At 33.2% G+C, this 280256-nt stretch overlaps 5 protein-coding genes across 11 annotated transcripts; 2 read left to right on the top strand and 3 right to left on the bottom strand.

The window, feature by feature from the left end:
- Positions 1 to 8082: 8082 nt before the first annotated feature.
- LOC124362173 (actin, muscle) lies at positions 8083 to 13854 on the bottom strand. Its single transcript, XM_046816425.1, has 5 exons — positions 13712 to 13854; positions 13460 to 13611; positions 9805 to 10183; positions 9443 to 9550; positions 8083 to 8822 (listed from the first exon to the last, which is right to left on the bottom strand). The coding sequence occupies exons 2-5, from the start codon at positions 13583 to 13585 to the stop codon at positions 8305 to 8307; spliced, it is 1131 nt and encodes a 376-aa protein (XP_046672381.1). The 5' UTR covers positions 13586 to 13611; positions 13712 to 13854; the 3' UTR covers positions 8083 to 8304.
- A 23604-nt stretch (positions 13855 to 37458) lies between these two features.
- LOC124362171 (NPC intracellular cholesterol transporter 1) lies at positions 37459 to 164582 on the bottom strand. 4 transcript variants are annotated; one of them, XM_046816422.1, is made up of 27 exons: positions 164110 to 164582; positions 143435 to 143597; positions 138638 to 138826; positions 136400 to 136556; positions 134269 to 134413; positions 129161 to 129362; positions 113497 to 113625; positions 101111 to 101248; positions 100139 to 100356; positions 98017 to 98115; positions 91127 to 91329; positions 88715 to 88915; positions 85064 to 85265; positions 83733 to 83849; positions 83212 to 83392; positions 75819 to 75946; positions 73587 to 73841; positions 72852 to 73015; positions 70326 to 70450; positions 67321 to 67460; positions 65502 to 65707; positions 65024 to 65255; positions 57453 to 57566; positions 55834 to 55996; positions 54143 to 54222; positions 43528 to 43587; positions 37459 to 37861 (listed from the first exon to the last, which is right to left on the bottom strand). In XM_046816422.1, the coding sequence occupies exons 1-26, from the start codon at positions 164215 to 164217 to the stop codon at positions 43564 to 43566; spliced, it is 4083 nt and encodes a 1360-aa protein (XP_046672378.1). In that variant the 5' UTR covers positions 164218 to 164582; the 3' UTR covers positions 37459 to 37861; positions 43528 to 43563. The 4 variants fall into 4 exon arrangements, with proteins under 4 accessions (XP_046672378.1, XP_046672379.1, XP_046672377.1 ...); XM_046816423.1 differs by lacking the exon at positions 43528 to 43587; XM_046816421.1 differs by lacking the exons at positions 37459 to 37861; positions 43528 to 43587 and having other exon boundaries at positions 45397 to 54222.
- An 8156-nt stretch (positions 164583 to 172738) lies between these two features.
- LOC124362169 (2-phosphoxylose phosphatase 1) lies at positions 172739 to 188272 on the bottom strand. Of its 3 annotated transcripts, XM_046816419.1 has the most exons (5): positions 187964 to 188272; positions 183602 to 183712; positions 178398 to 178565; positions 175167 to 176155; positions 172739 to 173130 (listed from the first exon to the last, which is right to left on the bottom strand). In XM_046816419.1, exons 2-5 carry the CDS (start codon positions 183696 to 183698, stop codon positions 172861 to 172863), a joined length of 1524 nt encoding a protein of 507 aa, XP_046672375.1. In that variant the 5' UTR covers positions 183699 to 183712; positions 187964 to 188272; the 3' UTR covers positions 172739 to 172860. The 3 variants fall into 3 exon arrangements, with proteins under 3 accessions (XP_046672375.1, XP_046672374.1, XP_046672376.1); XM_046816418.1 differs by lacking the exons at positions 183602 to 183712; positions 187964 to 188272 and adding an exon at positions 182119 to 182400; XM_046816420.1 differs by lacking the exons at positions 183602 to 183712; positions 187964 to 188272 and adding an exon at positions 181960 to 182102.
- A 5081-nt stretch (positions 188273 to 193353) lies between these two features.
- On the top strand, positions 193354 to 220172 carry LOC124362168 (mitochondrial 2-oxoglutarate/malate carrier protein-like). Its single transcript, XM_046816417.1, has 4 exons — positions 193354 to 193687; positions 206038 to 206274; positions 217085 to 217489; positions 219747 to 220172. The coding sequence occupies exons 1-4, from the start codon at positions 193626 to 193628 to the stop codon at positions 219976 to 219978; spliced, it is 936 nt and encodes a 311-aa protein (XP_046672373.1). The 5' UTR covers positions 193354 to 193625; the 3' UTR covers positions 219979 to 220172.
- Positions 220173 to 250176: 30004 nt separating this feature from the next.
- LOC124362167 (alpha,alpha-trehalose-phosphate synthase [UDP-forming]-like) lies at positions 250177 to 276582 on the top strand. Of its 2 annotated transcripts, XM_046816414.1 has the most exons (9): positions 250178 to 250300; positions 253765 to 253898; positions 261253 to 261357; positions 262243 to 262399; positions 267217 to 267342; positions 268094 to 268249; positions 271389 to 271506; positions 272810 to 273067; positions 274877 to 276582. In XM_046816414.1, the coding sequence occupies exons 2-9, from the start codon at positions 253852 to 253854 to the stop codon at positions 276415 to 276417; spliced, it is 2508 nt and encodes an 835-aa protein (XP_046672370.1). In that variant the 5' UTR covers positions 250178 to 250300; positions 253765 to 253851; the 3' UTR covers positions 276418 to 276582. The 2 variants fall into 2 exon arrangements, with proteins under 2 accessions (XP_046672371.1, XP_046672370.1); XM_046816415.1 differs by lacking the exon at positions 253765 to 253898 and having other exon boundaries at positions 250177 to 250300.
- The last annotated feature ends 3674 nt before the right edge of the window (positions 276583 to 280256 follow it).

Raw genomic sequence — 280256 nt, 5'->3', positions numbered from 1 at the left:
TGAGCTTTTAGTACAATATTGGTGTGTATATTGTAAAAATGTCATACACTGCGGACTAAAATACAAAAATGTAAAATTGTTTTACATTTGTGATACCGTTTACATGAATTTCCAAGTTTAATTATAATTAATTAAAAATATTCTGAGTTAAAATATTGCTTTTAAATCTTGAGGTGCTTTAAACACATAAATGTAGTAGTGGTTACTGAGGCACCAGTAAAAGATCCTAATTTTTGTTACAAAGGACTTTATTCACTGAAAGTCACTGATTTCATTGAAATCATTATCCAGACACTCTGAAAATATTCTAACCATGCTGTGAATTTACGTAATGATCTGACCTCACTGGTTAGAAATTTCATGGTGGTCCAAGTGAAGGTTCCTGAAGACAAAAGGCTTACTATTGGAGACATGGAGCTTTAAGATTTGATAAAGCGACATGGGGTATAGGGGGAGGGGGAGGTTTGCTTTTAATGGTCATTGTTAACTTTAGAATTGCTAGTGTATATCTAATTTTTAACATTTGATTACTAATTACAGCCCATCTGAAGGCCAACTTTCTTGCAGCAGGATCAGGAATTATATAAATCTGAAGTAAAATATGAAGTCTTTAACACTGTTTGATAACCACAGAGATATTATCAGATACAGCATGATTTGGGAATGAAAGCACCATGAAAGGTAATTCTTTTAGCACGACTCTTATTGAGTCTATGATCTTCTAGCAGAACCTCTTTAGCATGTGGGTCCAGGGGCACAAGAGGTTTTAGAGCATTTTAGCATTCAAGCAAGAGTTTTTAAGGAATGGTACAAATGATAAAAAAGTGCACTCGGCCAACTGAACCCGAACATAATTGTACATAGAGTGTGTGTAAATGGTTATATTTTATAAGAGACAACAAAAATCACTGATTATTCATAATGTAGTTGTGTGAGCGTTTTTTTTCTATACCTAGTGTAAAACGATCGAGGCAACCTTTCCTCTTATTGGCCATGAGATGTGAAATCAAGTTATAAGATAAATGTTCACAAATCACGGCAGTCTCGGCTTTTGCTGGTTTCATCTGTAAGCCTCCTTGATAATAAAAGTGTAATGTATCTGAATCCACAGGCATATCTAGGATGACTAAATGGGGGATTACACATTTTTAGTACGTCCCAGTCAAGCTGGGGTATGGGAGCACTCCCCCGGAATATGTTGAATGCTAATAATATTAAAAATTGCATGTTTGACAGCAGTCTGAGAGCAAATTATTCTTATTTTATGAATAATGGATGATCTATTCTACAAAAATAGATATAAGTGACAGTATAACTTTTTGGAGAATGTCCGATACAGTAGAACCCATCATATCCGGCCACCACGGGACCGAGCCCCTGGCCGGATAACGATTCGGCCGGATAAACCAACCTACAGTACACAGCACTTGACGAAACAAAACAATTGTACTGTACTGTACTAACCGCACTGGAAATAATCAACGAACTGTTTACAGGTTAAACCTATTAGCTCAACTGAGGACAACACAGGAAAATGTAAACAAATAGATACACAAAAATAACGCAAGAGTCGTGGGAGACTAGTGCGTGCAACTGCGCGTCTGCAAGCCGTGGTAAATAAATTTCGATATTGGCTTCCGGGAAGTGGCCGGATAAACCGAGGTGCGGTTAAAACCGAGGCCGGATATGATGGGTTCTACTGTAACACAAAAGAATTTTAAGAAAACATAACAAAGGCTCAAAAAATTGGTTATATCTCTCAAAAGAACTACAAGACACATCCTCTACCTTTTACCTAGAATTTATACATTCTAAAATGGGTTTCCAGGATACACATTTGTTTTTACTTGAAAATATGGGTGTGTATTACTTAAATAATATATATTTTAAATTTAAATATTATTTGTTTAATTTCAAACCGTGCCAACCCTGACAAATAACATTGGGATATAAATCGACATGTATTTTTGCAAAGGATATATTTGCTATGTGTACAATTACGCAAATTTTGAGACTTAACATTTTTAATTCTGAGTTATTTTACTGCTGCTGATGACTTCCATTTTGACCATTTCGCATAGATGGGGTAGATGCTCTGTGATGAAGTATAGACGTAGAAAATATGAACTTCAAGTTAAATAATATTTACAATTCTATTTGTAGTTATCTATATCAATATAGATAATAATACAATAATCTTTTTGGTTATCTAATTCTTTATTTTCATACACAAAGTGTGTCAGAAACACTCTATGGTGCTATTGTAATATGACTACACGAGTATACATAGACAAAAATTAAATCTATTTCGTTTGTTGGCAATTTTAATGTCATCCTACTATTCATAACACAGAGTCTAATGCCACATTGTAGATATTCTTTTAGACACACTATTACAGGCATCAATGTGAGATCTGACGGGGTATAGATAACATTTCTGGTAATCTTTCACATACTATGTTAGTCTCTTGTTAAGTAGTTTCTTAGAAGCAAGTACGCTGAACCTAAAAAATAAAACTGATAATTTTATGTAAGAAGCAATAAAAAATGTTGCAATATGAAAACTGGAATAGTGTTTTCAATGAAAGAGATGTTGAAAGACAGGTCATTAATATTTTATATACATTTTTAGAGACTATTCAAATAGAGCCCTTTAATTCATTAAAGAATATCACTTTATAAGATGCCAAAGTGGTTAATCATAAAGTTAGAAATAACAGACAAGAACTTCAAGATGATTATATTTTACGGATCAGTGACCCATCAGAATTAAATAGTTATTATGCATTAAAAAAGTTTGGAAAAAAAATCTTATTGCTAGAGTATTATAGTTCCATCATGGCAGGGGCTTGATTGTTGCAGCCGGTAACCCTTTGAGGGCAAACTGTAAAAGTATCACTAATTTAAATTTATAATCTTCGTCATCTAACCGTGAAATAGGTGAATTGAAACTCAATGGGATTATCACACAGGATCTCCAAGAAATGTCATTAGTTTTAAATTCTAACTTTATCGACAGCTCTGCAACATTAAAGTATAATTCCTTTTAGTCCAGTAAACATGGCAGTCTCACCACTGTTAAATCTAAATCTTTAAACTTTCCCCATTATTAATAGATTTGTTTCAATTTTACTTCCACAAAATTCAATTGTTTAAATCACTGGACGTATTCTTAAAAAAAGGATTAAACTTTCTTTTATTTTCCTCACTAGTCAAACTGTATGTTTTTGAGCTCCCCTTACTTGACTGTTTTTTTTTTTCAAATTCTCAAACATTCAGGATATTTTACCAACTGATTTGAAGATTAGTAAAGCTATCCTAATCCTACAAAATTTAAATTTTAACCCTAATAGATATTGATTAAACAACTTTTTAAAAAATATTTGAGAAAATGGCATATTTTGGCTTAACGTAAAATCTACTGTGCATCACTGTACTACAGTACAATACTTAAGTTCATTACTGAACTGTACTACTTTCTTGAGACCAATTTTATAATATGTTCATCTTAATCTGGATTTTATCATAATCTCTTCACAATTTTCAATATTGTTTTATTTGTTCGAAAAGCTGTGACTTTCGTTGAGTCAAATGAGCACAATTTACTCTTAGTTAAGAAGCTTCATGACATTCTCGATCACGAGATTCTAAGGGTGGCTCAAGGTGGAATACTTGAGTCTAGTTTATAGTACAGTTTTCTGGAGATTTTATTTTCTACAGAATTTATAAATTTTGGTACACATAGACTTGCTTGTTATCTAGGGTCTTGGTCCACGAAAGAGTTTTAAAGAATATTTTCTGTCAAATAGCAACTTGACACTCCCCTCTTTATTAATTTACCATAGCATTAGTTTCTTTTGAACAAAATTTGATTAAAATTCCAGGATATATCTCTAGCAATAAAAAATTAATTTTGTTTAGTATAAGTTTAAAATAGAGAAATCAAATTTACACATTTATAAAATTCAATTTTTTCAATTGGTCATAAATAATTTCTCTTCAAAATTAGGACGTTATTTGGTAGGAAATAACTGATTTTACTGTTTGCATGGAATTCTCTAGTTTATTTTAGTAAGGGATTAACATTTAATTTCTAATAATATTTTTGTTAGTATTATTTTATTAAAAATCTATTTGTAGAATTCTTGTAAACAAAACATGTTTAGTGTATAAAATAAAAAATTGAAAATATATGAACTTCAAGTCGGGCATTATTTAAAAGATCGTGGTAGTCTTTACTTTGGTTGTGGACGTACAGTTTTTGTGAACATTGGATTAAAATATGTTATAATACAAATTAAATGTGTTATTCCATAGGTGTTGCAATAATAGCGAAGAGTAAAGAAGAGCTGGAAGTGCTGGTCGCAAAACTCCTAAACCATACACACAAAAGTTGGTTTAAGCATAAATGAAGAGAAAACCAAAATAATGGAGTGTGGGAGAACAACCCAAATAAACAATGAGAATAATATAGAAATAGAAGGGGACAAATTTGAAAAAGTAAACAACTTCACTTATTTGGGAGTAATGCTGACGAATAATAATGAAGAAGACATGGAAATACAACAAAGGATAAATGCAGCACACAGAAGTTTATCAGCATGCCACAAGCTATTAAGCTCTCGACTACTATCACACAAGACCAAACTCCATATATATAAAACCATTATAAGACCAGTTTTGTTATATGGCTCAGAAAACTGGGTGTTAAGTAAAAAAACAGAAAAAACGTTTGATAGTATTTGAGAACAAATTATTGAGAAAAATCTATGGGCTAACCCTTGAAGATGGAGAGTGGAGGATAAAGCATAATGTGGAGTTGAGGCAACTATATATGGACCCAGACATAGTGGCCGAGGTGAGAAGTAGGAGAATGAGATGGGCTGGCCATTTACTAAGGAAGGAGGACAACTCCTTAGTCAAGAACGTCCTTGTAAACAATCCGGAGGGCAGAAGACCACCAGGAAGGCCCAAGTTGAGATGGCGAGACCAGATCAGAAGAGACGTAAGAAAACTGGGAAGAGGGGAAGAAGAGGCAATGGATAGAGAGATCTGGAGGCAGTGTGTTGGCGAGGCAAAGTACCACCTTGGGTACCAGGAGCCACGGCAGTAAGTAGTAAGTATTCCATAGGTACTTCCAACAAAGTCTTCCAACAAAGGGTTGAAAGTTTTTTTTTTTTATTTTATAGGTAGGTAAACTATAAAACCCGTTTAGATAAGCATCTAATTTTGTATATGTCTTCGAAAATTTTTATTGAAAAATACCGAGAAGTGTAACATTAACAGCGAGTGAAATTTAACTATTGTAAAGAAATAAAATTTTAGTAAGAAGTAAAATTAGTAAACTAAAAGCTAATTCTTTAAATATTTTGTTACTACTACCACTATCGATATTCATTATATCACTAATACACTAATAGTACCAACAACGAAAGTTATAAGAACTATGTTAAGACAATTACAAATCTTCTGTTCAGATGATCGGTAGACATACGTTCATGGCCATCTCTCTCGCCTGAAGCGCGGGAAAGCGACAGTGGCTGTATAATATACGAGTATGTCAACCCCTACGGGCATAGCAACAAAACAACTACCATGAATATTTGTATCAATGGAAGGGGCTGGATTACAGCCTCGAAAAACCACCAACAATATACGCCTAAAATGATGATGCCGTTGAAATAAAAAAAAATTGAAAAAAATCATGAAATTGAAACATTACTCTATGTATTTATGAGCAATGCCGGTATTTTGATTCCCAGTCGGTAGTGAACACAATAAAAACTAGTCTATTTCTTGTTTACATTCCGAATGGGGTACATTTTGTTGGATGATTCCGGTAGTAAGGGAGCGCGAGTGTGGATAAGGTGCGGAATGCACGAGCTAAATTGGAGAAGTTTGGCAACAGCTCGCTAAGGTTTCAATGTCGCTCGTTGGAGGCTATGCAATTCTAGTTCTGGCGAAGTGAAAAAAAGGAAATTTTAGAGTTTTGCTGATCTCTCACAATGCCAATACTAACCTTGTGGATGATAGAAGGGCGTCTTAGCAAACGGATGATTCTCTACTACCATTTTAAAATATCACTCTAATCAAGAAAGCCTAATCAATAATGTATATACAGTAAAAAAGTTTATATCACGAACGATATTGCGAGGCATCAACTGCGAAGTCAAGTAATAATGTATGCAGTAGTTAACGACGTAGATGTCCAAGTTACTTTGAGTTGCAACGGAAATGGAGTCTTCAGCAGCCAATAGACACAGGCATTGGTCAGATTCCAAGTAAATCTAACCTTACTTGGTTACTATTAGTAATTATAAATTGTAGACTACAAGTTAATTGTACTTCTTAATAGTCTTTCAATGCTAGCTAGTGACGTCATTCGTTTTTCTATGGTTAAGTTTGTTCATATTTAACCATGGAAACAAAATTTAGGTTATGTCGGTGTTGAACTTGGTTATTGGTAGGGTCGATTACATAAACGGACCTGCCTCACTCCATAGAGAAAAGTCTGAACTCAAATGATTTAAATCATCTATGTATTATAATTTTATATACGATTGAGGGACTAAAGAATATCCTTGGAATGCAGTGATTACGTGTATTAATCACTGCTAAATGTGAAGACGCAGTTACTTGGTTATTGGTAGAGTCGATTACATAAACGGACCTGCCTCACTCCATAGAGAAAAGTCTGAACTCAAATGATTTAAATCATCTATGTATTATAATTTTATATACGATTGAGGGACTAAAGAATATCCTTGGAATGCAGTGATTACGTGTTTTAATCACTGCTAAATGTGAAGACGCAGTTACCAACAGTAAAGTGATGAGTGAGGGACCACGTGGCAGGTACGTATCGAGTTACGGCAAAAATAATAAGTAGGTCAAACTCCTTAGCGCGTTCTGCGCTTTTTGGAACCCCCCCTCGAGGTAAAGCTAACATTAGACTCATAACCTGCCAAAACAGACGAAGTATTTATAAGGCAGTGAGTCAGACGAGTATTAAATTATAATATTTCAATATCAAAACACATTTCATATATCTTAAAACTATACATATTTTTTGAATAACGTGTATCATTTCTATAATGCTGTTGGTTTTAAAATATTTAACAGATTCTTATAAAATAAAAGAATTTTATAAACATTCGAGGAAAATCAAGGTGCAAATCCATTGTCTATGGAAACAGAGAAGAAAGGTCATATTTCCAAGTAGACATATCGTTTATGTATATTAATAAGTAAAATCAAAATTTTAAAAATCTTGCTGGATATCTACTGAATTTAAAATATTTCAAACAATTTCCTAATATTAAACTAGTTTTAGGTATTGTTTATTTTATTTGATTCACTGAAGTTAGAAACTTCAATCTAATATTTGAAACAAGTTTCTAATCCTTTACTGAGGAATATTTTGAAAATTCTGTTTTTTCAATCATGTCAACAAAACTGTTCTCGTTCATTTCCATCTTTAAAACAATGTCATATTTCAATTTTTAAATTAAAACATTTATCTATCCACTTATTTGGTTTAGTCTTCTTTAATTGAAAACCCATCAAATTTGAAATGTTGTATAATAAAGCAACATCTCAGTTTAGAATTCTTTTAGTTTTCTATCAGATATAAGATGAACAGGTTAAGTACAGTTTGATGTTACATTTGTAAATTATATTTTACAACTTATTCAGGTTGGTTTCATTTAATTGAGAAACCAACAATTTAAAATTTCATTGATTAATATCATATAATAAATGGAGTGACATCTCAATTTAAGATTCTTTTCATTTCCCATAAGATATAAAGGGAACAAGAGCCAGTCAAGTTTGTTGATGTCCAATTCGTAAATTATATTTAAGACCTGTTCAGTTTGGGCTTATTGAATTCCAAAGTTATAAAATTAAAATGTCATAAAATAATTTTAAAAATCAAGTAAAGTTATTGTCCATTGAAGGCCCTTTTAAATTTTCTATTATATGTAAGGTGAACATCTAAGGACCAATACAGTTCGATGTTCTAAGTTTATTTGAACTAATGGGCTATCTAGATGAGAGGGTGCTGTAAAGAAAAGACGTTGGTAAAAACGAAAGCTTGTCAAGCAAGATTTAAATTTATTAAAATATACGTTTACAAATGGTCGTAATATAAACAGTAGAGAAACAAACTCATATGTATATACATCCGTGTTTACTCGCACAAGCAGTCCTTTTCACAGAAAAAATAACGATAGTAAGAATCTTGCCAGTAAAGATGTTATCGTTTTGTACATGATGTTTCGGTGGTGTTGTTGGACGAATGACTTAGAAGCATTTCCTGTGGACAATGCCAGGGCCGGATTCGTCATACTCCTGCTTGGAGATCCACATCTGTTGGAAGGTGGACAGAGAGGCCAGGATGGACCCACCGATCCATACGGAGTACTTCCTCTCAGGGGGAGCGATGATCTTGATCTTGATGGTTGAGGGAGCGAGGGCGGTGATTTCCTTCTGCATCCTGTCAGCAATACCGGGGTACATGGTGGTGCCTCCGGACAGGACAGTGTTGGCGTACAGGTCCTTACGGATGTCGACGTCGCACTTCATGATGGAGTTGTATACGGTCTCGTGGATACCGCAAGATTCCATACCCAGGAAGGAAGGTTGGAAGAGGGCCTCAGGGCAACGGAACCTCTCGTTACCGATGGTGATGACCTGTCCATCAGGCAACTCGTAGGACTTCTCCAGGGAGGTGGAGGCAGCGGCGGTGGCCATTTCCTGCTCGAAGTCCAGGGCGACGTAGCACAGCTTCTCCTTGATGTCACGAACGATTTCTCGCTCAGCTGTTGACAGAAAAAAGCTCTCGTTAGATTAACGAACATAAGTCCCGCAGAGGAGAAAATGGCCTAACGACGGGTCTCCCCGAAAACAGAATTTCACTCCGGGACGAGCCCGTGATTCGTACGTGCACTGGCAGAGTGTGGCAAAAATTAATTGCCTCCCCGCGGAACTAACATGTGCTTTGTAACACGAATATTGTGAAGATTGGTAAACGGACTCGTTTAAATTACTTTAGACCTTAACCAAAACTTTAGATCCGGCAAATGTTGCAGATCCTATTTTACCCGTCTTACTGTAAATATCCACTGATTAAATCTCAAAAAGCAAGTTTGATTTTATTATGATGATATTGCATTTCACTTGCTTATTTCAGGAAAAGGTTTAGTTATATGATTTTGACATTCTGCTCACAAACTTGAATCGTCCGTAAATTTGTATTGCTATTTAATATTAAGGTTTTAATGAGTTATTTAAGATAATTTTAGTCTTTCGAATTGGTAATCAAATTATGGTTTTTGATTTCTACTTGTATTTATTTGTTTAGCGAGTTTGCATTTCTCGTTTTTCATGTTTTTTTTAGACAAAACTGTTATGTGTGATGGGAATGTTTCATGATACGTACCAGTGGTTGTGAAGGAGTAACCACGCTCAGTGAGGATCTTCATGAGGTAGTCGGTCAAGTCTCGGCCAGCCAAGTCCAGACGGAGGATGGCGTGGGGAAGAGCATAACCTGAGCAGACACAAGAACATCAGTCCAGCCATAGTTCAATCAGGAACTTAGAAGAATTAAAGTCAAACTCTGTCTGAGAATCTATAGTTTTACGTATTTACTTTGGTCGTGCCAAGGTAAAACTCAGTCTAAGAGATATTGAAAATTGTTAAAAACAGTTCACATTTTAATATTGCAATTTTCGGATCATTAGTTTTATCTTGAATTTTAATTTAAATAGTAATTTTGTTATTTGAGTTGTCATTATTACAAACCTTCATAGATGGGGACTGTGTGGGAGACACCATCACCAGAGTCCAGAACGATACCGGTGGTACGACCGGAAGCGTACAGGGAGAGCACGGCCTGGATAGCGACGTACATGGCAGGGGTGTTGAAGGTCTCAAACATGATCTGAGTCATCTTCTCCCTGTTGGCCTTGGGGTTGAGGGGAGCCTCAGTCAGCAGGATGGGGTGTTCCTCGGGTGCGACTCGCAATTCATTGTAGAAGGTATGATGCCAGATCTTCTCCATATCGTCCCAGTTGGTGATGATGCCGTGCTCGATGGGGTATTTGAGAGTGAGGATACCTCTCTTGGACTGGGCCTCATCTCCTACATAGCTGTCCTTCTGACCCATACCCACCATCACACCCTGGGAACAGACAATATTCGTGCAGTTTTCCGTTATCTAAACAGTCTCCCCGACGACACCCATCACACTTCCTACATTAAAAACCTCCGTCCCCTAGTCTTTGAGCTCTTGGAAATTTCACCAAAATGGAACTTATAGGTCCCGTTAAACATTAGTTTGGTCTCATCGCAAACCCCGCATTTGCGAATTAAACTGCAATTTGAGTGTTCGCTGTTCAAGGAATTAGCAAATTTGCTTCTTACCGGTCACTGCAATTTACTTCTGTTTGTGCTCTTCGTAAAACTAATCCCCCTTTAGGAACATAATTTGGAAACATTGTTATTCGATTTTTAATATTCATATTGGGATTAGAGAATTTTCTTATACGATTTTCATCTTATCGAATTTGAGAAACAATATACGCACACCCTGGCGACAGACAACACTCGTCTAGCATGGGGTGAAATACACGGTCTCCCTGACGATACTCACATCTTTAAAACGCCCTACTTTACTTAAAAAGTCCGCCCCCTAGCTTTCAGATTCTGGATTTGAGATGTGTGATAAAGTTATGGAAAAGAAATTGCCGCGTCTCGTTGCCGAATACATTTTATTTAGTTTGACTACAATCCCGCATTTGTATATAAAATTGGGTATTTTTTGTTTTTACTTCACCACGATTTGAATGGAAAGTTTGTTCCCACTAATCCCGAGAATTTACTCCTGTTTATACGTATTTTTCGTTCTCCGACTTTTAAGAAAAAAGCTAGAGTTTCGAAAATCTTTCTTTTGTTTAGTACACCGAAGGGATGGATACACACTAGATCTCTCTATCTTACCAATCGGGTTCATACGGTACCATCGTGAATATGACAATATTTTAACAATTAAACAAATGGTGTTTTTTAATTTAAAAAGAGAACACGTTGTCTTGGATTGGTACTACTTTATAGAGTGTCTCCACCAGTTATAAAGATTTCTGATTAGACTACTCTGAAGTGACTTTTACTGCCATGTTGCGTCACAAAGTTAATTTTTCCGGTTAATTGAAGGTAAGTATTATAACAGAACACAATCAGAAATAAAACGGTTTAATCTTGGGAGGTCTTTGTACATTCATGTGACTCAAAATAGTTTTCGAATCCAGCAATCTAACAAATTTGAAAGTATGATTATGGTATACGCTGCCCCCAATATCGTTCGAGTAGTTAAAAAATCAAAATAATAACACGTAAAGGTCTGAAAGACTTAAGATCGTGTGAAGTCTTATTAATTTTAATTGTTTCCCAGACTCATTTAGTTCCCGTCGACTCATTTTCATAATTTTTTAAAGTGGTTCCTGATGTAAAAGTTCTTAGTAATTTTAAAGTTGTTCTCTGATGTTTAGATTTTTAAATCACTATTGTCTCGCAACAAACGGTATGCTCATAGCACAAATATATTTACAGACACCGATAATTACAAGTATTTTTATTTTTAATGTGGATTTTACAAGCAATTACCAGACCAGAGAACGTGGACTGAGTACATCACGTGAGTTCAAGTCCCAAGTTGCTTACAATCGTAGCGAAAGTGAGCAATATTGTATTTCCATGCCTTTCATAGCTTTGAGGTATATAAAATGAAGAAGTGTTTCGGTGATCTAGAAATACAGAATAGCTCTGCAGGAGCTTTCTATAATAAGACCGCTCCAACTTGGAGCAAATGGGGGAACGTGCTATCTATAACTCCACGTCCTGCCCGATACGGGCATCGGCGTGGCTTGGTGGCTAAACTGGGTACATGCTTGTTCCCTTCCAGGCTACACTCGATATCGCCCTATTTAACATAATTGCTTTACATTTTTTAATATTTCACTAAATATAATCTAAAATGGTATGCCTATCGAAAAGTAGAATAAAAATCATACCAGCTTAACACATTTGCAAATTTATTCAACTTGAATTTACTAATGTATATGCAAAGTCTTTTTGCCAAGACTGCTTGAAAATAAAGAATATCTTTCAGTTGTGAGGTATCTAGCCATTAAAACTGTATAGTTTGCAACTATCAATTTCATTTTATACCGTGAATAAGTATTTTTCTGCCGAATGAAAAGTATTACATAGACATCTTGAGATTTTTGAATATGCAAGGAATAATAAATTCTGACCATTAAACATTTAATCATAATATATAGGACTTAGCATTGAATATTCTGGCTAATGGTTTTGGCCTTGATGGATCAGCTTTTTCAGATTAAAATTTTGTATTACAAGTTTTGTTAGACGGACTCCATTTTTGTTAACACTAGTATTTTATGAGTGTAATTTTACTTCATATATACTGTACTTTAAGTCCATTATTAATACATTTTGAACTTTTATTATTATATGTCTGTCAAATAAAAATTTTAATAAATTTTAACAAGACATTTCGTATTAATAACAAAAATTATTAAAGATTTTATTTTATATTGATTTTAAATTTAATTATTAATCTTTCTCAATGGTATATTTAATAAAATATTTAAAAATTTCACTAAGTTATCTTGTGGTAATGTTGTATATTCAACAGTATTCAGTTTATTTTATTGCTATGCCTTTATCGTAAAACCAACTTAAGATTTATATAATTCTAAGTTCAAGTAGAATTTTCTTGTCTCTCATGCTGTTCTGAATTCAAGAGAGTCATAACCATTTTGTTGTATAGATTTCTTTCTAAATTCAACATTTTATTTCACATATAAGTTGACTTGTACTATTTTCCATATTATTTATTGATTTTTACTGTTTATTGCATACATTTCGTTATAATATTTTCAACTGTACTGTTCATGATTCCAAATGCAAAATATGAAATAATGTTTTATTTGCTATCTATTATATATTTAATGTTGTTATTATTATTAATTCACTTCAAAATGATTATGCTTTAGTTTGTGCATTCTGCAATTTATTTTTTAACCATTATGTGTTTTCTTTGTTTTAAAAAAATTAAAAGTTAGTGAATAGTACAATATTTACTTGGAACTATGTGATGTTTTAATTTATTTAGACTCAACTATATTTTCAAGATTTCATGTTACTTCTCTTGGTAACTAATGAAATATTTAAATGAAAAATAAAAATAAAATATTTATTTTTTTTAATCTTTTGCACTCTAATTTTTTTTTAATTTTTAATCTTTTGAAAACTCATACAATTTTTAAACTCCAAGGTTTAATTAACTTTTTATTTAAGATTTATTTTTAAATAAAAAATTTCAAATTTTATTTTTTTAATTTAAAATTTTAGTTTTAATTTATTTTGTTGTTACCTGGTGACGGGGTCGGCCGACGATGGAGGGGAACACCGCTCGGGGAGCGTCATCCCCAGCGAAGCCGGCCTTGCACATACCGGAGCCATTGTCGACTACAAGCGCGGCTACGTCGTCGTCACACATGTTGATATCCTTCGCTTAGTTAGTACCTGCACAACAATAGAGTAGATAAACTTTAGTGGTTGTTCTCACTGTAGTCCTGTACTGTATGTCACTGTATCACTGTATCCACTGTCACTGTAGACTCACCTGTAGACCGCGAGCTCCTTCTCAGCTTAGAGTTGAATAGCGAGTGAACACTCCGAGCGAGTGTGCAGTCTCTATATCTTCGCAGGGAGCTCCGCCAACCCCAAAATATCGGCCTCCTTACAAGGGAATGGAGGGAACGCTTTTGGCCCAGCGTCGCATGACGTCGGCGCCGGGCCCGCCCCACTCCTCGCCCCATATATGGACGCCACTTCTGCAATTGTATGAATTCAATTGCATTCACCCCCTCCCCCACCCGACGCAAAAGCACAACAAACGCCTTGGACATAACCTTGGCGTCGTACCGACTTTCTTCAGCGATGTTTACCATTGTTGGTTTTGTTTAGTGCGCCCTTAACTAGCGATGGGACCGCGCGCACCAGAATATTTACATTCCTTCTTTGTTTATATCGCGTATATGGGTTATATGGTGGCCTTTCGATCTGTGATTTTTATGTAATGTACTTTAGGGCTTCTGCACGTTTCCAAAGGGAACCCAACCTAATATTTGGACCCATAAGCGTGCATTTCTGCTAGTTACATTCTGTATGGAAGCTTCTACACGATGATAGCTATTGTTCATCATTTTTAGAATGATCTCAGTCTATACTATCAATAATGTTTAGCGACAAATTTAAATATTTTAAAACAAATTATAAACAAGAGAAATGGCAGTATAAATTGCTATTTATTTGATAAAAAACCCGTATTTTTGGCATTTTTATTCATAACCATCAGTTGATGATCTACATTTACTCACAAATTATAGTCATTGACAATCTAAGTTCGTGGATATAACATGAGCCTTCCTGTTGTTGAATTATAGTATTCTCCAGTACCAGAACTTCGACGCGAGGAATGTTTAATTTTATCAACTCAGCTGAGTCTGTGTTCATGTCTTTGAAAATGAAACAAGGGTGTATATAAGGGTTAGTTTCAAGGGGTTCAAGCAACTTTGTCCAAATTTGGAATGGCACAGGGGTACTAAACAATTTATAAGAACAAGAAATCCATACATTTATGTTCAAACACAACCATAAAACAAATGTATGAGGTCTAAAATGTAACTTTTTTCCCGGGAGAGGACCCCGACTCTTCTGTAATGATATTCCACATGTTTCAGCCACTCCATCTTACCCTCCAGAAATAATGTTTACCGATTAAAAATCTAAAAACTGACAAAGTTTCAACATTTGAATAGCAGGAAAAGCAGATGTAAAAGTAGTTTAATATATAGAAGTCAATATTTATAGATTTCAATTATTTTCTTTGTCTATTCAACCTTAAAAAACTTATTACGTGACCAATTTACAATTCCTAAATCTATAACGGTTAATACATTTCTCATAAAAGTTCAAACAAAAGAGAAAACTCGCAATGAATAGATCAAAGTCTTTTAATTCCAAAATCCTTAGAAATCAAGAGTTCTTCGATAACTTGTCGACTCAGGTTATACACTGGTTTATGTTTGAATTCCACTTATGACGCTTCGAGTTTAGGTATCATTACTTTATTTAAATTTGTTGATAAACATATTACATTAATTATCGATCACTCATGAGGAGATAATAATAATTTATTAGCGTGTAAATCTCAACGGGACTTAGGTAGATAAATATGGCAATATCTTAGTTTCTAGGGATGTTTATAGGAATTTAGTCAAAAAACATAAAAGATCGCTAATAATTATTGTTAGTTTATTAATTTGCTTTCAAATATTTTATAAACGAGAACATAAACATTTTCACTTAGTTGGTCATTTAACACTCTGTAAATGGGTATTTAATGATCTCTAAGGAGAGCTTTGTTATAATGATACTTATTATACTTGTTACAAAACTGAAAAATATTGTATTAAAAATTATAATAGTTTTGCACAGATTTCCATATATGTCTGTAGTTTGACATGACAATAGACAATTCTACAGAAGGGATTTAATTGTTTACGTTTCTAAATTTTCTAAATGTTACGACTAAGCGATGTCTTTAATTTTAATAACCTACGTTTATATTTCTCGTGTTTCAACAAATATTCCTGTAAGAAAGCATATATTTTTGATGTGGAACATTAATTCACATAAATCAAAGTTCTATGAAAGTCGTCCACAGCGTAGTCAAGCGACTACGCTTAATAATAAGCATACATAAATAAATATTCTATAATGGAATTTTGATTGATTTATCACTAAGGGGTTCTTTACAGTGTTGCAATTTCAATCAAAGGTTATTTAATTGCTGAATGTACCGTTCGACAAAGCTATTTTGGAGTTGTCGGAAAAGTTTAAAAATCTACTTCCAGAAAGAATAGAGCCAAGCATGGACATAAATAAGGGGGGCACAAGGGTTACTATGCCCTCAGAAACTTTGAAAGAGAAACTGCAGCCAGTAATTTGTTTTAAGCAAGAATACACTTATTAGGTCTTAAAGCTCAATACTTGGAGCCCCTGCTTACGCCACTGGGACCAAGCGACGTATGTTGAGTTTTATTTCTTAACATAAACATCTTCATTGTAGCTCATAATCTATGTAACAAGACCTAATGTTCTGGAAGAGGAGGGTCAAAAAGTAACTCAATCCGATTCACACTAGATTTGCAAATCGGTGATAGGTTAGTCCCAGTAACAATTTTCTGAAAGCACCTTAGAAATTATACTCGAGACAATGTGACTAAATCAATGGGAAAACACTCAAGGTTTTTTTTTAATTAGTTACCAATACAAAGGGGAACAAATGTGACTAAAATTTAAAGTTGATTCAATTTAATCAAACATAGGTGATTCGATTAATTTCATCGAGTTCTTTATTCTCTGTTCGTTATGAAACATCACTGCAGGAAATACATTTGATAAATGTATAGTATTTTAATCTGTACTTCTAATATTTCAAGACTCAGTAAAACTTTACAGCGCTGTCGAAAGTTTCACGATCTTCTTAGGGTTTCACAGTTTTTTTTTACAAAATTTTAAAAAGATTAGTACTAGGATACTGTGTGAGTGTTAACATAATAGTATCTAACTTTTAATGACTGGTGTGGCTTTACAGTTATCTTGTTATTAGAACGAATGTTGCGTTATAGCTTAGGTAATAGATATTAATGTTGCTTAATTCAAATTCATTACTTATTACGCTGGATTAGTTTTATAACAGAGATGGTACAACTTCCTGGTTATTTTTATCACATTTATTCTACAGTCTTCACAATTTTTCTAGCTCATTTAAAAAAAGGTTATCGCAAATTCACCCAAAGATTTAGTTTTTGTTTTCGTAATGTTTTGCGTAATTTTATCCGTTACAATCGAATACTTTTTAAGGAGACACTTTCATCTGATATCGCATAAACATACTAACACGTACGCAAATCAATTCTTTGTTTAAAGTTCGTTTATAATGAAGAATGTAAAAGCATTATTATAAAAGCACAGTAGGCCTACCGTAACATCTTTTTCTCGCACATTTGCTATCGTTAGGTGATGTAAAAAAACCGTAACACTAACGTTTCGAGATCTGCATTCTGATATCTTTCTTCGGTGGATAATTAACTTAACACATAACTACAATCTAGGTTACAAATGAACAAATCTCAAAGCGTTGTAACACGCATCTTTGGGATATTGTATATTAAGATTCTGACTTATCAACCTGAGGAAGAGATCAACCATAAGATCTCGAAATGTAGTGTGTCTGTTTTTTTTGTTTCACTAAACAATGGAAAATGCCCAAAAATCCTCTTACTTCAACTTCAAGCCAGAAATAAATGTAAAAGTTATCCTGACACAGTTTCTTCTAGTTTCACGAAGACGTAAAAAGTAACGAGAAACATAATTGTTCTTTCTATAAAAAATCGTAGTTTTACAACATATCAGGAGCGTTTATGACTGCGTTTTATGATTTACTTAGAATAATAATCAATTTTTTGATTCAGCATTTATCAGATTGTATACATTCTACAAATGAATTGACGCCGTTAACGTTTAACCAATATTAAGTTCAAAAATGTTGTATGAATACGAATTAAGCATACACGTAGTGATGATTGGGTATGAGAATAATCATTTGCTCTATGACTAGTAAGAAACAATATTCTCCAGTATTTTAAATACAAGGTAGAAAACGTTATAACATTTGGAGCAAAGTAGGACAATTTTTCTACCTATCTCGAACTTAACCTTAAAAACGGAAAAACGGAAGCTGTCGGATGTCACATAACCTATTTTCTGATATTTATCTCCTAGCAAGATTCGAGACCTCCAATTCCCTAACTGTAAGTTTTTGAATAACCAGACAGCAGGTTTTATGCACTTGGCTTTTATCAGATTAGTTGACACTTAATCTGGTTTTATTTGGGTGAAAACAAACGCCACACAGCAGTATTCTGTATGTTTGTATCTGTGCCCGTGTTCTTCCTCAAGATATTGGTGTGCCTTAAGGAGAAAAGTAGCTAGATTACGTCATATAAAATGCTTAGGCACCATCTGATATTCTGGTATTCCCGGCAATAAGGTCTGGATCTAAGTAGTCTAGTAAACCTTACTTATAGATCTTGGGGAAAATAGTAACGTGGACTGCTAATAGAGGATAAACGTTTAAGCTCGAGAAATTTCAAGAGTTTCATCCGTAATGTAATATCTTGTTTTGAAACTTAATGTCCATTTTCTCCTTTTTATTATTATTTTGTAGAGTGCCGGCCGTATGATTCTTCCTGAACTATTGAGAACTGTGCACTTTTTAGCAATTATTAAACTGGCTACTGGTAATCTTAGAAGCCTAACTAAATCTTGCTATGGCGAACATGAACGTGCTGAACTCAACTGGGAAGAAGTGCACTTTTGAATAAAATAGGACCTAAGCTACTGCATTATGGTAGGCTACTATTTTTGGAAAGGGGAATGTGGTTCCCATTTATTTACTTAGTGATTAATTTATAGATCAAGAACAACATAATCTAAAATAACTACATTTAATATATTGATATGTCAGTATATTACTCAGACAGTATTATGTCAGTGTATTATTGTCAGACTAGCAAATTTTACTCTAGCTTTAAATTTGAGTTAAAGCAACAACAAAATAATTTAAAGTCTTTGAAAAACACGAATCTTACCTTCGGATAAGACTGACATATTTGAATAGAGTTAAAATTTAACAGTTTACGCAAAACGCGTGTTGAACTTAAGTCGCTTAGGCAGCCATTTCCTCAAATTCCATTTGTGCTCTCTTTAAAGGTTTTAGCATTGTTCAGCTATTTACCCTGCAAATTTCGAGGAGCTATCTCAATCACATCATATCTCAGATTCCCCCCAATACAAACAGAGGCGAAATTGCAAGTGCAAGTTTTATTGCGAAAATAGAACATTGATTAAAAGCCCAACCAGTCAGTCATTGGTATTGGTCAACATTACAAAACATTGTTAAAAGACAATCCTTATGCTCGATGCAGATTGTACACAGTCTAAAAAAGTTTTTTTTAGCAAAGAACAAATGCTGTTAGTTGTTTTTTACTGTTTCTTCTGATTGTCTTAATTTTTTCCTCAATTCTACTATATTATTATTTCTCTTCCATACAATAGTTCTTTGTAGTAGGCCTAACTGTAAACAAAAACGCAATGGGAGGATCGTACAAGCCTCGCAATAAACCCACCGCGACCAATCCAACGCCTCAAGATCTCTCATTTAAATATCGCTTAACGATCAAAGCATAGTGGCAGGGTGCGCCTTCACTTGGAAATATCATACTTTTGCATATTTCCAGATCTACATCTATCTTCCATCGAGTAATCCAATATAGGGTGTTTTGTAAACAAATCAAACAACTCTACTTTTAAGCGGTAGGGTAGTTCAAAAGAACCGATCAAGTTCACACTGCCAGGTCGCAAGTTTACGCTACAATCTTGAAAATTAGGCTAAAGACTAGTTACAGATGTGGATTTTTAATGCTCCAAGAAGGGAATCCCACAACGTTTAAAATGAGTTTAGCCAGTCTATAAAATATTATTAAAGAAATTATCTTATTCTGTCAAGTGCTGTTATTTATTTTGACAAAATGCCTCCGGGTTTGAAGCTATTGGACCTTTTTAACGTAGTATGGATAAAACCCCTCTTGCTGAAGTATGCGATGAGCCACTGACTTTGGAATCCTCCTTTGGAATTCAAGGATCAACTTCTACTTCTTGGAGTACAGGATTAACATTATCTCTTACAGTCATAAGTTGATCAGGGAATATATCAGGTTGGCCATCTCCACGATGGATGACATGCTGCTTGTAAATCTGCTAGTTTCAGAAGCATTTTCTAAAACCTAATTATTTCTATTGTATGAATATTTGAAAAAAGAAATTTCTATAAATATTGTAGTGTTGTATTCTATACGATTTTTGTAATGTTTCATAGTTTAGTACGTAAATTATATTTGTATGGTTTGATTAATAAACATTATTTTACTGCGCTTTAACACGGAAATAATAATTATATTGAGCTAGTAAAAGACTTAATAAAACATATTAAGAGTAATGATGTGGGCGTTTTAACTGATTTTCTATTCTCCCAGTAATTAAATTTTTGGCTTTGTGTGGTTTGAGCAGAATCCTAGATATGATGATCGAGATGGCTTCGTGGTATTTCTAGGCCAAATAGCTTACAACATTTGGTTGTTTTTAAAATCTTGACTGATTAAAGAGTTATGTAGATTGATTTTCATACACCCTCACATATATGTCCTGTTTAGGTAATATTGAAAAAAAAAAACAACATTATAAAAGTTCGAATTATGAAAAAATTTAAAAACTGTAATAGCTAGAAAACAATAAATAATCGTATTGTATATTTTGGCTAATTAGCTACTTGTATGGTTGCTCTACCACTGGAGTTTTGCGTGGCATTAATTTTTGGGACACTCCGAAAATAAATTCTATATCTTACTTAAAAGAGAGTATCTTGTACATTTGAGTTGTGTTGTAGATTAGACGTGAATGAGTAATGAGGTGCAGTTCAAGTACTGTCCGTGGACGCGACTATTTGTGTCCATCACAGGGCCAGCCGCGGCGGCGTCTCCGCTGGTTTTCAGTATTGTTAGCGTCCCTGACTGAAATAACTACTCATTACACAGACTAAGTACGCTACAGAGACGTTGCTGCTACACAGACACCGTTACACATCGTCTCCGCTGGTTTTCAGTATTGTTAGCGTCCCTGACTGAAATAACTACTCATTACACAGACTAAGTACGCTACAGAGACGTTGCTGCTACACAGACACCGTTACACATCGTCTCCGCTGGTTTTCAGTATTGTTAGCGTCCCTGACTGAAATAACTACTCATTACACAGACTAAGTACGCTACAGAGACGTTGCTGCTACACAGACACCGTTACACATCGTCTCCGCTGGTTTTCAGTATTGTTAGCGTCCCTGACTGAAATAACTACTCATTACACAGACTAAGTACGCTACAGAGACGTTGCTGCTACACAGACACCGTTACACATCGTTTTGCGCTTAACCGTCTCGTCTGTTACCTTCCAAGTGGAGCATTTTCCGTAGTAAATCCAAGTTTTGTTACCTACGTGTATTTAACATTATATCTCATTAAACCTAAGCTCTAACCTAACTACAAATTTTTATTATTCTTCGCAGTAGCAAACAATATGAAGGTTTTCATACAAATTTTAATACTCATTACGCAAACACATAACATAGATCACGAACGTAGCCAGGACAAAATTTGGGGAGGGTCCAGACAACTGATATTTTCCTTAGTGGACAGAGAGTAAGGCCCCGTTTTGTTTCTTAAAAGGTTCTTGACCCGTTTCTTTGTTGCGAACTATCTTTCAGCAGTGCATGTCAGTAATAATGAATTATTTAAATAATAATAATCGTTTACAAAAAAGTAATTGAAAAAATTGAAAATTTAGGGGGGTCCGGACCACTTGGACCCCTCGCTGACTACGTCCTTGACATAGATTTTACTAATTATGTCACACTCTTTTTGTGGAACTTTAGATAATAACTGAATGATGAGTTCACAGTGAATATGCGTCAAATAATTACCAAGCTGTGAAATCGCATTCTAGTTTGTTCTGAATACTGTGTGCTGGAAACGGTTCCAACGCCTTTTTCTTCGCAAACTTAAGCATGTATAATTCGCGTTTCATTTGTATCAATGCAGAGTGAAGATTGCATTTGACTAAAATATTAAAAGAAGGAACGCTAGCTTTTAGAAAGGAAAAAATTGCAGCCGATGTCCTATATCGAATGCTACATCTTCGCCAATTGATTGCTAAAGTCGATTGATAAACTAAAAGACTTCACAATTCTCAGTGGTGGGAGGGGGGTAGGAACAAAGTTTAATTGGGTTTTAAATACACCTTGACGTCTCTTGTAATGCATATCACGTAAAAGCCAAGTTTCTCGATCGGCATCAAAACATCGTCACTTGTTATTCCCCAATCAAGGACGTAGCCAGCGAGGGGGTCCAAGGGGTCCGGACCCCCAATTTTCAATTCGTTTCAATTAATTTTCAGTAAACGGTTACTATTATTAAAATAATCCAGTATTACTGACATACACTGCTGAAAGATCGTCCCCAACAAAGAAAAGTGTCAAGAACTTTTTAAGGAACAAAATGGGGCCTTACTGTCTGTCCGCTACGAAAAAATATTAGTTGTCTGGCCCCCCAAATTTTTTTCTGGGTACGTTAAAGTGTGGTTAGTTACTAACTTACTTATATATAACCAGTAAGGCAGATCTGATTCGACTCTAACACGTTAAAATTTTAGACTACATCATTATGTATAAAATATTTCCTAAAACGTATAGTTAAAGTAAATATTCAGTTATATACAAGTATTATGTTCGCCTAACATTAAATTCGAAATGTCCATAAAACACGTGACACAATTAATTATTTCAAGATTATTTTCCAATATAATAAATTATGTTGTTATGTTTTATTCAAGACCAGTCGAATAACTTTACTATGTAGGCTTTACATATTTTGTTATTTCTAATTATGATGTGTATCTAAAAACACATGTGTGTTTGCGGTATCGATACAATTACGTAGTTTTGAAATTTTATCTGCAACCAACCAGTTTGTTCCACTAAAATTGCGTCGAGTTTTTCATCTTCCTCATAAAATTCTGTGCGATTCTACTCAAAGAGAAATATTATTATTATTAAATTACATTATATTCGTTTACGACTCTTGCATATGTGGCAAGTCTACGTTTTCGGGTACTCTCATAGTACTATATGACAAGAGCACGTAGTGTAATGTGTTACAATGTTAGTTTGTTCCTACAATGTGTCGAGAGACATCTTGGATATAGTTAGTAGACTAAGAATTCTCAGGAAAAGCCGACGAGACAAAATAAGTAATGCTATGTTTTGTTCTATGTCTCATGTTACAAACATAACGCTGTACATTGACTCAACCAGTTTATTCTGTAGTGAAAACAGTGGAGGTGGTGGCGGGGGAGGGAGGATTGACAAGTAATGTTTACTGACTCTGGTCACAGATGTGAGTAATAAGGCTGGCATGACGCCATCAGCTCACCGTGACACAGTAGCTAGCCAGACGCAGCTCAGTTCAGTGTTGCACTGATTGGGTAGTTAAATCTTTTCTAACCACTCTTTCAGTGTTTGCGTTACATTTTTCAACAGCCGGGTTTCTGTGGTGTCTTGCCTTTTTTGCAAGCATTTCAAACGTATCTCTAAAGGTGTACCAAATATTAACAACTTATGAGGGAAGTGTGGTATTTCTCCGAGTTCGAACTTAGACAAAATATATTCTTCAAAATATAGTTCTTCACCCTAAATTGACCCCTTAACTGCAGAGAATCCCACGTATTTTAATGGTACCAAAACATACATGATAATATAGAGCCCTCCATATTTTTCGAACACTTAACTCTCCCAAGATAACTCGTATGAACGTCAAGAGAAATTTTGCCCGAACAGATGCTCCAATGAGCTTAATGATTTGAGCTTAACCATTCAATTTCTTTGGAATTCTTTTCAATTTTTTGACTTATGCTTATTACACCAGTAGTAACCGGAGTTATAGTAATACGTATAAATACAAGTATGAAAGTTACAATACTACTTACATGTATACTTACAACACTTTGGAAAGACACCAAAGGGAGATTTACCCATGAACAAGAGCATTACCTATATATAAACCCAATACCTAGAGCTTTACCTGCCGACAACTTTCTGGAGTCCCCTGGTGGCTCAGTATTGAAGCTAAGGGCACATTATAAGAAGCTCAATCATGTATTTAGACTGGTTTTGTAAAATTAACTACTTCACATCTAGCTACTTATAATTAAGGAGACATTACATTCTCTGTAACTAATTGCATTAATCTGATTGGTACTAGGATGGTTCCGATACTATTAGGGAGATCGTATGTATCATAGGCAAATAAGCAGATTTTTGTTCTAAAACTGCCAAGAGGTAATATTTTATGACTTCACATGATTCTACGTAAAATGGAATATATATTTTCAGTTAGCCAAACAAATGACACCAACAATAATCGTATCACCAAACTGACGAATATTAAATTCCATAAATAATACAACTTCGATATTGTAACAGTCCTTGAGAAGATGTAACAATAATGTAATCTCATCCGATTCTAAATTCTGTTACAACTTAAAATGCTTTGCGCACGTGCTGTTAGCGTCAATAAACAGAAAGAATAAATATAAATATCTTAATTATTAGATCCAAATTGATATGAAGAACATCCAAAACTGTTATTCAAGGAATGACTGATAATATAGATAGGATTATAAAGGATACAATATAAAAACTCTATTAACGTCTATAAGCTTTAACGTTATAGCCCTTTGTTTAAAGCAATGGAAGGTTTGACAGGATGGCAGGATTTCAGTCATTTGCCATCGTTACAAAAGGCATAACCCATAAGGTATAACAGTATTTATTTGTTATATCTTTTTTAACATATAACTATGGCAAATTTACGAGATCCTGTCATCCTCTTATAGACCTGTTTGAGACCAGTAAAAAGGACACGATTGCATCGCGTTCGCAAGGAGTCTACGTATTCTTTGTAATTGGGGCCTCAGTTTATTTTGAGGATCCAAAACGTTAGACGAGTTAATGAATACATTAGACACATGAAACATCCCGGTACGGATAGATTGACCATAGAAAAAACACAATAAAAACAAAACGTTCAACAGAATTCGTCGGAATTAAATTACTTGCTTGATATTAAATTTACATAATACTAATCAGTAATAATCAAATAATTTAAAGAAATAATATAGAAAGAAAAGAACCTCAACCAAGAAAATGGGCTCAAATTATATAAAAGCTGACATTCTGTGACAAAGAAGCAATATTAACAATTTGAAAAGATTATAGGATTTCGGACATTTGCCATCGTTATATTATTATGTTACAAAACAGAATTATTGTTGTACGTTTCGAAGATTAGAAACTACGTTCTTCTTCGTTTCGATGAAAAATAACGGGATTACTAACCGTCAGTAGCAGTCGATTGCAATATTTTTTAGTGTTTTAAAGCCTAAGGGATTTTTCACCTGAAGAAGGGGGTATCTACCCCCTTTTTAATGTTGGAAACTTAATGTTATACTTTTGTAACACGTAAAGATGGCAAATATTCGAAATTCTATTCATTATCCTTTAAAACCTTCCACCGTCAATAACAAACTTTAGACAGAGAATAGACAATTTGTCGTATCAGTTGTTCATTGGATAAGCTTCAGCCAATTACGATACAGCTCGTCCTTTCAATTCATCCGTATAGACGAATTCGCATTATTGGCAGTTTCGGCATAACAGCTCTTGAGCGCAGATGACTTTACAGCGGGGTCGAAATATTTAAAGAGCGCACTGTGTTAGCAATATTGCTGTGTGTAATTTACAACTTGTGTCTAAATGCATTATAGAATAAGTGTTGCACATGTTGTTTGGGTAAACTCCGACAGTAACAAAACATAAATGCATTACAACTCTCAATAAGAGATGGATCAACTATGCTGCTAAGTCCCATCTACAAATGGCCGCGCAGAACTGTTATTACCGCACAAATTTTCTGCTACTCATACCACGTGGTATATTCTATTTTAAATTCAGTGGTACAGCTAAGCATTAACATTGCCAGGTTACTTTTTTATTTTACGAACCAAAAAATTGCAGTATAAATATATTTATTAATTATTTATTTTATTACATAATTTTCACTGCTTTTTATGTGCTGGATTTCAAAGACAAGGTTGATTAGTTAAACATGTTGTCTGGTTATTAAAGTTTAATAACCAGATGTAACTTCCATGATAGGCGTTCTTGAGAATTTAAGGATTTGCCAGTTAAAATACGTTAGGGCCATATCATATTCTAAATTATTTTGTTAATAAACGTTTCTACACATTGAAATGTCATTTTCTTATGATATTACCGTTTAAGCAAAATAAATGTGTTTTCAAATCTTTAGTAACTATGCGGTGCAGTTCACACAAAAGCCTGAACGACTCCAAATCGTAGGCTCTTATAAAGACATGTACATGATTCGTGAGCGCTCATGTGATCTACCCCTAAAATGATCAAGCCCAACATTTTCTATTTTAGACATTTCTGAGAAATCGTCCTTTTAGGTAAATTTTCGGTAAAGATGGAAACTTAAGGCGTTTAAAACAGCTAATTTTGGTAAGTTGTCATAATAATATGTCTAGTACAGATCGCATCATACATTAAAAACTTGGCTATTCTGCCGAGTTTTTCTAAAATATATGAAAGAGCAATGTATATGAGATTGATGGAGTTTCTTGAAACCAATGAGTTGTTTGACAGCGAACAGCATGGGTTCAGGCCAGGTAAATCGGTCACAACTGCTGGCATTGACTTTATTGAGTCAATTACAGATGCAGTTGATAGAGGTGACTATGCTGCGGGAATATTTATGGATCTGTGCAAGGCTTTTGATAGTGTTTCACATAACAACCTAATAAGCACCCTCAGGGACTTGGGTATTATTGGAATGCCACTAAATTGGCTACAATCCTACCTTAAAGATAGAAAACAATATGTCGAAACATCATTTAAAAATAAATTTAATCAATTGATATGTATTAATTCCAAGTTAAAAAATATATTACATGGTGTGCCTCAAGGATCTATTCTTGGGCCAATCTTGTTCTTATGCTACCTTAACGGCTTACCGCAGACTAAAAAAATTCGGGAACTAAAATGTGCTTGTATGCTGATGATTCTAATCTCATTATATCAAACAAATCTTTGCAGGTAATTGAAGATCAAGCACAAAGTGATTTGATCTCAGTCAGAAACTATTTCTCCAACAAAAATTTGTTACTTAATCTTTAAAAGGCAAATTTTGTCTTATTCAGTACTCGCCAAAATAAATGTGTAGACAGTCCAAAGATCGAAATTGGACAAGTAAAACTTAATCAATTAGACAGTACTAAATTTTTAGGAATGGTTTTAGACAAAAACTTAACTTGGAATGAGCATACACATGCAGTTCTAAATAATTTATCTTCTGGGTTGTATGCTTTAAGGAGCATATCAAAATTCTGTAGGTTGGATGTTTTAAAATTGGTTTATTTTGCCCATATACACTCCCATATATCTTTTGGTATTGTGTTGTATGGTGCAACAAGTGATCAAAATTTACAAAGTATTCTTCACATTCAGAAACAAGCCATTCGTATAATGATTAATCTGGAGGATCGTGAATCGGCAAAGCAACATTTTCAAACTCTAGGTATTCTTACTGTGTATGGCTTGTACATATTAGACACTGTGGTGGCTGTTAGGAAAGCTGGGGATAGACTTCCTGTATTGGGATCATCACATGGCTACTTGACTAGAAATCGAAACCAGTTGGCAGTACCAAAATTAAAATTAGAATTTAAGAGAAAAACCCCATTAGTTGCTGGAGTAAAGTTTTACAATAGTATCCCCGAAAATATCAAAAGCATTCCTAATGTCAAATTGTTCAGATTAAAATTAAAAGAATATCTTGTTGACAAAACATTATACTCATTTAATGAGTTTTTTGAAAGCAGTGTGGAATAAACTATAGATTATTGGTTAAATATTAATTATACTTTTGTTTATATACATACTGTTTTAGCAAATTAACTTATGTATTTAGTTCTTAAATCTAAGTTCATACTACTGACACCGTTTATATTTGTATATTTATTCTTGTAATGTAATGTGCAAATGGTAAATAAAGATTGTTTTGAATTTGAATTACTTGCTCAGTTGAAACTGACGAAGACAAATTTAATTTTTTATTGTTTTTTTTTTTTATAGAATCAGTCATATTAAGTACATTAAAACACTTCGTCCTCGTCAAGTAAATGTCAGCAGAGGGAAACAACAATTTACTCATATTAGCCTATTTACAACTCTATGTGGCACCTTTCAAAAGAGAAAAACTGCCTACTATAAATTATGTGACGACATATCCCACAATAGGGTGGTGGTGTGATACCTATATATGTCCAGCACTGCACAGTATGTACACATAAGGTGGGTAGGCGGTGGGGAGCGACGACCCCCGCGTGGGGCTAATATTAGAGCAGTCGGTCACTGCTGTGGAGCGCTGCTCGGGCCGGAAGCCCTTATATAGTGCTGTTTACGTGGTTAACAGACCCTGTCCAAACAGCCGTCCCTGCTCAGTGCAACTCGCGTACCTAATATACATATCGCCCACCTAAAATGTGTTCGGCAGATTTACCTGAGGATGGAACTTTTTCAGTTCCTAAGTATGAATAGATTTACTTGCTCTGAAAGTAGACCTCTACAACCTGCTATGGTACAGAGTCAAATGGCCACCAAAACTCTTGGGGTTAGTAGCAAGCTGGAAAAGAATTGATTGCTTCTTTTTGTTTTATTCATAGCCAGTAAAAAGAAAAAAGCAGAAGATACGTAAGAATAAAAGAGAAAAGCAGTAGGGTAGTAGTAGCTGGTACCCACAACATTTGATTTTAAAATATAAATGATTTTCCATCCATATGAGGATTGTGTATAAAAATTGTATGCTGTAATGTTAGTAAAGTTGTATGTGTGGCGATTTGTAGAAAGCGATACCATCACGTAAATATAATTTGTTTATTCTAGTAATGCCTCATTTTTATGGATTAATATTTAAAATGTTAACTTTTTTAATACAATACATTTAATATAAATGTTTAATAATTTTTTGTACTATTTTATAGTAGCTGTTTCTGCTGTTTACCACTAGAAAGTTTAATACTGCGTTTTATTGGTAGTCGTTTTAGTAGTATTGGATTATGTGCATCATAAACTCGTATGATACAATCGGGGCAACAGCAGCAACCCCATTCAACTAACTGGACTCGCACGCGTGCGAATACATCTGAGTCAGAGCCAGCTGGTTATCTTTTGTACTTGTGACAACTTAACTCCACACCAAGTGATCGAGGAAATGAGAATATGATCTTGTGATGATGGCCTTACACTTTACACCTGAGTCAGAGCCAGTTTGTTATATTTTATACTTGTGACAACTTAACTCCACACCAAGTGATCGAGGAAATGAGAATATGATCTTGTGATGATGGCCTTACACTTTACACCTGAGTCAGAGCCAGTTTGTTATATTTTGTACTTGTGACAACTTATTTAACTCCACATCAAGTGATCAAGCAAAGTAGAAGATGATCTTAATTTGATATTGGTCTTATAATATACATTTGAGACGGAGTCGGTTGGATATCTCATGGACTTGTGATAACCAAAATCCACCCCAAGTGATTGAGCAAACTAGACGATGATCATCTAATGATTTTGGCCTTACACTATACATCTGAGACCGAGGCAGCTGGTTATCTCATGTACTTAGCAACCTTCTTAGTATCCAAATTACTCAGCACAGGAACTTCTATATGAATCAACATATGATCAACATGATATTCCTCAAGATGTTGGCAAAACTTCAAAAAATTGCAGTAAACACAAAAACAAACAAAATCTTTTACATGGACACGTGTCCAATCTCATCCTTCGTTTAGTCTGTGTTTGTTAGTTATTAGTAATTAAAAATAAGTATTTTTTATCACGTCTCAAGAACAGAAAATACCGGTAACTTTAACACTGAAATTGATATTTTTTTATATTGTAAATATTACAATATTCTAAGATTAAAATTTAATTTCACTCCATTCTGAGGACATTATTTCAGAGTAACAGAACAAATCTTGCTCGCGTTTACTGCAAGGAGGGCAACCTTCGATTTATTCTCAAAATAGAGGTTCCCCCCACAGCATTTATACGTTATCTAAGAAGCTTAGTTTGTCCAGGGCTGGATCTGCCCTGGCGCTGCTCTGGCAGAGTAAAGGAATGCAGCTTGTCCTGGGCCTATTGTAAAATGACCACCGGCGCACTTTGCTATATCAGTAGCGTCAGTTATAGAGCTACCCTAATTAGAATAATTCTGACCATCGGCGCAAATGGTACACATCCCTAACGAGACTAAGCGTCGCCATTATGATTTATGTGTATGGCGGTCGGTTTTCTTCTGCCAATCATAAAACGATATATGAATAACTAGTGAACAGTTTTCATTTAGTATATTATTTAGCCCTTTCATTAAATCACGTATCAAGAATAGCCACTTAAATTTGCACGCATGACAATCCATTTCAATCTTATAGAACATTCTTCAATCAACTTAATGAAAAACAAGATTATTCATATGATGTAGCCTACAGTTTGGTTCTCGCCTCTTACACTATTTCATTACGGGGTTACTCATCTTTATCAGCTCATCATAGAAAATTTCAAGTTGACATTGATATGTAATTGTCACATTTAATGTTATGTAGGCCTACTAAGTTCTAGCGAATTTAAAATAGAACAGAGTATTGTGCGGTAAAAGCAGCTATTCGTGGCGAGTTTAAGTAGAGCTACAGTGTTTTAAATCTTTTGTTGGTAGTTAAACAATTTCGCTGTAATAAACATTTGATTATTCTTTAGTAGAACTATAATCATTCCATTCTTTAGATATTTATATTTTAATTTATAATTAATACTACGTACGTTAGGTAATCGCTATTACATAATTTTTATATATCGGATCCGTATTTTTCATTGAATTTATTTCCCGGAGAAAAAAAAAGAAAACATTATTTAAGTTAGGAATAAATTAAATAGTTCAAATCAGTAGTTTAGATCTGGTTTGGTGTACGCCAGGATAAACAAACTTGCGCTTAAACTAACAGCTGGATAATAATCTGCACACTACTACTTACGTTAAGCACCTAACAGGATAGTGTTTGGATTAAAATGTTCATTCTGGCTCATTTGGAAGAAAGGAAAGTTTCATGTATGGCCGTCATATCTAAATGTCAAACTGCATTATTAGTTTGCACAATTATTTGTAAGTGATGGTTCGGCGAGCTCAATGTTGGCATGCTCTAAACACTTCCAAATATTTATACACCTTAGACAAAAATCTTTATAAGCACATGCATTCGAACAATTCCATCATTTCGGTAATTTGGTGTGCCAGCATCTGGACTATTTCGCATGTAGCTATAGCTGTTTTAGAAATAGTCTTTACACCATGCTCAATGATGCTTAATTTATTTATTTGTTTATGTTATTATTTTTTTTATAATAGCTTGGTGGTAAATTGAACTGATTTGTTTTGTACTTTTTTTAACGAATTAATAATTGTTTCTAAAATTGCACTGCTGAATGAGATTGTACATTGTTAATTGCCTGATTTCTTGTAAATGTATAGACTTTTTCAAGTGATATGCTACTTTATTTCTTGTTGTTTGTTATTTGCTCTAAATTTATCTTGTTAATTCTTAAATGTTTATCATTGTTTTTCTTTTATCTTGTTGTTATTGTTACACTATTATACTCAAGTTATATTAGTTTTCGAGCTGGTTAGTGTTATTTATGATTAAATTTGTTATTTTTTGATACTTATTGCATAGTCAAAACTAACACACCATGTTTTATTGTAAATTTGTTCGATTATGCTGTCTGTCTTGAATTAATTAATTTGTATTATTCTTATAAAAATGGTTGTCCGTTGATAAATAAATAAATTCGTTTGTAAAATTATGAATTTGATTTAGTTAAATTATTTTTTGTAAACATATTCACTTTAAAACATTCAATTTTATCTTGTATTTCTAAATCATTTGAACGTTTAGAGATACAACTAAATTAAAACTGTATTTAGTTGTACATAAATACAGTTTTATGTACAACTAAATACATTAAAACACACTCTCACATTAAAACTGGGAGAGTGGCCGAAGAATGAGTATGAATAAAAGTTATTTATTTATGCATTTATTTGCCATTTTAAAAAAGTAAATTTTTATTTATGTGGTGAAATGCCCAAATAAAATGTTGCACAGCTGCCAATGGTCGCCATCTTGAAATATTTTATTGGTTGAGAATAGCCAACGAACTTACTCACTCGCCCAATGCGAAAGTACTGTCTTAGTACCAAGTTTAGTTTAAAGTGCCATTTTATAAAATTGGCCAATTGTTAAGTGGATAGGGATTATCCCAATAATGTGAATTTGCCCTCCCCAGTGATGTAGCGGGGGGAACAGTGTTCTCATTCTGGTGTTTCACGATTTAGTTTGATGTATTAACCAAGTGCACTGTTGTAAGTTTGGCTAACTGTAAAGAAAAGAATGTTGTAAAATGGATCAGACTTGTACGTTTGGCCATGATTGCATTTATGTAACTTTGGCTAATAGTACAGTTTTGTAAATTGTCCAATATGTTATAGTTGCTAAGCCGATGGGGATTTCCTCAAGTGAGTTTGTCCTCCCCAGGGATGCAGTGAAGAAGGGAATAGCGTTCTCATTCTTGGTTTTCATGATTTAGTTTTGTGTATTAACCAACGTGCACTGTTTTAAGTTTGGCCAACTATAAAAATGTATAAGATTTACCAATGGTTCAGACTTTTATGTTTTGCCACGATTGCACATATTTAACTTGGGCCTATAGTACAGTACTGAAAAATTATTTAGAATGTTAGTAATATTCGCCAGTTGCTAAGCCGATGGGGATTTCCTCAAGTGAGTTTGTCCTCCCCAGGGATGCAGTGAAGAGGGGAATAGTGTTCTCATACTGGTTTTCACGATTTAGTTTTGTATATTAACCAACTTGCACTGTTGTAAGTTTGGCCAACTAAACAAATGGAAAATTGTCCAATGGATCAGACTTGTATGTTTGCCATGATTGCATTTATGTACGTAACTTTGACTAATAGTACAGTTTTTAAATTGTCCAATATGTTAGCATTGCATTTTTGGCCACAAGTTGTAATATTGTAGTATTGTGTGTTGATAGGCCAATTGCTAAGCAGATGGTGATTTCCCCAACGAGCTAACGTTGTTTTCCCTAATGATGTAGTGGAGTCGGAACTTTGTTCTCATACTGGTTTTTCATGATTTAGCTCGGTTTATTTTACAAAGCGCACTTGAAGAAAAATTACAGCCTGTGCACATTGACTACTCCTCCTTTTTAGTTGAACCGTTATATCGTTATTATTATCGAGTCTAACGGTGGTTTTAAGCTCGTAAAAGAGGTATCATATGTTAAACAATTAGACTACATCTGGCGTATTTAAACATTTCGGTACCCTCACTTTTCGATCCCCATCGATTTTACAACAGGCTAGGTAATATTCTAGTAGAGCGCAGAGTGTCTTGGCTCTCAGACTAATAACTTAATCTCATCATATGATGTGAATACTATACATTCGATAATATAAAATAACAACAACACTGATAGCTCCTATAGTTTGTCAAGTTAAAAAATTAAAAACAGCTATTTATCCATATATCGATTTATTGTTTTCTTGCATATATCAGTAAGTACTTTAAAACAGGTCATGCAGTATTTAAATAATCATTTACGGGTGTATATAAACCTTCCATAATGAAATATACGAGTTTAAAGCCTATATAATAATTAATTAGTCATAATATGATTAATTTAATAATCAATAAATCAATGGGAATATAAGGCATTGGATATTTTATCCGCGCAGAATGAGTGGGGCCTTGCTACAAACCCTGGCCCGAGGTGCGAACTACTTTAGGGTATTTCGGCGGCCAAACACGCGTAGGTTGAGCTAAATTCAGCTTCCCCTCCCATCCCACCGACAACTCCAAACACCACAGTCTTACACGTGTGTCTGTCGTTCCTCATACAGTAGCGGCTCTTCAGTATACTGTACCTCTCATCTTCGCCGTCACTTTTTTATTTTAAATATACCTTTTAAAATTATTCTACCTTAAAACTATCAAACTGTGTGTTTTAGTAATTTCAATTGTTACTAAACTTTTCACGCGTTTTTCACTATTTTCACTAAAAATGTAGTAACCCGAACTATTTTTCATATCCAACAGCCACTTTTTTTAAAGGTTTTCTATGCTTAGTTTCAAAATTTACTTGTAACCATTTATTCCGTTATCTAAAGAATTTTCGCTGTGTATACAATACGAATTGATTGTAAAAATTGTGTCGTTGAGAGTAGAACTTTTTTGAAAATACAAAACAAACTCTTTTTCTGACACGGTGACCCCATCTTTTTACATCATTAACGTTACGATGAATTAACTATTAGGCTTGTCAATGTACTAATTAGTCCTTGTAAAGTAGATAATCATTAAACACGATAAACCACCCGGAACTCGTTGAATTTGCAGTTTTTTTTTTTTTTTAGGGGATAGGATCTCATATCAAAATAAATAAATAATCTGTATTTTGTACTACCTACAAATTACAGGTTTGTTTAATAACCGGTTTAAAAAATTTCCTAATCATTGTGTATACCATACTAATGCAAGGTAATATCGAGTGTACAGCACTTTGTTTAATCATAATGATAGTCTTAGTAGCTGTTTTTAACGGACACAAAACTAACCACAGATCCAAAGTTGGATTTTGTTTCTTATCTGAAATAGTTAAGTTTTCAACTAAGAATGTCGGCGTTGTAATATTTTGTCTTTGCAAAAGCAATTCAAAGGATTCTATGATGAACGTGAACATGGTAATGTCGGCATTTCAAATAATACGTAATTAATAAATATTCGGAAACCCTATGCTGGCGGAATATCTATTCACAGTAAACCAACTTCACAATCCAAACCTTATCATCGTCTTACTAGGCGGCACACCAAGACCAGTGAATAGAATTTGTTAATGTTACGTTAAGTCCCATCAATGGTCGTACTAGACCTGGCCGTTGGATCGCTATGTGAACAGTTTGTTCCAGTGAGTCATGTTTTTTCTTGTGGGCTAGTGTTATTAAAGTCTATTGCATTGTTGTTACTGTTTTTAAAATAACAATATTAAAAACCTAACCTTAAAATCTGTGAAGCGCAGCAAGTAGGTAGAAGCAGCGTGGAAACAAATCGCCATTCAATGTACATATAAGCTATAAGTATTAGGTAATTTTAAATAACACGTCTATAATAAATGTCCGGAAAATAAATAAATAAATAAATAAATAAATAAATATATATATATATATATATATATATATATATATATATATATATATATATATATATATATATATATATATGCAAAATGAATAAATCGGTGTTTTCCAATTTGTAATAGTTAGTACTATTTTTGTAATTGAAATACTGAAACCTAACCTTAAAGTCTACAGATTCCAAACACACTGGTGGTAGCGTCAAAAATAAAGGTACATATTTTGCTATTTGTTGGCTGTATAAGCTAAGTTCCTAGAGTAACGTGTATAATCATGACTCATAACATTGTATGTATGCTATGGTACTCTATGGCTAAGTCCATGGTTGGTGGCGTATCAGAGGTTAGTAGTAATAGTCTCATAGAGAACGCAATATTTCATTTGTTTACTATAATGAAGTTGCAACATTTTCAATATATTGTTTACTCACAATGGACATTCAAAATGTTTATAATAAACAGTGCCTTAGAGCTTGAGGAATACTTCAGCATTTCAAAAGTTACCGGCTACTCCATTGAGTTGTTATCGCTCTTCACAACGGTTTCCTCCTTAAACAGGTGATTAGTGAATAATATAAAAAATGACAGCGTGCGGCATTACTATCGATACTTAATTATACATTGATGGATACCAGTTCGCGGTAATCAGCTATTTGATTGGCGGCAATTACGCAGTTGATTTAATTTTGAAACTCAGTACACAAATCACTACAATTCAGTTTTTATCTACTGGTTTCTAAAATGGTGTCCCTATTCATTACATATGCCTCCAATAAATCATTTAGTAGTCTGTATATTAGTTTCAAATAAATTATAAACATTTACAAGTTAAAGCTTCTTTGATATAATTTATAATGAAAGGTGAGTTTTGTTTATCATTTCAAATATTTTACACATCATGTCTAAAAATCTGACCACAAATGAAGAGAGTTGGAGATGTCTCCTAAACTGGAAATACACACAGTGACTTTTGATGGTATATTTTACATTTTATATTTTTCTAAAACAGCAAATATTATAAAAATATGTTTAGCCTGTAGCACTTGCAAATTGGGATCAGTATTAGTCAATTTTTCATTTGTTCTATAATTTGGCCAAATATGCAATGGAAAATAGTAAAAAAGAATAAATTATAGTGAAGAATATGGTTCACGAAAGAGGTGAGGGATATATGATTGAGGTGTTAACAGCATAGTCTCCTCCTCTCCTTTAATCTTTTTAATATTGAAAATATAACTAAGACATTTTGGAGATCCATCCCACATTCTAAAATGAGGGATTGACTGTATATCTCAATATTAAATAATAATAGCCCAGGGTTAAATAAGTTTATGAGAGTTACAAGTATACAAAATTCCAATTTTCGGGCAAAGAGACATAAAACTTTTGAACAACTTTAAGTAATCTAATGGTCATTCTCCAAAGTTATCTCATTAATATAAAAATCAAGGGATTCAGTTACTTTATCTTCGCCTTTTATTCTAATGAAAGTATGAATTTTCAACAGTCTAAAAGAAAAGAAAACCAATTGTTCAATTTGCCACAGTAAAAATTAAAATAAATAAATAAGTTACAATTTTCTCACTAAAATTCGATTTCTAGTTCTTTCTTAAAATTACACTTCCAGTTCCAGACCAAATATGATGTTGGATGTTAACCAGCATAATTACTATACTGCCGGACACTGACATCGCATTTAGTTACCTGAGAAAATTAATAAATAATTCTGCTGACTTTTGTAACCAACTATATAGTCACGAGAGCTGGCTGTAATGACTGCCATCTTGATTTTAGGCATGCAAAAACAATGTAAACACTTTTCCCCTCAAACACTTTTATACCCTTATTGTTGATTGAAGAAATGGGAGATGTCTCATTTGAAAGATGTAATTAAGACACATCCAAACGCTTTAAGATTTTTTTATATTGGATTACTAGAACAAATCTTAAACTTGTATAAATTTATCATTTAAATATTGAAAAAAATATTTTTAACATGAAACGTCTTCCATAACTTTGTTTTAAGAAGTATGGGTATAAATATGTTTAAAGTTTAACATTGATCTAATGGAGTAGATTTTAAGGTTATTTTACAACAGGATGATCATGAAATTGATTATTTTGATCAGTTTGTCATTTTGCTGTTAGAATCCAATGATTATTACTGCTTCACTTTTATTGCAACCAATTAAACAGTAAAAGGATGAAAAGAATAAGTCTTATGAGAAAGTAACTAACTATTTATTAATTAAATAGATTCTGTAGGAAATATAGTAATTATAAACTACTTCATTTTTAAACAACAGTTAATTGCATTCACCTTAGTAACTATGTATCACTAGGAAGTATGTGAATAACAAGATAAAGTGATTAAGTTAGCACCATTCGTTTCTTCATCTGCCTAAATTTTAATTAATTACTAATCAACATTAAAATTAAAACAAAGGAATAGGAACATATAAACCGTAAAAAACTTACAACATAAACTCTCAATTTGTCTTAACAAAAATAAATTGATTACTTTCATTTGCTATCACAGAACCAACTTTTTACTTTGTCAAGCATAGTCTAAAAGCTTGTAGTACACACAATATCTTCTTCATTGTCAGATAATAGTCATGATTCCTGAAACAGAGGAAAAGTATTAGTATAACATTGTTCTTATGTTACCATTACAGATGGCTCTTAATAAGTCAAACAAAATGGAAATGTTTAAAATCAGCAAACACTAATTTGGGCATCTATCTATATTACTGAAAGATTTTCTTCATTTTTATATAGTGATTTCAGCTATTTTAAAACTAATATTATAAATACATATTTGGTATCAATCAAAAGTTCTAAACTCTAGATTTGCCCTTAGAAGATTTGAAATACATCGACTATAGAGGTCTGCGCCACGGCCTTCCACAGTTTCAATGTTAATCTTATGAGAATAATTTTGATTAGTATAAAAAGCTGATTACTGAAATGAACTTGACCAATAAACTTAATATCAGACTATTTCTTTATGATGGTTTACATTTGTGTACAATTGGAAGGATCTAATTAATTTCCTCATAGATTTGGTTTGTTTTTATAGCCTTAGCGAGACAAGGCGTGTGGGTAGATTTTGTGTAGCATTCATCTAAGTTTCTGTTTTACACAATATCTAAGCATTACTGACCCAATAATTATAATTTTGAGATATTTCAGACTACTCTGTGAATAGTCATGTAAACAAAAACATCAAAAGATCATCAACCGTGAAAATTTAGGAACCCAGAGTTTCATAGAATCCAAAGATTCTGTGTTACACTAAGCACTATGTCAGAGGGTGTCATTAGACCAGTAGTTAGACCTAATAATTGTGCACTAGAGTTCAACCATGCTACGAAAATCAGAGGTTCTTGGATCCTTGAATTGAATATAAGATTATACTCGTACATAAATTGAGAGTTTTTGTTAAATTGCATGTGTTTCAAATTAACTATGAAATAGAAGAAAGAACAAATCTTAAAGTAAGATAACTCCCGGTAATTGGATTAAAGTTAGTTTATCTCAAAATTTTCACATTTTTGGGTTGATTTTTTATGGGTTATATTATGATCAGCTTATGTTGCAGATAAGCAATCAAGATATTTGATATAAGAAAAGATTAAAAACAAAAGTCAGTGTTAAATTACTTATTAGATACAAATTTCTCAACAAGTTGTGCTGTGGTGGACGCTGGATGAGAAATCCTAGACTTAGCAGTTCACTGATGTGGATACCGGCACCTACTCTTAGATATTCCACTTTTGTGCTAGAGTTCTCTTTTGGATATTCAATGGACGACAAAACTTTCAGCTACTCACCTTCTATAATTATGTACGCAGCATACACCACCATATCAGGTTCAAGAGGAGACTTGAAGTGGAAGTTGAACTCAGTTTTAAATATAATGTATTATTTCTTTAATTTTGCAACAAAAGCTAAAAAACTTTCTATAATCCATTTCACAACTTTGTTAACTTTTGCTGATTATTAACGTTTTTCAAAATTCCTCTTGAGATAATGTGAAATTTGTTGACATTTACTCTTAGTCTTAGATGATATCCTCCTCTAATATCCCAAACAAAACACACGTTTCCTTTACATGTTAAGCACGTTGTATGATTCGGCAGGAGATAACATGAGATACATTGAAGTCAGTGCTGTGGAACTGAAAGTACAGTACTGTAACTAATCAGCCTACAATGTAATACACTAATACAGTGCACTTACTGCAATAAGATGGTTTTATAATCCAAGATGATCATTACATCACTGTAACTTTGTCATTATTCAACCATCATTTTTGATCGCTAAACTGACAGTGTTATTTAAAAGTTTCTTTGACTAGAAAAATTTAGCAACTAACATTATATAGTATATGATGTAAGTTTAAACATCAACGAAAGTACAAAATGAAAACATTTTAAATTTACGATGAAAATTTTATCTCAATAAAATTGCATGTATGTTTTTTCCTCTCATCATATTTAGGGTCATTTACTCCAGGCAAAGTGCAATAATTTTTAATTCTATAAATATTGAGTAGCATTATTGGCCGAGTGTTAGCGAAGCTTATCATTCAAAGAGCTGCAAACATTTTTTCTGTCTGTTTGCCACCCATCTGTTAGCAGGATATCTTTAGAACAAATTGAGCTATAGATTTCAATTTCTACAAAAGAAAGATCAAGTTAATAATAGTGCATACCCCTCCCTGTGATTCAGGATTTTATCTTTAGCGAAACCTGTTACGTAACACATAATCTGGCATATTTCTCCGACCTTGTTATGTTTCATAAAAAAAAATCTAGAATTTTATTTAAATATCTACAAGCAAATATTTACTAACAAGTGAAGATGAAGAAGAGAGGGTACAAGTCAATCAGCTATTCCTGACACTACCAAGCAGGTTGAAACCATGCCCCAATACCATGCCTGTAATGTAATCATTTACTCTAGGAGGATTCACTTCAGTCTGTGTTATACCTGCAAGTAGAACATATACTGGGTATAGCAAAAACCAATGTATCACTTAAATTTAGGTAACCCTATGGATGTCTAGGAGTGGAAAACCAATAAGTGAAAATGTTGAGATACTGGGGTAAAAATATTGATCGATAGATTTAGTTTAGTGTGGGGGATAGCTGTTGGAATGAGTGGGGCTCCCTTTATGTTAAAGGTTTTTTCAAGCTTAAACATGACAACATGACAGAGTATTGTCTCCCTCCCCTGCCTCACAGTCTTCCCTGCCCGCTATGACTGGAAGACGATGTGAACAGAGTCAGCTTCCTCTTCTTTTAAGGTGATATGACTGAGATAGTGCCTGTTACACCACCTCATGAGGTCTTCACAGGAGGGCTTCCCCAACCTTACACATCCTGATTATCCTGTCACTCCGGAAGCAGTGCTAAGGTTCTTTTAGGACTGAGTGCAATGAGGGCAGAAGGTACTTACTTTCTTGTCCTAAGTGAAATATATGTACATTAAATTTGTATAATTGGCAATAGCCTTTATTTAATTTCAATAAACATTGAATCGCAAAAAGTACTTGCTCCGCCGGGACTCGAACGCGGATCTCTCACTTGCCGGTTGAATGTGCTACCATTACACCACAGAGCCCTCACTTTTTACGATTCAGTGAGGGCTCTGTGGTGTAATGGTAGCACATTTACCTGGCAAGTGAGAGATCCGGGTTCGAGTCCCGGCGGAGCAAGTACTTTTTGCGATTCAATTTTTATTGAAATTATATATATATATCTAATCACTTACTGGTTTATGAAGATCATTAGTGTTGAACAGTTTTTTTAAATAGTAGAATCAGATAATTAAAGAACAAATATTTTCTGTAGAACAAATTATAATACTCACCTCATTTGTGTAATATTTAGGATTTGTTTCAGTCACAAACGGCAATAATTCATAAAAACATTCTGTAAAATCAGCTTCAGATAAAAAGTTGTAGTCAATTACAAAGGTATCTCTTTGAAACATAAGTCTCAGTCCAGACGACTCTTAATTTGCTAGAATGTCAATTTACTATTGGTTGGCCTTTGGCCAGTCCAACACCCCATTTAACCTAATGGGTGCCAGGAAGTGGCTTGAACCATGACATTGTTATTATGGTTTAACTTTATTTAAAAACTAACCAGTGTTAATTCAAAGCAATGACTTCACTGTCTCTATCACAAACCAATGAACCTCATATCACATTCCTAAGTAGAAACAGTACTTAATAAAAAATTATGTTAATGCTTACCTAATATTTTGTCGATGCATAACATAATGTTGTTTTTGTGTCCTTGGCTTTAGTAGCTCAGTTATTTGGAAGATCTGACTAGCCATTCAAATGAGATATTTTATTGATCCTCAGTGCTTTCTTCCTCCCCAATGAATTTTGGGTAGTATATACTTCTTGTGAATGTCAAGAGCCACAATCTAAAGCAAAATTGCTTAAATTTTGCTGATGACAACTGAATACCTTTATCTGTGTTGACGGTGAGATGTATAACATGCAGTATAAAACCTGCACACTTCCTCAATTAAAAATATTTTTTATTGTAAATTCTACCCGGGCGAAATATCATGTTTTAGCTACTGCAAGTCTGCTATCATTTTATTCTTCGACCAAAATATATGCTTGTATTGATGTTTTTGCATGAGTGGTCTATGTGGTCTGACAAGTTAACTTGCTGTGAAGCACTATGCTGGATTTTTGTATGATTTTCTTCTGTAATATTTGCTGAATTTGGACTTAATCTTTTTTGTAGAGAAGTGGACTTGAGTTGTCTTGGGGGTTTATTGCTGGATTATTCATTTTACAGTATTGTGTTGATGTATTCAAAGCTGGTACCGAGGGATGATTAAGATTATGATCATGTGTGTAAACACATTCTAAATATTCACAGCCCATTGTGAACAATTACACTAGTTCACAGTCCATAACAAAAAATATTAATTTTCTATATTTATATTAAAATGAACTCCATTCATGACCATTGCTAGCTTGTAATGTAATTACAGAATTTATCCAAATGGCTTTTTTTACAATAAGGAGAGGCTGATCCCCTTTTAAGCCTTATTCTGTCAGTCCCCATGGACTACAGGTGCGAGGATCTTATCGATCAAACAGAATAAGGGAAAGAATTGATAGAGTACAAGGTCAATGGTACAGTTCAAGGACTTTAGCTGCGCATGTGACCTTGAATGTGTGGTGGTAGGCGGGAGAGGTGGCGGGGTAACATTATGCGCTGCGTCCCAAAAACATTTCTTGTGACTCAAGGGTAAACATCCTCCTTTCAGGAATCGTATTGGCCCAAATAACTCATCACACTCGCTAAAATCAGTCTGTTTTGTGACAGTGCTGATTGTGGAGGAATTAAATAATAAGAGAATACCAAATAATAGCAATAATAGGACTTATCCTTATTTTTCAGTTGTTATAGTGTTGTTTAATGTATTTTTGAAAATAACGTATTTATCAATACTAATCTGCAAATCGAAATAGTGAGTTTAAAGTCATTAAAGAGATTGTTGAGCCTTCATCTCAGCGGCTAGCACGTAAACAAAACCCACCACACAGATAGGGTTTATTTGTTGAAAGGGTAGAATTTGGGCCCCACGAGCACAGTTAAATTCCTCCAACTGTACTCATAAAATGTGCCATGGTCACAGACAGGATTTGAACCTATGCTACCTCTAACTCAGATCCAAAGTCTGACGTCTTAGACCGCTTGGCCATCAGCACTCCCATTGTTGACACACATATTTAAAATGTAAACAAGATCATTAGCCAATAGCCTGTACTCTTTTTTATAATTTGTGCAGCCCTTAAAATATCATTTCTTGCTTGCGCCCCAAAATTCCCTCCAACTTTTTGTGCCCCTGGACCTGAGCCCATTTATTTCAGACGTTCTCAAATGGCGTACTTAATTTTTAAGTAGTTATGTAGCACTGAGACAATTTTTTTAATATTAAACAGAACCCCAAATGTGCTTCTTAAAATCATGTCTTTGTCTATCTGCACAGTAAGTCTATTGTCTATAATTTCCAGTTCGCCATTCAATTGTGTATAGTACAGACTATGTGTGAATGTCACTGCCATAATCCAAAAACAAAACTGCTAAAATTCTGCCGATGACAACCGAATACCTCGATATGTGTGGATGGTGACAAGTTCACTGATCAGTACAGACAATCAGGCAGAAAAGGAGGTCAGATACTTTTCAGACAAACCTCGTACAATTGGTCACTAAGAGAAATCTCAATCTCTGCACTCTTACCTTATATCATTGCTCCAGCACAGATTTCACATTACATCAAACTGGACCATCATCTGAAACCTTTCCATGAACAGCTTAATTATTTCTATAATTTACCTGTCGTAAGTGATGAGACAATAAAATAAATAATATCTCTACAATTCATTCCATCATGTTCTACTTCATGTCCCAATGTCTTCTAATTTACTCACCACAAATACGTTTTCTTTTCATTTCATAAAAACATGCTGCATCTAGAATTCTAAATAACTACAAGCAAAATATTTACGGAAGTTACTAACAAGCAGAGCCGAAGAAAAGCATTAGCGATTCCTCATATTATCAAGCATGTTGAAACTATTCTAATAGCATGCTTGATAGTATCACTACAGTAAATTTAAATGTTTAACTATTAGTTTGAAATTAAAGTAAAGTCAGATCATATTATTACTTATAGAAAACTACAATTTATAATGTTTTGCATTGTTTTAATATAAAACCTACAATTTAATGCTAACAATCATCAATCTCTAGATGAAGAATAAGATGACTATATTTATTTCTATTACTTCTCTTATATGAGTTCCAGTATTACTTCTTGGAGACATAAGTAAAGAGTTTTCTAATCTTAATTTTGTAAACCGTTTATTGCAATTTAGTCTTAATAGTAATAAAGCATATGCTATTGTGTCAGTTCCCTTAGCTTTGCCTGCAATAATTGGCAAAGAATTCAAATGGACTTTGATCGATTGTGGTATTAGAGATTTTGCCAAACATTAATGTGGTAATTAAGTAAGTACTAAACAATGCAATGTTATCTCTCAACATCTTGTTGCTGATGTCTCGACTTCCAAGGTTGTGGGACTTCTAGGGTATGAGTGGCAGGCTAATTTGGCTGCTGATGACTTAGAATGAGACCATCGATGATCTGATGACCAAAGTGGGTGAGCTGAGGGTGGAGTAAAGGGTGGGCACAACAGCAACAGAGAGCAGTAATGACCTCGTTTAGTACCAGAGCTGTAACAGCTTCCAGATCTTCAATGTACCCAGGTGTCAAGAAAGACACCAATTTTCTGTTGCCAGATCTTCAATTGGAAACTAGGTGTCAATATTAGACATTGCACACTTGAAAATTCATTAATGCTGTAGAGTCTGCTGTGTTCTGCAATTCAACGTAGTAAGAGAGACGAAATTCTCTTCTTTCATGTGACTTCCTAAAGAGGGTATCAAGTGACAAGAAGGAGGACATGTTCAGAGTATGGCTGAAGTCTGCCATTATGATTTAAAAAATCCCAATTTCTGCTCTATCCCTACCCCTTCTCATTATCCTAGGATGAATTTCACTTTGCCTAAAACAGAGACATTAGATGGATTCCTCATATATAAATTGAAATTTTGCCTAGTATAGGTCAGGTGAGTAACTGATATTCAGGATGAAAATAATATCTTCAAGAACCACCAAGTTTTTACCCACCTCAATATCTATGTTGCAATAACTAAGTACTCATTATGTTGCCGAGAGTACACTTTGAATACTGAAACCATGACAAGAGCAAGTACTAAGTAGAATTGCAAGGTATTCTATTGTTTTCGTTTTGCTGGATCCCTTCAGATGGATGTTAACTCCAAATTCCAGAAGTCATGTCTATGATAGTGTCAGAGCTCAGGCAGTGCACCAAGAAGAAGGTGAAATGGAATGTAACAACATTCGCATTGAATCAACCTTTCCCACCATAGCTGTGGTTTTCACATTGTGCATGTGTATAAACTACCAGTGTATCACATCTCTTTTGAAAATCCCGACTACACCACCGGGCTGTCACATCCTTATTAATAACTCATACTTAAAATGTGGGAAAATTTGTGATTTTTTAAACACAATACAAGCAGTTGTCATTTCAATACATTTATTATTGCAGAATTGAAAGATCTTTAACACAGTGTTCTGCTTGAAGCCAAAATATTTTAAAATATAAAAATAAAAACTTGTTTCACACGTTTGTTCTTAGTTCCAAAATGTATTGCTCTAGTCAGTAGAATAACATTTTATGCTTTAAAAGTAATTTAAAATACCCTGATAGGCTGTCTTTGGCTACTTACAAATATAAATGGTTAACATAATTATTATAGTCTACAAGTTAGAGGTTCAAAGTACCATACAATTAGGCAAACTATTCCAATCACTAAAAAAAATGATGTAATTGATTGATATTAATTGTTGAGGTGAGAAGTATGATCACTTGTTAAAAAAATGACACATTTATAAATTTGTTGTAATTAGTGACACAATATTTGATAAATTAGTCTACAAAAGAGTATATGATGAAAGGCTAGTGTGACTGTGCGCTACTGAAATTAAAAGCTCCTGGAAACTAGGCCACACACAGCGTACATTGGTATGACCTATATAAACGTGGCATGAGTATTTCTGATTTATGCCAGAGTAAAATGTGTTGCAAACTTTTACTTTTAAATATTCAACAATATTTGAGTAGCCTGAACTAGTAAAAAATAAAAATTTTGTATTAAATCAAGTAAACCAAGTTATGTTGTTGATTATATGAATTATACAAATATAACCTTGTAAAAATAAATGCACAACAGAGTACAGATCAATAACACCTTGAAAACTACATTTATATTGTGTAAGTACTATTTTTTTAAACAGTTTTTCTTTACAATGAACCATTTGATTTAAAATAAAAAGCATTTATAAACATGGTGTAATTTACATATTATATTGAAAAAAAAACCAATTCACATAAATAAAATTATTACCTTTGGAAACATACTTAATTTTGTCCAGTAAATTTACCAAATTTTTTTTATTATGAAGTTTCTGTTTGTACTGTTAAATGAAAACGAGTCAATTATTTCTATATCTAACTTTTATTTGCCTCTTTCATATCATTTTTTTGAAGTTTAGGGTTGAAAGAAATTGAAAAAAAACATTAGAACTCACAAAAATTCACTTTATAAATAGACTGTTGGAAGAGTGAGAAATTTATTCTCAAACTCTATTATTTCCACATAAATAAAAAAAAGAATGATCAAAACATTATTGCATTAAAAAACATAATGGACATCATTTATTAGCAATTAAAATTATCTACCTAATATATACACCCACAATGTAATTATGTCTTCCAAGTTTATCCTCATATATGGGGTGAAGTGAAAAAGTTCCTGCAATTTATAGTTACCTACAATCAAGCTGTGATTGCTCAATGGTACATTTCTCTTTGTATGGTTGGCAGTTCTGTGGGTGAAAGCAGGAGGTGCCTGTCATTTCTATTACTTCCAAAAATAGTTGCAGGCTTTTGATAAAGATTTGTTTTTAATGTTTGATTTTGAGTTATCGTCTGAAGAGCAGTGTCAGCATCAAATTGTGTTCTTTTTTTTTACTAGGAAAAAAATTCCTAACAGGTCCATTAAGGTCTCTGAGACCTTTGAGATGCTAAAATTATGGGAAAGATGCAATGAAAATATACCAGGGTACAATTTGGTAAACGTGATTTCATGAAGATCACATTAACAAAATTAGCCTCCACCACAGACAACAGTGTTGATCATTTAACTATCAATGCTATTTTCTCTGAACTTGAATTTGATATTGGAATGTTCACATAATTATCATGGAGATTTGAGCAAACATTGTGTTTTTGGGCATTTACTACAAATGTTAATCTTGAATGAAAACAAGTCAGAATGGACGTGTCTCATGATTGATGGATTTTAGAGATGTCAGTTTCTAAAAAAAAAATTGGAAAAATGATGAGACTATTGCCATCTTTTTGACCCTCAGAAAAAGATTGTTCTTCAGATGAAAACTTAAAATCCAATACAGTCATTTGTTAAAAATAAACCACAGATTTTAATGGTAGTAATAAACAAGATACCAGATGGCTCAGTATTTTCACCAACAGCTTTGCCAACTGCATGAACTAATTATCCCCATCTCATAGGTGTTGCATAACTTATTATTTTAAACTAAAACATTCTTATTACTCAACAAAAACATATACAAAATTGAGTCAGCCTTCATGTTCTAATATATATTCTGTACATACAGCAATCACAGAGTCCCAAAATTACTGGTCGTTTGAAACTACACACAATATTCAGACTTATTGTAGTTCATAAATACAGATATGGGTTTTTAACCCGAGCACAAGTTATGTCTTTTAAAAATATGAATTCCCTTGGACTAAGCGCACAGTTTTTTACCCATTGGTTATGAAGAGAGCATTTTAAAAATACCTGTTTGGGATTATCACATTTGATGTATTTCCATTCATAACTACAACCAAAGCAACGTGTCATTTTTAGATAAATATCCACATAGTAAAAGCCTTATCATTACCTGAAGTATATAACTAACAATTAAGTAGCATGACGTTAGAACACTTAGCATAACTTATAAAACTAATAAGAAGATACTAGAGATTGTGACTGGCCTTGAGTGTTAATGCTTGAGTGATATAATATGAATAATCAAGTCATAGCACACACAATCTGATAGAGGCAACAAAATGATTATAACTTTAATATTGATCGAACTTGACATAGCACAAACACGTAAAAGAAGCAACACAAATGGAATTTCACTAAATTTCAACTTTTCCATGCTGCAGATCTGTATTTAATAACACATTACTGTATCTGAATATAATTATTTTGAGTGATAAAATAGTAGCTGAATTATTTTAATAAATAATAAATCATTATGTATTAAATTGTACATTTAAAATTTCAAGAATAATTACTAAGTATGTTTTTACAAAATTTGTTGTATTTATTACTTATTGAGTTTATTTACAACAAACATATTGATTGTGGTTTTATATTAACAGAGTTTGACTTCATACCTCATTCTGAAATTGTGTAAACTTCTTTGTTTGAATGGGAAAATATACAGTTATTCTAATAAGTACTATTGTTAATGCTGTTAGTTTTTTATTAACTTGGTAGCCCAATTTCTTTTTAGACTTTAAAAAAATAATTTAAAGTAACAAATGGGAGACTGCATATAAATTGTCTTTCACACCTTAAATAAATGCAAAACTTTAATTTAACTATGTATTTATGGTGAACATTACAGAGACAGACAAAATAAATTTTGAACTTGATTTGAATATTCTGAGCGAATTAACGTCTGAGACTAATTTATTGTGGTAAGGTTGGCTGCACTCCCAATCTCTAGTATATACAAAGTAATATTTGCGTATACTCAGGACATTAACACTAGTAATTTCATCAGTTATGAATTTAAAAAATACTAGTAAAAATAATACTACAAGTGTTGCAATTAATTATAACTCTAAAAACCATGGTCTTAATTTTAATTAATACAGACAATACAATTGTTTAATACATACTCCTCAATAGAGGACCACAGTTTAGTATTACAACTGTGACTAGTTTATATGAATTAATATTATAATATACATTTTGTTTGTATTAATTATTTATGTTCTAAATTTTTATGTCACACCTGGTACCCTAAATCATGATAAGAAAGTAAATTAGGCTACGTCTGATAAGAAAAACCCCAACAAGTCATTTTTATACAATATAAAATTATGCTTAAATGATTTGCTTCTTAGTACAAAACATGATATGAAAGTGAGTAAAATACTTTTATATGACAGTTTGCTTTGATTTTTGTTTGGTTTCTAAATTAAGCAACAGAAACAATACCCAAGCACTAGGTTCATCAGAATACCTAATTATTTATCTGAATTAGGAAAAGAATACTATTCCTACTTTACTATTGATAATACCAATTAACATGCACAAATAACGTAATTAATTTTTGGGGAAAAAATTGTAAGTATCTAATTAATATAACTGATTTTATAAACTCTTTAATTAAAATTTACATTATACTTTATTTTAGCCACTAGTGACATTATCAAAGTAAAACTGTAAGAGAGAAAAGGTTTTCTGTTCATCTGTCACTTCATGTTTTGTTCCAGAAGTTTTTCAATCTATAATGACTTAAGACAAATTGTTGGGGGACATTAAATCACTAAATTGAATAAAAACCTATTTCATAATAGTAAAAAATGTAATATTAATAGAAGATAAAATTGCTGTATTTGTGTAGACTATGGAATTCAAGACACATGCAAAAATGAGTACAAAAGACTACAAAATCAAGTAACTAAATTCCGTTTGGAAATTAAAATATGTATTTATTCTTTATATTTATTATGTTACTAACTTCATCACAGCTTTAATGATTTTTCAAATAATTAACAATTAGTATGAAATTATTACTATCTTATTTTTTATAAAAATAGTACTCAACTACAAGTAACATAATAACCATACAGAATAGATAGTCAGTTCTTAAACCAGATCCGTAATAAATGTAGTATGAAAGGACAACAGGAATTTGGACATTTGCCATCATTATATGTTACAAATAGTGTTATACCTTTTGTAACATATAACAATGGCAAATATCCTAAATCTTGTTACACTTTCAAACCACCCATCGTCAATAACTAACTTTAAACAAAGAATATGTAGTATAACTTTTTATCGAATGCGTTTATTACTTTTGAAAATTAATACATATATGGATATTTTTGAGTGAACCAACATACATTATGGTGTTACAGAAGTTAAAAAGGAATAATTGTTAAAATAAATCAAGTTTTATTGCAACACTTTATGTACAGTGATTTCCCTGTGAAATATATGTTTTTATTAAAGGAATTACATGTAGCCTTTTCCATTTTAAAATTATAATTCAATCACCGAAAATTTATTATAATATTTATTTGTAATTCATTCATTGTCTATAAAATATTTGTATTAAAACACAATGTTTGTCTATTTAAGTGACGTTGATTTAGAAGTTGTTGACTTGTTTGAATTTAAATAAAATAAATAAATGTAAATGTTCTCTACAAAAGAGAATTCGGATCATTCTAAGTTAATCATGGCTTATAATCAAATATACGCATACAACAAACAATAAGCCACCTACTTGCAAAGCTGTGTATTGTGTTTTTCACAGCAAGTGCAGATATAAGTATTGAAATTGGTGAATATAACTATGTCTGAAGATACCAATTTCTCTATAAAAACATTCATTGATTAATTAATTGAATTGTTAAATAAAAAGGACAAGCTGATAGAACATGATTAAACACTATTACGACCAACGTATTCTGAGAATTGTAGCAAACAGTACAAACTCACGACACAGATTGCAACTTATGCAGGAATGTAACATCACTCGTACAAGAGATTTTTAGTGAAATAATTGCTAGTTCCTATGAAATCATTTCACACCACAGCTTTTCAGTACAAACATACATTTAGTAGTGGACCACTAAACCACGTGCATCAGTGAAAAAAACACTCAACTTGTGAATTTATTTTGTTCAACACTAATCAATGAACAGAAAACTAACCTAACAGTAACACATTTTCTTATGGCATTAAAAGATCCTGTATTTTGTCTTTGAACTTAATTTAAGATGTAATAAACTTACAGAATATGGTTAGATTATAGAAATATCAATAAAACTTTATATTTAGAATATATTGAATTTTAACAACATTACAGCTTATTTATTTAAAGAAAAAATTAATTCTAGTTTTTAAATTTTAGTACGAATAGTCTTTTAAAATAAACCCTTTCAGTTCCAGCAGCTGTATCTACGGACGTAAAAAAATACCAACATAAAATTCAAGTTCCTGCTTATATGGACATTGAGAAACATTTTTATAAAATATAAAACATGAAGTTATATATAAGTAATAACAGATTATAGTCATTAATTCTTATTCAATTATATTATGTATTTTATATAGCATATTACTGGTGATGTAGAAAATTGCTGGGATCTTTGCTGGATACTCTTCAAACTATGGCTGGAATAAAAAGAGTTAAACACTTTAATTTTAATGTAAAAATAAATTACTATTACCTTTAATACACTACAAAGTAGTTTTTGTTTATACCTGGTGTCTTAAAAGTCCTCCCCCCCCAATAACTTTCTTTTGAATAGTCGTGGAGATAACTTTAACTAGCCACTTTAATGAGAGAGTACCATTAGAGACCTATAGTTTTTGCCATTCTTCTTCTTTCTATAATACCTTTAAAATGATGTGTCACTTTCTAGGGGTTCCTATTTAAAAATTTTGACTTACCCCCAAACTACCCATTGGGGGGGGGGAGGGAAAAATTTTCATACATAAAAATCTCCTTAGCTACATAAACATCCCCACAAGCAAATCTCTTCATCTCTATTCATAAGAAAGTTCTTAGGGGGTGGAGTATGGGACTTTTAATACACCTGGTACAAACAGTACATTAAAATATATAAATAATAAGTTGTCATATTTAATTAGCATACATGAAAGAATATGTTTAGTTTCTTAGAACATAAGAAAAGAGTAATGTTTGACATACATTCAAACAAAAAATGCTTGGACCTTGAAAGCAGAAAAAACTTATCTTAAATTTAATTCAACTTCTTTAAACACTTTTATTTGTGTCTCACACTTAATTTACCTTCTTCAAACTCTAAACTGCACACAGCCAAGCTCCAATGACCTTACAACTGAACACAACCAAACATTATACAGCCTTATAGAATTAATAAAATAGTTTTTATTACTTTTTCATAACAATCTTGTTAGCAAAATTACAACCATTCTTAAACACATGCTAGCCTATTTTTAATCTCTCACTATAATGATATCCTTTAGAATTAGCCAACAGTCTATATTAAACTTATTTTATCCTTAGCAAATAACTATTTTTGGACTAAGAAATACTTCACACAGCTTAGTGATAAGGTTCTGATTTTGTTAGTTGTACATTGAAATACCTATTTTTAAACTCTTGGATGTTTTAAGACAACATGAGGAAGATTCTTTGATACCAACACATAGATGTCATATTTCATGGGAAATTTGATGGATAAACACGTTATAGATGCGAATATGACACAGTGACTTGAAACGAATTGTTTGCCATTACAGAGTGGACTTAGAGAAACTCAAAATAAGTCGTTGGCTAGTAGGAGGGTTAATCAAACTTGGATATTATGTACCTTGTGTCATACGCAAGTTCGGATAAGTATGCATTGTACCTGGTTCATACTTTAAGGAAGGTTTTCTGATGTTTAGTTGTTAATAGTTATGATAATGAATCCTATTAAATTAAAATTTTACATTATAAACCTCTGATTGGTATTTATATTGTTTATAAACACTGTTGTTAAATTATGTCTGTTCTAAATAATAAACCTTAAACTACATTTTAAAATTGATATGCCAAAAATTGCTATGCCAAGAAAATGTTATCAGTGCTAGGTATTTTAGGTAACTAAAAATGATGTGTTATCACATCGGTACAGGGCACTGAACACTGAAACAAGGATTTTTATTTGACAGGCAATCATCTTCAATTTAAAACCTGTTGTATCAAAATTAATACATCTCTTTTTATAACTCTAGGTATCAATGTTACTTTTACTTCCAGCTGCTGAGCTATACATCCTCGGAGAACAATCCTACTGATCAATTCTGTTACAAATATTGAATACCAAAAAATCAAAATTATTATCAAATTTAAAATGAAATAAAAATGGTGGTTCATGACAAAAATATGTTGTTAGTACCACATAATCTTTTAGTTCTATAATTTTTTTTAGTAAACCATAATGTAAACTTTATCTACATTTATTTCCTAAAAAGTCACTGCTCAAGGTTGGGTATTTCCAATTTAACACCACTTTATTTGAAAACGCACGTAAGCAACTTTTTGCTTTTGTTTTATGTTCTTTTTTCAAGAGTTAGCAGATCTGAAACCAGACTTTATGGATTTTATGAACCAACAAACATCTAACCCAAATCAAACAGATTGAGCTCTGCATGAAGTTTTTCTAGTTCAAAATTGGTTACACATTCTAACAAGAATACATTATAACTTATCAGGCTACATCCCCTATCCCAAAACTACATTATAAATTTGTTCTAAAATATTAAAAAAACTAAAAATATAATTTAATAAAATTTGTTTTATATTAAACATAACTAAAAACTTAACAGTTGTAGTTTCAACAGTTGTAGTTAACTTTAAAGTGTAACTCATGTTTCATTTTAAAAATTTAACCAAGTTTATTTTTATTATTTAGAGGTAGTACCAATAATACTGTACATTACTAATTGTTCGCATGGACAATACTACGGTTTTTAATACTAAATCTTTACTGATTTTGTTCATTTCCTATATAATGAATAAATTGGAATGCACTTAAAAGTACTTAAATAATCTCTTCCATATTCAACATAAATGAAAATAAGTATAAATCTACTGGTAAATATAACTAATAAGTAAAAATGCAACATCGGAATTGTTACACGAACTACACAATATAAATTGCTATAATGCGTTCTCTACGACACTAACAGTAACAATACTATGAAAGATCCTAGATTACAAGGCACAGGTCTATGTTGTAGTCTTGTGAGGAACAATTGATCATCCAAACAACAAAATACTGAAACAATAGGAACTGTCATGACTAGGCATGCGCAGGTGAGACGATCATGCAGGCTTCACTTCATCTAACACATGCCCGTCACCATCCTCACTCTCTCTTACTCTGTTTACTGATGAGGCCAACATCTTCCTCCGCTCCTCACGTTCGTACAATGACAGTTTCTGACGATTCATTGGCGAGCCTACAAAATATAAACCAGTGAGAGAAATATTTCATTCATATCATATTATTCAATACTCAGTTTTCTTTTAATGATACATCAAATTTGCGAACTAATGACTCCGTCGATCATGACTCAATATTAGGCCCCTTTAGTTGCCAATGCTGAAAAATTAACTAACAGGAAAACCTAAAATATCTTACAGTTTAGGGATGTATAATAAAACAATATGGAGCCACCTTATGGATATTATAAGTTCATTTAAAATTAACCAATAATAAAAAGAGTTCACCCCTATTTCTTGATTTGCTGCCATCTTTTTTGATGTGTTGATCACCATTTATTGGCCTCTAATATTGCAGATCAGTTTTCAATGGTTGGTTGTTCAGTCTTGGTTTATTGAGACCTGTATTCTTTAAGTAGGTTTCAGTAATTAGTGTTATGTTTCTATTATTCGTAAAAATCCAAATTGAAATGTTACCATTTGTTACCATTCATTGATTGTGAAGAGAGAATAAACGTTTCTAAGTGCATGTTTTAGTAAAGATCTTTAAATGTTCAATACCATTGTAGTTATGCCTTTCTAACTTTATTTTCCACTACTATGAGTAAATAGATTACTATACTACGTACTATTTTCCCTTTTTAATAGAACAGACGATTTTACTTTACTACATTGAATAATAGCTCTATTTTATTTGCTTCTTCTTCTTCTTACGGGTTAAATCAGACTCCCTTCATCCCTCTGTATGTGTTCATAGAATAAAGCAGTGATCCAGTGAAGATAAATGAATAAGTAAATTTAAATGATATTATATTGTTATTTTTTTAACATGTATTCCCTTTATCACCTATCTTTCTAGCAGAAAAAAACGGTGGGATTTGAAAACTTTTAACACTCTCAGCCCCGGGTGAAAGTTCACATAAACATATTCACTATTACTGTAGATTAGTAAAAATAGATGCCTGGATCTGATCATGTACATTATAAACACATTCAAAAACTAGAAATATAATGGTTGAAAATAGAAAACACGATATAATGAGTATATTTAACTAATAATCCCCACATAAAAACAATAGTATATTTCATTAATAGTCTCGGAAGTGACCTATTGCAGGGTGGGATTGAATTTACGGGAGAGTTGAAAAAGCGATCAAGCCCTGCAATAGAATTTTCAAGATGAGTATTGAAAGATACTCATCACGATGCATAAAAGCATAGAAAACTTTAAAAACTTATTCACATTTCATAGTCAAGTAATTATCCTTACATAAGGAAATCTAACACTATTTTCTAATACATTTTAGTGTTAAAATCTGCTGTTTGAACAAAGGACTGTCAAAACAAATAACAAAGTCATACTGGAATTTCAATTCAGAGAAAGAAATGTTTACTTAGGGAAAGTAATGTTTGGGAAAGAGAAAATCAGCTGATAGCTTTGAAAGACTTTCACAGATCTCAGCTGTATTGGAAAGTAGCTCTTTACAATACAGACGGATGAATCATTTCTATATCCATTATGATTTTAGATACTGCAAATGTGTACATTTACAAAGTTTACAGATGCCGACATTGATTAATTTTTTTCTACATAAAAAATTTATGTTCAATGTTCAAAATTAACTTACCAAAATAACTGAGAAGTACAGGGAGGAAAACAAGACCGTGGAAAGCACCAAATACCACTATGCCCAAGTACATCTTAAAATAAAACACTTTGAATATCTGAGAGTGGGCGAAGCCCAGAACTATAATTCCACTGAACTTGGTCAAAGTGATCCCAGAGAAAACCTGAAACAAAAAATTAATAGTTTTTAAAATAGTAAAAGTAAATTAATCCATCCACATACATGCTTCAAGTCTTAACAAAACATCACAAACACAATAAAAAAGCCAAAAACAAACACTTGTGTTATTCCTTACAACAATATAATTGTTCTGTTAAAAACCTGGAGTCATCTGTAGCACACATACAATCAATTGGGTTTTAGTTTCAAGGTCATAGCTTTGATCTATGTTTCATACCCATTTATGATCGTGTTTAAAAATATGTTATCGTTTATAAAGAACTTTATTATATTTTAAGAGATGCTATAGCTAAAATTTAAAAGGTTTCAGAACAAACCAAACAAAAATATGTTTTAAAACTAATCATCCATCAAAGTTCAGAGAAAAAAACTCATATTAACATTTAAATCTTCTCTAATTTATAACTGGTAAGTTGTCTTTGGCCACAATGTAGATAGTAATCAAATGTTTCATAATTACTATTCGTTATAGGGTTTCTTCACTATTTCTCTCTTTGAAAACTTTCACAATATTCTTTAAAACATTGAAATCACTCACAAATCTCTACACAAACTCGTCCACTCACTGTCATTAACTTCTGTTAACTTTCAATTAATATACTTGAGCTATTGAGAAAATTGAGTAGGAAGATAAATAACATAATATCACTTCTGTAGCCAATTTCGTGGTTTAATTTTTTTCTGACATATCAAAATGTAATGATGACATTGAAGTGTATGGACTGCAATGTCGGACTGGCCTGCCACCTGTTACTCAGTTGATGGCAGCGCTGTGTTGGACAGTTGCACGTTGATTATCCTTTCTTTACAATTTTTTTCTGGTTTGGATTTTTTTCAAACACCACGGAATGTTAAAATAACATTGTTGGGAATACAAAAGTACAAACAAAGATCTTAAAATAAATGGTGATGAAAATTTGTCACTTTGGCACTCAAATGTTACAGGAATCAAAATAACCAAATGACTTAATGACACCATAAAATTGTCTGATAATGAAAATGAGTGCACAATGTGTCTGCAGAACTCTACTGAAATGTGTATCAACTGAAAAACTCACCGACGTGCCCATGTTGAGAAGTGCATCTGATGCCCTCTGCGTTCTTGTTTCCTTTACTGATACTGAGAATGAGTGCACAATGTGTCTGCAGAACTCTACTGAAATGTGTATCAACTGAAAAACTCACCGACGTGCCCATGTTGAGAAGTGCATCTGATGCCCTCTGCGTTCTTGTCTCCTTTACTGATACTGAGAATGAGTGCACAATGTGTCTGCAGAACTCTACTGAAATGTGTATCAACTGAAAAACTCACCGATGTGCCCATGTTGAGAAGTGCATCTGATGCCCTCTGCGTTCTTGTCTCCTTTACTGATACTGAGAATGAGTGCACAATGTGTCTGCAGAACTCTACTGAAATGTGTATCAACTGAAAAACTCACCGACGTGCCCATGTTGAGAAGTGCATCTGATGCCCTCTGCGTTCTTGTCTCCTTTACTGATACTGAGAATGAGTGCACAATGTGGCTGCAGAACTCTACAGATATTCCTATTGCCTGAAACAAATAATTTAAATGTAGCAATAGTATTTTTGAAATATGAAAAGTTACTTAGATTTACTAAAAACTTAAATGTTATTACTTTATTCTTATGGGATTTACATGTACAAAATATCTCTCAAAAATTGTTTATGACAAAAAATTGGTGATATGTTTTAAGCATTCCAGTACTCTTTTAATTTTTCATCTAGGTTTATAAATAACCAAGTTGTGAATTTCTTACAAAAAAAATGGCATATAACAAAATGTTAGGAAATGTAACAACCATTCCAGAACACTATTTTTATCCATATAGAACATGAATTTTTTGTGAAGTTTGAACAGTCACCACATTTGAATGGAATGGCCTAAATAAAGTACAACAAATTAGATAGTAAACAAATGTTTTCAAAAAAGAAGAACTTTTTATAGTAAAATAATTCAACATGAAGAGAATGTGTTATATATGCTTATAAAAATGTTAAATGTATCATCATAAACCATCAAGAATAAACAAACTTATACAGACAAAAGTTGTTGACAATTGTCCATATATTATGTAACACTTTTAATTTTTACTATATTGGGTAATTGGAAAGACCTCTTTTACACATAGCAAACCATAAAAATATTTAAAATGTGGTCAATACTAATGTTTATTCTAGTTATCTGATCGTTCGGAAAGCCTAGCATTCAAGGAGTTGGAAAACTTTCATTTCTGTCTGTCTGTTCACACAATATCTTGAGAATGAACTTAACCTATAGACTTGAAATTTTGCCGGAAGCTTAAGAAGAAAGAAAAGAAAGAAAGAAAATTTATTTCTCCAAAACAAGTTACTAAATTTACACCAGCATTATCAACAATAATGTTAACAATATATTACTACATAATATTAAACATAAGAAAACACTATTGAGAGTCTCGGATGCACGGGCTTGACCTGATACTTGCTACACACTATTTTCACTAATGTCATTCTCTGCTACAGTTTTTAACCTATCCAGACCGTACACACTCACACACATATTTCCTGATAGATTAAAAGTTATAACACATTTAGGAGAAACAAAGAAAACCTCCAAGGCATTGCCTGTTTGGAGATATATTTATTGTACATTTCTGAATAAAAACGGCTTTTCAAACTGTACATAATTAAATACAGAAAGGGATTTATATAATTTAAATACAGTTTTATATATTTAGATGTAAATCTCCGCGTGTTGAATCCTTTTCCTACAGATTACCACAATACATACTACAATTAAAGTTGAGACATTAAATGCTGCACGTTGGAGCCATTCCCTTAATATTTCGAATGGAACTTGATTTTATTTTTACATCGCATCTGTACAAACAAATTAGTAAATGAAATGAGCAACTCGTTTTTAAAACAATTAAATTCCACTCACTCTCACAATCTCACATACATAACTGAATGGTAGACAACATATCTATAAATAAATATAGTACTGTATACACAAACTAATAACAAATAACAATATAATATCAAGTAATAACAAAACATAACAATAACAAGTAATAACAAAACCTAATAATAACACACAGTAACAAACGTAACAGTAGCAAGCAATAACAAACATAGTAATAACAATTCTTTCCTTTACTCATTAAACTTAAACAGCATATTTTCTATATTTTCTATTAAAAAAAGCCAATCCTTCAGGTATTTTGAGAAAACTTTGATTGAATTTTGATTCCTTACGTTCGAAGGCAATACATTGAACATTCGTGGTGCCAGATAAAAAAACATTTTGGTAATAAAAGTATTTGATGGCTTTGGCACAGGTAAGTCTTCTGAATTTCGTAATCTCAATTTATATTCATTCGTTAGCTTGAAATTTTTACTTCTCATAAAGAATATTTTCAGTACCTTAAAAGCGTACATATACCTCAATGGCAAGATTTGTAGTTGTTTAAACAAGGGATAGCTTGACTCAGCTCTATTTCGTTTTAAAATCATCCTTATGAAGTGCTTCTGAGAGGTAATGATGGTTTTCAGATTTGAAATGTATGTTCCCCCCCCAGCACGATAATGCATAATACAATCTACTGTTAATTAAAGAAAAATATAACATTTTTAAAAGATCTTTGTCACAAATATTTCTTAAAAAATAAAAAATTCTTAAGACATTATTCATTTTTTGTTTTAATCTTGTGATATGTGTTTTCCAATTTAATTCTTTATCTAACCACAACCCCAAATATTTTAAAGATTCCTCCCTCACTACCAGCCCACATCCTAAATTGCACTTATCGTTTATACATTCCAAACATTTGTAAGTAATATCGTTTTTGAACTGTATATTTCCTCTTAAGGAAAAGTTTATGTATTTAGTTTTTTCGGGACTTAATAACATATTATTTTTTGTAAACCACCATCTGAGTGCCTGTAAGTCTAGATTCATCTTAAGCTCAATATCTTCCCACGAATTCTCAACATAGCATAGAGCTGTATCATCAGCAAACGAAGTCACATTGCCATAAAAATTTCCATTGCATAAGTCATTAATATATATTAAGAATAGCGTAGCTCCTAAAACTGACCCTTGGGGTACTCCATACTTTATCTCACCAAAATAGCTAACAATTTCATTGATTTTGACACATTGCTTCCTATTAGATAAATAGCTCTTAAACCATTTCCATACAACTCCTCTAATCCCACAATCATATAATTTTTCAAGAAGAATTTTGTGTTGAACTGTATCGAATGCTTTCGTAATGTCTAAAAATAACCCAGAAACCTTTTTTCCATCATTCATCCCATTAGCTACTCGGTCCATAAAATCGAGCAGAGCCGTCTCCGTACCCATTCCCTGTCTAAATCCATATTGCTTGTTGCTAAAAAAACATGTAAATTCAAGGAACTTCAGTAATTTTTTTTTCATAATTTTTTCAAATATCTTTGCGAAAGACTATAACAGAGATATTGGCCTGTAATTACTACAAAAACGTTTAGAATCTTTTTTATGTATCGGTATAACGACAGCCTCTTTCAATTTGTCTGGAAATTCTCCCGATGTGAAACTAAAATTTATAATATATAGTAAGACATTCGTTATTTTACTATATATTTCCTTAATAAATACTGAGCTTATTCCATCAAGACCTGGTGAAGTACCTGATTTTAGGGACGTAATTGCCAATATAAGGTCGCTTAGCGTTGCCGGTGACAAAAACATAGAATTTGTACTACACTGACGTTTAAAACAGTTTTTGAATTCCATACTTTAAAAATTAATTGGTTTATTTATTTTATTCACAAGTTCTCCAGCAATAGATAAAAAGTAATTATTAAATTCATTTGCAACTATTTCAGGATCATTTACCATGGCATTACCAACTTCTAGATTTATTACACTATCATTGATTTTTTTCTGTCCAGGTATATCCTTAATAATATTCCAGGTTTTTTTAGAATTATCCTTGCAATTTTTAAAAAGTTCCGTATAATAATTATTCTTGTTAGCTCTAATATCTCTTTGAAGTTTATTTCTGTACTCTTTAAATTGGTCGACATTCTTTTTGTTATTAGGATTTTTCTTTATAGATTTTAATAAATTATTTCTAAATTTAATTCGTTTACATATTTCTAAATCAATCCACGGTTTTAATTTAACTATTCCTATCTTTTTATGCTTTATTTCTTTTCTACACTTTGATATTATAGAACCCAATGTCTCATAAAACATGTTAAAAGCACAAGATGCGTTTGTTTGGCTATAAACATAACTCCAGTCTGCTATCTCTAGAGCACAAATCAGCTGTTCTTTGTTAATGCGATAAGATGCCTCCCTGACCTTCTTCGGTGGCACAGGAGGGGCCCCTACTTTCATGCTCACAGCTGTCATGTAGTGGTCCGTAACACAACTGTCAATTACCGCTGCATCTAAGCTTAATTTATTTTGGTTTTTAATTTTGACTATAACATGATCAATACATGTTTTTGAATTCTCGGTAACCTGAGTAGGTTCATTTATTAATGATTCCATTCCATTACTAGCTAAAATTAGTTTGTAATCATCAATAATAGAACTGTTTTCCAACATGTTCATATTCATATCACCCATAATTATTACATTTTGATATAATTTAACATTAGGTTCCATTAAATAAGAATTTAATTCATCAGTGAATTTTGCACATGGATATTGATGTCTTCTATATATAGCAATCAAATTTACTTGACTTTCCATCACTTTAATAACAACTATTAATGCATCTGCTGATTTAAAATTTAGTGGCTTTGAATCAATTAAAGTAATACTATTGTGTATAAAAATCGCTATTCCCCCTGCTCTGTACTCTTCATTAGTTTTAATATGTAGAAGGTAATTTGGTATTTGATAAAACTGCGCCTCACTGTTTTGTATCCAAATTTCCGAAAATATAATAATTTTCGGCACACAAGGTAAAACAGATAACTCTGCAAGGTAATGGTCAAAGTTTGCCCTCATACTTCTAATATTTTGGTGTACAATAATTAGGTTAGAGCTTTGACTTAAAAAATCTATACTTTTTGTGCTACCCAAAGCTACGGCAATACAAAATTAATCCTAAAGTAAATTAAATACATAATTAAATACAAATAGCCTAAATACATTAATATATGCAGTGCATTTATACACTGCACACAGAAGTTGTTACAGATAAATAGACACATAAATAACAATAACAATAGGCCTACGCTTAATAAATTATAATATAGGTTACCTTGAAATGTAGAGCTAGATTTTATCAAGGTCAGCCCGGCATTTAACAATAGTCACAGGTCCATTATCCTCTTTTCTCAGAAATATTCTTCCACCTCGCACCCACAACCACTTGTAACCAAGTCTCTTTCTCTCCTCTCTCGCCAAAGCCAGCAGCCTCCTTCTCGCAGGGGTGAGTGACTCGTTCACATAAATGGTGTTGTCCGATGGTAGGCCTACGTGTCTGGTGGAAAAATCTCTCTTAGCTCGTCTCTTGGTCAGCAAGGCATCAGCATCTATTCTTCGCACAAATTTTACAATAATTCCAGGAGGGTCTTTGGAATTAGGCTTCTTCCCTAGAGTGTGGCAAGCATCTATCATGGAATCCTGGATATCCATGCCTAGGGCTTTCCCTACATCTTTCACTGTCTGTATAACATCGTTGTTTCCAACTGGCATTCCCTGTATCTCTACACAATTCCTCCTCGAATATTGTTCAGATTCATCTAGCCTTTCTTCCAGAAAATTAATCTTTTCTTTTAAAGCCTTATTTTCTGCCGTTAGGTTATCAATTTTCTCTAGGTACTGCAAGATCTTTTCAGTCTGATTTTTTAATGCTACTGTGTTTTCGTCAAGCTTTTCGTTCATAGCTTCGTAAGACTTGTTAAAATCTTTAATAGAACTTTTATGTTCGCTAGATAGTTCCTGAATAGCTTTAAATACAGCTTCTAAAGTTAGCCTACCGTCAGTTGCCTCTGCTTGGAACGACATACTACGACGCCTGGCCTCACTGCATGGTTCACACCTCCACACAATTCCCGCAGTTGAGAAATGTTCAATATCCGCTTTACTTAACTTGACACAAGTCCCGTGGAAATCCTTTTCACAGTCACAGCAGGACGCTTTCAATTGCTTGCTAGTAAAGGTTTTATTGCATACAGCACACAACGCCATTTCTAGGTTATGTTGATGTGTACACTTCAGATCAACAACAATTTCCAATATAACACTATTTACACAGTATGACGATAAGAACTATCAACACATATAGGCTCAACGATGTTTGTAATCTTAAAAATAATGTTGTTATCGTGATTGTACACTGATTATAACGAATTCACAACGGAGCTTACTAACAACCGTCTGCACTGTCTGATTGCCGCGCATGATCTGATCATTTCAGCTTCATTTCTATAAAGGTAACATTGAGTTTGATGATGGTACATGTCATTCCATGGCTGAGCATTAGTGAACATTTTTACATTGGTCATTTCTCTGTGAAACATGGTGTCCTGCAGGGCTTTATTTTGGGACCAGTTCTTTTCCTTGTCATGATAAATGACATGAATGCTCTGTAATGTTTTACTTTTTGCACATGATACCATGATTTATTCCAAGGGAAATACACCTGATTTGGCACGATCGTCTTGTCTGATTTTGTTTCAAAACATCAAAGAATGGTTCAGGGTAAATAGACTAAGCTTAAATGTAGAAAAAACACAAGGGAACACCATGCTCCGGAGCAGGTCAAATTGCTGGGTTTCACCTTGGATGTGAAGCTGACCTGGAAAGGAAACATTACAAATGTTTGGACAAAATGAGCACGAGTCACTTTTTTGCTACACAAGCTGAAACCGATGCTTCCAAAACAAAACCTAATACCGGTGTACTATAGAATATTTTACAACCAAATCATATATGGCCTGTAACTCTGGGCCCTGCGCATAATCAACTATGCAGGATTTCACAACCATTGCAGGCCTATTGTTGTGGAGCTGGCTATTACAATCTTCGATCAGTACATTTTGAACAGTCTGCTTTACATTAACGCAAATTTAAGAAAACTTGTCAAAAGAGAAAACGTTCATACACAAAACACCCACAGAAAACATGATATAAATGTTCCGTACTGTAGGCTAAGCAAGAGGAAAGACTGCTTCCTGGCTCTCGCGATTAGGCTATACAATGTTCTTCCAGTTGGGGTCAAGGAATTTGAGTATTACAAATTCAGGCGGTGATTGGAGTCCTGGCTTAAGAAGAATTCGTTTTACTCCATCAATAAGTTTTTTTTTAATTGACCGGACCACAATTGCCTAATATACCGCCATCTTGACAAAAATAAAGTTACCAGTGTATATAAGTTTTAAAAGTAAACCGTGTCTAAATATTAGTTAAGTTAGATTAGTTTGATGCAGCTAATCCAGAAGTGCTGGTCAAAGGGGAAGAAGAAGCTATTGAGGTATGTGTAACCATGATTGCAACAAGAAAATCACAGAATAAATAAATTTGTAAGCAAACTAAATGTAGTCATATGACAGTTTAACATGTTTCATAGTGATACAGGTAGTACATACTTGAAATTTGGCACAGAAACTCAGTTAAGTTTGTTACAAGACGCATAGCGTGGTGTACTCTTTCTTACTTTGTTATAGTTAACAGGCAAATAAAATAACTGGCCATATTAGTTGATAGTTTCTGAATTACAACTAATGCACCATTAGGGTTCTTGTGAGTGATAAAATCATTTGTCAATGGCACTTACTTCCAGCAATCTTTTAGTAATTTGAATGTGAAACTCATTGGGTTCAGTTCAGGGATATCGTAGCTGTTTAATTCTAATTAATTAAATCCCCCATTTTTTCTATCAAGTGGCCTTACTTGTACATGAACATTCATGAGATGAGATTTGACAATTATTGTGTTACTAAACTACATGAAGGCCATCAAACGTTTATGTGGAAACACATTTGATTAGGACCTACCATTACGAGGTTGACCAACGAGACAGCGTTGAGCGTGATGTCCAGGAAGTACATAAGGCCGCCGAGGTTGACGATGATCATGGTGATGGTAATCACCACGATCAGAGACAGCACCAGGTCCAAACCTATCAGCACAAATGTCACCAGAAACACAGCTCCGAGCGATATCCCGATGCTCTTCAGGGTGTCCGGCCACATTGTCAGATATTGTTCAAAAAATACGTAAAAGACACTGCAAGCAAACACACTTCAGATATCACCAGTACATAATACGTAATCAAACTATCTGAATAATATACAATATTAGTAAAAAGTATAAATTACTTTTGAAGATCAAAATAACTTGACTTCTAACTGGATTTAAAAGAACTTATATTAATAAAAATGTTCGATTTATTCAGGTCTTTGAATACATTGTAAAATAACTATTGTTGTAGAATGTAATGAATTCAGTTGAGATGTGAACTAAACTACAAACCTGTAGGGAAACACATTGACCACAGTGTTTCCTCCGAGCTTCTGTATGTTGGTGTTTATCATCTCAGTAATATTGTCTGCGATCATCCGGGCTTCTCTTATTGCTCCGTAGTATTCACTGGATGTTTTCAGGATTGTATGGAATGCCATATAGTATGTAGCTTCTACTATTGTGTTGTTGTTCTCATCAACCTTGTAGTTGACAGCCTGTTAAAAGATAAGTTCTATTGAAAAACTAACACAACAATAACACAATTTGATATGCAGACTTTTCAGAACAGTTAATTATACAAATTTAACGAACATCTTTCTTATGTTTCCCAAGTAAAGTATATAGAACCAAAGTAAGTAATGTTATGAAAAAAATAACAAACAAGGAAGAATGAAAAACAATGACATCTGACAAGTATAACTCTTGAGAAATCAAATGTCCAGAAAACAGATCAGAAAAAGCTTTTGAAAAACAAGCTGAGTGTGTGAATCACAGTCATATCTTGTACAAGATTTAAAGGTTAAACACAAATAAGGGAGTTACAAAGGTCCTTTTAGAACGAAGGAAAGGGTCTTAGACTCAACCCTCAGATGAATAAAAAAACTTGTGCAATTTTTAAGTTTGACAAATCCGAGTGTTTGCAATAATGCCAGTACATCTAATCAAATTAGTGCAAATACAGAGGTCTCTAATGTAAAGGTATAATCCTGGGATTCTTGTCCTGTATTTTCTGCAGCTTGAAAATGCAGAATTTTATTCCAGCCTGATCAAAAAAACTTCCAAATCATCCACAAAATAAATTTCCTTAGCAAACCCTTAACTTTTACATATGTATAACCCCAATCACTGTTTCAGACCATGAGGGCACATTCAAGTTGGGTTTTGACTTAGGATCTATAAAATACTAAACAATAATCATTGCTACTGAAAAAAAATTGTAACTAGACTCCTAGTTCTAGAATCAAAACTAACAGATAAGCTTGGAATTTATGGTAAAACATCATACTATAAAGCTGATTTCACATTCAGGATAGATCTTATATCACGGATTAAAAAACAGAGCTCTCATTGGATCCTTGAGATAATTCTGGATCAGCAACAAAACTTTCAAATACACTATATGAAATCATAACTATTCTAAAAGTCCTAAAATATACAGTTAGACCTAGTGAAAAAGGCCACTGGAAAATCCAAGAACGATACACTTTCTGAAAAATGTGATGACAATGATTCTCTAAAGTTAATAAGTTACATTCAACCACAGGATCAGTCACTGAACGACCAGTCTTTGATAGTCAAACAACCTTCCCCAACGCGTGGTGTGAATATACAAGCCAACAAATTCATTAATGAAGAATAGACACAATCTTTTCTTAATACCTTTTATAAAACAGAAATTTCTCTAAAATTATAGAGAATTGTAGGACTCATTTATGGAATTCGCATGACTGGGAGTTTTCCAGAATTAAAGGAATTGATTGCTACAGTCTTTGGTCTAATTAAGCAAAGCATTAATTGCTGAATTCTTTGACATTATAAATAACAATTTACTTAGCAATAATAGATTTAAATTTAATGGTAAACATATCTTTTCTCCACTGATACTTTTATCTTCCCCACTATTCATCTACTTTATGATTGCACTTTGTATTTTTAGGTGAAACCCTTCTTGATTACTTTAAAACTCGATTCTTGCTCTAAAATTTAAACTGACATAGAACAGACACTATAATCGCAATCATCTCATCAAAATTCTTACTTCTAATAAGTCCAAGCGTAGTTGCTATATAGTCGATTTTTCGTATAAGATATTTGACTTAGGACTTACTTGTGAGTAAGATGCGTGACCCGCTTTTGCACATACACTGTCTGGGTTGTCCTGGAGGAAGAATGATAAATACTTCTTGAATGAGTTCACATCAGGCCGTGATAATGCTGGATTCATGTTTACTTCACAGAATTCACATTCTGAATAAAAAAACATTTCATAAATATCCAGTGAAAATAATTGTACTTTTACATACTTTAAATTTTCAAATGCGAGCATTGAAACAGCTTAGGTAGTATTGATTTACTATACCTATTCTTGAAAATTAGTCTTACTTAAATATTTATAGTTAAGATATTTAAATTTGAACAGTACGATATTTATACTAAAATGGTTGATTATGATTAGGAAAATTTTCCTGTTCCTTCATACTTTTAAATAATGTTCAGATTCTTAATAAATTTTAAATATAAACAATGGATGAACTCCATTCTCTGAGTGCAGTGGTGAAGACAATACCAATTGTGTTACAAGATGTGCATTATGCGGCAACATCAACTAACGATTTGTATTTTTATAATATTAATTATTGTGCAATTTTATTCCTGTTTTTTAATCATATTGTCATATTTGACATGCAAAGTATTGATATATAGTTCTTTGTTTTAAGTTTGTTTTTGATGACGGAAGCATTGTGAAGGAAACATGATTTTTCCGGACATTTGCCATTGTTCAGCTTAGTATTAAATCTAAAAAGCTATATTGTTTCCAATAAAAATTTCTATCTTGATTTGAAATCAACTAATTTAACCATCTGAGTGCCGCAACCATTTCGTAAAATCATATGTTTACATACCAGGCTACAATCTGTAAATCTATAAGTGTTTGCACAACTATCCAACAGATTATCGTAATTCTGTTTTTCAACAGAAAAGTGAAGAATACAACACATCAAAATATTAAAAATTATGTTTGATAGGAAAAAAACTATTCATAAAAAAATCCTGTTTGAACCAAAAATTTGGGGGTATTTATTACTTCTAGATTTTTTAAACAGACTAAGAGTGATTAACATGTAGTAATTAACCCTTTAAGGAGTGCGTGTAAACTCTACATAATGAGTACGGACGTCATATGAATTTAGCCTCTGTATTTTTGTATTATCGTAAATGCGACGTTATTACGTATTGCCTTTAAGTAGATTTGTCTGTAAAGTGGTTCCATCTATCGGCAACATACTTAACTTCCGTGCTCGCATTCACTTGTAATCTGATTTTACCACCAGATCGCAGTATACACCCGGTAGAAGCCACTGACTCAAGGTTGCGTCGCGCGCGCATCGCTTTGTTGTCAGAATATGCCGCCACATTATACTAGCCATTCCTTGTATACTGCATACTGTGGCCATATTTAGAGTGACATATTTGTTGAGCAACCATCTAGTTTGTTACTGTTGTCCAAATGGCAGATAATATTGATTGAGTCTGCCGTAGTGAGGAAATAAGACATTTGATTTTGAAAAAGTACTGAAATATTGACTTGTTGAACTGACTTTTAGTCCTTTTTATTAAGCTTTCAAATGTAAATAAACATTTTTTAAGAGATTTTAATTTTTTACTCCTTTTAGTAATTTTTTGGATTTCATCCTTTACTCATGTTAGCCTATCAAAAGAAGACGTCATATGACGTCCATACTCCTTAAAGGGTTAAAATTTTACTACAAAATTAAAGGTTGAGGTAAAAATATTGTATAATTAATTGATATATTGTCATTGTTTATTGAATATTTTTTGTAAAATAATATACACATGTTGCATTTGATATTGTTTTTAACTGAACAGCACTATTTATGAACAAAACTGTGCTCAAATTTCAGTTGTGGGTATGATGATGTTTTCTTTGAAAACAAAAGTCCTCACATAAATAAAAATTGTATATTGGAATGTTTGGTTTTAAATTAATTAAAAATTCCAACAAGAAAGGAGCTTCTACAATGTAAAAATGTTATTCCTGTTTTTTTCATAAAAGTTTTGTTAAATTCATTACTTTTTTAGGTGTACTATAGCTATACTATGAAAGAGGCCATAAAAATTAAAATAGAATTCATATAAAATATATATTTCTGTCATATAAGTCAAAATAAAACTCTATTGGGCACCACCCACCAATACTGCTTCTGCCCAGTCTACTATTAACAAAAGATGTGGAACAGAAAATGTCAACTATTACTAGTAAAAGACTAAACCATATAGAATTACAATTACTTATCTCATCTTTTGCAATATGCATAGTTTCTTCATATATTTTATATAGTTTGTGTCAAGAAAAATGGTCCCTAGAACAATGTAATATTTTACAAACTAAAATAAAATGTAAACAATGTTCCTACAAGACGTTATAACTTGACAACACTTCCTCATTTCAAAATAAGCAACTATCAAAACATATATATCACATTATTTTTTATCTCTATGCCAAGTGTCAGAAGAAGTGAAGTGGCTATAATTCAATGATCAAGAAATAAAATACAAATGTATTATATATCATCTTTCAGAGATACAGGAAATAATAACAACACTGTTTCCAGATCTGTAATCTGATCTCTTCTTCAGGTGAATAACTTATCTAACACATAACTACAACCTGGGTTAAAATAAACTAACCATACTACACCGTTGTGAAATGCATAAGTCAGGAATCATACAACCATGGTCAACTCCATGATCACTAACTCTAAAACACACACTTACTAAAACCAAAACACTAATTATTAAAAGCACACTACAGACTATAGGTTTTATAAGAATTAAAATACTATTCAAAATTTACCAAAACATGAACATACATAGTGATATTACTCAGTTTTCCTTGTATACTTGTAAAAATCACCAATTTGCTTATGTTTTTTCCATGATGTAAGTGTTAAGTGATTAATTTTAAAATTAGTGCCCTCAAAAATGTTGCAATTTTTCTTGTCTGATGCTGATATAGTTAACTCAACTAATAATTACAGGAAGTTGTTCACCAAGAAAACAAAAAGAATAATACAGTATATTTAAATTTACCCATCATGGGGTCATCATGGGGACAGAAAGTGCCGTTGTTTGGGAAGAACATACAGCAACCATCAGAGCCTATCCAGTCAAAGTAATCATCCATCCAGGAGGAGGCTGGCCGACCAATGTAAGTCCTGGAATAGAACTACCATGATTAGAACACAATCATATACTTGACAAGTGATATAACTTTTGTAGATTTTATAAATAGTGAAATAACAAATTGTGAAAATGTTACGTCATTTGAGAGAACTCCTAAATCATACAGGTTGTGATTGGTGACATTATGTATCTGTGTTATACAGGGTACGGCAAAAAGTTCTGATGTATGTAAAATAAAATAAAAACACAAAAATTAAAAGAGATAAAAAATGTTTTATTGATTATTACATAAGGGTGTTGATGTAAATTAATGGAAATAACACCAGTACAACTTATTTCACACATTTAAGACCTGAAGATAACGTCCTTCAAATGATGTCCTTCTTTGGCCAAGCATTCTTCAAGTCTTGCACTGAAGCTGTCGAACACCTTCTCTAAAATTGCAGGAGGCAGGTTTGCAATTTCTTGGCTTACGGCTTCTTTTAATTCGACCAGTGTGCAGGCTTTGTTTTTGTATACTCTTGTTTTAAGGAACCCCAAGAGGAAAAAATCACAAATGCTTAGGTCTGGGGAGCGAGCCGGCCATGCAATGTCCCCAAAACGCGATATGACTCGGCCACGAAACTTACTTCTCAAGAAGTCCATCATCTCATTGGCTGTATGTGAAGTTGCCCCATCCTGCTGGAACCACATCCTCCGGCGCACTAAACGATTTCTCTGGAGTTCGGGGAGAAGGAAGTTTTTCAGCATCAGGAGGTAACGTTGCGAATTCACTGTAACGGTTCGACCATCCCTCCTCAAAGAAGTATGGTCCAATCACACAACTTTTAGTTACACCACACCACACAGTAACCTTAGGACTATGCAGAGGGTATTCATGCAGTTCTTCAGGATTTGGTGACCAATAGCGAAAGTTCTGTTTATTGACATAACCATCCGGATGAAAATGTGCCTCGTCGCTGATCATGACAATTTTGTCATCAGTCGTCAAATCAATCATTGTCTCTGCAAACGCTTGCCGATTTGCATAGTCAGTAGGCTTCAACTGCTGGACGATAGCCATCTTGTATAGGTGGAAATGCAGATCAAAACGCAATATTCGTCGTACCAGCGGTCAGACATGCGTAAAGCAGCAGCTTGTTTATGGGCCGACCGCCGAGGACTGGCTTCCACCGCTTCTCTCACTTGATCAATATTCTCTGGTGTCCGGGCTGACTTTGGACGTCCAGTCGACTTACGTTTTAAGGCTGAACCGGTAGCTCTGAAGTTACTCACCCATAACATAATCGTGTTACGAGTTGGGACTCTTCCTCTGGGACAACATTAAAACGTCTACGGAATTGACGCTGAACAGCAACGCAGGAATCGCCACTCTTAAAAAACGCCTTGACAACGAATGCAGGATGCTCAGCCGACTACTGCTCTATGGATACTAAAAATGTCCACATGTGGGCTCTCGAACGCACTTATCCCCACCACCCCCCACCAATTACTCGCTCTACAGCACGGTGGCGAAAACCGTCAGATCATTTTGCCGCACCCTGTATTTACATTAAGCATCTCATTTTCTATTTTAAATTATAGTGTTTTTATTTCGGTAAACAGGTTTTATTCAAATTTCTACTTAAAGTTAAACAGATGCAATTTAAGGTTTGTTTATTTCACTATCAACCATTAAACTACCAATAAAAACCAATAATATGAACCTTTTTTTTTTTTTTTTGTTTTTTTTTGTTTTTTTTTTTGTTTTTTTTTTTAAAGGAGAAGCCGATCTCCTTGTATGCCTTATTCTGCCCGTCCTCATGGGCCACTGGCCTGTGCGAGGATCTTATCAAACAGAATAAGGGGGAGAGTCAATACAGTACAAGGTCGATGGTACTGATAAAAAGTGCAACGGTCACAGACAGGATTCGAACCTGCGCTATCTCTAACTCAGACCCAAAGTCCAACGTCTTAGACCACTCGGCCATCGGCACTCCCACCTGTATACATATGTCCGAGTACGTTTTTTATGTACATATTCTAGGAATGGTATGATAGGATTTGGTTAAAGACAACAATATCGTGACCACAGTGAACGTTTTATAACACGGAGTTCAAACTAATCGGGTGCTAGGCTGATTAATGTTTAATTCCAACTCTTGTGATAGAGAGGCATGAAGTCTGTATCCTACAAGTACTTGCTATACCAGATTAATATCCTTAAAAAAAAAAAAAACAGAAAAAAAACAAGCAAAAGAATAACCAGGATTCCTTATTTGGTACACCTAGGCAATGTTACAAATTTGTAGTCAAACATCACCTCAAATGTTTCAAATACCTATCCTTTGAGCATTACAGCAAAATGATGAAGAGCTGATACACTGCCAACTGAATATTGGGTTTTAATCAAGCAATTCAAAATTGGACGTTAAACTATGTAAAGAAACTCACAAATTGGAGTGCTTGGATGCTCTGTATATCTGGGAGGTAAGAGAGTCCAAGTTGCAGTGTTGGCTGCCACAGATCATGTTCTGTGTGGAGTAGTCCGACATGTCTAGTCTGCCGGTGAGTACGAAGTACACAGGGGGGCCGATAGACAGGAACTGGTTCAGGTACTGGTCACAACACAATAGGTTCTCAATGTCTACGATTCTGTTTTGATATTGTTATAGATATCCAATATCTTCTAACATTGATTTTGAACATAATGTTCTATAGTGCGGACTGCAGGGTCCATTAGTATAAACATTTTCATTTTTTAGTTAAACGATATAAATATATTTGGTCTTTTTTTAATACCCAAAACAAAAATTAATACATTTTCAGTTTAACAATCAAAAACACTTTACTAGTTGGTAATCTCACAACAAACAATATTTCTGTAAAATACAATTCAAGATTCACATTAACTATCTAAAAGTAAACATGTCTAAATTTAAATTGTGATTTAAATGTTTAATGCAAAAACACCAGAAACTAGCTTAACTGTAAACTACTATGGTATTGACAAAATAAAAGAATAATTTATGAAAAATTAGGGTTATACATAACAAAAGCTTTTGTGTCGTATCTCTAAATAGTTTGTAAGAAACTCTTATTCAACTTAGATTCCATTGTTAATTAATTACAAATATGTGACTAGTTAAAAAAAAATATTAGTTCTATGTAAACATAAATTGAACTTACCGTAAAGTATCTATAGACATGAGATTCAGGAGGCATTGAGAGCTCCTGGTCAAGGCCGATGGACAGGCTAGGTAGGACGGCGAGACTGAGGCACACCCAGGCTAGAAACACAAGCAACACGGTGGGACGCACGTAGCGGTGAAGCACACAAGGTGCATACCAGTCCCGGAAGAAGCTGTAAAGTGTGCCCTCCTCCGGCAGCTTCTCCTCCTTGATTGGGGACTGCAGCCAGCAGAGCATGTCCAGCCTGTGCTCCTGCAAACACATTCCAGTCCATTACTTCCAATTGCCATTCCTGGTTTGTAGCGAAACTGAAAGATATGCATCTTAAACGGTTGGGGCAGGTTCGGTCTGAGATGCTGTGGACATGAGACTGGCAGAGGGATGAATGTGAGATTGTGTGTAATAAAATTTAGGACTTATTAGCAATAACTAAGTTATAATAACTACTTTAGTTTTATTTGTATATTAAAAGTACAATTTTATTTTATATGTTTTAAGAATTACAAAAGCAGTTCATTTATTAATTTGTTAAAATTACCTTTTTGAATGTTAAAATATTATATTAATTTCTCCACATTGTTTAAATGTAATTATTTCTTTGTTTTTTTTATTCTTAAGGTAATATTTAATACATTCTAAAAATTTTACGTGTAAGTGTAAAGTCAAAGTCAAAGTAAATCTAACTTGACCATGCAGCCCTAACTTTGCGTGTATAAACAAAGAATTTTTTATTTCACTTTTTTCTTTTCCTAATACTTTCTAGGTGTTTAGTATTTATGGTATTCCTTTTTAAATATCAGGTGAAGTGAATAAAAAGTAGTACTTGCTTCATTATGTTGATATTGAAGCAATTACTTTGTTTCAAGAGAATACAAATTAAATTGCTACCAAAGGATGGTACTGTTTCATATTTCCAGGACCCTGTAGTATTTGCTTCAGGTTCTTTAGATTAAACATAGCAAAAACTGAATTTCTGTAGTGTTTGCTTCATATATCTTGAGTCTGGCGTAGGCCAGACTTTGTATCAGATTATTTGGCACCCCATGGATGTTCATGTTCATATATGTTTGTTAGGATAAGATGTATTGTGAGCATTGCCACTAATTTTTTCTGTTTGAGGTAGATGAGTCAAGTTTTTAACTGCAAGTTTCTGCCAGAAAACGACAAGACACAAGTAATAGCTCTGACTATTTACTTCTTTTTATTCATTCCACCCATCATAATCACTACCAGCACTTGAGAAGCTCACAGTCCTCCTGTTCCTACATTAGCCATTGTGACATTGAATGGTCACCATTAAATTGATAAGAATAAGTGTACTATACAAAAAAAAAACAAACATAATAACAAAAATTATAAAAGTAGTTCAATAATAAGAGACACTGCTTGTTCTACGTAATAGAAATATAGCAAATTTTAAAATTCCTTATTATCATCATATAGTAACAAACATATATTATGATTAATTCGTTTTATTTGCCTAATCACAATCTAGGTTTATGGTTTGAAAGTTTTACATTTGGAGAATTAAAGTATTAATTATTGATTAATTAATTAATCATAGTAATGCAGCAGCACATATCCAGACAAATGTAGATTTTATTAGCAGGGTTTAACTGTAACCAACACATTTTAAATTTAGCATTTGGATATACCCCAAAGACAAACAAAGCCAAGAACATAACATCTAGATATAGCTAAAAGTCGTATTAATAGGAGATACTTAATTCTTAGGCTTGCATTCTTAGGTAATTGTTATGACAATCACCTACATTTTCCAATTCACACCACGTCAAAAAAATGCAAATACACATTAATTCTTGAAATATTTTAGCATTGCTGTAGACTGCTGCTATCTTCTGCCAACAAAAGTTAAACCAAAACTGGCAGAGCCAGTAATAATGCATATCCCCAGTTGATTAAAGGGGCCAGAGCTTTATCGTGGTTGGATGAAATTTAACCCATCACCATTAACTTTCACCAATCAGCAATCAATGTGGCTTCTTTTTCAAATGAAAAAAATTAAACTAAAACTGGCAGAGCGATTAATATTAATATTAATTAAATATTATTAAGTTTAAGAAATTATAATTCATTACTTTTGAAGACTTTTCTTGTTTTGATTTTGTTCTGGAAACAACAAGTTATTTATTAAATTTCAAATTAGAAAATGCCTAAAACATACATATAAGAATAGTAAACATAACAGACTTTACAACAGAAACATACCTCTCGTCTCCTGGTATCCAGAGCGAGAATGCTGATGAAGCAGGATATTTGAAAGAGGAAGTCGACAAACAGAGCCATAGCTGCATACAATGCAAAGGCTTTGACTGCAGGCATGTCTGATAACCCTCCTGTAAAAAATCATTTGTTCAGAAATTAACCATTACTGAAAATCTATTATTTGAAAATTTTTTTCTATTTTACATTTTGTTTTTATTAAAACATTACACTATAAACATAATTATTTGATAGGACCAAGCCTGTTTTTGATAATCAAAATTTCAGACCACTAAAAACCGGTTTCTAGTTGGTAATGATATCTAAAAACTGAGCACCAGCATCAGGTACATGGCTACAGCAAGCGTCAGTGTTTGCTATTTATAGTCTGAGAGAGTTATCAATTCCTAACAAAAGAAAGCTAGTAGCATATATAGCACTAAATTTAACTTTATTATGTAGGAACTTTTAGAAAATAACACACATTCATGAATAATAATGTATGTATCAATATTTTTGGTGCATGATACATAGTCTGGTTTATAGGGGGACGCTGCTTTAGCACCCCCTGGAATATAAGCACCCCCTCGGGCTCTGACGTCACGGCAGGGGGTGCTAATTCAGCGCACGGACACGGACCAGGCACGGAATTAGCACCCCCCGACTACAAGGGGGTGCTAAATCAGTGCATGAAACATGGTCGAGGCCCTAAATTAACACCCCCTGTTCCAAGGGGGTGCTTATTCAAGCGCATGGACATGGCTCAGTCACTGAATTAGCACCCCCCCTAGCATTCAACCAGCAAAAAGGATATTTATCTTTTACATATTCAATTCAATCATAAATATAATAGTTGTTATCTGGATTTTTTGTGACGCTGCCACTTATAAGCTACTATCTACGATTGTTTTGCAATTTCCGATGAACGATTAAATAATATAATAATCAAATTATGGCTACTTTCTCTTAAAAATTACCATAGACTTAATATTACATAATAATGCTCCGACTAACAAGGCTAATAGACCTTAGCACTCCTCCCTCTCATACGCATTGTCATATTTTGTGTAATAATTTTCACTCATGACTTTGCTTTCTTAATTTGTTCTATATATCACCTATTAAAATAATAAATTAAAATCATATCCTTCATTTATTCTATTTCAGTTTATTCTTTCAGTTAATATGTTTGTAAATTTAATTAACGCACTGCTAAATATATCTTTAAAAAAACATAAAATTCTCGTCGATTCTTGGAATATTACGGAAGGTAAAATGTAATTATGGTTTTTATACACAATTAGTCTAGTATCTTTGCTGTGTCATTTTTATTGTACAGGTATTGAGTACTGGGCGTCCATACCAATGAAAGATCTAGTCTACTCATAGTCTAGTTAAGGGTATTCACTGAGCATTTAACAGTTCAAGCTTAACCCAATCGTGAAAACTCAATGAAACATATTTCTACATATAATTAAAACTATGTTATTTGTATATGAATCCATAATTAAAGTATTTATTTCATTTAATAGCTTCACGGAAATGGAATCTACTTTTTTTAGTTTAATTAACTCAAAATTTAAAAAAACAATTACAACAAATAATTTTGTAAACAATTTAGGCTCGTATTTTAGGCAAAATTAGTTCACTGTCACACAGTATAGAATTTTTCTCTGCGGCATTTTTGTTTCATATTTAATTTTAATTACATTTCAAAATTAGGTTTTATAGAATGAAACAGATGAAGTATGAAAATTACAGTTTTTGACTTGTCATTTATTACAGAAATAATTTTTCAGTACCTGCCCTTAAATAATTAACTCGTAACCATCTGCAGTAAGAAACTAGATTATAATTTTTTTATCTTATGCACTATTAGGCGTACAGTGAATCATCTGCACAATGGAACAGCTACATAGACTTAACACTAAACAAAAATCCGTAGAATGGTAATCACAAAAATATCTCAAGGTTACGCCCATAAGTATTACTATTGCTTACGTGTAAAATATCCTCTATAGAATCATGCCTAACTATTTTTCATGATTAAAGGAAACATATAGAAACATCAAATACATTTCACATGAGGCTACAACTTAAAGATACATTATTAGTTTATGAACTTAACACTGTGATAAAAAAACTTATGGATGAGGCATTGGTAGCTAAGGATGAAGTATATTAATCCGCAAAGGTTTCTTCCTAACTAGTTAATGTAAAAAAATTGTTTGGTCGACTTCTGTCCATCTTACTTCTAGCAGATATATTCCCTCTGGTAAAGGATTATACCCTCGATTATATTACTTTTTCTAACGGTAATCGATGATAATTAGTGTAATATTACGAGAATGAATAATAGAATTCATATTGGCAATTTTCATATTAAGTGATATCAACTATTACATGTAAAATATTCTCACATATATGTTTTGTTGCTCCTTTTATTGAGTAACCCTATTTTCAAATGTGGATCATAAAATCTTTTATTACCTACAGTACTTTAGGAAAGGAGGGATCGTGATTTTTAATTACTTTAGAACATCAGTTCAAAAAATCATGGAATGTTGCATTGAAATTAAATTTGGAATATTTTCCAATGACCATAATTTATTTCATCAGTAGTATTGCCATTTTTTTAAAGACATGGAGATGTCTATGACGTACCAGTTATTCTAAAAAAATTCCGTACGAAGGGGCGGGTATCAGCTAGTAAACATTTAAAAAACTTGAAACTCGTTATTTTTGCCTTAACATCGTTGCTCGTTATATATTGGCCGTCTACCAAATATGAAATATACAGAGTGAAATCAACCTGCAAATATCGATTGTAGGACTGTAGGTCCACACATAATTTTGACGAAGCTGACGAAAACCCGTCCGTGCACTACCGACCCTACTTTTCAAACTGATGTGGCCGTATCGAGTGGTTCAGTAATAATATCGATGTTATTCTCAGTTGTTATTCCTATATTAATACATAAACTTATTATGTATAGTGAATTTGTTTGATGAAAATTTCCTAAAAAATATAAGAAGAAATCAAACAATGTTTGAGTGTACAGGCCCAAGGTGTGGCATATTATACTCTCTAGGTAACAGATAATTTTACACGAGTAAAGAGAAAAGATAAAGTAGAACACGTAATGATGTTATGGACAAAAACTGAAAATCATCGCCTTTTTTGTATGCAGTTAAAGAATATTTAACTATTGTGTGTTACATTAGTCAGACGTGCACTTTCTAACCCCATGTATCTGGAAGTGTCAAACTTAAGGATGAACATTCTTACAATATTGTAAAGAGAAGAGTGAAATCTCAGTGAAGTCTTTAATAAAGCGTCTATAAAAGGTAAAAATTTAAAATTACACTTCAGCTTAGCTGTACTTTTATTTTAAGGCTATTTATATCGAAAGTGTAGAGAATTTTGTTACACTCTAATTTTCAATTCGTTGTAATTTTTATAACTGATTTGTAAACTAGGTATAGTAAAAGATGTATAGAAGCATAAATATTACTTCATTAATAATAAAAAAAAATATTATACAAATATACATAAATATTTTCATTTTGTATACAGTAAAACTTTTATGTTTTTTTAATGTTTTATTTTCCGGGGTAGAACAAAATCTTCAAACCTCGGTTATAATAAAAACTTAACAACTGCAACAAATAGCAATCTTTACTTGGTACATTTAAGCATCTACGTTTAACACCGTAATCAATAGCATATCTACAAACTCCGTATAAATTTACAAGCCAAAAGTAGGTCTGAGGTCTTCCATTTAAAAACAAAATATTAAATAGACATATATAATAACTACAAAGACATTTTTAATTTTTTGGTCTAGGTAATCAACATGCATTAGAGTGTTTTTTTCTGACGTCTCAATCAAAAGAAACTTTGTTTAGAAATAATTAAGAATATTATGACCACAGTTCAGCAATGTAATGTTAAAATCACTTGATTTAGAGCAGCTAAAATCAAAACAGCTGATTGTTGCAGCCCACATTTCAGTCATATAATAAAGGCGGATATTGTTTGGTAATTGGTTTTAAAAAAACCAAACTATCTCCCTTATTTCACAACCAATTTTTAAAACTTGGTATCGTTAGATTTTTTATTAAATTGTGTAATAATTTAGATCTTTTTTACCATATATCGCTTTTAAGATTATTTACGCTTAAAGATCTTTTTAGAAATCACTATTTTGAAAATAAAGCTTGTAAGAAATTTAAATTTTTGATTTTTCTTTAAGGTTATAAGGTATATACAAAATTTTAACCTAAACAATCCATCAAATATAAATAGTAAAGTAAAAAAGACAAAAAACAAAACAAAATTGTGGCTATTAGAGTAATTATTGAGTTTTAGAAAGGTGAATATGATTGTTTTTGCCTTTGGTCCATGAATAGTGTCTGAAAATATTGGTAGAGATTGTGGAACACTCTCTATAATAATTTTATGTACAGAGTGTCCTGTAATTCTTAGGACAAGTCTATATACCGCAACTGCTCAGGTCATGGCAAACGCATTTCAGAATATGGAAATAGATCTTTGGTGCTTAGTTTCCTATCCGTCAGTCTATATACAAATTCGCTTTAATATCTTAAAACGAAAATAAACAAATCCTACCTAATTTGGATCAAATTTATTTGTGGTAATAAGGCCAGTTATAAACAATATTCATTAATACTTTCGAAATGGCGGCCATTAAATCTGATTAACTTTTTAATGTCTTAAAATCCAGCAGGTATACAAGAATAAATCTGATCGTGGATTGTATCACAAATCTAATTACTTAAATACTATTTCAAACTAATAATAAATAACTCATTAAGAGCATCTTTACTGTAAAAAAACATGGTTTCGTGAAAATAAATTAATATCAGCTTTAGAGTATCTTATCCCTATTTCTTTTATTTTTGTGATTTATTATGCAAAACATTTGAAATACATGTTTCAGGCCTATCTAAGGATAGAATAGAATCATATATTTCATGTTTAATGAATTTATTTTAATACCTGTTGTTTTTAGGACATTTTTATTTACGAAAATTTTAGTCAAGCGACAATCAGATGTATTTCCAATAAAACCGCTTATCTTTGATTTTGTCATCTATAAAAGCATTATTGTCTGAATATTACTGTACGAGATTTTCTTGTTCTTTTATTATTCTTAATATATAACAGATAACCTAGTCACTTTATTTAGTTTTTTTTCACATATATTGTGAATAAATTGAAGCTTTATGATAAATACAACAGTTTATTATTGTTAATTAAGACATTTGTTTTTGTCCTTCATTGTTCATAAAGGCGTTCATTGTTGAACATTTGCAATATCTCTAGTAGTTTTTAATTTATTAGAAAAAAAGTTGCTTTGCAACAGATATTAATGTATTTCCTGTACTTTAAATGAAGGGACTAAGATGTGAGCCACGGATTGGCATAAGATATTCTGGAGCTGCCGTTTACTCTGATTTTTGTATTGTGACCTACTCGTTGAGATTTTCCAAGATATTCCATTTTTAACAACAAACAAATAAAAAAACGCACACTAACCGACAGAGGGGAAATTAAGCAATGTAGATCCATAATACTCAGTATATAAATGTATGTTTTGACAGCAATATCGCTTTTGAAAATACGGGTAGTATATTTATTGCTACGTGTTTTTAACATTGTTTTCAACTTTTTTTAAAATTATAGTTGAACTAACTGATATGGATATAACTGAATGATATTTATTCCTGAAGATATAAAATAATATTTAAATTTGTTTTGTCAAGTGTGTTTTGAATTATACTATTCAGTTTAAATAGTATAATTCAGTTTATGATGCGTCCTTAAAAATAATTGGCTCTTAGCCGTCGCAAAAATACAATTTCACGGTTCTAAATTTTCCCGCTTTTGATTGGTATTCGAAAAATTAAAATAAATAATAATAATTGTTTTTAAAGTGGTTAATAGGTTGATATAATCTCTGACCATGTATATTTATTACACATGCCGGATTTACGCAATATCAGTTCCTCTGCGTTGTTCGTACCCACGATTTCAAATTAATTTTACTTTAAAATAAACCTGTATTTGAATGCCTAGAACCTAGTTTTTTACTTAAGTATATTTGATGCATAGTATTTTTTAATAATTGGTAATGAACATGTTTGTTTTTGAAATTTTAAGTAAACTACAGCAATGCAGTAATATACTCATTGCAATATATTTAAAATTATATATATATATGTATATATTATTTTATTTTATTAAAAAATAAATCGCAATATGGTTAAAACGTTTATTACTATATTTCCGTTGGAGTAATTATTCATCTCATCAATACGGCGCTGATTTAGCAGCCCCCAGATTCAAGGGGGTGCTAAATCAGCACCATGAACACGGTCAAGGCGCTGAATTAGGACCCCCTATTCGGAAGGGTGTGCTAAATCAGCACATGAACACGGTCGAGGCGCTGAATTAGGACCCCCGTATTCGAAGGGGGTGCTTATTCAGGGCCTGGACACGGCCACTGTGCTGATTTAGCACCCCCTTTCGTGACGTCAAAATGACGTCAGTAGTAGCGAGGGGGTGCTATGTCCAGGGGGTGCTAATTCAGGCGCACCGGTTTATAGCAGCAGTCACTTAATGACATGTTCATTGTCATTAATGAAAAAACATTTTGTAGTCAGAAAGTGTTACTACAGCAATTCTCATTCTTCTGATAATGTGCATTCTGGATTATCACATCCTTCTTCTTCTTCTAAGGGCGGCCTATTGCCATGCACTTAAGCCTCAAAGGTCTTTTGCACAACAATCAAACAATCAAAGAACAGGTGTTCAGCAGTTTCCTCTTCCCCGTCACACACACTATAGAATTGATCCTCCCGAAAAATGCTGACTTTGCGAAGATGCTTCCTTCAGTAACCATGTCCTGCAACTAGACCCACAACCTGAGAAGACACTGAACTACTTAGAGAGATCAGACGCCACCTTAGGTGAAGGTCACTGCAGGACCAATCTACTCATCCTCAGACCTGGATGCAATCCCAGTAATTAGTTCGGTTGTTAATTTAATGTGCAGCCGACCAAAATATATTAAAATTTTTATGTTATATGTGTAAAAATTTGTCACACATGCATACTGCACTTGACAATATGAATTTCTTGTACTGTACTGTACAAATAAAGATTTGTGAACTGGGAATCCCCACCTTCTTTTATGTTCAGTATGAATCCACTTTGAGGCAATCCTATAGGATTCACACCTAGAAATACCACAGAACTGTTCGAGCCCTCTTCATGTTGGATCCTGAGTCCAAGTTGATGAGAGCATTAGCTCTTTTGTATCCACATACTTAGTATATTATACTTTGGAATTATTTAAATAGTAATTATTACCGAGGAAGAAACAACATGACTCGGAGACACTGGTCAACAGAATGGATGGTCCTACGAGGCCCAGCACTCGACCGATGTGTTGTTCCGCAGACTCTCCTTCCAGTTTAGGTTCTCTCTGGTGCCTCTGGACTATTATGAAGATGTTGTCCACTCCCACAGCTAACACCAAGAATGGAATAACCTGTGCGAGCAAAAATATTAATAACCATGAATTTATAAAACATCTGTAACAGTTAAAACTGATGTAAAGTAATAAAATAATGCAGTTTTATAACCAAAAACCAGTTTGATTAACTGCCAACAACTTGGGATTGAACAAGGATACTATTTATTTGATTAAAAATAATCTGCAAAAAGTTGCTTTTAGTTCAACCAAATGCAGTTTTCAGTTTAAAAGAAATAACCAAGTAAAAACATCTAAATATTAGCATTATGGAAATCTTCAACCACATAAATATAGCTTTTACAGTATGTTGTTACTAACTTAATAAACCAGCCATATACATACTGAGCCATCTTACCTCAAAGATGATGAGTGTTGCCGGTACTCCAATGTAGCCGAAGAAACCAACGGAGCACCCTACAGACATCAATACAACCACCACACCGGCCAGGCCCAGAGTTATTTTACTGTCCATCTGAAATCATAAATTGGTTTATTATGGTTTGTTTTTCTTGCTCTATCCTTAATTAACGAAATAATAAAATTGTTAATTTTAATTAATTTCTAAGTACAGATAAAGCTTGAACTGCCATACACTTGTTGACCCACATGTGTCATCAGTGCTAGTTTGTTCACACAACCAGCCCATTTAAAAAAGGTATACTCTTCTTTATATAAAAATTCATAACTTAGATTAACAGTCACAGGAATGACTAAATCTACAGTTATAGAAACAAAAGTTCATCTTCATTTTTCTCGAAAATTTAGTATTCAATACAGAACAAATTATAATGGGAGAGTTGAAGAAAAGACCTCTGGCCTAATGTTTACTTATTCCTATCTCGTTTTTTCAAGACCTCAATATTATTGTGTACATGTATGTTATTGAATGAGATTCCTTGAATTTTTATAATTTATTTAAGGTAACCTGGTTATCTTTTTCAATTAAAATATACTTTTCTTCATAATGTACAATGCAATGTTTAGTTTTATTCTCCCCACTCAAACAATATCATCCTGTCCTTTGATTGTTTACATTTATGCCCCTAAAATCACTGTGTCACAATGACGTAGAACTTCCAAGTGATTTTTTTCCTGCCTGCTGTGATGTATGTATCATGTGTTTTTGCAATACATCTGTATTGTATAATGTTTTTTCATTTGTGCTTCTCTGGACAAGGTGCTGAGTTTAGGCATGTTTATGTTTATTCTTTTTTGGCATTTAACATTCTTTTTGTTTATTCTTTAACAATTCTGGTTGTTTTCAACATGACACAGAACATACAAACTTCAAGTAATTAATTATTATTATGTCAGTATTTGAAACCATATTACTTTCTCACTTTGGTTATCTATCCACCATTATCCTGCACGATATGAAAACATTTTAGCGATTGTTTTTTGTCTACTACTGAGCAGCTATAGTTTGGATATAGAAAATAAGAATGGCAACATGTGTGGCAACATAAGAAAATAGACATTGAATATAGGTACAATTTTACGTGGAATATACACATCATGGTTGATTGACAGGGAGAATATTATTATAGCATCTATCAGCAATAAAAATCTTAAAAACTATGAGGCCAACTATAAAAGTATAATATGTGCTGTTTACAGCTTTAAGTATAAGCTCTATAAAATTAACTACCACGAAATACACAAAATAAGCTTCATTATAATACTCACCAACAATGTACTACACTGGCGAATCTGACCCAGTGCCAATGCTATGTAAGCAAACATGAGAACATAGCTGCCAAAGATTGTGACCACATCAGAGCGAGATTCTTTATCCAGTTCATCTTCGATAGACCTTTCAGCCGTGAATGCCACATCCATGAATGGAGGTTTCTCAGTCTCTGTCCAGTTCTTCATAAAACTAATAAATCTAAAAAAGTAAAAAGTTGTTAGTAACAGATTAACCCTATTTCGAATTGAGTTATTGCAGTCTGTGTGATTCGGAGGGTACAAATTAATTTATATCTCAGTATGGTGGTCAAACTGTAAGGCACGTAACAGCACACCACTCGCACAGCCTTCATCAAACCGGTTTTTAAAATTAAGTAACTATATTACTTGCACCTTTATACTTTAAAACAATATAAAACATTACTAATAATGTTCAGGTACATGAAAAGTAACAAACAAGTTTTGGTGCTACGAAAGGGATACTACTAAGTGCTAATCAACATGAACATACTAATCTGATGTTTTGAATAATTATAGGAGTTAAGAAAGGTAAACCTTGTTTGTTAAAAAAATTAAATTGCTCAAAAAGCACAATACAGCATTCTACCAGACATTATTACAACTGTTAGGAGGCAATAATTCTAATATTATTAACTAGTTAAAATGATATTTCAACTTTCAACTTTGCAGTAACATACAATATACCACAATAATCACAAAAACTTATTACATTCCAACAAATCTATTGGACCTGAACAAATTGTACAGTTTCACAAACCTAATTTACATTAATATACCAATCATGATTTACATTGATTTATATAGATCAATGATTACAGAAATAATTCACAGAGCAATATTTAAATAAGGTTGTTTATGACTTTACATTTTTTAATGATAGTGAAAATTTAGAGGCAATCAGTATTACAATAAATGTTTTGCACACAAAATTATTGGGATATAACAAATACAAAATATGGGGTCGGACAGGAATGGCCTTTTGAAGTCGGGATGATGTTGGATAATTTTTGTTGTTGTAATAATACTTTTAAGTTATTTATATTATATATATATTAATATTTTTCACCAATAAATATAGCATGATACGTTGTGCAGTTTAAATAATAATAATAACAGAGAAATTCATAATTTTCATCATGAGATGAGTTGGTATCTTAATGAACTGTAGGTAAACAATGTCGCCAATTACTCGACAAACACAATACTGACTCAGTTCACTCAAACCTTACACACGGGATTGAGTATGGACTATCTGTGGAACTGGTTGTCCCGGATTGCTCATCCTTCCGACACACAAACCACTTGGTGCAAGAACACGACTCACTCACAGTTTACATATCATATTGTGGGGGGAACTGTTATTGTGTCATAGTTCAAGCAGTATAAGATAAACACACCCTCTTCATGTCACACACAGTCTGAAAACTCAGTATTACATAAACAAGCAATACATAAGGAGCCGATAAAATACCTATGAAATTGTTGAGATATATTCTTCCCGTAGTCGTTCCTATAATCACAAATATTTTTAACAGATCTCTTTCTTCCTCAATATTTCCGTCTGTTTGGAAACTCGCTATTGTTCGCCCACTTCAAAAATGTTCATGTCCTGGTGAACCCTCAGATTTCAGACCTATTAGCATTCTATCAGCTTTATCTAAATGCCTTGAGAGAGTGGTGCATGAACAAGTATGTTTCTTTCTCGAATCCAATAAAATTTTGTCCAACTTTCAATCAGGATTTCGTACTAATCACAGTACAACGGGTGCTCTTTTAAAAATCACTGAATATATACGTTCGGCAATGAACAAAAGGCTTGTTACTATTTTAACGCTTTTTGATTTTTCTAAGGCTTTTGACTGCATTTACCACCCATTGCTTCTTTTGAAATTGTCTAAAATCGGATTCTCTGATGGCTGTGTGGAGTGGTTTGGGTCGTATCTGTCAGATCGTCAGCAGTGTGTAAGGTCCAACGACAAAGACTCCTTACTTACATTGACGATTTGACTGCTATGATCAGACACTCATTTTTTCACCTGTATGCCGACGATTTACAAATTTACAGCCACTTTTCCATTTCAAACTATCCAAACATTGATGCTGACATGAACACTGACATTGACGCTATTGCAACGTGGGCCTTCAAACACGGACTGAAACTTAACGAAAGCAAGACTCAAACTATTCTTATTGGAACTTCCAGACTTCTGAGCGGTATCGACTTGAACAACTCTCCTACACTCGTATTGAACGGTCATCCTCTCTCATACAGTGACAAGGTCAAAAATCTTGGACTGACTATTACAAAAACTCTTAGTTGGGCCGATAATGTTATTGAGACTTGTGGCAGGGTGTTTGTTGGTATTCATAGTCTTAAGCAATTTGCTATTTATTTACCTTTGAATTTGAAAGTAATGCTAGTGAAGACCCTGATTTTCTGCCATTTCAATTACTGTAGCGAAGTTATAAATGACATGACGGTTGAGCTTTCGGACAGATTACAACGTGCTCAAAATTATTGTGTTCGCTTTATCTTCAACCTCAGACGATATGACCATATAACACCCTTCATCAATCAGTTACATCTGTTAAAGTTGAATCTACTCCGTCAGTTCCACATTCTCAGCATGTTACATTCTATTTTGTATAACGATTATTCCCCTTCCTATCACCCTTTTCTTTCATTTCTGAACGCTTTTCTTTCATTTATGAAACAAGCAATTGGAATACTCGACGTGGAGCCTCTCTGTTATCTATTCCTGTTCATAGATCCTCTATTTACAATAAATCATTCACAGTCTCTGCTTGTCGATTTTGGAATAATCTCCCGGATCATATCAGAGGTATTCGTAGTCGGGAACGGTTTCGGGGGGTGCTTAGGGACCATCTGTTTTGGGCCTCGTCGGGTTGACGATATCGTGGCATAGGGTATGGGACGATGGCTTTGTATGAATGGTGATGGATGAATGTCTGTTAATTTCCTTGTAAGTTTTATTCTATTTATTTATTTTTAGTTTCATAGAGAACCTTTATTTCATTTTATTACTTTATATAAATAGAGATTATAATTTTTGATTGTAAAATAGTAATGTAAACTGTATTGTGGCTCTTGTTTTACAGTAATAGTAGAGTTTATTAATTTATGGTTAGGTGTAAGAGTGGACTTAATAGTCCTAACCTCGCCAATTGAATATGTTTTACGTTGTATTCAATAAAGACATTTTTCATTTCATTTCATAATCCTCCGTGAATTCTGTATTTTGGTAGGGAAGAAGTTTACTCATACATGCGAAACATCAAACCAGAGATGATGAAAGCTGGATAATTGATCCCTAATCCACCATCATGCTGTGTAGTGGGAAAAAAAGTCAGTATGCAAATTTTCAGGCAGTTGTCACAATCACCAAACTAAAGCATAAACAGTTTGTACTGGGCAATTTTAATCTAATTTTATTAACAGTTCTTACACTAACAATTATATATTTCTTCCCACTTAAGGGCAGGATACAGAGGTACAAAGCAATAACAGCAAATATACCACATTTGACCCATTGCCTCGAATCACTGGAATTAAACAATTTCAGAATGAAAACATTGATACTGACTAAAGTGAAAGTTTGTACACACCTTTTCTCCCACTTAAGGGCTGGCTGGAGTTTGGTTTTATTGTGATAATTGTTGACAATAAAGGTAAGGATGACAGCTGTTGCTCTCTCGTAAGGTGCATCTTTGGACAGAGATTCACCAGGTTTGAGGAAGCCCCCTAGGGCTATTGCAGGATCGATAGGGCCACCGAACATTGCCAGGCATTCTTCTCTGTAACTATTCCTGTGGGCAAAAAAAATAAAAAATAAAAACTCGTCATAAAAGTAATACTCTAACTTAAAATGACACTTTAATCAGTTTTACTATGATTTATAAGTGTAAAATCATACAATAAAACTTCTATAAAGAATTTAAATCCATAAAAATTATGTAATGCCTTGGTTAATTGTCTAATAACTCTCAGATTTTCAATGACATTTATATTGTAACTAGTAAAATCTTGCTTTATACGTAATTAAGTTTTTGTATTTGATTCAAACAATTTTTTGCTTTAAATTATGAAGTGGATGAAAGAATAAAGCGCTAATAACTTTAATTAATATGAATCCACCATTCAAATCATGAGTGGGAGTGGAATTGCAACAGTAGCGGTCGTGATATTGGTTTACCATATAAAACAAATCATTGTAAAAGGATTAAGATCAGCAGGAGGCAATTTAAGTAATTACAAAGTGTTTTAACAATATCAGGAAAGAATTTTAAAAATAATCACTACTCATTATTTTGAGGTTCAAATAATATGTACTTATGACATGGAACGTTCTAGAAGCTCAAATGAGCAACTAAATGCAATGTTTTTATAAAAGAGATTTAATAAGAAGTATCATAACAATCTAAAATAAAATAATATTGTAAGTATATTAAAATAATTTAGATTATCCCAAAACATTCATTATTTAATTAATATTATTTAAATGTTATGCTTGCAGCCTATGGAGGTACAATATGTTGAGAAGAGATTTCTCTCTCTTTGCATTAGAATCTGGTCACATCAACATATGGTTCTTTTACGAAATAATCTAAAAACAATATTCTACCAATCACTATCTAAATTCAATGTTAATTGTATAATTAAAATAACCTAAATAATCAGTTGAATCTAGTGTTACATCTGTTACTGAACTAAAAACATTTTATTCAGTGTCTAAATTCAACCATTTTATCAGAGCGCTTGTGCAACTAAATTTACATTAATAATTCAAACTTTATTCTATTGAACTTTTCTAAGTTTTATATTAATTTAAACAAATAATGAAACTTTCAAGTAAGCTAAATTTGGATTCAATAAAAAAACTTGAACATACGTTAGTGGATGCCCTATGAATTACTAAAATCAACCTAGAGGGACTATTTAAATATTGATAACTAGTGGCAACTAGATTCAATTGATACTGGAACATTAAAACCCACTAAAACTATAAAGGAAATGATCTTGTGGCGAGAACTTAATTGTTATGATAATGTTGATCTAGTGATATCATATTATACAACAGTTCAGTAGCCTACACTAATGCTACATTGACTGGTGACGATAGGCCTGCTACAATCGTTATCATATATTTTTAATATTCTTTAAGAACATCTTAAAAATTATTTTTTGTATACAAATTTTTAAGTATATGTTGATTAAAATAAAGGATTACTTCTCTACTACATCCCTGGTAGCAGTATCTTTAGTGTCTCAACTTATCACTCCAGGGATCCGGGTTTGAATCCCGGTTATGGCACAGGATTTTTGCACCCTAATAAATAATCACTTGAGCCTAGCCTGAAGTAATGTGATAAATGGTTCAATGGAGAAAATTCGCTAAGGATATATACCATATTAACGCAATGGATGAATGAAGTAAACCCTTTCCTTAATGAATGAGAGGAAACATTGTAGTTTACTATTGCTATTAATAGCTAACTAATAGCAATCTCTTAAAACCTACTATGTATGATGGCATCCATTCCTTGAATTACCGAGTAAGAAGAAGATACTCAAAGCCAAGAACTCAACATGAATCCATCATCCTTATAACTTACCAAAGACCGACAAGGATGACTATAGGATACTCAGAGCAATGTGTTAATAAATATCAACAGCATAACTTGTGGAATTTCTCCATCATATTTATTGAAAGCCATCCCTAGTTTGAGGCCAGGGACTTGTATCTACAGCAGATGACCAGATCATGATTACTCTTCCCCAGTGACCTTGGATAATTTAAACATCTTTTTGCTTGCAATTAACCCACTTTATCCTACTGGTACCTACATAGGACACCCTGGTATTCTGAATTAACTGTCTTTAGTCATTATGATCGCAACACTCCACAGGCATGTGAGTTATAATAAGGTATGACAGCAGTAGACAAATTTATAATACAACCTCAGACATAATTGTCGTTGTATCGTTACATACTAAGTAAGGATGTACACTATACTCACTGTGAACACTGGATAAAGTGGTCTAGATAGTTGACCTTAAAGTCTATTTCATCTCTCTCACTGTTGAACTCTTCCCTGTCGTTCTTGTAGTAGCCCCAGATGCTCTCTACCACGCACTGAGACACTCTGGTCGGTCCAGTGAACGGAGAGGTCAGTGGGGCATGGCAGATGTTCTCCAGCCCTTCCCCATCTTCTTGACCCAACTGCAGTTGGAAGAAAGCAGTAGCAGTTATTATTACATAAGAATTAATCAGTCATCAAATCTGAATAGAAAACAACTGTTTGTAATAAAAGAGATAAAATCTTGAAGACAGGATAACGTATTAATTTATTTTGAATATACACCAATAAAAAGGTTTTTTAGATCTAGAGTGAAATGAATCAAAACTAGTTTTTACAAATATTAAATAACCAGTTTAACTTGTTTAGCGTATAAAAAAACAAAATATTTAAGTAGCAAAACTTGTTCTATATTTTCACAGCTCCCAGTAATCTAATGTTTAAATCCAGAAGTACAACAAATCTTCACTCTCTGAAAAGTTGTGTCTTATTTGTGTTAAATCACAGTGTCATAACAAAATGAAAAAAATCACAGATAAAATTACAGTACACAATCATTGAATAATGTTTGCAATATGTATAGTTAGAGTGGCCTTTAGTATTTAGAATAAGACTCCTTGCCATCATTTAAAATAGTTTAAGGCATTCCGATACAAAATCAATAAGCCGGTTTGATGTACTTTGGCCCCATCAACCACTAGAACGACGGCTTCTCTCTTTGGTCAACTTGTATCAATTGCCCCCCCCCCCCCCTTTGTGCCAATGACTGTTTCGTGGAGCAATTGCAGTTAACGCCAGCATTCATCTACCCATGGACATCAGGCGAGCCTCTGGAAGCCCAGACCAAGTTAGTCCATGTGTCTAGTATCAAACGAGAGCAACATTGGTGAGTTGGCATCAATTTACCTTTCTTCCTATTCAATAGTCTGTATATAATGCATAAGAAACCAAATGACATTGGTTTGTTTGTATATTTTGAAACTTAATAAACTGTAATGTAAACAATGTCAATCATTTTTAATGATTTTTTAAATTAAAATAATGTTGTAAAACACACTAATGGTCTTAAGATATATTACAAATAATATTATATATGATATCTATAAGTTTTCTAACCTGCTAGACATGGATTTAATCCGTTTCTGATGCATTAATTGCTCCAAATTTCAATATCAATTTTCAATGCATAAGCATGTTGTTATATAAACTCTCACAGTAAATTAATTTTTCTTTGGTCAAAAAATAATGTGTCAATTGAAAGATAAATATCCAAAATATTATGAAAATATAACATATTCCATAAAATATATCATATTTTTTTACCAAGAAATTATAAACTTGAATGTAAAAAAATCTTATTACAGTTGGTGTTTTAATTATGACCCAGTCACATGCTTTTATTTTTTACTAAACATGCATTAAATACATTCTTAAAAACTACACTAATTTTACACTTGTTAAATAAACAATTTTTCATATAAAATAATTTCTTTTGAAATGTTAGTGTTTATTAATTGTAAAATAATAATAATAACTTATGTTAACCACCAAAGGAAAATACATTTTTGTTGCATAACAATCTAATAACCATCCTTTTTTTCTAAAAACAATATTTATCTAAGAATAACCAAATTGTTATAGTTTTATAAGAAAATATAAAAATTCCTTATTTTATGGATTTTCTTATTTTATACTGTACTAGCTGTTTCCCGCTGCTTTGCACGCTTTTCGTAAGCCTTGCCCGTGTATGTGAACTTCTGGTTTAATTGAATTATATTTACAACGCCGATGTAGAGTTTGCCTTGTTGCCACGATCAAGAAAATCTGTTTATGTTTATAGCCATTGTGCACGTACATGTACTTTATTATAAAGTGGTCTAACACTCAAACTTTAAGTTCAATCAGAAATGTATCTTAAAGACAAATATACATAATAACTTAGCGCCTTCAAATAGTGTTTGGCTGTGTAATATACGTAACTGTCTCGTAATTGCAGTTTATAGTGCGCAGGCGCTTTGAAACCTTTTATCTTTTGCAGCGCCACTTGGTGGTGAGTTACATCAATGGGCATAGTTTATAAACCTTCTCCGTGGAAAAATACGTATACATACAAATTTTCATAATGGTCTGTCTAATATTTTGCGATTCCATAAAGGACAAACACACAAACATTTATTTATATATATAGATTCTAAATCACTTATAAACATGTATTTTTCCTAAATTGTTACATGTATAAATTGTTGATGTAAAATATTGTTTTATTTAAATTTGTTGTGAAATTCATGTTTGATGATGACAATGACGTTTCTGGAAAGGGACCAATAATTTAATTTTTCAAACCCTTGCAAATTGCTAAAATTTAACTATTATTTTGGGATAAGCGATTGCCAGTTTCAAGCTTAAATTAGTTTTTTTTAAGTCCCTATAATTGTGCTCTAATCCAAAAATGTCTGGATCTAAACAGATTTTACTACAGATACAAAATTTAAGATATTCAATTTGGATTAGAATTCAAGTTTTCTTCTGAACATCTCACCCTAAACTAAAATATGTGTATGTTTCAGCCCAATGGGTTGAAATGCAAAACTGCCTAAATAATTTTGTTAAAGAACAAAATAAAACATATATGTTTTACAGAACTTGATTACACAATAAAAAGAACAAATCAAAATATAAAAGCATATTAATTAAAAAGTTTAGTTAACCGAGATGAAAACAAGACTTGATTAGTCAACAGTCAATACAAATTAACAAAACAAACAAAAAAGTATAACAGAATATGGATATTGCGCTGACATTGCATATTGTGTTGCAGATAATATAAATTTTTACAGCATTTAATTTGAATGAAACTTTCATTCCTCACACATGAACATTGTATTCCTGTATATGCAGTACAAAATTTATGGCATTGACCCTCAGAAATACAACGTGCCTTCTAGATATTATAATGTATGTTAGACGTTATGTTCCATGAACTCACTTACTTAGTAAGAGACAGAGATGAACAAGGTGAATGTTACATTCAAGCTTTGAATCCTTTTGAGTTAGTTGGGTTTCTCCGTGCTACTACTTATAAACTAAATTCCAGCCTGAGTTAGCAAACTCCCATTCCATGGAGGCGAACTTTAGCTATAGATCTATAGACTATAGTTGTATAAAGCTCTCATCTCATATCTGTGTTAACCACTGTCTTGTGTCAATGTACACTCAAAGTGACAGTTGACATAAAAAGATTCACAATTATAAATGTTTCTCTGTAAGTACATTGAACAATAGAGTTTCATTTTGGGATAAATTGAATGGGTCAATAAAATTGTATGAATGATCTTTCCAAGCTGGAAATGACATAACTGCCTACAGTAATTACATAGCAAAATTTTGGCAATAATATAAAAAATATTCCAAAAAAATGAAAAGTTTTGAATGGTGAGAACTTTTTCCACAACTCTGCTACTCCAGTACAAAAAGAATTTTGTTGATGCTTTAATTATTTTATACTAGACAAAAATCTGTTACGCAATTACTGGTAACACATGGCGTGAAGATAAATATTCTAGTGCAGTGGCGTAACTAAAGAGGGGAGAGGGGATAGAAACCTTCCTCTTAAACCACTAAAAATAAAAATTCATACATCAGCCAACCAATTTTTTTCAGATACAGTAGTAGTTAATTTTTAAATTTGAAATAAGCTTTAATATTAGATTTATTCCATATCCAACAATGTGGTGTCTCCTTCAATCAGATTCACCCCCCCCCCCCCCAAAAGAGCCAAGTCCTAGTTATGCCACTGGCAACACTATACCTATCTCCTCTCAACACCTTCAGGAATCAATAATCCCACACAAATGTTGGCAGGTTTCATTCAATACTTTAGAAATTACAATAAATAAGATTGTTGCTAAGTTTACACTTCTCTAAGTTGGTAACGCCCATCAGGAGCAACCTGATAAACATGAAAATGTTTCCAAATAAATAGTCACGCTGTTACTAATTATAATGGCTAAGTCCTCTGATCAATTATGGGTTAAACACCCCAAACAAAACATTTCTGTAAACATATGTGAAAATGGTTTTTAAATCTAACTTGCAAATAAAGATGCACACAAACACGTTTTTATAACGCCTCCACTAAAACCAAACACATTGTTGAAAACCACACATAAACTCACAAAGCAGGCCAATATACCAACCACACATAACATTGACACTCCTCAACAGACCTGCTGCTTACACTGAGGCGGAATGACGCAGACGGTTCAGATAGCAAACTTTAATGAACTAAGAGTCCACTTTAATTCCTGATAACAATCGTAAAGACAACAGTAGAAGTAACCTTAACAAAATACAAGTAGATAATTTTCAGTAAATTACGTCTGATGTATGCAACATAATTTAAATAAATTTACCCAGCAGATGATGTTGATGAGCTGTTAATTGAATAAAGTCACATTTTATAGTTTAACAATTACACACTAAAAGTATACTAGGATTAATATTAGTTTTATATTTAATTGAATAAAAATACGTTTAGGCAGTTGTTCTGGTGTACAGGGTGAGCAAAAGTAACTGACATATTTTTGAACAGCGATAAACAGTGAATAGATGTAAGGTAGTGAAGAGCATCATTTTGGAGGGGGAATAACACGCTATTTTCACTTTCCATTCTGGACTGGAATAATGAGGATTGTTGAAACATTTCTTAAAAATGATGAATTCCGTAACTGCTATTTAACTCTTTCAGGACAATGGGGGTATTTATAACCCACAAAGTTGGTTGTCCAAGAAGACGATACAGGCTATACTTAGCCTGCTTTTTGTTTTAATGTTTACAAATCAAGAAAATATGTAAAATTATATTTTTCCAAACTAATGTATATCCTATGACATTTTTACAAATATTTATGAAGTTACATTGTAATACGTCATCTACATCTTTCCAACATTGTGTAACAGCTGTGGCACCACATCACTCCAGCTGTATCGTTATACAGGCTTGTGTTTTCTATTTTTGTGTAATTGTGTGTTTATCCTCACTTTATAAACCAATCAATATAGAATTTTTTACTCCTATTGAAAATGAAGGAAAAAACTGAAAAAGTTTGTCTCCAATAGTACAATTTTTGTATAGTAAACTAACAGTAAACAAAAAGAAATGTAAATTTTAAAACATTTCATACTCAATCTAGTTATTATAAAAACAATGTTATAATTTAGAAAATTTATTGTGAATAAGAGTATAAAAATTGTATATGGACATCTTTTACAATAATATACTTGAAATATATTTCTAAGACATTAGCAATTATGTACTAGAAAAAAATTTGTCTTCCTAAAAGGGTTAAGTAGTTTATTAAGTTGTGTATTTTATGCTTGATGACATGATGTTTATGTGGGTACACATATATATGTATGTATGGTATGTATTATGTCACAACCAAATGCGTATTTGGCCAGTAACATACCACTAAGGAGTAGAAGTGCACCAAACTGGTAATATATGACACGCTACTAATCTTTACACTAGATACCACCACTGTACCGAACTAGGATTTGCACTGTGTCACTATCAATGTAATTGAACAAGTTACAAAAATCTCCTGATAAATATCATAATACATCAGCAAAAACCTTGGTTCTTGGTACTAACCTACAAAATCATTGTGCTCCTTCGTACAGGACCAAACATGTTGTACGCGCACACATCTGTGCTATCTTGTCAAAGGGTTAAGGCTGGACGGGATAAAGTCTGTAGTACAAACAGCAGGACTGGTAATAACTGATAACTGGTCCCTTTACAATCAGGATTTTGAGGAAGATTTCTCAGTTCATTTGATTTTGTTGCAAGGCAACATCGTACTTGATATACTTGAGTCTATGTAATTTTTTCCTTTGGGTGCACCTCGTATCAAAGGTATATTATTTTTCAGCCACTTACTATTTCAAACTTAACGAGCAATTAAACAGGAAATGGCCATTCCAAAGGGAATACTTGCTGAATGATGGACAACTTTTCTCAACATCTAGAAAAATGTGTACGTAACAGCAAACATCTAAGTAACATCATTTATCTCAACAGTATATTGTATATAAAATGGCATTACAATTTGAGATGAAAATTAGAAACACATTTCCTACACTTGGTTTGGGTTTTATTTAGCTTTTAAATGTGTCAGTTATTTTTGTCAGACCCTTTCAAGTAAAATTGTCAGACTATTAATATGATGAGATAAAGTCAATGAATACTTAATTTACATTTTGGTAGCAATAACTTCTAATGTCAATAAATAAATTAGGCTACAGACCACCAGTTTAATTTTTATAAACTATTGAGAGGTTGCAGTGTGGGGTTTCAAAATATTACAAATAGGAGTCTTAAACAATAATTAAAGAATGAAGGAGGAGGAGCTCTTCTTATTGGATTATCAATTTTCTATTATTTTACAAAAGAAAACTCACAATTCTCCAAATTATTGGAGAATTGTGAGTTTTCTTTTGTAAAATAATAGAAAATAATTAAAGAGTTTTAAAATATTATGTAATAGAATTATGATGCATTAATAAAAAAAATTATAACTGTAGAAACTAATTGATAGTGTATTTATTTTATTAAATTTATATTATTATGTTTGAAATTATTTGATATCATCAAAACTGATTATAATAGGTAACAGTAGATAAATTTTTATGGATAAGAAAATTCGAACTATATTAAACTTGTGTGTGTGTGTGTGTGTGTGTATATATAATATATCTTAATTATAAGTTTAGGGACAGAGGAAAATCTCAATTTTTTAAATAAATGTATAACAGAAAAATTAACTCACCGTTTCAATTTTTTCTTGAAGTTTCAAGACTTCTAAAAGGAATTCCTTGTTGAATACTGGACCAAATTCAATGAGACCATTTGAGGTGTTGTGTATTACCTAAAACCACAAATTAATGTATTTTTACTGCTACAAACACTTATTAATCACTTATTAAATATATAATCTTGCTATTAACCCTTAGACAGGTATATACATTTTAACAGAGCTGAGTCAACAACCCAAGTTCAATGTTAGATTTTGGATCTCGGTATGCTGTTATACAACTGCTTATACTTTGAATATATAACGGTTTCTTTACCTAAATTTCAATTTAAAATTAATTCCTTATATCATACTGTTGTAACATCCCTCATCTTCTGACAACCAGGTGTTTTCATTTTATTACATGTGAACTGGGTTCTTCAAGACATTGTCTTATTGCGACTACCAGCCATAATTACCTCACACTTAAAATAAACAAACCACACAACAAAACACACGGCACTAATAAATTGCAGTTAGACATGAACTAATATTTTGGTGTAAACATGTGCTCTTGACACAATACCAAAGATATAAACCAAGCAAAATGTCAAGCATACTGGCAGTATCTTTTTGATTTTTAACTCTAACCGGTGCTCTTAAGATAAAATATTGTACACCATTTTTCCAGAATAAATGATTGAAAAGACTAAGAACATAACATTTTTATTTCACGTAAATACAAATTGATTATTTTCCAAAAAAAAACTTGTAAATACCTAAATAAAATGTGTTTATCTCTAAATTTAATCTGAAAAAAATACAACCCAATTTTAGAAATATAATATATGGTTTGTATCACTTTATTCTGAAAATCTACAAGTTTATGTAAATTTATGCATATGCACATTTATTTTTTTCTTTTCTAGGAAACACATAATGAAAAAATAGAAATACCTGCAAGCAAGCCTATAGCAATTTATACATCATTCTGTTGAGAGATTAACTACAACTACGTTATTTATGATATACCAATTTAATAAACCAACATATATTTACAAATATGACAAATACAGCCATTAGCTGTCCAACTACAAACCTAACTGGGAGTAATTTACATAATTTAATAAACAAAGAGAAGGCAAATCAAAATCTCTTTCAACTAAGCCGGTAACTAAAAAGAACTAGTAACAGTAAAAAATCAAAATAATTACAAACACTAACTGAAATCATACCTAACAAATCTGGCTGTATACTATATTTATGATTTTTTTTAAATCATTGATTATTTTAAATCTTACATATTCTTTTAAAACTAAACTGGGAGCAACTAGTTTTACAATGAAGTTAAGTGTCTATAATTTATATTGGTAAATCCTATGCAATTCTTTTACATAATAAATGGGTCAACAAAAATATTTTCACACTTTAAATTATGAGGGTATACAAGGAATGTAAAATTATGTAGAATAAAAGCTTTCCAAAATAACTACAAGTCCTGTTTATTTACTATTTATTAAAGGTGTGTACTTAAAAACATAACAAAACAACTGTGAAAATGTATAAAATTATAATGGATGATATATAAAATAATAACAGGATTGAATCTAACTAAAGGACTCAGTTAGAGTTGAATAATTGACAAAGAAACCAGATACCACTTCTTGAAAATTTCATGTTTTAGCTTTTGTACCCATTTACAATGGTAAATGTACATAACACTCCTTGTCTCTTTAAAAATTAGCACTGAACGAGTTTTAAATAAGCTTCAACACATTATAGTCTTCAATAATTTTTGAACTACAGTTAGACACTTCTAAGTACAGTTTATTGCTTTCGTTAGACTTCTTATATCCAATCAGCATAAGAGGCCTAAAAATGTTTCTGGTCTGGAGGAGTTGCTACAATTTATAAAATATATGGCCTAATATTTTTAATTTTTCTAATATTTTCTGGCTCTCCTTTAATTAAAAGTAAGGTACTAGCAACTACAACCCCAGTTTACGTTTAAAATGGATCATAGGCTCGACAATCTGCTTGCTTTAATTATTTATATAAAATAAACAGGATTTGTTCTGAAAGTTCACTTTTACACATGTATAATCGTTTAAAGAAAATTGTTTGTACTTAAAGTAGTGATTTTTATACAAACTCTTACATTTTTCAGACCTGAAGCATGAATTATGACTTGCTCAGTACGGTAGAAGGGTTCAAAGTGTGAGTCAAAATACGTTTTCTCCTGACGAGAACGAGATGTAGGGGAGGCCCAGAGCTCCACAGGGTCAGTGGTCAGATGCACGTAGAGGATACCGTTTCCCAGCACCACCACCACACACAAGCCGATCAGCAGTGTACGCCAGGGGTGCAGGGCGCAAGCTGTTACATTTCATAATAAAGGTATAATGAGCAGTAACATACATTCAGAACAGTGTAAAAATGTCAGATAGAAACAGAATTGGAAAAGTTTTGAAAGGGATAAATAATATATATTAATTACATTGAGGAATTATAGAGTAGAGTGACATTCTCTCACACTATTTTAGTATGTTATATATACCATACATTCTTTGTTTGAAGGTTATTTTTGACGATGGAAGTATTGTGAAGGAAACAGGATTTTTCCGGACATTTGGCATCATTCAGTGAAACAAAAAATCACAAGTGTTACTAATTTTTTGTTACACAGGTGAAAAATATAATCTGAGAAAAAAAAAACTGTTTTATATTTTTAACTTCTTCAATGTCCTCTAATTTCAACCTCCATCAAAATTGGCGTGACTGACCATAGATTTCTTTCTTAGAAAAAAACCAAGTTATGTGCTTATACACAGCAAATTGACTCCCGGCTCCTGGAGTGTAAGTATTTCATGTCCTCTCCTTGGCTGAAAAGTGAGTGGTTCCAGATACTTTTACGATGATACCATCACAGAAGTTTTGGGCACAAATTTTGTAAAACGTAAAAATTGTTTTGTAACAAAGGCATTTCTAAGAGAAGAGACTTTGTATAAAATAAAAGTGCAATAAAGGCAAGTTAATAATGGAAACCATAACTCCTTCGCTAATTTGTCTTAACTGACAATTTATTTATCTACATTTAAATAGATGTATAGTACAGTAATTAAGGACTTACCACAACCCAAACGTTCAAAAGACTCTTGAAGCAGCTTATCTAACTCAGCACCGAGTTTCTCGCAGTATGACGCCGGTTGGGAGGTATTTGTTGTTGGAACCTCGGAACCATCTACTTCCTCCACATTGCTCGCGAGACCTAAAAAATGGTCTACATTAAATTAATTACAACCACTGTGAAGTCTATACTGGAATTATTTAGTGCATTCAAATCTACAAAGAAAATAATTACTACTGGTGTAATGGCAATGACTCAATGTGTGTACAAGGACGTAACTAAATTAAGATTTTACAGGAGATTTCCTGACTTGAGTATAACCTGGAGCTTTGTTATTATATGTTCAGTTCATACATTGGGCCTAGATCAATTTCTAAGAGCAACGTTACCGGTATTGATCACCTTATGATGGGACTCAAACTCTTTGTATAGGCTGACCCTGGAGGGGAAGGGTGGGTGGAATAAAACTCACAACACAACCATTATGTCCCATTTACATAAAAACAAATTTCTGTTAGTTAAATTTTCAGTAGTAAAAAATGAGTTACCAAACTGTCTATTTAAATTAAAAATTGTAAATCTTTTAACAAGTATTTTTGAAAAAATTTGACTGAGAAAAAATAAATTCTACTCATTATTGGGTACAATTTTCACACTATTCCCTTTAATAGTACAAAATAACTTCAATGATCAAGGTACAAAAATGTTTCCTCCTTGATCCTTATGTAACCTTTCCCAATACGTTATTATAAAACGCAGTGCTGAAAGTAATTTTAAATGAGGATGCTGATATTTTTTGGTTGCTTTTATTACTTAAATGACAAATTCTGTATCTTCCCGAGCTATAAATTTTAGGGTATATATCTTTATCAACCAAGGTAATGAACAAGTCACAGGGAGCCAAATCTGGCAAGAAAAAGTGGGATCTAAAAAAAGAAGTTATGGTTGAGTATAAATACGATGACAGACAAAACTTTGTAATGAATGTAATAATGTTTTACAAACAGTATGGGGTATACAGAAATGAACAAATTAATAATACAATAATAATTAATTTATTAACTCATATCTCTATTTAATATAGGCTTAGAGGATATAAACTTCGATAAAAGACTGCTTTGATAGGCAAGTAGTGGTCTAATCGAATAATTTTATAAAATGTTTTACCACTACTGTATATTATAAGTAAACTTTTCCATTCATTCTATGATAATTTTCATTAAAAAAAAAACTTCAAGATGTCTAATATATGTTACTCAAAGTTTATTATCAATATCACGAAGTTAATATTTAAACATATTAAAACTGTATAGTTTAGTTTAAATGCTCATATCAACTTGGTCTGAAAGCCTTTCATGAAACTTAGCATTATTGATAAGTATCAAACTTATCTTTGTTTCTTTTTCTACAAAAAAACAAAATGTGGAGAAATTATTCAATGGATGACGCACTTTTCAGTTGGTCACAATGGCATTATTTCTTTCCTAGAGAAAGCATCAGTCACAGACAGCTAGAGTGTAAACAAATACACATAGAGCATTGTCGACTGCTATAAAAATGTTGCAAATTGAATGGACAGCTCAGCAGCAATATAGCTTTAAATTTAGAAAATATGTCTTGAGGTCATAAAGTGGAAATGATGCTAATGTTTTTCAGGTTTTTGAGTACGACATGATGAACATTTTCAGATAAAGGAGTGGTGAAACCATCTAAAAAAGGGCTGCACATCTGGTAACAATAAGGCTGGTGACGTAGGTCCTCAAAAGTCGAAACTTCAGATTCCAGGTGCTAACACCGATTTAGAAGGATCGTTACCATATTTAGAAGGATTTTTATGATACGGAGTGAACATTTGAAATCAAGAGGAGTGAATAATTGATCATTAATTACATTTTAACTATGGATTACTGTCAAAATAAATATTCTTGGAAAGCAGATGGTTGAAAGCAAATTTAACTTCTCCAACATAATGATTGCTACTGATCAATTTATGAGCTACAGAAGGTATCCAGAAATGAAGATGCAAACCTCACAGTGAAAGCATCAATCATCTCAGAAGCCATAAAAACAAGGTCTCAGCCATTCAGGCACTTTTCATGCATTTCCTTAGGATAGTACACAAGAGTGCACACCACAAGATAGAAACTATTACAGATAAGTACAATAATTAAAAACCACCATTGCCTTTATAATTGTTGTATAGTAAAAATAAAACCTAAACAACTCCTATTGCTCAGACACAATTATAAGTTGACAGAGACCAACCAACTAAATGAATCAAGAGAGTTCAAATTGTAATTGTACATTAGTGATATATAAACAAACAAAAATTACGTATATTGTATTCTTACCTAATTCGAAAATTAAAAAAAAAAGGAAAAACAAGAGTTAAACAGCAAGTTACCAGTACAAAATTGTCAACCAACATGTACGAGGGGGTACCCAAAAAAAAACCGGAATTATTTTATAAAAATTATATATTATCAAATTTTTTACAATACGACCTTATCTCCTTCAAAATAATCTCCATTACAACTAATACACTTGTCCCAACGGTATTTCCATTGATCAAAACATTTTTTGTAGTCATCTTTAGAAATGGCTGCAAGCTCGAGCTTCGTTTTTTTCTTAACCTCTTCAACCCTGTCAAATCGTTGACCTTTCAAGCCTCTTTTCATGTGTGGAAATAAAAAAAAGTCGCATGGAGCGAGGTCAGGCGAGTAAGGTGCGTGGGGCAGCGGAACCATGCTGTTTTTGGCTAAAAACTGCCTAACTGAGATGGCTGTGTGTGCTGGTGCGTTGTCGTGGTGGAAGAACCAGTCTCCAGTCTGCCACAAATCGGGTCTTTTCTGGCGAACTTTTCGCTGAACCGAGCTCCAAGTTAACCCACTACTCTCTGATAGTTCCTCAATTGTCTGTCGACGGTCGGTGAGCACAAGTTCACGAATTTTCTCAACATTTTCGTCCGTTCGAGAGGTTGATGGACGTCCAAAACGAGGTTTGTCTTCAATCGACATGTCGCCATTTTTAAATCGAGCGAATCACTCGTAGACCTGAGTTTTCCCCATAGCATCATCTTTGTAAGCTGTATTCAACATTAAAATAGTTTCTGCAGCATTTTTACCAAGTAAAAAACAAAATTTCACAGCTGCACGTTGTTCACTTAAACTTGCCATGACAAAAAACGAAACAAGAACAAAACAGGGTTAGCGAAAACAGTCACTACGAACGAACAGAATGCACTAGGACAACGGAACTGGGGTCACTGAGCTCGCAATGGGTTGCGCGACACACGCCTAGCGGCAGGAATGTGTACTACACGCTGCCGGCTGCCAGCAATACAATTCCGGTTTTTTTTTTTGGGTACCCCCTCGTATGCTAATAAAATCAGGCTCCTTATAACAAGGAGGTCTATAAAAACATGACAAGTTAGGAACTAAAAAAGATTTGTAATAAAAATATGTTAGTAAACTTTAATAAGTTTAAAAAATCTCTTAAAAGTGTAAATATCCAAATCATAGAGCTCGTAACAATAGTTCTGTCACAATACGTATAAAGAACAGCCAGTTTTATTTTTATCTGTTTGGAAAAGCAATAACTGTATCAAACACTAAAAAAAGTATTGGTTTTCATACATAATTCATCAATAATGGTGATAAGAGATCAGCAATTACTAAGTTTTATAGTTCATAGATGTAACATAAATAATTATACACATTATTATCCCTTCAAATCTCTTAAATAAATTAGGGTATTCTAAGTCTCTTCCAGCTGAGTGACTTATAATATTACAATTGAAGCAATAAAGCTTAAGTTTCAAAACTAAACTGGTTTAAATAATATTCATTGTTTAAATAAAAAAAATTATGAAGATCTGCTTGAAGATAAAGCACAGACACACTAAATTGAAATGTCTATAGTGGCCTCCAAAGTCCAAAGCACATTTTACAGTGCACCCCTTTGAATTAACCCTCTGGGTACCAATGTTCGGACATTCAGATCTGTGCAGAAATTCAGAGAAATACTAATGTCCTGTTACAAGGACATGCCTGTAATGTTTGAAAAATACTAACATCTGGATATCAGGATGTTGCAAATTTTATTTTTGTTCTTTTAACTTTTCAATAAATTGTATTTACTATTAAATAATCATAACTTTTAACATTTTCTTCGTCTTACTTACACTATATATTTGAAATATGGGGTTTAAATAATAATTTTTATTGTAAATAAACTGAAAATATCAACTTTAAAAATGTATGAAAGATCAAACATTCACAATTGTTTCAAAATGTCATAAAATTGTAATTTTTTATAAGTACAATTTTATAATTTCTTTTTACATTCAATTTATAAGACACACAGAAACATTTTTGTCTAATACCCAAAGGGCTAAAGTCATGCCACTTTACTCCACTACCAACCACATCAGCTTCAGTGCATTCTTACCAATATGAATTTTTTTAATCATCCATTCATAATATGTTATTTAGTATGTCTGAAAACTAATAGAAAACTGAACAGTATTCAACCTCTAAAAGATTATTAGGTATAAATATAAAATATTTTTGAAAATATTTTAAATTTATACTTTAATATACACCATCAGATCCATTTAATTTAACCATTAAAGCACTGTATATAACACACGTATTTTATTATTTTAGTTATTGTGTACATTACAATCCATAAATGTAATGAGAATGTACAGGAATGCATAAGGATATTAATTTATGACCGACCATCAGGAAGCAAAATGGAATGTGTATCGCACTGACAATAAATCATTGTTATCTCTTTGTATGTGTTCTCTGTTAGCTGGCAACCCTCAATCATAGCTGAACTTAAAAAAACGTTTTTTTGTTTGTTTATTATTTCATGTTCCAAGAAAAATAAAATTAACTGAATTTTGAATCAATGAAAATTTTAAAAATTATTCTAAATGCACAATAATAATATCCAGACCTGACAAAAAATTAGAAAATACAATTTATCAATTAACACAATTTATCTATCTGGTGTTGAACCACTACAAGAAAACCTTTTAAAAAGAATCATTGTTTACGCGAAAAGAATCAATAAAGAGGACCTAGATAGGAACACCATATCACCAGATTTTGTTGGAGATTACCGGATTTGTAAGATAAAAATATAGCTCTGAGTAATTTCCATAAAAATACAGAAAAACTCCTCTTTTTTATTTATCCTATAGAAATGTGTTATATAGCATACTCTTTTTTGTAGGAATCATATTTTATAATCAAAACTATTTGTGTTTGCATCTTTATTATATAATGTAACAATTGCCAAAGCTAAGCCCATTCTACGTTTACACTTAAACATGTTCACAATGACAAGTAACCCATCGGGTACGTGAGATCTTTCACAACTGCCATTGTGTTCCCAATTGGGTACACACCAGGCTTTCTTAAAGCGTTTTGAGTGCCCAATGACAATGCTAAACAATCAACAGTGATAACGAGCTTGACGTCGCCAATACAAAATGTTCATTAAGGATCTTTAATTAGAATATGAAAACAGATTTACAGATTTTGAGAAAATTGATAATGTTGTCGACATCCTCAGTACCATTTACTCTCTGGATTCTGCTGATGAACGAAGCAATGAGGCTGCAAATAGTTTCAGGACTAATGCTCTCCAGATAGAATTGATTGATTCCCAAGAAAATACGGTTTTAAAAAACCAAAAGGAGGAAGTTTGTTGTCAAGAGTTTTGGATAAAATTTGTTTGTGCCAATAAACATCCAGATTTTTTTTTTAAATAGACTTGAAACTTCTCACTTTGTTTAGGTCAACATGTGTTTGTGAAGCAGCATTTTCTAAGATGAACTTCATTGAAAATAAAATCCCAAGTAGACTTACCGACGAAGATCTCTAAGATTTAATGACAATAGTCTGCACAAACTTCAGCACAACTTTGGGAAGGATAGGTCAAGGCAAAATATGTAATTTTTCTCATTAAAATTGTAAAAAGCTCATGGTACTTGGAAGGAAAATTCCTTCCAGACCGTGACAGTCATGTTATTTAAAAATAAGTACCCCTAATGAAAGTAATTGGTGACCATTGCTGTAGGATTTTGGTAAATTTAGTACAAAAGGGAGTGATGGTAAGTGTAGTATTGCAGGGGGAAAAAAGGTGGTGTTGGTAATGTAGTATTGCAGGTGGATAAAGGTAGTGTTGGTAAATTTAGTATTGCAAATATAGAAGACTTCCCATCAAATATTTCTTGTTTCCATATCCTTTCTGTTTGTTTCTGATTTTTGATTGTTGTATAAACCTATGCTCACGTTTACGAACCTCTGCAGACTGAATTACAGATTCCTGAAGCTCTCTAATACAGTACTTTAAGTATAATATAGAATTAACTATCTCGCTTGAAAGGTGCAAAGGATACAAGGGAAGAATATGGTAATACTAGATTGTTAAACACCTGCTTGTATGGAATATAATCACGATTCAAGTGATCTTGAACCTATCTTCCTGGCTGGAGCAAAAGTGTATACCACAGAGGTAGAATTTTTTTGTATAAAACAGCTTTGACTTAGCAGAGACAATATTATCAGTAACGGCCAAAGAACCCATTCTTTGTAACAGTTTTCTCTCAAAACCTAAAGCCTCCTCTTAAAACATGAGTCTCAAAACAAAATTTACAACAATAAAAATCAAGACCAATGAAAATAGATCTGTTTTTTTTTCTAAATGTAAATTAACTATAACCACGTTCTTTAACACATTCACTGCGGGTGACGAGCATGCTCGTCATGCGAACCTGGCGCGCCTGGCGGTGGACGAGCGAGCTCGTCATACAGCAGCTGCTTTCATATTGCCCCAGTGTGAGCTGAGCAGTTGCCTGGGAAGGCTGTAACACTCATAGCGAGGTGTGCCAGTTTCGGTGAGTCAGTTGGTGTGATTCGTCCCCGGTTCGCCATTTTCCGTTTGTTGTGTATGCTTTGCGATATTGTGTGAGTGGATTATAGTGTCTGTTGACTGTGTAAGTGTATGTTACTCATAATGGAGGAAGACGATAATGTTATTGACGATAATTTTTTCATCTGATGAAGACAATGAGTCGAGTTCGAACAGTTCTAGCGACGGTGAAGGCGGCATCCCCCACCCCCAGTGGGACTGACACGGCCAGCGACATGGCTGGTTTACGTGACCTGCCGTTTACTGGTCAACCTGGCTTGCTCGTTCCCATTCCAGGTGACAATAAACCCAATTGACTGGTTCAATCTCCTTCTTGACACCGTGTTTTTAGAGAATATTATTAGACAAACCAACTTGTATGCCCTGGAACTATTTTATGGCCCCACCACTACTCCCGCGTCTCGCATAACCAAATGGAAGGACTTAGTGTTGGCCGAACTAAGAACATTCTTAGGCCTTCTACTGTTGACTGGCAACGTCAGATTGAAATCGATTGAACGATTTATTGGAAAACTCATTCGGTTGTTGAACTTTCCTATGTTCAAGGAGTACATGTCTCGAGATCGATTTCTTGGCATTTTGAGATGTCTGCATTATTCAAGAGTTGATACCCCTGATCACCCTGAACCTGCTAACAACCGGTCTTTTAAAATTCAAAAATATTGTTGAATATTTCAAACAATAAGATGCGACAGATCTATTATCCCGACCGTGTTGAACTGACAATCGACGAAAGAGATGGTACTGGTGGCGTTGGCAGACTGGTCTTCCGCCAGTACGTAAAGGGCAAGCGCCACAAATATGGGATCAAAATTTATTCCCTGAATGAACCCGAGGGACTCATGCTGCGCTTCCATGTTTACACGGGGAGTCATGACTCTTGTAGTGGCAAAGGTCATACCGTCAAAGTCGTCATGAAGCTGATGAGGGACTTCCTGGGAAAGGCCATTCCCTGTTCATGGATAATTTTTATAATAGTTTTGTCTTATCATCCAAACTTTTACGTCATTCAACCTACACTACCGGCACCCTACGCATCGACAGACTCCATACACCTCCAGCGGTGAAGGCAAAGGCATTGGGCAAAGGTGAAACGATAGCAAACTATGCCCAAAGTGTCATGATTGGAAAATGGAGGGATAAGCGGACGGTGACCTACATCTCCACACAATATGACAACGAGATGGTCCAAACCACCAACCGGAGAAGAAACCAAAAACGAACGCTGCCAAAACCAATCATGTACTACAACTCTTACATGAAGGGGACTGACCCGCTTGGACCAAATGGTATCGTTATTACCCCTGTGAGCGCAAGACCCTGCGATGGCACAAGAAAATTTTTGTGCACTTTCTCTCCAGGTTGTTGTTGTAAATTCTTTTTATCTGTACAACATGTACAACTCAGATAGGCTGTCCCTGTATGACTTCCGAGTTCGTGTACTTGAAGACCTGCTCCCTCCAAAGGAAGCCCCACTGCTCATCACACCGACTCGCAACAGCATGCATCGTCTCTCCAAATCAATGAAGCGCAAAGGAAACGGCAAGTCAGTTACCCGGAGGTGCCGCCGCGTTTGCTACCAGAAGGCAAGCGTAAGGAAACAGTATACTATTGTGCAGTGTGCCCTGACGAACCAGCTCTGTGTGAACTCGGTTGCTTTGATAAGTATCACGAGGGCAAATAAGTAGTTTTTAGACTTTGGCGGTGGGTGGGGATGTATATAGTTTTTTTCTAATTTTTTACTCTGAGAGGGGGGGAGTGTTAACTGTTTTTGATGTTGTATATTTTTCAAACTAGTATGTAATATATACGTGTAAATTGATGTTACTATCTACGTGTCATTCATGTACTATATACGTGTAATTTCGCGAGTGTTTGTGGCCGAAAACCTAGTGCGCAAGCGAGCACATACAACACGGTGACCGGCACCCGGTGCGGATGACGAGCAAACTCGGCACGGACATGACGTCAACCGTTCCGGCCAACGAAGCTTCCGGGATACCTTGGACAACCCTTTCGGCTATCCTGACTCCATTTTGGGTAAGTAAAAAAAAAAAAAAAAAAATCCCGCATTTTCTGCCACCAGTAATTTTTGTCATCCGCAGTGAATGTGTTAAGAGTTGAGCCAAGATCTTAATTTTGATTACTTTCCTGAACAGTGAAAGCTATAAAGAGAATAAGGAAAATAGGCTAGTTCATAAATTGAGAAATGTCCTGTTTATTATCAAGACTAATCTACTGTATTTTGAGACCAAAACAGATAGATTTATCTGTAAAATAGCAACTCAAAATTAAATATTATGAACCAATAGGAGTTTATAACAGTATAATTGCTGATCCGATAATATACTAATATTATACCAGCAATTCTTCGATATCAATTTTCTTAAAACATGATTTAGCAATACTAAAAAAACTGTTACTACCATTTGACACTACTATGATGTAACAAACAAGAGAGGACATATAGAATTTCTTGCAACATTACAATGAAATATTTCAGTTACAATCATTTTAGTTAAAACTGGTTCTACCTGATGCACCTTGCAAGCTCAAGTGACATGTTATTAATAATCAAACATGCTAATATGCAAACACAAAGTCCACAACCTGAAGCGTAGTGACACATAATTTATACATTCTTAATTCACCTTTCTGTTACAAAAACGAGAATGTCAAAAGTGTGTTCTACAACATAAAATATTAACCCCTTGAGCTGTCAACTGTAGGTGGACTGTGGTATTTCAGCGGAACCCTCTCTTGTCCACCAATGGATATTATCACTGTTATTTTGACTTTTTCAGAACTATTGCTGTTAGGTACTTGAATTATTCGATACTTTGGACTTCCTCTGTTAAAGGAATATTAATCTGATTTTTACTCATGATAAAAGAGGCATTGGAATTTAAAAATAGCACACAACTAATCTGATGTTTATACTCACAGATACACATGGCCTGTCTTAGTCGTAGTTTTACTCATTATGGAAAATTATTAAATCATTCTGATAGTGTATTCAGTGATATTACTATTCAAAACGAACCACAAATTATTAAGGAATACCGGGATAATGAAGTTGAATCGATTCAAAGAGAGATTACTTCTTAAAACGTAATGGTAAATAGCAGTAACAAATTTAAAAAAATTAAGTGATTTTTTTTAGAAAGATAGTAATGAAGAAGAAATTCAACACTTTGTGGGGAATCTGGTAGGAATACAAAAAGGTGTTTAGTACGCTAGGAGGAAGAGCCACACATGTTACCCAAAGTAGACCTAGACACAGATCAAGGTAAACAAACTAAAAAAACAAACTTCAGATAACATATCAAGTGAGTCAAAACATGTATCGCCTGATGGTATCCTACTACCTTTTTACCTATACCTATGCAACTTTGGTTTATTACTTATGAATGTGAAATAACATTTGTTTTATTGTAATATTTTACTTTTATCTTTTTACCAATTACATATAATAAAATATTACATAAGGATTATATGCTCTATTGATATTATTTATTTTGCTTTATAAAGATAAAAAACAATATTACAGAAGCTTATACCATTGATTTCTGTACTGAAAACTTATACATTTGATTTCTGTATTGATAAAACTGTGAAAAGTAAATATGGCCTGGGTTAAAATAAATAGATTTTTAATGAGACCTAAAATAAAGGTTAATTTTAATAATGATGAGGTATAATTTACAAAATGAAATTATGAATAAAAACAGTTGAACATTACATAAAATAAACTAAATCAGATATTCTTGTTTATGACTGTATTTATAGTCATATTCAGAGCTATTAACACAGTAATGTGTAAGATTTGAAGTAGTTAATTTTTTAACGCACGCCAAATAATCTTTTAACAACTTTGGACTTTTGATACAACTTAAAGATTTTCACCTAAACATTTTTGAACAATCTCTGCGGTAAACATTTTTTCATTATTAAACTACTGGTAGTCTTTATAAATGTTAATCCTGATCAAATGGATCACAACTCAAGAATGTGATATGATTCACACAAAATCTAAACGTAAAATTCATTTAAAAACCTTGCTGTAATACAACTGTTACAAATTGAATTTTTTCCACTGTACAATTTGAATTTATTTAATGAAAAGTTTTCAATTCTCATTTTTATATTTACAATATATCTATTTTCCATTTATTTTATGTTATTATCTAATAATAAATGTATTTCTTTGAATTAACCCAATTAACTGATATGATAGTGAATGAATTACAGTCAAATATTGAAAGAAGGTAAAAACATTAAGCAACGATACACAGATGAACATTATAACACTTAATAACCAATTAATCGTGATACACAACATACAGCGTCACTGTTCAACACCCAGAGCGTACCCAAGCTGACAATGTTGCTCAGTTCAAAATTGGACACTGTGCTGCTTGAGAGCCAAAATGTTAAATATAATACAATATACATGTATAAGAGTAATTCAACATGTTGAATATGTCACAGCGTAATATTAATTATGAAGTCACTGTTCAATGTATCTTAGTTGTAGCATGTCAAAACTTGCTACGCACAATCCTATTGTTAAAATGTGCAAGTTAGGTAAATTTCATTTAGAATCAAATATTGTATTATTCGAAAACTTTCAAAATTAATTCCAGGAACAATAATAAACAGTAAAAATGTTGAAAATAAGACTGCTTCTTACATGGACACAAGACATGAGCAAATAAATTTGGAGCACAGGTTGAAGCTCATCCTCAATATATGTTTCACTTCTATAATATTCAACCAATATACTACTTTAGTTCAGGTTTGAAATTAATAAAATTACATTTAGAAGGAAATATTGTACTATTTCAAAACTTACAATAATAAACAGTAACAGTTAAAAAAAAACTGCTTCTTAATAAGAAACATGAGTAAATAAATTTGGAGCTTTTCCTGAATACATGCTTTATTTCTGTAATATCCAACATATATAATAGTTTAGTAAAGATGTTCAAATTAAGTACATTTAGAATAAAATATTGTATTAATTCAAAACTTACAAAACTTATCCCGAAAACAATAATGAACAGTAAACTTTTTAAAAATAAGATAGCTTCTTAATGGGACACAAGAAACAGGAGCAAATAAATTTGGAGTTAAGCCTGAAGATAATCCTGAATATATGCTTCACTTCTGTAATATCCAACCAATATAATACTTTCTTTTATTACATCAGCAGACAAAAAAAGCGATTCATTTCAGCTTAAAAAAAGCAAAAGATTTGTAGCTAATGCACAGGAGACACATGAAACATGTTGAAAGAACAAATTATACCTAAGACACATTTTCTAAGAACAAGAACAAACACTAAGAACAACAGAGAAAGCGCACAAGTGCAAGATCCCAGAGCAATATCAAGCAAGTCGACGTCACACTACAAGCAACAGCAATATAAAACAACATACTGGACCGCTTCGACTGTAACGGACTGGTTTCGTCATCATCTAGAGAAGTGCTTGAATGTTTCTTGGCAGCCAATCTGCGACCGACCACAATCTTACCATCGTCACCGGAGACATGATGCACCAAGCCCGCTGCAAGACATACCACTACAAGTCAGTCCTTCACTACCGTTACACAAGTAATACACACTGTATAGGCATGAGTTGCATTTTCAGGAGAAAATTTCTCCATTTTTTCTCTTTCTGCATTTTCATTTTTAACATCATTTTAACATCACTCCCCCAGATATTAAAATCAGTTATGTACAGCAGAAGTTCTGGAGAAACTCCACAACAGTGAGTTAAACACTATAAAAATAAAAAGTGAATAAACACTTTTTTATGTAGCTTTGTAATTTCTGCCGATACGGACAGAAAACAATAAAATTACTAAAGTTTAGATTCTAATCAATCAAAGATCAGGAGGTTAGCAAACAATTGTGATTCAGATTTTATAAACACATTCAAGCCTAAGATAGGGGTATAACACCCTCGGCACCAAACATTTAAGTGATTGTATTCATTTAACACTACAATTTTTTTCATATATACAGGGTTGGTGAAAATTCCCGGGACGGCTTAATATGTTTTAACCGTTACAGATGGAGCTATACAAGTTGGTTCACTGTTATTGGGCATAAAACAATATTTTACTACAATTTCAATGAGCCGCTACCACTTTGGGGGACGGCCCACAAGGAGTCAGAAGAAAATCTTAAATAGAAGCATAGGTTTATATGCAGATCAAATTAAACGTCTTCATTAGTAGAATGCAATGGTGCAATCCGACTTTAAACGGACAACCGAGCCCGAAATGGCAGCTATTCAAAGATGGCTTGAATTTGAAATGTTGATAAGTCGCTGTGTTTAATCTAATGTAACACATTTAACTTTTCCTTCAAATTTGTAACAATTAGTAAACATAAATAACCAACCTTGAATGTTATAGGAGATGTTCAAATTGTTTTCCCTCGGTTTCTTGGCAATAACCCAGCCGATGATAAAACGCTGACAAGGCGTTGTTTATTACATCTACTGGAATACATGTAGCTTCTTCTTCAATACAGAGTCTCAACTCTGCCAAATCTTGCGGTTTGGTTCGGTAAATTTGATCTTTAAGATAACCCCAGAAATAATAGTCAAGTGGGGATAAGTCAGGAGATCGTACCTCTTCTACCAATCCATTTGCCTGGGAAAACATGGTTTAAATGTGCTGTCTTATGGGTAAACTGAAGTGTGGCGGGGCTCCATCTTATTGAAACCAGAGTGTTCCAAAGTTATCACCAGAAATATGTTGTAAGGCAGGAATTATTTGATTTTGAAGAATAGCAAAATATTTAACAGAGTTAAAATTTCCTTTCAAAAAATGGTCCTATCACCTGGCTTTCAAAAATACCCGCCCAAACATTTAATTTCTGAGGGTTTTGAGTATGTTTCTCAGCCATCCAGTGAGGGTTTGTGTCACTCCAATACTGGTAGTTGTGTCTGTTGACAGTTCGATGTAACGTGAATGTTGCTTCATCAGTAAATACACTTTTTTTTGGAAGATTGGGATCTCTATTGATGCTGTTCATCATGAGTTCACAAAACTCCAATCGACGATTAAAATCGTCTTCACTTAATTCTTGAACTAAGTGCATTTTATAACCTTAAAATGGTATTTTTCCAAAACTTTCCTAACTAAAAAGTGGCTAATTTCATGTTGTGATGTGACTGACGTAATAGAGGTATGTGGGTCTTCAACAAATGTTTGTAAGATGTACATAGACTTTTCCTCATTTGTTGCTATCTGTGATCGTCCACATTTTGGTTGATCCTTAATACTACCTGTCTCTTCAAAATGCTCTATGGTTCTACCAACAGTAGATTTGGAAACAGTATTCCTTTCTGGAAATGTATCATTAAATAAATTTTGCACTTCTTCTAAAGATCGAGTACGATCACCATAATCACGCATCATTAACAATGTGATTCTTTCTCTCTCGCTTAGTGACATATTGTAGTGACAAAAAATATTCGGCTAAATGTTGATGTTACAGTTAACTACTACACTCATCAAGACCTCTTAAAGGAACTACATTGGCGAAAAATGTATTAGGGGATTAGAGTAAAACCCTAATGTGTTGTTATTGTTGAACTAATGGGCAAAGTTGAACTGATAAGGGAAAATAAACAACTCCTGAGATCTTTCCTTTAAACATTCCAATGTTTAGGTAGGAATATTTTTGGAATAACCTCAAAGGACAGAAATTTAAAAACCAATTTTTAGCAACCTGTTGAATTTGCAAAAATTCACTCTCCTAGCTAATAAATTACTAAACTAATTCAAAACTTCAGCTTATAAAAATTTCAAATTCAAGCAATCTTTGAATAGCTGCCATTTCGGGCTCAGTTGTCCTTTTAAAGTCGGATTTGTGGCATTGTATTCTACTAATAAAGACCTTTAATTTGATTTGCATATAAACCTATGCTTCTATTTAAGATTTTCTTCTGAGTCCTTGTGGGCTGTCTCCCTGAAGTGGTAGCGGCTCATTGAAATTGTAGTAAAATATTGTTTTATGCCCAAAAAACAATGTACCAACTTGTATAGCTCCATCTGTAATGGTTAAAAAAATATTAAGCCGTGCAGGGACTTTTCACCAACCCTGTATATATATAAAATGGGGTTTTTTGGAAAAAGAGTTTTTTAAATAAAGAGTACTTTGATGCCACTGTTATCTGTAATAATGATACTATGCCTCATACTGATCTAATCTTGGTGATGAAACAACAATATAAATCACACAGTATTATACTTGCTAAATATTATTATTCTATTAAATACTAATTTAAAAACAAAAGAAGTACAGATATAATTTAAGATTACCCCTTGTACTATGACGGCAACATGGTATCATCGATGTTATCAATAAGAACAAGAATAAGATTATTTTTAATCTTTGAGATCAAACATAAGAAATTTAAAGTTTCCTGAAGAATCTATTCCCGGCTGTAGATTGGTCGGTCTAGAAACCATTCATGTAAAACCATCTCCAGTTCCTTTCCTCTTTTAGATTGCAGGAGTTAGATTGCACAAAGTCATTGTGGAGGTCCAAGAGTTAGCTACAGACTTAACGAAGAAATCGTGAATCGACTGATGGAAGACGTACATAGCTTGATTCGGGACTCCTCTCACACAAATTTAATACTTGCAACATTGCCGATGAGGCATGATAAACCCAAATTGGGTATGAAGACTTCAGTTATAAATTTAAAACTTGAAAAAGAGGCTAAGACAGATCAATTTCAAATCCTATCACTTCATATCTTGCCATGGCATTACTACACAACTCATGGTAATGATATAATAATAATACACTATCATGGTGCATACACTATAATAAGAAAGGAAAAGTGAAAATTGTGGAGATGATTGTGAAAATGCTCTAAAAAAAAGTGAACAGCCTACCAATCAGACTTCAGGTTTGTCTCCTATGATTGAGTAGCAAGGAATCCGTGTCATTGAGCAGGACATGGGCCTTATATATGGATAATTATGGATGGATATGGATAATTATATGGATGACTCATCTGTGGGTTTCGCCCATGCTATATCTGGGGACCTTGACCATGATAGAAATATGACAGCTGGTGTAGCTGTTGTATTCAGGAAAAAAAAGTAGTAGGCCACAGCTTTCAGACCTCAAATCAGAAAAACTTACCTTTCAAAAGGTGTTTTTAAAAGGTGTTTAAAAAGGTGTTTAAAAGGTGTTACCTTTCAAAAGTATGTATCCTCCATACATACTTTCATGGAGGATATACATACTAATTACCAAAGCAACGTATAATTCAAAGCCCACAATTCAGGACTAAAATGATGCTTTTGCCCAACTGACTCAAGACTTCAAGACCAAAGGGCTTAAAAGATTGATCAGCTCCCCAATGGACTGTGTGAGAGATATGATTCCACCTGAACAATTCGCCAAGAACATAGTGGCATTCCATCAAGAAACTGGTGCTCCAGTAAGTATTGTGTGCTGTGACCAGGTATCAAAAAAAGAATTAAGGCGTGGACTTTCACATCAGGAGTTTATATTGAAGCTGAAAGAGTCGATTGAGGATGGCATCTGTAATCTTTCATCTGCTGGTGGACAGGATATAGAGTGTCAAGACATATGAATTCCTGTGGACAGTCCCCTTACTTCAACCCAGACTCCAGTAGATGAGAAAGAGGATTGTGCGATAGACTTAAAAAACGAACCTCCAATCAAAAATATACAGGACATTTAGATTTAGATAAGTTGTATTTAGTTTGTAATAAATTTCACTGCTATCATACAAATAAGGTAAATCAAAATGTAATAATGTTTGGCCTATTTGTAAGGAAGCCAAAATTGACACAGAAATATTATTGGCTATTATATTTAAATATCCAAGGAGTACTTGATACAAAAATTTATTTAGAAATAATTCTATAAAATTTAAATATTAAAATTATTTGTTTAAATGAACAATGGTTGAGTAAGGATAGTGTTACCATTTAAAATAGTTTTTCTAATTATATCTGGCACATTTTCATTGTAGAGATGGAGGTGATCATGGTGGGTCATGTATTCTTTTGAAGAATAATTTTGAATTTAAATCCAGAGAAGATTTGTGCCTTTATAATTTGAATTCAGTTTATAAAGCTTCACGTATAGAAATAATTAAAAGGCCCTATAATTATCATTTCTATTAATAGAATGCCAGAGGATTCAAATTTCAAACTATTTTTAAATAAGCTTGAGGCTTTGTTAAAACTTTTAGGTAAAGAAAACCATGTAAACAACGTTTATATTGCATCAGACTTTAATGTAGATGTAATGGAAACAACAAATAAACCACAACAGAAATTGGAATTCCCCTCTCTGATTGAATCACGCTTTTAAAACACACTTTCCATCACCAAATAGGGTTACATTTAATACAAATTCATGCATTGATAATATTTTGACATTTTAATTTAAATAATCCTTTGAATCTGAGACAATGAATTTGGAATTGGGTTTGTCGGATCACAGGGCAGTCTTTTTAGATATCTCTAAAGGTCTTATTTCCGAGAATGACAATACAAAACTTAGAGTAAAAAGAAGCCTTTATAGATTTAGCAGTAGATGAAAAGTGGGATATTTAAAATAATTTTACTTTTGCTGACAACTGTTCTAATTTTGCTTTCAAAATATATTTGAAGAATCGTTTCTATTAAAATTCTCTGCTAACGAAACCAAACGATCCAAAAATAAAAAATGGATAACAAAAGGAATTAAAATTTCAAGAATTAAACAGAGGGAGCTTAGAAAGCTAGTCAAACAATAAAAAAAAAACTGTTTAAAAAAAGGATGAAGATCACAGTCCTAACAAAGAGCCTTGTGGCACACCTGTTTGGACAAGATTAGGATCTGACTGCTTTTGTGATATCATTTGGTTGAACTCTACTAGTTGTTTACAGCTCTTTTAAGTATCTCATCAACAATTAACTTGCTCTTCTTTTGATTCCAAACAATTCCTTTTTTTCAAAATTATGTAAATGAGGCAGTAAAATGCAGAAGTGGTGTTAGTTCACCAGCATATGATTGTAATACTCTGAAGGACATTTTGTCAATTCAGATAATCTACAACTCCTGGAGAGTTACATGAAAATATTCAGTTTGTATTCAATGTAATCTTTTCAGTCTAGCCTTTCCTGCACAGAGATTGAAATACCCTTAGTTTGATGTTTGATAGTTTGATGTTACCCTTAGTATTATTAAAATAATATTCAAACGTGTTATATAAATGTTCAATTTGGTGAGATGTTATACTATACTTAATTAAAATCATTACACTTGGTATTGGTTTAATTAAGATTTTCTGTACAATGTACTGGTGTATTTGATCCATTCAAAAGATTCTGTATATTCTGGTGGACAACTGTTAAAGTTATATTTAGTTTTATAAGATTTTTCTGCTTTCAAAGAGATGATCTAGTTAATAATTTAGAAGCAGATTTACAATGCATTGTTATTTATTTAGCAGTTTTCTTCAGTGTAATGATTAAAAAATTGTGAAAGACATGGTTTGATGTGCCCTCCATAATTTAATTTTAAAATATTAAATTCATTAGTTAACCGGAACTATAATGCTGTTTCAGCTGTTCGTGCAGTACATCAGCTAACTTTCAATGCTGCAAGTGCTGACATGCTGTCTTTGCCAGTCGCAGGTGGCCAGGCAGCTATATGCTGACACTGTATGACATCATTTACGTTGAATTGTGGCTTAGTCCTTATATCTAGTCACATCTTAATGTATTGTTTTAGAGATACACATAATTACCAAAATTATTACTGTCAATTAATGTTGTCCGACTTTTATTGATAATTCTTTGTATCGATAATTTGAAATTTCCTGCTAGACTACAATAGTGTCATTGTTTAAAATGTTTATAATTATGAATTTATTCACATGTGATCCCAGGTGAGTTTATGAATAAATAATAATAATAATGTATTGGATTATTCCCACCTAAAGTGCACTTTTCCTACAAACTCACTAAAGACTGTAATTTGGTCGACCAAACCCCTGTTCAAATTCCCGGTAAAAAATTTCCGATTCTCTAATCTATTTTCAAACCAAATAAATAACTGTAATACTGTATAATAACCCTTACGTCGAGTTCAACGGTGACGGTTTATTGTCACCAGTTGTATTTGCAAGAAATGCCTCAAAGCTGTGGCGCTCTAGCAGTCTGTCGCTAGCGATATGCGAGCGCTTTATCGCTATCACCTATTTGAAGCTCCTTAGTTTTTATCCCTGTGTCTTTCTTGTATGATTGTGACATAACATTGTGTATACCTAATAACTTTCCTTTCTGTGATGTTTGGAAAATACATATATCCCATACGGAATAAATAAAGATAACAAATAAATACCAACTCAGCGCTACCGTGGGGCAGACTGCAGTCCAGCATTGCGGATCAGAGATCTGCGGTGGACGAACTTCGAAGCAATCGGTATTTTGGGTACTGCCGATCAGTAGTCATCCGGGAATAGAATTATTTTGGATTCGAGATTCAGTTTCCCCATATGAGTAGTATATCGTGAAATCGTGATTTTTCAAGCGTATTGAAGCACGTCTGTTGGTATCGGAATTGAGTAGAAAGAGCCCCGGTATCGAGTATCGGAAACTATCCATCCCTACTAAAAATTCCAGGGACACTATAAAAATTAACGCATGTTTCCCGGAGCCCGAAATTCATGCATAATGCACGCTTTTCCAGATTCTCATCGTTGGCGGTAGCCCTGGTTAGAGTCCCGCGAAAGTCTCGTGGCTCCCATTATATATTCCACTGACAGCCAATACATGAAGAATGCGTCAGAAAGTTATCTGCTACGGAAGTTACCGAAGTGCGGTTAGTTCGCAGTCTGTAGAATAAGTACATATACACCAGTACAGAACAGTACCTTCTACAGTTGCAACCAGAGTACGAGCACAATTGATGTCATCAATTGCTGGCTCCTAAATATTTTGTGTCAACCTCGTAATGCAAGAATAGAATCATCCCATCAAGACAAAACACAACTAAAAAGTTAATAAACACATGAGAGGCTGCGGTTCGTCACGTGTTCGTTAGATTATAGTCATGGACTACGAAACAACATGACATACGGCTCCTTAAACATGTTGGAATATTTGGTTTGAGCAGTTCGAATCGCCCAACCGCTCGTCACGTGTGCAGGGAAGTCGATCCGGTAAATAGTTAATCGGAGAACTTACGGGATTTCCAGTCGTCGTCCAACCAATCCCGCTCTGACGACGAAACTGACGTGCGTGTTTGATTCGGTCGGTTGACCGTCTGTAGACTGGCGACAGCATAAGCTGCGTTTACACTGGCAAGTAACCTATGTATACTGATAACCAATCAGAACGTGTGCGAGGAGCAATAATTCATAGACCAACCTAGGTCTCGGCCGCGATACGAGGGGTAAGCGCTGGATCGAGCAGGGATTAAAAGTTTAACGTTTGTGTTGTATGTATGGGGAACACTCACGACAGACGTGAGCGGCAGGGCGGTACCAGACGATGCCGCTTATCTGCCGCCAATTCTAAACAATAAATGTTTCTCCTGCCGCTCAGCCCTCAGCACATTCTGTCATTGATTTACAACATGTCGGACGCAAACGCGCCTTTCTTGGCGTTATTTGTTATAGCTTACTACTTCTTCAAAAGTATCTGATCAGGTCTGGTAAAAATCTAACTGAAATTCTGATGTAATAAAAAACCGGGTATGTCAAACCGTCAAACATATATTATTCAGCGAACCAAACTATTAAGCCTGTTTATAGCTCCACTTCGAAGACTGAATAATACTTAAATACATAAAATCCGTTTGTTTCGCGGTACTACCGCTCTGCCGCTTTACCGCTTAATGCGTATCGCTCGTTTAGTGCCGAAGTTCGGAACGGTCGGCCGATTTTAAATTGTCCAATACATTGTTACTTTTTGGGGGGGGGGGGGGGGGGGCGGGGCTTGCCGCGGCACATGAACTATACTATCCCCAAAAAGGCATTAACATTTCCAACAAACCTAATCAGTTAAATTTTGGTTAAGAAACTCGCCAGCCGTGAAGTTGTTGGAAGGGTAAAACAAACTACCTTTATTTCTAAGCACCATAACAGCAGGAATTTTAGTTTTGTGAGAACGAAACTTACTTTTCTGTAAAGAAACACTCTTTTTAAGCAAGTAACTTTTTTTGTTACAAGTCTATAAGTTTTCTTTAGATGTATAAAAACTGGTATATAGTGGCTGCATGCATGTTTCTCTATAATGGCAAGTGACTAAAATCTAGTTGGTTTTATTTTGACAAGTAAAAACTGTTTGGATATATATTTTTTTAAGTGAAACTAATATATTTTGAAACTAGAATAATTAAAGTTTTGATTTAGTAGTTTATGAATTTTGTTTGCCATCATTGGTCTTGGCTCCAGATTAAGAAGTGCAACATGTTTGTATTGTTGATATCATCACCTGTTACCTCAGCTGACAATGCTGATTGAAAAAATACAGACTTTATTTGTGCAAACAAAGAAAACTACTTGCTCATTTATATTTTTGTGTGTTTTATTTATTTATTGTGACTATTATTTTATACTGTATTGTTATTTTATGAAATTTATTATTAGAAAATGAAGGTATTTTGTTGTGTTTACATGCCATTATACTACTGAAGTTACTATTTAGCCAGATGGAGGGTTAATAATAAAAAATTCAACAAGGTAAACTAATGACTGATGATAAGATGTTAGGGTAGGTGACGTCAACTATACTGGACTTGTACCATGTGCATGATGCCACCCACAATGGCACTACTGGGCTTGAACGAATTAAACTAGGTTTAACTGTTACATAATTATTTCCAAAATTATCATTACATCAGGCACTTAGAAACTCATACTCAGGTAGATAAATGCTGAATCATTCATGGCATACGTTAGAGAAGTGGAGTGGTGGGGAAATGTTTCCACTAATTGTGCAGCTGAAGTGAATGTCATGGACAAAGTTCTTGCCAGTACAGTAGATGAGATCATACAGTAAACTTAATTTTTATATATAAAATGGGAAGGCTATATAAATATGTTTATATATATTATTTGTATTTTATTGGAAAAATACACTTTTTACTTTCATATTAAAAGCAGTATTTTTTTTGGACCACCATATTAGAAATCAAGAGAATTTAAAGGCGATTTTACTAGAGTTTACCTATTTCACAGTTTATATTATCTGCAAATTCTACTACAAAGTAATTTACTAAATTAATTGTGCATTTAGTGGTAAATAGTACATTAGTTATCAAATATCCAACAATTTAAGCCTTACATTTACAGGTCATTATTACAACAATTTAAAGGCTTAGATAAACTATGGGCTAGTACTTATGTTGAACACTACAATGAGATGATTGGAGTTTGTTTAAAATTCATCGTATAATATTCTACAAGTATTACTATAAGTATTTATTCTTTAAGCTACCATACAAAAATCTCCCTTCTAGCTACGGGGTAGCTAGAAACATAGTCACTTATGACAAAATACAAACATAAAGATAATCAATATATAATATTTTACTATTTATCTTGAAATAGTTCAGTTATCCTATGTTGAACAATCAAATTAACATTTTATAAATTTAATACTCAGATTTTTTAATTTAGGCATTTTTCTGCATATACGTTTAATGTGTGCATTATATTTAAAGACACTGCTGCTATTGAATTAGAAACACACTGATATATTACATAAGTTTACTATTATATAAAGTTTAAATAAATCAAAGAAATTGTAAAGAAAAGAAGTTTTTGGGAATTTATTGATCAAATTGGCCATCTCCAATTTTTTACTACTTCCAAGTAATATCGTAACAAAATGCTGTCAGCTGCTCTGTGGAATTACTTTGTCTGACTCTAAATTACAGAAATCTGATTTTTATTGAACAATGCACTTATACATCTGGGGAAAGAAGAAGGGGTAACACTTTTAGAAATAATTTATGATACAACAGTTTATATTACGCATAAAAACATGGTTTTCTTTACGGATGCCTACAAACAGTTATTCATACCAGGTGTGAAGCCCATTTTCACAAAATTTACCTACTTATTCTAACTTGTAAACAACCCGTAAATCTACAGCTTTGTGGTGTTTCACAGTTAAAACATGACTTACAACAAGTGTTGTAGTCACACACTGCAGCGACAACCTGCACCTTGGTGTGACAAGTTAAGATCCCAACTTATCTAATGCTTTATATGCTTTGTCAACAAACCATTCAATTAGACACTTAAAAAAAGAATCAAATCCATATGCTGCAAAATAGGATAATTCTTATAACTTAATATGTGAATTTACAAAAAAATCACAAAACAGTAAAATATTCTAAAAAAAAAAACAAAATGAATATTGGTAAGTTAAAATGTCGTGAAGTTATGTAACAAAAAAAAATCATCATTCAATTTTTTTTTATACTTGATTAAAATATTATTAAGTAAGGAACTTTAATTAGTAATACATCTTTTCAATTTAATGTAATGTTTTAGGAAACGGATCAAATATTTTATTTGAAATATGATGACAATAATTCTTGCCAGTTCTAGATTTGCATTCCGTGAAATTCAACACTAAGTTCCGTAACTTGAACTTAGAACTCGTGCAACTTTAAAAAACACAGTACATTAATGCTGAGTTCAGCTCCATTTCACTTTGCACTTACTGCAGCGTCTGAAATCTGACAATCACAGACATGATTCCTGGAATCTAAAGTCTAAGGCTGTCTCAAGAGATAAAAAAACATCTATGTCCATGTAAACATTTGCAATATATTGTACTAAATAGGTAAGAAGTTTATATTAAAGCTATGACATGAAAAAAGCTACTACATTCTTGTTTCGAAACAGACAGTTCATAGAATATAACACATGTCTATTTCTAAAAGATCTTATAGTACTACATAGACATGCTTCATTAAATTATTGAGATTGTACATTGCTTATATTTCAAGAGATTAACAAGATATCTTAGATGATGTAAAAAACAGATATAGACCGACAGAAAATTAAAGGTGTTTTTAGTTTTAGCAATATTTTGCTTAAGAACATAGTTCATGGACCTTCTTGCTCATTTTCATGAGTGCAGTCACATCCTAAATTATTAGAGTTTTAGTTCATACTGTAGTATTGACAGTAACCAATACAAAAATGTTATATTATTACTACATTCCGAGTAAATTGTCAAAAATTTGAGCTTTAATTTTCTAGTGGTGAAATGTATCTGGGAATTTAAACTGTAAATAAATCAAAACTGAATTTTAAATTAATTTTATTTTTTAAATGTATAAAGATAATTCATGATTAACTGACTTTAGATAGTTGAAAGTCTAATCTCCTAGATAAAAGCAATCACATTCCGAGTAAATTGTCAAAAATTTGAGCTTTAATTTTCTAGTGGTGAAATGTATCTGGGAATTTAAACTGTAAATAAATCAAAACTGAATTTTAAATTAATTTTATTTTTTAAATGTATAAAGATAATTCATGATTAACTGACTTTAGATAGTTGAAAGTCTAATCTCCTAGATAAAAGCAATCAGTCTGATCTAATGATCCAAAAACCAATAATTGCCCTAAAATTTTTAACTGAGAGTATTTAATTCATTTGAACTTTAGTCTAGCACTAAACTGAAATTAAACATTCGCCAGTCCATGTTTGGAAGAAATTTGCAAGCTATATTTAAAAAGTTTCCTCTAAGTTGACGATTCTCCAATTATTATGATTATGATTGACTCACTGACTGCAGAGAACATTTTATCGAGAAATCGTTGAATTAAATGTTTAAAAACGCAGATACTACCCAAAGTATAAGGTTTTCCCTCTAATACAACTAATCCATTTCAATTTTACAAGTCTGTTTATTTTTAAAATTATTAAAACACAAGGTGATTTTACTATTTTTGTTAAAGTAGTCTTTCTTCTCTGTTTAGTATGTTACAACATGGATTTAATCCATGTCTTATGCCAAGTGTTAGATCTTTTTATACATAATCAGAATATTCAACAGAGCTTCCATCATACAATAGAAATTATATAGTCAGTTCTGAATTTGTTTGTTTATTACAAATTTTAAATAAAAGATGTGTGTATTTACATACAAGCACACACAACACCCACACAAATGCATGCATGTATGTATACACTTGACAAATATATTTTCTATTCAATTGAGACGAGATATGACTATTGAGTGCAAACACATGTCAAGGAGTGCAAGAGGTCTTGATAATATACTGCTTGGATATACATTCACAATACACACGTACCAACCCTTTAGGGTTGTAATCAAAAGTTACTTGCCCATTACAAACCAATAACAGTCGATTTATTATGCTATCACTTATTCATTTCAAATAAAACGAAAAATTGTCATATTGAAATGTTCAGGCAGCATATTAAACATCAGTTCATAATTTCTGCCCTGCCTGGAAACACTACAAGTACACTAGCATAATTAATCAAAGACTCAAATCATTTGTTTTTAAAGTTGCATTTATTCTTACCTCAGCCATTTCTTCCAAGTTAATGCTATCTTTACTGATGGCGAGAGAAAAGAAGAGACCTGGATTCTGGCCTATCTGAAATTTGCAGGCGCTACTACTAGTATGTTGCCGCGCCTTGTTTCGTAATTCCATTATTGTTTCACTGTTCCATTGCTAGGATAAACAATACGCAGGGTTGGCTGTGGGGCGAAGCGCCTGAAATTACCGCGCGCGGCAACACACTACTAGTACACAGCTGTGCGCCGGCACGGGCCAGGTCTCTTCTTTTCTCTCGCCATCAGTACAGTATATGTTCATTACATTAAATACTATAAATATAATTTACTTCGTACTGATTCTGTAAATGTTTGATTTATTTTTATATTCTGTGACGTGTTTTCTGGTGAGTTAATTTAATAAACTATATAAATAATTTTGTAAACAGCCTAAATTACATGTTTCTGTGTGCATTTTTTAACTAACACGTATAAGTTCAGGTTTATACATATTCTTACATACATACATTGTGATTCATATATAAAACTGCATTATACTTAGAAATGTTATGATACCTTGTATCACCCAAAACATTATCAACAGATTCAGACATGATTAACCAATTTAGGCATGTTATAGATACCCAATTAGTCTAAAGTATGTAATTTCCTAAAAACATAATGTACAATACATTTATTTGTAATATAAAAATACCTGGCACAACAACAAAAAGAGGACACCAATTAAAAGTGAAATGAATGCCATTATCAGGGGTAACCTTTCTAAGAAAAGTGTGCGAGAGTTGTTTTTAAAGCTCTAGTAAACTGGTTCATTGTATATTCATAAATCACTAGGTCTGAGTTTGAATATGTGATTCCAGCCGTCTTGGCACCTTTTGAGATAATGGAAACGCATAAGATGGCTACAACCTGTCGCCATCAATCTTACATCCTGTGTCACATCTCACTCACAGAGCAGTTCATGGTAATGTGTAGTCTGACCTCCTCTGAGCGTCTTCTCCGAGTCGACGCAACACGTCGCGTAATACCTTGCCAGCTCGTCACACTCAGAAAGCTCCCAAAATTTGATAAATCTAGCTTAATTATGTGGGAAGGTTTTTCTTAATTCGGTGGGAGATTTAGCACTAAATAACACCTTTTTACAACTCAATATCTAAACAATATTATACAACATCCATACAATTCAAAAATAAAATACATGGTCATCAAATTATGATTAATAAAAATGTATACAAATAAATCTATGGCAAAAACAATATAAATATAAGAAAACCATTAAAGCATGCCATTCATGTCAGAACCCAATCCATACTCAAATTTTTACTAATTAGCATGAAATAAAAAAGTTTTTAATGAAACATTTATTAACTATACTTCAAAATAAATGTTTTTAATACCTTAAAATCTGAGAAATTTGGCATTAAGCTGTTTGATTCCTAAATCTTTGCCCTTAAAAAACAACAAAATCGTGGAAGTATTTTTCTTCTACATAGTGAGAGGTTTTTAATTCTGTAAAAATCTCAAACCTGGTAGGATCTCAATTGATACTGATTTGGATTATTCAGGGGAGCAATGTATGCAATAACAGCTTAAGGCATAAAATGAAAATCTTTACTCTTATGTGTGTGATTGTGTTATTTTTTATAAGCAACTAAATTTTGAAATTGACACCAGAATCTATTCCGATTTGTTAAGCATCAATAAATAAAATATTTGTAAGGACATTTTACAGATTTTGTGAAATATTTTAATATTATTTAAACTTCAAAATATTACGTTTCTTTAGTGGATGTCAAAATTTAAAATAAGCTTCTAACGGAGACCAAAATAAATCTGTTGTATTTAAAAGTGTATCAGGTGCCTCAAGTGACAGTATCTTTGAGAATGTAGTTTGTATACATAAGGGTTGTACTGTAGGGCAAGGTGGGAGCCATTTTCTTGTTTCTAGTCAATTAGGTTCATCTCGGTGAACAAAGATCCTGCTAGTATTGTTCAGCAGTTACATTACGAAAAATGACAACTCGTTAGTAACTCCACTCGATACCACTAGAGTTCGATACTTAGTTTATGTCATGCCAAAAAGCATTTCTCTCTTCTCAATAAACAAAGTATACATATAGTAATTTATATTTTAGACTGTAATCGTTAAAAGCTAATGCAAAAGTCTACATCAAATGGTGCAGAAACTACTGAATGAAGTAAATTTGTCTAAACAGTTTTTACAAATCTAAAATGTTTAACTTTTCTATTTTCAGCTTTACATAGTTGACTGTGAGTGTGTTAATTATTTAAGGCCAGATAGGATATTAAACACCTAACACAACTTAGCAACATTTGTTTCTTTAGACTAATACGTGGACATAAAGTTATGGTGTTTGTCGCTTATTAATGATAATATAAATAGGGACTTTTCTTTCTAATATTTTCAATTCAAGGAAACACAAATTTAATATCAAAGTTAGGTACAAGGGAAACTATTAAGGTCAAAGAAAAGAAGCGTTATAATACCATTCACATCTGATACTTACAATCGGAAATAAGCACCATCAGCTTTTCTTCGAAGTTGACAACTAATAGGAATGCCATTGATCCGAAGACGAACAATGAGAGCATCATGATGTGATAACAATCAATGCCAAGAAGTCGACAGGGTCTGTCAGGGAGGTGGGGAGGGGGGTCGGCAGGACAGCTGGCTTCACAGTCCATGCAGCTACATGCCGGCGTAAAAGACTGAAACACAAAACTTTGCTACCACGATGCAAGCCCAACTTGTTTAAAACCAAACCTGAACTAGTTAATCATGAAAGATTCAATAAAAGGATGTACAATAGGTAATCAAACTTTGTGAAATCATTGCTTACTTCTTTCATCCTTTTAACCGTTTTGTGAAGGAAGTGTTATGTCTAATATTTTAAATTAAAAAATAACTAGAGTTTAAAAATCAACTAACAAATAATACAAAACAATAATTATTTCATGAGAAATATGAATAAAATATTAAAATGGCTTAGCCATAGTACTTTACAAAGCCATAACATTGCAAAGTTTAAGTATAGTTCAGAACTATTATATGAGTCCACAAATTTGTACAGATACTAATATTTTCAAAGATCAGTTTTTTGTAGAGAACTAAATTTACTATTAAAAAATAATCATATTTATAAAATAACAACTATAATTCTTCATTATCAATGATTTTTAAAATTAAATATGTGAATACAACCTGTAATAACATTTAGTCTTGTTTATTTTCCATTGTTATATCTCATTGTATATAAGCTAACAGGATATAAGTACAAATAGAAGAGCATTAAAACTTTGATTCTTGTAGTCTTAAAATTTGGCCTCCTATATAAAAATAAATTGTTTTCATTAAATAGTATTTTCTTGAAACTAGAGTCAAGGGTGCGGTTTGCCAGGAACAACACATTTATTATTTGCCCAAAAGTAAGAGGTGTTTACCTCAGATACCAACATGAAAATAATACAATGACAAGGACTGGGGACAGGACAAGAAGCAGGAATCTCATAAAATTCAAGAATTAGCTGATGACATATTTTTTAATATTGCCAAATATAAATCAGGAATATTTTCAGCTAAACAAAGATTGTTTTAAAATTAATGAAGTAAATAACATTGTGAACTACTTGTATGAATACTTCATCAATGTTTTTAAGTGTTTATCGATATTTTTTAAATTATCAATTTAGGCTCTCATAATTATTCTGTTCGCAGCAATACAAAAATGAAGAGTTGCACTTTCCGCGTTTAGTAAGTAACTATCAATGAAATGCAACAGCTTTACACAACTACCAAAAAACGTATTGAAAACTTTTTAGTGTCTGGTGGTAGTTTGACATTGGAAAAATCATTGTACTATTTTATTAACAACAATAATTCTAATGCATCCAGAAATTTGAAATTTTGTTATGTTATTGAATTCCCTCTTTAGATTAATACAAATTGAAAGCACTTTTCATCAGTAAATTGATTTTATTATCAAAAAATTATATCAATACATTAATGCCAAAGATCCGGATTACAAATCCATCGATACATGACTGTCTATGATACAGAAGTTTAAAGACATGTTATAACTATTAACACTTCCATTTTTTTAAAGCAAATTTTCAGTCACAATTCACCAATACTACTTAGAAAACCATAACACAAAAGGTATTATCATCAAAGGAAAGAACTATTAATACTCAATATAATAACTCAATAAGAATATTTATTGATAGATATTTTACACCAAAAGTTATGCATAAATAATTATTGTTCAAATACAACAGTGTATTTTTGTAACCAAGTTTTCAACACGACCTATGACAAATATTGTGCAGTTGTAAGCAAGCTTTAAAACAACAGAATGAAAGTGGATCACGATACTTGTACAATATTCAGGGGCCAATGTTACTATTAGCATTATGGGGGTTCATTAATATGAATGAAACATGGTTTGCATTATTTATTGTTTGTCTGTCCTAAAGGAATGGTGATGAAATTCTCAAAATGATCTTTATTTAGAGAACTTGTTACACTGTACGCTACTTTAAGCCATAACTGATAAACCAGACAACAAGTTACATGCATTCGGACTTTCAGTACTTAGAGTTACGTTAACGTAAAACAATACGATCTGTTTACATTTTTATCCTAAGTTACTTAAATTATATATTTCAATTCCCTTTTTCATTCACTACAATTTGGAAAATTAAGATTTTTTTAAAGTGTTATACGACAAAGGACAAAACAAATTAAAAAGAAAAAACCTTCTAAATTTGTTCAGCTCTTTTTTATCTTTAGTATCTAGCCTTAATGGACAATGGCTATCATTATTAGATATTTGTTATTTGTAATCATAGAACTGTACAGTATTTGAGGAAAAATGTTTGAAATGACTAATAAAATATTTAAATTATTGTTACTTGAAAAATTATGAAAAAATATGATTTGTTCATAGCAAATAACAACAGACATGTATTTCAGATTTTTTTACAGACAATCATTATTGTTTTAATATTTAGAGTTTTGGCTTTAACAACAACATTAAACCAGTAAAATGGCATTGAAAATCAACATTACAAAATAAAATAAATAATGATTGAAACTATCACTTAATTTACTATCACTGGTAAATGAATACAAAAATGTCCAATATAAATTTTATTATTGCACAAGGCCTTTCGGAATCAATGATTCATCAGGCATTTCACGTTCATTTATGAAACCTTTTTTCCAATGCTCCAAGGTTCTACATTCAATTACTGAAATAATAGAAAAATATAAAACACAAACCACACGAACATGATTATAGCTTTGATGGGTGATATTGATGGTTGGTCTCTAGGACACCAAACAAGATTGATGATTTGGTAGTAGATTAAAGTACTGCCATGACGTACAAGTATTAATAGTAAAATAATATGGGGAATAAGTAATAGAAGTATTTTTCAATTTAAATCAATGAGTTTTGTAATAACACTTTGCAGAGCCGCACTGGTTAGGTGTAATTTTTGAAAACACAGTGCGTTGTTTTAAGTGTGGTTTATTTTTGTGTTTTGTTTACTTACATATCATGATATTTTTTGTACAAATTGAAAAAGTGATTCCAAGTGAATAGTATTCAAAAGATTTTATCTGTATGGGTGAGTCACTTAAAATGATAAAAACAAATAAAATAGTTAATTAAACTCTTTTCCTCAATTCAGAAGTTAGCAGCAAAAAAAGTAATGATAAATCCTTTCTTATAGTTTAATCCAAAAGTTGTGTTTTATTGACAAACTTTTATAACTACTACAAAAGATATTCATCAACTTTACATTCCTCAAAAAATAATCATTATGGGATCAATAGATTTTTTATATTAATTACTCTGCAAATTTACCTACATGAATACAAAAAATGATACTCATACATAACTATGTACTTTAACTGAAAATCTAAATTATTAACTGAGCAACTGTTATAATAGACTGAATCATTAAATCATGATTTTGAGAGAGATAACATAGAGAACTCGTCAAATCACTTCGGGGAACAGACAGACTAGCTGTAGTGATTTACGACTTGTACGTGATGCAGGGGGTCTGCTACATGTTCCCCAGACTCATTGTTTACTTCATTATAACCACCGTTATTAGTTCTTTGTTTATTTAATGAAGTCTGACCAACATAATGGTAGTGTCACTAAAACTTTTATGAGTGCTGGGAAGTGAACAAACAACAGTATACTTTGAGTTAGTCTTATTAGCTACAAGAATGACTCAGAATGTTAGAAATATATGATATTTAATAACTGGATCCTGTTTACCGGAATCCTCTTAGTGAAAAACCTTTTGTTTACAAGAATGCTGTTCAGTTTATTAACAATATTGGTGTTACTTTTACACACTTAACCTTTTAAGTACCGGTATCCTTATACAGTGTTTAAAAATACTAATAGAATGTGTATATGATATTTATATAAATGTTTTCATTATTATAACTTTTACTCAAACAAACATGAGTAACTTCTTAAATCATGTTACATTAATGAGAATCTATTTTGAAAATAATTTTCTTTTTTAACTCAAAATTCTGAAATTATTATAACTCTTTTTTTCATATAGGTTTATAATGGTACCAAAAGAAAACTATCTATTAAACTCAAGTTTTTCATTATTGGTTTTTAACTTAATTTTGATGTAACTGTATCAAGTTTAAACCATATTGAGCATATCTTAATACAAGCTATAAAAGTAGTAGGGGATTCAAAATTATAGAATTCAAACAAAACTTCAAATGATTTATTTTAGGCAATTTGACACCTTGGATTAATGTGCACTTGTAACTCTTTAGTTCTTAAAAAACACAACACAATTTGACTAATGTTGAACTATAACTAGACACTGTAAGTAGAAACCAGAAAACTGTTTGTGTTATACAATGAAAGAAGGTGATGTTTGTCATTTCAATTATCACCAACTTGTGACAGTTTGCGTTTGTTGAAAAACGCCAGCTGTCCGTCTTAAGTAATAATTATATTACAAGCATACTTTTTAGTGCCTAGAGTTTTGTTTATTTTACTCTACTTACCGAAGTCGCATTTAAATCTTACCAAGTCACTAACCATCATGCACATTCTTATTATCTATTGTTCTATGTGAATATAATACTTTAAAAACTAAAATATTTTAATAATCTGGCAAAGTTTATTAAAAAGCATCAGATATTGGCATATAGTCTAGTTTCAATTAAATAACTTCAATGGTTTTGAATATTTTAAACTCTGTGTTCTTTTTCTCAGTAAGTTTTATTAAAACAATGAGTAGCAAATACTACCTACCTTACTCCAACAATTAAATATTTTATTATCAAAATTGTTAGCTTGCTATGTAATTGCTTTATTTTATTTAGTTAATTTTTAATTACATCCTATTAATAGCTCAAGGAAAATACTATTTTTATATTATGCATTCAATAGCAATGTTTTTGCCTGAATGACACATTGTTACTGAGTGCTTTCAATTTTTACATCTGAAATACAGAGCCCATGAAATACATGTTAGTTAACCAAGCCTATTTACATATGTTGATTACTTGACAACACATTGAACATTTCATATGAATAAACTAGTGTTCTGTACTTACATTTACAGGAACATTGCATGCTCTGATCTCAGGGTTTAACACTTGAAACCCATCAATAGATGCGTTAGTTGAAGGTACAGATACATAAGCCACTTTAAAAGGCACATACGTATTTAAAGCAGGGTCACCCATATAGTCAAACCACCTGTCAATAAAGAAAATATTTGAAACATTTTGAGCAATAAGCTTTCTTTTTGTTGTGTACAAAATGTCAGTACCATACAGTTAAATATTTAACTGCGCTAACATAAACATCAACAACAACATGTCAACAATAAGGACTCTCATGCTTGTAAATATTAGTGATAACTGCTAAAGCACAAACAACTTGCTGTTTCATAATAAGCACATCGTAAGAAGTTGTAATGTGACACACCCCACATGTTTAATAAATATGGTACTTATCTTTTGCTTTACATTTTAGTATATATTATATATTACATATACGTTTCATTTTACAAATTGGTGTATCCTTGTACAGACTTACAGCTTGTATCTAAATAATTTTTTGGAATAATCACTTTACATTCTTAAAAATTTATCAATGTCTCTTTTAATAATACATTTGTTCCGATGGATTGTCGGAACAGAGATAGATAATTTGTATTCAATCTTTATTTAGTTATATGATGGTAATTAATGCCTAATTTGCAACACCTGTAAAACACAAGTTATTTTCTCTCTTCAAAATGTATAATAGCAATATCCTTTATAACTCTAAATATGGTAGATATGTCTATAACAGAGTTAATTTTTAAAATATTTTATAAATTCATTTCTAATGTTTTTTATAAACTATTATAAAATTAGAGGAATCTATAAATATTTAATTATTGTTTACTAAAAATAATTGTCGATTTTGGAGTAGCCTGAATAAGAAAATGGATCTTATTAAAATGTTTGTGAGTGAATTTTTACCTGTCTGCAAGTCTGTGAGATTACTTACAAAATATTCAGATTTCTAAAATTTTTTATATTTATACAAAAATCTTTTCTTATAGCACTTGAATAAAAATGGCTCAAGACATATGTAACTAAAACCTAGAATAGAAATAACATATTAGAAAAAAGTATTGGTTCAAAACTAATGTAAATTTATTTATGTGCCAGTTACGTGTACCATTTCCATTCGATAAAGTCAGGCAATAAACTTAGTAGAGAGCCAAGAAAACAATAAATATAATAAAATAATATTTTAGAAAAATTTAATAAGAGTGGTAATACATTTTTAGAATGTTTCTCAAAAGATCTTATTCAACATCAACACGTCTTATAGAGTGACATTCTTCTCTGAGACAGCCCAGTATATTCTTTGTTTGAAGGTTATTTTTGACGATGGAGGGATTGTGAAGGAAACAGGATTTTTCCGGACATTTACCATCGTTCAGTGAAACAATAAATCAGTAACACTACGTTTCGAGATCTGCAATCTGATCTCTTCTTCAGGTAAAGAACTAACCTAATACATAATATTACAAACTGGTTAAAATAAACAAATCTTACCAAAGCGTTGTGGCACGCCTAAGTCAGGAATCACAACCTACATGTTGTTTGTCAACTTCACTAACTCTATAAACATGCACTTAATAAAAAACTATACAAAACACTAATCATTAAAACTGAACTACGGAATACAGGTCACAATGCGTCTTCATTCGTCTACTAACCACCTACGACTAACCAAAGGGACTAGCCAATGGTAATCGTGACGGCAGACTAAAACAAGATGGTGGAAATAAAAAGGAAGGGGGACAGGAATGGGCCCTTTCGTTATTATTGGTTCATGCGAGATGAACTTCTTAAAACCATATTGTGACTCCGCATTGGTTTATTACAAATATCTGATCCGTTTGATACTTTTGGTTTTCTCTTTAGTTCATTTTTTAGAATTGGCAACTAAAGCAGCCTAATCTCGACTGATGGTTGACTGATTGGTTGGTCTGCCAATTTAATGTATGTTGCCTCAATTAATTTCCTTTTGAAGAAATGTGGTTCCCGAGATCAGATTGCAGATCTCGAAACGTAGTGTTACTGATTTATTGTTTCACTGAACGATGGCAAATGTCCGGAAAAATCCTGTTTCCTTCACAGCCCAGTATAGTAATAAAAGAATAATGAGAGAACGCCTTACTTGCGCGGTGTGCAGCGACTAGCCCCCCATTGTCCACACATGAGTTCCAACGCGAGGTTACCTGTTGACGGCACCGACACCTGGATACATGAGTTGAACACACCAGACATGTAGCTCTCCGATATGTACACGTCAATACCTGTTATCACTGTCTTACCTGTCAACATTCACACAAACACTGATATTGCAGTTGTTACAATGTAAACCTACAGTAATTATTGCATAGTACTTAACCAATACCTAAACATATTGGGTTGAGTCGACTAATGTACTAAAACACTTTTAATTTTTTATAACTCTTCAAATCACAACATAAATCCATACCAGTTACAACTTTTTCAATTAGGTCAAAAGAAAATCAAGAGTGATAGTTGAAGGGTCTCTGAGTCGGTCAGTAGGTTGTTATTATTATTACTATTATTATTTAGATCTCAACTCTACATATCTGCAGAGGTATAGGTTTTCTTCATATGAGGTTTGCCTGGAAAGTTTTCTCAAGCTACATTTAAAAACACCATTGGAGGAGGTGATGGCCACATGGACAAGGCTTTGGACTTTGGATAAAAATTAGAGATAGTACAGAAAGAATTGTAATTAGTGCCAGTGGCAAATGGCTTTGGGGCTGATGAATGTGAAGAGCACAACAAACCTGGGGGGTACGGAATAAATCTGAATAAATCTAAATTTGAATACATCAGGTATGTCTAATGCAAAGGAAAACATTTAACTGCTGTATTTCAAAAAAGTTGGATTGGTGTTATGTAAATAAATATTTAATTTTTTTAAACTCATAGTTACGCCACCAATCACTACTGTGAGCCTTTCAACTTTCTCCCTTATTCTGTTTGATAAGATTCTCTCAGAGGCCAGTGGGCCACGAAGACGAGTAGAAAAAGGCTATAAATAGAATCAAACTCTCCTTTACAAAAAAATTTTGTTAGAATACAATAATTAATTATCCAAGAGAGTTAGGACACTTCAGATTATCCCCCTTCACCACCATACGTTATTTAAGTGCTCTGCTGTTAAGACAGCACTAAGGTAAGTAAACTGTCTCACTAGATGTTATATCTACTATACAGAATATATCTCTAATAAATATGTCATCATTATGCCAGGAAAGAGGTAATTCTTCAAGCGAGAACATTTAAAAGATAAGCTACTTTTCAGACAAACCTTAATTCACTAAACCGTTTTAAACATTTGACTTGTCTCTAAGCTAACTTGGAAATTCCTAAGGTATAAAATTATACTGTCCGAAATATAGGACAACCGATCAACATGCCATCATCAATTTCTTTGGCGGAGTCAAATCGAATTAGATATCTCTCAGACAATTAATACTGAAATTCAATTTCCACCAAAGATACTGAGTTAAATGCATAAACACGCAAGAAATTACTGCATTCCACTTCATAAATCGCTTTGGGGTGCTGGTAAAGTTCTATGTGACATTAAAAAGCAAGTATTGTGTTCACCAGGCTATACATTATTGTGCATATGTATGACACTGGTTGTTAATAAACTACGCCAATTGCCTTGGATGATTTGTCTCAAATCGTTCAAGGTCGCGCACACGAGGATTCAGAATTGATAGTCATTCAACATTACATAAACTCTACAAGTGAAATTCCTTTGGTATTCCATAACCTGTCATCTACAACCATTCTCCCAGAGATACCTAAGTTTTATAAATATCTTCCATTGATTGTGCTTAGTAGACTTCCTTCATTCAACCATAAAGAAGAAAGTTACGAGATTTGTGGTTTTCAGTAAGAATTTTTGTCATCCAACAAACTCAAAACTTGTGTTGGCCTTATTTTTCAGGCACAACTTCATAAAAGTCATAGAAATCTTGTGACCGTTAAAATATTATAAAATACTGGTTTTTATGAACTTTTCACTAATTTTAAGAAACCAGTTTATTATTCACCATAGAGGAGCTAGAGCAACCCCTTCAATCTTCAATGTGGACATTTACCTGTCCACCAGTACTAATTGCTTTTCAGATTTTGCTGGATTTTCAATTATATTGCTTAATTTGAATGGCTACTGTAAAAAATAAGGTACAATTTTTCATCTTTACCGTTTGAGGTGTACGTGTACACTGACCATAGTGACTGTATGCATCTGTATGCATCAGTACAGTGAGCATTAAAGATATCACTGTACTTTCTGTGTCAGCCTGACCTGAATTCTAATAATGTTCTAATTACTGTATGAAACAAGGAAACTCACCTAGAGCAGTGACTGCCGTTTCTGTAACGTTAACAAACCGACTCTGGTCGGGGGCACAAGTGAAATCACAAATATGAGCTAGGAGATTAGTGAGACAGCTTGGACACCTGGCTAGGAAGTTTGCCGCCAACTTTATATTGGAATCCATAGTTTTTAATTGGGCATCATCACAGCATAAGTTTATTGAACCTAAAAAAGATTATGTTTGTTAGATAATAACAAACAGTTATGGATTCAATAAGATATTATTTATATCGTTAAATAAACATATATTGCAATAGACACAAGTCAACACACAAGTAAGATAATAAAGATTAGTACCTCAGATAATTAATTGTACCTAGGTACAAAATCAATTGGATTTCAAAGTCATAATACATGAATTCTAATGAGTAAATTTTTTTATCTTTAAAATTAAGTTAATTAAAATTTCTTAAAATTAACTAGGTTTAAAATTTTTAAATAGCTTGGTAACTTATTAAAACTTTTGGTAAATGTGGCTGTACATATCAATGTCACATGAGGCATGGCTAGATTTGATTTGGATCTAGTGTTTTAACTCTGAATATTGGATTGCTGTTCACATTAGGCACTATTACATTTCACATGAACTAAATTGCTAAAAATATACACTAAAAGTAGAAAATTTTTTGCTCCTTAAAACTAGGTTTATAGGATTCCTTGGAGCCAAGTAATGAATTAATCTCATGCCTTTTTCTGCCATAAAAACACTTTACGGATAAGGGTTGCATTACCCCACAACCTAATCGTTCTTGTAACGGTCATATGAGTACATAACAAAATCTCTATATGACTAAAGCTTCTTGACTCTTGACTCAATCTAATCGTGTACATAATCTACAAATGGAATAGTCCATAATAAACAGTGACAAAAACTTCACTACTAACAACAGTCTTAAACTTTCTTAATAAATAAATAACGTGTGTTTTTTAATTACATGTGATATATGAAATTCCTAGTTAAGTTTATTATCTATATACATTCCAAGAAGCTTTACATTTCTTACTTCCAAATAATTTACAAGATTATTACTTAAAAAAAAATAAATTAACACAGTTTTTTATTCATTGATGACTAATTCATTACAGCCACACCAATGTTTATTAACTAAAAGACATTTTAAGTTGACTTTGAGTGTAAGCAAAGTCATTATTGGAACGTAGTTAAGTAGTGTTTTCTGCGTACAAAACTGAGAAAGCAGAGACAACATAATAAAAATCGTTAACAAACACTAGGAACAGAAAAGGCCCAATAATCAATCATTGTTGGACACCTGCTATCATATTTAAATACTTTGAAGAACAATTGTTTATAACTACCTTCTGTTTTCTATTACACAGAGATGATTTTATTAACTTAAGCTCGTTGCTTTTTACACCATAGAATTCACAATTTTTGCACAAAATTGTATGTGAAATATAATCAAATGCCTTACATAGATCAATTAAGCAGGCTCCAACCATTAATTTGCCTTTAAAAACAACTGACAAAACAATCAACAATGGTTTGCACTGCCATTTTAGTAGAATGATTGGGCCTAAAGCCGTACTGGTGAAGATACAATAAATAATTAATTTTCAGTAAATTAATTGTAAACATACAGGACTTAATAATTTTGCTTAAGATAGAAACCACCACAATAGGGTGATAACATTCCGGTTGGTTAATATTACCCTTCTTAAAAATTCCTGTAATTTTTGTACCTTTCAAATTCTTAGGAAAAACTCCTTGGATTAAAATTAAGTTTATCAAATATGTCAGTGACACAATAATTTAATTAATTATAAAGTTTGACAAGCCATAAACATCCAAGGCTCAAGATAAACTCATTTTTGACAAAACATCAAACACATTTTCAACAGTTACGTTATTTCAGGAAAATACAAAATTAAGTAAGTCACAGAGGTAGTGTTAAAAAGCTTTTAATCAGCCAAATATACAATCTTAAAATCATTACAGAACATACAGCCAACACTGGGAGAATACTTTGTCAATATACTTTGAAAAACCACACTAAACTATTCCCAATCACATTTATTGTATTCAAATGTTTAGAAAACTCAAGGTTCCTTGAAATGAGAGCAATTTTTATTTTAAATAATGTTTTTCCAAAAAATATGGATACTTATTTTATGCATACGTACACACACATTCACACATATACAGGTTGACAAATAAGTCTTAGAATAACTTTTAATCAACAGGATATATGACAACCAAATTTAGCATATCGTTACAGGTAATAGTAAGCTACATTTCTGTGTACATGGTGATCGGATGTCACCTTTGGGGGACGGCCTGTCGGGGATAACAAAAAATCTTTAAAGACAGCCTATGTTGAATTACACATAAATTTTTAAAGGTCTAGTTGAACTAAACACAATGCCGCAAACTGGAGTTCGAAAGGTTGATCCAGTCAGAAGAAATTGCTGTTTAAAATATTTTAATGTTTAATACACTGTATACAATAGATAACTAATACTGTACCTGTTACAAGTTAACAGTGTGCGGGAATACATTTTAGTGAACTAATTTCAAAGTAGATGTTCAAAATGTTCCTCTCTGGTGTCTTCCTCACATACGGTCTTACATTATCAATCTCAGCTGCACATCAATAAAAGTGTAATTCTATCAAGCTCACTAAGCGACATAGCTGAACATAAAGAACTTTGAAAATCTCTATTAAAACTTGTAATTTACACTAACAGGATAAGGCGACAACAACCACTGTAGCTTGAGGGCAATTTGACGTAGGTACGTTATTATTAGGATAACAACCCAAACTTGGTGTTTTAATGTGTAATGCAGTAACCCCTGTTCTAGATCGAGTTGAGGTAGATAAACATACAGCTGAGCATTGTTGAAAAGCTGATTGTATGTTGGCAGTCTTACAATCGCAAACTTTTATAATGTGTATTGAGTTTTGAAGTTATATTGAATAATGTTATTACCAAATGACATTCTGGTTTATGAAGTCTTTGGTTTAGGAAAACTGATAGACTGATAAAGAGAGATAACAGGTCATTGTGGTGAAGTCCAGTGGATGGAAAATCCTAAAAGACTCCCTACTTTCACTTATCAGTGTACTTCTTTTAGCAGCAGATATTCCTGATTACGCATAGCACATTGCCAAACGGCCACAGGGGAACATTTCGAACAACTACATTGAAATTAGTTCACTAAAATCTATTAACCACACACTGTTAACTTGTAACAGGTACATCAACCTTTCAAACTCTAGTTTCGGGCATTGTTTTTAGTTTAACTAGACCTTTCAAGTTATGTATACAGTTATATATAGTTATAATATAGGCTGTCCTTAAAGATTTTCTTCTTACCCCCGACAGACCGTTCCCCAAAGGGGGACATCAGATTTCCATGTACACAGAAAGGTAGCTTATTATTACCAGTAACAGTATGCCAAATTTGGTTGTGTTATCTCTTGTCGTTTACAAGTTATAAAGTCGTCCGGAGACTTAATTGTCAGCCTGTGTGTATATATATTGTATATATAGATACAAAACAAATTAAATTTAATCAACTACATAAAATGTTTAAATGCTACTGCAGTTTATTAAATGTAATTTGTAAAATATTCAAAGTACGTATATTTAGTAAATTAACATCAACTTCATATATTTATAAAAAAACAACACAATGTCAATTCACATAATGTAGATAGTCTGTGAACTTTTCTCGCTAGTTGCCCAATACTCTTTCCAGGGCACTCAGTCGTTAACTAGTAATCTTCCATTTGTGCCGGTTATTGTGCTAATTAAAGTAACTTTAGACCATTGACACTAACTGTATGTCAATTATAAATACCATTAGTGCTATGAGAAAACTTTATTTTTGGTTTCTCCTTTACACCATTAGTTTTTATCACAATGTGTATAAAACACTTGATAACTACAAGTTTTCTTGAACAAAACAAATCTTGTAAACAGATATAAATTGTTTCTATTTGCCAGATAACGTGAGACAGACTAATTCTTTGCGATCTTTCTGCAAGCAAACCTAAGCTAAACTAAATAAAAACTAAGGAATTTATTGCAGGGCAGAAAGAATAATTTTTAAGGGATTAATGGTTTACAGTATTAATTTTATAATTAACCTGCTCTACATTTCTCTATTATTGTCTCCAGCATTTTAAGAAGGCTGACAAAAAACCTGAATCAGTCAGTAATCTTATACAACAGTCAATTTATTTTTCTCAAAATAAATCCAATATTCCTTTACGTACTTCAATCCATGGATTCAAATCATGGATTTGGATACCATTAAGATCCAAAGAATCTCATACTTCTTTTACAATAAAATTATTGTGTATAAAGCTATAAATAAAATTTTACATTTCAAAGAGAAACAAATCACTGAAAATTGTCAAAGTTATTACTTAAGTTAATGCTTCAAATGTAGTGCTCTATTTTTGTAATAAATAACAATACCAAATGTTTGAAATCCTGTTGTCCTTTCAAATCATCTATTTTGTCAGTGATCAATTTTAAACAAAGTAATAAATTGTAGTATACAAAGTATAAATTAAATCTGTGTTAACTTACAAAGATAAAGAGAATTATAAGATTTGCGTATACTGAGATGATCACAATTTTATTGCACTTCTTACTATCATTTTGGGACTTGGAGGTGACTTTTTCTATCAAATACCGTATATAACTGTGTGCCCTAATAATCGTAAATACTTGGTAATCAAATACTTTTTGGGCAAACTTCAACAAATAATTTTTAACTACTGAAAATTAAATGATACTTACCATTTCCTTCGGCCAAATGAGGGCACCATTTCCTTAAAATACTAAGACTTGCAGGGTTAGTCATCTCTTTACCAGGTCCTGTGTATGGGCAATTTTGTTTGTGTGATTGTTTATCAGTATTACACTCTCCATACCATATGCATCCATATTCCTTTGCTATAACCTAAACAGACAAATATCACAACTTAAAAATTATACATGGCGTATAGAATGACACTATGATCAAAATTTATTGTGACACAAATCACGCCGTTAATTCAATCCAAGACCACCAAGACATTATGTAAGAGGCCTTCGATTAATATATATATATATATATATATAATATAGAGACATATAAACATTAATGTTAAGAAAAAAAAGCCAGTATACCTTGAAACCAAACAGTTAAAATGCTGAGGCTTAGAAGGGGCAACTTCTGATTTAAAATAACTAAATTTTAAGGTCACAGACAAAATACACAACTCCTATTTATATAGATTTTACTTGTATTATATTTTATAATACATTATAACATAAAACTAAAATAGACTAAACAAGAAATAACAAACATAATCACTTCACTCATCACAATGTTCTAATACATACAAACTTGGATAATTCAAACATTTTCAAACCGAAATTTTGAATAATTCTCTTTAGATTCCCAAACAGTTATAATAAAGTTTGCATAATATGAAATGTGGGATGATTTTGTATTGGTCACTCGGCTTTAAACTATTTAAGTTCCACTATATTTTCAATGCCTCTTGATAAAAACCACACTCTATTTTCACATAAATAGTGATTATATTTTATAATAAATGTTTTTATACTTTTAAAGTATTTTAATCATATTTTACATATATAATAATCTTTTTGCAGGAAATGTCAAAATATTTGTTTTGAAACTTCAAGAAAAATGTGGTAAAAATGTTAACCAAAACATTGTTTTATACATAATATCGTATAAAACAATCCCTAATTTCGTCTCATGGGGGTTATCAACCAAAAATAAATACGCCTTTCAGAATTTTAGACCGTTTTTATGGGTGGATCGATTTGAAATTTATGTATCCATTGTATTTATTTTTTAAATTATTATATTTTATTCACTTTAAAAATACAACCTTTCATATTTTTTCAACTCAAGTGACATTAAAAACAACAAAAGCAATTAAAATAAATAAATAATACAAAAATATATAAACATTTACCAACAAAACTATTGCATAATAAAGAGATGAATCTTCATAATTACTGTAAGATATACATGATATTTACTACATACACGTGTTACAACATAATTAACTGCAAACTGGATTGAAAGCAGCCATGTCACTTCAAGGTGACCATCTGTAGTAAATTGCACCTCTCATTAGTAATACTATCTAATTCAAAACTTGGGGCATCAATGGTTTTGTTACAAAATATTGAATTTGTTTCTAGTCTTGGAAAGTTTTGATTAGTTTTATTCAAATTCTTAAACGTTCACAGGGCTCCATTTTAGGATGGATGATTTATAAACACAGTTTATCAAAGAGGCAGTTCCTACAAAAATACATGTAACACATTCACAAAAAAATCCTTTGTTTACATGCAAATCATTACCACCGTAATTAATTCATTGGTTCAAGAAATATAATTTTAGTAGTACTAAGTAAACTTCTGGAAGTACTGAATGGAAATTTTAAATAATTAATGTACATTTAAAAATGCAAACTAGGTGTAGCATTTTAAAATCTACAACCAACCCAACATTTGTGTAACATCATGTATATATTAGTGAATTCCTAACGATATTTTGGAACAAATACAACATGATTTCAATACAGGATTAATATTTTTACTTTCAAACACTTCAGGAATATATAGGCGTACAACAATCATGGGTAATTTTACTAGGTTTGTATCGCAGTCTATAATATCAAAATTAAATTACTTTTCAAATTTCAATTAAATAAAATACAGTTACATTCTATTGATGGATACTTTTCATTTTTTAAGTACAAAACAGATTTAGCTTAATGGACATGAAGCAAGCAGTCCAACAAAAGTAACCATAAGTCTCCATTTGAAACCAATTTGGGGATTTCCGGTGCAGGCAAACAATCTGACTTGAAAGAAATTTATATGAATAGTTTGTTTCAGTGATAAAGCAGATGATAATGAAGCCAAGGCTGGAAGACCACTGAATTATATTTACCATTACAATCATCTTAGAAACCACCAATAATAATACCCCCGAATGACAAAGCATTGCAGTTAGTTAAGGAAGTGATTTAATACATGAGTGGCTGTTTCAGTTGAGCAGTTTCTACAGTTGACCTTGATTCTAGCCAGTGCCAACTGCAGACTGATGTTCTCATTAAAGGCCATTTTGCACTACTTAGTAGTACATCTAAGTATTGATTATCCATGCAGTTAGATACAAATAAAAGTCGACCAGTTTTGGCCCATGCACAATTTTTCAAATAGATAACTTAATGCAGTTATCAATTATACAACTAAATAAGCTATTTTCAAACACTGTACAAAAAATATATACAAAAATAATACACAAAATAGATAACATTTAAATAAGCAGAAGTTTGTTTACTTATTTAAAATTAACTAAAAAAAACTATAAACATTTAAAAATTATTCACATTTTTATAAGTTGTACAACAAATAATAATCATGTATAATTCATTGCATGTATATACATGACTTGTGTTGATGCTTTTGTAAGTTTCATAGTAATAAACATATTCTTATTCACTTAAAGTAAGTAAAAGTTCACGTTGATATTTCACCAAAAACTGTTAAAAAATAACTTTTTATGTTAGGCAGCATAATACTTACTCTGATACTAATCCTACGTTATTTTAGTAAGTAAATTTTACTATTACTGTTCAATTTACAGATATTTGAATACCTACTTCGTAAATACTATGTATTTGATTAAATAAAAACATTATACTTGATCGACTCGAAATACACAAAAATGAATATGTTTGCTAAAACATGGGAAAATACAATTAACTTTCACAATATAACTTTTACAATGACACAAACTTCGACCCACAAAAGTACATGTTTTCCAAAACATGGGTACATAATATAATAAACTTTCATAATGTAACTGTTATAAAGACACAAATTTCGACCCACAAAAATAAATATAATTTCTAAAACATGGGTACATATAATAAACTTTCATAATGTAACTTTTTCAAAAAAGCAAATATCGACCCACAAAAATAAACGTTTTCTAAAACATGGGTACATATAGTAAACTTTCATAATGTAACTATTACAAAGACGCAAATTTCGATCTACAAAAATAAATGTTTTCCAAAACATGGGAACATAGAATTAACTTTCATAATATAACTGTTATAAAGACGCAAATTTTGACTACACAATTGGTACGGTTTAGTACAACAATCAATTAAATTCCAGCAAATAATCTCTGTCACAGGTAGAGAATCGATAATCAAATACCAGTAATTTATGACGCACTCTTAAGGCACCATTGATAAGCACCTTATCAGCGAGTCATTGACACTACTATATCCTGAGTAATAGATCATTAATCATGACTTTTGTGAAATAATGAAACACCTCTAATGAAATTGATTTGTAACAAATTATAAAAATTAAATTGGTTTTATATTTTACTAATCCATCCAGAATTGAGGAAAAAGTCCAATCTCAAAGTCCAGATATGCCTGTTGCACATAAGATCTCCATTGCAAATCACATGACTAAAACTTCAATACCGTATAGAAAATGCTTTGAAGTTTATATTTTTGTAAATAAAATAAGTTTGTTCAATATTAGGTTAAAGGAACCTATTACAGTATGAAATAGTTTTGGGTATTGCATATAATAATAAAAATATACAAAACTATATTTATGGAAACTAAGACATCAAATTGTAATTTATTAGTTTTATCATACACCAGTATTAATACCAATTTATTACGCTATGTTAGTACCAAATATGACATATGCAGTAGCTATCTGGGGAGTCAGAAATTCCAAAGTCAAAGACATATTTCATAAAAGGTTAGCGAGAACCATATTTAAATTAGCATCCTAATATTTCCTAGAATTTACACATTGGAAGTAAAAATATTTGTTACAAAATTGTATTCTCTTTTTTTACTTAGAACATACAAATAAATATAATATTTTTATAAAAAACTAATCTCGTGATAGAAAAAATGCAGTATGTACAAAAAGCAAAATTTTAAACACAACAAGTAAATTATGAAATACATCAAAGAAGAATCAAGTAATTTGAAAGAGTCGACCATAAAATTTCAATCCAAATTAAAATTATTCCTACTAAAAATGATTTATTTAATGAAAAACTATATCAAAATGAAGAAAAACACACAAAATTGTAAATGAATAATTAAATTTTGAACATGGATGAAATTTAACATTTAAATTTTTATTATACTAGGACTAGAATGAGTTGTGTTGAGGATAACTTTCCTCTTACTAATGTTAAAAATTAATGATTTATAGAATGGGTTTTACTGTTTTTATTAAGATAGTTAACATATCAAAAGTAATTTTCGGATGATATGACATTCTTCAACTGACATTTATTTTTGTTTTATATTCTTGACCTACAATATAACCTGTTATTGTTAAAAGAAATTATATTATTAATATAATTTCATTCATTGAACAATACTAAACTTGGTCATTAACCAACTAACCTTTACTCAAAAATTATTTTGATCAATATTAACTTTATCACGCATTATAAATGGTATGGAGATATATTTGTAATTTGACCTCCTTTTTTAATATTAAAGAGGGTTGCCATAGTCACTGTTATGAAACAAGGAGGTATGTGGACGGAAAAAGATTAAAACCCCTGCTGTAATCAAATAAAGTGAGAAAATTTTATATTATTAAACCCTTGTAGTTTAGAATATAAACTAGGTGCCAGAACCAATTAACTCGTAGGACTACATGCACATTACATACAAATATAGACTTGAGTGTTGGGCCGACTGCAACGTTTAAGACGTCAACTATAGTGGAGAAAAGGAACTAAAATCTATTCAAAAAAATTATCTACAAGCTGCAACAAAACCTTGATTGGTGTGAGCTGCGTTGCTCATGTTATAAACAACTGTACCGACAACACAGCTAATACTTTGCCAATCGATGCAGAGGTCATTATTGTGAAACTTTTAAAATACTTTCACCTTAATACAGTTTGAGTTGCAGATCTGAACTTCTGTGAGTTTGTTTGTGCAGAGTATAAATAGATTATTTCAAAACTTGCTGCTTCGACTTTTATCCACCTTGGAACAGGTGCTTCAAATGATGGAACCATTCAAAATGAATTTTCCATAAATTGAAAACCTCCCTGCATTCCTTGAAAACTTTTATAAGGATCCAAACAGAGAGCTCTAGTTATGGTTTCTGCACAGTGTTGCCGGTAAATTTCATGAAAGTGTGAAAGAGATTGAAGGAGACAAAATATCTGCATCTGAAGCTGCAAATGAGTATTTCGAACAGTACAAAAAAATGGAGAGGAAAAATCATTGTTTTCTTCCTATGAAAGTTACGGATCTGCAAAGGAAGATTTCTCAGGCAGAACCTGGCTGTGATTTAATTTAACTTATATAGACAGCAACTAGATTTCATGACAATTGTATTGCTTATTTAGATCTATGGAAATCTAACCTAGAAAGCCTAAAACAATTGTCCTGGGCAATTCCAACTCAAGTGGAAGGAATTGGAAAAATGCTGGTCATTATTTGAAAATGTTTTGCCAACCAACATGTCACCTGTGACATGTCCGACGAAATGGTATCTTACGGACGAATGTATTGCTGAGTGGGCCAAAATTAAATCAACTGAGCAAAGGTGGCTGACTCTCTTCAGGAATTTGACAAAGCAAGAGATAACAATTTCAAACATCTAAACAATTTGGGAATTAGTTTTATCTCTTCCAAGCATGAATGCATCTGTTGAAAGGGCATTTTCTTTAATTAACAACTTTTGGCTTAAAAAAAAACTTTTATGTCCTTAGACTGTGTCAAAGCTCTATTAATTGTTGAAATGAACATGTCGAAATTGTGCATTGAAATATATGAAAAAATAAAGATGATCAACGCACTGCTACACTAGATTCTTCTAACAAGTATAAATAAAAGTTTTTTTTACATAATATTGTACATATTATTAAGAAATATATTTCGATACATTTTTATTTTTATTTAATCAGTTCTTAAATTCTTATTATATTTTGGATATGGTATTTTAACCCTCTGGGACCAGCGGCAGTGTCAAGTGTCTGTACACAGGCTCGGCTTTCAGACGCACTGCCTTCTTGTCCCCAGTGGGTTTAATACTGTGTGAACATGTCCCAGATTTCATTGCAGAAAATATGGTCACCATAGTGTTAACTCACATATTTAGAAAAGAATAGTTCAATCACAATTATTAACCATCATCTTTGAATTTCCATAGAATAGAGCATCCATATGGCAATTGTGTGGTAGAAATTTTGTTCGGTAAAACTAGTGATCTTTAAACCATACTCTTTTGTTCAGAGTTTCAACCCATTTTAATCTTACAGTAATTACCTCATTTTTATTAACTAAATTTAAAATGTACAGTATATTTTTTATTGTTGAGTTTATTCAATATAAAATTTTTTCTGTAATATATTTATAAATCACAGTTTCCTTCGTTTGCTGCTAGATAGCAGACTACAACGTTTCAGGTAGATGAGATTTTAACATTGGATGCAATATTTTCTCATAATCTAAAACATAATGAAGGCATTGTAGGCCAAAATTGCAATGATCAGTTCTTTTGCAATAATATTAGCAATATTTGCTTTTTTTGTATCATATAGGCTGTGGTTTCAAGATGCAGACCGCAGAAAGTTTTGAACAAAACGTGATCACTACAATAATTTAACTGATTGAACTTACACTCGTATTAGTGCTATTGTATTTAATGCTTTCAGTGCCAGATATATTTTAGAATAGGCTATATTTTGAATTCTTTTGGAAAATTTTCAGGATTGATGCTCAAAAAAGTACTTAAAAACATCTCACACAATGAAACCATGCACACTAAATGAAACCATGCACACTAAAAGAACACTTTATTTACAACTAAACTACCAATTAAGTCCAATAATTAAAAAAAGAGAAATTTTAACTCTTTGGGTTTCAAGTCTCCATACTTATCTTTAAGAGCTATAAGATATTTATCTAATATATAAAGGGTTATATAACATTTACCTGACTAGCTATAGTTGTTAATGTTAATTCTTTGGGTGTCAAGTACGAAAGTGTGCAGTCTCCATACTTATCTTTAAGAGCTATAAGATATTTATCTAATATATAAAGGGTTATATAACATTTACCTGACTAGCTATAGTTGTTAATGTTAATTCTTTGGGTGTCAAGTACGAAAGTGTGCAGTCTCCATACTTATCTTTAAGAGCTATAAGATATTTATCTAATATATAAAGGGTTATATAACATTTACCTGACTAGCTATAGTTGTTAATGTTAATTCTTTGGGTGTCAAGTACGAAAGTGTGCAGTCTCCATACTTATCTTTAAGAGCTATAAGATATTTATCTAATATATAAAGGGTTATATAACATTTACCTGACTAGCTATAGTTGTTAATGTTAATTCTTTGGGTGTCAAGTACGAAAGTGTGCAGTCTCCATACTTATCTTTAAGAGCTATAAGATATTTATCTAATATATAAAGGGTTATATAACATTTACCTGACTAGCTATAGTTGTTAATGTTAATTCTTTGGGTGTCAAGTACGAAAGTGTGCAGTCTCCATACTTATCTTTAAGAGCTATAAGATATTTATCTAATATATAAAGGGTTATATAACATTTACCTGACTAGCTATAGTTGTTAATGTTAATTCTTTGGGTGTCAAGTACGAAAGTGTGCAGCCTCCACTCTTATCTTCAAGAGCTGAATAACTATCTGATACTTAAAGGGTTCAACAAAAAATTGATGACCGGCAATTAAGATCATCGACTTTCAATACTACTACTGATTGATCAGCTGTGTTTGTGTAGTATGTAAAACATTTAACAGAAAGAAAATTTACTTTTAATGTTATAATTAATATGAGATATGAATAAAACCATTAAATGTTATATGTTTAGTTTTTAATGTCGAAGAAACTGGATATTAGAGTTTTAGGCACGTGTTTAAAATGTCTGGTTACCAGGATGTTGATACTGAAAGGGGTAATATGCAAAGAACTTTGATCAAGTTCGTAATTGGAAATCACACATTGACCATGTATGTAGAAAAAATATCTAGAGTCTTGTATCTAATGTGGAAACTGAGGGATTTTGTTAGCTGTGAATATTTGAGAGTGGCATATTTTGCCTTTTTTCAATCACACATTTCCTATGGCATTGTTTTGTGGGGTCACTCCAATGCTGTGAATGATATTCTTCTCATTCAAAAAAAAGTAGTTAGAACCATCAGTGGAAGCAGCTCTCTAGAACATTGCAAACCACTTTTTATCAATCTCAAATTCATGACAGTTATTAACCTTTACATTTTTCATATACTAGTCTATACAAAATTACAAATTACAGATTTCAATACCAGACAAGATTTTCATCAACACAATACCAGGGGTAAAAACAAATTAGATCTCCCTCAGCACAGGCTAGTCAAAACCGGCAACTCTTTTAAATTCAATTGCATAACTTTTTATAATAAGCTGCCTGCATCTGCTACAATGACTCCTTTCAATATTTTTAAACTAAAGATAAGTAACTGGCTCATATGCAATCCATTTCTACTCTTTAAAAGAATTTTTAGATTCTGACATAAATATCATTTTTTGATTAGTTTGATTTGTAGATTTCTGATTTTTCTATACTGTATTAGCTATAACGTAATTAACAAACCATGTGCACACTCTTCATAGATTATATTAAACCTGTTACTTGGTCATAAAATTAGTATAATTATAGTACAATATTGTAATAACTAATTTTGTTGTTGTAAATATCAGTGCTGTATATTTTGACGATGCCTATTTCATATTGTTGTGACCAATGGCTAATAAACTTCTTGATTCTTGATTCTTGTAATGCATAGCATAATCATTTATTTTAATATGGCAGACATCTATATATTAATTTGTCAAACATTTTACTCAGTTGTCTCACAGTATATATACTGTTCATTTAGACTAAATTAAAGAATCCAAAATGCTAGATATTAAAATCATACACGATTTTCATTTAGGTTTGACTCTACAGAGCAAAAGTACAGAATATGAACTAATAAATACTGATAAAACGCACAAGAAAGTAAAAAGTTGTCATAACAACTAATTTTTAAAAAAATTAAGCTTCTAAATGACAAATATTCCATTTGTTATTTCAAGATGATATCCACTCATGAACCCTGCCTATCTCCCAATATTAAGAAGAAAGGGATAATTATTGTCATTATTATAGTATAATATTAAGCATACAAGTATATAGTATAACTGACAATAAATCGTTGATTAATTTATTGTGAATTATTTTATATACAGTATAATTATATTCATTTTTGCTTTCGTTAATTTTGGTATTTTGCTATTCACTACATATACTTTCTATTTCATTTAAATCTGTTATCTAAAATACTTATAATGGTTACTAATGTAAAACTTTGTTTGTTATAAGAAATAATAAAAAATTCTTCTTTAAACAAACTCCCCATAAATTGTTTCTCCCAATTAGGCCGTCTTCTAAATTTGTTACAATGTTCAAGAACATTTTTTAAATCAATACTGATTACTAATTTTATTTTTCTTGAAGATTTTATTCTTTTTCTCTCATTCTTCATTGCTTCGCTTATAGTTTCGGCTTGACAATCAGTACAATATCCAAGCTATATCTTCAGCTCATACATCGACTGCACTTACAAAAGAAGCCGGCAAAACAACCGGTTATACATATTGATAGTATAATCGTATTTATAGTAAATATTGTAAGCTGCTGTTGATATTACATTTATACTTTATATGAAAAAGAAAGATGAAAATGATGAAAAATAAAATGCATAATGATTAACTAATAGTTAATAAAGAAGAAAACATTATTGAATGCTTAAAAAATTGATTGGATAGTTAAATCATCAAAACGTGAAGCATGGAATGATGATATGAAAGCAAAACCAAATGGAGAAAACTGTGTGGTGTTTAGTTGCTGTAAAACTGTGAATAAACATGAGATTTTCCTTGGGGTGAAAGGACACATCTTTTGAAGGCTCTAGACATAGACATAAATATACATTTTTATCTATGGTACCTTCTATATTCGTTTTGAAATTTAGATTCTAATAAATGTATAAGGCCTAGTGCTTTTTTCAGTGTATAACAAGACAAATGGCTTTCTTAGAAGGAAAACCTTTAATTAAATTAAGTACTTTGCTATTATAGTTGTGATTGAAACTACTTTATTGTTGTATTTGTATGTTTCTTTTAACATTGTTTATTAGATAAAGTATAACAGCTATCATTCGAGTCTGGAAAAATTTCATTTCTGTTTGTACTTCTGTCTATCTATCTGTCCGCATAATATCTCTGAAAATTTGTATGATCTTCATTTCTATATAACTAAAACTGAGTCCGATGAGGGTGTATGTCATTCCATGGGATTTGGGTGAGTGTTACCAAATATATTTATATTTGTCTTATAGGTAACCATGATGGCAACAAGAAAATATCAGAATAAATAAATTTGTTACGAAAAGAGTATGATCATATCAGATTTTAACACATGAAATTCATAATAGAGTGGAAATTAAATGTTAAATGTTGGTGACAAATTTGACTTCAGTGCACTCTTGCATTGCAGTACTCTCCCTAGTTCACTGAAACTGTTTATTATTTGAACACTGCTATTCGAAACCTGAATGTGTCATGTGGCAAGATATTTGAGAAAGATTCCGTCGACTAACCGTGGAATTTGGTTTATCATCAATGAAGCCTATCACTCAATAGACAGACAATTTCTCTTCTGTCTGCCGGGGGAATGTAAACATATCTTTTGTCTTTAATTGTCTGTCTGTCTAAATGTTCAAAGGACTCGAAAATGAAATTAGCTATAGATTTGAAATTTTACAAGCAACCTCAGCGGAGCCTGTTTGTTATATGACATGTGGTGTGGCGTACTTCTACCTTGTAATATTACTTTACTTACGACTTATTAAACTACGAACTTACGAACTTTTATTAGTTTACTTTTGTAAAATTGATATCAACATTTAAAAATTGATATAAATATTTTATTGTTTTCCCAGACTCTTGTGGACGTGCAGCCTAAACACCATAATTATAGGTAGAAGGGATTCTTTCAGCTTTAGCTATAATCTCCAAATTTGAGTTTCTTATGTTGTTCAGATACATGATATGAGTTGAGTACCGTACCTGGAGTGAACATAGGGAGATTTTAATTAGTGATGCGTAATTGCGAGAGGTTAATACAATCGAAATGTTCCTTCTCGAGAGGTTCTGCTTAACGATTGTTTCGATTGCTTAACGAGAGGTCTTTACAATCGAAAGGTTTCTCTCGATTGTTGCATTCGTTAAGCCAATTTGTTATTGTTTACTTTTCATGAGCCTGTCTCAACCTGTTTTTCATACTTCCGTTCCATATATTGGTTTGCACCACTCTCCTCTCCATTAATTCCAGTAGTTTACTTTATAGTGTGAAGGAAAAGTCGTGTTTATGTTTACTACCGCAAATAATTAATTACAATTTTAATATTTTGCGTAATATTATTGATTAGTGTTAAAGATTCAGTAGTTTACTTTATACCGTAACGGTAAAGACGTGTTTATGTTAACTACCACAAATAATTAATTGCAATTTTAATATTTTCTGTAGTATTATAGGTTTTTTTTTTTTTTTCCTTCTGAGGGAAGAGGACACTTTGTCCCCGCACTTAGTCCTAAAAGGACCTTTGCGCCTCCCTTACTTTAATTTGTGCCCTCAAAAACCGAGGCTTTTGCAAAAACCAATCAGATTTAAGGGCTCCTGTTCTCTGATGTCCTTGGGGCTGAGGAGATATGCTCCCAAGTATCTTTTCCTAGTCTCTACGATGGCAGGACAATCCAACCAAATGTGCTCTGCTGACTCCTCCTCTTCTCCACAGAGTCTACATTCGCTGCTCCGACTAAGGCCTACCTTCAAAAGGTGCTTCCTCAGAGGGCCATGTCCTGTCAACATTCCTAATATCAGTCTTATATCCTCCTTATTCTGGTCTAGGAGAGCTATCCACCCTTTTGCATAAGGAGAGATAAACATTTTGGATATATTCTTTTTTTTTCCCTTGGGGCGGCCTACTGCCATGCACTTAAGCCTCAAGGGCCTTTTGCGCACCCCGGAAACACCATAAACCCGAGGCTCTGCTCCAATTCTTGTATCTTGTCCTCTTTTCCCAATCTTTAACCAGAGCTTTAATGTTGGAGAAGGATATCCCACAACCTGGCTCAGGCCCCACCAATGTGGATTCTGCTCCCTTTTTGGCGAGGATGTCCGCTTTTTCATTCCCATGAATTCCTTCATGACCCGGCACCCAACCGAGTGTTACTCTGTTATTTGTTGCTAGCTCTGCTAGAGCATTCCTGCATTCCCAGACCGCTTTCAAATCAATCGAACAGGTATCCAGTGCCTTCAGTGCAGCCTGACTATCAGAGAGTATTAGGTATGATAATCCTTTTGTCCCCAACTGTGTGAGTCTTCTAGAACATGAATCTATTGCCATGACCTCCGCCTGAAAAATTGAGGCATGTCTTCCTAGGGGCACAGCCATGTCAACTCCAGGTCCATGTATTCCATATCCTGCCCTAGAGTCTAGGAGTGAACCATCGGTGTAAAACTTCAGGACTCCTTTTTTAGGGTAGGCCTCCCTTTTAATCCATTCCTCCCTACTTCCGATAGAGACCGTATATGGTTTTTCAAAGGAGTATTTCTTAACCATAGTATCAGATACTTTGGTTAGCATTTCAGCCTCAGGAAAATTTTCCAATATCTTCATGTGGCCTTCTAGGGAGGTAGCATTTATTACCTTTGTTCCTAGTAGCTTCATTGCGCTCATCGCAGCTGTTCTCATCACTTCCTGGCCAAGAGGAGTATAACCCAGAACCGCTTCCATTGCTAGTGTTGGGCAGGAGCTCATTGCTCCCGTGATGCTTAAGCAAGCTAACCTCTGAAGACTCTGTAGCCTTCTTGCAGCTGTTGTTTGTTCGACCTTCGGCCACCACACTAGAGCAGCATATGTGACCATTGGTTTTACTATGGTTTCGTAAATCCAATATATCATTTTGGGTTTAAGTCCCCATTTAAATCCAAAGAGTCTCTTACAGGCCCCAAGGGCCATTATTGCTTTGGATGTCTTGTTTCTAATATGGGAGTTCCAAGTGAGCTTCTGTTATAGGTTAGAGTTGTAGATTTATAAGCATAAGTTTAGTGTTTTGTTGCAAAAATGGTGCGCCCGGGAAAGAAAAAATCTATAGTATGGGAATTGTTTGAAAAGGTAGAAAACGACAAAGTTAAGTGTAAACAGTGTGCTGCCATTTTAAAGTTTTTTAAAACACAACAAATCTACATGACCATATCAAAAGATGCCATGATATTGCGCTTAAGTCTTTGCTTGATGACCATGTTACCGACCGTAATGAAACACCTACATCTGACATTGATTTAGCTACACCATCCACAAGTTCAACACTTTGTAAGTTTAAATCACCACTTCAACAAGAAAAATCGTCGGATTCAATTTTGCCTACCCCTAAAAAAAGAATAAAACAATTATGCCTCACTTCTACCTCCAAAAACACAATAACCGAGGAACAGTTGAAAGCCTTTGAGAAAAACTTAATTCACATGATCGCCCTAGACTATCAGCCATTATCTATAGTCGAGGATGAGGGTTTCAGGCTTTACTCAAAATCTTTAAGGCCTGAGTACACGTTGCCTTCAAGGAAAACTCTCACAGAATCATTAGTTCCAGAATATTACAGCACAATACAAAAAAAACTCGTAGATATGCTAGACAACATTGATAGTTTGTCACTTACAACTGACTTATGGTCATCCGAGAGCAACAAATCGTTTATCACAATTACTGCTCATTTTATTTATGATTTTAAGTCATATTCAGTTGTACTTACAACAGAGGAAATCAAACAAGCTCACACTGGAGAAAACATAGCTGAGGCTATACGTAATATCCTTGAAAAATTTAGAGTAACAGATAAAGTCATAACAGTGGTTACAGATAATGCCGAGAACATGCGTAAAGCAATCTCTAACGATCTGAATATGCACCACCATCCCTGTGTAGCGCATACACTAAATCTCTGTGTGCAGGATGCTATAAATAGCAATGTAGAGTTTTCAGCAATTTTAAGCAAATGCAAGAAATTAGTCGGTTAGCTCAAATTACTCCTGACAGTTGCTCTTGCTTCCCTCACTGATGCCGAGGAGAGAAATTTGGATGCTGAGGAGTGGATTATTATTGAAGAGACAATACCAGTGCTCAAACCTGCCTTGTCAATGACCGAAAAGTTGTCTGGGGAACAGTACCCAACAATGTCCCTCATAGTACCTCTCATCAGAGGTTTACAGAAATCTCTACAGAAAAAAGTCACTACTACAGCAATTGCAACACAGCTGAAGCTTACTTTGATGGATAATATTTCCAGGAGGCTCTCATTTAGAAGTGAACAAAATAGTAGGAAAATCAAGATTTTTAGACCCGAGGTTCAAGAAATCTGCATTTCAATCAATCAATAATTCTTTATTCATTAGTTGTACAATACGGTACATCGAATAGTGTCATACATTACTTATATATATATACATAAAAGTACTAAACATAGTCAAGTTCTTCTATTGAATACAAAACTAAATCAATCAAATAGTTTTTTAGTTTTCTTTTAAATTTGTTAATATTATTTTCCATCTTTATGCTTTGAGGAATATTTTTCAGAAATCTTTTCCTGATATACATAGTTTTTTTCGTGTATATTTCAAGTCTGGTAATGAAGATTCAGCAGATAACATTCAGCAGCAATTAATACAAGAACTAGCTGGGCTGATAAATAGATCTGACCCAAATAACCCAAAAAATGCAGAGAAATCGATTGATCCCCTTCCAGTAACAAAAATACCAGTTGAAGGCGACGATGACATATGGGCTGACTTCGATTCTAAAGTTGCATTCCGAACATCTGCCATCACCCCAGCCACAACAGCAACGTTGATAATTAAACAATATATTGAAATGCCCTATATCGAAAAGAACAAAGATCCATTAGAATTTTGGAAGACTCATCATGCTACTTTCAAAGACTTGTACAGACTTGTGACTAAATATTTATGTATTCCAGCCACCTCCGTTCCCTCTGAACGTATATTTTCAATGGCAGGTCTAGTCACGAATGATAGGAGAAATAGACTGGGTTCAGAGAAGCTTGATCAAATAATTTTTTTGAACAGAAACATAAAGATCGTAGAATAAAATAATAGTGCTTATATGTTTTTATTTTATAACTTTAGGGAATATATTTTTAAGAAATGCCACAATAAACACAACTTTTATTTTATAAATATATAATGTTTGTAAGTAAATCCACTATTATTTAAAATATATTTTCAGTGTTCTATGTTATCTTTTAATATAAAACCAATAAATACATACAGGAATCTCGAATTGAAAGTGTGCAAAGTGTGTTTTTAGTGCATATTGGACGAAAAGAACAAAATTATTGCTACCTAGTGAAAATGTAAATTATAATTCTTCAGCATTCTTGAAGCATTAAGAGTGAGTATATTATCTTAAATTATAATAAATACCTTTTCTTGGTTATTATTTTAAAATATTAAATGTTTTCATTTTGTACCATGTTAGTTTTTGAATGTTTTACTGTTCATACGTCATTATTGTAACGTGAATAAGCGTTTAATGTAGTGTAATGTTAAGTTAAATGTAGCTGCTAATATAGTAATTTATTAAAACAACTCGGAAGTCAAGTCAGTAAAAAAAGTAACTAAATTAATTTATATTTCAGTTAAATCCTTCTGTCGATCGGCAAACATTTCGTGAACAAACATCTCACTTAGAATTTCGATTGCCTAGACAGTAAAAGAATAGAATATATCGTACACGTAAACGAAACAATCGCTAGAAACCTCTCGTCAAGCGTTTATGGTGTATCGCAAAAACAAAGTTATGGATAATGGAATCAAACATTTCGTTTTCAACATTTCGTCAAACACTTCGATTGCCCGGTACGAGAAGAGATGTCGTTTCGCAATGAAACAATCGCTAGGCGCTAGGAACATCTCGGCAAAAACCTCTCGGTAAGAACCTCTCGTTAAGGGAATCACAATCGAAATGTCTCGAGAGGTCCAAACAATCGAAACGTTTCGATTGTAACATCTCGTAATCGCGTGTCACTAATTTTAATAAGTGGCCTACACTTGTTATTCGATTGCTATTATCGAAAAGTTCGATATAATATCCAACTTCGTAATATGTAAAAATCGTAAACAATATGAGTTATAATAAATTACTGTAACAAGAAGAATCCCGTACATTACAATTTTTAAAACACACATTTAACAATAACAGCACAAAACAACAAAATCGGTAATTCTAAGCAATATATGGGTCAACCTCGATTTTTCTCATATTACAATATAATGTTCCAATAGTCAATTAGAAAAGGAAATGACTAGAATTTCTTGCCGGAAAGCAGTTATAGGGAGCAGGCAACTCATATTACAATATAATGTTCCAATAGTCAATTAGAAAAGGAAATGACTAGAATTTCTTGCTGGAAAGCAGTTATAGGGAGCAGGCAACCGCGAGAATTACCTATTAGTGATCAGGAGCACTGACGTGATCTGGGCTTCAAATTTGGAACTACTCGAGTTCATTTTTTTTTCTAAAAGAGCAAGCAGCGCGAAGCGCTGCGCAGCGGGCAAGCATCGTGCGTGATCTTCGTCTATACTGAATTGATTCAGGCCAAAGGAATGACACAGATTCCTTTACCAGATTTTTACGGAGATTTTGTATTGGGCGGATTATATTGGTTTACTTTGCTTTCCAGCATGTAATTATGTGTTTAAAATTGTTTTACATACATTACCGACATTATATTGTAATATGTAATAACAATTTATCAGAAATTTTTAATAAAAAAAAAGGATCACGCACGATGCCTGCCCGCTGCGCAGCGCTTCGCGCTGCTTGCTCTTTTAGAAAAAAAATTAACTCGAGTAGTTCCAAATTTGAAGCCCAGATCACGTCAGTGCCCCTGATCACTAATAGGTAACTCTAAGCAATATATGACCGTCTGGCGGTTGCCTGCTCCTTATAACTGCTTTCCGGCAAGAAATTCTAGTCATTTCCTTTTCTAATTGACTATTGGAACATTATATTGTAATATGAGAAAAATCGAGGTTGACCCATATATTGCTTAGAATTACCACAAAATCAACTACGGCATAGACTTACATATCAAAGAAACTTTACAGTATTCATAACTTGCCCAGCTTCATATTTTTTTTTTTTTTTTTTTTTTTTTTTCTTCCTTGGGGCGGCCTACTGCCATGCACTTAAGCCTCAAGGGCCTTTTGCGCACCCCGAAAACACCATGAGGACTACCAGTCTACAACTTCAGCAGTTCAACAAACCGCCGAAAACAACCTATCAAGTCCTCCTGGGAAAACTCGCCACCCCCGTTCAAGCTACCAAAGATGGCATACCTCTCTCTTGCTATTGCTGGGCAATCAAAGAGCAGGTGCTCAGCAGTCTCCTCCTGCTCATTACACCTTCCACAGAGCGGATCCTCCTGAAGGATACCAACTCTGTGTAGATGCTTCTTCAGGTGACCATGCCCCGTAATGAGACCAATGACCTTGGAAGACATTGATCTGTTTAATGAGAGAAGGTCCGAGGCCACCTTGGAGGAAGGTGACTGTAATACCATTCTACTCACTCTCAAACCCGGATGCAACCTCCACCTTCTCCCATGCTCCGCGCGAATCCATTTCGAGACAACCCTAGAGGATTCACACCTTGGAACACCGCAGAATGGTTGAGGGCCCGTCATAATTGTTGCTGAGCCCTGGTTGGCCAGGGCATCAGCTCTTTCGTTCCCAGAAATCCCCTTATGACCAGGAACCCAACAAACAGTTACATTGTTGATTCTGGCAAGGGAGGAAACGGTCTGATAGCAATCCCAAACCAGTTTGGATTTGATTGCGCAAGAATCCAGCGCCATCAGCGCTGCCTGACTGTCCGTGAAAATGTTAATCGTCTTGCCCCTATATCGCAGACGAAGATTCTCACGAGCACATTCCATAATGGCTGCGACCTCCACTTGAAAGACTGTCGGATACGGACCCATAGGAACCACCAGCTCCCTACATGGTCTCACTCCCAGAATTCCAGCACCTGTGCCGCTTTTTGTTTTAGAGCCGTCTGTCTGTGTACCATTCGAGCTCCGCTGGTGGAAGAGGTTGCTTCCCCTCTGACCAATCATCCCTTGAGGGCAAAATAATCCTAAAGGGTTTGTCAAAGGAAAACTTTTGTGGCATCTGATCAGAGATCATATGCAAAACATCCTCCTGTATCAGAGTGCTAATTCTGCAGTGCCCACCGCTGCATATTAATGAGTAACTGCTTTTGTGAAATGGAGGAAATAATTCTCCTCATGGGTTACCAGGAGCCAAACTCACATGTTGAAGCCACTTAAACAAATCTTCTCACTTGTGAGAAATATCTCACAAATGTTCCTAATATTCATCGCCATTTTCAAAGTCTCAAAATATTATTTACTTCTTGCTGTTTATTGTTTACATTAAAATTACTATGACTGATAAGTTGATATATCATATACTAAGATCAATAAATTGAAATATCGAATTATTCTTTCGGATACAAACTAACGAACCATTCGATAAAAACAACCGAATAACGAGTGTAGGCCGCTTATTAAAGTCTATCCAGAGATAATAATAGGTAGGGGGAGGAGATTCTGGGTAGGGTACGATAAGCGGACCCGGTTTATTATATTGAAGAATGTAATCATCGATACCTAATATTCGCATCTCAAATTCTAGACTATCAATCGATATAAAAGTATCTATTGATAGTCCTCAATAACAATCATATATTTTAAATTAAAATATGAATTTAATATTTACAGTGATCAAACAAATTATTATAAACAAAATTAGGAAAACTGAAGACGACCATATTTGCTCCTCTCACAGTTACAGTTGTTTCTTTCCCACAAATTTCACATAATGGGTTTTTCGGTACGAGTCCCACATGTTGAAGTCACGAAAATAACGTCTTATCATCTTTCAAGCAATGTCGTGTAGTTTTCTAAAATTGACTGCCATTTTTAACAATCAAATGTTACTTATATAAAATTGAAATATTAAATTACGAGTATTATTTGAAAGTGTTTACAGCTGTTGGTAAAGATTATTAAAAGTTAATTGTTCAAAATAATTAATCAGTATCGATTGATTATATCGATGGTTATGATTAAATAATATCGTTTGCCAATTTTGATATAAAAAACCGGGTCCGCTTATCGTACCCTACCCGAGGTTCTCCCTCATTGTATTCATCCAAGGTTATTACTCATCGACATCAAGCTCAAAAACATGAAGCTAAAAAGTAGCACTGTCAATCCCAGCCTGGCAATGTTAACTGAACATGTATACTAATATTTTTCTTTCATTGCAATATTTTATGATTCAGTCCAATTCTTATAATTTTGAAAATTCTGATATTGTGCAAGACCAGTACAACAGCTTGATGACAAAAAAGACAATTTTTTAAATCTGCTAATTAAAACTGAATTAATAGTTAAAACAGTTAACATCTGCAACATAACAGGCATATGTAACAGGGTAGTGGCAGACTTGTGCTGCTCCTTTCGTCTGTGTTGGATGGATTTCAGTTGAAACAAAATCTTCTGAAGATTCTATGTCCTGTACGGCGATTGTTCTTCAATCCAGTAGTAGGCCCTACTTGATTAGAAATAAAACACCTGAAATAAGCAAAAAATCCGATTTCCCCAACTATCTGTTGATTGCTGCATATTATGCAACAATAAAAGTACAGCTTTGAATAGAATAAATGTGACTCGAAACTTAATAGAAATTAAAATATGCACCTGTAGCAGAAATGTTCTATCATCTTCTATTTGACACAGAATTTGAATCAATTTATTCATGTAATCCTAATTTGACATTAGGTGTATCAGAGACACTGCTCATAAAAGTTGTAGAATTATTGAAAACTAAACTTCTCTCTTCAGAATCTATCTTTCGAGCAATAATATATTCTTTCAAAAAACAACCAGTATCTATGGTCAGAGATACTCTCTTGTGAGATTTACAGAAAATATACTCTTGAGAAATTCCTGTCAGCCTCTTTTGTAAAAGTCACACAATTTAAAAAAATAATATTAGTCATGACAAGGTTACAAACTGTTGGTATACTAGGCTAAAAGGTTTAAAAAAAAAAAACGCCTGTAAAAACTTGCTTGTGCCGCTATATTCAGCAATCCAAATTTTTTGAACTATAATATATTAAAGAGTTTTTGAAAAGAGAGTACAATCATTCACTTACCTGGCTAAACAGAAGGCACAGTAGGAAAATTTTGCTCACTGTTCCCTTACTGAGTACAATGTTTGGTAATAAATCAATACCTAATTTACTCCCATTGGTAGAACGCATAATAATAATATTGAAATTGTTTAAATTGACAGCTGAAACTATATTGATACGAATATTCAATCTATAGTTACAGGGAGACACTAAAATCTATTAGCCTATAATGTTATAAATATATCATATTTTTTAAATGGATGGATTTAGACTTATTTGTTAACACGCGAATAACATGTTGCGGTATTTTAATAGAGCACAAAAATTATAATAGTTAAGATTTCTTTTTACAACAAGAAATGTGAAATGAATACATCGAGAACTCAAAATCCGCAATGAATAACCAATTCCGAAAAATCTATGACTGCACTGCACTGTCACTTCCCATAAATAATGAACGGAACAGGTAGACAAGGATGATCTGAGTGACAATCAGCTGCTAACGGCACACGACAAGTCGGTGTCAGTTAGCAGAAACCATCCGACAAACAGCTGTTTTACCAATACCAACCTATATAAAAAAAGCAGTACTTTATATTTACCTTGCGTTGAAATGTCACAAAATTTCTCCTGAATATTAGGGAATATAATGAATATTAATGAATATAATGCAATTTGGTACTAGAGATGGACTCCAGCAGAGTTTTTAAAACTAACTATTATGTATGTAGAACAAAATACAAATTTCATTTATTCATCAAAAATTAATATTAAAGGCTTAATATACTACTACTCCAAATAAAAAAAACCTTTATAACAAATTATATAGATAGTTTTTCGTTATCTACATATGAAAATAATAACCATTCAGATACGTTGAAAACAATACTTTCAATGTTTACTTTTGAATATAAAATACCCAACGCCTCGTAATCAAAACTAGAGAGTTTGATCTTATTTATTAGATATATACCAGATACTATCTTGAGGGAGTTTTCGATCGTCGTTACCATGTGGTCTGCCACAGTTCGCAGTGATGGTCAGAGGCAATCTTGATCCTAAAATTTTAATTTGGTATAATACCTAGTACTACATCGAAGGATGTTTGACACACTGTAAGAACTAGGAGGTATATAAACTGATTTGGTATTGCCAAACAATTTATAAGTAAAGATCTTAGAATTTTAATTTCAAAGCTACATATAAAATTTTTCTTGTATTTGAGGTAATTCTCTTCGTATTTGGAAGGCCATTCTTCCCATATTCAAACGAGGTAAAATCAGTGACTGATAAATTTCCACTGATAAATTCATGCTTTTAAAATATTTTCATAGAATTCGCTTAAAAAACATTATTTGAAATCGGAGTTTTAGTCGGTAAATTTGATGTGTGATCAGAGATTTTTAAAACTTAAGATTAAAAAAAGAAGATAGAAGTAGACCATGTGAATCTTAGTATTTCATATTGCGTGGAAAGATACAGACAAAGGATGGAGATACTTGTGCATATTCCAACACAAGCAGTGTTTAAAAAATATTATAGTTAACAAATTTCACCAACAAGCTTGGCATTGTCTTGTAACCATGCTAACTAGAGTAAATATTAATTTTGGTTTGAAGAAACATTGGAATACGATTTATTGCGCACCTAACCTCCACACTAATCCTGCTATAATAACAATTAAAGAGTCTTCTAATTTGATCACGAGGGTAGGGAAGGAATGTAATTTGGTACTAGAAATGGACTCCAGCAGAGTTCTTAAAACTAAAAGACTATATCAGCTATAATTCTGACTCTACTATTCAATCGGTTGTTATTATTGATTAGTATGCCGTTCATTATTGATAAGAGAAAAAATATTTAACAAATCGTCATTTTGCGATTGATACCTAAACTGTACTGGCCGTCTTAAACGCCACCGCCGCGCCGTGCAGTTGTAATATATACTGATTTGAAAGAGCTCTTACCCAGTATTTAGGGGTTTATACGTATATGATAGTAATGTGACTGTCAGGAGTCAGTTGTTTATACCACTAATCATTGTAGACTTAATTTGAAAATGCGGTAAAGAGTTTCTTACCTTTATTTGTTATTTATTGTCCAAAAATAAACTTAACCCTGGTAACTATAAGAAATTCTAAATGTTTCTGTTGATTCTGTAGACTAGAGTTCTAAAGGTCTTAACACATACTAAATCGTTGTAAATTCTTTGCACGTCGACCTAGGATTTAATAGATGAGATGTATCGATTTAACTGCATTATATAATTTTTATATACAGCAATTCATTACTGAATTTAAATAATATTATTCCTGCTGTTAATTATAAAACTATATGAAAAAGCAGGTTTTTATATTCTAGCTTGTGATTTTTGTGGGGACATCTCTATCTGAATATTCATCCCAACGGCGAACGATTTCCCAAAACCACTTCTATTCAGAACATATTATACAATGTAGAAGTACGTACACCACGCCATGTGTCGTAACAGGCTTCACTAAGATAGCATGCACAATTTTAAATCTATAGAAAATTTCATTCTCGAGATGTCCAGCGGACAGATAGATAATCATACAAAAGATTTGACACGAAAATGTCGCATCACAGAACTTATTTTTGTATAAATGAAGTGTCATTTTAAATTTAACATCTGCATATGGAATCTTTCTCTGCATATCTTGGCACATGATACATTCAGATTTTTTTCATTAAATTAGGTTCCATATCTGTATTTAAATAATAAAAGTCTACACATCAAGTGACTATAGAATTATGTGTTGGGATGATTAGGCTACATGTTTTAATATGCCGCAATATGTTTGAATTTCTTATGGGTATATTGAGTTTGTTTACAAATTTATTTAATCTGAGATTTTTTCATTGCTATTATGATCTATCTATATATATACAGGGTGGAAAAAAAGTATGGAAACGCTTTCACTTATTTTGTATGGCTACACTTATACAAATTAAATTTTGTACATCACCACTTGTATTAAGAACCTAGTTTTTGAGACCAGTGGGGACATTTTATCTTTTCAGGGGGACGGCCCGTGAGGAGTCGGACGAAAATCTTAAATGTAAGCATAGGCCGAGTTTGGTATCAAATTAAAGGTCTAGTAAAAGAGAAACTCATTACCGCAAACCGCACTTAAAAAAAGGTTGAACCCTATCCAGAGTACGGGCCGTTTGAATTTCATAAGTAACGTTTGATTAATTATTATTTTCTCCGCAATTTCACAGTCTCAAGTAAACTGTTCAGACTGAAAATGACACTTTATGGAACACAATTATCCAAAAGAATTAAATTAAAAATTATCTATGTATTACAAAAAATAACCATACCTTTTAAATGAGGTGCTCAAACTGCTCTCCGAACACTTGTTGGCAATGATGCTAATTTATTATAAAAACCTACTGCAGTCACATTTTGAAGCATCTCGGGTGTAATTCTTCTTGCTTCTTCTAATAAACGATTTGTCAGCTCCTCAATGTTGGCTGGTTTAGTTTTATATACACATTATCTTTTAAGAAGCCCCACAAAAAGAAATCTAGTGGATTAAGATCCGGTGACCTAGCCGGGCCACTCAACGGTACCCCCTGCGACCAATCCAACGGTTAGGAAACACTTCATCTAACAGATTGCGCACCCGCAAATAGTAAATGGGGCGGTGCTCCATCTTGCTGAAACCATACTGCATTAAAATTTGCCCCAAGAAGAGCACGCCACTGCTGGCAAAATGTTATTTGTCAACATATTGAAATAAATTTCGCCTGTTAGATTTCCATCTATCACAAACGGTCCTACAATGTTATTGTTTATTATTCCAGCCCACATGTTCACTTTATGAGGCCTTTGTGTGTGGCCTTCTATCATCCAGTGTGGATTAATGGTCGGCCCAGTAACGGCAATTATGCCTATTAACTTGTCCATTAACAAAGAATGTACTTCATCTGAAAACAATATCGAACTTAAAAAATTTTTGAATTTCGTCACACTTTCTCATCATTATTTCGCAAAATTCAGTCCTTCGATCAAAATCATCCTCTGCAAGTTCTTGGGTTAGGGTTACTTTAAAAGGGTGATACTTGTTTTTGTGTAAAACATTCAACACTGAGGTATGGCTCCATATCAAGATCTTCTGCAGCCACTCTGGCCGAGGTGCTGGGATTTTCAACAAATGTTTGGAGTACATCCAAAGATTTTTGTTCATTTGTTGCCGATTTAGGCCTGCCACTTCTTTCGCGATCTTCGACTGTTCTAGTTTCTTCAAATCTTTTTACTTTCTTAAACACTTTTGACTTACTAATTGGGGGTCTATTAAGAAAAGTGTCATTAAACAAATGCGCTGTTTCTTCATAGGGACGAACTAGATATCCATACCCACGGCATCATAAGCAGCGTGATCCTCTTAAACTCACTAAAGTGACATTGCTTTTAAAACTAGTAGAATAAAATGTAAACACACAAAAGTAAAAAAAAAATTATAACTATCGCAGTACCTTCTAGTGAAGACTTTCAACTTTATCTTACGTGGACGAAATTATAACGTAGACTAAAAACCAAGCTGATATTAAAAATACAAAAACTGTGGAGTTTTGCTGTGACAGTACTGTTTGTATTGCCTAAACCAGTTTATGTTTTGCCTGAGATAAAAGGGCTGGAGGGACTGGACCTTGACCTCATGTTGATAAGGAGTTATGGTGGTATTATTGAATACTCTCAGATTCTTGAAGACAAGACAGGAAAACCCCTATTTTACTGTTATCCAACAAATGTAGAGGTAAAAAAAAATAATTTTTTGTTGGAATTGTTTTTCAAATTTACATAACCGACATAAAACATACTACTAAAAGTAAATTAGTTTACTTCATAAGACTAAATTACTAAATTTCTTTGTCATAAAATTCATACGGCCCGTACTCTGGATAGGGTCAACCTTTTTAAGTGCCGTTTGCGGTAATGAGTTTCTCTTTACTAGACCTTTAATTTGATACCAAACTCGGCCTATGCTTACATTTAAGATTTTCGTCCGACTCCTCACGGGCCGTCCCCCTGAAAAGATAAAATATCCCCACTGATCTCAAAAACTAGGTTCTTAATACAAGTGGTGATGTACAAAATTTAATTTGTATAAGTGAAGCCATACAAAATTAGTGAAAGCGTTTCCATACTTTTTTTCCACCCTGTATAAAATTAATGCGAATGTTTGTTTGTATGTTCCGTTATAACTCTGGAACCAATGCACGAAACATCGTGAAATTTTGTACAGTGATTCTACACGTTCCTGGAAGTAACATAGGGATACTTTTAGAGATTTTAATAGTTTATTTCATTAATTTTTTAATTATAAATTGTTGTTGATGTTGGTGTGTTTTATATTGGATCCGACTGCGCTACGACACGTAATACAAAGCGAACTGATACTTAACAGCTGATAATACTTTCAGCTGAAGTTCATCAAAGAGGCAGAAACATTTGTTTACATTTAAAATTTAAAACATTTTTATTGTAAAGTGCTTGATCAGTAGTGTTTTTAAATTCAGATTGCATCAATGATCAATAAACTATTTAATTCAAAGAAATTACTATTAAACGCTATTATGAAAACAACCTCATTATACAAATCAGTGAATGTTTGCACATAAGATAATCGAATTTGGTTACATCGAAGGTAAATGAAAAGAGCCGAAAGAAGACACTTTATGATCGAAACTTGGTTTCTTTGATACATTTTCTTGAAGGCACACTCCTAAAATAATACTGGAAATATCTTAGACAGAAAATTAATTTTAACAGACCGAATGTGATTCTTTATAACCTAATTAGTTTACCGAGATTCATCCGTATACAGTAACTGTTCTGAATAACTTATCAACACCTAGCAAAAACCACGAAAGATAGAGGCAGGAATATGATACATACCTTCATAATGCGCCCAAGAGGCTCACGAAGGAACGACTGTCAATTATCTCAGCAATGTTTAGAATGTGATAGAAAAAGAATAAGTGAATATAGTGTACTGTTTTCAACGGGAAATTGCATGCGAAGCCGCGGGAAACTGCTAGTAACTTATAAGACCAATGTAAAAATATTCGATAACGCTCAGCCAAACCCATGTAGTGACTTGCACCATCATTGAACTCGATGTTACCTTTATAAAAATTAAACTTCGTGCAAAATTTCCAGCCTAAAGGTTAAGTTCATTCTCAAGATATCGTGTAGACAGACAAAAATAAAATGTTTCGTCCTCCCCCGTAGACTAGTGGTTATAGTCTTGGCTCTCCAGTCAAGAGATCACGGGTTCGAATCCCGGGGAGGTCCAAAAATGTAATAATAACAAAAACCAGTGCACTTCGAAGCCGGCATAGCTGACGCTGAGGCTTAAATGAGATTATAAAAAAGAAATGTTTTCAGCGACAGGCTTCGTTAAAGTTCAGCCATTCACTATGAGCCAAATAAGCTGTACAAAATTGCTTTATTATGTACAAAAATGCTGAATGCCTAGAACACATAAAATGATTTAAAATACGTCCCCCCACCACCAATTCCCATGTTTAGAAAAAAATAATCTCATTTTGTATAAACGATAAATTAAATAAATATTGATTAAACATTAAATGGAATATAATTGTCGTCAAGTAGTTAGATATGTATTAGTTTCTCCCTTGGGACAATCGTTCTTGCAAACCTGTAGACTGCCTCTTCATTTTCAAATGATCCCAAAATATCCTTTTCTGAGGATACGACCATTAAGTTGCTCAGCTATTTGTCTGACATACTCAATCTAGTTTTCATTAGTCTTACTTAGTATTGCAGTAGAGTTACAACTAGAGATAACAAATGTTTCGTAAAATACTTTTATGAACCAGAATACTTAAAAATTCAAAAGACTCCTGTAGAGGTTTACAATCTTTTTACACCCATTTTAACTAAATTCGGTTATTTAGGGAGTCCAGAAACTTACAATAAATGTACACTTTCAGCTTACATCGAGGTCAATAATTGATTTAGGTTAAAGTCTTTCTCTTAGGGCTATTCGTGATCATTGATTTAATATTAGTTGACCACATACCTACTGAACGTTACCAAAATCACGTCACTGCATTTATAGCTGAAGCTTGGGCTCAATTCTTTAAATTGTTACCCTTATCTCTGCAGTTCTTGACTGCCACAGTTTATTTTTTAACTTGTAGTCTTATTGCAAAGTTGCAATTTAATACTTTTTTTAAAATTACAAGCCGAAAGTACTATTTCTCCTTCTTCCCCCCTCAAAAAATAAATCATTCCAATGGCGCAGACTATGTCATAACCATACCTGGCTGGCTATTTAAATTAATTTTTTGTACCTGACAATTCCTCCTTAGTTTTGATTTTATGGATGAAGTACCAAAATGAAGTGAATGTAGGTATGTGACCAGCTGACTATATATGCATACTCGTAAAAATAACTCCTAGTGGAGAAGCACATATGGCTTCAGAATAAAAAAAAAAAATGGTATTAATTGAATTGGTTAATAGCAGTCAAGGTAGCGGACAAAGTTTTCAGTTCTTTTCCTGTCCCCTCTAAGGCATATGAGAAACTTGGATCTAGGCATTCTAAATTCAGCTTGTTTGATTTATCTTACTTATCCTTTGCAAGAGGTAACAAGCAATACTCAATGCTGAAAAAAAGTAAATTCATTCTTTCAGAGCCTAGGTTGACCCAAAATTGTGTTCCATAAGGATCAATTCTGAGTCCTGTTCTCTTTACTTGGTTTATGTAAACATGACCAAGAACGTCCCAATGGAAAATCTTTTGTTTGTCAAGAATACTACTCTTGTTACCAGGAACTGGGAGCCATCAAATTAGACTCGAGGCACACGCTTAAAAAAATTACAATAAAGTTGGCTGGTCTCGTCTTTTGTAGTAATAATCATATCTCACCTCTTTTAGTACCCTATAAATAGAAAGCATCATCCTCCTCCACAATACTAGACTCTGTGTCCTAACTACAGAAAATGTACGGTACTGGACTCAATGTATCCTTCTTAAGTCCTGGACATATTGCCCTGACTTTCCATTCGACTGATTAAAGAAGCTCTAGGAGAACAATTTGGGGATGACAAAGGTGAGTAGGAATTTGTAAATTGGTGTGACCCAACCAGCTGCATTCTATCATGTTGTGACAAAAAATTTCCTTCTTCTTGGAGATAAGTATTCATAAAGCAGGAATCTATGTGAACCAATAAATTGTAATTGTTTTTTTTTTAATTTTAATTTAAGTAAAACATTGTTTTATTTGATTCTCCCTCATGTTAATTAATAATCATGAAATTTCGTGTCAGATGAGGTGAATATGAGTGCAAGTAGCATAGAAACAAATCTCCTATAGTAACTCAAAGTCTTCCTAGATCTAACTTGTGTTAAGATGTTCCTCACCCTCCCCCCACCTCTTCATTCTTGATTAGATCATGGGACCATGCTGCAGTAGATCTGAAAATACCAGTAATCTCTCTGCAAATGCCTATATCAGCTAAAAACTCGAACAGCACCAAACTAATTCCTATAGGTCAGCTTACTACATTGAGTTAACTTTTTGAATAGGTTACTTACTATTCATTCTGTAAGTATGATTTCAATAAGGATCATCAAATGTCATAAAACAGTTTAGATAAAGAAATTTTATATCACATGTTTCTTTACAGATAATGGACAATAATACAAAACTATTCAAATATACAACAAGATAATAAATCAGGTACAATAGACAGAAGTTAAAATCACGAAACTACTTTGAATGTAAAATACAGGCGTCTTTAAAATTGGAAGCATTAAAGAGTGCAAAGTAATCATTATGTAAAAATTGTATAATAGTGTGGATTGGACAGAGAAAAAGAGATTGAGACAAGCCTTTAGTATTAATGACAGAAATATTAAGCATGTGTTTGCAGAACTGCACTCTATTGGTCATATCTTTTCCATTGAAGAGAAGCCTGAAGTAGTAGTCACTACTGATAGAGTCAAGTGCTGCTGTAGCTTTGTTCACACTTCTGTACACCTGAAACAAAATTTTTACAAAGGATTACAAAAATAAATTAAGGAAACTCATAATTAACCTCTCAAACTGGTTTGACATACTATGGACCCTCACTCATCCAAGATTCTGTGGTTTGATGTCCATTTAACATGTGTAAACAGCACATTATGTTCTATTTTCTAAAAAAGCAGTGAAACTTTTTTATATTATCCAAAATATATTTTTTTATGTTAGTGAAATGGATTTTTATTTAAAAACGTTTAAGATTCTCATATGTTATTTAAAAGCTATGATAAACTGTAAAAATGACAACTAGATACACAGGAATCGATTGCTGGATAGACGTTTTTTTATTGCCTGGCGGTAATACATAATTTTAGACATACAGGAATAATTATACAACATAATTATTGACATTGATTTATTGTGAGTTTCATAACAAGTACTTTGGTGAATAATAACACAAAAATCTAACAAAAATAAGCTGAGATATTGAGGCTTTACTAAACCTTTGTTTTTGGTTATTTACAAGCTTTTATAGCCTAAATATTATCTATTTTCAGGAAATAAAGACTTTTGTTATTGTTTTATGGAGTAAAATTTGATATTCAAAACCACAAACAGTATAAAGTGGTTGTATCTATTAACACATATATAATAGTTTTCAAAACTTCATCAAAATACATAATAGTTACACTATACAGACCATGTTATACTGGTACCAAAATTTAGAACATACCATGTGCCACAAAATTAAAGTATGTTTATCATTATTGTCTAAAGTTAACTAAAACAATCACAACACCTCATAAAAGCTTACATTACACAAGCCTTCTCATTCCTCAATTTCACATATATTTCTTCTTATATGAATTTACCGGTACAATGTTATCTATTAAGTAATATAAGTATAAAACACGGTCACTGATAATAAAACAATAATTTATTTCATCAAATAATTATCTTTTCAGTTGGAACAAAACAACACCATAACACGACAAAACCAAACAAGACGGCAAGCGATCTTTAAACTTTCATTTATTATTTTGTAGATATAACATTGTTGTATATTTATAGCAAAACAAAATATGCAACAAAAATCAAACACTTTCTCTGATTGCAGTTACATATAAATCACAATGATAATGTTGTCTGCACTACAATAGAATGTCAAAACGGGCATGCACATGATCAATATTATTTAGGCTGTCGCCATTTGGGAAGTTAACTTTTGTAAACATAGAGTTTAATAATTTTATGTGAGAGAATTGATGGTTAGTTTCGTTAATACTGTGTGACACGCGAAACAGGAATTAAATTATTGTCTAATACTGTGTAGAATATGTAGTTGACAGAAGGTGTATCACTAAGAAATCTGTCTTCTTAAAGCAATGTTACAGTTTCAGTTAACCTTGAACACTTAAAGCAATGTTACTTTTTCAGTTTACCTTGAAAACTTGGAGTCAATAAACAGACATTAAATTCTTGTTTAGTAAAGTTTCTTGGTCCGTGCGTTTTATATTGTAACTTTTGTTAGTGGACTTTTATAATGTTTAATTTGTTCTCATGTCTTTGTGTTAGGTAAGGTAACATAGATTAAGAGGAGAAGAAACTCGTTTAAGAAATTTAATTTTAGAATTAGAGAACAAAAGTGTACAAAAAGATTCTGACGTTTAAGAGATGTTTTAATAAGTGAGGGAATCCTCACTTGCACATGTTGACACGATTATGATCACAACTGAGAGTAACAAACATTTTACTTATTTTAATGATTACTTCAAATATATTGATGCATAAACTGTAGTGTAATAGAAAGTAGACATTTTACTATTCAACAAACCACACACTAGCACACTAACAAAAAACTGAAAGTGAGTGAATTCTTGCTGTATTTGTCATTATGTGACCTAATGCGTGTCACACAGTGTTAATAAGCACACTGAATATTATAATGGAAGTATTCATGCTCATTTATTTCCTTTTATCTGTTGGGTGACAGAAAATATTGGCATATTTAAATTGAATTGCAACAATATTCTAAGTCAAAGTCAAATTACCTCTATAATGAATCTAGAAGCATAGTGTGATAAATATGTAGAATCCGCTGCGATACCTAAAGCTGTAGCCAAGTAGAGTATTGTTTTGTCATGTCCAGAGTATAAAACCATTTTAGGTTTCTTTTCTGAAATTATTCTGACAAGGTACGAGACAATGTTCCTTATCATGCCGTATGCCCGTAGGACACAAGCCCGCCTCAGAGTGGGACTCCTGGAGTACTGACGAGCCTCCCACTCTATGTAGGACAGAAGCCCGGACACTTGGTCCGTATGTACACACAGAGTGGGCAAAGACTTGTCAGCGGAACAAGGCAGCCGGGCTCCGTGACAAACGTAAGTCAACAGTGCATCCCTCAATGAATGTGGATCACTCGCTAGGTTCTTCTCATAAACGTCATACACTATTAACGATGCGGAGTTGACTAATTTCAATACTGCAGGATGCAAATTCAGATGCTTGGATTTTTCGTTATTAAACTTTCTCAGATACATATCACTAGTCGGACACGCACAATCCTCAAAACAGAACTGTAAACTCGGACTTTCCCTCAGGACGACATTGTGTAACAGTTCTGGTGTCAGGAAACCATATAAAAAGGCCAAAGCACTTTGCAGTGTCCGCCGGTACTTGGTGCTGTACACCACAAAGTCCTCAGGAGTAGAAGTGTTGAAGAGAAGCCTATCGGCATACACTGCCCGGAGAGCCTGCCCGATGGCCAGCAGCTGGGAGACCCCGACGTGTGTCAGCTGGCCTAAGCTACAGGAACGGTGCGGTAGCAGAGGGAAGCCGTGGAAGGGTCCTAGCAACTGAGCCAGCTGAGGAGTTCCTGTCAGGTTGTCCATGTACGCTTCATACGCATTGAACTGAGGGTGAATATTGGCAGCACAGTTGATGGTGGAAATATCTCTCACGTGTGTCAACGGTCCTCGGTCTCCATGACGCAACAGTATCAACAGCCCTTCCAGTTGAAATGAATCTTTCACTTGACCTGAAAAAACATTAATGTTCAACATTTAGTTTTACTTCTATTAATACTTTTGAGTTTTACTTAACAATTTTAATAAAAACATTTTCTCAACAGTCGAAATAGATCAAGTTTATAATAGTGTCCAATGATAATTTGTGATTTTGGATTGGTCTATTTCATCCAAATTATTCTATTAAACAAAATTTGATTATTAAATAGTTTAAAGCCTCAAGTTAGCGCCTCGAGAGAGGTGCGCCTTGAATTTTCCGGTATGCAAAGGGACCAGGGGTCGTCTCGTGTCTCTCCTACCATACTCTCATATCAAACAGTATAGATACTCAAGTTTGAACATTAAACACAAACTAACTAATATACCTACAATAAAGGGAGTTACTTTAAAATTTAGCTTGTTTATTTCTGAATTTTTGCATAAAAAGAAAATAATTTACAAACCGTAACATCCTCTTTTTATTTAGATAACAACGAAAAAATTACTGGTTTTTGGTGCTGTTCAACCAAACTGCAACTTTGAAAATTCTTAACTTGAAAACTCGTAGGTCCAATTAGACCAAACGTTTATAAAAGATAGTTACAAGTTTAGTGTTTTTGAGTATGCATTTTTAGAACTTTTGAATTATTGAGATAATATTTGTTATTAAATTACCATCTTAACTTTTATTCTTGACCTCGTGGTTTAAAAAATATTGGCATAGGTTACGTTAAGGAGATCTTAAACTCATTATTGTGGGTGTGTAATTTTGTAAACCACTATTCAAAACTTTAATTTTTAACACCGGTTTCATTGAACAGATTTTGTTAATTTATTGCAACTGTCACCTCCTAGCAAACCACTAGAATGTATATCGCCTCCAGGATTACAAGAAGAACTTATAATTACTGTTGTTTTAATATATTTGGCCATTTCTCATGAAGGTTTTGAACCAGCAATGGAAGGTTCAAAAATTAATCACATGCTAAGAATCAGTTTTAAAATATTTACATCATTTACTATATTTACATTTGATCTGTTTGTGCTGCAATGCTTTGCATTTTATCAGACATAACCGACAGTCTCAGTTTTGATGAAGCAATAGTTCTAATTCTGCACATAGGAAAACTAGAAGAAAACCACTACTTAAGTAATCTAAAGGTAATTTTTTACTCCATAGATAGAAATTTTAAATCCAACAGTTATTTTTTATTTTTCAATGTTGTTTTACTGTTTTGTCATTATTGTTATTCTTGTCTATAATGTTGTGGAAACAAATAGGCCTCATTTCTAAAACAATCATGATTTTAATTAATTTCCATATTTAATTATGCAAACTTTAGAACTAACAGTGGATGACAAGAAATATCATAGTTTGTAGAAAACCACAAAGTAAACAAATACGTCTGATGTATGTTAGGTCCTTTATATGTGAGATGTAAATTAATGTATGTGTTACTGTACAGGACCGGCTGGTGGATGATAGAGGGAGGCGAGTAAGAATGTGGTGGCGGTGAACAACTGATGGCAAAGGGGCGCAAAATTACTAAATACGGGCATGACTACAAAATTGAACATTAATCTACTGTGACCTGCTCTAAAGGCTAGGATGATTTCTGCCGTAGGGTGAACACGATGACTCCCACACTGACCCAAAGTCTGGCGTATAAGATTATAAGCACATTTTACATATTTTTTGTACAGTTGAAATATTTGTCTATAACTCAATTAAAAAACCATATTCAAAGGAAGTGGGTATTTCAAGTTTATTGAAGTAGAATTACTTTAAAAATAATTTATGAATGATTATAAATAACATCAATATTTAACAAAGATTAGCAATAGTGTTAACTGTCAATTTTGGATTAAAGATGATGGCAAGTGAAAATTACCTTCAAGATTAACTGCCCCAGGATGTTATATTACATGACAAACATAGTAAAATAATTCCATGGTTTATGGAGCTCACACATATTTTCTGAACCACGCATTAAAAGTATTGATGACCAACTTTAAGTTAATAATTTAAAAGTAACAAATTAAAAATTCGACACTTTTTACAAAGGCGTACTTACTTAACTTTCAATCTCTAAATTATAAATATAGGAAAATAAAAACAACCTAAGCCATAGAATTTATAAAAATGTTACACAATTTAGTTTCAGAAATTACACAGTAAAGTATTCAGGGATTAATAAAACGAGCTGTATACAGTTTTTCTTTCATTTGGATAAAACATAGATTTAACATATAACGGAATAAGACCTGTCATACCTTCACTGATTGTTCTGATGTCCTGAGGAAGATTACACATCCGAAGAACCCTCTGTGTCTTAATGTCAACATGAACACTGTTCGGAAAGCTTCTGGTCGTCTGATCACTTTTACTATTCTTTAATACTGTCAACGTTACATCTTTTGTTTCCATATATTTGTACATCACTATAATACAAAACAATTATCACTAAAAAAACAACAAGCCACACTAAATGCTATCTTTATCACTGTTTAAAGTTAATGTGAAATATTAGTATTTATATTACTTTCATTTGTTTGAAGATTCATTATTTCATATACGGTTACTTCATAACCATCCCACGTGTTTGACTTTTCACTTATTATGTTCTTTCACATTCACAATATACGAGAAATTATTTTGAAGGTTTGTGAAGTTTAATGAAGGATTTAAGTTATTGTGGGAGAACTTCAATCTAAAAAGTAGATCTTGTAAAAACGTCTATCTACACATGTAAATACACACCCTTACACGTTTATCTGGTTGCTTGTGTGTAAGCGTAACCAGACCAGCAACTAAACGAACACACTAATTTTTACCAAATTTGGCATCCAGGTTTATTTAGTAAACATCTAAATAAATTTGTTTTTTAAATTTGTTAAAGCAAATACCATGTTAAAAAATTAAACTGTCGTACATTGAAAAAATCTAAATAAATGTTAAAAATTTAGAGTGCATTACATACTTAGCAATATGAGGCACATTGTAATTCCTTAAACAATTCTTGTTTAAGAGTTTATACACAACTCTAATTTTAATAATACTGCAAACTAACTCTTCATACCAATCAGTCATCTAAAGCCATAAATTTTTAGCCATTTCTGAGTCTTAAGAAAAGACAACCCTATGGATGTCCAGGAGCAGCATATCACCAATCACAAATTTCGATATATCGGAGTGCTAGATTAGATCGATAGGTCTAGCTTACTGCAGGAAATGACTGTTTAGAGTTGGTGGGGCTTCCTAAGTGTTAAAGGCAGTTGCTAGCCTGGACATAAGGGAGTGCTAACTCTGCCTGTTTTCACTGGAGAGGCAGATACAGAGCTGGCATCCCCTTCTTCCATTGTGACACGACGGAGATATAGTGCTTGCTCGCTATTCCGTCTCATGGATCTCGACAGGAGGCGGCCCCTACTCCCAACCATACCCATCCTGAATATCCTGCCACTGCAGAAGCATGCACAAAGATCCTTAAGGACCTATGTCCAGTAAGAGGTTTCTCAGCTTCTTGTTCTAAAAGAGTAAATGAAATAAAAATAGTTATATAGTTCCATTTTGTATACCTTTCCATAATATATTCATAATGTTTGTGATAATCAGCTGCTCTTCCCTCTTCATTTGCCATCTAGTACACACAAATATCAAGTACTCAAGCAATACCTCACTGTAGCAATACCGAAATTCTATTGTGGAAAACATCTACGGTAAAAATCTCTCCACTACCGACTACTAAATCTGTACTGCAGTTATGCTAGTAAATCCAGTGTTTTCAATGTTAATGAAAGCTGGTATTTAAAAATAGTGTTGGTATAGCTGATGTACCAATAATACTTTTTAAGTGGCAAAACTTAATTTAGTAGGCTCTTGTATGAATAGCCAAAATCAAGGAACGTTTTATGAAGATACTTAAGAAATTAACGGACATTTGTGTGAAGAATAACTGTTTTTGTGTGTACTTATGTACAAATATATATATAATTAATACACATAAAATAACTTTCTCTTCTGTCAGCAATATTAAAATGCCATAAGATGACATGTACGTTGGCACCAAGCTCTGTGTTTTCTAATTAGTACTTTATTACTTGTCAGTAATAAAAAAGTATAGTTATTAAAATTACCACAAATTACAGTTTATATAGGCTATTTCAAACCTTAATACCACATTATTACAGTACTTTTTTAACCAAGTGTCAGTTTTCAATGGTGATGTCACCCAATATTGTGCGTCAGATATAGCATGAACGGTGGCCTCGAGATGAGCAGAAAGCAAGGTTAGTAGAATAAAATGGTGGCAGAATTGAATGACAGTCTGTTGCCATGCTGTGACTAAAAACATTAGCCTGTTCAAATCCACATGCAGTAATACCCTTTATGTATTCATTAATTTTGTTCTTTTGTGCTCATAACATTTGTATGTAAAAAGTTGCTATGGAAGGTAATGTAAAAAGAAAAATAGGAGGTAGAAAGATTATACACATGAAGTAAATGCAAATGTTTACCACTTTATGAGAAGAGAAGCGGAAACTAACATACTTACAAATTAGAAAAAAGGTTCAACAGCGTTGATCAAGCAACTGGAGTTTTGGAAGCACGCTAAGAACTTTAAAGGAGGAAAAACTCCAGTGGCCAATTCTTTTAGTATGCCAGAATAAGAAAACGTAGACATATAAAAAGTGATCTGGACAATTTTGATTTTAATGTAGTTTGGGGAATAATAAATTATTTTTATTGATAACATGGAGAACAGTCTACATTAAAATCCTTATTGAATGTGACAAGAGAGAAAATTGATTTCAAGGGGAATAAGTGGACAGTGACAAAAATAGTACGGAAGTTAGGATTTTGCTGGAAGACATCTATCAATAACAGAAATATTTTGACTGAATGATTCAATACTTGTGAATTGCATATAAATATTTAAAAAATTTAGCTGAATACAGAAATGGTAAAAGGCCGATAGTGTACAAATATGAAATATATGTTCTCTTTACATACACCAAACAAATACCATTTTGATAGTAGTACTGGACACCTTTAAGTTAAGGACAACTATCCACGCAGGTGGAGAAGATTGATAATGCTCTACTTATGTTCAAATCAGGAAAAAAATCAGGAGAGTACCACAATGACATGACCTACGACAATTATTAAAAATGGATGAACACTAAATTAATCCCAAATCTGAAAATTAATTCTATTTTTTTTTTTATAGATAACACCACTATCACAGCAAACAAGATGATCCTGCACCAATATCCAGAAGAAAAGCCTAAAAAAAGCCTAGATATTATGCTTGGTGCATATAATTATGCACCAGCATATTGATTGCATATGCAAAGCTATTATGCTTTCCAAGCATGATATTGCTTACTCAGCATAATGTACAAATCTGAGTTGTATGCTCTTATCAAAACCTACAAGTCCACCTAAAAAATGTACAAAATTGATCATAATTTGTCTAAAAGTGGACATGTTTCCATATTTTTGTCTGTAGAAATAAATGAAATAACTGTAACTGTTCGGCAAATAAGTAATTTACAGTATACTCTACGATTAGTATAATTTTTTGTTCATTTCTAATGAAAATTATATGTACATCTTAATTTCAATACATTTCAAATTCTACTAAACTAACTTTTGTTTCTGACACTATAGAATAAAGTTTCTCGCATCTACACTACAATATTTTTACAGTAACATTTTAGAGTTATAAGACTATATATTATATTCGCATAAACATAAATAACAAATTTTTAGCAAGTTTAACCTAACTACAGTACAAGTATAACCAATACACATAATCATGAAACGCAATACCAAAAAGCCACTGATTTTGACGATTCCCTCAAAGACAGTGCCACAACCGCGACAGCCAAGGTGTCCACCAGCGTTATGAGCCAGGGGCCAAAAACACTCAGCTGCGGCAGTAGCATATTATCCACTCCCCTAGTCCAGATTGTGTCCCCACACGCTCACCTTCTTCACCCCGTTTGTGCATTCCACCGGTCATGCTATACCTGAAGACAATACTGCTGCATTTATTTGCTGCACACAGAGATACTCCATAGCCACCATACATGTAGCCTGTTACTCATCCACCATGATAAACGTCAGCAACATCTTCATTTACCAAACTGCCACCAGACTCTCCAAATTCCTCATGTCATATTGTGATTAATAAATTGAGTCCACATATCAATCACCTTAACTCTCAGAAAGGTTACACACTGCTGAATGCCAAACTCACAACAGTGCATCAGGACAAACCTAAAATTGATCAAACATCCTTATCATTATTGCAAATAATTATACCACACAAACAAAACCACAAACTAAATAAAAAATAAATAAATTATACTAGCTACTTCTAAAACGCAATTGAAAAACCTATAACATAACAAAATTCTGTTTCTAATGTCCAGGTAAAACGTCACTGTGTGCTTTTGTAATAGTTCCTTAGTTGACTCTCACAATGTAGTAGCAATGTAACAGCACTACTGTAGATTTTTAGTAGTTCAAATAAAACACTACTAGAGGCCAACGTATATCATCCTACAGCTGCCAGGCGTAGGGTAGCTAAGCAGTTGTTTGACACATGATAACAAGGCTGTGGCAGTTAAGGGGTAGTAATTATCCCAAATTATCATTTGTAGAAAAAAAACTTATGGATTTCACAATTCTTCTTGGAACAAAATCAAATCCATACATTTGAGAAATGGGGCTCATATTAACATTTAAGTCTTTCACTTCTCAAAATGAGTCATTAATAATTAATAACTTGTCTAATGATTGTCAGCGTCAGTAATTACACATAAGAATTTCCGGTGAGATCCTGTCTGGTTATTATCTGTCCAGATGACAAACACTGTGTAAATAAAAACACATTATTAAAAGTAGTAGCTTATTCTATACATTTGTTCATTGTCTTGGTTTGGTTGAGCTGAGATACGCAGTAAGTTAGGGACCTTACAATTGGTAGATAAATTGACTGATTTGGGACCCATTGATTATGTATTATAAACCTCTAATCCGGCAAGGTAGTCTTTAGATCAGTCTGGTTAGATGTGGTGTGAGTCACGGTACTGGAAAAGTACACCTGGGTTTTTGATAGGGAAGTCTACTTGCAAGATGGCTGATATGGCTGGTGATGTGACACCATAGTCTAGGATCTACCATTTCCCATTTTCCTCAGCAAACGCCCTCATTGTTTATTAGTTGTCAATTGAATATCCCATTTGGTGATGTAAACACTTTTATATTTGACTCCTAATCGTCCATAAATCTAACTTCTACATCACATGTGTTGGGATCCAAGAAGACAGTCATTGCACATATAATTTGTATCACAATTTCACATAAAAATATTTTGACAAACATATAAATTATTTGGTGGCTTAAAATGAATACAATAACTGATCTGTGATAGTACTTAGATAATAATCTGTGAATGAATACTTACCTATCAATAAAAGAAAAAGCCATACGCTCAATAGCATGTAACAATAAAATGCCCGGTGTTGTGTTGTTAATTTTTTTATTAAATTTGTCAGCAACATTATTGCAAAACTTCCTGCAACACAAGATAAAAATTAACAATTTTTTAAATGTGATAAACATTATAAGGTTGTCTGCTTGCTGCATAACAGGAGAATCAACTCTTGCAACCGTTTTTTACTAAGCTAATACAGATTGGAATTGTACATATGATGTTATGTGTTCGCACATTGGGTGGCAGAGACCAGAGCGCAGCAAACATTTTGGCTGGACTTTAACAAGCAGTCTACACTCGTTATTCAGTCGTTTTATCAAATGTTTTATTTTTACCAAATGAAGAATTTGATATTACAGTTTATTTAATTTAACATACTATTTAAACTAATCAATTATAGCAATGTTTAATGTAAACAATAAACAACAAGAAATAACTAATTTTTAAAGAATTTGTAAGTGGTGATGAATATGAATAAATTGTTTGAGATAAACAATTTAAAGTTATTGGCGAACGGTTGAGTGAAGTTTGAGGAGTGAAATAATGGGAAACTGTTTAGCAGACCATCTTTGTTTTTGTACAGCAGGTTAGTGCGCCTGTCTGGGGAGAATCCATTCAACCATTTCACAAAAGCGGTTACTCACTGCTATCCGGGCAAGCTATAAATACTGCAACGTTCTCTGATATATAGGTAAAGAAAAAGTTATTTTTTATTAAAGTCTCCCAACTTTTCATGTTAGAAAAAGTTAAAAATTACTAAGAGTTTATGAAATACAAACATTATGGGACATTATATGTTTAAGGTAAACATTTTACACTTATAGACTACTGATGTCATGTTTGACTTGGTGACCTAACACATTATAATAAAAAGCTTACGTTTTCTTTGAAAAAATCTTATAATGTGCCTTTTCTACTAGAAAAAAGTACATCTATCATTTCAGCAACAAAAATATATTCTAACAGTACAAGGGATGAATGAGTAACTTGGGAGGATGATATATGACACTAAATCACACTGGAACCCTACAGAAAGACTAGGGTAAGTTGTTTGCATCCAGGATGTCTGTAACTCCTTCCTAGTCACTACAGAGTTAGCATATCTCAAAGAGTAGAAAAAGAAAGACCAGAGTCAATCCAGACAGAAATTCCTACAACACTGATGATGGACACAGTCCAAGAGTCATTAGGAGGGTGTCCAACACTTCATGTGGTGAAATAGCAAAATTTCAGTTGCATTGTAGAGCATTTTCCGAGGTGAAACAGTTGCTGGAGGATTCAGTAGTGAGAAGAAGAGGAATGGGAAACAAAGAGAAAAGAAGGAGAAGAAAGTCATTTAGGGCTGGTGATAACTATATAGTATTCATCTTAATCTACCTGTTATTGATTGTGATGTATTTCTAAAGTCCAGTACATGGTTCCAAGAAGAGTTTTTACTATGCTGCACCCTAAATTAATGGCAAGTTGAATAAATAGGTGTTAATAAACAACAATTAGCAGAGACAACAAACACACAAATAAAATGAGAGAAAAGATGGTAAACAAGATTATAGCATTTAACAATTCAACAAGATATCTCGATTTTTTTTTCCTGATAAGAACACTGTGACATGTCATGGAAAATGTCAGTCTCTTCACTGGCCATGTTCCTGAGTCACAATGTTGCTGAAGGACTGTCACATTCAAAGGGTCTTGAAAAATGCTGTTTTCCAAAGATATTGTACAAATATCTGCTGCAGTATAAGTGACCACCGCCACAATCGAATCATCGATATTTATGACTATCTGAACTACCAAAACCAAAATATTGAACTGGATTACGTTACAGGTATTTTAGATTACAGTGTAGTCTTTGTTCCGCTGTTTTTATATTTTAAAAAGTAATAACTTAAAATTAAATAAAAAACTATTTAGACTATGTGTATTTATTAAAGGTATCAAAGCGCTTTTAAAATTTAGTTACTTTTCACTGTTTTAAAAGATAAACTTGTCTGACAGCTTGTGACACAAATAATGCATGTTCATCACCATTGTACCAGCAGCCGTTACTCAAATACCACTTGAATCATTTTACTTTGTTTGACCTATTAGTTTAAAACAATATTTTTATTTAATATATTAGAAAAAGCTGGTCATAACTAATTGTAAATAATGTTTTTGTATCAATAGTTTAGTTACTTCTAATTGATAATTTGTTTCACTGATTTGATTGTCATTGTGGCTGCTTATTATACTGCAGCTATAACCCTGCCAAACATGAACTATTCTCAAGAATTGTCACTTCCTTTTGACAGTGTCAATATTTGAGCGGTAGGTAACATGACCAGACAGAGTGGGAATATTCCAAAACTTGTCTAACCAGAGAGCAGAAAATGGATTGTGGCTGCAGTATAATAAGCACCACAATCCAATCATCGATATTCATGACTTATCTAAAAAATACTGAAAACAAAATTTCAAACCAAATTACATAATCGGTATTTCAAATAACAATATGGTTCTGCTGGTTTTAAATCTTAAAATTTAATATATTAACGATAAATAAAAAACTATCTATACAGTGCAACCTCGTTAAGTCGGACCCCTTTATGTCGGATGTCTGGGTAATCCGGATCAGTTCAAACTGTTGAGCGTGGGAAGGATGTTTATCAATAGACTGTTCTTAGAACTCAATAATTATGTGTATTCCGACTTGTTCCGATAACAGAGATGATCAGTTACAAGCCATAAATAACAGCATCTCATTTGAGCGAGTGAATGGTTTATTTCTAACAGCAAGAAGAGACAACTCCGACTGAGCTTCTCATGTTAAAAAAAGATGTGAGACGCAACACAAATTAAGAAAATTCTTTCATAAATATTAAACTGTGTATAGTGTATTATACTTTATCGCGATGCGTATTTTAGGTATTTTCTCAATAAAAAAATATTGTACTGTTTGTACATGTTGTTCTTTATTTTTTCAACATTCTCCAGTTAACTCGGATTTTCATTATGTCGGATCGGCCGCGGTCCCGTATTGTCCGGTTTAACGAGGTCCCAGTGTATTTATAAAATGTTACAAACAAAACAGTGTAACATTTATTTACGTTTCAATATTTTCTAGGAAAAACGTGTCTGACTCCTTGTGACACAAAGAACAAACATACATTATCATTAAACTTGCTGCCATTAGTTAAATACCAAACACATGATTTTAATTCAAATTAAGTTAATTTGGAGCAATAATGTCAAACTGAATTACGTTTTAGGCTTTTAAAATTGTACTATAGTGAAGCTATACTTTTATATATAAAAGAAATGTATTTGTTTCATATTATATAAAATAATTAAACTTTATTTAAACTATGTTTGAGCAGCGTAGTACTTACAATTACTTTAGCCAATCTGAAATGGTATTTCTGCAGGTACTGATGTCGTCAAAACTACATTAATTAATAAAAAAGTCATAGTTTGTTTGATTCAAACTTAAGTAGTACAAGATTTTCAATATATTCATCATACCAAATTTAGAATATTAAAAAAGTTTTCTCAAGGGCGTTTTTTTGCAACATCGTGCTTGTTTTCTTACAGTGAAACGCTATTCGATTTTCACCTTTAATTCTAGTTTTCATCTCTTCACTACAAACTGGACACTTCTGATTTAAAAGAGTAAAGTCATTATCTTGTAACCATTCAAAACATTGTTCAATGTTTAAAAATACAGTTTGAGACAACAATTGCATGTTCATTGCCATCAATCTTGCCGACTGTCACTGGCCTACTCATTATGCAAATGGAATGAAAACAGCTGAAAATAATTAATTACAAATACCTACAGGTCAAATGTTGTATACGATAGTTTTGATATTTCTAATCAGTAATCATGATTTGATTGCGGTGTTTGCTGCTTATTATACTGCAGGCTGGATTATTGTTCTTAATGGCTATAAACAAGCTGCTGTCATACGGCACAAATTATCTTCAGTTGCTTTGAAACCACTGACATCAGTCTAACAGGCTGTCAACAAAGTACTAATGCACTTTGATTTTTATCACTGACATTACGTTAGGCCTAATGTATGTTGCTAAACTCTGTTGGTGACACAAAATTACTTGGCCACATTAATTGTAAATGAGGCTTTACCTATCAAGTGTGAAACACCGTTTTATGTTTAAATGTCAACCCAACAATATTCTAACTAAACAAATATGAAAAAGCTTATTTCTTGTATTCTTCAAATTAAAATCTAGTACACTTAGAACGAGGCCATAGAAAATGTTCTGGGTATAAGAAACAAAATGTCAAAGAGTAAATATAAAAATAAAATGAAAAGTATTATAGGCACTCACCAAATATTTTAAAATCAGTTACAAATTACTGATTCTCTGTATGTCATATTGACATTTATGAAACAAAAACGTGTCGTAAAACTGATCTATTATGAAGGAATTACTGTACATTTCAGTTGTAAATGTTAACGTTTACGTCACTAATGGATGAATATTTCTTAGCGAGATATCTTAACAAAATCGTTTTATCCCAGTTATTTACTTCACAGTCCAGTGTCAGTATCCACACATTTGACATTTTCACCATATCGTCTGTTTGTTTATATCTCGGGGCGATTTTTACTTTGCACACGTGAGAGATTTTTCACTATCAAAGAGTACTAAATCAATGTTCAGACCAGCTGTCGTTACTAGTATCACGTCCATTGAACGTAATATTATTGTATTATGGTTTATATGTCCATTACAAATTGGTCTAGACCAAGTCTCAATAGTATATATTCTGTACTCTCTGAAAGACAAATATCACAACTAACGCTGAGTTTAAAATTGAGGCTTTATAACTCTCAAAAGATAACACATATTTAGCACAACTTTAATTAAAACAAATAAACAATGTTTTGTATATACACTCAAAGATAATGCCAAGGTGTTTGAAATAACTACATCAATAAGACGACTGTTAAATGCTACAACAATATAATCACAAGCTGTTCTCATATGTTTTGTCCATTCAAGATAGCGTTCGCATACAGCAAGCATCCTCAGGCCGTTGCCAAGTGGAACAGATGCAACGTTACGAATCTTAATAAAAAAAGTTCAAGGTATTCGCTTTATACTGTTGTGCAGCCCTGTACTTTTTTCATACAAGTTTGGCCCAAAAGTTATAGAGTGATGCACAGAGATCTGTGGCCTTAGATCCAACCTGTCACGTGACGAGCACATCATCATCTGCTCGAGTGCTAATAGATGACTGGGCATTTCTTCCGTCTATGCAGGGTCCCTTTCTCAAGAGATACCCTTCTTATTGTAAGTTAAGAGTGATTATAAGTACGCTAGGCGAATAGTTGGAAGCATTAACATATGTTTTATACACCAGTAAATAATTACAGCCGGAGCGTTACAGTATGTTCTACTGCTCACTGATTCGCCAAAAACCTTAATACTGCTCCACCATCTTGTACCTTTCACACATTGAAAGACTGCAATCAGTGAATCGCAGATTCCTTTATAGTAAATTAATTGGACTAAATTCAGCTCATATAACTGCAAATGGGCTATAGTTCCTAGACTCTCCAATTTCTGAAACTGAGGTCCAGCTCGGCCTTTATCCTTTCCACTTGCGTCTTAAGATTACGGACATTTGCTTTCTCTACAAGATACTTATCAGCGAGGTGAACTGTCTATCTCTCATAAAATTCAAAATCCCACTCAAAAAAGATCCCAAACGCCTTCGTGAAACGGTATCACTAAACGAGCTACCTACAACATACTCAGACTTATGAAGTTGATTAATGCTTTTATCCCCTAATGTCAACTTCTTCCGGAATCACATGGATGGGCCATGCAATATATGATTCCATAGAGTTTGTGTCGGAGTTCTTAATTCCGAGTATACGGAGCTTACCAGCAAGCTTGCAAATAAATGGGTTTGTAAGACTGTTGTCTTAAATCAACTCCAAATTTGTCAGAAATTTTGACGTCACAAACTACACCAAAATAATCAAAACATACATTAAATCTTTCCAAGCAAAACTTGGTTTCATAGAATCTAGACTTGATTATTTTAAAAAGAGAATTTCATGTCTTTAAAACGTGAGAATGTGACTATAAGCACAGTCTGGATCATCTAATAGAGGAAATAAATTACAGAAATCAGAGGAAGAAAAATGTCATAGTTTACAAACTCCTGAATCCAATAGCAACCAATCTTATTTGTTGAAAGAACGTAATAGGCTGCAACTAGTCAAAACTATTTTGCAATGCCGTACAGCAACTTGATGTGTCCACAGTAAACATTTTCAGATTGGGTGCAAAACGATCTAATAAGTTTTGACCTCTGAAATTATAATCTTTACATCTGAGCACGACATGCTCACTATGATTAATAATTTTTCAATTGAAAAATTTGTTTCCGATCACTTTGATCTCGAAGAAATCAAACGTTCTAAGGACCGCTCCACTAATGAACAAAGGACTTTGAGCATGCTGAGAAGTGAGCTTGAATCTCGAGTTGCCTCAGGAAAAGGAGATCTTACTATCAAGAACATGAATGACCTAAGATCCTTAAACTTGAGAAGAAATAAAAACGAATTAAACTCAACGACAATGTACCTTATAACATATGTTATCAAAATATGAATGGCTTTCGATTTAAAATAGATTAATTTATTAAGAATACTATTACCAGCATATAGAATCTTATAATACTCATAAAAGCCGAGCTGGATTCCAGTGTAGCTGATGCTGACCTTGAATTTTATGATTACAATATATTTCGCTGTGACAGATCCATTAGAACCAGTGATAAGAAAAGTGGTGGTGGTGTTTCGGCGGCGGCCAAAAACAAGATTCCTGTATCTATTATAAGTTTTTTTTGTGTCCAGTTGGAAGCCATTGGCGTCAAAAGTAACTTGTATCGCAGTCACTTGCTCGTGTGTGCTGTCTGTATTTCTCCTAGCCAACCTGTTAGTAAATACCAAATGTTCGGTGGTGCCTTTGAACATGTGCAACTACATGCTAGTTTCCGAACCTCATACTTTCTTTTTTGACCGGATTAAACCCCGTATATAGCAATAAGATACTGCAACGTCCTTCTTTGTGAGCCATTAGTATATCTTATCAATCTTAGTCTTCAGCAAGGTATATTTCCTACTCTATTTAAAAGCAGTTATGTAATACCCATCTTAAAAGATAGTTATCGCAGCTTAGTCAATAATTACCGACCAATAACCATCCAATCGCCAGCTGCGAAGGTTTTTGAATCGATTGTCCTTCACAAGCTGAAGCATATGCTCGGCACTTATTCCTCAACAACATGAATTCATCAAGCGGTTTGTTTGATGCTAATATGATTCAACTTAATTTCTTAAGCTGCATGGTTATATCTTTCTTTAGATAAAGGACCTCGCTTGAAACAAATTATCACATTCATGGGACCCAACTAAAGTACTGTGAAATAACTAAGGACCTTGAAATGTACATTAATACTCTAACTTCTGACCATCACCTCGAGACCATATGTGGTAGCGCAAACAGACTGCTTGGCATTCTATCTCGAGCTGCTAAGAGTAGACTTTCTGCGTACACTATTAAATTCCATTATTCTTCGCCCGATCCTCGAATATCCATCAGTCGCATGGAAGCCTTGTTACTCCTACCATATGGCAAGGCTAGAAGGATTGCAAAGAAGATTTGTAAGTCTTGTTGGAATGGCTTTCTGGGATGTACTAGTGGATGATCTGGGTTGCAGCTTAATCTTTCTCCCGTTGAAGATCACCTCGAGAGTGCTGATTTGGCCTTTCTTTATACATTCATAAATGTTTTTTTTATTGTCTTGATTTACTAGCTGAGGATACCTGATTGTCAAGATGGAGCTGAGGATACCTGGTCGTACAAAATCTACTGAACTATTCGTCCCAATCACCCAAAAATTACTTAAAATTTGGTACCATATTGACTCCACCTTTAGGTAACAATCTCCCTACAGAAGTTGATCTCTTTCACGACAGTCTGAAAACAGTAAAAAACTAGATTTGTCAATATTAATCCGGCACTGTTGTTCTAATTCTTCCATCCAAATCGATTCTAACCCAGATGCAGTATTTACCTATTTTTGTTAATAACTTATTTATTCTCTTGTTAATTGTCTTGTTAATATTTATGATATTGAACTGTTTGTAGTATACAAGTAGTATACGTATACAATTACAATACCTTTTTTAATTGATTATATGGACTATTGAAAAAAAAACATGTTCTTTGCAGTAGAAAGTTATATTTTCGCGGAAACTAGTTTTCATTACTCAAAACATGGGACGATTGGTCGTTCAAATACAGGAAGAACAGTCATTCAATGTAAATTTTTTAATTAAAATTGTCAATCTCTTCGTCATTCACGATCAAATCCTCCAAATTTTGAATCTACTACTTAATATACTATCGCGTAGTACTATCTTTCGTTCATCGTCAAACGCCCCACTAGTATTGGTAGCCAGTAACATTCGCGATTAGACCCTCTGAAATTTCGATAATCATGTTATATGATACGTGCTACCTCGAGGGATGTTTTTGTTCTTAGCTAGTAGTGCGGCGCAGATATGGTTTTATTCTAACAAACAAATATAATCCAATGATGAAGGCACTATAGATTGTAACTTAAAACTTTATTATTGACAAGGCTATTCTTTCCGTATTTGGAAGAGCATTATTTATTTGAAACCACGAGACACAGGACGGAAGTTCATGTACGTTTCCCCTCACAGGCAGGGATTCATCTCATCAACAGCTTGCCAAACGAAATTAAAAATTCGCCTACGCTTAAATCATTCAAAACTCGTTTGAAACGATGTCTAGTGTTGAACGCGTTTTATAGCGCGAACGGGTTTATGGTTTATAACTGAAAGACCACACAATCAGAAGACTCTCGAATTGAGGTGGGAACATTTGGCAATGAGTGGAGCAGAGTGAGTGTCAAAATGTATGTATAAATGAGAGTTCTATGTGGCATCTGTGTCAAAATTATTAAATACTTGACGTTTGCTATAAAAATGTACTTTTTGTCACAGCAATACATATTTGACTATTGACTATTTAAATATTTAATTGACGAAAGAGTTACAACACGTTTCCTAGGAAAGTAAAACATGTCTCTCTTTAATTTGACAGAATCCATTTAGAAAGAGTTTTTCTTAAATATAGTACTCACTTGCCCTATTGCGAGACAACGATAGAACTGGTTGTGTTGTTAAAACAAAGGTTAAAGCAAACGGGATTTTGCTGTTAAGAAATTTGAACGTGATAAAGTCATTCCGTCATATTTAGATAAAAGTAATATTTTTCAAACGGCTTTTAGCGACTACGGCGGAGAGTTACCTCACACCCTAGAAAAGCAATTAATTCATTTGTGTTTCAATAAGTAACCTATTAACTATTTTTATAGTACTTTGTTTAATTTAAGGAGATAAATGTATGTATTTAATTTATCTCAGGTGTTCGCTCTGTTCGTACATTTAATTTCCTGTATAGTGCATAGCATAGAAGGATAAAACAAAATTGTACTTTTGTACATTAAATAATAATATGTATGTAATCAAAATTATCGATACTGATACATCATTTGTATCGAAACAATCGAGCATAAAACGCTCGTATAATATGTATTTTCATCGGATGTAGCCTTGATCCTACCTACCTAACTATACCTACAACAGCTGACTGGGAGCTAATCTACACCACAAGAAAGTGAACGTTGTTTTGAATAAGACTGATTTGACGGATCAGACTGAACTTGAAGCGTAGTGTCAGGGTCCCTTTCCCTCTAAATTTATTTGGTCAAATCAAGGTTAAAGAAACAAGTTTTATACAAATTTTAGTTCAACTTAGCAGTTATTATGTGTTAAGAAGAATTTTAACATATCATCTCCCTAATTACCAATTCTATATAAGTAAAGTATCGTGTTTTAAATTTTTTGTCTGCTTTATTTGAAATAAATTTATAAACATGTCTGAGCCAAAGAAAACTATGCCAAACTATATTAAATTTGTTTTTGGTGGATGTTCTGGGTAAGTACATTTAGTTTTCATGTTACCTATGTTAGAGCAGTGATATTAAATTTATCTGAATGATTAAATTAATTATTATTTTCATGTTATAATTTCGAAAATGTCAGATTTTAGACCTAATCAAAGTAAGAACTTTTAGGTTTGCTGACCTGTTTTGATGAGTTTTAAACTAATATGAAACCCATTTAAACCTTAGAATTACATAGCTTAGGTATAAATACGGTTAAACCCTAGAATTACACATGATTTCCTGTATTGGTGCAGCATTTTTAAGCCTTGTTGGTAGTGTATTTTTCAAAATATTGTTTTAATCCCAACCAAAGCTTGGGCTACTATTATAACAGTGTTAAGAATGAAACACATAGTATAACTAAATAGGCTTCAGTATAAGTGGCCAACAATCGATTCATTGATATTCATGATTATAAAATCATTGGTGTTCATGATTATCAAATCATTGATATTCATGATTATCGAAATATTGAGATAACTACAAAACAAAATTACATTATAGGTATTTCAGGGTGGGGTACGATAAGTGGACCCGTTTTTAAATCGATATCAACGTATCTGAAATACTAAATTAAAGTCACATGTTTCAAATTAATAGAAATAGTTTAAAAAATTACGTAATGGCATAAATTATAAAGGGACCATAACGATTAATCAAAACTAAGATAGGTGATAGGAAAAATGAAATTTAAATAATAAAGAAAACATAAGAACAAAACAAACGTCTTGAAGGGTAGGGTCCAATAAGCGGACACGGTTTTTTATATCGAAATTGGCAAACGATATTACTTATCATAACCATCGATATAATCAATCGATACTGATTAATTATTTTTAACAATTAACTTAAATAATGTATATGAACAGCTGTAAACACTTTCAAATAATACATGTAAGGTAATATTTCAATTTTACATATTTAAGTAACATTTGATTATTAAAAATGGCAGTCAATATTCGAAAACTACACGACATTGCTTTGAAAGATGAAAGACATGTTTTACGTGGCTTCAACATGTTGGATTCGTACTGAAAAATCCATTATGTGAAATTTGTGGGAAAGAAACAACTGTAACTATGAGAGGAGGAAATATGGTCGTCTTCAGTTTTCCTAATTTTGCTTATAATAAATTTGTTTCATCACTGTAAATATTAAATCCATATTTTAATTTAAAACATATGATTGTTATTGAGGACTATAGATACTTTTATATCGATTGATAGTCTATGATTCGATATGCGAATATTAGGTATCGAATATTAGGTATCGATGATTATATTCTTCGATATAAAAAACCGGGTCCGCTTATTGGACCCTAACCGTCTTGAAACCAAGAAAGACACAGTAAATCTTTTACTGTTATTTTGGGGTAGGGTACGATAAGCGGACCCGGTTTTTTATATCAAAGAATATAATCATCGATACATAATATTCGCATCTCAAATCGTAGACTATCAATCGATATAAAAGTATGTATAGTCCTCAATAACAATCATATGTTTTAAATTAAAATATGAATTTAATATTTACAGTAATACAACAAATTATTATAACCAAAATTAGGAAAACTGATGACCACATTTGCTCCTCTCACAGTTACAGTTGTTTCTTTCCCACAAATTTTACATAATGGGTTTTTCGGTACGAGTCCAACATGTTGAAGCCACGAAAAACATGTCATCATCTTTCAAAGCAATGCTGCGTAGTTTTTTTAAAAATTGACTACTGCCATTTTTAATAATCGGAAATTATAAGATTATAGGCCGTCCTGGCAAATCATGAATTTGACGTTATCAACGTATTTTGCTCATCCTCCTGAACAAAAAAATATATATGGTTTTAGGGGGTGCAAATGACATGATTTTACAGGGTATAGCCTATACATAAATAGTTAAGTTCTTAATGTTCTGTTTGTGTGCTGTGTCTGGATATTTGTAAATATTATCTGCGGTAAATATTATTGATAGCGTATCTGTCATCTGAGCGCTCTGGGGCAGAAGTCAGTGCTTCACTAGATTTCGTGTACTGTAGTTTGGATCGAGTGCGTGCGTGACGATCATGGATCAACTATCCACTAGTTTGACCAATCGTAGTGAATTGGTGTGTCGGAGTGTTTTGTCGGGCATGTTAAGAGTTTACGTTTCGACCGAAAGTAGATTACTCAGTTTCTGTACATTCTGTGGAACACACTAATGGTAAGTGTTCTCTATTAATGTCCATTTATATATTTATATTAGGGGTATTCATGATTTATTAAGTTTTTTACATGGTACATGATTGCCTTTCCATTACAATTCAATTTATATTCTGATCAGCACTAGAATTTGATATTTTACTGATAGGTACTATCTCGAGGAATGTTTTTCTTTTGATGACATCAGCGCAGGGCAGCCGGAGCCTGGGCTGATGGCCGGAGGCACTCGTTTCAACTCGATAACAACTAATTAATTTGTAGCTCGAAATTGAAGAAAAACATTGTTCATTTGGATCAAAATTCTGCTCATTTCAGTATTATTTTTCATTTACGCTTGCAAAGATGGCGCCGCATCCGATGACGTCATCATGAGATTGAATCATGGTCACAAAAGGTCACGTGATGCCCGATGTGGATGTAGAACATGGAAATATTGCTCCCCGCTTGAACAGTTGTTCCATTTTTTATGTTCTAGAACTTCGTTATTTCTTATTTCCACCCCGTCAAACCTTATATTGTTTTGTTCTGTAGGACGATTCCAATAAATTAATAACGTGAAACTCGTATTTTGCCGCTCCAACTGTTAATGTAACAATTACTTAATAATCAAATGTTACTTATGTAAAATTGAAATATTACCTTAGGTGTATTATTTGAAAGTGTTTACAGCTGTTGATATAGATTATTTAAGTTAATTGTTCAAAATAATGAATCAGTATCGATGGTTATGATTAAGTAATATCGTTTGCCAATTTCGATATAAAAAACCGGTACCCTACCCTTATTTTGTATAGTTAGTTTTTATAATTATTTAGTTTGGGTAGAGTACGATAAGCGGACTCGGTTTTTTATATCGATTAGTACAATCATTGATATTTAATATTCATTTATCGAATACGCGTTTATAAATCATATCAACGTATCTATAGCTTTTTTTTCCCTTGGGGCGGCCTACTGCCATGCACTTAAGCCTCAAGGGCTTTTTGCGCACCCCGGAAACACACCATGAGGCCCACCAGTCTACAACTTCAGCAGTTCAACAAACCCCCAAAAACAACCTATAAAGTCCTCGTGGGAAAATTTACCACCCCTGTCCAAACTACCAAAGATGGCATACCGCTCTCTTGCTATTGCAGGGCAATCAAAGAGCAGGTGCTCAGCAGTCTCCTCCTGCTCATTACACCTTCCACAGAGCGGATCCTCCTGAAGGATGCCAACTCTGTGAAGATGCTTCCTCAGGTGACCATGCCCCGTAATGAGACCAATGACCATAGAAGACATTGATCTGTTTAATGAGAGAAGGTCCGAAGCCACCTTGGAGGAAGGTGACTGTAATACCATTCTACTCACTCTCAAACCCGGATGCAACCTCCACCTTCTCCCATGCTTCGCGCGAATCCATTTCGAGACAGCCCTAGAGGATTCACACCTTGGAACACCGCAGAACGGTTGAGGGCCCGTCATAATTGTCGCTGAGCCCTGGTTGGCCAGGGCATCAGCTCTTTCGTCCCTAAGAATCCCCTCATGACCAGGACCCCAACAAACGGTTACATTGTTGATTCTGGTAAGGGAGGAAATGGCCTGATAGCAATCCCAAACCAGTTTGGATTTGATCACGCAAGAATCCAGCGCCATCTGTGAATCGTGAAAATGTTAATCGTCTTGCCCCTATATCGCAGACGAAGATTCTCACGAGCACATTCCATAATAACTGCGACCTCCGCTTGAAAGACTGTCGGATACTGACCCATAGGGACCACCAGCTCCCTACATGGTCGCACTCCCAGAATTCCAGCGCCTGTGCCGCTTTTTGTTTTAGAGCCGTCTGTGAACCATTCGAGCTCCGCTGGTGGAAGAGGTATCTTCCCCTCTGACCAATCATCCCTTGAGGGTAAAATAATCCTAAAGGGTTTGTCAAAGGAAAATTTTTGTGGCATCTGATCAGAGATCATGTGCAAAACATCCTCCTGTATCAGTGCTAATTCTGCAGTGCCCACCGCTGCATCCCGACCAGAGTCCCATCTGCTGAAGACAGTAGGCACTCCTCCTGGCCATAGCCTGAATGATAATGTCCAGGGGGGCGAGGTTAAGACAACAGTCCAGTGCCTGGCGCACTAGGAAAAGCCCCAGTGATAGCAAGGTAGGCCATCCTTTGGATACCCGCCAGACGAGCTACCACCGTCTTGGCCTCCGTTTTTGGCCACCATACGACAGCTCTGTACATTAATCACAATCATAATTTTAAATAAAATAACTAATACTAGCACATAGTGATACTCTTATAAATTACTAGCGGGCCCGGCGCGCTTTGCTGCGCATTTCAATAATTTTTTGCAAAAGTTGCCCGCGGCTTCGCACGCAATTTCCCGTTGAAAACAGTACACTATATTCACTTATTCTTTTTCTATCACATTCTAAACATTGCTGAGATAATTGATAGTCGTTCCATCGTGAGCCTCTTGGGCGTATTATGAAGGTATGTACCATATTCCTGCCTCTATCTAGCTGTTACCCACGGCTTCGCACGCAAATCTTAAGAACCGAAGTCCTTATATTACTTAGTAAATTTTTTTTTTTTTTACTATAATAAATTTTAGATTAAATTAGTTATATCTCCGATGCCACGATTGAGCTTGCTTTGTTGTCTCGATCGAGAGAATATGTACACACGGAGTTTTGAGAACCATACTTCTGTCAAAAAAAACAACTAAGGTTGATTTTATAACATTCTTTATATTTGTAGCCAACGTAAGATAGTAATTATGATATCTGCATTACTCTTCTGATCAAGCATGAGCATGGTTTATATTAAATAAATATTGCAGTTAAAGGTGAATTTTTACGTCAAATTTGAATTGTATTATCTGGATAGTAAAGTCTATGTTTAACAGTGATTGCAAAAACAGTTTAAACAAAATTTGTCGTTTCTCTTAAGCTTACTCTATGCTTTAAAACTATAAGTGTAATATATGTTTACAAAGAACAGCTGATTAAAAATTTGAAAAGACGTTAACATATGTTTGCTGCAATGCATTTCTTATGGGTATTTTCTGTAACCAGTGGGGCGGAATCCTGAATCGGGAAAGGGATGGGCATAGCTTATAAACCTTCTCCGTGGAAAAATACATATACATACGTACAAATTTTTCATCATGATCGGTCCAATAGTTCACGATTCCATAAAGGACAAACATACAAACATTCATTTTTATATATATAGATAAATGAGCTCAAACGATTAGAACTGGAAATAGTAAAGTCTTATAAATAATAATGAAATGATAACATTTATGTTCATTTATGAAATAGAAATATACGTAATTATTTATATGTTTTCTCCTGTGTAGCAATAATTAACCGTTTTCGAGAAGTTGTTGACTCTTCTTCTCTAGAAATCCGTACTTCTCTTCTGCACAAATACTCATAGAGATGACTGCAAGCAGGTCGGCTGATATATCACTTTTTAAACTTCGTTTCACGGTCCTCCATGAGCTTTCGACTGTCTATTTTTATCTATAAAAGAAAATACGTTTATAGTTGATACAAGATTGTTATTATTCAAAAATCAGTATCGGATAATTTATATTGAAAGTTATAATATCGTTTGACATTATCGATGTATAAAACCGGAACCACTTATCGTACCCTACCCTTTAGTTTCTAAAGTTAACTATACTCACTTATAGAACCAATTGTGTTAAGAATATGAATGAAAATGCATGTACATTTGGTGCAGATGGTTTAGTTATTATTCAAATTAATTACTATTTGTTGTATTGATGGGTGTAAAATTTAAACATCATTTGACAATATTGATATAAAAAACCGGGTCCTTTTATTGTACTCTACCCATATTTCAAATTACAGTATAGTTTTGCTGTTTTTGTATCTTAAAAGTAACAGACGTTATTCAGTGGTAACCTATTATCAGGATAACATGTTACCAGCAACACTGTTTTTCAGTAACAGCTGGACTGAATGATTTGGTGTTCTTATAACGACTTTCTGGTATTACACTCAATAACCAGTAACAGCTGCTCGGCATTTTTGTGCAAGCAATGAGGCTAAGAATGGAAATATTACTATAGTATAATAAGTGGCCACCATGACAATCAAATCATTGATATTATGAGTAAAAAACATGGAGTCATTTTTTTAAAGTTCAGTAATAATTTCATGATGAACAAAAAACTATCTAGGCTAAGTATATTTATTTAATTTAACAAACAAAATAATGTAACCTTCACTATTTTGAAGGATAAACATGTCCGACACCTTATGATATTTTAACAAATGTAGGCCTACATCTCCATTGTACTTGTGTCTAATAGAGATGGTCAGTTTATAACGTATTAGAGTTAGTAACTGGGTTATTCAGTGGTAACCTATTACCGGAATTGTGTTACCAACAACACCCTGTTATTTCAGTACCAGCTGGGCTGAAAGATTTGGTGTTCACGTAACGTCTTTCTAGTATATGGTCACTCAGTAACCAGTAACACCTGATGTGATTTCGTGGAAACAATGAGCTAGGAATGGTAATATTACACAATGAAATGTTATTACGCGATGTAAGTATCTTTAGTCTAGGTTATTATTAATGTGTTACCAGTAGTACAAAAGTTTAAGATACCCTTTACAAGTGTTCAGGTGATCTGAGCTTGAAATTTGGGTACTATCTGGAGGGATGTTTTTCTTTGTTAGTAAGAAGTGCGGGATGGCGCCAAAGACACCACAGAACCCTGCACCGATGGCCAGGGAGAATTCTGATCATCACTTCCTGACCTAAGATCACGTCCCAGATCGTCCAACTTCTCCAATGTCAGATTATGTTGGATGATCTGGCATTTAATTTGAGGTTTAACTTCTAACTTATTATATTTATAAAAAAAACATATGTAAAATTACCTTTTTTTTTACAAAAATGAATTAACTTTGTGTGAATTAATTTGGAACATTAATGTCCAACCAAATTACGTTATAGGTCTTCGTATCAAATAATATTGTTATGAAGGAAACAGGATTTTTCCGGACATTTGCCATCGTTCAGTGAAACAAGAAATCAGTAACACTACGTTTCGAGATCTGCAATCTGATCTCTTCTTCAGGTAAAGAACTAACCTAATACATAATTACAAACTAGGTTAAAATAAACAAATCTTACCTAAGCGTTGTGGCACGCCTAAGTCAGGAATCACTGTAACCTACATGTTGTTTGTCAACTTCACTAACTCTATAAACATGCACTTAATACAAACTATACAAACACTAATCATTAAAACAGAACTACGGAATACAGGTCACAATAAGTCTTCATTCGTCTACTAACCACCTACGACTGACCAGAGGGACTTCACTGAACAATGGCAAATGTCCGGAAAAATCCTGTTTCCTTCACAATCTTTCGATCGCCAAAAATAACCTTCAAACAAAGAATATTGTTAGTCTGTAAAATAAAAACAGCTGCTAATTTTATTACTGATGAATATCTATGGGTCAAATGTTTTTAAACTAGATAGTTTAAATATTTCCAATTGATAATTGATTTGATTGTTGTGGTGGCCGCTTACTGTACTGCAGCCAATATTATACTATGGAATGTTTCACACGATATAAGTAGGTTTAGATTAGATTATCATAATATGTTACTAGTAGTACCAAAGTTAAAGATAACCTTCACAAGCGTTAATGTAATCTGAACTTGAATTTGGGTACTTTCTTGAGGGATACATTTCTTTTTTTGCCAGAAGTGCAGAGTGGCACTGAAACCCACACTGATGGCAGGGGCCATTTCCGATTGGTACTTTCCTCTCCTCAGATCGTCCAATTTGCCTGACGTTAGATCACATTGAACGATCTGGTATGTGATCTGAGGTCAGGAAAGTATCTATCGGAAATGCCCCTGGCCATCAGAGAGGCCTTTGGTGAAAAAAGAAATGCATCCCTCCAGATACTAAATTCAAGCTCAGATCATGTGAGCACTTTTGAATGTCGACTTTTATCTTTTTTATATTTATAATACATATGTATGTATAGCCTAATAACAAATAGTAGATAGGGAATAAGTAGTACCCAATAATTGTCTTGTTTAGTGAAAATTTGAAATAACCAGTCTATAATTTTATTATTCTTTCGTTCTAAATATTACATTGTAGTGAGTTAGTTTAATTTTTGTATACTATGTGTAATTAGACCCACATTGTATATTTAGTCTCAGTTTACTTGCAATTCAGTAACAGCATGTTTAAAAAACTAATGTCGGAAACATAGACCGAATCACCGGAGCTATCTTAAGGCCCTACCAAAATACGAAACATAAACATACAAACTATACATCACTCGTAAGCGAAACTGTTGAACATTGTAACATCCGGATATGAGGCATTTTTGTTAACCATGCAGCCTGTAAATCTTAATAAAACTAAGTGTCCGAACCGTACGGACGTTGGCTCTGAAAGAGGTAATCTAGACACAAAGATATATTGCAAACATTCCCACTTGACAGGCGGTGGGGAAGGAACCCAGAGCCTCATATAATCAGAAATTTAGATCTTTAACACCAAAACATACCCCTTCACGTCTCCTCAGTGCAACCAGATCTGTGCTTCCTTCTCATGAAAGGAACCACCCTGTTACCTTTCTTGGCTCTGGTTTGATCATCTGGATAGAGTAGTCAAAACAGAAATGTTGTGGAATAATATCCGAACAATACATGAGCATATGTAGGTTTTCAAAATTGTTGATTGGAATTGTTCCCTGAAGCAGTCTTGTAGCATAGGACAGATCTTGTTCTTGATATTTTATTCAAAGTTATTATCACCGCCGTATTAAGTGCCTTTCAGTCTACAGACTACAGTATGTGTGGCACACAAACTAACATGTGTGCTGTCTGTATGTGTGGCTCAAACTGACATTGTAACCTTTTAAGCCATCAATGGGAGTTAGTTCATCAAGGTAGGCTTAAAAAGGTTGTTATTTATTTTAAGTTTTACTTCATTGAATTGTAGTAATAAATTAAAGAATAACTTAAACTAATTGAAGTCTCTTTTTAAATAGTGCAATTTATTTTGCACTTGGAAAATATTTTTGTTAAATCTCAATAATTAATAATAATAAATGTAAAAGTGTCTTTGTTTTGCTTTCACGTGTAAATTATTCGAATGATTGTACTGAAATATTGCATGAACATTCTTAGGGTCCCTGGGATCAATGTAGGCCCTCTAAAAATCCCTCTGGGCTACGCCCCACTAGTCGCTAAAGCAGAATAAATCCCATCTTGGTCTTTTAAGTTGTGAAATAATAATTGAAAGACCCTGTTCAACGTAATCAACTGTTCTGTGTAAAAACTGTTTATTATTTTCAATTTTTACATTTATAGTGAGTAAATTCTCCAGGGAGTAACCATTATTTTTCACACTATTTTAGGTTTCAGCGATTAGGAAAATACTTATCTACCGTAGAAAATGTCTTAAAAGATAAGATGGTCAGAACTTTACTCTGAAAACCCTTTGGAGCAGTCGACTAGACTATCCTAGATGAAAGTTTGCTTGACTCTGCTTTTGAACTAATGTACCAATAAAAGCTCGGAATGTTCTAAAATATTACAAATATTTTCCAGTTTATAAAGAAACAAATGCATAGTGTCATTCATTGTTAATGTACTTTAACTGTACATTTTTATAAAATATTAAGTATTAGAAATACAAGACAAAGTTACTATCTAACTTTTACTATATATTTAAAGACTGGTATAAAACCCATCTTAGTTTTCTTTTGCTACAAGCAGGCCTTCCTGATCTGTGATATATATTTTCTTGATCGGAAAACAAGGCAAAATCAATGGAACAAAACATACTAAGAATGAAGTAAATTACAATGGAGTAAATTATAAATATAAACTTCTTTACAAATGTTTTTGATTGTGACAACAAGGCAAACTCAACATTGATGTTGTAAATAAAATTTATTTGAACCAGAATTCATACAGGTACAAAACCTACGAAATTGCGTGTGAAGCCGCAGATAACTGTATTGTATTCATGTCTCCCTTTAAAATAACTCTTCTGAGTACAGAAATGGTAGACGAAATTGTTTTGATACTGTAAATATATGTAATTATAGCTCTCTTAAAAAATAAAAATAAAGTAATTATACTAAGTATGTTCATTACTGATAGTTATTGTATATCTTTAGAAGAGACAGATGAGCTGATTAGATAAATTAACATGACTTATTAACATAATCAGTTATAATTATATGGAGTAAAATTATGATCATTCTCGACATTGATAGAGATTTGAGTACAACTCTGCCTATCACAAATTTATCAAAAAATAACTACAGTATATATTTACATTAAGGAATAGATTATCATTAAGTGTTCAACTCAAATCTGCATTTTTCATTTAAATTTTCGTGTTCACTTTGAATCCTAAAAGTATGAGATTCATTTAGTATAAATCATTGCACTTGCATGCTAAAAGAAGCATGAAAGAAGAACATGTTGAAAAGAAACATGATCAGGGAATCAGGATTTTTGCCACTTTCTTGTAAGATTTAGTGGTTTGATTTAGGGTTAGGATCTGTATTTAAAAAAAGTTCTACATGTAGAAAGGAATTACTGAGGTGTCATACAACAGGCAATAGTTAGTGTCATTTAATGAATCATAAAGTGAATCAATCAGTGATTGACCATATCTAACAGCATGATCTAAAATAAAGTAATGGATGATCAGTACTTTAATAGGATGAAATATTTGACCTACTTTTTAAAATGCATTCCTAGAGAACCTCTTGAGATAATATGTATTAAATTGTCCAATCTAAGCAGCAAAATACCAAAAAAAGTTAAATAAATAATCTTTTATTACAGGTAATAAACTAACAACAAAATATTATTAGTTAAATCCGGACATCTTATTTTTTGTCTGTTTGTTATGTAGTTGGGAGTGTTAGTGAAAGCCTCTCTGTTGTCCTTGTCTCAATACAATACCACTGAAAGTGTTTGGATAAAATGAAGGTCAATTTAGCCTCCAAAAGTGTTCTTGAAAAGTGAAAGGGAAACAGTACTTCTACATTTAGACTTTTTAAAGTAATATCACTTACAAGGCATTAATATGCATCTATTGGATTTTGTTCTCAGAGTAAATAAAAATAAAAATGGAGGTATTGTTATAAATACTATTTTAATTTGATTATGTAAAACAAATCAGCTATATAAGTACTTGTAGTATTATACTGCAAGTAGCATTAATACAAGTAGTATTATTTAATATGGTGGATATTTATCAAAGCTTTGTACGTCTGATGTTTTAATTATGGCTTACTATGGATGAATGTTTCCACACCTGTTGTAAAGAATTCCTCTGTGGGCCAATTGTGCTGTATAAAACTTGGAAAGAGTATTCAGACTGCAAAAAAAGCTGTTAAAATCATCACAAAATTGAACAACAGAGAGTCATGTCAAAGTGCCTTCAGGGAGCTCAACTTAACAGTCTCCCTGAAACACTAAATTTAGAAACGAATCCAACAAAATTAAAAACCCAATTAAACACTACCTGGTGTGTTGTGTATTTTACTCAGTTGGCGAGTTCATGGAGCACACTTGAGATTGATATTCGCGGCGGTGTTACAATCCCTGCGGTTGATCTCTCAAATTTTGAATTTTGTTTCTTTGTATGTGCATGAATGTGTGCCTGGGTGCAGCTGTATGGAAAGTCAAGTGAATGGATTTAGTTTTTAAGATAAATACAATGAAAAATTGGTATTGTTGACTACTGCAATACAATGTAATATTTATTGGTAACACAATAAATATATTCTATTCTATTCCATTCTATTCAAATGTTACCATTTTGATATAATTCAAGTCAAAAAGTGTCTTAAAAATACATTGGAACATTATTTTAAAGCATACATGTTACACTAGATGTGTATTTTATTTAATAAAAAAATACGATTTCTTAACTTACAATTTTGTCAGTTACTACTGACAAAATGCAAAATGAAGCCAAGATAGATGATAACAATTTGATACTACATGGAATATAGTGTAAAATGTGTAAGAAGAATTCATATTAGTGAGATGTCCAATGTTTTTGGCAACATCTTTTTGGTAATGGTTAATGTTGATATCCTTTCCAGTATGGCAGCAACATTGTTTGTCCAGCCCTTGGATCTGGTCAAAAATAGGATGCAGCTTAGTGGAGCCGATGGTGGCAAGAAGGAGTACAAAACCAGTTTCCATGCTTTCCGTGGAATTCTTCAGAAAGAGGGTGTAGTTGGAATATACTCTGGCCTATCGGCTGGGCTCTTGCGGCAGGCAACCTACACCACCACTCGGCTCGGAGTCTACACGTACCTGTTCTCCAAGGCAACCGGGTAATGCAATCAATCACAACTTTTTAACTTTCCCTGTAATACAGTAATGTTGTGATGGTGTAAAACAAGGTATTTTTGTTTTCTGGGTGAAAATACTCATTTTTATGGTGGGTATGGAAATTAAATAAATTACATCAAATCATAATACAACCTTTCTCTTTTGACATACTAGTGTATTTCACTATTTCTTCATTACCAGAGAATTTAGGAAGGTGTACTAGTTTAGGATGTTATTTGGGTCACAGTAATTTCATATAAAGCATTTTTGTATAAAGTCTAAATTAAAATTTTTTTTAAAGAACCGTTTGATTTAAATCTAGTTTAAATACCACTTTTAATAATCTAGCAAACCATAAATGGCTAAAACTGAAATAAAATTGCTACAGCATTTTATCTTCGTGCAACACTGACCCGGATAACACGGAGATCCGGATAAATAAGGTTATACTATACATAGATCAGATGGATGAGTAAGTGATCTATTTGAGTGGTGATTAAAGTTGAAGATGTAGGTTTTTTTATTGTTTCATTTCATGCAAAATAAATCTTGGCTAAGGCCCACTTTGAAGCTTAAATGGAAAATTTTAATTGGTTTTTTAAAACAAAGTTGGAGTACGCCAGACCTTAAATCGTGTACAAAGCTTATCTGAAATTGCATGCAAAATTTTGTCTATAACTCATTTCATCTTTGTTCATGCTCGGCTAATTAATTAAATCAATTTTTAATATTAAAACTCTTTCAATATTACTTGTTGTAAAGTTTTAAGATTGTAGTGGTTCGACTTTCCAAAATCCATGTAACAAGTGCTCAGGCATTGATGTGTGTCATTATCGTATCAAGGACTGTTGAAAGAATTCATCTTTTAAACCATAAAATGTATTAATGTATGCTCAATATAAATTTTAAGAAGCTTTACATGAAATTAAAATGTGTTTCCTTCTATGCTGGAAGGGATATTTTTATAACATTTTCAACAGTGAATTCTGTAAATAATAATGCTAAATTCAAAACTTTCATTGGAACTATAAAATTATACCAAATGCTAAGATTTCATGAGTACTGTTAAGTGTCCGTTTCTATATTTCTAAATTTTATCATTATACAAATACAAACAAAGAATAGATAAGATAAATTAACAAACAAGTGGTACAAGATGCTTTACTTGTGTTGTAGTTTAGCATATATAGATTACAGTAGCCAAATAATCCTGTATAAAATGTTGGAAAAGAACTAGAAGTCCTTAGTTTTAAGTTAACCTAATCACCACTTTTCTTTACGACAAGCTTAAAAGCCATGGGCATGTCAGCTGTAATTGACCTCATTCTATTGGATAAACTATTGACTACAACCCAGTGTGAGATGACAGTCAATGAAATGGCCTCTTGTTCTTGTTTGAAGTCCAACTCATCTTGTATTTTAATCACTTTAGCCTAAATTCGTTAACTAAGCCTCTTTTGTATGTCATAAAGATATTATAGAATCTGAATCTAAGTTGGGTTGTTAGTGTCATAGTTATTACAACAACCAGTTACTATTCGTTTTAGGTCATTAACCCCTCTATCTAACACAGAGGAGAGAAAAATTAATGTATTTAACTCAACTATTTTTATTATTAGATTGTGTAGGGATCACTGAGCCATAGTGTGAATTTTCATGTCATCACGGTAACAATACAAAAGTGTCAAAGTGTCATTGTAACAATTTTTGGTTATATGATCATGGGTAAATCTTGTACATGTGGTCACAGTAACAGACCTCACATTAAAAAGAAAAATTCACCAGTAACAACTGTATCACTCTTAAAATGTCTCAATAACATTTTTAATAAAGTATATGGTTTATGATCAATCTCAAGATAAATTTCGTTATATTGGGATATTTTTAAAAACTAGATTTGTTATTGGTTTTAAATGGGATCAATCTATAACCTATCACCACATATTTATTTTAGAGTTTTCAAAGATTTTGCTAGGTATGATGACCGATAACTAGCCTAGGTTAATTTAGGAGTTGTAAGAAAATAACTCTTTCTTTGGTTGACAGAAATAAAATAATATATTTGTAAAACACGTAACAATTATTTTAAATGATGTTACAATTAAAGACAAGCTTACAATTTACAATCGGAGAGACCTTGAACTCAATGCGTTGAAAATCCCGGCACAACTGCGCCAAATAATGGCCATTACCTCTCATTCCAATAGTTTACTCCCCCCAATATGGTAGAGTCCTAGTAGACTTCGCTCAATTTGGTATTGTCATAGACACTAGTTAAGCATATGTCATTGAAATGTTGCGTTGAATGATAATAATATATATTATTGATCATTTAATATTCATAAAAATCGGCTGATTGAGAAATTATACAATGTTACTGGGTCTGGCCTTAGAACTATATTTTGAGGGTGATGACAAAGCTATACTATAAACGTTATTAAAGGTGAATAAGAAACTCCATATTACAAATATCTACAAGTAATTTTACAAATAATTTGAGCTTGCTTAGGCTTTTTGTAAAGTTAGTCCACCCTCAAGTCTGTATTTCTATTTATTCCTAAGGAATGTGACTAATGAGGAAGAAATAATATAACATTTCTTGGCAATGTCTAGTGTCTACAGATTTTCTTCAAACATTTTTAACACCAGATGGTTTTGTCTGTCGTAACATATTTGTAGTTAATAAAAACACTCAAACTGTCAAGTGTATCAACGTCATAGACAACAATGCTGACTCATGACAGATAGTTGGAGGAGGGGGAGAGTAAGAAGCGGGAGTTACCGTTTTAATGTTGAGACACACTTCTGATTAACAACAATCCATACAATTTTTTCAATAACTACTTCACAAAAGCATTTGAAAGCATGAGGAACTCGTTACCAAGATGGTTTTCATGTACTCGTTTTGTACAATGAATATTCATATTGTAATATAATAGAGGTTTTATTTTCTCTTCTCAAATTGTCAAAAGTTGGTCAGTTGCCAACTAAAATAATGTTTAATATAGAGGTATTTTGAACATTAATATTATGTATGCTTGAAGAGGATCAAAAATGTTTATATCGTTCAATTTCTTTTATTGGAGGTCATTTTAGGAGGACGTCACTGTACTATGATTGACGAGATTAAGAGTGACATTAGTGAATTTTATTGACTGTTGAAGTGAATTTTATATTCTATTAATTAATCCGTGACATGTAAGACATGTTATTAGAAAATTTTGGGCTGGATATACATTTTGAATTCTATACCCAATTCAGATTAAAACAATTCTGTACATTTAAAAATTGTTATCTGATTAATTGTAAGGCTATAAAATATACTGTCTGAAACAATGGACCGATTTTCAAACTAAACTTGAAAAATTCATTGTTGAAAGCACAGGGCTTTATGAATTTTTAAACTCAAATAATCAATAAAAATGAAATTAGTCTAAATTTGTCAAAATTAACACGTTCACGACGACGGCAATTTTACGTGTTGTTACATATTGAGCATTCATATATAACACAAAATCTTCAAAATAGGCGTAAACGTTGTTTTCCATAAAACCATTCTATAATGCATAAATAATGCATTTTAGGTTGAAAAACAATGATAGAATGTATATGAGTAAGTTAAAACCAGTGTGTCACCGGTGGCACACGACGCCTATACATTGCCCTTCGCTTCAATGGGCGTCGTGTGTCACCGGTGACACACTGTTTTACTGAACCTAACCTACTCTATGCTACGATCAGCTGGCGGGTGGCGAGCCACATCACTACTTTCCCGCGTTTTTACTTGTTGTTGTTCTCTTCCGCGCAATCATCAAGCTAACCTAGTCACTCGCTTGCGGCTGCTCTGTTCTCTTACGTCTTCACGACAGCTTGTGTTCTGTTTATCACAATTAGCTCAGTGCTACTATTGTGGTGTTTTATATTGTTTATATTAGTTGTTACTGTGCAATTTGAATCTTAGCTTGGGAGATGGATGACAGTGACATTGAGAACGCTTTGGACGATTTTGATATAAGTGAACTAAGTGATTTTGAGTACTCAGGAAGCGAATATGTACCTTCGTCTATCTGCTCTGACGACAGCAGGGCAGAATCTGTAGGTGATATGAGTGATGTGGAAGATAACCCGCTACCTGTAAGTAATCAACAGCTTGTAAACATTGACATTGTAGCTAATCCTCAGCCCCCCCACCAGATTGTAAATAATTTACATGCTGAAAATAATCTACAAAATGATCATCACCCCAATAATAGGCCTCAACGACAAACTGAGATTGTAAGAGTTTGGGGAGAATGCACAGAAACTGTTAGGCAGTTTCCATTTACTGGAATATCTGGCTTACAGCTCAATGTTGATGTTTCTGATCCTATGTTGGTTTTTGAACAGTTTCTAAATAACGATGTACTGGACCTTATTGTGACGGAAACAAACAAGTTTGCAGATCAGTTTTTGACCAATAACGATGTAAGCCGAAGGTCTATGATGCGTCACTGGCTTCCAGTTGACAGACACCAAATAAGGCAGTTCTTAGGTATTGTTATGATAATGGGTATGTGTCCTTTACCCCACATGAGATTATACTGGTCATGTAAAGATATTTACAAAAAAGACCTGATCAAAAATACAATGAACAGGGACAGGTTCGAGAGTATTTTAAAGTACCTTCATTTTAACAACAATGATGTTGTTGATACAGTTGAACCTAGGCTCTCTAAAATAAAGGAGCTAACCAATTTACTGAACACTTTGTTCAAAAACATATATGTTCCTGGGGAAGAAGTCGTCATTGACGAGTCGATGGTGCCTTGGAGGGGAAGACTGATCTTCCGCCAGTATAACCCTCAAAAATCCCATAAATATGGAATAAAACTTTATAAAATATGCACAACATCTGGCTACACACAAAAAGTCAAAGTATATGCAGGAAAAAGTGATGATACGGCCAACGTTGGTCATGCACAAAAAGTTGTAATGCATTTGATGGAAGATTTGCTGAATAGTGGCCGTACCTTATTTTGCGATAATTTCTACAACAGTGTTCCTCTTGCTGAACAATTACTAAGCAAGAAAACCTATGTATGTGGAACACTGAGACAATATCGACGAGGTAATCCCAAAGAGTTGTGTGCTGAAAAAATGAGGAAAGGGAATGTGCATGCGAAAGAGAATGAGTTTGGGGTTAAAGTAATTAGTTGGAAAGACAAACGAAGAGTTCTGATGGTGAGCACTCGTCCAGAAAATGTCAATAACTTTATACCAACAGGAAGGCGCAACCGAAGAGGTGAGGAAGTACGGAAACCATCAGCTGTACTTGCTTATAATGCTGCAAAGAAAGGTGTAGATTATTCTGACCAAATGTCTGCATACTACACGTCTCTAAGAAAAAGTACAAAAATGGTACAAGAAGGTAGCAATCGAGCTTCTGTTGGGTACATGTATGGTCAACGTAGTGATGGGAGAATCGAATACAGAATCGAATAGTATTCGAATACAGCCAGAGTATTCACATATTCGAATACATCAAAATGAATTCGAATACTTTTGAAATGAATACAATTTCTCTGGAAGAATTGAATTCAAACCTGGAGTATTCGTTTATTCTGACAAATAGTTTTCAAATAAAATATCCAAGAGCTGTATTCGTATTCATATGAGGTTTAAAATGAATACATATATGGAGACTTTGAAAAGAATAATTTAGGGGAGATTCATAATTTAAATAAATAATTACAAATTTTAATACTTGAAAAAATGTATAATTAATTGTATAATTATTAAATATAAAAATACATATTATTTAAGAGTTACAGTTCTAAGCAATAAAGACAAATATGAATATTTATTTTATATTGTTGTGTAAAATCAAAATATTATTGAGGTTTTCTAGCTTCAGTCTATTTCTACGGTAATTAGTGACAAGACCTGCTGTGGGAAATAGTCTTTCAGATGGAACTGAAGTAGCAGGTAAACAAAGCTATTTCTTCTGAAGTTCGTATATCATGGGTATGACTTGTTTATACCAGGCACCAAAAGCCAAAGTATTCGAATACATATTCGAATACAGTGGTGAATTCGTGACAAACAAATGAAATAACCCAGGAACAATAGATTGCGGGAAAGAAGTAAGACAGGTCTAGACCTGTCTGTTAGAAACGCTCAGCTGAGCAAAAGTATTCGAATACAAGGATTCGAATACAGGGGTGAATTCGAATTCACTGTATTCGATTCTTTAAAGTATTCGATTCTCCCATCACTAGGTCAACGCTTATGTAATATTCAACGAACATCGGCAGAAAAAAATAGAAATGTTACATTTCAGAGAATCACTGGTAAAGTCACTTATAGCACCAGCCGCAGCACCTCAGCAACCTGTTCGGAGGAGACCATCACAGAACCACAAATTTTTGCAGAGACCAGGACCAGCACGATCATCACGAAAACGATGCCTGCCGTGCTACGAGAAAATGAGCAGTGAAAGGGGAGCAAAAGAAGCACGAAAAAACTCTAAGCGGGTTGTAACTTATTGCAGTGGGTGCCCAAATGAACCTACCATGTGCCTTGAATGTTACAATGCGAAACATATGTAATTTTATATATCAAACATAAAATGTTGTAGTTGTTTTCTTCATAGTTTTGTCAACAGTGTGATTGGTTATTTTTAAATACACATTTTTATTAATACTACTGAGACTTTACGTACATTTTTACCTCCCAACCACAATCACTTTATATATGAGAAAACACCATGCTAACTTTTATTTTAACCGTATTTATTAAAACAAACATTATTATGATAGGCGTTGAACATAAAACATGGCCTCAAACCCTGGCGTAAGTTAACAATTCATCATAACAACGTATAGCGATAGTGCGTCACCCGTGCCACACTCCGCCCAGTTGTAACCTATAGAGTGCGTCACCGGTGACACACGCCGGCATTCTGAACGAAGCAGCGTGTGTCACCGGTGACGCACGTCGTCGTGAACGTGTTAAAAAAAAATGAAAGGTTTTACAATAAAACTATTGATACCAAACACTTTATACGTGATCGGTTGTCGCCGTCTAGCCCCACATTGTTGTAGTGATTTGAATATGATCGGTGTTGTCGTGATGGGTGTATGCCCTTGTGACGCTCCACATAGGTTGCGACAATCGAATAAGATCGGAAATGAGGCCTCAAATTGGTGAAGCCACTTGAAGTGTGACGGTTGTGTGTGGGATTTTGTTGCCCCACGTTGTCTGTGCCATCTGTATGTGAACGATTATGTTCCACATTGTTACATTATTTGTATGAATTCAGTGATATGAATGGACATGTTGCCATCCTGTTAGTGGTCATTTGGTGCAGTTTCATAAATATGAAATGAGAACATGTTGTTGATCAGGCTAGCTTTACTTTGGTAGCCAATTTAATGTCGGTTAGGAAATGTCACAATTTGATTAAATTTTGGGTTTAATTTAGTCTCTCTTTGTTGGGGTAGATATGTAGGATGTCACAATGTCACAAAAGTCATTAGTATTATTTGTTTTGCCTCTTGGTATATTAACGCTTGTTCAATTTTAGATAACAATTTAATTTAGTTTAACACGTGGTTGTGCAAGTCCACCTATTTTCTTCTTACAATTAATCCAAATTATGAGTGTTCACTGGAAAATTTGTCCATTATATTGTTTCAAATGCACCTCATACCTCAACTAACCATAATAGAACTATGAATAAATTATTTTGCAACGAATTTTACTATCTATGTTTGCTTGTAATGGGATATGTTTCTACACACAAAGTCAATGAAGGAAAGAGAATGATGCTGCTCCAGAGCCAGGGACAACGGAAGTAGATCCCTCCGCTTTCAATCTCGGACCCAAACGCCTGTTTAAATTTTAATATCTCGTTAATGCTGTTCATAAAATATGAATTTCCTTTGTAACTGTTACAATTTAATTATTTGAATTTACTTATTTTAATGTTTTTGTCGTTTAATTTAAAATAACTAATTTTTACGTTCGCACGTGCTTTGATGTCGTAATCAGTGACAAGACTATATTGCAAGAATTGATTTGCTTGTATCTGCCCTCCAATTTGTCACGAACTCGTTTGAAATTTGTACTCTGTGATACCAGTATGTTACAACTTGGAATTTAAAGTATTAACTTATAACATGAAATAAACAATTTACTATGGTTGGTGGTAATGTTATCTGCTTGGTTTGTTTGCTCATTGTAGCAAACTTAACTGAATACAGTTGCTATTACTAGACTTCATTTTACTGTCACTGTGTAGTAAATTGTTAATTTATTCCTGAATAGTTTACTAAATTCAAATGAGTTTCATATGATAGCAATAATCAGTAAATAACAGAAAATGTAACTAAATAACATTGGTAACTCAAATAGAACCAATATAGAGAATACGTAAAGTGTACATTATTGAGGTAATCGATAATAGTATCTAATAGCACATTAATTTTAGAATCAGAAGAGGTAATAATAATAGCTTATTTTGGGACAAAGATTTTGTATTTTTTACAGATTCTTATCAGTATAAAAATTTAAATGAAATAAATAAATTCAGAAAACATACTAATTATTTAAGAGTATAAACACACTGTATGTTCATCCCAAAATTTGGACAAAATCAGCTCAGCAATTTAGCTTTTAGATCTGAGTGATTTTTAGCATATATGCATACAGAAATCAAACTTTCTTGGAAAACTAATTTTGCACCAGAGCATAATACGGTATAAAACGAATTAAGAAACAAAAATAACACTATTACAAATATTAGTTTGTAAGCATGTGCCATCAACCAGTGTTCCGAAACTAAGTAATAAAATATTTGATTAAGTTAGGTAAAATGTGAAAAATTAATATTGTAGATTAAACTAATTTATATTTATTCTAATAACTTTGTTTCTGCTTAAAAATTGTAATTTTGAGCACCCTTGTGTATTGAAGAGTAATTGATAAGATAGTCCATGATAATAGAATCTTATTACATTAATCCTCAGTTGAAAGTAAACACTTAAAACTACACTGTAGAAGTATTTTGGATGAAGTAGTTAAGATATGACGTCAGATTTGATTTTTATCTCAACAGTAGTAACAGTTTTAATTTGTCAAAAATGATACTTGTAAACAAAAATGTTTGTTGAGGGTTTATTTATTGCTACATAGTATTTTTATCTTTCTCAAACCTCCCAAATATGTTTTTATTTTTCATCACTCTTCAGTATATCTGTTAAAACATTTTTTAAACATCTCACTGATTCTAATTATCTAGATATTTAAAATGTGTTTGAAAATTTAAAATGAATGGCACTAAAAATCATTATTGCCACTACTTGAAGTAAAAGTATATGTCTAAAAATTTATAGAAAATGAAATGTGATGGTGTATTTTCACATTATTTACTGTTAAAATGTTGTATGTTTCTTTTTGCCAAAACAACTACCTGCCGAGCAGTTTTTAGCACTGTCGGCTGGAGGGTTAAGAATCTAATTCACCAGTCAATAGCCTGTCTGGCAGGGAGAAAACGACACAGCAGTGCAAGACAATCCAGTGTATAACCTTGACGAATTTCTGAGTCTGCTTCAAGGAAATCTCCAAATTCATTACTAAATAACCTTTGACTTAAATCCATTACTTGATGTTATCGGATTTGTAATGCAAATAAATACAATAAATAAAATTCAAAATAAATTAGAAAGGTAGGTCAATCCAAAATTTAAAGAAATTTGTTTGAAAATGTGACCTTTAAGTGTATTTATACTCACAAACTTTGTATATAATAGAATTTTCATGGACAAATTGAAAAGTTAACTAGAATATAGGTCTGGCACACAGTATGTCATCCTCCAGGACTCGTAGTTACTGCAGATGAAACTGCAATAGCTCATTTGCTATATGGAAGTGTCTCAATAAATGGAGTAGTACAGTGTCATAGAGCTCTGATTTGAGGAAATATTCAGTGTTGGGTTTATGATGTTACCTTGAAATGTAGGTCATCTCTGCTTCTCACCTCTATGTAAAGAGTTTTTAAATTGTAATTTATTTTATTAAATGTTTGTAAATTTAAGAAATAAAATAACTAAGCATGACTTTTGAATCAACTTGTATATAATCTGTCCATAGAAATAGGAATAAAAAATATAATACATATTATTCAACTCACAAAATATAAGTTTGAATTATAATGTTGTAAAATTAACTGTGTTTATAATTCTTGTAAAGATTCATTACCAAATAAAATTGAATAACCCATTTTTATAATGTTTATGTGTACAACACAAATCCATCTAGACTTGAAAATATTTAATCAGAAATAAACATCTGCAAGTCTAGATGGATTTTTGTTGCATAACCTTGAGTGTATATTCTGTGATAAAAGTATATTTACTTATTTGTTGGAAAAAGTGCTACAGTCACAGATGAGATTTGAACCTGCACTATCTCAAACTCAGATCGAAAGTCCAACATCTACTTTACACCACTGAACACAAAAAAAAAAAAAAAAAAAAAATTAAAACAGTCATGATTAATTGAAGACTCTTGGAGCAATTGGAAAAAACTTTAAATAGTATTAACATTTAATACTAATCATGATTCACTTTAATAGTGTAATTTGTAAATAATAATAATAATAATTATAAAAATAGAAACAGACAACTAAAGCAACTTTGAGAAGAAAATAAATAAAAAATGTCTAATAAAAATAAGCTTTATAACAAGACCAAACAAAGCTTTAAGCTATCTATACAGTAAAAATATGTTTAGGACCTAACACTCATACTCATTGCTCCAGTTGTATTTCAGATCTGATGGCACTCCGCCTGGATTTGCAGTAAAGGCAGGACTAGGAATGGTGGCAGGGGCTTGTGGGGCATTCGTGGGTACACCTGCTGAGGTCGCCCTGGTGCGTATGACCGCAGATGGCAGACTACCAGTGGAGCAGCGTAGGAACTACTCCAACGTGTTCAACGCTCTGATACGTATCATGCAAGAGGAAGGACTGCTTGTGTTGTGGCGTGGAGCCATCCCGACGATGGGGCGAGCGATGGTTGTCAACGCAGCTCAGCTGGCATCGTACTCACAAGCGAAGCAATTGCTCATGTCCACCGGCTACTTTAAAGAAAACATCTTCCTCCATTTTTGCAGCAGTATGATATCTGGCCTTATCACCACAGCTGCGTCAATGCCTGTCGACATTGCCAAAACAAGGTTAGTTTAGAGTTTTCAAAATGTTGGTGTAAATAATGTAACTCTCCTATAAATGGCTGCAGCCTTACATGAAATAGTAGGGTAGGGCAAACTTTTGACTAACTGATACGGTTTCAAATGTACACTACTTCTATGGTATATTTTTTTGTTCTTCTACAAGTAGAATAAAAACGCTTTTTAAAATTTAGGCTTGTATCTAATTAATTTGATCAATTGTGATAAATTAACTAAAATTTATTCACAATATAAACTGCACCAAAGAGTTGCAATAGACTTACTCAATTAAAAAATACATTTAAGAATCCCCAAAACCAACACAAATGCAAAAAATATTGATTTAACCTTGAGCTCTGTAGCGTCAACATGATATAATATATAAATAAATTGCGACATTGACAATGGCAATACTTCTTATTCAATATATTGTACTACATTATTCCGTCATTTAACTATATCGTCATATTCTATTGGTTCCAAGTAATCAATATACAGGAGTTTTGTAATTTGTTTCTTTTTCTTTGGTCACACAGACACATTATAACAATTATTCATACAGCTGACTTAGTAATCAAATGTAGGGTGGTTTAAATGTGTAGAAAATTGTGTATTGTGATCCAAACAAGCATTACATGTTTTAATATTTTTTGTTGCATAGCACAGTATAAGTATGTGATGTTCAAGCAAAAACATGTTAGTTTCTTGTTTAGCTGTTGTAATGTGATTAAGGTTTGTAGGTAAAGATTGGATAAGGATGTGCAAAGATTGTAAATACATTTGTTACATTCTTTACAGTGTGTTTAAGATCTCTGTAGTGGATATTTTGCTTTAAGTAATTATAAAAATATGATAATAGCCTAATTTAATTTCAGTGAAAATTGATTCACAAAAAGTACTTGTGTGCTGTGGAGCAAATATTTGTAAATCAGTTTTTCTTAAAATTATATACAGGGTGGAGTGCGGTAATTTGCTTTTTTGCACTGCAGGCCGTGGCGGCACTGTTGGTCGAAGAGAGGGGAGAGTGGGCGTGGCTTATAGTGGTTGATGGGAGATTTGTATTCCTCCGCGTTCCAGTTGCCATCATGCAGTGGACACGAGAGGAGGTCGTTTTGTGTTGAAGCGTATTTTTCAAATGCCCACTCGATCATTGCAGTGCAGCGTGCTTTTCGTTTACGATTCGCTGTTACCCCACGTGGACGTGTTCCTGGTCGGCTATCAATTGTAAATTCAGAACAGCAGGGAATGTGTCATGTGTATGAAGGGGACCTCAGAGAAGGATTACAACACCGGAAAACATTGATAGAGTTAGAGCAGCAGTACTGCAATCTCCAAAACGCCCTGCTTGGAAGCAATCACTTGCTCTTGGCATTTCAAGACGTTCTCTCCACCTGAGATTCTTCAGGAAGAATTCTCCAGGATTCTTCATGATGACCTGAGATTTCACCCGTATAAAATGTGAGTGGTCCATCAATTGTCAGCACGGGACTATTTGACACGGCGTACTTCTTGTGAAGACATGCTTGCAACTATACCGCGTGACGCAATTGTGTTCTTTTTCTGATGAGGCACATTTTCACCTCAGTGGGTGTGTCAACAAGCAAAACATGCGCTACTGGAGTGAAAAAAACCCCAGAGAAATCCACCAGAGACCTCTGCATTCGGACCGCGTCACTGTGTGGTGCGCCATATCACGAGTAGGCATCATTGGCCCTTACTTTTTTCAGGATAACCGTCATGCCATAACTGTGAACTCCGAACGGTACTTGACTATGATACAGGATTTTTTTCAGCTGGCTCTTGAGGCAATGCAATTAGAGGATACATGGTTCCAACAGGATGGTACCACTGCACACACAGCGAGGGTTACCATGAATTGTTTGAGGCAAATGTTTCCTGGACGGCTTATCTCTTTGAGGGGTGATGTGAACTGGCCGGCACGCTCACCATACTTAGCCCCATGCGATTTTTTCCTTTGGGGTTACTTGAAGTCGAAGTCTGTATATCAACCGTCACAACACCTTGGAACAATATTGAGGCTGAAATTGGCAGAATACCAGTCGACATGCTTGTTACATATGTATGCTGTTACATAACCCTGTTCCCTCTCATCCTCATTTATGTAACACACTATCCACTAGATTTGAGCCTTCTGAATGTAGACATAAGTAATTCTCGGCTTTATTATTAAACCGTCACTTATACAGAATGTTACCTGTTTATTTGTTAATGAATAATTTAAAAGGTCATGCAATAATTCCAGGATCCAGAACATGAAGATGATAAATGGCAAGCCTGAGTATACGGGAGCCGTGGATGTCTTGACGAAGGTGGTCAAGAACGAAGGCTTCTTTGCTCTGTGGAAGGGCTTCACCCCGTACTACGCTAGGCTGGGGCCACACACTGTTCTCACATTCATATTCTTGGAACAGCTCAACACGTCCTACAACAAGTATGTTCTCGGGGACACCTCCGGAAAGGGATCAGGACTGTAGTTTCTCTCAAGAAATAGTAAACAACAATAAATTAAGTCTGGTATTAACTAGAGTTTGGGTTGACTATTCACTTCGCGTTAAAACAAGCTTTGTTGGTTCAGTAAAACTGATTCATTTGTTTAATGACTTTATATAAACAATATAAGTACACAAACGGCTTTGTTTCCATTGATAGTTTCCAGTATAAGTCAGTACTTTAACCCATTGCGGATCGTGAAAACGGCGCGCGCGCGCGGGCCTTAGAGTACGAATTAATCCGTATTACAACGCAGCACCCGCAGTGTTTGCACGCCTACCTGCCTGCTTAGCGCGCTCGCTAATTAGGCCAGCGTATATAATTATACATGTTTTGTTTGTTTATGTTGTTATTTATGTTATATAAACATTATACAGATCATATTAGACAAGTATATTATACTAGAACAAATGTAAAAATACAGGTACATAACATTTTTACTAACGTTTTTTGCGTGTTGTAGCTGCTTGATGTAGGACGGATCAAACGTTTTACACAATAAAAAAATGTTCTAATAAAACTGTCAATTCAAGAAACAACTAATCTAATATTTACAAAATATTGAGACTGTCTTTGTCTTAGTAGTGGATTTTGGTGTGATAGTCACGGAAACAATTATACGCGTGATAGAATCGTCTCCATCCTCAATAACACTATCGATATCACTTCCACTTTCTAATAATAGTCTATCTAATTCAGATGATCGTAAATTATCACCCATTTTTATTTACGTACACGCACACGAGGCAAAGGAAAATCGAACGCCACGACTGTACGACTCAGTGAAACAATTTGTCGCAAATAAAAACGTTATTGACCGATAACGAGGGGAGTATTTGTGGACAGGTACCAGAGATAAGATAGGAAGCCAGTCCAGGAAAACGGACTATAAATAATCTCCGAGACTTATAACAGCGATTAGCGTTCAAAACAAATGAGTCATCCGTACCACGTCATCCGCGTGAGGGTCACGTCATTGTGCTTTTGGTCCACGCCTCGCTCCGCGTCACCCTCACGTCGTTGATCCGCAATGGGTTAAAGTGCATTTTGTGTTGTTAAGTACTCAAAATAAGTTTATTTTTCTATGTTGTTTAATTTCGCAATAGCCAGCCAAATCTAAAGTGTCCTTTTAGCAAATATGCCTAGTGTGAATAGTATAGATATGAGAATATATAAAAAGGGTTTATTAGACCTTACAACTCAGTTTAGGAATAATAGTGCTTATTCCTAAGTTTCAATCTAAGTTACTTGGTTTATGTTTTACCTCGTCATGCTTATCATAAAATAAATGCCTGATTTTTATGTATTTCTTACGAAACAGAGCGGGTAAAAGCATTTAGCCCATGACGTTGTTTGATTGTTGTGTTACTTTCCGTTTGTATAATAAACTCAGTTTTGTTGTATTTTATGTTTTTATTTCAAATAAAACAGCACTGCTCTAAAATGTGATAATTATTAGTATATTTACTACATAACTAACTAATGGCAACAAATTAAAGTGAAATAGTGCATTTATGTATAGACTTGTCCATGTAAGATTCTTGTATACTGTTACTAAAAAAAGTGTATTTAATAAACTTAAGGCACAAAAAAGCACAAATCAAAAGCGATTTACCTGTTAGTAGATTGTTATTAGTAGCATAAAGTTCGTACAGATAAATCAGAATAATAAATTTCACCAGACATAAGAAATTTACTACGATTAATGATCATCCTTCTGTTTATCTAGATGTTTTCTTGAATGATTGTGTTGGTAAGGCTTGATTTGTCACACCTCTTACAAGTATGGCGTTAAGATGTTGCAAACCTCATTAATTAACTTGGATAGTTTTCAAAGCTGTGATAGAAATAAACATTTCTCTCTAAAATTAATATTAATTAGTTAGCACGATAATGCTGAACCCACCATTACCCACCTATTGCAGAGATTATACTGTTATTACAGTTTTTATACTCTTGTTGACTTATTGTTCTTATAACACCATCTCAATATATTTAATCTTAATCAATTAAATCTGATTGTACCAGACCAAGCAACAACCCTTGTTCAGTCAATTTGCACAATTTCTGATTATGAGTTAGTATATCATTTAATAATATTTAAGTATTACAAATATTCCATAGTTTAATTAAAGAAGTAATTAAAAAAATAAATCTACATTATATAACATTAATAATTTAATGCATTATAGTACAGTAATAAAATTAAGCATTGATTTGTATATCTCATTGTACAAGACGTGTCTGAAAAGTATCGTTTGGTTATGACAGGCTACTTTACTGTCTTTGCGACATGTACTAGTGCGCTGGTTAATTTCTGTTTCACTTTTACCACAATGATGAATGTGTTGTGTGTTTATGTTTCCTACGATCTGTTACAATGTTTAAAACTAATGATAAAACTGCTAACTGAGACATAATTTAGTCAGGTGAAAATTGTTATTTTATACAATGACTGAAAATAGACTGACATTTTGTAATTCTTCATTAAATGTAACTTAATTGTTTGAAATTTAAAAAATATTGAGACATTTTCAGTTATTAAAACAATTATTAGTTTTACAGTCATAGAACAAAGACTTCACCTCTACATTTAACATATTTATACTTCTTGATTTATGTATGTTCTAAATAGTTTACTGTGTAAATAAATGTATACTGCATAAATAAAAAAATAATATAACAATATGTATTATGGTTTTATTAATGTATGTTTTTAAGGATGTAATACTGTCAGAAAAACAAAAATACTCATACATAAAATGTTTATCAAATGCACAACTATTTCTTAAGTATGTTTTATTTTAAACTTTACAATGTAAAATTGTGAGTTTGTAATTACAAACTCAAAGACTGTGTAATCCGACTGATACAGACCAATAACATCATCTTCCAAATAGTATTACTTAAAAAAAAGAGCTTACATGCTTGAACATTGAACAAGTATTTCTCTATTTTAGCCATTTTTATTGCACAATTTTCTTGTACCTAAAATATAGTGGACAATGTAATTTTTTGGTTAAAATCTATTGTAAATAGAACAACAATTATTCATTAAGTACAAATTGTAATGGAGTAACAAATTACCTAGAATTCTCTCCAACACTGTACCTTACCATTTCTCCTTTTGATATTTATACTCTGATATTAACCTTTGATTAGTTTTAAACAATATTATTTTCTTCATATATTCATTATGCATAAACATGTTTACTTTATAAAATTCTCAGTTCAGTTCTGAATAAAACTGTTCTCTACCACTTTAGGAAAAGATTTCACACACAAAGTGTATGTACTAGCTTGCAAAATGTCAGTATCCATACTTTCTCTCATTTATTTTGTTGTTTGTTCATATAAGACTTATTTGTGTCAGCTACTGATGTGTTTCAACATTTTATATTATACTAACTACTTTGGGTGCTTATGGCAAGCTGAAAAGAGTGATATTGGGTGATATTAATTTACAAATAAAAGCTTTTAAATCAAATTTTAAGTAAGCTTACTGTGACGGGCAGGAAGTGTGGGTTGTATACTAGTAACAGTAGTGTTTTGGTGGCCAGTCATTCATCTATAGATATTTTTCTGGTGGGCAGCTATTTCTCAGTTTGAATATGACCATTGTGACACTAGCCTCATTTAAATTTCAGTTGGCATTGTATGCAACTGAATTGCTTTCTTATGTAAATGAACTCAGTGGCGCACTGCAATACGTTAACAAATTGGCTCCATAATTACTGTTTGTATTGGAAACATCGTTCAAGTAAAATTAATTACATAATTTAACACATCTGTTTACAAAATTATCCCTGGTAAATTCAAACTTTCATTCTCCCAGATATGGTCCCCTTATTCCGTCTAGTTTTTATAAAAGATACCTTACTGTATTGATGTTAGACAATAAATTTTCTAAGCACCAAATTCTTTTGTAATTAAATTTGGTTTACAATACTTACTGTATTTTTGTTTTTCTTAATACAAACATCGAAGTAAGATAAGTTGAAACTTATGTAAGGACCTACGGTTGATATTATCTTTGTAATAAAAACGTTGAATGTTCGTATTATAAGTTAATTGTCTCAGTGTACTGTATAATTATTTTGTATGAACTATTTCTTCATACTGTGCCTCTAGAATGTGTATTGTCAGCCTTTCATTGAACTCATTGTTGAAAGGCAAAGTGAGTTAAATATTGTATTGTACCGTAGGTATTTTAAGATTAAGTTGACACATTGTCCATGTATAATTCAAGCGACGCAAATTAACGCTCTGTTGTTCTTGGTGGTTAAAAGTATTACTACCAGTTTGTTTGACATTATTTTGTTTTGTTACCGTGGTCTTGGTTACGTCTTCTTAGATATTTTTATTATATTTAAAAATTTTAATTACTGTTAAATTATTGTTAATAACATGATTTGTTGTTGTAATAAAGTTTTAAACTATGTGTAGCAGTTCTTTTAGTGTTTCCTTTACAATGTGGCAAGGGTATAAATAAATATCCCTTTAATCTGTTTAAGTATCATAACTCACATTTTTCCTTAGTTTGTATAAATAAAGTACCGAATCTTAACAATGGGTTATTGATTATTTATATGAAATTTATGATTCTTTATTAAAACAAAGGTCAATTATTACGTTATGGTTTTTAACTAAACCGTAATTAAATGTCGTATTTTTATTGTGTATTCAAGTGAAATATGAAGTTAAGTAATACGTGTGTGCAGTTAAGAACTGAAGAGAACAGGTTGTAATACTAAATTTGACAACCTCTTGAAGCACAACTGAGAGAGGTAGACCAATATTGACAAGTTACCTGAACAAAGGCACTCTTTACCGCACACATTTAGTGTTAATTAGCATATAGCCTAGACACTGCAGTCAGGCTCATAATGTGGGAACTAATCAGCAGGGCTGTGGTACAAAACATATTTTCAATAAATTATTTTATTTTTATAAATAAAAAAATTCAAAAATATTATTAGATTTGATGTGCATTTAAACATTGTCAGTAATATAATTTTAATTAAGATTTACAGCTGCTCTTTCGTTATTACCTCTTACAGTAGACGCCTTACAGAAACAGCCACCTTGGGATTGAAAACCCAGGTGTATAATTATATGTCTGGTTAAACCGACTTGATGTGTACTACAGTTTTCATACACAATTTAACTATGGGTTGAAAATTACAGAATACTTCATTACATTCAATGTATAACAGATGTTATTTAGTTAAGAAAGTGTAATCTTCCCTGATTTTTTGGTATAAAAAAACAGTTACTAGACAAACTGTTAAAACTTACTCATTACATACTCTTGCCAATGGCACTGTGTAGAGGTTATGGTGGTTATCCAAGATAAACTAATTATACAGTTCAGTTGCATGTTTGGCTTGGCACTTTTCTTTTAAGTATTATTTAGTCATCTTATAATAAGTTTATAAATGTAAATTGGTTTTTGACCGTTGAAAGGAAATAAATAAAATTGTTGATGGTTCAGAAGTCACCTTTAAGCCATTGGTCCCCAGGTTAAGTGTTAGAGAGGGGTTCTTAGCCCTAACATCACCTGGTAAAATAATAAATTATTTACTTTGCTTTTGAATTATTGATTATATACAGTGTGTTTTAAATTTTATGTACACTGAAGGGATCTTGGATACAATAAGAGATGGCTTACTGTTTTCAGCCAAAATTTTCAAACTGTCACAATTCTCTTATGAGTTAGACCTATACTGAAAAACGTTTATGACATTTTTTCTAGTTTTTAAATATTGTAATAAAACATTTTTCAATACTAGCAAGTAGAAGGCATATGGTTGAAATTATTATTTTTTAATGCAACAACCCATTTTGACTTAATCAAAATAAAGTAGATTTTATAGATTTCAAAAATATCACATATGTTATACTTTTCTCGTGGTTTTCATAAAATAATCTAAAAAAAATCCTTTATTGTATGGTTGTGAAGAGAATTCTTATTCTACTATTTGGATAGTTGTTAAACCTGACTGATATTTCACTGCATACAGTGTTGGTATTAGCCGTTTAGTAAAATATAGAAATTGTCAGACAAGGTTATTTGACATTTTAAAAATTGATTAGCAAAATAGAATGTTACTTTCATAATGTATCATAATTTATCATTTTATAAAAAATAAAAATTATCATATAAATATAATGAAACAACCTTCCAGCATAGGTATTAATAAGAGAGCTGTGACAGTTTGACAATGTTGATCAAAATCAGTTGTTTTTTCAGTGCAGTGAGTGAACAACGTAACCAATAATCAGTTTGACTATATTAATTATGGTCTAGTTATTACACACAACTTTGTCCATTTAATCTATGCTGTATCTCTTATAGTTTTCAAGATCCCTTCAGTGTGCATAAAATTTCGAACACACTGTATATATCCTCATATATGAAAGTATATTTGTTTTGCTTTCACATATAAACTATTCAACTGATTGTACTGAAATTTTAAATGGGAATTCTTAGAGCTCCTGGTATGAATATAGGTCTATTCTTATTTCAAAAATCTCTCCAGGCTATGTTGCCCCCTCCACCTCTGGTCTCTAAAGGTGCCACAAAGCCCATCTTTGTCTCTATAAAGTTGCATTACAGTAAACAAATGTTATTAATTGAAAGATCCTCTTAAATGTAATCAACTGTTCTTCGTAAACATTATTTTATGATATAACAACTATATGTTCAATTAATTTAACCACTATTTTCAATTTGTTTACATTTATAAAGTGAAAGCTTGATAATAACACTTCTTATGTCAACCTTCTCTGAAACCGCTTTTGAGCACAGGATAAGAAAATTAAAAGTTTTATTAAAAATATAATTTAACTGTACATGTTAGTAAATATTAAATGTGCAGTGTTTGGTCAGTATTGTAATGCAGATATAAAAGACATAGTTTCTATTTAATTTTTACTATAAATTTAAAGACTGAAAACAGGCAAAATCATCTATCGAACAATATTTGAGTATATCTATATGTGAGTTTATCCATACATTATCCCGAAAGCCGTTTCACATACAGTGAAGAGATTTTAGCACCGAAGTATGCCTATCATAAAGTAAGGCACAGCGGAAAGTGAGGATTTTTCACTCTACCCCTTTATCCAAAGTAGAATACAAGCGCAGAAGTAGACATTTTTAAACCTTAGTGGGATTCTCAGTTCAAAGTATTGTTACAGGTTTGCTTGAATGAAACACTTGGCGAATATTGAATTCGCTAAATGTTTATTAATCTAAATATAATAATATCTACTTATAACACTAGGCTGGCTTTAAATAAATTACTTGTTTACAAAACTCACAGTCAACATCCACTATTAACACAGCCAATAATTATTAGCACAAATCTAGCTGTCACAAGTATTAGTCCTGTCACTTCACTAGTTAACTTCCGAAGCTCAACTCAACTTGCAGCGTCACTACAGCTCCTTATAAGGCCACTGGCACTTCCAGAAAATTCAAGTGGAGAAGTCCAGAACCCACTAGGCAAGAATGTAGAAGGGTCACAGAGACCACCCCCACCACTCAGACAAGGAGGAGCGAAACATTGGATCAAAGAAACTGACCCAACCCACTGACTGCTCTCCTTCCAACAGGGCAATTCACCTATTATCCTTTTTTTTATCGGAGGTTGGCCCGTTTATCTAGAATATTCTCCTACATTCTCATAACAGTATGTACAATGTATATTTGCATGTACAATGTATATTTTATTATATATACCTATAAATTTGGCCTAAGATTATGTTGAAAAAACAATCACTCTTTTAAGAGTAAGAAGAATACTGATAATTGATTTGATATCGTTCACCGAAATTCAGAGAGACCATTATCTGCACATGCAATTAAACATTACTAAAATCATTTTGAAATTGCCTAAAAATATAGGAATTTTTCATTTATAACTTTATTTAAATGTAAGGAATGTTGTAACCGTACATTAGGTCATTTTAAAATTTAGGCAAACAAACGGTCTAAAATAAGATAAATCTATATTCCTCCTTAATTAATTTTATTTCTGTATCTAGACTTAAAAATACTCTACATAACAGCTTTTGACAAATTTAATGTTTGTAAAATCCAATGATTTATTATTATTGTTGTGTCTCTTAACCTTGAAAATTGAAATACTTTATTTCAAAAATATAGAACTTCATCGTAGTATGAGATGGGTGTTAACTGTCATACATAGGTCTATAAATTTTCTTTTTTGGGACAAAATAGCAAACTTCTATTTGGCATCAGAAATATGATTAATTTTAATCAGAAATGCCCTATTGTGCAAAACCATTTTGCGATTTTGATTAACCTGTGATCCTCCTAATCATGAACGCTGAAAAACGGATACTTCATGCATGGTATATAACTAATTCCTTGACAAAAATATCATAGGACTCTATCATATTACATCATAAGTGCTTTCATTAAAAAAGCTATGCAATTTTACTTTCGAGTTTTTCCACATTGGTTTAAAATAGTTCAAGTGCACTGAAATCATGGGAGGTAGTCAATTAAATGTACAGAATGTCACATAGAAATTGTAGGTGAAGCCGTAAGTATGTGCCACTAAACTATAATACACACAGGTATTTAACAAAACGTTCCTTAAAGAACTTTTAAATAGTGGTAATTTAGTTTTAAAAATAATTGTCAATTACATGTTGTATACAGTACACTGTCAAACACTTAACATAAAATTTAGAAACATTCAAAAACGTCCATTCACAGTGAAAGCTAAATAGATTCAATTTGACATTCATACACAGATTAATCATCATCACCATTAATTTCTTGCTAAACATGGAGCTTTAAAGCAAAATCTAATTAAAAACACCTGCTCTGACTGGCAAAAGTGAACAGTGAAGTAAACTGTCTACTTTACAGTTACATTTTATTTTTATCCTCTCATATACCATAATTGCTTACTAGTGTATTATTATTTCAGAGTGAATGTTAGTTGTCTTGTCACTGAGATAATGAATGACTTCTTCATCAGATATAAAAGGAATACACAGGGTATCCACAATCACTCCCTCATAGAGGGGTTTGGGTTAGTATCTCCAGAATACCTCGATTATTATTTATTGTCCTGAAAATGAACCTTTGTAAGTCTCTTGTGGAGACCTGAGTGCCAAGTTTTGAACATGAGGACTAGGACTTGCGTGTGATACAAAAGACCCAAATTTTGCCTTGAGCATTTTCTCATGGACATACTTTAGTTTACAGTATCTGGTAATGAATATGGCAATATTGCGTCTAGTACTTCTAGCATTATAATAATTCAATTCAATTCAAAACAGCTTTATTCATTTGGCAATGTCAATCCATTGTGCTTCATTGCATTTCCGATGTTTGTGTTTTACTGCAGAAGTCAAAACAGGAGTTTTTAAAGCACTGTCAACTTCACATGACAAAAGCTTTTTGTAATATTGATTAGTTCTTCATCATAACAGTACAAGTAAGGTTTTATTTGGGATATTACATTAGTTTGTAACATACAATTACTGTTCAGCGCATATTAGATATATTAAAAATTGTTTAAGTACTGACACAGATGACAGTATTCAGTAATCAAGAATTAACTAAAATCATCAAAGGTCAATATATGATCAAATAGTAGGCTCGTCTAATTTCTTTTCTCTTGAAGGAATTTCAGAAGAAAGTAGCTGCATCATCATTGCAAAGAATGTAGGTGTTTGTCCAAATTAAAAATTGCGAAACAAAGGGATTTTCATAATATTTTTTTTAAGATCTGTCCAATACATATTTTCACTACAAAAGAAGACAGTGGTGATAGGCATAGGTTGTCAATGGGATAGCCGGGGGGGGGGGGGGGGTGAAGCAGGGGGGCACGGACATGAAGGGGCCTGCTAAAGGTGAGTACACCCCTGGGTACACATTATACAACCTAGTCTAATCTGAGTGTAAAAGGGATTTTTTTATTGGAAGAAATTGCAACTAAATTTAATTAAAATATATAGGGAATGTTTGAGATTATTGCATTAAATAGTATTTCATTCATCACAGAAATCAATAATCTTTTTCATTAAGGTTTTTCTTTTTGATGAGATTAATAGACCTGTGCGTAAAAGAAGATCTGTCTAGATCGCTTATGAGCGTGACACCCTATTCTTTCTGACATCCTTATGCCTAGCCTCTAGTGCATTCTTAGACAATTGGCTGACAGGAAGTGAAAATGCATTGATTATTGCACATCTGTTACAACCTATATAATATGTACACTGCGGGGCATGTAGTATCAGTTATACGAACACACTGATTTGGATGACCAACTTAGTCAGTTGGCGACAAAGTTCTAAACGTACTCCAGCAACACAATTTAGCACTACTTCGGTGACTATCTATATGCAAGTAAAACATGGTGCACTTCACTTCATGTATGAACCATAATCATTGGAATGAATATGTTTGTGGCTCATTCTTCCTCTGAAGCAATTCTTCAAGACAATTCATTGCTACTTGGCAGCAGCGGAGCAGTCCATTTAGTCAATGGAAATGACTTTGCTAGAGGTTCAATAGCAAACTGTTTGAACTGACGTGTTACAATTTCAGAATACAGACTCTGAACAAGTGGAGAGTGGATTAGAGTATATTACATAAAACACTGTCTTAACCTCTCCTATCAACGCTTGTGCGCACACAATTTATATTTTATAGTATTGCAGAAAAACTTTATGTACACACACAATTTAAAGATACTTACCAGTACTTCAATATATGATCACTCCAAAGGTGATGTCATCAGGATGTGGTACTAAATACCAGTGTTTAACCTATTACCACTGATAATCAGTGTGTGGAAATTTTCCTAGCTCAACCTTTTCTTTTTCGTAGAGCACTCAAATTTGTTTTGTCTCAACGGTTTTGACTCTAGGCCTGGGTCTGTTTCTTAGCAGTTTATGTACTAATCTAAATGGTTCATTAAGTTATATCCAAACAATAACACTCTCTGCTGTTAAAATACTATTACTATATAGCTGTGGTGTAAAACACATTTTGTCTACTGAGTGATGCAGTAGCTGAAGTTAAGTGAACAACTCACAATGTTACTATTGCCTTTGATGATGACACTGTTAACATTAAGAGTTTGAATGTTTCCATTAGAAGTATTTATTGGATCAAGAGAAATTCTAGCACTAAACATCATGTCACGTACTGGGTACGATCTTCTTAGCGCTGTGGCTTCTTATTTGAGTCTTAAGCCATTGTGTTTAACACATTTGCCTTCTTTTGTCACATGCCATCAATGGGTCATTTAACAATAATCCTCTTGCCTAAAACTTACTAAAGTTAGGCCTGTATTAAAATGTGGCGGAAAGGATATGAGTAATCAACATATTGTGCACATATCTCTGTGTGTAGCAAAATATATGAACAAGTATTTTTGATGTTCTGAATAATTTGCCTTATAACACAACATGCTTTTGAGGCAATTTAGTTGTGTTAAGGTAAGACTTGCCTTGATGCAGCAATTGCATATTGCTTACATCATTGACATTGAGAGACAGTTACATGCGATTTTATTGGCTTGTGTAAAGCCTTTGACTGCGTCAACATCAGCTGTTGTGTTGGTTAAAAGAGCATAAAATATGGAGTTTTGGGAAAATTAGTTACTCTGACTGAGATCCTTTCTTTCAGATACGTTACAAAAAGTAATGGTCTAAGGAGTGTCATTGGACTACCAATCACAACGGGAGTTCCCCAGGGCTCCATCCTTGAACCTTTTCACTTCAATATATATCTCAATGATACTACAAGGTGCTTTAAGATTGCATTGTACTTTATACTGATGACATTGCTCTTGGTATTGCAGGTCACAGTATAGAACAGATTAAGGTTTATTCCATTGATTCTCTGTCTAAAATACCCCATTTTTTAATAGTTTTGATGTGAGAATATGTAAAGAAATAAATTAGGTTTTTATCATTCATACCAATAGGTAAGGATGATGGTTTATCACTAAGAAAGATTTGTCAAAGGAAACGCCCACCTCAGAGATGCACTCTCACAAATTAGTGAGCCTGCAGAGCCTGCAAAAAGTGTTGAGTGTGATTGAAATACACTTGAACTGATCTTCCTAGATTGACTCCATATTTGGTAAGCCCTCTGCACACTTCATTTTAAGATTATTTGCTTCACACAGGAGTCTGCGGCTTCATAAAATTATAACTTCCTCACCCACTGAATAAAGGCTAAGTTATTGCATCTTTTTAGGGGTACATCCTCAAATTAAGTCTTAGGGTACGTTTTTTTCTTGCAGAAGAAAGTGGTATGTATTATGGCAGGTCTAAATAGGCGGCACTTTTGATGAGACACTTTCAGTCAGGTCAGAGTACTGACGCTGACTGGGTGGTTGTGTATCCTCAAGTATTCACTGTGGGACCATCACTGCAGAAGTAAGATAGATCTACTAGCACAATACCCACTTCAGTGGTCCGCTCTGCCCGCTACCGGCAATAGTGGTGATGGACAATCCTTCCTACAGTCAGCTGGTGCCTCGTTTTATCAAAATACCAGAGGAAATCACCTTGAAAAGAACATAAGTTTAAGAGTAAACTGAAGGATTATCAACTCGACAGGATGCATTACTTTGCAGGGAAATTTAATGGCATTGCTGACACCTAAAATGTTACCATTGATTTGTATTTGTACAATCAGTGAAAAATCTAAGAACTCGTAATAAATGTAAGACCTTAATATATATTGTATGCTAGTTTTTTCTTTGTTATTTGTTCTTAAGTGTAATGGAAACATTACATTGACTGCTTTTATATTTATACTGTATGTAGACATTTACAAACAAATGATTATTATCAAAACCAATAAAATTAAAATCTGGTCCGATTATTTGTTTTTATATTTATCATAGTATATTGTACATATTTAATAAAAAATTACTGAACTCCTAGTTTTTAAACTAATTAGATAATTTAAACCAAACAAGCTTGACGTTTTCTGTTCAAACAATGCAATAAGTAGTTCTGTAATTTGGGAGTTAAACATTATAATCGCCGATACATACATGTCTATATAATTCGCATTAATGTTGATCTCAATCATCAATAAGATTTTCGTTTTTGTTGTAATTAGATACAACTCTACTTTGTTGTAATAACAATTTTATTCTTTAACTAGCAACAATTTTTATGGGTTTGAAGGCAGGAGTATAACCTTCGAAACTCAAGTTATAATTACAGGATAAAGAACCAGTGTTGAACTTTAAAATGTATTTTTGTTGTCTTGTTGTGACTGCCCAGGACGGTGTTGCCTCGGTAGTCTGGTGGTTGTATCTTGAAATGACAGGCGCCGTGCCGGCCGCGGTAAATTAACAATACTTGATTAATGAAATATTTGTTGACCAGTAGCGTAGCCAGAAATTTCGTTCGGGGGGGGTCCGAAACCGGGGGATCCGGGGACGTTTTGTGTGTTATTTGCCAATGAATTCACTGGTAAAAGGCAAATACCAAAAAACATGGAGCTTTAGTAACTACGCCTTATAGAAAGTGGAAATATGTTATAGGCAAATTAAATTCTCACAGCAACTCTAGTACCACAAATTTTCTTGTATAGCTACAGAAACTTTACGAAGTTCGATTCTGGCCGGGTAGAAGGCACCAAAGTGATAAGAAAGAAAAAGAACACAACAGAGCTTCACTCAAGCGTATAATTGACTCAACTATATTCTGTGGAGAAAATTGAAATACCCCTTCGGGGACATTGGGGCCACTGACGGCCGAAAACCCTTTAGAAAAGAAGGGCGATTTTCGAGCGTAGCTCGGGTACAGATCAAACTAACGCAACGGTCGGAAAATGCACCGGAAAAACTCTACTGATTAGAAGTTCGGCCACTTTGGATTTCACTGATTGGGGTATTTATGAATGAGTTATAATGACGATTTTTTGTATCATTACACTGTAGACGAGTATATAATTATCGGAAAAATCACTTTCGGTCGGAAATGAAATACACCTGAAAAAACTCTAATGATTAGAACTTCAACTACTTCGGACTTTGGTTATTGAGGTAAACGTGGTATTTTTTATTGAGTTAGGACGACGATTTTTTTGTCATCATTAAACTGTACTCGACTACCTATATAATTATCGAGAAAAAAAACACTTCCGGTCGGTAAATACCGAAGAAAAGCTCTCTACTGATTCGTTTTTGACGATTTTGGATTTCACTGGTTGAGTGGTTGAGGTAAAAGTAGTACTTATAATTAATTATGTTAGGACATTGAATTTAGAGATTAATTCAACGCCGACTAATAAATATATAATTATCGAGAAAAAAAACAAAAAATAATCACTTCGATCGGAATATACTATGGAAAATAAAAAAATACCTCAGTCAGTGAAATCTCAAAGTAGTCGGAACTTCTTATCAGTAGAGTTTTTCCGGTGTATTATCTGACCGGAAGCGATTTTTTCAATTTTTCTTTCATAATTATAAAGATATTAGTCGGCGTTCAATTGATACCTAAAATCAAATGTTCTAACATAATTCTAAGTACCACTTTTATCTCAACGACTCAACCAGTGAAATCCAAAATCGTCAAAATCTGAATCAGTAGTGCTTTTTCCCTCGGTATATTCCCGACTGGAGGTAATAATAATAATACTTTTTATTGTGTCAACAATAATAAAAATTGCGTACAATCGTCAAATTAAATTATTTAGAAATATGTATATCTATTTTAAATTGCCCCCATTCATACCCGTTCATACACAGTCCACACTCATTCCTAAGACTGATACATACTTACAGCCATACGTTTTAAAATCTTCTAAATTTTACCACCAGAAATAGAGGATGACCGAATTACTTTAAATTTCATCCCAGCGGCTCATCATAAACTCTTCCACTGAATAAAACACCCTCGACGCCAAAAAGTGTCTCAATCGAGCTTTAAATTTTGTTGGTTCATTCAAATTTTTGATTTCCTCAGGGAGATTGTTGATCAGCTTAACACCAACCTCGGATGGCAAACGTTTGAATGCGGCTGTTCTGTGCGGATGTAACCGAAGGTTGTCCCTGCCTCTTGTCCCATATTGATAGACGTCCCTGCCCCGGACGAACTCGCACTTAAATCGGCAGTACAGGGCGACATCGAGGATGTAGAGACAGGGCAAAGTTAGAAATCCAAACTCCCTAAAGGCATCTCTGCATGAATTTCGGGATTTCAATTTTGAAATGATGCGGACAGCTTTCTTTTGACTTCTAAATACTCGCTCAAATTTGTATTTAGAACAGCTGCCCCATAGCCTCAACTCGTACATTAGATGGGGGTGTACAAAGCCGAAGTAGGCCATTTTTAGTACATCCCGGGAGCAAAATTTGGAAAAGGTTCCGTAGAGCATAAATGCCTGAAGAAACCTTTGAGCAGGTACTTTCAATGTGATTGTCCTCAATTCAGACTTCGATTAAGGTACATTTCCGAGGAACTTAGTGGAATCAGTTTCCTCTATGAAGGACATCGTCCGCCATCACAGCAGCGCGATCCTCAATCTCTCTTTGCCGCAAACAGAAATTTAGTGCATTTGATTTGAAGTTGTTGGTCCCTCAGATTTAATTTAGAAAAAAACTGAATACATGAATTCAGTTCTAAAAAGGAAATGATTTCTAATTCATGATTTGTTGGAGCTTTAATGCAGGAAGCGTTTGTATCGTCAACATACTGGACCATTTTCCCTCTCAGGAGAGCGATGAGTTCCGCCTGCTGATGTACACAAGGAACAAGACTGGTCCAAGTATAGATCCCTGTGGGACTCCATAGGAAAAAAGTCGCTAATTTAAAGTGATTTAATTGTTTTTTTCTCGATAGTTATATATGTATTAGTCGGCGTTGAATTAATACCTAAAATCACCATCCTAACATAATCCTAAGTACCACTTTTACCTCAAACCACTCAACCAATGAAATCCAAAAATTGTCAAAACTTGAATCTGTAGAGAGCTTTTCTTCGGTTTTTACCGACCGGAAGTGATTTTTTTCTCGATAATTATATAGGTACGGTGTACAGTTTAATGATAACAAAAATCGTCGTCCTAACTCAATCGAAAACCCCACGTTTACCTCAATCATTGAAGTTCAAATTAGTTGAAGTTCTAATCAGTTAGGAGTTTTCAAATGTATTTTCCGTCCGAAAGTGATTTTTTTTCAATAATTATATACACGTTTACAGTTTAATGACACCTAAAATCAACGTCGTAACTTAATTGTAAGCAGTCACTTTACCGTCCCCACGACGAATTTGAACGAAGTACTGTTCGTCGTGTTACGGTTCAGGTGACTTTGCGACGTCACGTGACCGCGCCTGTATAGAAATACCGTGATTACACTACACTATCCGAAAGGCCGAGCCCAAAAGTATCGTTTGATACTTTATGATGAAAGGACAATAATTATATTTTTAACAACGATCACTTCAATCAGTGAAATCAATCAATTTAATGTTTGTAGACATGAGTAATGACAACTGTCCTTCTTTCTCCTGCTCCATGCTTTATTTTTTAATATGTCTTAAAATTTCGGGGGGGGGGGTCCGGACCCCCTGGACCCCCCCCTTCGCTACGCCACTGTTGTTGACAATTAAACAAGTAGTGATTTACAAAAGTTAAAATTCCAAGATAATCACTTGCAATCACTAGGTCAAATTAAAGGCGACATTTTTTAACCGCCCGGTCAAGTGTAAATTTAAAGATGGCAATTTACTAACAAAGGTTTTCATATAACTAAAATTACATACTAAAACAGTACACTTGTACCTATCTTGTATTAATATTTGTTGCTAATCGGATCTCAAGTTTCCGAGTTATGCATTTTTAAAAGTTACAGTTTGGTCGGAAACCACAAAAAACTGTTACCTTTTTCGGTCGTACTGCCATAAATGGAAGTTATTCGTAGTAAATAAGTTGTTTTACATTTATACATGTAGAAATAAACTATCTAAATTAAAATGAACTTTCGTAATTGTAATTCTAATAGTTATTTTGTGATTAACGTTCAAACACGGGTATGTGTACTTTTTGATAAGGTAGTAACAGTAGCGTAGCCAGAAATTTCGTTCGGGGGGGGGGGGTCCGAAACCAGGGATCGTTTTGTATGTTATTTGCCAATGAGTTCACTGGTAAAAGGTAAATACCAAAAATATGGAGCTTCAGTAACTACGCCTTATAGAAAGTGGAAAGATGTAATAGGCAAATTCAACTCTCACAGCAACTCTAGCTAGTACCACAGATTTTCTTGTGTAGCTACAGAAACTTTACGAAGTTCGATTCTGGCCGAGTAGAAGGCACCAATGTGATGTTGCATTCACGGGATAAGAAAGAAGAAGAACAAAACAGAGCTTCACTCAAGTGTATAATTGACACAACTATATTCTGTGGAGAAAATGAAATACCCCTTCGGGGACATTGGGCCACTGACGGCCGAAAACCCTTTAGAAAAGGAGGGCAATTTTCTAGCGTTGCTCGGGTACAGATCAAACTAACGGTCGGAAAATGCACCGGATTAACTCTACTAGGGAAAAACTCTACTGATTAGAAGTTCGGCTGCTTTGGATTTCACTGATAAAGGTATTTATGAATGAGTAATAATGACGATTTTTTGTATCATTACACTGTAAACGAGTACATCATTATCGGCAAAAAATCAAAAAATCACTTTCGGTCGGAAATAAAATACACAAGAAAAACTCTAATGATTAGAACTTCAACTACTTCGGACTTCAGTTATTGAGGTAACCGTGGTTTTTTTTATGATTGAGTTAGGGCGACGATTTTTTATCATTAAACTGTACTCGACTAACTAGTTAATTATCGAGAAAAAAAATCACTTCCGGTCGATAAATACCGAAGAAAAGCTCTCTACAGATTCAAGTTTTGACGATTTTGGATTTCACTGGTTGAGTCGTTGAGATAAAAGTGGTACTTAGAATTATGTTAGAACATTGATTTTAGGTATTAATTCAACGCCGACTAATAAATATATAATTATCAAGATAGAAAAACAAAAATAATCACTTCCGATCGGAATATACTAAGGAAAATGAAATAATACCTCAGTCAGTGAAATCCAAAGTAGTCGGAACTTCTTATCAGTAGAGTTTTCCGGTGTATTATCCGACCGGAAGTGATTTTTTCAAATTTTCTTCGATAATTATATAGTTATTAGTCTGAATTCAATTGATACCCAAAATCAATGTTCTAACATAATTCTAAGGACCACTTTTATCTCAACAACTCAACCAGTGATATCCAAAATCGTCAAAACTTGAATCTCGCCCAGCATCTACTAACCATTTATTGACTAATTTTTTGTACGTACTAATAGTGCAAGGTCTTGGGTTTTTATAAAGTATGGTAATTTTGAGAAAATTATATGAGCGAAAATTATATAGGTACAGTGTACAGTTTAATGATAACAAAAATCGTCGTCCTAACTCAACCGAAAACACCACGTTTACCTCAATCACTGAAGTCCAAATTAGTTGAAGTTCTAATCAGTAGAGTTTTTCAAGTGTATTTTCCGACCAAAAGTGATTTTTTTTATTTAGTTCGATAATTATATACACGTCTACAGTTTAATGACACCTAAAATCAACGTCGTAACTTAATTCTAAGCGGTCATTTTACGTCCCCAAGACGAATTTGAACGAAGTGGTCGCTAATTTAAACTGTTCGCCGTGTTACGGTTCAGGTTACTTTGCGACGTCACGTGACCGCGCCCTATAGAAATACCGTGATTACTACACTATACTATCCGAAAGGCCGAGCCCAAAAGTATCGTTTGATACTTTATGATTTAAACGAAAGGACAATTATATTTTTAACAACGGTCACTTTAATCAATTAAATCAATCAATTTAATGTTTGTAGACAAGAGTAATGATAACTCTTTTTTTCTCCTGCTCCATGCTTCATCTTTTAATGTCTTAAAATTTCGGGGGGGGGGGTCCGGACCCCCTGGACCCCCCCCACCCCCCCCTTCGCTACGCCACTGGGTAGTAGAGATTCGCGCGTAGACTAACTAAACTATACGTAAACAGTAGTTTTAACGCAACGACTCAACCTTCTATAATTTTGCCGTCCCTACAGTTTTGCCGCCCGTGGCAGACAACCCCCCTGCCCCCCTCTAGCTGCGGCCTTGTTTAATAATAACACTGCTCTAATGTTACGTGCTCAATAGTAGTAGTGTGAAATGTATCAAGTTTTGAGGTTAAATAATTTTTTTGTATATTGTTCTAATCTACACTAAAACTCATCTAAGTGACTTTCCGCTTTCCTTCTTCAATTACTTCGCAACTTCAGGGTCTTCTAAGAAAGTTTGGTTTTCATTGACCTTGAAAGAGCCGTTATGAATTTTCGCCAGTCCGCCTCAGGTGTAACTGACCATTGTTTGATGGTCAGTTTGTATTGTTGTTGTTACGACAATAGAGCGAGGACAACTCGCCTCTCCCGACACGGCTTGTGCGGCGGTCCATAGTTGATTATCTAGCTATGAGCAACTATGATTACTTAAGAGGCGGCCGGATGTAGTGAAAAGACCTTGAGTCCCCGCTCAATAAGAACAATGTTAAACCTCGCGCACTTTCACGCTCTTATTTTCGACCGTATTGTTATGGAACATGTCTAGTTTTTTTAAAGATATAATTTGTACGCATCCAAGTGCTTTTCAGTTTTGTTCAGTGTATAATTTTTAAATATTTAAACGATGAAGTAAAAGACGGTTTGGGATTAATTATATCTTCCAAGTTAAAGATCTATACAATACAATAGCATACAATCAAAAATAAGGCTATAAAAATTAATTAAGTTTAATTAACTTTTTTCTTATACGACAACAATCAAGATGGCCGCTGGTTGAGCCAGCTCCTTACCCAGAATACGAAGTTGTTAGTTCCATACCTTGGTAGAAAGATGTCAGTTCGTGCCTTTTGTAGGCTTTTCCTACTTGTAGTAAACGCGACTAGATTAATACTCGACTTTAAATAATGTAATCTAAAGTTATTGTAATAATTACATTCAATAATGTTACTGTAGTACAAACATAACTATTTTGAACAATCACTATTTCTCGCTATTGCTTTTTATTGCAATAAGTTCGCAATTCAATCAAGATTAGATTATCGTTGTTGCATAGCTTTTGAGATATTAGATCTATTTCCACATAAGTTTTATTAGGCCTAATAGAACAAGTGTTAGAACTAGAGGGATGGGAAAATAGCAGACTCTCCACCAAATTAAATAGCGAAAATGTTGCGTGAAGGAATCTTTATGATTATATTTTTAAGGGGTAAAATATTACATAATGTAATTATCACTGTGTACTATGGAGTTACTTGGCCTTTGGTGGGGTTTTATTCTTTGGGGTAACCATTTCTCAGCTCATAAGGTATTTATTTTGTAATAAAGAGCTTTACGTCTGTTATGTAGAGCTGAACCTAGAGTCCAGTGTAAACCCTTGTTTATTATGCTAGGTCTGATGTCTAGAGAATGTAAAAGATTTCGAATGAAGATGGTGAGGAGGACACTTGCTTAATGCTTCAAATATTTACATACAGTTAGAGAAAGGAGCTCTCGTTGTCATTTATGGCAATAAAAAAAACGATATACTGGCTGAGGCGAAGGTTCCTTTGCTGGAACGTGAACGCGCTTAGAGGGTGGGTGTGGTTGTAGGAGATTAAGAATCCTTAGGTCCTCAAAGGCTCAAACCAACAATTTCCTTCCATAGAAGGATGTAGACTGTTTTCTGTCAGGTGGATAGAGCTGAATGAATAGTTCTTATTTGAGGAATAAGCGTTAAGAACAAGAAAGTGGGGAATCGACATTCCCTTATATAGATTACTGACAACACAAGTACAGGTATATTCTGTAGCGAATTTACAGAAGGAGCAGTAGACTTCTCACTGATCACATAATCGTGCATCGAACCCAATCAGAATGTAAGTATGATGACCTTAGGGATAAAGATACTCATTTCCTCTCATCCGAAGTACTTGTGTTTAACAATATTTACTCGTTTTACAATTATGTTCAAGAGATCTAATGACAGTCTCTATGTGTAAATTCACAGGAATTGTCAGCACAATTCTGTCGGCACCATCGTACATGACACCTGATGCCTTAGTAGCTGAGTGAGGGATCCTGTGTAGGATAGGCTTGGTGCTCGGCTGTGACGTTATTGTTTACAAAATTCATGGGGAAATAAGAAGTTATATATAACTGAAAAGGTTACTATCTTATCAAATATGTAACGGCTAATAGTCTGCCGAATAGCTAATGCGAGAGCCGGTTGCAGCACGGTCTAGCATAATAGACTTTGGATAAGAGTTAGAGATTGCTTGTGAAGGTTCAAATCCTATCACTAAAGCACTTGTATAGTGCTGTCACTTCCGTACTGTACTGACGCTCACTCTTATACTGTATAAGATCCTTTCACAGGCAAGTGACCCGTGGGGACAGATAGAATCAGGATAAGAGGGATCGGCCTCTCCTTTTTGTAAAACAATGGTTCGCATTGCTGTATTGACTCTATTTTGTTCTCAGGAGGCTAGAGGAGTGGTAGGCTATCTTTCCTCCGAGCCTAAAGAGGTATAGATTTTTGCCACTCATATAAGATTGGTGAAAGTAATAAGTTCGTTAGTTCATACTCACCAATCGTAACAAGGTCCAAGTACAACAAAAGTAAAGAAGGTGACGAGAGTAATGACTTCGAGTAATAATCGAGTAATAACTTAAAACAATTCTGGTCCTTACTAAAATCCTGGCTATGTACAAAACCTGATATTGATTTTTTTAACGAGTGTATTAATTTAAGTTTTATGCAACCACCTATTACATTGTTTACATCATTATTACATAATTTTTTCGTAGTAGTGTGTACGTGTGAATGTTATGTTTTGGAGTGTGGATGTTCTATAGTATGCATGTAAGTCAACGTATGCGATTTTTCTGATATTTGTATGTAATATGTAATAGCTACATTAATTTAATTCTCCATTATTTCAATATATTTGTTTATACATTTTTTGTAAAATTATTTATGATTTTAGTACATAAGATTGTATATTTGTATTTTTTTCAAAGCTTGTTTTTTTATTTTTTATTCTTTTCATTGTCTAATTAGTTCCTAGTCACTCTATATTGTATAAACGTCGGCTATATGTATTTATTTTGGTTGTAGTTTTCTGTAGTCTTGTGCAGACGTCGCGGAGAGCAGTCTGTTGACCTATTAGTTTTTTTATGTGAGAGCAAGCTATAAACTGTTTATTTGTGTATTGTGTATCTGTTACACTGACCAGCTACTTGTTTTTGGTCAGTGACTTCCTAAGTTTTTTTAATTTATTTGTAAACAAGAATGTAAATGTTGGAAAATAAATATTTATTTATTTATAATGGAAACACGTGTTTAGTTTAGTACAGTTTCTGGAGATTAAATTCATTGTACCTATTTCTCGAAGTTTTGTTCCATAATTTTCAAACACTATACATATTGATACATAACCGTAAATAAAACGAAAGGTCAATCTACGCTCACTCCATTTATTAGATTTCAATTCTCAAACTCAAAACGTTTTAGCCACTGGGTGCTGGACTTTATGGGGCTCACCTGCGAAGAGGCTTTAATTTGTCTCTGGGTAATTGCCCTACTGTTTTTTAGGCCAGGGTCAGTGCAATAACAGATATCAATGCACGCGGATACTTTATGCCCAAGCGTACTGGTGAGGCTATCAACATTTTAATGAACAATCGGTAGCGCTTAATTAGTACTCTGATTTTTTATGACTTTTGGTCCACTACCAATTGGAAGTGCCTCATTACGTATGCTGGGAAGACTCTATCATTCTCTTTGTTGAATGCATGGAAAAGTTGGGAGACTTTTAATGTGTTGGCAAATGGAGATTCTTGATTTCCATACATAGGGCCTGAACTGTCCCGTGGGATTTCAAGAACTCTTGTGTATTATCCAATAAATGCATGCGCTCGAGACAACCATCGTATCGGAACAAGTGATTTTTTGTTTCGAGTTTCAGTTTGAGTATTCTCGTATTCACTTTTTATGATGGACTACATTTGGAAGGTTATCTGTACAATAGGTAATAGAGCTTCTATCGAGGCAGTCCCCCGAGGAAGCATCAAAATAGATCAAAATCTTTATTGGTGACCCTGCTTGTAGATTTTGTGAGCAGCAAATCGAGACTGTGAGCCAAATATGTAAGACTGTATCAAGTTGACAACATCCCATGATGACAATATAAGATGACAGCATATATAGACACTATAATAAAGGATAGTTACCTTCACAAGGTAAAATTTCTAAAAATGAAAATTAATTTTAAAAATACTACCAAAATAGTATTTATTGTTAACTTCAGAGACGCAAACATGTAAAATATGCGTATTATTTTGATTCTCTGTGACCAATACAGAATTTATATGCCTGTCGGAAGATTTAGGGTTCCTCCTTTATATTTGTATCGTTAGTGTATTTTAACTGTTGTCAAAAATTAATTTTGTACAGAGTAAACGTGCCAGTGTTCAATGTTTATTGTTATAGTCGTATCTATCTGGTATACGTAATTGTAATTTTTCAGTTGAGACAGACCATGAGTTCCACACAGACGTAGAGTTATGAAAAAGTAAGATTTTCTATGTCCTATAACCTAGACAGTGGTAATGATCAGCTAAATGAAGCGTTATGTAATCGTAACTTATACACTCATTACACCATTTGTGACTTAAAATTGTTGTGGCAATAATTAATTTTTTTTTTCAAGAAAATTTACAATTTGTTTACAAGGAAACCCTGATTTTAGACATTTTATATTGTTATGTGTTCGGAGAATAGATCATTAGGATCGAATTGACATTGGATTCTATTCCCATTCTCAGATGTAAAAAGACTTAATACATAGAGCTAAGCAAGCACAAATCAACACATAGCAATGAATTCGCCAAATTTACTAAATTTCAGAACAGTTCTACGTAGTAACGTCAAATTCAAGCATGTACCTGAGGTTTATGTACAGTTAATCATATGTGGAGAATAATTATAAACCGTGCACTGCAAAATACAGGTGCATATACATATGAACATCAATATATAAACTTTAAGTACCGATTTACAAAGTTATAGTGTATAGAAAATAACAATACCAATATCCAATAAAAAAGATCAAATTATTGCATAGATTTTTCAGAGCATAAGACAAACAAAAAAGAAATGGAATTAGTTCCCTATATGGACGATCGTTTGAGCCCTCCTCTATAATATGTATTTCTAATAATTTAATATGATTTTGAGTTCAATTCTACTTTATAACGGTATACGAATTAAAAATATGAAATGAAATTTGTTCACCAAACTAATATAAATTATAAACTGACGATGTTATACTACGTTAATTAGTCCCCACAAAGACTATATAATGTTTACGTGATCTTGTAACCGTCTGATTTACAACGTTTGCTATAGATAATAACTCAACACAGTAAAGTGTTTTTACCTTGTTTTGCGGTTTTACATCTGAAAAAGGAGGCAGATAACAGTTATCGAAACATCGTGTTCTGGCTTCTTAATACCGTTGGATAGTGTGCGAAATATTGTTGTTATCAAAATAACCCACTATCGGTAAAGAACTTTAATCATAGAAGTGGTTATCGGTACTGCAAGCCCTCGGACTCTGTATACATGGAATTTATAAAATTCATGGTATGTTGCTGTTTTGTTGAAGTTTACCAAACAAACATACCCGCTAACCCACGAGTATTTGCACTAAAGTAGGACGATGTTTCTTTAGCGTACGTATCGTTTTTTGTAATGTACAGCAGTGGTTTGTTTGTTCTTCATTTTTATAGGTGAATTTTTTAGGTAAAAGATATAAACGTAATGTTCTTTTAAAAGTTATTTCCTGCTAGTTCCATGACATGCTGTATTATTAACTTTCATGCATGTTGACCTTAAAAGAAATCAGTGATACCAATTCCATTTCACCTTCCGTTCAGTGCAGCGTCTGATATCTGACGCTGTCACAAACGTATACAGGGGTGGTTGCGCACCTAATGAGACAATGAGATACCTATTCAACTAGATTGCACTTGATTTTGTAGTCTAGTGAAGTCTCTGACGTCGAACCGATGCAAAGAGTTCGTTTGAAGTGCTTCGTCGCTGAATTTTTTTGGATCTCTTCAAACGGAAGTTGACTCTAGATTCTAGGGACCAAGTCTGTGACGGCGCCAAGTTTCAGACGGTACACTAAGCGGAAGATGGACAGGAGTTGAACTAAATATTGGAATTGAATCAACCCTTAGGTACATTATAAGTAGTTACAACAAGCTATAACAACTTCATGTTACATTTTTGTATACTACGCAGCATTAACAAATGAATTAGCTAGTTCATTACGGATGCTGATGTCTTATGTTTACTTTGTCGCTTGTATATTTATGATTTTCAATTTCAATAAGGAGTTAGTAGATGTGGAGTTCCACACAAAATTTAAGCACTGTATGTTAAATCGTTCAAAAGCTATCGGGAATACAGAAAGACAAACATACAAACAGAAATCTAATTTCGACAGTTATCGTGTGTAAAGACAGAAATGGGATTTCGTCAGAAGTAACTGGCGAGAGGTTCAGCCAGTCACTGAATAGTGTCTCTTATGTCGTTACTGTTGATAATATTATTTGTGAGTGGGTTGAAGCCAACATAACCCACAGGGAACCTAATTTTTACAAAAAAACTAATCAGAGCTTCGTACATTAAATTAGCGAACTATCAGTTATGGTAGACCAGTCAACCATTACTACAAATTACGCCACATTGGTTGCCTATTCTGAAAAATGATCTAACAAGCAAACCTAAAGTATCAAACAGATTAGAGATTTCTAACAAACTTCTAACTTCTACCATCTAACTTCTAATCAACTAATTCGGAGCCACACTATGGTTTTTTTTCTACTAAGTGAATGTTTTAGAGATAGAGTGCATGGAGTTGATATATGCATGGTTGTTATAATTCTGACTAAATACGTGTATTAACACTCTGGTAAGATTTGTTTAATTTAACCTAGATTTTAACCTAGATTGAAGTTATGTATTAAGTTAGTTAACCACGTGAGGAAGAGATCAGATTACAGATTTCGAAACGTAGTATTAATGATGATAGTGTTACTGATATAATTAATATCATCACTAAACGATGGCAAATGTTTGGCAAATCCCTGTTCCTTTACATTATTAGTGAGCATTTAAATTCTTATGCGTTATTATCATATCTCAAAATATCAAAAGTCTTTGTTATGTGACTTGCATTGCTGTACATTGTATTAGAGCAGGTCATAGTACTTCGATCACAATAAAGACCGTTTTCATTATAACGTAGAAATTGTTATGAAAAACTATAATCTTTTGCATGTCAAAGTAACTTATTTACTGAATGTGTTATACGTTTATACAATCTGTATAAATAACATTAAGTGTCGTTTATTGGTAAGAGTATATAACTCTAGAACGGCTGGATTTATCTATTTTTTGTTTTAAATGTTCGTAATTATCCAAATTAAGTTTTTGTAGAAATTTAACATTTCAAAAGTTAAAAATTCGAGTAGATTACCAAGTTCCCACGGAAGCGGGAACTTCGAAGCGTTTTGACATGTACCGTACTATTGTACTGCAGCAATGTCAATAGAATTATCTAACGTTTGCCATTGGCTAATCAAACCTTTTAGTGTATCTTTAGTGTTATTTAACAAAATTCAATTCAATGGACAAAACTGTGAATATGTGTATGTAAGGTAATAATAATAATTTAGTTCCTTTGACATAACGATGGAATAACTACAGTAGGAAATGTAAAAACAGTAGGGTCTGGAACCAACATGACTCAATAAGCCATTCGCTCCATGACTAAACTTTAAGAAAACAAGCGAGCGGAGCGAGCTCGAGACCATTGCAAATGGCACCACAAAGCAATTTACCAAACAAAAAGTGCAATTTTTTAGGGCCGAGAAAACAATAAAGGCGGCAGGAAGCAAGTTCGTTTTGCACGATGAAGGTTTACAATCATCACCTATATAAAAATTGTATAATTCGTACACTGTACCTAGAAAATAATACGATACGATGGTTACCTATATAAAATTGATATAATTCCTACACTGGACTAAGAAAATAATATGATACGATGGTTACCTATATAAAGATTGATATAATTCCTACACTAAAACAAGAAAATAATACGAAGATATAATTCCTAAACTGAGCCAAGGAAAATAAGAAGAATAGGCCTACCGATAACTCAGAGCAAGGTGTTCCGTTCCATTATAATGTATTCTATCAGGTTTACAAATATTCATACTTTCGTGGAACGAAATAGACGGTATACAAGGGGACAGTGACTCGAGTGGCGCGAGAAGCAGGCATAGGTATTCCTTTTAAAGATGTAATCTAATTGTAAATATTACAGATAATATTGTTTATATGGCTGGGCTTCTTTCACGATAAAGTTATTGTGTTCGACTGTGTTGACATTTGTAATGAACACTGAAATAATATGTACTTTAAATGGGCCTACTTCCTTGTCCAAATCATCGTAGGAGTACGAGTACATCATAACTGTTCTCATCAGAAAGCTGCGGACTCCGACACTCCGGCTCTATGATTCCACCCCACTGGCCTAAACTAGTTCAAGTGCTACTGATGTTTGGGGCTATTCAATCAAATGTTATGAAACAACTGCTGATAACAATACAGCTTGGTAACAGATCTTTGGATCCTCTCACCTTTAATCGGTTTGCAGTCGTTCGCAATCAATGCAGGACCACAAAACCTCACCTCAAAAAACAAGGTCTCGTTTTGCCATATTTTCTGGTAAATATATCTCAGCTAAGTTAAGGCTATGAGAGAACTGACTTCAATGAGAGCACTTTCTCACTGAGATTAAAGGAACAGGTGTCATCAGCAGAAGTTGAAATTGCCGCCCTTTTCATATATTTTTGCTATTTGAGATGGCCTTTAATTATTGTGAGTACCACTTTCCAACGTTTTAAAAAGTGTTATCCTGTCATTTTTATTTGGAATATTTTCAAATACAATTCCTGGACGCTTACAACTCCACAACTGTATGTCGACTGTTGAAAGAGTCCCATTCTGATGGAAGTTTTCGTAAAGTGTTGAAGATTAAATCTTCAAGAAAGGTTTACCAAACGACGTGAAGAAACCAGTTCTTAGCCATCCTGCCTGTTTTAATCCTTGATGAACTACAGTTTAGGATAAAAACATCAAATCTGAATCTCTGCATGCTTTTTGTGTCTAACACATCTTCTACTACAACCTTAATTTGTATTAGAAAGCCACATTATTGAAGCCTTTTTAGCAAACAGTACCTCGACGTGGTTGCCCTTGTTTTTCAAAGACTTTGATGGAGTGTGTCAACATTTTCTTATAAGCAAACTGGAACCTTGTGGTGTTTCGAGTAGGTGTAGGTATTTTTTTAATTGGATGTCTAGGTATATGGTGGAAGGAAGCTGCTAGTGAAATTCAAATTCAAGGAATACTTTCCAAAGAATCTGCACATGCTTAGGGGTCCACTAGGCTCGTATCTAGGACCCACCTCTTTATCTTGTACAGCAATGATGTTGTTTAGGACTTAACTTTTAGATGTTTGTTATTCTCAGACGACTTGCATGAAGATTCCTTTTGAACAAAATGTTGTTATTTTCCAAGACTCCATCAATATCGTATACGGTATGCGTAACTCAATGACAAATGGGCTTTTATAACATTGTATCGCAAAATGATTGTTCTGTTTTCTTTAACTACAAATTTAGAGATGATGTTGTGATTAAACCTTGGAGTAATCTTCAAGTCATCTCTCTGTTGTCTTCTAGTGAGAAATGCATATAATAAAACAATAGAGGAATGTTGTATTCTTTTGCAGAATGTCTAAACATTAAATGATATCTGGATTTTGGACAGATTATTTGGTTTAAACTATCTCATCTCTAGTTCTTCCTGATTCTGCATTGACACGCTTTTGTCATTGCAATAAAAAATAAACAATGTTTGCATAGGAATTCTAGTTATTTTATTGGTGCTTATAAAAACTGTTCCACTTTCCATCTTCACGGCCTCGAAACACTGTAATTAAAACTTAAAGTCCAATTATCCGTTAGTTTTAAACGGAATTTGGAATATCTTCCGATGATCAACACTTATCTCAGAAGTGCTATGCTATGCCATTTAGAAGATATATTTATCAAGTTCTTGTTATCGAGAAGGAAATTGCATTTGATGAAAGGGTTTCATTTGTAACATTTGACATCGTTAAATGTTACACAATTAGAACACTTCGTTTCGAGGATGAAATTCTCTTCTAAATCTTATAATGTGAAAAACCTAATAAATAAGGAAAAATTAATTTATATATTAAAGATTAGACGCAGTGTTCCAGTTTGTAACACATAATGATGCCATGTGACCGAAATCCAGTTAGTTGTAAATAAAATTACCATTGTCTGGTTCACTATCGTAAATCTATTTTTAAGAAGTTTTAAACACCTCTAAAATTACTTTTCTCTCGTTTGATTCTTAACGCATTTTAAATGTGGATTTTTGATACAACTAATTTACTACTTTTCGATTGGGTAGGTTTGGACTATCCGATGATGACTTGAGGGCAGTGTCTATTTTCAAGTTTAAGTATTTTATGTGGTTCTAGGTTTTTTGCCAAACATTATGGTGGCAGATATTTTTAAGTAATTGTTTTTCAAAAACTTTGGAATTAATTCGGCCAAACAAGACCACACATTGTTGGTTTTCTGTGTCAGTTGTTTTTACAGTCCTTAAAAACGTTGCATAGATAACATTATCTCAGGCTCATTTATTTGAAATATATGACCAGGCAACGTGTCCGTCAATTGAAGCCTGTAGGAAATTTTTAGGAAAACGTCAAATACAAGGTTTAGATCGTTTCAACGTCCAAGAAAAGAGGACTGAGGTTTCCGACGAGGAAATGAGCTTCACGTGATATTAAAATGACTATTTACGTATACATGTAAACAAATAGTTATTCGTATGCCCCCTAATGACTTTAGACTTACAGGAAGTAGGGCGTCGATCATTTATTAAGCACACTATCAAGCGCGGTAACAAAGTCCACAGACCTTCAGATAGCCTCCGTAACTGCAGTAAATCTGAACCAGTTGGTGAGCTGCGGACAGTCGATCAACATCGGCACAAACCGTGGTGAAGCAAGTAAGTATCCTCTTGACTAATCACACTCTCGTTTCTTCTTAGATAACACGATCACCGGCAATTTGTTTGCCCGTGCCGACATGGGTACGACTGGGTGATCAAACATTCATAAAGATTACGTATTCCAAATACTAATAGTATGGCGGGTGTTATCGGGCAGCGTTGCGTCATCAAACCAATAAATGCACTGTGATTCATTTAAACACTGTTATCTTTGTCAACGATAATGGATAATTGCTTTGGATGTTGGACAACGCTCAAATTGTTAGTTTTTATATCAAAATCTGTTCACGTTGCTTTTATTCCTTCTATAACAGTCAAGAAGTTTTGGTCACAATACCTTTACACATCGGAATAAATCTATTATTCCATTTTAGCGATGTAGATAAAAAGCATTATTTGATATCCGTTTAGATAGCCACCTGTATTAAACTACCCAGAGTTTTGTTCATAAGAACAATGTTACATCACGGAAAATTGTCTCCCCTTACGTTATTTAGAGTTCAATGAGATTTCTCATTTTAAAGGTACTATCACAATTGAGGTTTTAATTGGAAAACAGTTTTAGCTATTTTTAAAATTTCTGTTTAGTTTACTTCTTAGTATTTAGTATTATTATCAGCAGAAGTAAATACAGTTTATTTCTCGTTTTAAATTTAATAATTATGTATAAAAATAGCAGAAATTAGAGGCATTGAATGTTTTGTACGAGTACTCTGACTTGGCTTGTTAGCCACTACCTTAGCCTTCTCGTAATTATCTCAAAAATTCGGGGAATTTTCTACTTTGCTTTCCTTTTCGCACTTTTCTACAGTAGACCCCTATTTTGACAAAAGTACGGTTAGGAAACACCTGATTACATCTGAGTTCTTAGTGTTCTTATCAGAATTATCTAAAGCGTTGTCATTGGAACTTACTCAAAATGAATATAGCACTTGCAAAAGGTTCTTGGTAGGCAAAGTCTGCAGTCTTAATATCCAAGTTTGGCCAAATTAAATACAAACGCTGGAAGTTTAAATTTCTAAAATGCATAGTTCTAAGTTTCAAAACTAGATGAAGCATTTTATAGGTTAGTTAAGGTTCAGAGATTGAGTTTGTATTAGTTTCACCACAGTTCATTACAATTTCGGTACTATGTAATATTTTATAGTAAAGTAAAAAAGTATCTAGTATGTATTTTTGTATATGTAAGATCCAAATTTTAGTTCTGTCAATTGGAATGGATTGTTATCTCATGTTACGTGTACTGTTAGTGTAATATTCTCTTCGTTTTTTCTTTACGAGAAACCAGTGCCCTGTACAAGCATTTTTTATTTTATTTCTTTATTTATTTCCTTCTAAGGGAGAGGCCGTTCCTTTTTTCAGCAAAATGTTGCCTCTCCTTATGGACCACTGGTCTGTGCGAGGATCTCTTAATCAGAATGAGGGGGAGAGTCGGTACATTTAAAGGTCAACGATACTGATAAAAACGCTACGGTTACAGTACCCTGTATAATAAACTTATCACACAACGCTGATCATCGGTATTGATACCTCCAGTGTTATGGTACCGCCTGACATGTTTAATTTTATTTCTTTATTACTTCACTTTAAGGAGATTTAGATCCTTTTTCAGCCAAATTTTGTCTGCCCTCATGAGCCACTGGTCTGGTCGAGAATCTCATCGATCAGAATAAGGGGGAGAGTCGGTACATTTCAAGGTTGACAATATTGATAAAAGTGCTACGGTTACAATGTCCTGTGTAATAAACATATCACACAGCGCTGATCATCGATATTGAGTACCATACCTCCAGTGTTATGGTACTGACTGACATGTTTCATTTTATGTCTTCATTTTTTTTATTTTAAGGAGATCCAGATTCTTTTCTAGCCAAATTGTTTTATGCCCTAATGAGTTATTGGTCTGTGTGATGATCTCAGCAATCAGAATAAGAGAGAAAGTCGGTCAATTTCAAGGTCGACAATACTGATATAAGTGCTACGGTTACAGTGTCCTTTACAATAATCTTGTCACACAGCGCTGATTATCGGTTGATACTTCTAGTGGCACTATACCATCTGACATAAGTGTAATTTTATTTATTTCGTTTTAAGGAAAATGATATCCTTTTTCAGCCATATTTTCCTGCCCTCATGATCCATTGGCCTGTGCCAGGACCTAACCAATCAGCATAAAGGGGAGAGTCGGCACATTTCAAGGTCAACACTACTGATAAATAAGCTTCGGTTACAATGTCCTGTATAAAAACTTACCACACAATGTGGCGATCATCGATATTATTACCTCCAGTGTTATGGTACCGTATGACAGTTTCATTTATTTAATCATTTCTTTTATTTTAAGGAGATTCAGATCCTTTTCTCAGCCATATTTTACCTACCCTCACGAGCCATTGGTCTGTGCGAGGATCTCACTAATCAGAATAAGGAGGAGAGTCGGTACATTTCAAGGTCGACAATACTGATATAAGTGCTACGGTTGTAGTGTCCTTTACAATAATCTTGTCACACAGCGCTGATCATCGGTATTGAAACCTCCAGTAGCACGATACCGCCTGCCATAACTTTATTTAATTTCTTTTCTTATTTCGTTCGAAGAAGAGGCCAATCCTTTTTTTCAGCTGTATTTTGCCTCATGTGAGCCACCTCAAACTCTGTCCGTGCGAGGATCTCAATCAGAATGAGGGGTAGAAAAGACGTCTGAAGAAAAGAATGAGTTTAAAATAATTAAACTACTTGCTATTTTCTAAATTGAAAGGTCCAAACAAATCTAGAACTCACACGCTGACATAATACATTAGTGTTTGTAATATAAATCTCTCAATGAAGAAAATATTAATGTCTTCATTAATTTTGACAATTTGTGAACTCAATCAGAATGAGGGGGAAAGTCGGTACATTTTACGGTTAACAATATTGATAAAATGTGCTACGGTTACAAACAGGATTTGAACCTGATCTACCTATATAATAAGACCAAACATCTGTGAACTCTTAACAGTGATGTCACTGGCGTCCTAGAAGGCCGAACATTAAAGGATGAATAATTACCCTGGATTTGTTCAAAAGTCGAACTCTATAACAGTACTGAGGATTATAGTTAACAGAGTAATATTTCAACATCTTACAAGTGAAGTTTACGAGTATTTCTGGTTTTCGCCGAGAAAATCGGATTCCAACAAGAATAAGCTTCAATTCTGGACTTTATACAACTTGTCTCATTATCTTATTTATTTTGCAATAAATTTATATTTTCCAGAAATTATAAAATTTGCACAACGGGTTTATTTCTAGTAAAGCTCTTTAAAATCAGTTCAGTATATTGGCCGGATGTCAAAGTGACAGTTGCTGGAGTGACACTTCTAGCCATTAGATAGCTTTAATTATAAAGTTATCTAATGGCTAGAAGTGTAGAGATAACGGTATGTGCAGGGCTTGGGACCATGTGTTTGTCTTGACAGGGTGAGCTGAGCAGGGCTTCTGTTGATTAGACTGTCAAAGTCCGAACCACACATCAGTCAGATCGAGTGCTTGTGTCTACCGTAGCAATGGAGGGAGCCCAGCGCCGTCTCTCCAGCATACATCAGTTCTCACCGTAACTTTACCTTTACTCCTACTTAGTTTAGTATAATACTTTATGCAGGGCATTCATTCATCATTAACTATGAAATCATAGCAGACGTTTGAAGAAAAGTTACTAGTTGCTATTTTTCTAAATCGAAAGGTCCAAACAAATCTAGAACTCATACGCTGATATAATACATTAGTATTTGTAAAATACATGTCTCAAATAAATAAATATTAATGTTTTCATTCATTCATTTTGAAAATTTGTGAAAAGCTCTTCATTGTAAAACTAAATTCTCATTTATATGTATTTTGGTCATGTGCTATACAATTTTGGCAGTTCCAGTTTTAGTTAATCATAGAAAAACAGAATTTTGAAGAAAATCAATGATTTCAAAAATGTGTTTCTCTAGCCTCTACATATGGTAATTCACTTCATATTTGAATAACAACTGACATATATAATTATAGTTTTTAACCACTAAATAAAACAAGAGTAATAACTTTTTAGAGCAACTTTGAGAACCATACACATCAGTAGATGGTGTTTAATGAATTTATTAATTTTATTATTCTGAGGACATTAAATTTGCATTGTACATTTTGCATTTAAACAAGTTTTTGAGTATATAAATTGGCGAATATTACGTGACTAATTGTAAAAATATAAAAGTATATCTGTAAAACTGTATAAATTGTAATGATTGATAGTATATATTTATTTGTATATGTATTTAAAAACCATACAATTGACATATACAATATTGCGGATTAGATTATGTATATTTGAGGTGATGTGAATTAGTATTGACATGCTAAAAATCGGTCGCTATTCTCCTAATCAAGTAAAACAATGTGACAATAGATTTGTCTTTGTAGAAAGTCGAAATTCAATACTTATGGGTCCTTCAAAAAACCTGTCCTTCAATTTTCAGGCCAACGTTGATATAAAATCGAGCGTAAATTAGTGTAATGACCTCGTATATTAACGAATAAATTACTTACAGGCAAACAAATTATTCCGAAATTAAACTACATATTATGTTATAATTCACGTAGGTTGTTTTCTTGTATTATGTCAAATTTTACAGTGTTTACAATTTACCTGCAGGAAAATATTGAATAACTATACTTTAAATTAAATATTAACTATCATACTATCTAATAACATTTATTTTATTAACATTAATTATTACAGCTGTCTATGTCTGTATTAGAGTTTAACTTAACTATTGAGATATACAATTAAATATGTAATTATGATCCTATTATATTGATTAATGAAGCATTAACGACAATTGCTTAATGAGAATGTAACGATCATTGCTTGATGACGAGCGCCTTATTGGTCTGTTGTTTGCAGTTTGAAGCTTGAAATTATTTTTCCATGAATGCAAAAAAGATATTTAAATTGAATGTTTAATGCCTCAACCTTTAACTAAGAGAAAATAGTCTTTTCGGATTGTGTGGCAGAAGTTTTGTTCGGTAAAACTGTTTGTGTTCGATGACGCGTAGATAGCGCTACCAAACAATCTTTTGTTTATAATTAAGCAACATTTTAATAAACTATAAATTACCTCCCTTTTCTGCATTAAATTTCAGATTTTTAATATATTACATTTACTATTATTCTTCTACATAATATTCTTTTACTATTTATAGATTTTACTTAACAACTAGAACATATGTTTGTACTATTCAATTCACAAAATCAAATTTTGCGCATTAAAACAGGTTAAAAATTTAATTTTCCTCTAAATCGGAATCCCTTCCCGTAGAAAAAAAGTTGTACGGGGCATCGTCAGCACAATATTGTATTAACATAAGTTAAGTTCTTTGTAAGGAAAAAAAGCAATGATATGGTAAAAATATGTGTTTTGAGTTGGTTGGGTTTTAATTTTTTCTTCAAAATACAGTATACCGAAATTGTACTCTTTAAAGAACCATGTTTTAGTTTTGTGAATTTTATACGAAAAATAAAAAAAATGCATATTAAAATAGAAGTCTATTACAAATTCATCATCTTGAGATTGAAAAATAAAAGTAACGTAACAACGCTTTTAATAATGAAAGCAAGATGATTATCTCACAACGTCACGTTTTTTTAATATAATTTGTTTAAAAAACATAAAAATATGAAACACGGTGGTTGAATATACACTTCATTTTATGCACATCCTTTTTAAAATATTTTTGATTCTTTTGTTTTAATAAACTGTCTTATATTTAGATAAGTTAAAATTTAAATTTTTTGTCAAATTAAATATCTAAATTTAAAAAAAATATCACATTAAAAAAAGTCCATTACCAAAACTTATATTTGCGAATCTCATTAGTCACGGTAGACATTAGTTTCTTACTTCCGCATGAGGATTTGACCAAATCCAGTTAACATAAAAAAGCGATTTTGATGTAAAAAATTTTTTAAGTAGATCCATACATTCATTACTTATTTTTATCAAGTTTTAAACAAGATATTGAATAATAAATATCATAAAACATAAATATATAATCATTATTTTTCCAAACTTTAAAGTGTTCCAGGATACTTTTCCGGCCGTGCTCTTCATATGCATCTTGAACCAAAAAAATTAAGAAAATAAGAATTAGTAAATTAGTCCAGCCGTTCTCGAGATTAGCGCTTAGCAACACATTTAGCGTTTCATTTTCATTTATAAGATGTATACTTTTTGACCGAAGTAGATTACAACTGTATACGAATACAGTGTTCTTGAAAAGTCCTGGAACGGTTTAATACTTTTTCAACAACTTTTCTTAAAGCAATGTGACTTAGTACTCGTATATCAATATTACCCATAATATTAAGTGTTTCTACTTTATTTGTGTCAATTTAGTTTAGAACATTATATTCACAGCCTTTTCAGCAAAACGTTTATATGAATATTTCTAACCAATAAATTATATGCATACAGAAAGAAAAACGTATAAACACATACTACAACGTCCATTGCTTCTTGCAGTTTATATCACAAGAGTTAACATCTTAAAGTGATGATTTGGGGTTAATACATTTTTATAATTAAAGAAATGATCACAATCCTGAAGTACAGATTTTCTGAAAACAAGAAAATTAACAAAAAAATTTGGTTCATTCTACTAAAAATACTAGGCGTTTAAAGTAGAATCTTCAACAAACCTAAAAAAAGACTGAAGATCTGGTTATAACTTTACAGGTGTAAAAAAAAAAAAAAAAAAAAAAAAAAAAAAAAAAAAAAAAAAAAAACACACACAGGGGACGTATCTTTATTACAAAACGACGCCCTCAAGTAATATTTTTTGAGTGTCATTAAAAAAAGTCACCTTGAAAGATGAATAGGTAAAAACACTTATTCTTTGAACTTAAAACTCATACACATGCTGTAAAAATTCATATTTAACATTCGCCTTTTCTATTTCAGTCTGATTACAAATCCTTCTATTTCAAATTTCTAAAATTTCATTTGGAGTAATAAAAATTACACTTTTTTCTGTCTTAAGGGATTTTTAAAGATTTTTGTACTCTAAAGTAAAAAAATCAAATAAAAAATGGATTGTATTATCTTGACTCTTGTCAACTCTTGTCTCCGAAGGAAATTTTTGATTAAAAAGTGTGACCCCATTATGTTATTCATAAAAAGTGCCTTTCTAACGCAATATAAACAAATCAGTGGGGGCCCGAACCGCCTACTGTGACACTGTTTTCCCCAGCTTTGTGCCGTACAATGCACGAGGCGGCTCACGACCTTTAATCATGTAGAGATTACTTCACTCTCCACACTCTGACCTAGTCACTCCTCGCACGTGAACGACCGATGCTCAAGTGCGCAAACGACCCAGTGCGATAACCTCTCTGATAGCCATGCAATTGATACGCTATTATTCTGTTACTAAAGACTTAGGTCCACTTATAAGAGTATCGACTATCTCTGGAGTAGGGTTTTTCAACAATTCCGACAATTTCTACAACCCGTGAAATACTGCTGTGGAAAGTTACATCTCGTACATTGCCCCTCTCATTGGATTCTAGTCGCGATTTCAGAGTCAGGAGTTTTTAGGCGGCAATTAAGACAAATGATTATACAAAAATAGACTTATACTCCAATTATTTTACTTTTTTGTTACATAATTCAATAAAGATTAAACTGTCCAGTTGTTTCTATAAACAGTCTTTATAATCCTTTCTAACAGGACAAGAAGTTATGTTTTATTTAAGGATTGGGTGTCTATTCCTATTCAATTTCTACAAATGATAAGGGCATGTCATGTTTATTTCACAGGGAGGGTTTATTGTATAATATATATGTTATTTTCTGATTAAACTGCCCAGTTTTTTCTATAAACAGTCTGTAAATCTTTCTAAACAGGACAAGAATTTAAGTTTTATTTAAGGATTGGGTTCCTTATTGGATTCCTATTCAATTTCTACAAATGATCAGGGTATGTCATGTTTATTTCACAGGGAGGGTTTAATGTATATGTTGTTTCTGATTAAACTGCCCAGTTTTTTTCTATAAACAGTCTGTAAATCTTTCTAAACAGGACAAGAATTTAAGTTTTATTTAAGGATTGGGTTCCTTACTGGATTCCTATTCAATTTCTACAAATGATCAGGGTATGTCATGTTCATTTCACAGGGAGGGTTTAATGTATATGTTGTTTCTGATTAAACTGCCCAGTTTTTTCTATAAACAGTCTTTTATCCTTCTTAAACAGGACAAGAATTTAAGTTTTATTTAAGGATTGGGTGTTTATTCCTATTAAATTGCTATAAATGATAAGGGTATGTCATGTTCATTTCACAGGGAGGGTTTTATGTATATGTTGTTTCTGAAGGCCTAACGTATCTGATATTGCAAGGAACAATAATTTTAAAAACTTTGTAGAACCTATATTTCATCACCTGCATATAACACGACATACACAAATAAGGCTTTTTCTATTCTCAAGATACTACTTTATCATTTTTATATTTGGATTTAAATACAGGCAGGATATGTACTTCGTCCACATCTTTGTCAAAGCAGAAACGCTTTTAAACAACAAAGGCTTGGGTGAATTTTTATGAAACACTGTTAAAATGTTTATTAGATATTGGTGAAGGTTGAAAGAATATTTGATATTACAAAATAAAATGGTTTGAGCCTATACATATTATTTTAAACATTTTTACAAAACATAAAATCGTAATTTTGTGGTCCTAACGGATTTGTCTTGTTATGTTAATTTTTAAAGAGGTATTATACATTTTGAAACTGTTGATCGGAATTGAGTAAAATAAAAGGAAACAAATTGTTTTAAAAATGCTTGTTTTTTTTTTAATTTGAAACCAATAACCATAACTTTTCCATGTAGCCTACTTATGATATAATACTGTTTATATTTTTATTATTAATTATTAATATTATATAAATATTAAATATTAATTTATATTTAATAAAATATACAAGGGTTTTTGACTGTACTAAATTTTGATCCAAAATCACCCGTATATTCAGCTCGTTGAATCACCAGTTCTCGGTAGCACAAATATTATTTCTGGGAGATCCGGTTGCTGCACAATCTGGTGACGTAGGTCTAGCTGCATATCTGAGTTAGAGATAGGGCAGGTTCACATCCTTTATGCGATAATTAATAGCACTGTTATCAATACTAACGACCTTGTAATGCACAGACACTGAAACGACCTTGGGTTTTACCCCATAAGAACAATGTTAAACTTCAAACACTTTCACACCTTTATTTTTGGTCGTACAATTATGGGGGGTGTCTACAATTTAAATATATGAGTGTAGGCCTATCCAAACGCTTTTTAGTTGTTCTTTTTTATTCAAAAAGAGCATACTGTTTGAATAATAAACGATGGCGTACAAAACAGTCTGAGCATTCTATTCTTTGTTAAAAGTTTGTTTTTGGCGATGGGAGGATTGTGAAGGAAACAGGATTTTGCGAACATGTGCCATCGTCCAGCGGTTTAAAAAAAAATCAGTGAGGCTATGAATTCGTTTTTGGATCACATTAATAGTATCCGACACAAAATGTAAGTGGAAGTCTAAAACAAGATTCCTTTTTTGGGTTTGTGTGTATTAAGGGATAAGGATAAGAATAAGTATTTCGAAAAAACACACAAATATATTTAAACTAATCCATAAAACCGTGAAAAATCTGTCAAAAAAGGAGTTTTTTTACTTGTTATTAGATCGAGTAAAAAAGTTATACTCAGATAAAGATGGATTGAAAGAGTAATTAAGAAAGTTAAATCGTATCTTAGACACAGTGGTTACCCTCAAGAAATAAACAAGTGTAAACGAAACAGAAATTCGTTTTCTATTTTGTTACTGAGTTAGTAAATTAGAATATAGATAAATTTGTGTTATCCCTTATGTGCCGTGATTATCGGAGAGTGGGTATAAGTCGTAGGATTATAAGAGTAGGTAGCAATAGAGCCGCGTTTAAAACACACAATACTCCAACACACTGAATTCCAAAAACTGTGTACAGTTTTAAATGTGGTTGTAATAGGGAATGTATTGAGTGATACAAAATACCATTAAAACTTTAAGATAAAAGAACACAGAGAAAACACAAGTAAGGGACTGACAGAAAAGTAAAAAGTTGCGCATAATGATGTGCATGGTTGTTCCAAAGAACAAGTCGGTTTGAATTGGAATGAAGCCATAATATCGGGAACCACTTTTCTTCAAAAGAAAATTAATTGAGGCGTCATACATGAAATTAGCAGATTAATCGATAAATCGAAACCAGGAAACCTAAAGAATAAAACAAATTGGAGATTCGTGATAAACCAATGCAGAATCACAAATATGGTTTTGAGAAGTTAATATAGAACAAACCAATTAATAAAAAGGCACTTTTCCATTTCCTTTGTTTCATCCTCTTGTTTCTGCACTTTACTATTGGCCTCTGGTCAGTTCTCTGTGGTTGGTCGGTCAGTTCAGATCTATTGTGACGTGTATTCTTAAGCTCAGTGTTAATAATCATTGTTTTGTTTTTATTAATTGCATTTTTTGGAGATATAGTGCTTGATGCTCTCAATAGTTGACGTACAATATGATTGTTGTAATTCCTGTTATGAATTATGCGTGTCCACAATGCTATGGTATGATTTGTCTATTTTAACCTAGATTGCAGTTATATGTTAGGTTAGATATCCACCTGAAGAAGAGATCAGATTAAAGGTCTCTAAAACTAGTGTTACTGAAAAATTGTATCACAGAACTAGTGCTTCTCACAAGATCCTAGAACAGTACAGCGGCCCATTAGGAAGGCCTGAGAGAAGCCCATGATACCTGTAGAGTTTGAAGAAAATGGGCATTTTCTAAAACTAATGTTTTACATTTTTAAAATGTAATGTACTGTAACAGGATGGGGCCGAAGAAGGAAGTAACCTGCCCTCTGATAGTGGTCTCCAATCGCCTGCCCTTCGTCTTGAACAGAAACGACGCAGGAGTGCTAGAGCGGAAACAAAGGTAAACACTGTTTCATACACCTATATTATGTCCTTAATACAAATTTAAAATATTGATGTTTTAAGGAACCTTAAACAATTTTTTATGTACAGTAAACATGATAATGCACTTAATTGGCTGAGGGTTAGCGAAGGACTGGGAAATCTCATTTCTGCTCCCACTCCGTCTGCACGAGATCTCGAAAACGAACTGACATATAGACTTTAAATTTGGCATGAAAATTCGTTTCTATATTTGCAACATTGAGTTCGATGATGACGCTCACTCCATCGGATTTGGTTAACGTTAGGGATATTGTTACATTGGTCTTATGGGTAATAATGATAGCTTTAAGGAGAACAAATAAATTTGCAACGAAACTGAGTACAATCATATGAAATTTGGTAACGTGTGACATTTTTTCGTAGAATAAAATAAAATAATTGAGCGGAAAATCAATGTTAAAATTGCAAGGTTGATTTCAGCGCACTCTTTACGTTGTAGTATCCTCACTACCTCACACGAACTTTTATTCTTTGAATAATGCTATGAAACCTAACTTGATGGACAAAAATGTTAATGAATTATATGTGGCAAGATACCTTGAGAAAGATTTTATTTGTAGGCCTTACGTCTTGCATGGAACAGCATTTCTACATAGACAAGAATGAGTTCTATGATGGTGCACGTCCAGCCGTGGAATATTTGGCTGAATTTTTGAGGGCTGATGAGATCTAAAAATTTCTTTTCTGTACGATTATCTGTCCGCAGGACATATCTAGGATGAAATGAACAAGTTTTGATTTACAAATTTGTAAGCAACCTTGCGAAGTCTATTACGAGACGCGAGGTGTACCTCCAATCTGAGAGTATTGGACGCATAGTTACTGTATGTTGGGTTTGTAGTGCCGGGGGGCTGGTGACTGCCGTGGCGCCCGTGGTGATAGAATGTAAAGGTCTGTGGATCGGCTGGTCGGGCCTGCATGATCTCAAAAAAACAGAGAAGATTCCTGAAGCAAATCCCAACGACAAAGCTCCAACGTCCGGGCTACTTTCTGACCAGGTAAGTCGTACCAGTTTTGTTTATAGGCATAGGTTCTGTCATGTATAATCACGATGATAATAATAAATATTAATCTTTATCGTAGTTGCCACGTAACAGCTGTGTTTAATACTTAAGCTGGTATATAAAGTTATTGTTATTCGTTACCTTATAACAGAAATCTGAACAATCAGCTGGTTCACAATAAACATTTCTTCAGTACTCAAAGGACGTAGCCATCGAGAGGGTCCAAGGGGTCAGGACTCCCCCAAAATCCCAAAATGTTCAATTGTTTCCATTAATTTTTTAGTAAACGATTATTATTATTTAAATAATTCATTATTACAGACATGTACTGCTGAAAGATCGATCTCAACATAGAAACGGAGTTTAAGGAATAAAATGGGGATTATATACTTACTTTCTGTCCACTACGGGAAAATCAGTTGTTTTGACCCCCCTCCCCCCAAATTCTTTTCCTGGCTACGTTCTTGTAGAGAGAGTACCTCAAACTTGGTTTTGTTTACATATCAGTGGACAACACAGCTGTTTTTTATACGTAAACTTGACAGGATTACTGTGTTACAACCTTTTAAGGATTGTTTGTGATGTGTTGTTAGGTTTATTTGGCTAATATATATAAAATAAGATGTAAGTTATGGTTTATATGCATCAACCTTGTAAATTATGTTTATTGTACTGTGGACCTGTCATGGTTTCCAACAAAATACCTGAAATAAAAAAAATTTACTACGTTAAGTTATTATGTAATAAAAATTACGTACATAAAACGTGTAAGTTTTTAATTTGGTTTGCCGTATGATAAAAACCGTTGTTCAACACACGGAGCAAAAGTATCTTAATCGTATTTGCTACCCCGGCTTCGCCTCGTGCATTAAAACATGATTGAGCACTTAAAACAATCACTTTATTCATACGAAAAAATACTATTATTGGATATTTCACTACTGTACAATAACTGTATATACATAATGCATATATGAGGAATCAAATCATCAATGTTACAATATTATTTTAAACAATTTGAGAAATCCTTTATATACGACAACCCTGTACGGTTTTGCACTGATTACATTCTACGAAAGTACGTAAAGCCGAATTAGACATGAAGCATGAATTCAATGGTCTAATTATGTTTGGAATGCGCATAATTATGTGTTCGGTGAGCGTTATCTGAGCCATGTAAAGGATTTTTCTTGAATGCGTTGCTTAAATTGTGTAGCTTTAAGTTAAATGTATGTTTGACCCAAATAACTTATCGATTTCGCTTTTTTATATATCTTTTATTGCGTGAATATAGATACGACTAAATTATTGAACCCAACAGCCTTGACTGTACTTCTGTTATCAGTCCTCCCACACTCGAATGAAGTACATAGTTCATCTCTAGCAGGAAGTTAAATATCGTGTAAGTATTTTTTTTTCTCTGAGTTCCAGATACATTGGGAACTGAGATATCTAAAGGTTACCTCAAATGAAGTTTGTACTTCTTTTTTCTTTACCAAGAATCGTGGCTTCATTCCTCTGTCCGTAGCCATACTTACAGTATCTCAAGCCTATAACTCTAAAGCACCTCTCTGCTTGGTTAGCTGTTCTCTGTTTACTGTATAACTTTTCTATAATCTTTGAATCTTGCGACATCCACCCACACGAACCAACGTTGATTGTGGGTTAAGATTAGTAAATTAAATTTTTATGCTAAACTTAAATACTTGATTTGTTTACAAAAATATTTTAGTAACACTATTATATCTACTAGTTATTGCTAGTTGATTCTAAAATGTCATAACAGTGTCAGATCGCTAAATATTCGTAATAATTTAAAAATAATTACCAAGTAGAAAAGAATATTCATAATTATGATACATACGGTAATCAAATTTATAAGCTCGTACAATATGGATAAAAGTTATTCAAACACCTTCCAATTCACACTGGATTCAAGTTATTCAAAATTTTTTCTGAATATATAACATTTAAAAGCATAAATACGTATTAAAAAACTATGCGTTTTTAGTGCCCACAGCTTTCTACGTAGTTGAATTCCAGTGTTACAATAATAATAATAATACAACATATTAGAAAATTACATGTCAATTAAATTTAAAATCATACACGAATAAATAATTGGTCATATTTTTAGTTAAATTTTGTTAAAAACCAATTGGAAAAGTACATTCTTAGCCATAAATTTATCAACGAATCTCTGATAAGTCTTCTACTGTTTCTGTCATATTAACTAAATATAAAATATCGTACGTGTAAAATCCATAACACAACACACCATTGTTCTTTCTACACATACAGTAGATACGGTGGGAATGGTTGATTAGTCGTAGGTTATTTATAAACTGACGGGGACTTCTGTTCTACCTGTGAGAGTCAGATTCCAGACACTGCAAGGTTGAGGTGAAATGAAGTTTTTCTTACTACTTGCACAGCATTGCTTTCTCTAAGAATTAAAATATTACGTATTGTGCCACATTATTTCAATATATCTTTCTCAGTAGAGTCTATTTTAAAACAGATGAAGCCATAAATTTAATCACAGTCCAGACTGTAATTTAATTGGGATAAAAATAGTACAATATCATGTCAACATGTTTGCAATTCGAGATTAGGTCAATTGTTAAGTAATAAGGCCAATCTAAGTCCAATTGTTTTACAATATTTCATCATTAATATTATCTTATTAGCTGACTGTGATATTCTGTATAATAAACGTTTAAGCGTATCACTCCAGGAACTCGGATTCGAATTACGGCTTGGATGTGTATTTTTCATGCGCTAAAATGTAATCAGTACAAAAATACTTGGAATTGGTGTCATGTGAATGCCTAACATTTTTATTTGGTTTATATTTAATAGGTTAAACAACTTTAACATTTTACCACGAACTAATTCATTCTTATATTCGTTGAATACGTTATATACCCACACCCAATTCAATTGGGTTCGTTAGAAGAAATATCAAGGAACCTGAGAAATATGTATAAAAAAATGAAACACACAAATAAACCATAGAAACTCCCTTACGTTTACTGTCCTATGTTATGGGAATGAGCGTCCAATGTACAGGTGGAATGAGCTCAAATCTAGGTTTTAGACTTATTTTCCTTTTTTTAAGCTAATTTTAATAGCGTTTTCCAAAGAAAAGGATTCCAAGAACGAATACCAAGGCTTTTACCAATACTAAGAAATTTTAAAGTTGCCCCCTTCTACCCCCCCTTTGAAAAGGGGAATAAATATTTGATGCCCTCAAAAATCCAAAAAAGTAATTTAATAAGTCTTGTGAAGGTTGTTCATTGATATCTCAATCCGTTTGGAATATATCCCGGTGTATCAGAATTTAATTTACACCCTTAGATGTAAGGGGTCGTTTGCCCATAATTAAGGATCGTCGTAGATATGTTTTGTTCATGTCATTTTGTTTCTTTTGAATTTACCTTTCAAATGACATGTCACAAGATAGGGGTTGCAGTTTGAAAATTTAAAATGCCCCCTTTGAAAGGGGAGGGGGAATATTGTTATCCTTAAAAATGTCCAAAAAATATTTTAATAGGTATGATGAAGATCTTACATCGATAACTCAATCCCTTTAGAATATATCCAGGCATATCAGGACTTAATTTACACTCTGTATATGTGATTGTGAGTGATATGTGATTGTGAGTGATATGTGATTGTGAGTGATATGTGATGTGAGTGATATGTGATTGTGAGTGATATGTGATTGTGAGTGATATGTGATTGTGAGTGATATGTGATTGTGAGTGATATGTGATTGTGAGTGATATGTGATTGTGAGTGATATGTGATTGTGAGTGATATGTGATTGTGAGTGATATGTGATTGTGAGTGATATGTGATTGTGAGTGATATGTGATTGTGAGTGATATGTGATTGTGAGTGATATGTGATTGTGAGTGATATGTGATTGTGAGTGATATGTGATTGTGAGTGATATGTGATTGTGAGTGATATGTGATTGTGAGTGATATGTGATTGTGAGTGATATGTGATTGTGAGTGATATGTGATTGTGAGTGATATATGTGATTGTGAGTGATATGTGATTGTGAGTGATATGTGATTGTGAGTGATATGTGATTGTGAGTGATATGTGATTGTGAGTGATATGTGATTCTGTATATGTGATTGTGAGTGATATGTGATTGTGATATGTGATTGTGATTGATATTATTCTGCTTCTGTTATGTGTAACGTTTTCCGTATTTACGTACGTTTCAGTTGGAACTTTTCATGAACATTTAAATAATATGAGCCTAAAATGTGCCTACTTCCATTTCAAAATTATTTTATTGCTCAGGACCTTCAGCTCAGGACTCCGACTTTAGGATTCCTCTAAATTGGCTCAAAATAATTGTGTTATTATTGTAATCGTTTGAGCTATTCAATCAAAGGTCATGGAGTGGTGCGTATAAATTCGAGTTATATCATTGGTGCTTGTAAAAACAGTTTCTATGACCATCAGAAATGTACATCATATACTTCAGAAATTTTTAGTTTACCATATAAAAATGATATGCCTATGACGTTCCTGTTGTTCAGCAGGTAATTTCGTGCGAAACCGCGGGTAACTTCTAGTAGTAGAATAACATATCAGAAGTTACTTACTATTATATATAATGGTCTTCTAGCTTCATTTCTCCAGCTATTTAGTAGGTATATGTAATAGTATATAATTTACTATGTTATGAATACCATCCAATGTGTGTGATGCATTTGATCTCATTAGTATTTATGCCCGAATTTTACGCACTTTGTAACTTGTTTCTTTCACTTAATTGCTTTTAGATTATACCAGTGCATGTGGACGAAAAGGAATTCGAGTCGTACTACAACGGGTGCTGCAATGGAACTTTCTGGCCTCTTTTCCACTCCATGCCTGACAGAGCAGTTTTCAAAAAAGAGACCTGGAAGGTAATAAGATTTCACTACTAATGAAATTGAATTGTATACTTAAGTTTCACAAAAACGTTTAACATTTTAAGAAAGCCTTACATTAAGATATTTTGGCTAAAACCAAAGAATTTATAGACTTACTAAAGTTAATTCCTTTGGAGAATGTATTAAGTTGACGTCAGTAAACATGGACAAGAATGTTGAGAAACGTTGTTAAGAGCTGTAAAGATACGACCTTGAGGCTTTCCCCATAAGAACAATGTTAAAACTCATGCAGCTGTATTTCCTTATCTGTGCTCGTGACTTTACGGAAATTGTCTCCATAATTCCTTTTAGCTTTTTCTCGTAAAGTTAATACTTGTTTAATATTTAAGTTATGAGGTACAAAAAAGTAATAGATTTTTCTGAATACCCCACAAAATTATCGAAAAATTTTAAAAAGCGTTAGATTATGCATATTATTGATTAAAATGGGACATCTTCAATAATTCTACAACTAAAAATACGTATAAGTAAGTGTATAAGATATAACACTTTTCTAATGGGATAATAATCAAGATGGCCTTCTCTGCAGACGGCCTTGTTACCGTATCTTCTTATACACGTAACAATTGTATGGGGTTTATGGGATTATAAAATTAATAGTTAAAGTATTTTGAAACGCAGTTAACAATTTTAAGAGAGACTACTAAAAGTTTCCAGTAGAAGACCATGACCAAGCGGTGTAACTTACTGTGGTCTGTTACAAATTTCTCCTGTCATGTCTCAGGCTTACTGCCGGGTGAACAAGGAGTTCGCCAGATGCACGATCAAGGCGCTCCGCAAGGTCCTACAGGAGCTGGATGCGGAAGGACGCACCAACACTTCCCCTGTTGTCTGGATACACGACTACCAGCTGTTCACAGCCGCAACTACGATTCGTCAGGTGTCAGTAGGAATATGTTCATCTGTGAACTGGATACACGACTACCAGCTGTTCACAGCCGCAACTACGATTCGTCAGGTAATATGTCAGTAGGAATATGTTCAATAACTCTGTGAACTGGATACACGACTACCAGCTGTTCACAGCCGCAACTACGATCCGTCAGGTAATATTATGTCAGTAGGAATATGTTCAATAACTCTGTGAACTGGATACACGACTACCAGCTGTTCACAGCCGCAACTACGATCCGTCAGGTAATATGTCAGTAGGAATATGTTCAATAACTGTGAACTGGATACACGACTACCAGCTGTTCACAGCCGCAACTACGATCCGTCAGGTAATATGTCAGTAGGAATATGTTCAATAACTCTGTGAACTGGATACACGACTACCAGCTGTTCACAGCCGCAACTACGATCCGTCAGGTAATATGTCAGTAGGAATATGTTCAATAACACTCTGTGAACTGGATACACGACTACCAGCTGTTCACAGCCGCAACTACGATCCGTCAGGTAATATGTCAGTAGGAATATGTTCAATAACTCTGTGAACTGGATACACGACTACCAGCTGTTCACAGCCGCAACTACGATCCGTCAGGTAATATGTCAGTAGGAATATGTTCAATAACTCTGTGAACTGGATACACGACTACCAGCTGTTCACAGCCGCAACTACGATCCGTCAGGTAATATGTCAGTAGGAATATGTTCAATAACTCTGTGAACTGGATACACGACTACCAGCTGTTCACAGCCGCAACTACGATCCGTCAGGTAATATGTCAGTAGGAATATGTTCAATAACTCTGTGAACTGGATACACGACTACCAGCTGTTCACAGCCGCAACTACGATCCGTCAGGTAATATGTCAGTAGGAATATGTTCAATAACTGTGAACTGGATACACGACTACCAGCTGTTCACAGCCGCAACTACGATCCGTCAGGTAATATGTCAGTAGGAATATGTTCAATAACTCTGTGAACTGGATACACGACTACCAGCTGTTCACAGCCGCAACTACGATCCGTCAGGTAATATGTCAGTAGGAATATGTTCAATAACTCTGTGAACTTTTAAAGACGCTATTCTTCCATAAACGTGTTATTATTGCTTTCTTAAACTTAAAAACATTGAACAAGAGGAAGGACTTATCAGGTGAACTCAGAGCTCCGATGCTCTTAAAACAGTCAACTTGGGGTCCAAGCAACATTGTTGCTTGATAAATAAGCTGGTTGTATGAATAGGATCGCCCACCCATGCAACCACCACGTATATTAGTAAACACAGGTAAAAACAGGTAAACAGGTAACCACAGATCTTATTGAATCTCCATACAAATTACAGACAAGAAAGAAATTCTTATAGTATATATGAGGACAGAAAACATTATAGCCTAATCAACCTTCGCTTATTTATTATTTTAACCTTTGTAATGAACATTATTAGGAATATAATCAAAGAAAGGGGAAAGAATAGATATAATAGAGGAAATAAATTATGAAAAATGTACTGGTACTCACTATGCTGAATCCTTTTAGATAATTCCCTTCCAAAACGGATAGCCCAATCAACCTTCGCTTATTCATTATTTTAATCTTTGTAATGACCATTATAAGGAATATAATAAAAAACGAGGGGAAAGAATAGATATAATAGATGATTATAAATATTAAAAATGTACTGGCACTCACTATGCTGAATCATTTTAGATAATTCCCTTCCAAAACGGATGCCTAACTTCTGTAATAATTAGTGCCTCCTTTCTGCTACTTCAAACACCGTCAAATTATTGCTCTTGATCTTAACGCAGATAATAGCAGACCAACCGCTAAGTCAACCCTCTGTTAGTTAAGTTACCAATAATAAAAAAGAATTAGCTAGGCTTACCTTCCTTAAGGTTTTTTGCTACAATAGGTATTGCAGCATTTAAAAAACCCCAGTTAATAAAATTGTCAAATTCCTCTCATCAAGGCTTATCACGGTGGCTCTTGTAACCAATTTGGACTGCTATGAGTTCTACCAAAATTTTTGCAGTGGCAAAGAGAATCTTTGCAATATCTACAGATACAACTTTGTCGCTAGAATAATCTTTCTCTAAAGACATTTCTTAAAAATTGTCATTCACAAGGCAGACATCGTCAAAAACAATGTAGGCGATAAAGTTTGTATACACCGAATTATACCTCCCCCAATGTGAGGTAAACTAAATGTAATTTATTTAATGCATTAATTAAATGCAATTTAAGTATCAACAGTCACTTACGTAATACTGATAATTAAAAAGGTCTGCTGGTTGAGCAAAATTGAACATTAGGCAATAAAAAGTTGCTACCATCCCAAATATTATAATAGAAGCTACTGCAACAATGAATGGACATAAACAAAATGTTATGATAGATGCTGAAACTAAATTCGTTTGCCTAGGATATAACAAAATGAAACTCAGGTATATATAACAGACGCTCTTAATGACGAGAGCCTTCACCATATCCCAGATGAAAGACAATCAAGCCTCCGATAGATATACGAGGCTTGACCCTGATGAAACAGTGGCCTTTTAGTCCTCAAGGTTTTATGGCCTTCGTACACTTTACTGTTTACTAGCCATTTCCCTAATCGTAATCGAGTGATGGTTAAATCTACGAATCTCTCCAAATCGAGTTCCAGCTGTAATGAAACCTTTGTCAGAGGAATCTACTGTGCCTCTCGGAAGTTTTGGAATGGAGAAGGACCGTGATCCGGCAGCTGCTTTCAACAGCCTTGTCGAAATCATCAACTTCTGTAGATATATTCAGATACCACTGGTCCCTGGTATCTTTGGTTAAGTTTTGAATAAAATAAGTTACATTGTTTTTATTTTTTAGATAGCAAGGAATGTTGGTCATTTTTCATACTATTATATAACCTCTGTTTTGTCACTTAACCAACTATATTTAAATGACTACCTTATATGAAATAAAAATAGACAATTCAAAAGCCATTACATGTTCATTAACTAAAAAAATCATGGGTTCATGAATTTTTTAATGTTTGTTTTGAGTGTAAATGAAATTATAATTTTTTATTTATGACTCTAAATTAGCTAATGAGGGTATCAAACTATAAATACTGTGTAATTTTCAGGTATGTGAAGAAGAAAATTTAAGATGTAAACTTGGGTTTTTCTTACATATTCCCTTCCCATCTTGGGACATCATGCGGTTGTTTCCATGGGATGATCAAATACTGCAAGGCATTCTTGGTGAGTTCCATATACTATGTGTAGTTAAAAATATACTGTTTGTTTACCATAATTTATAGTTGCAAATTCTGCACAAAAACTCTTATGAAGCTTATCTCAATCACATAAGACGTAAATTTATTATAAACATTTTAATGAATATTCTTTAAATGTACTAGCCTAAATCTTAATAATTCCTTAGTTAGACTTATATTTTATTTATTGTTTTCCATCTGGTAATAAAAAGACACAGAAAATAGGTTTACTTTACCTGCTTTAAAAGTAAGATACGAGTTGTTAAAGAATTTGTCACACTCATGAAGATAATATACTGTACTTACATCAAAATCGATAAACATTAGAACCAAATGGAATGCCCTAAATGAAGATGTCTCTACCGAAATTGTCTCTTGTAAATGCATGAGATCGTTTAATATCAATTCAGCACCTACGTACAATTTTTATTATACTAGATATATATTCGTATTCTTGAGTGTTACCTTATATGAATAATGTTAAACTTCTGCCCTCTTATTTTTAGGTGTACTGTAGACTTATAGGAAATGTCTCATTTTAAAATGTGATCAATTATATTTCCTAATCTATTTTTAAATGTAAATTATATACTTTTTAAATGCATGCATTTAAGCGATGAAGCACCAAAACAAAACGTTTGGTATTTTATCTTTATAACCAATAAAAATATAGAAACCACCTAAAAAGGTTTGGATTTGTATTAATCACATCTGTAAAAGGAAACATCTTCCAAAAGACTAAGACCAAAAATAAGAATGAAGTTAAACATCATCTTATAGAGCCGCCTAGTACAACAAGCTGTTAAAGTAGATATTTAACGCAGTAAAAAGCATTCATCTGAATCTTTATTTGTGGAGCGAAAGCTGTGGCATCACAATTTGACCTAATTACAATTGGTCACGAATCTAACATTGACTTGATTAATGGCATTGGTGACAATTTAACAGATGGTTCTTTATTGCGATAGTCATAGGGGACTCTTAATACTCGTCAATAGAATTTTTAAATTTAAATATTTTGTGAGCTAATAAATACAATACATAAACGTGAAAAATATATATCAAAACTGACATATAATACAAAATTTTAAATGTTAACGTATTGATAATTATAAACATCAATTAATTAAAAAACATGTGCAATAATTCAATATAAATTAATCCAAAATTGAATTTAATTATATATAACTAAATTTGTATCTGAGTAAAACGATAAAAACTCTGACTGTATTTGTAGAAACAGCTTATACTATATATCATAAGACTTTAGCAATACGATTTTCTTGTAGCCTGTGACTTTGTCGGCTTCCACATCGAGGACTACTGCTCCAACTTCATCGACTGCTGCAGCAGGCGCCTGGGATGTCGTGTCGACCGCAACAACATGCTGGCGGAGTTGGCTGGCCGCACGGTCCACATCAAGGCTCTGCCCATCGGGATCCCCTTCGAGCGCTTCGTCCAGCTCGCAGAGAACGCCCCAGTGTTCATCAAGGACACCGACAAAGTCAAAGTTATCCTGGGAGTCGATAGGCTGGACTACACCAAAGGTTAATACATTGTGACTTGCCAAAAATGTTGAAACAGCTGAGTTGGAAATTCTGTTTAGTTCTTATCTTGAATATCCACTTATCAACTGATAATTATTGCAAAATTAATGCGTGAATGAATTAGATTCCAAACTTATCTCCGAATCGATTAGAAATAATTAACGTTGGTTCTTTTAATTTCTTCGAATTAACTTAACATGTACCATTTTTTAAACTGGTTCCAATACTGATTAAAATATGGTATTGCTGATTCAGGGTTTCCTATAAACAACGTTAAAAATGTAAAATAATATATGGCAGATAAATCTTTACCTGTGCAAAAATGTAATACTCTGAATACTATGATTTTCACCATTGAAACTGATAATTTTTTTATACTTTTACTGAACTAGAATTATGCAAAATTATCTTTAAATTTAACTAAAATATTAACGTTGGTTCTTGTAATTTAAAAATTATATAAACTAAAAAAGTGTCTTTCTCTTTATAATTTGTTCCAAAAATTAAAATATGTTATTGCTGTTTCGGATTTTTATATAAACATTTTTAAATGTGTAAAAATATATCACAGATATACCTATCTGTGCGAAAAATATTACTATTCTAAAAATACTATGATTTTTACCAATACAACTGATGATTAATCAAAAACGTTTAGTTTAATGGATTACAAAATTATATCTAAATTTATAAAAAATAACTAACGTTATTATCTTGTTCAATACTAGTTAAAAAATTCCAATACTGTTGATATTTCATCTTTTTACATGCAAATCATTAAATAAATAAAAATACATCACAGATCCAGCTATATATTCTAATATTTAGATTGTTATGTGTTATAGCCAAATGTTCCCTATGACAGACACCACATGTATTCCAAACATTCGACCTCAAAAAAAGTAATCGAGAAATCTTGCGGAGAAACATAAAGAAACACTGTTTGTTTGGCTATTTGAGTAAGAGATGTTGCTCTACTCAGCCAATACTACTTACTTTAGTAGTTTGTAGGAATTTGTACGGAGTAAAGTTAAATTTGACAAATGGGATTATAAAAAAGTTAACAGTAAATCTATATCTACTGGATTATTGGATTGACATGGATCAATCCAATAATCACTGGATCACTCTCTGGTGAGAGTGGAAAATAGGAATTTTTTAATGAGAATCTGTTGCGTAATGCATGAAACTAAATGATTTTATGAGACTATGCCAATAACGCTAATTAAAATATCTTCCGGCCATTCTATCCAAGATAGATCTAATCCCTTTAAAACTGGTTAAATCCCTGTTGTTTGAGTTGTATGGTGGATGGAGGAGCCAACCTGAGACCTCAAATTTTTATCATTTATATTTTTATACTCGTACGAATGCTTTTAAAATAAAGTGTTAAACTTTGAGGTAACAATTTTTTGGGGGGTACGTTTTGTTCAACAACAACAAAAATCTACTGCTTGGGCCTTGTAAAGAATCATTGGTCTTTTCGTTTTATAATAAATACAAAAAAAAAAGCGAAACGTTTTGGGGAAATCTATGGAAGACCTCCTTAGGTAATTTTATTACACATTCTCGAAGCAGATTTGAAAATTATCGTAATTTTAAGGTAGGGGAAATACTTTTGGAACACTGCATACTGGAGTGTTGGAATTAGAAATTGAATCAGCGAATGAAAAATCTCCATGTCACTGTGTTTGTTGAGGGACTAACTTATACCATACATTAAAACAAAAGTAGATCATTAACTATCTTTGTACATATAGTCAATTTTACTTGTTATAGAGTACTTTAAATTTTTGTTTTGTCTTACAGGTCTTGTCCACCGAATCAGGGCGTTTGAGCGGCTGCTAGAACAATACCCTGAACACATTGAAAATGTAACGCTGCTTCAGATAGCAGTACCTTCCCGAACAAACGTAAGAGAATACAAGCAGCTTAAGGAGGAAATGGACCAACTGATCGGCAGGATTAACGGTCGGTTTTCCAAACCAAATTGGGCCCCTATCAGATACATATATGGCTGTATCAGCCAGGAGCAGTTGGCATCGTTGTACAGAGACTCCGCAGTGGCTTTAGTGACTCCCTTGAGGGACGGCATGAACTTGGTGGCCAAGGAGTACGTAGCTTGCCAGATAAAGGAGCCTGGAGTTCTCATACTTTCGCCGTTCGCAGGAGCAGGGGGGATGATGCACGAGGCACTCTTGGTCAACCCTTACGAAATCGACGAGTCAGCTGAAACCCTTCATAGGGCCCTACAAATGCCCTTCGATGAGAGAGAACTGAGAATGACTCAACTTCGTCATCGGGAAGCCCAGTGCAATGTCGCTCACTGGATGGACTCGTTCTTGTCTTCAATTGGAGCTATTTTGTCTGATGACGACGAAGATCCGCTTGCGAACAAAATGGGCCCTCTGACATTGGAGGACTTTGATTCCTACTTCTTGGACTCGATCGATGACGTTTGCAAGCTAAGTATGATTCTCGATTATGACGGAACATTGGTTCCCCTGACCTCCCACCCAGACCTCGCAATCATGTCCGAGGAGACGAAGCGTGTGCTGGAACGTTTGGCCAACATGCCCGATGTGAACATATCTATAATTTCGGGTCGTAACCTCGAGAATGTCAGCAAGATGGTCGGAATTGATAAAGTAACTTACGCTGGAAGTCACGGACTCGAGATTCTTCACCCAGACGGAACCAAGTTTATACATCCGGTTCCCAACGAGTACGCTGAGAAGTTACGAGAGCTCATGCGACTGCTACAGGACGACGTGTGTCATGACGGCGCCTGGGTAGAGAACAAAGGAGTTTTGTTGACTTTCCATTATCGAGAGACACCACCTTCGGCGAGGGATGACATCATAAACCGAGCCAGTGAAATCTTTAAGAAGGCCGGATTCGAACCGCACTTTGGACACATGGCTATAGAAGCCAAACCACCCGTTAAATGGGATCAAGGCAGAGCGTCCATTCACATTTTAAGGACTATGTACGGAGTGGATTGGTCTGAAAGAGTCAGAATCATTTATGCTGGCAATGAAGATGCTATGCAGGCGTTGCAGGGAATTGCGTTCACGTTCAGAGTAGACTCCTCGCCGATGGTGCAAACCGCTGCCGATTCCCGGTTGGCTGACCCTGACGCCGTGCTCACGATGTTGAGATGGGTTGAGAAGCAAATGAACAAAAGAGCTCCGAGGGTTATAGCTAAATCTCCTAGACTTTCTAGGTCACCAAAGATACAGAAAAAGAACCTATCAGAATCCATCCACTCTCAAATGAGCTTCGAAGAAGACGACGATAAACCAAATACAATTCGGATTGGATCTCCAAGACTGTCAACTAAGTTTTAAGTGCGAGTAAAAAGTAAAAGAAGGCTTAACTTTTGTGTAAATAATGTTTGATACTATTCTTTATAGTATTGACGATAAGACTTGATTTTTAATCTTAATTCTGAGTAGAATAAAAGGTTATGAGATAAAGATGTAATAATTGGAATAAATAAGTTACTTTTTTAAGTCGAGTTTTTAATAGATCCTAGATGTAAACAAAGGTTTACTCAATTCTCCAGTCGTAAGGGTTGTACAGGTAATTATAATTGTTTCATGATATCTCGCATACCAAACTCAACAATGGGGAACCATGTTTTTGTATTCTCTTTTAAGCCACAGCTGTTAGCTATGCTGGCTCGTTTTGGGTCACTATTCCTATCATGATTAGACCTCCCCGGGATTTGAACCCGAGATCTCTCAGTTTATTTAGTTGTCGCACATAGTGAATCTAAGTTGACACTAAGGATTTTTTGGTAAGAATACACGGTTATAGACGTAGACAAAGGCAGAGGCAGAGGAGCTCTGTCACTTAAAAATACAATTAACTCTCAGGAGGTCTGTTAGCTTAAGATAAATTACTAATTACAGATTTGATTAAGATACTACCGATATCTTATACGCTTGAGTTTTAGTGCTGATACCATATTCACTACTAAGTGACACTTTATCCCCTCACGGCTACAGGATCAATTTTATGTTAGTCTGAGCTTGGTTAGGAGAAGTGATCCTTTTGTACTTAAACCTGCTAAACTTTCGTGATTGTTCTTTTTGTCTTAATCGGTTCTTTACTTTACACAATTTCAATTTTGTTTTATTACATAAAAGTATTTGAATGCGGAAAACCAATAACTATCCATTCTGTCGCAATCGAATGAAAGGTAGATTTTTCGTGCCTTTCATTTCGAAATAAATAAAAAAACGGATAGTTAATTGTTGGTTTTGAATTGACAGTTGTTAATTGTCTTATAACGCTGATATTATAACAACTCTGTAATGGCCACCATGTCAATTCATATATATTTACCACTGAGCTGATGAGTACATACCCAACAAAACCTTCACTGAAACAGCGACATTCTTAATTGGTTGGCCAGTCGGAGCCTAGTGGACCTGTCTTAATATTCGTACATCACAAATTTTAATGTGTCATTATGTGGCTTGTGAATCTCTCCAATAAAATCCATAAGGTAAGGACTTTTCTAGGCTGTACCAAAAAAACTCTTATCTCCATTTACTAGTCGGAGGCTAGAGGGGCTTGATGATATAACTTGCTCGTAATTTCTTCAATCAGTTGCTGGGTTCATACTTACTGAAAATTAGTCAGAGGCTGGCTGGTGGTATGACCAATATATCGCACTTTCTGGATTGACCAGTCAATGGTCAATGGACCTGTCCATTAAAACTAACCACCGTGATTTGCCAATTACAGGACGGAGGACTCGCCGGAAACACCGCATAGTTATTCGTTAGTAAGATGCTACGGTTCATACTCAATATTCACTCAATAACTCACTCTTGTTATTTATCGAAAAAAGCTAAAGAGTCTGTCTTAATAACTCATACTCATCATTCCTCAAGCAGAAGCTGAGTGCCTACCTAAAATACTGTTTGTAGCATCTCGCTTGATAGACGATAACCCATATTTCCAAAAGAATTTTCATTCTCTATTTATTGGATAGAGACCGAGGCCAATTTACTAACTGTTGTGATCCACACGTTCGAGCTAATACACGTTCCCCAATATTTGTTATTGTCATATTTTGGCAACAAGAAGCTCGGGGTCATGCTAACTAAAACTCACTGATGATTTTCGAAACAGAGACTTTGGAGCCTACCCAATCAAACTTGCTGTTCTCATTCTCCTGTCGGTTAGAGTTTTGCCGAATAAAACTCACTGTCATTGTTCAACTTTCAGACGATAAGGGCAAATTCCCAATAAACTCACATAGTGATTATCAAATCATAAGGTAGGCTACCGGTCCAATATGACGCACAGTCCTTTAGTTAAGTTCCTAGAATGCTTTCAACTAAGAATTACTGTAGTGATCACTCGCGTTGATTGGTAGTCAAATGCTAAGGGAGCCTAGCAAACAACATGTTCTCATCCGCCAGACAGGGCCTAAGGGGCCTTGGCGTAATACGCTCCCTGGTGTTTCGTCAGATATTAGACTATAGGTTGTTTAGTGGATTAGATGAATTTTTTGTGTTATTTAATTATCACCATAGATAGTGCGTTAACAAAAGTATTTAAAAAATTAAAACAGACAGGCTGCCATTTTGTACTGGATTAAGATAGAAACCCACTTGTTTGCAACATTGTTCTTCGTTTACAATAGCCTTTCACAATTATTCGTCACTCGATGGGATTTACATTTAGATTTTTAACTTAACCTCCCTCCAATTTCCTTAAGAATATAGGGTTGAGGTTCTCATGTATTTCAAAACCATGATTTTTATTCTTATGAGTATTTTTTATATATTCCTGTTAAAATGTTAATGATAAAGGGTTGTATGTTTGGGGCACCTGGTGTATATATCGGCAAATTTGATTTTGCAATTTAACGCGAGTTTTAAAACACAATAAGTGCCATAATTTTTAATAGATCCAGACTAAACTTTGATACAGAGACAGTATTTGCACATAGCCTGGATGGGTTTGTTACCTAAACTTAATCAATAAAATGTTTCAATAGGTAATCTATTCACGTTTGCGCAAAAATTGTAACTTGAATATTTTCAAAACAAGTCAAAATGACAAGTTAAAAATATGGTAATTTTAAACCATGTACTCTTATGCAATTATATATATATATATATATATATATATATATATATATATATATATATATATATGTAGAAAAAGGCTAACATATTAATATTGATTAACTATATTTCGCATTACGCTTCTTCAGGTCAAAACAACATAACGAAACACATAAAATAATCAAAAACATACATGTAAACAGATATATATATATATATATATATATATATATATATATATATATATATATATATATATATATATATAGTGTGTGTTTGAAAAGCCCCGGGACGGTTTAATTATTTCTCATCAGGAGGACGGCCCGTAATGAACCACAAGAAATCTTAAATCAGAGCATACGTCGAGATGTACTGCAAATTAAAGTTCTTTTGTATGCTGCAAACCGGCATCTTTTTGGTTTACCCCATCCAAAATGGCGATGTTTCAAAGTTTCTCTTAAATTATGCAAATTAGTATAACACATACTATTCCATTTCTTAAAGGTAGCATTAGTTTACTGTAGTGAAATTTTAAATCAAGTACTTAAAATTACCGTGTGTTCGAAATGATCTCCAAGTGCCTGTTGGCAATATCCTAAACTGTGGTAGAAACCAGTAACATTATATAACTTATCCGGAGGTATTTGCCGAGTTTCTTGATTGATGCGATGAATTTGTTCTTGTATGTTGGCAGGCTTAGTTATGTAAACTCTTTGTTTTAAATAACCCCATAAAAATAAATCTAGAGGGTTTAAATCTGGTGATCTAGGTTGCCACTCTATTGTTCCCCTACGTCCTATCCAACGATTGGGAAACTCTGTCCAACAGCTCACGTACTTGTAATGTATAATGAGGTGATGCCCCATCCTGTTGATACCGTACTGTGTTATAATTTTGGCCCAACACAGTATGTAAAGCCGGTAACATTGTATCTCCCAACATCAATTCGTATGAAACCCCATTCAAATTGTCATTGATTACAAAGGGTCCTATAGTACGACTATCCCAGTTCACATGTTAACTTTTTGGGTTGTTTGTGTTTGGCCATTCCTCATCCAGTGAGGATTGTTATCGCTCCAATAACGGCAATTATGCTT

This window comes from Homalodisca vitripennis, chromosome 5, assembly GCF_021130785.1.
Source record: "Homalodisca vitripennis isolate AUS2020 chromosome 5, UT_GWSS_2.1, whole genome shotgun sequence".
Taxonomy (NCBI): domain Eukaryota; kingdom Metazoa; phylum Arthropoda; class Insecta; order Hemiptera; family Cicadellidae; genus Homalodisca; species Homalodisca vitripennis.
Note: the sequence above shows the minus strand (reverse complement) of the source record. Positions and strands in the feature narration are given on the sequence as shown.

Coding starts and splice junctions, on each gene's coding strand:
- LOC124362173 (XM_046816425.1), bottom strand. CDS start 13,585: ATGTGTGACGACGACGTAGCCGCGCTTGTAGTCGACAATGGCTCCGGT. Junction 9,551..9,804: donor CACAGTCCCCATCTATGAAG/GTTTGTAATAAT, acceptor GTGTCTGCTCAG/GTTATGCTCTTCCCCACGCC. Junction 8,823..9,442: donor TTACTCCTTCACAACCACTG/GTACGTATCATG, acceptor TTCTGTCAACAG/CTGAGCGAGAAATCGTTCGT.
- LOC124362171 (XM_046816421.1), bottom strand. CDS start 164,217: ATGCGTTCTACCAATGGGAGTAAATTAGGTATTGATTTATTACCAAAC. Junction 101,249..113,496: donor GTTACAGTCGAAGCGGTCCA/GTATGTTGTTTT, acceptor ACCATTTTTTAG/GTCTCGCGAGCAATGTGGAG. Junction 67,461..70,325: donor CCATGATGACCCCATGATGG/GTAAATTTAAAT, acceptor TTTTTTATTCAG/AATGTGAATTCTGTGAAGTA.
- LOC124362169 (XM_046816418.1), bottom strand. CDS start 182,221: ATGTATGGTGGCTATGGAGTATCTCTGTGTGCAGCAAATAAATGCAGC. Junction 178,566..182,118: donor GCACAAACGGGGTGAAGAAG/GTGAGCGTGTGG, acceptor TTTGTATTATAG/TGATGTACAAATATATGGAA. Junction 176,156..178,397: donor CATCAGAACAATCAGTGAAG/GTATGACAGGTC, acceptor ATGTTTTTTCAG/GTCAAGTGAAAGATTCATTT.
- LOC124362168 (XM_046816417.1), top strand. CDS start 193,626: ATGTCTGAGCCAAAGAAAACTATGCCAAACTATATTAAATTTGTTTTT. Junction 206,275..217,084: donor CTGTTCTCCAAGGCAACCGG/GTAATGCAATCA, acceptor GTTGTATTTCAG/ATCTGATGGCACTCCGCCTG. Junction 217,490..219,746: donor GTCGACATTGCCAAAACAAG/GTTAGTTTAGAG, acceptor CAATAATTCCAG/GATCCAGAACATGAAGATGA.
- LOC124362167 (XM_046816414.1), top strand. CDS start 253,852: ATGGAGGGAGCCCAGCGCCGTCTCTCCAGCATACATCAGTTCTCACC. Junction 253,899..261,252: donor AGCATACATCAGTTCTCACC/GTAACTTTACCT, acceptor GTACTGTAACAG/GATGGGGCCGAAGAAGGAAG. Junction 261,358..262,242: donor GTGCTAGAGCGGAAACAAAG/GTAAACACTGTT, acceptor TTGGGTTTGTAG/TGCCGGGGGGCTGGTGACTG.